This window comes from Emys orbicularis, chromosome 1 (genome assembly GCF_028017835.1).
Source record: "Emys orbicularis isolate rEmyOrb1 chromosome 1, rEmyOrb1.hap1, whole genome shotgun sequence".
In the NCBI taxonomy this organism is placed as follows: Eukaryota; Metazoa; Chordata; order Testudines; family Emydidae; genus Emys; species Emys orbicularis.
The window spans coordinates 27,112,515-27,393,975 of NC_088683.1; the positions used below are offsets into that span (position 1 = coordinate 27,112,515).

The window sequence follows — 281,461 nt, forward strand, 5'->3', positions numbered from 1 at the left end:
TTCCATTGCAATCATGGAGTATACAAGCCCTCTGCTGGCTAAATATGGTACCTGTAAATTCCCTTAGATATTAATCAAAGACTGTGTAGCCTGTGTAGCCTTGTGGATTAAGGATTCCCTTTCAGAAGTAATGATTTCAAACACAGTTGGGGTTGTATTTTTAATGTTTCTATAATTATTTTTTCCACAGCACACAGACTAATTCTTTAATCACTTTTCTAATGCAAACTTACTGGGCAAGCTAAAAAACTACATTTAAAACATAGCAGAAAAAGTGTCACATGAAGATGTTAGAAAAACGATCTACACTAGGGAAAGTAAGTATTCAGATTTTTCAGTTAAACTAGACACATTTATTGCTAGCTTGGTCCTGTCTCCCCATTCAGAGCACTCATTTGTGGGTTGATGAGGGAAACACGAGTAATTTTATATTTATAATGGTGTTAAATATATTAAAAAGTGTTTTTAATTTATAAGGGTGGGGGGTTACACTCAGAGGCTTGCTATGTGAAAGGGGTCATCAATACAAAAATTTGAGAACTACTGATGTAAACCATCAAAATCTAAAGACAATTAGTCATGTCTAAGGCTACGTTTTAGTCATGGGTATTTTTAGTAAAAGTCATGTACAGGTCACAGGTAGTAAACAAAAATTCATGGCCCATGACCTGTCCTTGACTTGTACTATATACCCCTGACTAAATCTTTGGGGGAGGAGGGGCGTGCAGCCCGGGGGTGCTGGCCCAGGGGGCACCACAGGTGCTGGGGGGCGGCTCAGGACACCAGCTGGTGCTGGGGGGCGGGGAGGTTGGTGAGGCTGGCAGGCTCCCTACCTGGCTCTGCACGTCCCCAGAAGCAGCGACATCCTCCTCCCTCTGCTCCTGGGCGGAGGCATGGCCTGCAGCTCTGCAAGCTGCCTCCGCCCAGAGTGCCAGCTTCGCAACTCCCATTGGCTCCAATGGGTGCTGTGAGGGTGGTGCCTGCAGGCGGAGATAGTGCTCAGAGCCCCTTGGATGCGCCTCTTCCCAGGAGCCAAGGGATGTCGCTGTTTCCGGGGAGCCCCACCAAGGGAAGTGCCGCCCAGAGCCCTCACGCCCTCCCACACCCCAGCCCTGAGCCCCCTCCCACACCCAAGCTCCTGCTGCTGCGGGCAGAGAGGGGCATGGTGGTCCAAAACTACCCCAGCAGCGGCCGGTGCAGCTGGCTCAGGGGCTGCCTGAACTGCTCAGGCGGCTCCTGGGCCAGCCACACCGGCTGCTGCAGAAGTCCCGGAAAGTCACGAAATGCGCAGCCTTGGTTATGGCAAGTCTTCCAAACCTATGGCATCCCTGAGACATTGAAAACATCTACAGAAAGACTACGAGTGTGGTGAGAGTGGACAAGAAACTCACAGAATGGTTCAGAACGGCTGTAGAGAGAGACGAGGATGCATGCTATTGCTAGATTTGTTCAACTTGGTATTGAAAGCACTAAGGACTGTAGTACTGAAGGATGAAACAAGAAGAGTCATATTACATGTGAAGACAGTGAATTACCTTAGATTCACAGATGATATTGACTTAATAGCATTGACCAATGAGGATTTACAGAGAAAAACAGGCTATGTACAGTACAGGTATTACACATGTAGCTACTTGCCACACTGAAAGGCTCCGGCAGTGCCTTTCACTGCAGTGAGGAAAGGCTACAGCTGGGAGAAACAAGTTAACCCCCCCACACCTCCAGGGTCTTCAAGGATTGTCATGTGGCAACTGCTCTAATTTTGTTTCTTTAGAGGCTGTGAGGTAGGGCTATTGCCTGCTCTCTGCCCATTAGTTAGTATTAACCCAGAATTAAAGACCACAATTAAGTGGGTTCCAGACAAATGCGATTACGTTAAGTAACCGTTAGATAAACTGTTTCCACAGTAACTGTAATTTTACTCCATTGGAGATATGTAGTAATTTTAGTTACTATAAAAAGCATTGACTTTTATGGGTTAATATGAAAGTGCAATGTCATGTAGTTTAATTTGCTGTGGGAATTACAATTTTGATCATACAGTTTAGTGATCAAATATAAACGTATGAGTGTTTAAATGACAGCACATTCAGTCAAAAGTTAACATGTCCTAGAGCTATATTCCCCAATGGTGACTACTCCAGCAGAACATGGAAACTTTAAAAACTAAGCACATGGAGTCTGAAATATTTAGCGAGCACTCACGAAGCATTTTGGTTGGAGATAAGGCAAAGAACTTTTATTAGCAGCATGATCACTCCCCAGACAATCTACTTTGGTTTCTAGAAACATCTAGTTTGCACTGGAAATACTCAGAGGTTTAACAGTTATTAGCCTAGTTACTCCCATATATTTGTATCCCTAAAGGGACTAGCATAAAAGCCACCAGACCTACTAGGCCCCTTTCCAATGCAGGTCTGGTGGTGGTTGCACTAGCCAAAGGCAATGCCAAAAGTTTCAGAACTTCTGCAACCTCTGTTGAATGCAGCAGTGTGCCAAAATGAACAAACTGAAAGTAATACTTGGGTCTGACTCACAGACTAAGTCCAGAAGGGACCATCATGATCATCTAGTCTGATCTCCTGCACATCCAGAGGCGGATTAAGATTTATAGGGGCCATGGGCACAAAGAACATTTTGGGCCCCCACACCTTGGAGGCCCAGGGACACCAGAACCAGAGAGGACAGGGAGGCTATGTCCCCCACTTTTGGAAGTGGGAGGGCCATGCCTGCCTACTTTTTAACATGGGCGTAATAGCCTCAGGCAGGTGCAGAGTGGTGGTGACCTGGGCATAGTTGGTGTCGCCAAGAGCACAGGGGGATGTTGCCCCCTCCAAACTGCAAGCCTCAGGCCAGAGGCGACAGGAGGAGCAGTGGTTGCTGCCTCGTGCACAAAGCCCAGGTGGGAGTGGGGGGCAGCCTGTCAGTGGGAGCTGGGCGCAGGCACTGAGTGAGCCCAGGTGGAGTGTGACGGTGACAGAGACTGGGCCAGGAGCAGCAGCAGCTGCACAGGAGGAGCCCTCCCTGCTCGGCTCCTCATTGCCTGTGACCTTCCCAGGTCTCCCCGCTGCCTCCCAGCTGGGGCAGGGCCTCCTCTCCCTGCAGAGCGTGTCTGCAGGCCCCAGGGATGGGGCAGGAGGCCAGATTGGAGCCCTCACCCCTGGGTCCCACTGGCAGTGGTGTGCCCCAGGCAGCAGGGACACAGGTTGGGGGCTGCTCTTGGGCACCTCAGCCCCCGCCCAGGGCAGGTGGAGGGTCCAGGGCTCCACACAGTGGCCCGGGCTCCCTGGGCGGTTCTTATCACTGCCTGGCTGCAGCTTCCGGCCCAGCCAGGAGGCAGGGCCCTAGGGGTAAGAGACGTAGGGGTCAGGGCCACAGTTCTGGCGACGGTGGCCCCAACACTTGTACCCAGATTCTGGCACTCCTGCACCCCATCTTCCATTATGCATTTTTCCTTGGGGATTTTAAGCATGGCAACAATGATGCCTAATAATTAATCAGTAGAAGAGGACAGAAAATTATACCCATGTATAGAACACATGTTTCAAGAATTTTCACAAATCTGTTAGTTTTACAGAAGGAGAATAAATCCAAAGCTACTTCTAATGAGGGTCATGATCCATTTCTAGGATGAACTGTAGAAACAAGAACAATGGAGATTATTTACCTAATGCAACAATAGTTCCTTTTAGTTTTGTCAAGTTATAGCCAAATTCCGCAAAAGCTTTTGATCAGAATGATACAGTAGTTTAACTGTTTTAAGAATGGAATATTTCCTGGTGAAGTGTAGTTTTTATAGCTCAAGTGACATGTTTAATGAAAAAATATTTCCAAATCTCAGCAAATATTACGACAACATTTGTATAAACAGAATAAAGAAGACAAAATATATTACAGTATCTTAAAATAACTACATTAAGTTGTTGAGGTCCATGTTTAAAAGGTATCAAAGCTTAGCAAAATTACAAGATAAACACACATAGATGTGGGAAGAGTGCAATGAAGCAGACCTAAAATCTGAATACATCTAAAATCTGAAATTTACCTATATCTGATCATATGTAAGGGACAGACAAATGTAAAATACAGAAATCTAATAGACATCTGACATGTAAGCAATTCAAGAAAAACCCTTCACACCCTCTATACAACACAGATAGGATCGTTGATTAGGAATCAGGAGACCTGTGATCTATTCTCAACTCTGCCACTGACCCACTGTGGGACCTTAGATAAGTTACTTCACTTCTATGAGTCAGCTTCCCATCTGTAAAATGGAGATAATACTCTTCCTTTCCAAAGTTCCTTGAGCTCTATGGATGAAGTGTGCTATGTAAGAGCCAAATACACCTCTACCCCGATATAACGCGACCCGATAGAACATGAATTCGGATATAACGCGGTAAAGCAATGCTCTGGGGGGGCGGGGCTGCGCACTCCGGCAGATCAAAGCAAGTTCAATATAACGCGGTTTCACCTATAACGCAGTAAGATTTTTTGGCTCCCGAGGACAGCGTTATATTGGGGTAGAGGTGTATTATAATGTCACAGTGTTTTCTAATGTAATATTCTTTGGCACTGCAAGGAATAGTTAGATAGGAGTGCAGGCCCTGAAACCTGGCAAATACAAATGGATCCAATAGAGGCTAAACAATTTTAAGTGTAATTGAGCAAAACATCAAAATAATAAAAGAATCTGTGCAGAAAAAAAACCCTGTATGATAAAATACTGTTATATAGCTGCCTGGGGAGCTATATAAGTGTGATATCTAAGAATAAAATGAGAGTATGAAAATAAAGGGGCTGCTAAAAGCAAATATGAAGATTTAACTAAATATTTTTATTTAGATTTATGAAGTGTCTAACCATTACTCTAGGTGTTAAGTTATAATTATAATACATGTAATTGGAATAACCCCCAAAATAATTGAAAACAGAAACTGTTAAGCAAATAGCCCATCCAGGAATCTCCACATTAAAATAATTACCCCAGAAATATAATAAAAATCCTAGTCAGTCATCAGATTTTTACCCATCCTTTGGCAAATACTAAGGAGGAGAAAAGATGTACCTTGCACTGTATCCTGTAGGTTAACAGGTCAAAGTTCTCAAGGGCCAAAGTGGGTGTAAATTCCAGGATGCAGGGCTCCTTCATGAAGGACACCTTGCCAGCAGCCCACTCCCATTTAATGTGAGGAAGCATCTCTGCTCAAATACTACTAATTGTAACTACTTTAGTACCATATGGCCTTATCTACACTACCAAATAAAACTTACTTACACCAATTGTCAGCAATCCGTGTAGCTAAAGTGGTACCAAACACTGTTTGGCTCTAAGTGTAAACAAGGACAAACCATATTTTGTACTGTTGCAGCTAACTGACAAACACTGGTCTGAGCAGTAGGCGGGGTAACAAAAGAAGATCCCTGTAATACCCTGCATGAAAGCAGCATCAAAGCAGAAGAGCTATTGCCCAAATCTATACTCTCAAACATAGGAGCAGAGCCACTGGAGTGGTTATATCCACTCTTACTAGGTAGCACTTCTGTACCAAAGGAACCGTATGTCAGTGGGGGGGGGGGGGGGGGAAAGAGGGGGGAAGAGGAGAAGTATGGCCGTTGACAGTCCAAAAAAAAGTCTACCTGGACATATTCTGTTCATTCATCATTAGATACAGACCAACAAAATGAGGACAGTTTCAGTCCAGTACCCAGGCCAAAATAAAAGTGGGGGGGGGGGCAGAGGGAGGAGACGAGGAAATTTGAGGACTTCAGAAATCACTAAAGCTGCCATACCAAATCCTCTTCAGTGACTTTTCTAAAAAAGGGAGGTTTGGATACAGGTTAAGATTTTGCAAAACTGCCAGCATGAATAATGGTCTCTATAGTATACCTAAAATTTAAAGTGGAAGATAATATTCCTTCATCAAACCTAAGGCCTTGTCTACACTACGAGAGTACTTCGATTTTAGTTAATTCGACTATGTGGAATCGATATTACTAAGTCGAACGTGTGTGTCCACACTAAGGACAGTAATTCGACTTTGTGAGACTTTGTGAGTCCACACTAACGGGGCAAGCGTCGACATTGGAAGCGGTGCACTGTGGGCAGCTATCCCACAGTTCCCGCAGTCCCCCCTGCCCATTGGAATTCTGGGTCAAGCCCCAAATGCCTTCTGGGAAAAAAAATGTGTCGAGGGCGCTTTTGGGCGCCTGTCGTCATCCGTCCGTCACTCACGCCCTCCCTCCCTGAAAGCGCCGGCGGGAAATCAGTTCGCGCGCTTTTCTGATTACTGACAGCGCGGACGCCACAGCAGTGCGAGCATGGATCCCGCTGCGACCATCGCTGCAGTTGTGGCAGTTCTCAACGCCTCGCAGCTTCTCCTCCACTTGTACCAGAGGCAGCTGCAGATCAATCATGAGAGGAGGCTACGGCACCACCGTGATGGCATGAAGTCGGACACTAGCTCCGACCTCTCTGATAACATGAGACCCAGCGCCCAGGACATCTCGCTGTCACTGGGTCTTGTTGATACTGTTGAACGGCGATTCTGGGCCCGTGAAACAAGCACGGAATGGTGGGACCGCATAGTGCTGCAGGTCTGGGATGAATCCCAGTGGCTGCGCAACTTTCGCATGCGGAAGGGGACTTTCCTCGAACTGTGTGGAAATCTGCTTTGGTCTTAACTATCTACTCAAGATAGTTAAGACCAAAGCAGATTGTGAAGAACTTCAAAAAGATCTCACAAAACTAAGTGATTGGGCAGCAAAATGGCAAATGAAATTTAATGTGGATAAATGTAAAGTAATGCACATTGGAAAAAATAACCCCAACTATACATACAAGATGATGGGGGCTAATTTAGCTACAACGAGTCAGGAAAAAGATCTTGGCGTCATCGTGGATAGTTCTCTAAAGATGTCCACGCAGTGTGCAGAGGCGGTCAAAAAAGCAAACAGGATGTTAGGAATCATTAAAAAGGGGATAGAGAATAAGACTGAGAATATATTATTGCCCTTATATAAATCCATGGTACGCCCACATCTCGAATACTGTGTACAGATGTGGTCTCCTCACCTCAAAAAAGATATTCTAGCACTAGAAAAGGTTCAGAAAAGAGCAATTAAAATGATTAAGGGTTTAGAGAGGGTCCCATATGAGGAAAGATTAAAGAGGCTAGGACTCTTCAGTTTGGAAAAGAGAAGACTAAGGGGGGACATGATAGAGGTATATAAAATCATGAGTGATGTTGAGAAAGTGGATAAGGAAAAGTTATTTACTTATTCCCATAATACAAGAACTAGGGGTCACCAAATGAAATTAATAGGCAGCAGGTTTAAAACAAATAAAAGGAAGTTCTTCTTCACGCAGCGCACAGTCAACTTGTGGAACTCCTTACCTGAGGAGGTTGTGAAGGCTAGGACTATAACAATGTTTAAAAGGGGACTGGATAAATTCATGGTGGCTAAGTCCATAAATGGCTATTAGCCAGGATGGGTAAGAATGGTGTCCCTAGCCTCTGTTCGTCAGAGGATGGAGATGGATGGCAGGAGAGAGATCACTTGATCATTGCCTGTTAGGTTCACTCCCTCTGGGGCACCTGGCATTGGCCACTGTCGGTAGACAGATACTGGGCTAGATGGACCTTTGGTCTGACCCAGTACGGCCTTTCTTATGTTCTTATGTTCTTATGTGTGAGTTGCTGTCCCCTGCCCTGAAGCGAAAGGACACCCGGATGCGGGCAGCCCTGACTGTCCAGAAGCGAGTGGCCATAGCCCTCTGGAAGCTCGCAAAGCCAGACAGCTACCGGTCCGTCGCTAACCAGTTTGGCGTGGGCAAGTCTACCGTGGGGGTTGCTGTTATGCAAGTAGCCAGGGCAATCGTCAAGCTACTGCTATCTAAGGTAGTGACCCTGGGAAACGTGGAGCTCATCAGAGATGGCTTTGCCGAGATGGGATTCCCAAACTGCGGTGGGGCTATAGATGGGACTCACATCCCTATCCTGACACCGGACCACCAGGCCAGCCAGTACATCAACCGGAAGGGCTACTTTTCCATGGTGTTGCAAGCACTGGTGGACCATCGGGGATGTTTTACCAATATCTACGTTGGATGGCCTGGCAAGGTTCATGACGCTAGGGTGTTCAGGAACTCTGGTCTGTGTAGACGGCTGCAGGAGGGTCTTTACTTCCCGGACCACAAAGTAACTGTTGGGGATGTGGAGATGCCTACAGTCATCCTCGGGGACCCTGCATACCCGCTAATGCCCTGGCTCATGAAGCCCTACACTGGCGCACTGGACTCAGGGAAAGAACTATTCAACTACCGGCTCAGCAAGTGCAGAATGGTGGTGGAGTGTGCTTTTGGCCGTCTCAAGGGGAGATGGAGAAGCCTACTCACTCGCTGTGATCTCAGCGAGACCAATATCCCCATTGTGATAGCTGCTTGCTGTGTGCTCCACAATTTGTGTGAGAGCAAGGGGGAGACCTATATGTCGGGGTGGGAGGTTGAGGCAAATAGCCTGGCTTCTGATTACGTCCAGCCAGACAGCAGGGTGATTAGAAGATCACAGCGGGACGCGCTGTGCATCAGGGAGGCTTTGAAAGCCAGGTTCCTGACTGAACAGGGTCTCCAGTGACTTTTTACTTTGTGGACACAGATGCTGAACCTGCCCCCGTTTCTTTACCCAGTTACTGTTGACTATCCTTCCAAGTTACATACCCCCTTCCCCACCTTCCCAGCAAATAAAATCTGTTCTGTTCTGTTAATGAACAAGGTTCTCTTTTTTACTGTTTTCGCGGGAATGTTTTAAACCGGGGATGCAGACTGTGGCGGGGGGCGGGCTTAGTGTTTTGATGCAAATGATGCTTCTAAAGTCCGGGAATGACAGGCTCCGCAGTGCTGGATTGGTTGTTTCAACGCAGCCTGCCAGCAGTCCTGGGCGGGACTGCATGTATGTGTCGGCCAAGTGACTTTCTGGCAGGGGGCGGAGGGTAACAGATCCCCTGCTGCGTGGCTCTGTGATCCAGGATAAGGACCGCGGTATAGGATCTCTAACTGCCCTCCCCCGCCACAAAGTCACAGATCAACCTCCTCGCACCCCAGAACAAGAAAACCGCCTCCCAGACTGACCAGGGTAACTGGTGACTGTGCTGTGTATGTGTCCTGATGCTGGACCTGCCCCCGCCTCTGTAGCCTGCTACAGGTGACTGTCCTGTCCAAGTAACAAACCCCTTCCCCCCCTTCAGACAGAATCCCCTCCAAAAGACACTCTCGGAAACAGTACTTAACAGAAACAGATGTTTTATTATGAACCGCACATTAAAAGGGGGGGGAGGAAACTTGGACGTGGGCTATTGTGAGATGGGTAGGAAAGGACTTTTCAAACTTTGGAACGAGAGCCTTCCATTGCTGCAGCAGTGTGCAGGGGCCGACTGACAGTTTTAACGGCCCTTGCCGCCCCTCCTTCTTTGTACTTTTGGTGAGGGGGGTGTGGGACTTGGTGGCGGGGGAGGGCGGTCAGAGATAGACAGCAGCAGGGCTCTGTCCTCCTGCCTCCGGTCTTGCAGAACATCCACTAGGCGCCGGAGCGTCTCCGTTTGCTCCCTCATTAGTCCAAGCAGGGTTTGAGTAGCCTGCTGGTCCTCCTGGCGCCACCTCTCCTCCCGTTCCATGACTGCTCTGTGCATTTGTGACAAGTTCTCCCTCCACTGTGTCGTCTGGGCTGCCTGCTCTCGTGAGCACTCCATAAGTTCATAAAACATGTCTTCCCGCGTCTTTCTCTTCCTTCTTCTAATCTGCGCTAGCCTCTGGGAGTGTGATGCCAGGCTGGGTTGGGAGACAGTCGCAGATGTGTCTGTGGGAATGGGAAAAAGGGAGTAAATTCCTGAGACAGATAAATGAAGTTGCTAACAAAGAACATGGTCTTTCTCTGTGAACAACACCATGCACTGGACCTTTCACATGCGCACTCAGGACAAGGTCGAATTTTCGGCCCTCGCCTTATGTGTCTGGGGTCCTGCAGTTGCGATCGGAGAAGCGTTGCAGGACACCTCTACTTCTGCCGCAGGAAAACATGGTAAGCCGTAGACTTGTGGCAGCTTAAAAATGTAATAGTAGCACTGGGCTCCTTTCGCACTGAATGCAAGGCCACTCTCGGCTGGCAGCAATCAGGGAAGCATGAGCTCTGCCCCTGTCCCACCACCTCGCGGCTGTCCCCGGGAAAGATCCCTGTATGCTGCCCCTCTGCCGCCTCCACCGCGTGGCTGTAAAGCAGTCCCAATACTAACATTCCCCTCCCTAATTTAAAGCAGGGCGTCATGTGTGACATTACACTCATGAGGATCTCGGAGACCGAGAGGGGAAGGATGCTGCGTGAGAGCATGCAGAGGCCTGGGCCGTATGCTGCCATGCTGTGCCGCGCACTGATCCCCGACTACCTGATGGACTCATGGCGTGGGAACGTCTGTTACCACGGGGGACCGAACAAGATCGCCCTGCCGTGGAACCTCATGCGCATGCTGGAGCGGTACCTCCAGGAGAGCTATGCCGAGCTATCCCAGGAGGACTGTCTGTCCATTCCCGGGCACATTGACCGCCTTTTCATTTAAGTTCAGCATAAGGGACTACAGACTGGAGCGTCCTGTGGTGGACTAATCATGAATATCCGGACAGTACTTGATTTTCTATACATAGTTAGGAGTAAATAGTTCACTAAGCCAACTAAATCATGAACAACAAATTACTAATATAGTTAATATTCCTGTTTTGTTATAAATAAAAGTTTCTATGTTTAAATGAGTGACTGAAAAGCCCATTCTTAACAATATAAATATTCCAGTTATGTTAAAATGAAATGTTTAGATGTTTAAAGCACTCACTGCTTGATCCTTCCCCTGATTCGGTGTCCGGGGTACCGGCTGTGGATGGTTGGTAGGGGATCTCGGTAAGGGTGATGAAGAGCTCCTGGCTGTCGGGGAAATCAGCGGTGCAAGCGCTGTCGACTGCCTCGTCCTCCTCATCTCCTTCCTCATCTTCCCCGTCACCTAACATTTCCGAGGAGGAACCGGCCGTGGACAATATCCCATCCTCGGAGTCCACGGTCAGTGGTGGGGTAGTGGTGGCGGCCGCACCTAGGATGGAATGCAGTGCCTCGTAGAAACGTGATGTGTGGGGCTGGGATCCGGAGCGTCGGTTTGCCTCTTTGGTTTTTTGGTAGCCTTGTCTCAGCTCCTTGATTTTCACGCGGCACTGCGTTGCATCCCGGCTGTATCCTCTCTCTGCCATGGCTTTAGAGATCTTCTCGTAGATCTTTGCGTTCCTTCTTTTGGAGCGCAGCTCTGAAAGCACGGACTCATCGCCCCACACAGCGATGAGATCCAAGACTTCCCGATCAGTCCATGCTGGGGCCCTCTTTCTATTAGATTGCACGGCCAACTCTGCTGGAGAGCTCTGCATCGTTGCCAGTGCTGCTGAGCTCTCCAAACAGAAAATGAGATTCAAACTGGCCAGACAGGAAAAGGAATTCAAATTTTCCCGGGGCTTTTCCTGTGTGGCTGGTCAGAGCATCCGAGCTCGAAGTGCTGTCCAGAGCGTCAACAGAGTGGTGCACTGTGGGATAGCTCCCGGAGCTATTACCGTCGATTTCCATCCACACCTAGCCTAATTCGATATTGCAATTTCGAATTTAGCGCTACTCCTCTCGTTTTCGAGGAGTACAGAAGTCGAATTTAAAAGAGCTCTATATCGAACTAAGTAGCTTCCTGGTGTGGACGGGTGCAGGGTTAATTCGATGTAACGGCGCTAAATTCGATATAAGCTCCTAGTGTAGACCAGGCCTAAGCAGTCATTGACTCAGCCACCAGAGGAGGAACTACTTATAGCACTAATGAGACAACAAAAATAAAAGAAAGAGTTTAATACACAAAAACAAAAAATCCAATTGAAATGAGCAATTTATGCAGATTGTACAGATCTATAAAAATATAGATTTAAGACTTGTTTAAATATTCATAATAGAAAGGCTGCGAGCACTCACAACAGATAGATAAGGAAAGATTAGAGAAGTATAACAAAGAATGGTATGCTGCTATATCTCTAATAAATGGAAAGTCCCGATAAGAGAGCCTGCTCAATGAATACTATTAAAGTAAATAATAATCCATTACGCCATACATGTGATTAATGTATGATTAAATTATGAATACAGTCCAGTTACAGGGAATAAGGCAATTTTTTTCCTGAGAGATTTGTTTAAGGGCATTTGAGTGTTTCGATTGAAAGAGGAATTCATTTTAACTTTACATGCATGTAGTGAGTGTTTACTTGTTTTTCGTTCAGTATCAATACACCTAGGTTATTCAAAAGGTACAATATATAATTAGAAAAATACTTAATAAAAATACAAGTCAGTGCGGTAACTCCAGTGATGGAAAGTTATCAACCAGGTTGCACAAAGTGATATGGAATTTGGTTGGAGTGATCAAGTTGGTTTTAGACCTGAAAGAACTGCTGCCAATATGAGAAGGGGCTGCTATTATTGCACATTATTTGGGAAACAGAAATTGTATCTTAACTATTAACAGCTTATTCCAGAAAGGAATTAAATAGGGTTGAACAAGTTTATTTGACCTTTTGAGGTGGCCTACATTTGGATTGGCAGAGAATTTCCTAAGTGTATTGGAAATGTAACAAACGCCTCTACTCCAATGAGTTCAAGTGGTCTAACAGAAAATAACTTTTCCCTATGAGTGAACAGGAAAGGGCATCCTACTCCTCACTCCTTCCCTTGGTATTAGAGCTATTCCTACTGCAATAAGGAAACAAATGATGGGAACAAAAGTACAGGTTCTTGGCTTTTTATATATATAATACATGCAGAAGTTGTTATATTGGCTAAGGAAGCTGCCACAACAGTTCAAGAAATATACAGGTAATATGGATCTATTTCAAAATATAAGGCCCCAATGCTGCATAGCTCTTAGCATTGCACAGGCTCAGGTACTTGCCAGTGGCAAGTTCTGCCTTACATTAACATGGTCAATTTACTCGAGTCTCCAAAACAGATTAAATATGTAAGTATAAAAGTCAGATGAATAGGATATAGCAGACAATTGTGTACAAGTAAAAAAGTGACAATAAGAACTCAAAGGTAATACAAACAAGATAGTTTTGGTTTCACAGTTCAAAACCTCAGTAATACTTCAATTTACTACTGAAGCATAGAAAATTCTCAGATTTCTTATGGCAAAACCAAATGCTGAGTAATGCTAAAGCAGTAGTTCTCAAACTATTGTATTGGTGACCACTTTCACACAGCAAGCCCTCAGATTGTGACCCCCCATAAATTAAAAACACATTTTTTATATTTAACACTATTATAAATGCTGGTGGTGAAGTGGGGTCTGGGGGTGTAGGCTGACAGTTCATGACTCCCTGAGGGGTCACAACCCCCAGTGCTAAAGAATTTATGCAATTCCAAGAAAAAGAATCTCTTGAATGTATTGCAAATTGAAACACTACCAAATGGCCTTTATAAATGTTTGTGTACTAGATAAGACAGTCAGTGCCATGAGTCAAATGCAAAGTTACGTAAAGACACTTTGTACATCTTCCAGTTTTCAGTCTGTAAATCCCAAGTACTATTTAACCTGAAAAATATGGAACTGCCTAGTTATAATACATATCCAAATCACATGGTTGGCACACTTTTCACTTAATACTGACTTCTACTGCAAAGTTGCATTTGGATTGTCCATTGGCACTGGCAAACCGGAGAGCTACTAGACCACTCTGCTGTATGCATTACTCTTTAAAGAACTTGCAAGCAGGCCTAATAAGGTGGCAGCTAAGTTAGCCATCTCTGGTGTACACATGGAGGAACAACATTCAGGTTCACTTGTTTCCTGCAGATTACAGCTATCTGAATAGTTTGCTGGCCAGGCAGCCAGATAAGGAAGCCATTGGAAAGTGTGGTAAATATAGCAACTGAGCTAGGCCTCACTGATGTTCCAAGGGAGCCAGAAAGAAGGCAGTTGCAGGACGTGGGCTCATCACATTGGTAACAGTCCATTTGCTGAGAAAAAAAGATGGTTACTTGCTGTATTCCACTCAGGTGTGCATGTGCCCAGTGCACTGAAGCCAGAACATTTTGTTTACCAGTACCCATGGGGGCAGTGCTTGTGCCCTGTGGCTCTAGCCTCTGACCTAGCTATTTAAGGGCAGTGCCACCCTGACACCCTCCCCCACACCCAATTCCTTCACAGTGAACATCAGTAGTAGAGACTCCGATACAAAGGGGATGGAGTGTGGGTCGAGGAATACACGTCTCCCCCTATGTCCCAGAGAACAATTATAATACAGCCACGTAACCGTCTTTTCCTTTTCAAGTGGTTGCAGACTTGTATTCTACCCAGGTGACTCACAAGCAGTACTCTTATGACAGTGGTCCCCAAACTTTTCATGGTTGCGCCCCCCCCTTACCCTTGTCCATGACCCCCTGCCATCCCCGGAAGCCGGGACCAGGAGCGGGGTCATGGCTCCTGGGAGCGGGGGTGGGGTGGGGCATGTGGACAGGGGTAAGGTGGCCGAGGCTGGAGCCACAACTGGGGGGCAGGGCTGGGGCTGGGAACGGAGCCGTAGCTGCGGCCGGGACAGGGGCCATGGCTGGGAACGGAAGCTGCAGCCGGGAGCTGCTGCTAGAGCAGAGCAGGGGGCGGAGCAGGGCACCTCACAGTTTGGGGATCTTTGTCTTAGGATGTGGGACTTGGAGTCTACTGAAAGAATGGCTGCAGGACTGCTTTCCTGAAGTTTGCATCTGACCTAGATGCCATGGTATATCACATAGTGCCTGATCTACCTGGTCTTTTCTACATAGTTTGCAGCTCTGCACATGTCCAGTACTGAAACATAACTGATGAATGCTATCAGTGTTGCTTGGACCCTTGTCTAATGAGCCCCCAATCTCTGAGGAGGCATGGTCTGAGCTACTTCACATGCTGATTTCCAGGAAGTTATCCACCTGCAAATACTTTGCACAGAGACTGCCTGACCCCTCATCCAATCTGCATACGAGATGAACAAATGAGGTGATGCCTGAGAAGGCTTAGTTTTGTCCAGGTAGAATGCCAAGCATTGTCTTACATCCAACATGTCAAGTCACTGTTCATCCGAATTGGAATGTGGTTTAGGAAAGAACTCCACTAAAGAAATCATTTAGTTGTTATAGCTACAAGGAAGGCTGTCTTCTGGCACAGGAGGGATAGAGAACAGGTTGCTAGAGGCTCAAACGGAGCCCCCTCAGGACAGTATTAAGGTCCCACAAGTGAACAAGCTCTTTCAGAGGTGGATGGAGATGAATGATTCCCGTTAGAAACCTCAACACAAGGGGTTCAAGAAAAACTGACTTCCCTTGGATGAGCGGATGAAATGCCAAGATTGCTCCCAAATGAATCCTAAAACAAGGTGAGAGAGAGAGACCAGAATACTGAAGGTGAAATAGGTACTCCAAAGCATCCTGAATACAGGCCAGCATCAGCTGAATTCCCCAAGCAAGTGACTAATCTGAAACACGCTTCCATTTAGCCAAGTTGCTCTAGTAGAGGGCTTCCTGCTGTTAAGCAACAACTGTCGAACAGCTTCCAAACATCGCTCCTTCTCCTCCAGCCATGTAGCACCCACTCCATGAGTTGTAAGTACTGAGCACTGGATGCAAATCATAGAGATAAATCAGCAGATTAGGATGAAGAAGAGATATGGGAGGCGGAACTGACAGATTGAGACGGTTGGAGAACAAATATTGCTTTGGCCAAGTTGGACCAACGAGAATCACTTTGGCATGATCCAACTTCAGCTTGAGAATGACCTGTGGGATTATTGGGATAAGAGGGAGGCGTACATCAAAATTGATCCCCAACTAAGGTGGAAGGCATCAGTTAAGGAGCCTGGACTGAGATCCACTTGAGAGCAAAATTGAATGGCATTTCTTGCTGTGTCTCATTGCAAAGAGATTGATAGTTGGAACACCCCATTCTGCGAAGATGGAGCTAAGCACATTGACTTCAGAGAGCATTCAAGATTCTGGAAGAAATTCCTCCCGACATGTACTGCCAAGTGATTCTGGACTGTTGGGATGATGCTCTCCTGATGCAGAACTGCCCAACTTTACAACTGGTTGGAGTGGGATCCTCCCTGCTTGTTCACATAATACACTGCGATGGTACTGTCGGTATGTATACGAACTGCCGTGCGCCTGATGTGATCCCAAAATGCACAGCAGGCACTGTAAATGGTCCAGAGCTCCAGGATGTTGACATGGAGGGAAACTTCCTATTCCAATCACAAGCCCTGAACCTTCAATGCCCTTAGATACACTCCCCAGCCTATTGAGGAGGCATCGCTGACTACAGTCCTGTTCGGTGGGAAATGCACAAAGGGAACTGTCCACCACTGAAAGGAGCACAGAATCTCCACAGGGACTTGGATAAGCCTGTCTAATGACAACATGGATGACAGACTACCTTGAAATATGCTTGAAGAGGGCGAAGGAGTAGACATGCAAGCTGGACAACAAAAACGCATGCAGCCATACGGCCTAGTAACCCTAGGCATACATAGATTGTAGTTGAAGGTTGAGATTGAATTGCCAGACACCGGTTCTGAATCGCTTGAAAACATTAATTCAGTAGAAACACTCTCGAACTTGTAGAATCTAGTAGAGCTCTAATGAGGTCAATTTTTTGAGATGATGTTAATGCCAACTTCTCTCTGTTCAGTGTGAGACCTAGAGATCCAATTCACATTACAGCTCCTTGACCATGGGGGAGGAATTGTTCTCTGGACTTGCCTCTCACTAACCAATCTCGCAGGCACAAATGAGTATCTCTTTCTGAGATAAGCTGAGATTATGGCCATGCATGCTGTAAAAAAACAAATTGCTGAGGACAGGATGAAGGGCAGCACAATGTACTGATAAGTGTTGACCTGCCATGACAAATCTCAGGAACCTCCTGTGGCTTGGGAGGATTTCCATGTGGAAATAAGCATCCTGAAGGCCAGGACAGCAAACCAGTCTTCTCAACGCAGGAGGTTAGTTGCTAGGGTGACCTCATGGAACCTCATGTATCTGATATATCTGTTGAGTTGCGGAGATCAATGATAGATCTCCTCCCTCCTTTCGATTTGCGGACCTAGAAATACTGGGAGTAGAACCCCTTCCCCTGATGCTGTAGGGAACCTCCTCTATAGCTCCCTGCACAAGCAGCCTGGACCTGCTGAAGGAGAAGTGTCTCATAAGAGGGGGTCCCTTGAAGGGGGGCAGCCAGGAGGGACATGCTGGAATTGTATCTCAGTGCTTATGCAGCCTTTGTCCATGGTAACCATATCCCAAGCCCTGTAAAAGCAAGACAGCCTGTTTCCAAACTGAGGAGACAGAAGGGCAGGTCACAACTGGAATGCTGTCCTGGACATGCAAGTTAAAATGGCTGCATGCTGGACAGCGAGCTGGCTGAATGAAATTGGACCCAGAAGACCTTCACCTCCGTGACTTATAACCCTGCCTGTAAAAACCTTGCTATCGCTTGGGAAAGGATGTCTCTCAGACACCGGTGAGGAAGAATATTGCAGAATCATCTGGAAAAGAAGGGTTAGGGAACAACGGAGGCCAGTAGGTACTAGGCCAGGGACCCCATCCTTTCTGAGGGATTTGTGTTGGTTCCGGTACTGATGGTGATCCAAGGATTGAGAACAGTGCTTCGAAGGTGAGGGGGAAGAGGAAGAAGTTCCCAAACCAGATCTTGAGAAGCCCTAGAAGTCATCTGGTGGGAACTGTGGAGCCACTCCTGAGGAAGAAATAACCGTCAGCCTCATCCAGAACCCAATACAAAGAAGTCATCAGTGCCGAGGATGAATGAGTAGTCGATGCTGTCAGTACTGGAGCAAACAACAGAGCCAAGTCCGAGTTCAGCTGAACCGGATGAAAGTGTCTGTAGTAAGGACATCATCAGTACTGAAGACAGCATCCATGCTGATGAACCTCTCAATACCACAAAGGACTTTGATTGAGACGCTGCAGTCTTAGCCTCAGGTGGCGTGGAATATGGTGCTGACAAGTGAGACAGCTCTGCAACCCAACCAGATGTTGCCAGTGGCACAGCAGAAGAGACAGAGGTAGAAGCCATGTCAGCTGACAACCCCTGGACTATAGGGGAATCATGAACATAAAGGCAAAGCAGGTCTGACACTGTTCCAATGGCATGGAGATGATTGGTGCCAATGCTGTTGTCATTGGTACTGGACTCAACGAGTGCCTAATGGCCAATACTGGAGGTGACGATACAGAGTCTAAATGTGGTACTATGGAGGGGCTAGATGGGCCAGCTCTATAATACATACCAAAAGACTCTCAGTGCTGGTCAGCACTCCTCTTAGAAGACAATGAGGAGTCCCTCCAAGTCCTGGAACAGGCCTGGTTGGTCTCATGGGAACTCTTCCTCGAAGGACCTGAGGAAGGAGAATGACCTCTCTTCCTGTTAGGGGATGTACCACAACTCAACCCAGTAACCACACAGTGTTGGCTACAAAGAAGAGCGCAGGGCTAGAGGACCTTAAGAGATCCCTGGTTCTGAAGCAGGGGTCATGGCCTGCTCTAAGAGGCACTGTTTCAGATACAAGGTCTCTTGCCACCTTTATCCTCTTCTTAAATGAATTGTATATAGAGAACCTTTCCTAAATGTGCCCCTCTTGCAGGCACAACAAAAACCACGTGAGAGGGTCACTACTGGGGATAGCTACCCCACACAACAGACAATGTTTAAACTCTGGTAGGGGCATCACCCAGGGCAACTATCCATCCTAATTACTATAACTTAACCTAAGGGTACTACTAAGCTACACTAACAATGAACTATATACAATAAATTCCCAGAGAAACAGAAACAGTGTGAGGTGAAACACCACACAGAATGCTCTGACTCTAGCCTGGGGTGGTGAGAAGGAACTAAGGGGGGTGGGTGGTGCTGCCCTTTAATAGCGAGGGGAAGGGCCAGAGCACCATCCAAACAGGTACTGCTAAGCAAAATTCCCTGGCTTCCATGTGCTGGGCGACACACACCTGACTGCAACTACGTGAAGAACCACCAATTCTATAGAAGTTCCTAGCAGTCTGCTAGATTAACTTCTCACTCTCTAAAGCTCTCTTTTGTGGATAGCAGTGAGCCTGAAATCAGAGACACGGAGGGAAAATGACTGAATTGCCCCCTATTGTGGTAGAAAAGACACTGTCAAATCCACGACTAGTGTCCAGAACAGCAGATACCCATGTACGAAGGTTTCAGTCACTACTTTCATTAATAAAAACAGGTTATAAAAAAATCTTCATATGCTTTACTACTAAACTCATTTCTACTGTTTTTTTGCATTGTAATTAAGCAGAATCTCTAAGGAAGTTGACAGAAAATATATTTTTTTAGCATCCATTAGGTTGTTTCATTTTTACAGTAATGAGCACTGAAGAACTACAAACTTAAACAGCTGAATATGACCTGGCCCACCCCAATGTACTCTAGTTCACTTTTGAATAATATACATGTTCCTTATAAGTAAAAACACTCAATGAAATTTTGAGGTACTTTCTTTAATTTAAAGAGTCTATCATTATTACAGAAACAAAGTTTATAAGTAGAGAATCCTTATAAGGATTAATCCTTGGCATGGTACGCTGCCAAGATACAGTGTAGCTGCAAGGGCTCTATGTGAATCTTCATATGATAAGTTGCTTTCACACATACATACACACACTTGCTGAATGATCAAAATACTATTTTTACCAGCACAATGGAAAATAATGGCTCTCAAATAGTCCCTTTACCAGTGTGTCCTGAAATGTTTGTACAAAAGTAGAAATACACACCATATTATACTGTAGCATTAAACCAGTTATTATGTAGGAAGTTTTTAGGAAATTCATCTCTATAAATTGAAATTTGTGAAATATTAAAATGAAAACTAACGAGTGTTGGTTACTTAGAATGAATTCTATTTTACTGGCAGGTCAGATACATTTTTTTGTTTTTATAAATTTCTAAACCCAGATGAACTCAAACACTGAAGCAACATACATAGGCTAAGAGAATTCAATATTGTTCCAAGGCACTTACTGAATCTCCATGACTAGATGAAAACCGGAACAAATTAGGTCTGACCAACAGTATATAATATAAAAATAACCTTTTGCTTACAATTTACAAAACGTATTACAATCTTTATCTCTGCAAACCTGCAATTCTGGCTGTATGTCCAGAATTTTTTTGTTTTTAAATCAGAAACTGTTTTCTAAAATTTCAGGGCAAATAATTTACAAATAAGATACACATGAATTTAGAACGTGCAGAGATTTCTTACATCTTCTGTTAATATTTTATGATTGCAACTTTATCAAATTATATTCCTACTTGCCCTGTACATATACAAAATAATGCATACATGGTAATCAAAAGTTAGCAAAAAGTAGTCCATAAACTCAATTTGTCAAAAGTATCACTATATTAACAAATGTCTACAAGCAGCGTGTAACAGGGTTAAAAGACATTAAGGCAATAATACTTGGAAGTTACAAAATAAACCATATGTAATACTTTCTCCTAGGTGTAATAAGGCAGGTAGATGGCCCCAGCAAAAAGTTAGGTTGTAATACTGGAATCCACTTTTGTGAATAATATTTAAGGTTTTATGTGGGAAGTAAAGTAAAAAGTGTACCATTCTGTAGTTATAACTACACTGTTGTGTGTTAGTCCCCAAAAAGTAAAGAGCGGAATACTATTTATTTCGTTTTCAGTGGCACTTGACTTTTCCAGAGTGACCATTTTCTTTTTCATCATGTCCATTCTGATGGTGGCTCTCTTGGTCCTCTTGGCTTTCCACAACGGTTACCAAAACCTAAAAACAGAGAACATTTAAATTCTGTCAACTTTGAAAAAAGCAAATTCAGAAATATTAGCATTGAGAAGAATTGCTATTGTTAAAGCTGTTTCAGCATCTCCCACTTAAGATATTCCTATTTTCAGGGACTTACAAAACTTCATGTAGTCTCAATGCAAGAGTTATAAACACAAGATGCTTGTAATAACTACAAACATGAACCATTCAGATACTTTTATATTTCACTATTTAAACCCAAATTTGGAAGGCACTTAATCCACAACGCCAAATTACAGTCTTTTATAATTTGCTTATTTTATTCCCCCAAATACCATGATTTTGGAAAATTGTTTATTTCCTCGGGTTTTCGTAACTATACAGTGAAAATGTGTTGTAATCATTAAAGCAGTTCCTCAGATTTGTCACCTAAAGAGAATAGCCCAGGTTTGGGAATTTCCCTTACATCTTCAGCCGTGAAGACCGATGCAAAGAATTCATTTAGTTTCTCCGCAATGGCCTTATCTTTGAGTGCTCCTTTAACATCTCAATCATCCATTGGCCCCACTGGTTATTTAGCAGGCTTCCTGCTTCTGATGTACTTAAAACACTTCTTGCAATTACTTTTTGAGTCTTTGGCTAGCTGTTCTTCAAATTCTCTTTTGGCCTTCCTAATTATATTTTTACACTTGATTTTCCAGAGTTTATGCTTCTTTCTATTTTCCTCAATAGAATTTAACTTCCATGTTTTAAAGGATGCTACTTTTTAAAAGCGCTACTAAATGGAATGTATACACTGAACGAGTAAACATTTATATATTTATGTACTAAATTTAAACAAATACATAAAAGGGTCAGTTTTGAATGAATGGCAATTACCAATATCTGTGATTTCTACTGGAATTTCTGTAGTTTGACCTCTTCTATCAGTGGAACTAGAAAGAGGAATCTGAGGTATAGTATCAGCTGGTGTTTTGTTGCCCATTTCAAGATTATCTGGAAAACAAGAGATGTTAATATAAATATGTTAGGCAAGCAATTTTTGTGGTATTCTTAATTTCAAAATGATGCTTTCAAGTCAAACTTGATTCAAATTTTACCCTCTGTAGAAAACAGCCTTTATAAAATCCATGGCTAATAAAAATGTTTTTATTCCAGTAGAAACAGTTATTTTTTCTTTTAACCCTTCCCTGAAGTGTTTGTAACCCAGGAACTGCAGCACTGAGAACTGAAAGTGCTTATAGTAAAGTTTCAGCAGTTGAACTAATTCCACTGGTCTTCACTGACCAATCTTAGAGAAATCCCCATATTAAAGTCTCACTTATATCAATATGAAGTAAAGAAGATTTAAAAATTCCTTTCCGTTTTTATTTTCTAACCAACTAGTATCAAAGGTAACTATGTAAAATACGATTTAAGTTCACAGTATCTTTAATATATTCATATAAGTAGGTGTATTCATGCTTTCCTTTCAGCTTGTATTTGGTGCTTCTGAGCAATAGAACAGAATTCATTGTAAATACTTCAGGCTTACACCAATTTAACCTCATTAATGAAGCTCCAAAATAGAGTGTTTGTGAAAATTAGCTCATACTGTAAAATAAAATGAAAATTAACTCAATATTTATATAGTACATACAGACGTATGAGTAGAAGAGTAGTTTGGAAATGAAGGTGAAAAGATAAGACTTCGTTTGTATATTAGTATAACGGCTACAATTGGGTAGGAATAATTTTTAAGTCATGTTGTTGTAAACCTAACTATTATTGTAACAAAGTGCAACAGGCTATAGGCTACAAAAACTATGGTAGATTTAAAAAAGGATAAAGAATTTAAGACGTTTGGTGACTATGCAATGCGCATCCCCTGCAGCTAGGTCAATTCAGTAGCTAGGTCAAACAGGGTAACTAACTCCTTTTGGCCTCCCATCATTACTTCAAGGTAACTCACAACGGACTGTAACAAGGCAAGTTGTTAGTTTGAAAGTTTCATTTACATTCAAGAACTAAATTAATCACTTACCAAGTTTTACACATCCAGCTGTTTTCAAGCCCTGTTAATATGAAATATTGTATTTTAAATGTCTGTAGGATACCTCAAAATAATTTGTTAAAGAATGTCTGAGATATTCAAGATAAAAGGAAACATTTTTGGAAGGAGATGCCATAAGCAGAATTGGAAGATTTTACACTTCCTACCAGTGGCGTAGACAGGATGGGACATTTGGGTGGGCGGGCAATGACAGGAGGTCGGGGGGGCCCACCTCCCCCCATCCCTTCCAGCAGGCCTTGCGTAGGGTGATGGATGCTCTGGCCAGGGTCCCCCCGGGGCCCTGGATGCGCACCCAGCTCCGGGAGGAGATGCCGCTCTCCAGCGTGCATGACTCCCAGCACCCGTTCCTGTCCCACCGCCCCACGCCAGGCCTGGCTCCCCGAGGAGGCAGGCCTACCTTTTTTGAGGAGCTCCTCTGCCACCAAGCCGCACACTCGCTTGCCCGCCCTCCTCCCAGTGGTGGATTAACCACTGGGTCATGCCTAGGGGCCCCAGCCAATTGGGGCGCTCCCATCCCCCAATCCGCTCCGCCCAGCGCTTCTACCAGAGAGCAGGGTTAGGTGTGGGGGCTTGCCCCGCTTTGCTCACCTGGTGCTTCTGCTGGGGAATGGGGCCAAGCCCCGGTGCCTTGACCCCACTCCCTGGCTGGAACACCGGGCAGGCGGGCAGAGCCAGGCAAGCACTGGGGCCGGAGCAGAGCTGGGTCTTGGGGGTGGGCCTGGATGCTAAGTGGGTGGGCTGGGGGCTACAAAAGACTCAATGTAAAAGTATGATAGTCTTGTGGTAACAAGAGCTGATAGTTAATACATGAATTACTATTAAAATTATTGTTTCCATTCTGGAATGTTGGCAAAATAATGTAAGTTATGACGCATTAAAGATGACCTGGAAAGCTTTTAAAGTTTGTTCACTTTTTCATTTTATGAGACTCATGGCTAGGGCCCTACTAACTTCACAGTCCATTTTGGTCAATTTCACGGTCACAGGATTTTAAAAATTGTAATTTCATGATTTCAGATATGTAAATCTGAAATTTCACAGTGGTAAAACTGTAGGGGTCCTTACCCAAAAGGTGATTGTGTGCATGTGTGGGTGGTGTCACAAGGTTATTGTAGGGGGCTCGCGGTATTGCCTGCCTTACTTCTGCGCTGCTGCTCATGGTGGCGCTGCCTTCAGAGTTGGGTGGCCGAGAGCGGCAGCAGCTGGCCCGGAGCCCAGCTCTGAAGGCAGCATTGCTGCCAGCAGCAGCTCAGAAGTAAGGATGACCTGGTATAGTATTGCCACCCTTACTTCTGTGCTGTTGCTTGTGGGGCAGTGCCCTTAGAGCTGGATGTCTGGCCAGCAGCCTCTGCTCTCCGGCCACCCAACTCTGAAGGCAGCGCAGAAGTAAAGGTGGCACTACTGCGATTCCCTACAATAACCTTGCGACCCCCCCCCCCCACAACCTCCTTTTGGATTGGGACCCCCAGTTTGAGAAATGGTGGTCAACCTTTCCAGACTCCTGTACCCCTATCAGGACTCTGATTTGTCTTGCGTACCCCAAGGGGGTCAGTCAGGGGACAAGGGGAGCGAGGGTGTTGGATGGGGGTGGGGTCCCGGGACGGGGCAGTCAGGGGACAAGGAGCGGGGGGTTGGATGGGTTGGGGGTTCTGAGGGGGGCAGCCAGGTGTGGATAGGGGGCGGGGGCCAGGCTGTTTGGGGAGGCACAGCCTTCCCTACCCAGCCCGCCATACAGTTTCACAACCCCGATGTGGCCCTCGGGCCAAAAAGTTTGCCAACCCCTGATCTAGCATATTAATAATGATTGCAATAATGAATAGAATTAAAATAAAAAAAAAATTGAAGTGGAATTGACTAACCAGTTAAGTAGCTGCATGATTTGGTCACCACTAGCACAAGATCATTCTAAATCTCTAGCATAGTTAGGACAGTTTATTACATAGGCCGAGAATTTAGTCTTCCATCCTGACAGGTTTGGAAGGGTTTTTTGGACATTTTAATACTCTCACAGGTTTTCAAATTTATTTAATGAACTTTCTGTCTTGTGGTTGAAGTCAAGGCCACTTCTGTTATAATGTGGTGGAGCTCTTAATGGGGACCTGCAAAGAAATATACTGGGCTGTGCGCAATGTTTCTTCCCTTCTCTTTTTTTGAGCTTCTTTATGATATGAAGAAAGCCTGAAAGGTTGAGTTTTTTGGTTTGTTTTATTTTTTTCACATTAAAAATACAAGCCTTGGGCAAAAGCTTCCAAAGTGCTTAAGTATCTTGGGAGTCCATGTCCCATTTTCAAAAGACTTCTAAGTTTATAAATTACTAAGTCACTTTTCAAAATGTGAGTTAGGTGTTCTTGGAAATTTTACCCATAGTCTACCCTGAAAGACAATGGATTTCACTTAGTGTATCTAAGGCATTAAAAAGTGATTTTTATTTTAACTGTTTTTGTTAACCCCTTTTTTAACTAAAATCACTTGGACGGCAAAAAGCTCCCAACCCACATTTCTCAATCATGTAAAACTTTCTCTAAGTAAAACCTTCATATTCTTTGTACTTTTAAGAAAAACACCTTTTGGAAAATATCTTCTCAAGCTCCTTATACATCAAAGGATAGTCATAATCCTAATTTACACAGTAATAAATTAATTTTTTTCATTGCAGGTCACCTTTAACATGTCTACAATTATGTATGGGGTAAGGATTGGTGAAATGTAGTTGGTTGCAATGGAAAGGAAAGAGGGATTGTTCCTAGCAATGTAACTTCAGAAGGCAAAGGAGAGTAGTTTGAGTGTAGGTAGCATGTAACTCATTTCATAGAACGTTCAATTTCTGACTTTAATTTTCACTTCTGTCTAAAGCTAGAAGAGCTCTGTGCTACCACTTCATCTGAAGTATCGGTGACAAAAAATGCAGAATGTTAGCACTCAAAATTCAGAACAACAGCATAGAAAAGCAGCTCAGGTTTAAATGCCAAAATTAAATTGGTATAGGTCACCAGTTAAAGCAAAGGGGAGTTAACTTGGTCAGTTGAAGTTTATCAACAATTATAACTAACATTTAAAAAAAAATTCTTTTATCATTTGGCTGTATATTCAAAAGGTTAGTTCCAGAAGCTAAAAATTAACATGGACTTGTCACTCATACTTACTGTAGATTCTGTTTGTTCAGGAAGATTCTGATCATGCAGTATACTCCTTTCAGCAGATTGTGAAAATGTAACAGGCTTGGTCAAAGGTGCATCTAATAAAAACAAAATCTTAAAATCAAAATATATTTCAGAAATGTATACACTGTGGTCTCCTGAGTTTCAATACCACACCAAGGACCTTCCTAACAAAACTTTAGAGGTAAGTTACATTAACAACCTTTTCTAAGAGATCTTTAAAACAGAGTATTCACAATATTTCTAATCAACATTTTGTTCAAGACACTTAATGAAGAACTTCCAAGATTACAAAGTGCCACCAATCAAAATGCAGAATCACAAAATTCCCTTTTTTGCTTAAAATTGGATAGAATTTCCTACAATCGGGGAATTCCAGTTGGTAGGCAACTGGGTTAGTTTTTAGGTAAAATTTAAAAAATGCAATACACCAACTGCGAAAAATGTTATACCTTGAATATATACAACGTGTAAAACTTGGATATGCATTGATATCAGAGTCCACTAAATTCTATTTTGACATCTCAGGCTAGAATACAACATCATATGCAAAAGAAATATTTTAGAGGGAGATTAAATAGATATTTATAAAGTCACAGTTACAGATGGTACAAAGCCATGGATTACAAACCCAAAAATTCAGAGCTAGGGTTAGATCTGAAAGATCAAAACATGTCAAGCTAAGGAAATGCACAAATAACCATAATTCTTCCCTGTAGTGACACCATACAAAAATATGATTCAGATTATGGCATTTTAGCATTTTTTGTCTGAATTAAATATTTAAAGACAGAATTTTCTTCTCACATCTCCAGAAGATTGTTTAGGTACTACAACTGTACATTTTCATACCTTAAAGTGCCTTGATTTCTTTCAGGTTTAACCTTCAGTCTGAATTTCCTGGGTTTGTAACACTTTCTTTTGAGATAATTACAGCATCCCTGATTTTTTTTTTAAAAAAAGCTTTAGTTCTCAACCTTAATTCCATTTTAAACAATTTTTGTCTGCAAATTTCCTTTTAAAAATGTTTCATACATGGGAACTACACAAATTCCAACAATGTTACCATGTGATAATTTTAATGATTTGAAAATATGAAGCAAAAACCTTATTTTTTATTTTAAATGTTAACTTTTATGACCAGATTCACCAATATGCTCTGGCTATTTTACCCCACTCTGTAGAAGTGCCAAGCAGTTTTTCCTGTCCTCCAAACTCTCCTGTGTACAAATATGCCATCTAGTTCTTCCAACTGCCTGGATCCTGCATATTTCCCTGTGCACCCCATTTTCTCCTCCCTTTCTGCTCTCTCTTGAATAGATCTGGTTCAACAGGTAGCTTTTGTGGAGACATATTTAGGATTAATGGTAATTTTTTGCAATTATTTTTCAAAACAAAATTTGCCAGGGTTTAGTGCATTACATCTTCAGAGAAACTGAAGAATTTGCCCTCATTCAAAATGGCCTTCATCTCCCATTGTTCTCAATGAGAGATGCCAAGTTGCACTCAAAATGGTGGCCTCCTATGCTGCCAGGAGGTAGAAGAGAACACTCACGGAGAGATGCTCCTCTCAAAAAGGTCACCAAGTGAGGGCAATTGTGGTTTCAATCTTTGTCATGTCTCATTGTTCTCCATCATTTTGAAGAGGGCTGTTCTTTGTGGATTTTCTGTAGAACATTAAAAGTTTCTCATTCAGCAAATAGTAAATAGTTACAAAAAGTAATTGGGGATTTTTTTTTTTTTAATTCTTTAAATGTAGCCTCTGGACAAGGTTTCTGTGAGTTTTAACTATGTGAAAAGTGTGAAGGGTCTGCATTATTCCATTACAGAGATCATTCAGAACAAAAAATTTGTTTGAATAGGGTGCTAACTTGCTTAAGGAGCCCATTTTAATTAATTTTGATTCAGACAAAACTAATTTATTTATGAATTCTCAGAAAATAAATACTACGCTCCAGGAGTAAGTGCTCTAAAAGATGTGTGGAAAATCCAGTTCATCCTTAACTATGGATTCACAAATGGCACTTTCACAACCCAGGTCATTTCTATACAAAATTCTCTAGAGCATTACCAATCTGCTCAGACCTGATTTACATTAATTCCTTTTATTTATTTACTAATTAAAGCCATTGCTGGTTTTATACTGATACAGACCCAGTGACTGATTTATTAGAGTTGGAAATGTTATCTGTTTCAATATGGGCTTTATGTCACAGTAGCACTGTGCTAAATAAATGTAACAATACTGGACTAGACTGCTGCTTCTGCTGGACACAATGGAGTCGGGCAACAGGAAGCTGTTTACAGCTCCCTTATTCTCTGCACAGTCCTAGACATTGCTTAGAGCAGCCTAATGCGATAGGGACTGTTGCCAGCTGATCTGAAGGACCATCAGCTAAGGAGAGGAGTACAGCATACACCAGCCACACTCCCTCCCCAACCCCTGCATTGGCGGTTACAAGTATACTGAAGAAGCAGACAAGTAAATCTTTAGTGGAGGGGGGGAAATACAGCCAGACTTCTATCCCTGCGCAGGGTGGAAAATCTGCTCCATTCTCTTCAAACTATCCTTAATATAGTGTTACAAGCTTTTAGTATACTGTATTTTAAGAACATATCCTTTTTTCAGGAAATGTTGACAGGCCATAAACTCAATTTTTATCAGCACTCCCACCAGCTGTATCCAGGTGCATGTATTAATGTATTCCTATGCTAAATGGACGTAGGTATAGAGAGCACACCGATCAAGTTTGCAGATGACACAAAGCTGGGAGAGGGGGTGCCCATACTTTGAAGGATAGAGCTAAAATTCAGAGGGATCTTGATAAATTGGAGAGCTGGGCTATAGACAACAAAATGAAATTCATCAGAAACAAATGTAAGGTGCTACACTTGGGGGGGGGGGGGGGGGATGCATGGGTGGGGAAACTGGCTTGATACCTTTTTAATTCTTTAAAACAAAAAGCAACAGCACCCAGAACTACTGTATTGGACTGATTTTATTCAGGATTATTTTATTCCCCAAACCTGTAAAACATAACAGAAGAGACTCACTCTGATCACTTGCTAATACAAATGATTCTGGTGTTCTTTCTGGTAGTGGGGGAGAGGAGTCTTCACTCACATCAGCATCTAAAATCAAATGTATTATTGTAGTTAGACAAACTAAGAATGATGTAGCTTTGTTTAAACAAACAGAATTTTTAACAACACTTAATAGGTCAATTTTTACAAGTCCACAAGGCATTGTATAAAGAAAAGTTTAAAGCCAAATACAGATGCAACAACAGGTTTATACATCAAATGAAACCATTTCCTCTATCATTCTCATATTTTAGTGTGCAAACTCTTTGGGGAAAGGGCAGGGTCTTTGTATTGTTCAGTAATTAGTTCACTGACAGTGTTCAACAAATCAAATATCAAATGAAAAACTACTTTCTGTTCAGATGCCTAATGTCCTTCAGTTTGTGCTTGGAAGAGGGGTGGGGGTGGGGGAGAGTGGTGTTTGAGAAGTTTTTAGTAATAAGCTCAAAACAGTAATACAAATAAAGAAAAAAAAAACCTTAGTGTGCCTGTTTAGAGCAATGAAGCAAAAACAATGTTTTGCGCTACCTACTCTGAATTTAAAGAGAATTAGCATTCCTCTGTACTAGAGAGCTCTGCTATTGCTTCTTGAGACTTGATGGTTGCGTCAGTGCCAACAGCAATAGTGCAGTGTATCCACAGTAGCCATTTTGTTTTACTTACAGTTCTGCCCTGTGATAAATGAAGGGGAGAGGGGTGGCTCCCTTTTATGGACACCCAGCCAGCCAGCTACAAAATCCCTGTTAATTGCTGTTCTCTACTTGCTTTACCTGTAAAGGGTTAAAAAAGCCCATAGGTAAAAGGAAGGGAGTGGGCACCTGACCAAAGAGCCAATGGGAGGGCTAGAACTTTTTAAAATTGGGAAAAAACTTTCCCTTTGTCTGTCTGTCTGTTGTTCTCTGGAGAGAGGAGACACAGAGCAGCAATGCTGTAAGAAGCTTTAAACCAGTTATGAAAAATCATCAAATCATACCTAGGAATTACTTATCTGAACCCCAGATACGCAAGTAGATCAGGGAATGTCTAGGAAGACGCGATTAGGTTTCTCTCTTATTTCTTTATGGCTTGTGGACTCCTCTGTGCTAACCCCAAAATGCTTTTGTTTTGCTTGTAACCATTAAGCTGGACCTCAAGAAAACTATTCTTGATGCTTAATTATTATATGTGCTCTTTTTAAATCTAGCAATAACCTAAGTTCCAGATGTATTTTCTTTCTTTTTGTTTTTAATAAAATTTACCTTTTTTAAGAACAGGATTGGGTTTGTGTGTCCTAAGAGGTTTGTGCATGTTGTTTAATTAGCTGGTGGCAACAGCTGATTTCCTTTGTTTTCTCTCTCAGCTCTTCCTCGGATGGGGGATGTAAGGGCTTGAGGGTACCCACAGGGAGGAATTCTCAAGTGCGCCTTCCTGGGTCCAAAGGGTTTTTTTTTTTTTGCACTTGCGTGGTGGCAGCATCTACCCATCCAAGGTCAGAGAGAAGCTGTAACCTTGAGAGTTTAATACAAGCCTGGAGTGGCCAGTATTAATTTTTAGAATCCTTGCGGGCCCCCATCTTCTGCACTCGAAGTGCCAGAGTGGGGAATCAGCCTTGACATGGCCCATGTCTATACACAGCACACTAATCAACCTTTGTAGGCACACTGCCGCTCGAGGTTTTAGCCCACAATTTCAGATTTCCTAAAACAATGGCTTGCTAGAGATTTGAAAAAGGTTTCTGCAAGCCCATGGAAATTATGAGAGAAGAGAGGTCAAAATCCCAACTCCTTTAGAAACCATTCATATCCATGGCCTGTTTGCAAAACGGAAACAAAACAAGACAATTTTCTATTGGAGGTAAGAGAAGACTACTATTTGTTATTAAATATTGTTTTCTTTGCTGGTGGTGGGTTTAACTTTATGTAATAGCTGTTGCTGATCCCCCATTTTGTAAATGTATATGGTTTTGATTAAGGATATTATAGAAAATGAAGTAGTCTGGTGTCCACTGAGATTTAATGATACTATGAAGGATAAAATTTCATTAAGCAGAATAATTTAACAGATATACTGAAAACCATCTTTATTTAACAACAAACACATACAGGCCAGCTGAAGTAATCAATGCAAAATGCATAATAAAACAGTTTGTAACTAGACACTGTAGGGACAGGAATTGCATCTTCTGTGGGTTCTCATTGTCTTTTTCTTAGTTCTGATGAGGGGCAGAGTTGCATGGGAATGCCCAGGAAGAAGCAGGTAAGAATGGACAGTCCAATATGTAGTGTTCCTAGCTAATGGCATTGTACTGAAGAGCTGGAACATAATGCACGTGCAGGGAGCCAGAGGGGAACAAACTGCAATTTGCCTCTTGCTCTGCATTTATTTCCCGTGAAGAGCTCCCTGTGGTACTCTTTTCCCAGTAGGCTCATTTCCCTATCACAATAGATGTATTCCATCATGGCTTCTCTGTCCTCTTCCCTGAATGTACACAAAAAAGGTTGACTGTCCTCAAACTTCTGTTTCTTGTCCTCCACCTCAAATTCTATTACTGTATATTTTCACATCCCTATGATGGTCACCATTTCATCTCTTGCTCTGCCTTAGCATAAAGATAGGTCAAGCATCTGCTCCTTGTGGTGCTGCCTGTTCACTATCTTGGTGTAACTAACATTTCCAAATTGTGGCCTTGATGCAGTAGTGGTTTCTAAACTGAGAAATAAGGAGAGAGTCAACAGGCATATTAATGTATTGACCATCCTTGAAGTATCAAGGAATGTCATAAAAGTAGCATTCATTTCCCTTTTAAATTCAAAGTCTAAAGATAATCTGTAAAAGAAACTGAATATGAGCCCTTTTTGCTTCATTATGATTTAGAAAACTTTCAGGTTCGTATTTTTTACTCACTCGTTGCCTTTGAAATATCAGGAATACGAATTCATGTCTTTCCCAGTTTTGATGGAAGACTTACCGGATATTTCCAGAGAACATATAGTCAGCTCTCAAACCTTAACGGAAACTTAGGGCATGTTGAATTTTTAACAAAGGTTTCCTTTTTCCAAAATGTTAGTGACAGAACAAAAAGTGGCTACAAATACCTTCCTCTTTCCATTGTTAAGCTTTTACTCTAAGCTCTTAGGACATTAATTTCAGAGGAGTAAACTAACAGCAACATATCTTGTTTAGAAGACCTTTCATCTCCCAAGTCCTCATTCAAAACTTGCTCATCGGCTTGTATCCGGAAAGAGAGACTGCAAAGAGATCTTCAGCACACAGAACAGTTTTGGATAAGCCTTTGTCCACATCAGTTCTGGATTTGGACCACATATGTCCTTTCCACCTTTCCTTGTCCCTCAACAGCACATTGCCAGCTTTTTTGATGCTGTCCAAAATGAACTCAGACTATAGATGATGATGTGCTGAGAATATTATCAATGTGTCATAAATAGGTGTCTTCCACGCTGCTGTGGAGCAACTGTCAACATTCCAGGCCTTATTGCACTGGACCTTCAGACCCCCTATCTTCTCCCAGAATTAATGATACTTTGCTTGGCAAGACATTTGGAACCCAGCTGTAAAACATAGTATTATGAATCAGTTCAGATGGGAGTAATCTGCTGGTTGCTCCAGGTTCTCATAAACCCCCGGACACTTCCAAACCAGCTGGAAGCATATTTAAATGATGGTTTCTTCTGACATACTACAAAAGTGGCCTGGTAACTCAAGAGATTGTGAAAACACATGTACTGACGTCCCAAGCATGTGCAATCCAATTTGAACGGGTGAAAGGCTTCTAGCAAATTTGACCCTTGTACAATACAGAAGCACCTAAACAACGATCGCTGTACTGTAATGCACACTAGTTGCACTGTTGCAGCTGTTATGCCAGTACTGTTCTCTACCCTGGTGATGCAATGGTGGAGATGAACAGATGTCATAATTAACTCAAACGACATCCACAAAGTCTGTGAGCACTGGTGCACTGTTGAAAGCCTGGCATGTGGACTTGCTGGCATGCCTGTAACAGTGGTTAGCATGCCAAATTTTTCTAGTATAGACAAGAAAAGTTCACACACATGTATACGGTCTCTTCTTTAAGGCTTTTAACTAATTATTAGCACTTTCATCTCAAAGTACTTTACAACCAAGTAAGCGTCACAAATAGCCTTGGTGCGGTTTGCACAGGGTGGCTGGCCTCTTAAATGAAGTGGGTCCAGCTTCTCTGGAGACTAAGAAGTGCACCCAGTTGGGAGCCTAATGAAGGGGCAGCTGGCACCTGATTGGGAGTATAATTAGAGAGAAGACAAGACAAGAGAGCTTGAAAAGGACTGGGGAAGGACTCTACAAAAGGAAAAACTGCATGATAGCTCCTTAGAATCTAGGCCCAGGGAGGGCAGGAATAAACTATCTAGCTATGAAGAACAGCAAATCCCATCAGAAAGAAGGCAGGCCCAGGGCAGAAAAACTGTACCTGGATGTGAGGAGCAGCAGAAAGACTTCAGGAAGCGGTACGTCTGGGGAGGAAATAAACTGGGACGAACTGCAAGCAGCAGCATAAAACCTTAACAGGAAGGTGCAAAGTCTGAAGAACCTGGTATAATAGGCTGAGACTGAGAAAAATAAAACCCCAATGAAAGAGCTGTTTGAAACATAAGGGTCTGCATGGTAATCTTTAAAAGACAACATGGTGCATAGTCCTAGTGGGACACTGTGGGTGATATCTCCTGATCACCTATACATGGTTGTGTTTAATGGAGAGTCCCACGAAATACAAAGAAACCCATCAGCTTAGGGATGGTGCTCCGCTGAGGCCTGCTCCATTTGAATAGTTTGTCAGAAAGGCCGAACTGCTACTGCAGCATTGAAAATCTTAGTCATACAACCAAAGCATAAAGCCTAAACAGCCATTCAAGGGCATTAAGCACAATTTATAACCCTCATTTTAAGACCAGCCCTTGAATGTTTTTGCACCAGCAAATTCTCTAATACAACACAACTGGTTACCAGGAAGAACTGCATTTGACCATTAGTTGGGGATTGGTCCTGCTTTGAGCAGAGGGTTGGACTAGATGACTTCCTGAGGTCCCTTCCAACCCTGATATTCTATGATTAAACATGGTTCAATCCGCATAATACAAGGGAGACAGGTGAACCCACAATGACCAGGCAGCACATATATAACAGAAACTAGAATCTACCACAATTTAAAACCTTAAAGGGGAGAGTCCTCTGCCTAAAATGTTTTACCAAGTCTTCTAGAAACCACAGTTCAGACTTCATTTTTAAGTTCTCGCACACACACTTCTGATGCAGCATTTCCATTGATCAAGCCTCTGGGTGGTGTGTTCTTCTCAGTCTATCATCACCTTTATACCACACTCTTGCATTCCCATCTTATTTACATCTGATTTTTATGTCCTCACAGTATCCATGCCAGGAAAACATGGCTAACATGTTCAGACAGGAGGAGATAGACTTGAACATTATCATATCTTGGGACTGACAGTAGCAAAATAGACATAGCAACAGCCCTGGGTGAGAGCACCAAAAGTCTGAGTAGAAATATATTGAAAATAAACAGTTTAATATGAATTCACCTGTTTTTTTTACTAGTCTCAAGAAAGACCATTTTGGCAGATATGCTAAATAGGGGATGGAAGCAAAGGGTATTTGCTTTTTGGTACATGTCTTATGATTTTAAAAAACCTTAAAATAGGAATTAGCTACTTTTAACCCTTAGACTATGTGCAAGCTATACTTCTGCTTGTAGAAAGAATTTAATCCTGAAGTACCTGTAAAAATAGTGGTTTTTTAGATTTGTCAAAAGGTAGTATTCTTTTGAATATGTGTCGTATTTCTGACAGAAGCATAGCCTAGGAAAAAATATGAAAACTTTCAAAACGCTTCTCTGAAGTGGCAGCAAGGCATCACCTTTGTTTAAGAAAGTTGACTTCAACATCTCATATCACTGAACATCTTCCCCTCATTTTGGACCATTCAAGATGGTGGCATGCGCACACACACACACACAAAAAATCAGTAAACTGCTTCCTTATAATTATCTTAACTTTAAAAAGGCGTCAACTATATTCAAGAACTTTGTCAAGCATTGTTTACTTGATGCCACAAATCTGAATGGTGATTTAGTCAATATGTGATGGTTCATAAAAATATAAGAATGGACACTCTGGGTCAGATCAATAGTCCATCTAACTCAGTATCCTGCATTCCAACAGTGGTTGGTGCAGATGCTTCAGAGGGAATGACCAGAACAGGGCAATTATTGAGTGAGCCATCCCTGTCGTCAATTCCCAGCTTCTGGCAGTCAGAGGTCTAGATACACCCAGAGCATGGGGCCATCTCTCTGACTATCTTGGCTAATAGCTATTCATGGACCTATCCTCCGTGAACTTTTCTAATTCTTTTTTGAACCCAGTTATGCTTTTGGTCTTCACAACACCTTCTGGCAAGAGTTCCATAGGTTGACTGTGTGTTGTGTGAGAAAGTACTTCCTTTGTTTTAAACCTGCTGTCTATTAATTTCATTGTGTTATGCGAAGGGATAAATAACCCTCCCTTTTTCACTTTCTTCACACCATTCATGATTTTATAAACTATATTACATCACCACTTAGTCGTTTCTTTTCTAAAATGAATAGTCCTGTCTTTTTAATCTCTCCTCATATGGAAGCTGTTCCATACTCATCATTTTTGTTGCCCGTCTCTGTACTTTTTTTATATAGATAGATAGATAGATAGATAGATAGATAGATAGATAGATAGATAGATATGTATTATATATATTTGAGATGGGGCAACCAGAACTGCACACAGTACTCAAGTTGTGGGTGTACCATTGATTTATATAGTGGCATGATGATTTTCTGTCTTATCTATCGCTTCCCTAATGATTCCTAACATTCTGTTAGCTTTTGGACTGTTGCTGCACATTAGTGTTTGATGTCACCTGCTCAACTGTTTAACGTCTTTCTTTTGAATGGAGCTAGGGTGTAAGCCTGTCTTCCTCACCCCGTTCTGATGCAGCGAACTGCAAAAACCATAGAGCCCAACAGTAGTATTAGAAATGCATCATCTGTTCACAGCGCAACACATTTCTCAAAGAGCGATAAAGCAAAGATGACTGTTTTACACAAATATACTTTAACCAATGGTGACAGCAGCCAGATAAATTACTCAGAAGGATGTATTGCTGCTATGTTTTCTACTGTGAATGTAGTTATCCAAACTAATTGGATATCCAACATTTAACAGGCTGTGATATTTGTTAAGTACACAAAAAATTTACACTAATTTCCAAGTAGCCAAAGTGATGGAATGAAGGGGTAACCTAACTTCAGATGAGAAGAATGAGACTGTTGAAAAGGCAGAAATAGGCTATTCATGGAGTAAATGTTTCTCGATACAGCACTCGAAGCAGTTTATCAAGGTTTGTAGTAATAATACAACAGGGTTAACTCACAGGAGAAAAGGAGATTGGGAAACTAAATTAGATTGTTGCAAAAGCAGCCATACTGTCAATTTAAAGTTTAAGATTTATAATTAAATATTTCTTTGCAATACTGTCTTAAAATTATGAAATATTTTCCCACTCTACAGATTTATTAAAAGTGACAAATACAGCTGAAATACAAAAAAACCTACCTTTTTCCTCTTCAGAATGTCTTAGGCTTGGAACATCTTGTCTAGCAATGGACATTGATAATACTTTTCTAGCAGAAATGTTTTCAGTACTAGTGGAAGCAGAAACTGTGGCACTTGCGGTTGAAATATTAGACATACTTTTGGTCATGGCTCCATCAACGTTCCTCTCATCTGTGTCAGAATCATCGGAATGAAGAGGATTAGTAAAACAGAGGGGTGCTCTAACTAAAAGCGAACTACTCTGATGATCAACTGTTTCGCTGGAAGAGCATTCCACTTGAGATGTGGGGTTTGGTACCAGAGAGGCAGTTTTAATACCATGACTTAAGACATCTGAAGACATATCCTCAGATGCAGATGTAGGCAGTGCATTTTCAGGCCCATGTAGTGACCACATGGCATGCCCCTTCTCTTTGAGAAGCAGACGGTCTGGTCTTGGTGGAGCATCAGAATCCTTCTGGCTCTGCAGCCCTTCCAGTGAAGCTACTAAGGCTTTGTTTTCCATACTACAGTTTTGAAAAGAGTCTACAAGCGAATCCCCTGAACTATGATCCAGTGGCTTAGAGTTCTTATCCATTACACAAGATGAAACAGACTTCATTTTAATTGCATGTCCTCGGTTCAAAAGAGTATTCCCATCAAAGCTTCGTGGTCCCTCCTGAAGAGGTACCTTCTTAATTTCAAAACTTAAGTTACGCTCCAGCTTTTTCTCCACATGTTCATTGGGTTCATTTTTTCCTGAATGTTCTGTTGATTTATTATAGTTTTCATTGAGGTCTGTTGAATGGTCTGATGAAACCATGTGCAAAACTGGCTTTGGATGGTATCTATCATTGTCCTGCCACACAGTAGTGACTGTCGGATAAGCTGAAGGAGGAGATGGTGTTAAGATGGGTGGTACTGGGTGAGGCTCTGGAGGCTGCAAGATTTCTTCCTTAACATCTCCTTCTACAAGACAACTGCAAAAAAATAATTATGTAAATTCTCTGTACTTCAGCAATATCACATCAGATATTATAGCTTAAATAAATTCTGAAACATCCAACATATAATAATCTTAAACTCTGGGCAACACTTCTACTGCTTGCCAAAAATGGTTGTATAATATGGCTGACAAAGTATAAATGGCAAGGGAATAGTTGATAAGTCTTCCAAAATATCACTTGGAAAAGATTCTTGATAATGCCACAAATACAACTTTTAAGGTCAGATCTTACAAACCTTAACCCATAAAAACAGCTTCAAAGCAGATTTTCCCTCACTTTCCTCCCCACAGCTGACTCTACAGAGAATTTGTAGAATGGTCAGACCTTCTTAAGAACATAAGAATGGCCATACTGGGTCAGACCAAAGGTCCATCTAGCCCAGTATCCTGTCTTCCAACAGCGGCCAATGCCAGGTGCCCCAGAGGGAATGAACAGAACAGGTAATCATCAAGTGATCCATTCCCAGCTTCTGGCAAACAGAGGCTAGGGGACACCATACCTGCCCATCCTGGCTAAAAAAACAATTGGATTCATAGGAGCATAAAGCACCCTCTAAAAACACTGCTTTTAGTGAAGCTAGGAAAAATTCCCTATATTTAAACAAAAATAGAAATATTTGGAAAGATATCTTAAGATACAGACTCTTTTTGGTACTCAATCCCTCTCAACTTCTAGCTCCTCCTCCCCAAATAAAAGTCTATTTGACATTTAGAGACATTTTAAACAAAACACATTTTCTCCATAGATTTAATGATGGTAGTATTGTGAATATAGATTCAGTTTTTGTTACTCTGAAGGTTAGTTTATACACTAACATGTTGATGGCATAGCTTCAGTGAGTTACATACAGTATATAAGAACAGATTAATCTATTGAGTATCTGATTTGTTGACAAGGAATTTCAATATTACCTTTTTTGGAAGAGAAAAGTGACAGGGGTAAGGTCAAAGACACCTCTGCAAATTTGTTTTAGTGAAATTAGTAGAGCGGATTTTGACACATGAGTTTACAATTTATACTATTTATACTAAGTGTTGGTAGAAAGTTTGTAGTTTTTGAGAAAGGGAGAAATATTTTAGGTAGGAGTGTATAAGATATACAAAATAGGTATCTAATAAAATTTACTGTAAGGTGAAACTGAAGTAACAGGTCTTCTTGATGTTAAAATAATTAAAATGGACTGAAGATTTATTTAAAAAGTCTACACACAGGAATTGCTTGTTATACAGAGGTAGTTTTTCTTCAGAGCTATTAAAATTGGGGGGTCTTTTCCACTATGAGATTAAGAATCAATTTCCCCTACAGTAAAATTAAGAAAAATGCATTAAGACACTTTCATTCAGTGGATAGTATTATTACTACAAGGGAAAAATGTGTCAAGCACAGGATTATATGCGAGAACAATTATGTGGTTTATACAATTAATTGCCCTTGTGATGTCATACCTATATGAAAGGGAGGAGAGGGGGAGAAAAAAGAAAAAAAAAAAGTGAGCAAATTTTACCCAGAAGGATGAACTCAAACCTGTGGGTAAGGATTTTAAAGAGTATGGGACATCTGTTATCCAGGCTTCATACCAAATTCCATAAGAAACATATGAGGACATTTTGATGCAAGAAAAAAATTGGAATTTTGACAGACTTTGAATACTGTTTTTCTGCATAAGTAAATCCAAATAATGCAATTTAAATTTTTTTTGGCCTAACAGCTGATTCTAACGTTTGGGTTCACTATACATGAATTTAACTCATGATATCTAGTAATATCCCTTCTAGCTTGTTAAAAATGTCTTGGCAAAAAATCTCTTGCAGCCTTATTATTGTGATTCAGAGAAGAGTGGTTAACTGGAGCCATTCTTTAGAAAAATTTTGTTCAATTCTCAGAACGTAAACCAGAGATGTGCCGAGCACCTGCAACATCCATTGATTCTGCAAAGTGGATGATCAACACCTCTCAGGAACAGGTTCCTATTGTCTTCTTAAGTAATATGCCATTGCTTTAAGATGTTATAGTTTGTCAAACAGGAGTAACATAGCTATGTGAATTCAAATATTGGGTATGTAATATATTTGAATAAATCTGTTTATTCACATCCTCAGGAAGACTTTGGTTAAAATGTCAACGTGATGTGCCTGTCACTTTTACAGGAAGGCTGCACCACTCTTGAAGATTATGTAAATGAATTTCTGAAACATTCAGCAAGCCACTAAAGAACAAGGTTTTAAAATTAGACTCTAATATGCTATTTCGTGTTCTGGAGAGTGTCTATTTGTCCCTGAATTTATAGCTAAAGTTTATCTAAAAACAATGAAATACTATTTCAGATTACAACACCTTTCAAAAACAAAACAGAGGTGAGACAGTGAACCGAAAGAGCACAAGAAAAACTCCTTATGACTTAGGTCTGCTGCTTCCAGCAGAGTAGGTGAGACATTTCCAGGATACTAAAAACTGCTTAGTTATCTTCATAACTTGTATAAAGGTTCAGCATAGTTTTTTAATGTAGCAACATAGATTTCACAGAAAAAAAAATACTTGTCACAATAAGCCCTGGGGAGAAAAGCTTTTAGATCTTAATCACCTTATTACTCCTCATAGCATTTAAATGAAATTCAATGTAAAGATGTACTACACTTTCATAATCATTACACAGCTTTCATTATATTATATTATTATTTGTTACTTTTTTAAAATAATTTTAACGCAAGCTAATTTATTTTATAGTGCCCTAAAGCATACTGGGTGTTTCAGAGAAGGAAGATAATCTACGCCCAACAAAGTTTACAATCTAAAATGTATAAACACAGTAAGTGAGATGACAAACATTAGGAAGAGGATGGGTAATGCAAATAGGGAAAAGCATTTCTATAGTACACCCATCCTCCAACCATGCTCCAAAGGATTAATAAAATAGACCATTTAAATTTTAAATCACTCTGTGCTTAGTGGAAAATTGCAACTGTATTAAAAAGGGGCAAAATGTAGTTCAGATTTAAATGAGGACTGGCTAGTGTCCAAATGAAAAATCCTTAATCCATGGTTACTCTGTTTAACATACTGTGGAGTTTTATCATCAAATAAAAGAGAGTGATGTCAAGGTCATGGAATGCAGCTGCTATGATCAACCAAAAATAGATACTGAGCTCTGCATTCTTCTGGATAATTAAAATAGGAACATTAAACCCTACGTAAGTGGGCTGAGGCTAGACACCATATTATTCTACTTTATTTAAGCATCAGATCTTATTCAGTCATAAGGGAGAAACGCTACAATTTGCTCAACTTGTCAGAAACTGAATTATAGGTTATAACATATACCCATGCATCAGGAATGATCAAAAATAGTCCATTGGTGATTTTCTAGTTAAAACAAATAGTTAAATGAAAAATGTTTTTAAAATCATCACTAACAAATTTAAACCAATGGCTGCTAACAGGGCTATTAGCAGCCAACAGATTCTTGAACTTTTTTAATTTTAGCCTAACTGAATATGTATTAAAAGGTTCTTTAGAGTTTGAAATGTGGCAGAGCAATTACTTGCCATTACAGCATGCAGCTTCATTCACAATAAGTGGCAATTTGACTTGTATCATCATCGACATTCTAATCTCTTCTCTCCCAAATAAAGAACTATTGTGTTTTCTATAGAAATAGAAACAAAATCAGGATGATGTAGAAACATTGTCTCATGTTTCCTTTACCACCACTTTCCTTCTCTCACGCCTTCTATTTTCCCATTTTCAGCATTGCCTTACCTTTGTATGTTTGTGAAGTATTTTGGAGGTAATCAGTTTCATCATTTAAATGTTGGGTCTAAAGGATACTTTCAGTTTGAAAAAAAGTTACCATTTTTCTTCCTACTGAACACCAATTCCCATTATCCTGTTCCTTTACAGGTGTCTTACTTATTCTCTAGCAAACAAAGCTATCAAGTAATTAGATAAGAGAGCTTCAAGGACTTGGCTCACTGAAAGGTACCTGTGTAATTAAAACACCCCCTCCGGATCCTAAAGAACCAGCACATCATTGCTGGAGTTGAAGTAATTGAGTTCTACTGTACCGAAATAAGTCTAAATTGCAAATTAATCAAAGCTCTGGCTTTGCATCTAACAGTAGGAATAGTCTAAAGTACTCAGATAAAAAACCCCTCAGTTTTCAGAATGGAGAGGTGTAAATAATGGTGTCCCCTAGGGGTCTGTACTGGGCCCAGTCCTATTCAACATATTCATAAATGATCTGGAAAAAGGAGTAAACAGTGAGGTGGCAAAATTTGCAGATGATACAAAACTACTCAAGATAGTTAAGTCCCAGGCAGACTGGGAAGAGCTACAAAAGGATCTCTCAAAACTAGGTGACTGGGCAACAAAATGATAGATGAAATTCTATGTTGATAAATACAAAGTAATGCACATTGGAAAACATAATCCCAACTATACACATAAAATGAGGGGGTCTAAATTGACTGTTACCACTCAAGAAAGATGTTGGAGTCATTGTGGACAGTTCTTTGAAAACATCCACTCAATGTGCAGCGGCAGTCAAAAAAGTGAACAGAATGTTGGGAATCATTAAGAAAGGGATAGATAATAAAACAGAAAATATCATATTGCCTCTATATAAATCCATGGTACGCCCACATCTTGAATACTGTGGGCTTCAAGATACATTGGACTTGAAAAAGGTTCAGAAAAGGGTAACAAAAATGATTAGGGGTATGGAATGGCTGCTGTATGAGGAGAGACAAGACTGGGACTTTTCAACTTGGAAAAGAGACGACTAAGGGGGGCTACGATAGAGGTCTATAAAATCATGACTGGTGTGGAGAAAGTAAATAAAGGAAGTATTATTTACTCCGTCTCATAACACAAGAACTAGGGGCCACCAAATGAAATTAATAGGCAGCAGGTTTAAAACAAACAAAAGGAAGTATTTTTTTCACACAATGCACAGTCAACCTGTGGAACTCCTTGCCAGAGGATGTTGTGAAGGCCAAGACTATAACAGGGTTCAAAAAAGAACTAGATAAATTCATGGAGGATAGGTCCATCAATGGCTATTAGCCAGGATGGGCAAGGATGATGTCCCTAGCCTCTATTTGCCAGAAGCTGGGAATGGATCACTTGATTACCTGTTCTGCTCATTCCCTCTGGGGCAGCTGGCATTGGCCACTGTTGGAAGATCGGATACTGGGCTAAATGGACCTTTGGTCTGACCCACTCTGGCCATTCTTATGTAAGCATTTGAAACCTGTGAAAACCTTTATTTGTAGGCAGACACACAAGCAGCAAATTAAAGTTCAGCTGGAAAGCTACACATCTGTAAGATACCTTCCTCTCTAATGGTATGTCTACACTGCAAGGTAAGCCCAGGGTTAGCAGGACTCATGTCAGGGGACCCTGGGTTTAAGAATCCAGGATTGCCAACCCTAGGTTAAAATTTTTAACCGGGACCTGAACCCGGGGCTCTGGTGTCTACACTGTAGTACGCAGACCCATGTCCAACCAACCGTATCCCAAATCTCCTAGTGCCCTCTCAAAATGTGGCCACTCTAGCTCTTCGTTCGCAGTACAGTGTAGAAAAACTTGATTGTCCAGGCTACACATTACAGGAAATTTAACGCTCCCCCCAACAAATCCTGCTGAGCAGTCATTTTGGTCTGCAGGCTTCCAGCAACTGGAGTCAGCAAAATGGAGGCGTTGCCATTTCCAGAACTTCTATTTGGGCTTTTGCTTCTGTTTCAAGATGCAGGCAGAGCTTCCACGAGATGCTGGTGGGCAGTTTGGTGGCTTTTTCTGACCCACAGAAGGCACCTGACAGAGCTAATGACCAAGAAGGACGACGACGACGACAGACATGGCAGACTCAAATCAGCTGATGCTGCTCATGACACTCTGTATAGCCACTGATACCTGCTACATACACTGGTGCTTCTGGAGCAGGGCTACAAGCACAGACTCGTGAGATCATATCACCATGCAGATGGGACGACCAGCACTGGGTCCATAACTGTTGCAGGGTACAGAACTTTTGCTATATTTCTGAAGCTTTGGGAGCAGCTTGCCCCGGACCCTCCTGTGTATGATCATATGCATGGGGGTGGGCATGCAAGTCCAGAAGCAGATTGCTATAACTGTTTAAAAGCTGGCTGTCCCAGACTGTTACAGGTCCGTTGCCATCCATTTGGTGCTAGAAAGTCGACTATGGGTAAAATGGTGACAGATTTCTGAGACAAGCAGGTGTGTGATTTAACCCAACACGACAGGCATTAAAGAATATTCCTTAAGTAATCGCTGGCTTTGAGAGAATGGCGTAATGCTAATAAACCAAGTGCCAGCTCTAGCCAAGGCCATAGGTGTTAAATGACAAACTCATAACTGGAAACCAAACCAACTCACCTGTATGTTCGGTTTGTTCAGAATAGGTATTAGTTTTATAAGAATATATTTAGTGTTTAGACTATGAAATGCTTGTAAATTGCTGCATACATTAATCTCACTTGTAATGTTTGTATTCCATGTTGCAAGGTAAGATATAAGTTTGTTTTATAAAATTGTAAAAATGCCTGCTCTGAACTTGTGAACAGAGACAGGAAGAGTGGGTCTCACCACCCATCAAGACAAACTATCAAGACTTGATGGGCCCTCTAGGACAAAGCTTTCTTGATTGCCCCATCCACCCATGAAGAATTTACATGCAGGAGCACTCATCCCATTGGTTTGTATTCTGGTGAAAGGCTATATAAAGGTGCTCACAAAAAGAAACCGTTCTCTTTGCTGTTTGAACTCTCACAGGGCCAGAGACACTAAACCAAAGCACAGATCCCCAGAGTCAACCTGGGTCCACCCTGTAAGACATTTTGAACAGCAAAATGTGACGAAGTGGGTATTCACCCACGAAAGCTTATGCTCCAATACGTCTGTTAGTCTATAAGGTGCCACAGGACTCTGTCACTTTTTACAGATCCAGACTAACACGGCTACCCCTCCGATACTTGACACCATGCAAGGCACTGCATTTAGCCGTATGGAGTGGAAATCCATCAACCTCATGAAGAAACTTGCACAAGTACAGATAGATATCATCTTCCTTTCCAAATGCAAATGGACGGACATCATACCAAATGGACTGAAGGTGAAAAATCCATTGCTATCTACATACTGCACAGACCACAGTGAAAGATTATGCCATACACTATCAAAGAAACTGAGGAACCACCTGATCAGCATCCTATACAGCAAACAGGAAAACAAGAAAAAAAAGAGCTCTCCAACCTGGAGACTTTCATAAATAACCAATCTTCCACACAAACGGACTTTACTAAAATAAGACAGGAGATCTCCATTACACACTTCACCTCTCTACAAAGGAAAAAGGACCGTAAGCTGTCTAAAATCCTACCTGCCACATGGGGCCATAACAGTGGTACCCCTAACTCAACCAGCAATATCGTCAATTTATCCAGCTACACACTCAACCCGGCAGAAGAGTCTGTCCTATCTTGGGGACTCTCTTTTTGCCCCACCACCCCCATGAACATGATACAGTTCTGTGGTAATCTGGAAGCCTACTTTCGCTGTCTCAGACTCAAAGAATATTTTTAAGATAACACTGAACAACGCACTGATACATAGATACCCTCCCATCAACAGCACAAGAAGAACTCCACATGGACTCCTCCTGAGGGTCGAAATGACAGTCTGGACCTATACATAGAATGCTTCCGCCGATGTGCACTGGCAGAAATTGTAGAAAAACAACATTGCTTGCCTCATAACCTAAGTCGTGCAGAACGCAATGCCATCCACAGCCTCAGAAACAACCCTGACATTATAATCAAAGAGGCTGATAAAGGAGGTGCTGTTGTCATCATGAACAGGTCTGACTACCAAAAGGAGGCTGCCAGACAACTCTCCAATACCAAATTCTACAGGCCACTTTCCTCAGATCCCACTGAGGAATATACTAAGAAACTGCACCATCTACTCAGGACACTCCCTACACTAACACAGGTACAAATCAACATAGAATAATCCCGGTCGGGGCTGTAAGGTATCTACTACCCAAGATCCACAAACCTGGAAATCCTTGACGCCCCATCATCTCTGGAATTGGCACTCTCACTGAAGGACTGTCCGGATATGTGGACTCTCTACTCAGACCCTACGCCACCAGCACTCCGAGCTATCTCTGACACACCACTGATTTTCTGAGAAAACTACAATGCATTGGTGATCTTCCAGAAAACACCATCCTAGCCACCATGGATATGGAGGCTCTCTACACAAACATCCCACACTAGATGGAATACAAGCTGTCAGGAACAGTATCACTGATGATGCCACAGCACAACTGGTTGCTGAGCTCTGTGACTTTATCCTCACGCACAATTATTTCAAATTTGGTGACAATATATACCTCCAGACCAGTGGCACCGCTCTGGGCACCCGCATGGCCCCACAATATGCCAACTTTTTTATGGCTGACCTGGAACAACGCTTCCTCAGCTGCAGTGGGGCCATTGATGGGACTCATGCTCATTGTGTGCTCACCTCAAGGAGCACATGAATTCATAAACCACAAAGGGTCTTACTCTTTAGTTATGAAGGACCTTGTGGACAACAGAGGCCGAATTATGAACCTCAATGTTGACTGCACTGGAAAAGTTCATGATACCAGGGTTTTCCACCAACTGGGAGTCTACATTTTTGGACAGGCTGGGACATGATTCCCACCACATGACTGTCATAAACAGAGTTACTATCTGTCGCAGCCCTATGCGTCTGTCATGGCGTCTGGATGGCCAATTGTCGGTCAGAAGGTCACATCGGTGTCGTGTGCAGCACCTTGGTGTCGTGTGACCATTCTTGAACCTTCCGCCTGGTCAATTGTGGGTCACATTGGTACTGTGTGCTACAATTCCAGCGTGCCGTGTGCATAAGCTTAGCGTGCCGGGTGCAGTGTCTGTTTACGTAGAGGGCACCAGCTCGGAGCCTGGTTGGTGTAGGAGCGGGGAACCAATCAGATGCTAGCATGAGCAAGGGTCTTCGAACAAAACTATGTCCCTCGCCTAAATCAGCAGGAGTGTCCGCGTGTTAGCTGGAAGGCCTGATCACCCTTTCAGCCAGGATCTCCTCTGGATTTAGCCGGCTCGTGTCGTGTCATCTCGGGTTACATCTCGTCATGTCCCTGGTGTCTGTACTGATGGTCAGCTGCGCCTGGAGTGTGGTATGTACATATTAATCTTTGTAAATATTCTGTTTGTTAGGCCTTTTTTCTTTATTACTTGGTACCAAGTCTCATGTATAGTGTATAGAGGGCGAATTGTTACAGTTTACTCAGTTTTGTATGTTTGTTCTGGTTTTTCAGTAAGCAGTTGGTTGTAGATTATCTGATTCCTTGTTGTTAAGTGTACACAGACTGTTTTATATTACTGCTCTGGTGATATTTTTGGTTGGTTACTTGTTCCTATTTCAGTTGAATTTGTATTGTTAGTTGGTAAAGGTGCTCCTCCCCAGCCCAAGTTGTAATCCATCCCCCATTAATAAACGGCCACCTGTTTTTGAATTACAATCTGCCTCTGTCTCAATTTTCCTCTTCCACTCGAATCCTCATTCGAACCTGTATCGGTCTCGGACACTATCCTCACGGTTATTCTCAGGGACCCAGTATATCCCTTTTTGCTTTGTGAAATCATACCCTGATCTTAGAGGCCCTGGCAAAAGAAGGTTTAATTACAGTCTCAGCAGGTGCAGAGTGGTGACGGAATGTGCGTTTGACTTATTGAAATCCTGCTGGCAATATTTACAGACCTGTTTAGATTCCAGTGTCACCAATGTTGTCCACATTATTGTGGCTTGCTGCGCTCTTCATAATCTTTGTGAAGCCAAAGGTGAGCCATTTCCCCAAATGGAAATATGACAGAGGTGCACTTTTGTGGCTAAGTGTCTAACACAGCTGCAGCTGGATATACCCGGGCAACAGAAATTAGGGATGCTTTGTGTTCCCACATTATGGACTGGCATGGGCCAGTGGCAGAGGGAGACTAGTATGTTTATGAATGTGCTTGTTGCGGGGGAGGTGGGGGGGGGTAGAGCATTGATTGCTTCTGTGGGAGGGGATTTGATCACCATGTACTGTACTTCTGAATGACATGACTGCTTATTATGAAATGCGGGGGTGGGAGGGGGGGAAAAACAGTATGGATTGATGTTTATAGCTGTATTGAGATACAGGTTTTGCATGCAACAGGAGTGGGGAACTTACCTCTTGCTCATTTTTATTTGGCCCGCAGGCCACACACATTCAACTCACCCGCTGGGGGTGGGGAGACTTGGGGCTCCCCCCCCCGAACCCACGGTGGGGTGAGCCGGCGCTCGTGGGGGGAGAGGGGGCAGGAGCCGCGAGCGCTGGCTCGCCCTGCTGTGGGTGGAAGTCCCAGACCTCCATGCCCCCCATGTAAGTGAGCTGAACTCGTGTGGCCCGCCACTGATTTTTTTGGTGGGTCAACGTCCCCAGACACAGAAAAGGTTCCCCACCTCTGGCATACAACCTCCCAGTTGTCCCTGATCATGCGTTTACTTTTAGTATATGATGTGTGGCCGTGACAATAAAATTTCTTTACAAAATGAAAACCTTTATTTTCAGACATGTATTGGAAAAGTACAATATTAAACCGTTGCCTGGCAGGCCAGCTGCCTTTAGCACACCAAATCAGCAGCAACACCAAAAGTTTTACAAATAACCAAGAGAAAAGTGCATAAACAAGTGCAAATAGTTGAACTATATACAAGACACCCTCCATGTTTGCCACACTCTTGCAGCCAGGACAGGGGTGTCCACGGGGGAGAGGTTCAGCACTGAGGACCGCATGAGACACATTTGCCCTGTCCTGTCACTCATAAGGCCCCGCTGAATGGGCCACCCAGCCATGGAGTTGTCCAAGCTGTTCCTGGAATGCAGGCCAAGGTACCATGGAGGGGACACAGGTCATGGTGCAAGTGCAGCAGGAGCCTGCACTTTTACAGCCATTAGAGGTAGCAGCCACTCAAACAATTCTCTCTGTTGTGCTCTCTCCTTCTCCCTTAGCTGCCATTCCTGTTCCAGGAACTATGAAGAGTGCCTGCTTCCATGCTGCTACACTGTCAAGCTGCAAAGCCAGCCTGAGCCTGTCCGCTTGCCTCTCAGCATGTCTTTCTTCTTGCCGCAAGTCCCTTTGCCTTTGGTACTCACGCTACTTATTGGCCCAATCCAGAACTTTAATTGAATTCATCATGCTTCCTCCTGGAACCGTCTGCGAGGGTACGACGAGTCAGGCTTCTGCAATGTGGGTAAGCTAAGGAGGTATTGCAACATGTAGAGTTCGAGGGGTCTGGAACAGGACAAGACACAGAAGGTTACTGTCTTGAATATCACTCAATGTCAATATATTGGCAGAGGGCTGCTCCAGAGCACAGAAGCTCCTTGGACACAGCCAGGTTAAATCGCAGTGAGAGAAAAAGTGTATGCCACCAAAGTATTCATACATATGGTGACTGAACAACACATCCATAAATGGAGTGGGCTGGTAAACTATTGAGGTGGCCCTGAAAAATACACCTTTCCTCAAAATGTGACTATCTGGAGTTCCTGCTATGGGTTTGGGTCAGAATTCATGGTCGAAAATCAACAGGATGCTGCATTTGGGCTTCCACATTGCTTCGGACCTCCCTTATGGCTTCTGACACAGTCTTTTAGGACTGCATGAAAAGAGACAGCTACTCCCTCCCTCCCCTGGCAAATTTATGGACTGAATTCAACCTCCCCAGTCATATTTGGAACGAGCGGTCTCATCACCCATGGAATGTATAGACTACATTTAAAAGAAATGAACTACATTTGAACCTGTACTACATTTGAACCACTTCCCCACCATACAGTTCAGTCCTTTCAGGCAGCTTGTTACCAACTCAGTGTATTGAGCGACATACATACAGGGAAAGTAATATTAGTTTATTATTTTAACAAACTGGAATTTATTAGAAAAAATGTGCACCTTCCTAGTACAAATTCTCTTTTTATATGCTTGTTTTACTGTTTGTGTTTCCTAGTCTCTACTTTGAATTCCCTGTGGTGGGGAGGGTGGCATCGTGACGCCATGGCACTGGCATGCAATCCGCCTTAATGGATACACGCTTCTATCTAGGGCTTATCATCTCTTTTGTATTGGCTCTTACAGTAGAAATTGCTCCCATTCTTATATTAACAAACACAAAAATAGACCCGGAAACTTACTCGGCTCTGGGGCAGCTTCTCCCTCTTCTGTTTCAGCAGCCAGTTCTGCAGTGGGGTTTTCCTCCAAGGGGGCATAAAAAAAGCTCTTCTAAGTACATCCTCAAGATGTGCTGCAGCTGCTCCTGCGGCAAAGCTTCCTCCTAGGACCAGTTTCACCAATAGAGTTACTTCATTTGCCTCATTCGGCACCTGCTACTGGCTCCTATTTATTTCGTTGCTGGCTTCTGGGACCAGCTGGACGCCATCCCAGCTTACCAGGTCATCGTACACAGTTGACGGCTCAAGTGCAGTCACCAGCACCCGGTCAGACTCATCATAAAATGGGCATGATGTTAGTGAGCAGCCAGAGATGCATTTGTGGTCCCTGGTTTTCTGGTACTCTTGAGCTGCTTAATCCATTTTCTGCACTGATTGCTGGTCCGATAAGTTTCCAGTGCCACCATCTTCTTTCCTAGTAGCTGGTATTCATGGTCACTCCTAGTACTCTTACTAAAATCCAGTTTTTCTGGCCTTGCACCAGAGATTAGCTAAAATCTGGCTGTGCTCCCACGACCATGAAACAGCACGCTTTGTAAAGTGACATCTGGTCAGTATCCATTGCAAACACCGAAGGTTTTCCTAGGGTGTGTTTGCAGCTTGGCAATCAGAATAAAATGGAGGGGTTAAACACAAAGCTGCTGCACTGGAACAAGGAGGGTGCTTCCATTTCCATGGAGTCGACTGCTGATTCTTGGGAGATAGAGGACAAAGGAAGTTGGCCCATAGCATTGTGGGAGATTATTGGTGGACTCCAAGGACCAGAGTCCAGGCAAGGAGAGGTGCTGCAAAACACCCCTACACTATACTACAAAACAATAGGGCTTGAACCCTGGGTTTCAATCTTGACTTGGGTTCAGACAGACCCTCCATGCTCACAGGGTCCTGGGACCCTGGGTCAGAGCACAAGTTCAAGAGATTTGCATGTAGACTGAAGGGGAAGGGTTACGGCTTTAGCCTGAGTCTGAGCCCAGGCTTACATTACAGTGTAGACATATCCCAAGATCACCCAACCCAATGAGGTATTAAAGGATTTCTTTTCATTTCCTGTATAAGCCTGTTTTCTTTTACAAAAAAAAAATCCTCTTGGCAGCATCTCACCCCTATTAATATGTACATGAAAGTTTATTATAATTTTATCAATAGATATACACCAATGGCTGCTGTGGCCAAATATGTAATGCACAATTATACTTTTATGCTTGCAGATAAAACTCAGGCTAACAGTTATATGAAGTTAAATTGACAGAGGGCACATTATTTTATCTTCTGAGAAGCCATATTCACAAATCCCTCCCAAGTGGATCAGACCTCTTCACCTTCAACAGAGGAAGCTAAAACTGTCAGTCAGGAAGAGCTAAGATAAAAAGGACCCAATCCAGGAACTTTATTCAAACTTTTCCCGTAGCTATTGTAACTGTTAACATTAATAAAAACTATGTATATGAGGGGAAATTCAAGAACTGTAACAGTTGGATACAGTGAACAGAAGAAAATATATACATAAGCCAACTGAAAATTAAAGAATAAAAAACTGTTTAAACATATTCCTGCAATAATGGAAAGAAAAAGGTTAGACTCAGAAACTGGTAAGTAGTATTACCACTGACCACACGTAAGTGGGGAGTGAAGTGCAGAGAAAAGGAATGATTAGGGGGTCATATGGGAATGTGAGCCAAGATCAAGAAAAGAGCATGTTAGTGGGATGCCATAGTAAGAAAATAACCTCTTGAAAAAATGCATCTGCAGATTTTTGGGACATGAAATCCAGGTAATTTGTGGTAGAAGGAGGAGTTCTATAGCTCTAGAGCAGAAGCAAAGACTGATAGGGATTTGATGTGCTGGCCCAGGTCCTTACTCCACTCTGACATCTCTATCTTCCTCCATCTCTACAGTGAGAAACTCTGCTAATTGTGATGGCTCAATGGTCATGCCACTACTCTTGGGGGTTGGGGGGGAGAAGCGGTTTTAGGATCAGATTTTTGAAGAGTAATTTTGTTTCTTTGCTTCAATAAAGCTAGCACAGTTTACTTTTTATCATAGTATTTAACACAGAAAGATAACTTTTTAAAAAAAAGGTAAATAGATTTATAAAAAAAAGATTCAAAAAAGATTCTCTGGAACCTGGACTGATGGACCATTCAGGAATTTTGGGGGGTTTCTGAAATCGCTCAAGCTTTGTGCTTCATAACATGTGAAATATATCCCATGGCCTATTCATTCATGCTCTAACAAATTTTGTTGCTTAATTGAGCATATCATACATGTAGACAACAGTTACTTAGGTGCATGCATACAGTTAGTGACGTTTTCCATTCAGTTTGTTTAAAATCAAAGCTATAAATAATTTCTAAAACCTATAGCTTGCTGATTAGTGTTAAAGACATGAGCAATTTTTGATTGCTCATTTTCTAAAGTCATCTCAAAGAGCATTATGTAAAGAAAATAAAAGGTCCTATTGTTTTTCCCCTTTTAAGTTACTACCTTGGGTAAGAACGATTGCTTGCTTTTAACCCCTTTAGAAACTGAACATATATATTCTCTTAAGTACCCATTTGACAGGAAGTCTTAAAAACGTTAATCTAAAGAAGATTAAACATTTCCCACCAATATTCCTGAAGGAAGCTAAATACTTTAACAAGCGATTTATTCAGAATAGACTAGGAACGTGGAACACCCTCCCTGAACTGGTCAGTAAAGCCACTGCACCCTATTTAAATCCCACCTAAAAACCATTTCTACAAGAGGATATCCAAGAAACAAGATGTCTGTAACCCACTTAGCTATTCTGTTTATATTAATATTTTTAGTCTCACCTATATGGAGGAAGGAAACAGAATATTGAAAAGGGGCATAGTGGCACTGGAATTAAAATTTGGAATTGTTGTGGGAGAAAGACAGGGAGGATAGTAGTGTGCAAGAGAACAGTGTGTTTAACAAGACAGACATGAGGCTGTCACCCTGATAGGATTGTTACAAACAAGTAAAGTTTTCTCCATTTGTGTTTTTAAATTCTAGGTTCTCCAGGACAGGGACTATATCTTCATCTGTGTTTGGGATGCATCTTGCACACCATGAGCATTATTACAATAACTGTCTCCACCATAAGAAACTACAAAGTGGCAGAAGTTAGTCTCACCTCCAAAAGTGATGCAAAGGTACAGTAGTTGGGGTCAGAAAAGACCACACAGATTATTAGCTGAATGCCACACCTTTTTCGGGACTATTTTACCCACTAAATCTCTTACATAATATTCTCCCAAACATAACCACCACTGCTGAGAACAGTTCCAATGTCCAAACTACTGAAGGGGGGAGGGAGGTAAGAGAAGGGGGACAGGAGAAGTAGGGCAGTCTTACGGGAAAAGGGCCTTAAAATTATTGCCCCTTTCCATGTCATCTTGCAATAACGTGAACATTTTTTTCCACTTCTATTTCCTTGAAGGTATTTGTTTAGACTGATCACGTTCTTGTAAGACATCCTTTCCAGACTCTAAATTTAGCCTACTCAGGATCTCATTTTATTCTCTAATCCTGATGAGATTTCCTTGCCACTCATGTGATTTCCTCTGCTTTTTTTTGGTACCCTCAAGTTGACCCCAAAACTGCATGAAAAATTCTAGTTCTGGAACAATCATTTATCAACGTAGATTCAAAGTGGATCACCACATCTCTAGTTTTAAATTAAATCACTATTTCTGAGAATAGAATTAACTTCTCTCTAACAGTACTGCAATGTGATCTCAGATGCATTTCACATGTTCTCTCCACTCATTCTGACTCACTAGTTTCTAGACAGCTTTTATCTCCAGTTTGTACACATGCTATTTTTCTCTCCAACCAAAAGGACTTCAGTCTTAAATCCCATTTTACTGTATACAACTCACAGTTCTAATCTCTCCAAGCCACTTAGTGTGGATACATCATCCTGTATGTTTAATGTTCCTCCAATTCAGAGGCTGGCAAGTATGATTAATGCTGATCTTCAGCCTTCTTCTAGATCATTAAAGTATTAAAAAGTATATGTCCTCCAATACTGACTTGACCCTGTGGTACTCCATTTGGAAGAGATTACTTTTTAATGGTAAAAACTTTAACATCTGTCATACAACTTGTAATCTGTGCTATGGTATTTAACCAACTGAAAACATTTTTATACTGTACTATATAAAATATTTTATAAAGGTCAAACGTATGCTGTATCTACCAAAACAGTAAATGTTTCAAAAAATTCTATCAATATTACTTTATAAATGAGTTGGTTGATTGAAAAGCTTCATTTCCTCATAAGTGGAGTCACTAATTCCATTATATGTCTAAATATTTTGCAAAGAAAATATTCATTGACTGGCTATCTCCTGTATCTTCCTTTATGCCCTTAAAAATAAAGGTACTAAATTTGCTGGTCATCGGGTACCTCTGTTTTTTCACATTTTTTTTAAACAAGAAACTGCATATTATGTCACCAAAATGTTTATGACCTTAAGAAAAAAAAATCTCAGAACCCTTCAATTTAAACTAGTTTAATAAGAGAAACAAGTTTGAGAAAAATAAAAAAGCAAAAGAAGGGGGTTTAAGCAATTCAACATGCAGATAATTCTGAGATGGAGATTAATTATATTGTTTACATATTGTTGAAAATAAGGAAACATTAGAGAAAGCACTAGAGAAAGTTACCTGGTATCTTACATTATATATAACAAGGGACATATCTAACATGTGCACCAAAAATTTGGCTATTCAGAAGTCTTAGCTGCTCCCACACTCCCCACATCACCAAAAAGAGGGAGGGGGGGGGGAAATGGTGCCTCTCATGTAGATCTGATTCGCCCCCCTCCCCCCCCCACAATGTATTCCTTCACCATCTTTTCTTCATGCTGTCTCCCAACTATTGTCTGCTTTAAAGTTCCAATTGCTTATGTTTATCTTTCTAGAAAGGGAGCAAAACTAACCATTCAGAGTCACTCCATGTCTCATTTTCCTTTCTCTCTCTTTTTTCTGGAGGTATCTCTAGACCCTTGTGTGCCTGACTCTGCAAGCTATTTTACATCTGTACATCCAGTCTCCCAACTTCTCAGTTTTAATTTTTTACCTCGTTGAATAAATAAAAGGTCAGTTGGTAAAACCATTTCTCTTAATTATTAAAGTGTTCTTCCTTTTTACCTTTAAAAATATAAGCTTTAAATATCAATGTATGTTTGTATAACAGATAACATTGTATGCAAGTCTGTGCATATACTGTACACATAACCAAAAATACCATTATAATAGCTTTTGTGTGCATTAAATATTACAGGATCAGGGAAATATGATAAAGTAAATGTCTTTGTTAGTTTTGTAAATAGACAATTTAGGGGAAGCTCTTAAACATCCTCCCTTCAACGGGCTTCTATTGCTACGACTATGCAGTCATAACATTAGCTGCAGCCTGAAAGTCTTCAAAATATTGCTGATTTAGGGCTTGTCTATGTTACCCGCTGGATCTACGGGCAGCGATCGATCCAGCGGGGGTCGATTTATCACGTCTACCACGAGCGCTCTCCCGTCGACTCCGGTACTCCACCAGGGCGAGAGGTGCAGGTGGAGTTGACGGGAGAGCATCAGCCGTCGACTTACTGCAGTGAAGACACCGCAATAAGTAGATCTAAGTATGTTGACTTCAGCTACGTTATTCACGTAGCTGAAGTTGCGTAACTTAGATCGATTCCCCCCACCCACCCCCAGTGTAGACCAGACCGTAGACTCCTAAGTGCCTAAATCCCAAATGATGTATAGGCTCCTAAGTCAGTTAGGTGTTGTGACACTGAGTGCAGCAACACTTAAATAGCTTTAAAAACCTGAGCCATGGTGATTCAAAAAAGTTTACTATTAGCTTTCTGAAGGCTTTCCTTATTTTTTCTGGGTCATCTTTAAAAGGTTTGGCTTCCATATTCCAAAGTTCTTTTGTTTTGCCAACAAGGCTTTGCTGAGAAATTTATTTTGGTTTGTTAGGTGGTTGGTTGTTTTTTTTGAGCGGGTGGAAAAAACAAATATATAATCTGAAGAGCTTCTGATACCCCATACTAAAGGAAGCATGGAAGAAGTTAACTATATGCTCACTATAAAAACATTATAAAAAGAAGGCACACACTCTTCACAGCCCAAAAAGGAAAGAAGCAGCACTTGATTTACAACATTCAAACCGTAAATTTCCCCCCTAAAGTTTGCAAAAATACATTCAAAGGTCAAAATAGACCACATTAAAACATACTTTCAACATTAACTTAATTATGTATGCCTCTGTGAATCTCTGAAGTATATTATCTTGAGATCATGTAACGGTTGACTAGGTTAGGATTTCTGTTAAATATCACACGTGGTGTTGCTGTGATGCAAGACTTTTATTCAGTGTCCTAAGACAAATTGCTAGAACAAGGCGGAACAATTGCTGCGTGAATTACATTTTAACTAGCCTTTGGAATTATGTAAATTAATACTTGTTACACTTTCACAAAATCCATTTGTTCGTACAAAATATGGATTATTAGCAATATCAAACAAGACAGAATTGGTCATATAAGTATAAACTTTGTAACTCTCTTTAAGCTCAAAACTGAGAAGGTGAACAGTACCTGCGGGTCCGTGGAGGCTTTGGTGGAGGAGAGTCCTGTTTCTCAAGATCTACAGAATTGACAGTTTTCTCTGTACTAGTTTCATTCTGCCAAAAAAATAAATAAATCCAACTATATTTTATTCAAAGTTGAAAGAATCATGATCACTAGAATTTAATACACTTCTACATGTTCCTGAAACAGAAGGAGGACCCAAACCAAACTTGAAGAAAGCATGGAGTGACAACAGCAAGTCACTAAGCCACCTTACACTTGCCTCGGCTTCCAATTTAAGCATAGATTACGTTCTATACATACATTTTATTTATAAAGCCCCTCTCCCAAAAAAAGCACTCTGAGGGAATTGAGACAAGGATCTTAAAAGAACATTAACTTTAGAACCCACTTCTGAACAATTTTTTTACTTACCATTATTCAATATTGTGTATAACAAATCTCAGATTCATCTGTCACTTTAGTAATGAAGTATTTTTCATGTTGTTTACTTTAAGTATTTGACAGCACTGAGTGTATAGTGAGTCTCACTGTTTCCCTTTTACAATCAGTTTCCCATCTTGGGGAAAATGTAGCTTTCAAACCACAAAAGGAAAACACAAATTGGAAAAGGGATTCAATAGGAGGGAGTAGTATACAAGATAATGCATTTTTCCTAAAATGACTAGTTTTCAAGTTGACAGTACCCCTTTGTATTTAAAAATAAAGTCGAAGAGATATTCTCCTGCCTTACACAGCAAGCCATTGCAGAAGGAAAATGTTTTTTTCCACCTTTTTTTTTTTTTTTTTTTTTTAAGAAATTTAGTATTCAGGTTAACTAACTAGAACTGCACCAGGTACAGACAAAGCCAATATTAGTTTTCATGTACACAGTTACCTTAAACATGTGTATAACAATTCTGAAGGCAAGTTCAGAAGTTGCACTATTAAAAATGGAATACACAATATTTTTGAAAGAGATACCTTCTTGAAGCTAACTTTCGCAAAGTTTCTTTTTAAAGATATTTCAAACAGGCATTGCCAGCATCTCAGAAATAAGTAATTTATTCCCAGAAACATGACATTAATTTCAACTGATATGCCTATCACTCCTAGCTCATCAGTCAGATGTGATCCAGGGCACATGTGACCTACTGTTGCCTTCTGACCGTGTTTGGCCTATTTACACTAAGTAGTTGACAGTCTTTTATAATTCTAGTTGACAGGCAACCACATACCTGGGTCCACCAGGAGTTGGTGGGAGGAAGGAGGGGGGATGGTTAATTTCTCCTTGTTTTAAGATCCAAGGGGTTGGATCTGTGTTCACCAGGGAATTGGTGAAGTCTCTCAAGGCTACCCAGGGAAGGGAATTAGTACTTGGGAGTGGTGGCAGCCAGACCAGATCTAAGCTGTTAATTGAGCTTAGAGCTTCTCATGCAGGTTCCCACATCTATACCCTAAAGTTCAGAGTGGGGAAGGAACCTCGACAGGAGGGATCCATTTTTCTGCATTCTCATCACCCGTATTCCCAATGGGTCAGACCCTCTTCCCTTTGAAATTAATGGGAATCATTCCATTGCCTCCAACCTGACTTCTAAGCAGTACCTTTGGTGTAGAGTAGGGCTACCATACGTCCGGATTTCCCCGGACATGTCCGGCTTTTTGGTCTATAAATAGCCGTCCGGGGGAGATTTCTAAAAATCTAAAAGTGTCCGGGATTTCCCCCCGGTCGGCTATTTATAGATCGAAAAGCGGCGGCCAAGCGCCTCTGGGCAGCCAAAGCCCCTTCCCGGCTCCCCCCATCCCCTGCAGCCTTACCACACCGCCCGGCCCCGCAGCTGTCTTCCCCCTCCTCCCCTCCCCTGAATGCTCCGCCCCCCTGCTCCTCCCCCTCCCCTTCTTCCTGCGAATCAGATGTTCGCGGGAAGTCTGAAAACAAGCAGGGACAGGCGGGCAGCAGCAGGTAAGCTGGCGGGGGGGGACGACGCGAGGAGGGCGGCTCCGGGGAGGCGAGGTGCGGCACAGCATGGCCCAGTCCAGCCCTGGCCGAGCGGCTCCCTCCAGCCCCGGCCGGCCCCAGCGGCGCTGGCCCAGCTCGGGCCCTGGGGCTCGGGCCTCGATTCCGGCCAAGTGGCGCCAGCCCCAGCGGCTCGGGCCCGGCTCGGCTCGGGCCCAGCTCGGGCCCCAGGGCGGCGGCCCCGGTTCTGGGCGAGTGCGCTGGCCCAGCCCCGGCCAAGCACCCCCGGCCCTGGCCCCAACAGCTCCGGCCCGGCTCGGGCCCCAGGGCGGCGGCCCCGGTTCCGGCTGAGTGCACCGGCCCGGCCCCGGCCGAGCACCTCTGGCCCGGCCCCACGACCCCGGCCGGAGCGCAGCCCGATTCCTGGGCTCTTGCTAAAGCCGGCCCTGGTCAGGGGACAGGGAGGGGAGGGTTGGATGGGTCGGGAGTTTGGGGGGGGCTGTCAGGGGGGCAGGGGTGTGGAGAGGGGTCGAGGTAGGCAGGGAGCAGAGGGGGTTGGATGGGTCGGAAGTTCTGGGGATCCTGTCAAGGGGCGGGGAGCAGTTGGATAGGGCATGGGAGTCCCGGGGGTCTGTCTGGGGGCGGGGGTGTGAATAAAGGTCAGGGCAGTCAGGGGACAAGGTAGGGTCCTAGGGGGAAGTTAGGGTGGGGGGTTCTCAGGCGGGGGCAGTCAGGGGACAAGAAGCAGGGAGGCTTAGATAGGGGGTGCGGTTCTAGGGGGCAGTTAGTGGCAGGGGTCCCAGGAGAGGGCAGTCAGGGGACAAGGAGCGGGGGGGAGTTGGGAGTTCTGAGGGGGGCAGTCAGGGGGTGGGAAGGGAGAGGGAGTGGATGGGGGCGGGGCAGGGCTGGGCTAGAGTGGGGCTCCCCCCCCCCCCCAGTGTGCTCTTTTTTGATTGTGGAAATATGGTAACCCTAGTGTAGAGGCTTCCCCGTGCCAGCGCTGTGCGGGGCTTTGGCACACGCAGGGCTTAGCTCCTCCTGGCCAGCGCCCAGGCTGGAGGGTCTTGGGCTTTCCCAGGGAACCAGCCCAGCCAGAGACAATGGGGAAGGAAGGAGCCTGCCAGCCAGGCTGTTGGTGAGCTGTGCGCTCTGACCAGGGGCTGGTTCTCCCCATAGTGCTGCGAGTGGAACACGCCCCACGGGGGGGGGAGGGTATGGAGGAGCAGTGGGGCTGGGTGGGCGAAGGGGCAAAGCAGCGAAAGGACAGTGAGGGGGGGGGGGAGCATGTAAAGGGCCGATGGGTGGGCAGCAGAGGTAACACCTAACTGGCCGCTGCCTGTTGCCTGCCCGCACTCACCAGCCACTGCAGTGTGCAGCCAGTGCCAGCTGGAAATGGGACGGGGCCCTGCTGGCCAAGAGCCGGCACACAGCAGGGGCTGCACTGATGCACCAGCAGAGAGAGCAGCCAGCCCCGCACACTGCATCTTTGCCCCGCCACCAGCCTTGCACACCCACCCCAATCGTCAGCCACTGGACGCCCCCCACTCACTGGTGGTGGGTGGGTGGCAAGCAGAGATCCAGCCAGCAGCAGGACCCGCCAGTACTGGTGGGGTGGGGGGAAGACAGAAAATACGGGACAATTTGCCCATTTTAAAGAAAAAGTCAGGACACCTGCCGGAGGGCTAAAATACGGAACTGTCCCTTTACAAAGAGGACATCTGGTCACCCTACATCAATGGTTCCCAAACTTTAACAACCTGTGAACCCCTTTCACTAAAATGTCAAGTCTCGCGAACCCCCTTCTAAAAATTAGTATTTCCAGGGATTTGCTCCTTTACCGGAGTATAAAAGCATTGATCTTGGAAATATAAAATTTGTTTTTATGATATGCTTATTACACACTAATTATTATTTATCATTACAGTATTTTTATTACATTATGAAAACAGCAACACCCTTCCAAGATCTCACTTTTGTAGCTTGTGTGACTTTGAATAAGCCGGTTATAAGACAAGACTACTATCTTTCATCAAGGAGTATCAAATGTGAAACAGCATGAAGGTATTTAAGAAGCCAACTCAAATCGTTCCTACTACACAAGCATTCAGATCTTGAGCAGTCCAGGCAAACAACACGTTACAACAATGCTTAAACTTGTTTTTCATAATAATTTTAAAAACAATACTAGCTGCCTATTTAATTTTAAAAACAGCAAAAAATATCCACCTCCCTTTCCACTTCGTATAAGGAGTCTTGAAGTTTAAATCTCCTCATTATGATAGATATGCTTGCTTTGATCTGCTTAGCTCTTGGAAGTCCAGGGGCTCCAGGCTGCTGGTCCCATGCTGCCCGGGGTCCCTAGGGACAGCTCTGTCCACCATTAGGGAATTTTTTCCCCCGAGAACCCCCTGTAACACTTCATGAATCCCAGTTTGGGAACCACTTCCCTAGGGAATAGTGCAGGATCTCAATCTGCCCCATGTTAGGGCAGAGGTTAGGGAGGAAGAGCTCCTGTTAAGGTAAAAAAAGTGACCAACTCTGGTAGAAAACCAAGACAACTACTATATCCTTGTGGAAAATGAAGAATAGGGAGTCAGATTAGAACTGCTAACGAACGTCCATGGGAAAAGAAACTTCAAAAAACAATATGTAAAGAAGAATGAATTTTAGTGACTCAAGGGAATCAGAGTTTATGGACTAGGTACAGGCTACAGGGAGAGACTGTTGATTTAATGGGATGAGGCAGAAGACTGCCTTAAAGAAACTTATCAACAGAGGCTGAGCCCATACTGGCTACCTCGTTGAGCACACTAAGAACAAATGCCTGAACCCAAAGGGCATTAAATTACACTGGTCTACAATTTTTGAGAAGTCGTCTGCTTCAGAGATAAAATGTGCTATTTATTATGTATTTTGATGTGCTGAATTCAAATATGACAATTAAAACAATTGACTGGCTACTGTTTCTAAGATATTTAAGTTTTTACATTTTATGTCTATGTATATTGTGTAGATAGTAGAGTTTTAATCATAAATTGTAAACCTAGGTCTTTTCATGTGTTTATGGTTGCTTTACATGATAATATTTCCCCTGTCCTGTTTATGTAACACTTTAAAAATCAGCAAAAGGGTTATATAAATAAAATGTATTATGAAACAAAAGGCAAAAAACTATTCTGTACATAGTTTAGTCCTATTCAGTGTCTACTCGGCGCTTCTTGGCTTGTCTCTTGTATTCATTAAATGGAGGATCTCTTGTCACTGTCCAGCAATAGTCTGCAAGCATTGATGGGCTCCATTTGCCCTGATAGCGTTTCTCCATTGTTGCAATGTCCTGGTGAAATCGCTCGCCGTGCTCGTCGCTCACTGTTCCGCAGTTGGGTGGGAAAAAAAATCTAGATGAGAGTGCAAAAAATGTATCTTTAGTGACGTGTTGCAACCAAGGCTTTTGTATGCCTTGAGTAGGTTTTCCACCAACAACCTGTAGTTGTCTGCCTTGTTGTTTCCGAGAAAATTTACTGCCACTAACTGGAAGGCTTTCCATGCCGTCTTTTCCTTGCCACGCAGTGCATGGTCAAATGCATCATCTCGAAGAAGTTCACGAATCTGAGGACCAACAAAGACACCTTCCTTTATCTTAGATTCACTTAACCTTGGAAATTTTCCACGGAGGTACTTGAAAGCTGCTTGTGTTTTGTCAATGGCCTTGACAAAGTTCTTCATCAGACCCAGCTTGATGTGTAAGGGTGGTAACAAAATCTTCCTTGATTCAACAAGTGGTGGATGCTGAACACTTTTCCTCCCAGGCTCCAATGACTGTCCGAGTGGCCAATCTTTCTTGATGTAGTGGGAATCTCTTGCACGACTATCCCATTCGCAGAGAAAACAGCAGTACTTTGTGTATCCAGTCTGCAGACCAAGCAAGAGAGCAACAACCTTCAAATCGCCACAAAGCTGCCACTGATGTTGGTCATAGTTTATGCACCTCAAAAGTTGTTTCATGTTGTCATAGGTTTCCTTCAGATGGACTGCATGACCAACTGGAATTGATGGCAAAACATTGCCATTATGCAGTAAAACAGCTTTAAGACTCGTCTTCGATGAATCAATGAACAGTCTCCACTCATCTGGATCGTGAACGATGTTGAGGGCTGCCATCACACCATCGATGTTGTTGCAGGCTACAAGATCACCTTCCATGAAGAAGAATGGGACAAGATCCTTTTGACGGTCACGGAACATGGAAACCCTAACATCACCTGCCAGGAGATTCCACTGCTGTAGTCTGGAGCCCAACAGCTCTGCCTTACTCTTGGGTAGTTCCAAATCCCTGACAAGGTCATTCAGTTCACCTTGTGTTATGAGGTGTGGTTCAGAGGAGGAGGATGGGAGAAAATGTGGGTCCTGTGACATTGATGGTTCAGGACCAGAAGTTTCATCCTCTTCCTCTTCCTCGTCTGACTCAAGTGAGAATGATTCTGGTGCATCAGGAACCGGCAGTCCTTCTCCGTGGGGTACTGGGCGTATAGCTGATGGAATGTTTGGATAATGCACAGTCCACTTTTTCTTCTTTGACACACCTTTCCCAACTGGAGGCACCATGCAGAAGTAACAATTGCTGGTATGATCTGTAGGCTCTCTCCAAATCATTGGCACTGCAAAAGGCATAGATTTCCTTTTCCTGTTCAACCACTGGCGAAGATTTGTTGCACAAGTGTTGCAGCATATGTGTGGGGCCCACCTCTTGTCCTGATCTCCAATTTTGCAGCCAAAATAAAGGTGTTCAGCAGAGTGATGTAAGCTTCGTTATGATTGCATCATCCATGGCTTCTAGGAGTAACATGATGCAATTCATATCACGTATGACGCAATACCAGCTTCAGATTGCATCATTCATTGTTTTGCCTAAAAAGCAAGTACTGTCCAAACCCAGTCATAGATTTATTCATAGATCCAGTCAAAGGTGTATTTTAGTCATTTCTGGTTTAAATTGAGATCCCTTCCCTTTATAACTCACTTATCCGCCGCCATTCCCAAGTCAAGGGTCGTGTATACTGACCCAATAGCATATCTTGAAAACTAGAGCCAATCAACAATTTTAAGCATCATTTTCGTTCTCAGTGACCCAGAATTAGTAAAGTTTGACTACATTTATTTCAGAAGCATTTTGGCTGTAGAGCAGTGTTATTAAACTAGTCAGAGGATAAATTATTGCACTTTAAGTTTTTCCTTGGACAGAGCTTTGATTTAAATTTAATTTGCTCCTTAACTGTTTTATTCACCACATCATTTTACTGTTCATTTCTAGTAGGCCAGGCCTTGTTTCCTACTGATGTTGCCACCAGTAGCAGCCAAAGAAAGAATTAGTGTAAACTGGTCGCTGGAGTTTTAACCATTTATTTAACCATGCTAAGAGCAAGTTTCTCAGACTGGCTGTTTAAAATGCCAAGAGTCCCCTGTCTACACTAGAGCGCCTACCTTTGCTAGTAGTGCTGGAGTTGCACTGGTGGTAAGCAGTAAAAAAAATTCCTTTTAAATGTCTAGCATAGATAAGTGGCTTTTTGCTTCCAAAATCAATTTGCCAGAGCAGGCAGAGCACAAGTTAACTGCTGAGACACATATACACAGTCCAACTGTTCACAAACAACTACATTTAATGTCTTCCTTATCACCACAAAAATATTAAAGACAGACAAGATCAAGGACTGAATGCACAGTAAAACTTAAAACTGCAGGTAAAAGCTATAACTTTAATTGAAAGCCCATACGTCAAAGAAAAACATACCACTCCATCAGCAATCTTCCAGTCTGTGTGACTCTCATATTTCTGTAGTTGCTTTTCAAACAGTTGTGCTATGGCTCGATGGACAAGTTCATACTGCTCCTATTGTATGCATGTTAGAGATTATTATTAATGTACAAGATCCTTTTAAAAAAGGACATACCATAAAGTCCAAGTCTACACTACAGAAGAATATACCTTGGTCTGCACTGCAGAATGCCTTTGTGTCCTCATATCTTGTATTAAATTAAACACATTGAACTCTTCTGGTATTTTCTGAAATACAGGGCAAAGTTATGTTATTTTTCTATAAAACGCAATACAGTATATTGTCAGCATAGTGATTTAAAATGTGTCAGACCAATTTTTAAAGTTATCACTATAACATGCCTTATTGCTTTTATAGAAAGCTGACCCATTCCCTCCATGTAAGTGAATCTTATGAAAGTCATTTAGAGCAACAGTTCCTTCAGAACTGGTATTTATAACAGTTTCACTGGTAGTGCAGATCACACAAATATTTTTAAGATCAATTCTGAAAGTGTGACAGACTTGGTAGAAGCAATAATGTCTGACACACTGACATTATGGCAACCCATCAGCATGTCTCTTTGCTTCATGATGAAACTAAAAACCACAAAGTGAAATATAAAAGCAGATTCTGCATTTGAAATTTCAAATGCAGAAAGTCTAAGATGCTATAAGAAATCCTTGCAGAAGAAACAATGAGTAAACATACTTTGCAGTATATTTATAGATGTTGAAAAATTGACCTTTGGACATAATTTGAAAATCAGCACTTCAGATCAGCATTCAGGTCAATATACTCAGAACTATGTACTACTTAAATTTACAGTTTGACATTTTACCTTGAGATGCTTCCATTCTGACACTGGGTAGGTTTTTGTTTTTGTTTTGTTGATATAGGAAAGTGCTTCCATAAGTAACCTAAAGCCAATTTTTAATATACAGTAACTCCTAGCTTAATGTTGTAGTTATGTTCCTGAAAAATGCTACTTTAAGCAAAACGATGCTAAGCAAATCCAATTTCCCCATAAGAATTCATGTAAATGGGGAGGTGAGGGGGGAGAGAAGAGGTTAGGTTCCAGGGACATTTTTTTCACCAGACAAAAGACATTCGATCGATCAAGTTTTAAACAAACAATTTAATACAGCAATGACGATTGTGAAGCTTGGTTGAGGTGGTGAAGCCAGAGGGTGGGATATTTCCCAGGGAATGCCTTACCGCTAAATGATGAACTAGCGCTGTCTGAGCCCTCAAGGATTAACACATTGTTGTTAACGTAGCCGCACACTCTACAAGGCAGCACGAATGGAGGGAGGGGAGACAGCATGGCAGAGACAGTGACACATACCGTGTGTGTGTGTGTGTGTGTGTGTGTGTGTGTGTGTGTGTGTGTGTGTGTGTGTGTGTGTGTGTGTGTGTGTGAGAAACACACACATTGCCTCTTTAAGTACGCTGACCCCACTCTAAGTACACTGCCTTTTTAAGTAGATCAGCAAGTTGAGACAGCAGCTGCTGCGAGCAAGCTCCCTACATCCTGAGCTCAGTCGTGTCCCCGCCCAGCTCTGTGGAGATGGGGTAAAAGAGCAGGGGGCAAGAAGGACACCCTGACATTAGCACCCTTCCCCCTCCGGCACAGCAAGCAGGAGGTTCCCGGGAGCAGCTCAGAGGCAGAGGGGAGGAGCAGCACACGGCAGTGGGGGGCGGGAACTGCCCAGCAATTGATAGCCTGCTGGGCAGCTGCCGCACAGGGAACTTAGGGGAGCTGATGGGGGGCTGCCACCGGTCCACCCTGGTTCCAAGCCCCCCACCAGCTAGCTCCAACAGGCTGCTCTTTCTGCAAGCAGAGGACAAAGCAGGCGGCTGCCAAACAACGTTATAATGGAGCATTGCGCAACTTTAAACGAGCATGTTCTCTAATCAGCAACGTAACAACGAAACAATGTTAACCGGGACAACTTTAAGTACTTTAAAAAACTGAACATTTGATATTTCTGATTTTGTTACTCTTCAGCAAGTTGGAAGCTTAATTTTAATCACTGGTATAAAATATGACCTAATTCTACAATAAGTTATATTCCTATAAATCTTCCTTACCCCAGCTTTTAGCAAATTCCATGTATAATCTATGGCACAGATGGCTCCCGTTCTTCCACACCCTGCACTAGGGACATAAGCAACAGTTACTCGATAGTTCTTTTGACAATGATTTAAGTTAACCTGTGTAAGTTCTATAGACTTAACATTTTCATATTTACAGAATCAAGGTAAAAATATCACTACCTACTTAAAAATATATCAGTCCTCAAATACCTTTTGTCAGCCAGCTCTTAATGTATTTAATGTAAAGTACATGTATTTTCATGTTTTCATAGCCAACAGGCATCAGCATTTCAGATGTGAAGAAATGCTTTAATAAAGTGTATTGAAGCATTTTTGCCTATTCTATATACTACAGAGAATAGTACGTAACTGGCCTAACAGCTCAAGCAGTATAGGATGGCTACATAGAGGAAGAGACCATAGAAAAGTGTAAAATGTTAAGTTTTCATTTTCTTGATAACCTGGTAAAACACAAAATGGGTTGCTTCCCAATTTATATAACTGACCGTCTTTAAAGTGTAGTTCTCCTTTGAAAAGTGATGAAAAATTGAATCAAATTTCCACATTTATTCTGTCTCAAATGATTTCTGTAGCAAATGTGTCTAGTTTACAAGTAAAGAGACTTATTTTACACTATCAGCTCAAAACCCAATCTTTGATTCCTTTCTTCCCATGCTTCATAACTAATAATTAAGTTTCTGCAGGATAACTTATCCCCCAATGCCTGTGCATCTCCATTATCTTCTATAAGGCTAGGTCTACACTGGGGGGGAGGGAGAAATCGATTTAAGATATGCAAATTCAGCTACGCAAATAGCGTAGCTGAATTCGACGTATCCTATTCGACTTACCCCGCTGTGAGGACGGCGGCAAATCGACTGCCGCGGCTCCCCCGTCGACAGCGCTTACTCCTCCTGATGAGGTGGGAGTACGCCCGTCGATTTGGGGATCGATTTATCCGTCTAGGTGCAACTGGTTGAAACTTAGTTTACAATTCTGTTGATGCTCAAGAAGAAAAATCCATTTAACTTTTCTTAGCACTAAATAGGACTAAAAAACAGTAAAAACTCTGTCACTAATGTCAGCTGATGCGACTGAATACACAAAGATACCCTTTTACTCAACAGATGTGCATGTTTTCCATAGTCAACTTTTCAGAGTAGAACCACACTTTAAAGCCAGAAAGCATCCCTAAAAGGTTTACAGACTTAACCTTTCCTATATAATTTTTGATGTATAATCACTCATTAACACTGAACATGCATTTGGTTGTGATCAAACAGTTACTTGCAGAAATAGTTACATTTCTAGTGAAGTCATTAGTGTTGACTAATCAAAGGTCATATCTATATTCAGGGACAATTCTCTTCCAACCTATGAAAAAGCGATTGGAATTCATATTTGAGAGCGAAAACAAAAAGCATACAAAAATTTATTATAGGGCAATGACCACTGACAGAAGTTTTAAAGTAAAAAAGTACTAGAGCTTGTTACTGTGGCTTTTAGTAGCATTTTCATTAAAATGAATAGAGTATTAAAGGGAAATCGAAATCGTATAGGTTTAATATAATCATAACTTGGTAGGTATTTAAACACGTGTCGCAAGAATAGTTTAAATTTTGTGGGTCAACAAAATAGATGCTCAAGTCCCCCTGGAGGTTCCGCAACAGCAGCTAGAGTGCTGCTCTGGTCTATGATGAAGGGTTACAGATTTTTTTTTTTTTTTTTTGGTCAGGGGAAAGGAAATTTCCACACCCTTTTGGGAAGTTCAAATGTTTGGAAAGTTGATTTTATCTCTGCTTTTTCTAGTATAGTCATTGCTACTTTGGCATTTATTCTTTTAAGGAAAAAAAGTGACAATTGCATAAGCCTCAATTTTATATTATGCTTAATCCTGCTATAAATTCAGACATCATTCGTCAGAGCAGCCTAGAAATACTAAAATTAATAGATGTTCTAGATGGAGAATACAGTAGGCTCATCAACAACGAAAGAAACCCTCTGGAATTTAAGAACAGTAAATCTTATTTAATATACAAATAGATTTGACATTTGCACTGGGTGTTTATTTTATATATCAATGCAGTGGCTAAGCAAATACATAATTTGAGAATTAATGGCATAACAGTGTTTGTTGTTTCTAATCTATCTACAGCGTGCTATGAAAATATATAGGCACATTCTAAACATGGTTTTAGTACTCAACTAATATTTTTATCATTTTCATAACTATGGGTACGTCTATACTTACCTCCGGGTTCGGCGGTAAGCAATCGATCTTCTGGGATTGATTTATCGCGTCTTGTGTAGACGCGATAAATCGATCCCGGAAGTTCTCGCCGTCGACACCGGTACTCCTGCTCGAGGAGTACGCGGAGTCGACGGGGGAGCCTGCCTGCCGTGTGTGGACCCGCGGTAAGTACCTTGTAGTTCGAACTAAGATACTTCGACTTCAGCTACGTTATTCACGTAGCTGAAGTTGCGTATCTTAGTTCGAACTGGGGGGTTAGTGTGGACCAGCCCTATACTGCTATATATTTCTCTCTTTGGCTGTATTTTTGTTTTTGCAATACTATCATGAAGCAAAATTCAGTCTAACAAGTTCTGTGGTTTAGTCTAAATTGGAAATGTAGTTTTAACCCTTATTTCATTAAAACAATTGCAAAGGTGCGTGCTTTTGTGAGACTTTTGATGTCTGTACTGGTAGCTTGCCAGAAATCCAATGACTGCTCTTGATTTGCATATGGATGTATATGTTAACAAATGCATACAGGCCTGTTATTTCTTAGCACTTTCATCTTCCTTGATATAGGAACAGAAGTTGTGTATTTGTTAAGTATACCAGTAATGAAAACCTGCAGATCAATTTCCCATATTTACAGAATTTAGTGATGAAAGACCCATTAGGCATCTTGTCTGTAAGACATATTCTAATACTTCACCCTTCTAGTTCTGAAATGTCCTTAGAAACAGCTTCCACTGCTTTGTCCTCAGTCCTTCACTTGAAGAGGAGAGGGCAGCCCTGAGCTGCATTTTAAGAGTTTACAAGTGTACAGTTAGCCTTTGGGCCACATGTTAAAGTATACATAATCCATGAAGCTGTGTAGAAAAAACGGTTACCTACCTTTCGTAACTATTGTTCTTCAAGATGCGTTGCTTGTGTTCATTCCATTCTAGGTGTGCGCGCACCCATATGCACGGCCGAAGTTTTTTGCTTTAGCGGTATCTGTAGGGTAGGCTATAGCGCCCTCTTGAGTGCCGCGCCTATGGGTTGGTATATTAGGCGCTGCCGGCCCAATGCCCTCTCAGTTCCTTCTTGCCGGCAACTCCAACAGAGAGGCAGGAGGGTGGGTAGTAGAATGGACATGAGCAACATATCTCAAAGAACAACAGTTATGAAAGGTAGGTAACCATTTTTTCTTCTTCAAGTGCTTGCTCATGTCTATTTCATTCTAGGCGACTCACAAGCAGTATCCCTGGTGGTGGGCTCAGAGTACACGATCATGCATCTTGCAACACTGCTCTGCCAAATCCAGCATTGTCTCAGGTTTGCTCAGTAAACGCATAATGAGATGTAAGTGTGTTGATAGATGACCAGGTAGCGGCTCTGCAGATATCCTGAATTGGCACCTGGGCCAGGAAGGCTGCCGATGAAGCCTGCGCCCTAGTCGAGTGGGCAGTCATGGTCGCCGGTGGAGCCACCTTTGCCAGGTCATAGCAATAATGGATGCAGGCCGTGATCTAGGACGAAATCCTCTGCGCTGACACTGGGCAACCTTTCATCCTGTCTGCCACCGCAACGAACAACTGCATTGACTTACGAAACGGCTTTAAGGCTCAAAGACTGAAGTAGAAGAATCGCTAGCCCTTGCGAGGCAAGGGAAAGGCGCTCCGACTAACCACCATGGGCGGTAAGAAGGAACCGAGAAGGCGTAGGGCCGGCGGCACCTAATATACCGAGCCATGGGCATGGCACTCAAGATGGCGCTATAGCTGACCCTACGGATAATGCCAAGGCAAAAATGTCCGACGGCCACGCACATGGGCACGCGTGCGCACTTAGAATGGAATCAACGTGAGCAAGCACTTGAAGAAGAGAGGTTCTCTCTCACAATGAGCTAGAAGAGTAACTTTTCAAAATTAAATAAATACATGTAAGTCTTGTACCGAACATACTTTAAAAAAATATTAAGAAATATATTTGGTACCTGCAGTGTATACAAATAGGCACATCTTCATGCTCCTGGTATTCTCTCATTAAGCTGATCATGTCCAGAATAGAATCAAAAGACGAAGGTACATCGTGGTCAGGCCAGTTCACGTAATGAAACTGATATACCCTACGAGTTTCCTAAGAAAAAAATTTAAATAAAACACACATTGAAGAATTTTGTATAAATGTATGATCACTGTCTGCATGATTTATTTTCCAGATCAAAGACTTTCACTGCAAAGACAACAGATGCTGCATTTAGCCGAAGTGAAGTAAGATTGAGCAAGAACAGCACAAGTGGATTAAATTCTAATTGTTTACATCTGTGTAAGCCCATTGAAGACAACATGCTTGCATATATGTCAGTAAGGACCTAATTTGGCCTGCAAAACCGTTATGAACTGTGTAGATGTGCAAAGAATGCTAGATCCAGAGTGACATTCAGATCCCAGGAGGAGTTTGCAGGACTGGCAGAAAAATAACTTGTAAACTTATGCTTTTGATAAGTACTTTTTAGAACAGAACCAAACTAGCAGACTTCAGGAAAAACTGCAAAAAAGTAGTGCATATGATGTTCCAATGAGCATTTCACAGAAGTAAATGAGAAAGAAGTTTTCATATCATTTGTTCAAGCTCATCTACAGACTGCAGATACCAATTTTCATCCTTTGCTGAACTGAATGTACCATTAGGAGATAAAAAGGAAAGTTTATATCTAATAATGAAGAGTGCTTAATTAGTGTAACTAATTGATTTTTTGAAAAAGGGGAATTAGATGCTCAAGACTAGGAAAAAAAACCCTTTATTGACAGAGCAGGTTAAGTACAGCTATCAAGCTTCCCCCAAATAACCTGTCAATGTGTCTCAATTATTTTGTTCTAGAGGGACCAACTCTATGGGTGAGGAGTCTATTCAATTTTTAAACCTATTATCTTTGGCTTTACTGCCAAGATGGTAAACAAAGTGCAAATTGTGACTGTTTTTGTTACTAGTGTTGTTTTTGTTATTGTAATATAGTGGAGAGTTGTCCTATAGGAACTTAACTGGGACTGCAGACTTCATAGGTCAAACGGTTGGATGCTAACTGGGACACAAGCTAAACATTATCAACAATAAACCTGAATTATCCAGTCCCCATAAGATTTCATTGTTAAGGATAGCCTGCTCTTCGTTTCTTTAAAAATTCCTCAAATGTAGAAATGCACTGAGTGCACCCAAAAACAATCGTAAGGAACAATTCATCACACAACACAATATATTCAAAGTCCCTCTGAACCTATTTAGTGCAGGTAGTCAAAAGATATCACTAAAGTCAGAGCATTTGGGATGTTTTATAGATTGTCATGGCTTCCTGTAGCTTGAATAACAAAATAAATTGATACAACTGTACACACTATTCTGTGTAAGCTGTTATTCAGAAAAAAAGCTATCTGAAATGGTTGAGATCTGAGTTATTTTTAGGGACAGGAAATGCCTCTTCAAGTGAGAAAATCTGACCAAGCACACGACGGTAGCTTGTAACAGTAATTTAGTAACAGTGGTGGCCACTACAAACCCCAGGCTGGATAATTACCTACCTTACCAACATTGTTTTAGGCTAGTTATCATTATGTTTATGAAATTTGTATTATTGCCAGCCGCCTGACAGTACCATAAATGGCCCTCCCCAACTCTTTATTCTGAGCTACAAATTAGCCCTCTTTTTAAGAGGTATAACTCTGCAGAAAGGATCAACTCCTGCATTTTTTTTGAACAGTTACTTTGGAAGGGAGCTTGATTTCCTTTAGCAAAAAAGACTAACAACTTCCAATACTTGTTACCATGACCAGTTCTGAATTCTGAACATTATTTAACCCTTTGTTTTTCATAGAATTACTGTGTGTGTACAAGAATTCTCAAACTATTTCTGGAAATTTAACATTTTACAATAATTAAATTCTCTTCCTGTCAGACATTTTGTTCAAGAGAAGGTTACTCGCCCTGTGCAGTAATGGAGTTTCTTTGAGATGTTTGTTCCTATGGGTGCTCCACTTGTTAGATGCGGCATTGTCTCCTGCACCTGGGATCGGATATCTTCATCAGCACTGACAGTGAGACCACACATGCGTATCTCCCCCCTCCCCGCGTCCCCAGGGCTATGCGTAGGACATGTATATAGTGCTTTGCAGTCCAACCGCCCCCAGGTTCCTTCGCTGCCACAGAGCTGGTGGGGTTTTTTTTGGGGGGGGGGAGGTTGGGGGTCCGAAGCCGAGGGGAGGAGGATGGATAGTGAAGCACCCATAGGGACGCACATCTTGAAGAGCCTCAGTTACTGCACATTGTGAGTAACCTTCTCTTCTTTGAGTGATGTCCGTACAAGTGCGCCACTTGTAGGTGACTAGAAAGCAATGCCCCTAATTGGAAGGCTGGGGCTATGGAGTGATGTTTACTCTCAATGATAGGACGGTATGTCCTAGGAGAGCATCTGCTGAGGCATCGTGAATAATAGTGTAGTGACAGACAAAAGTGTCTATTGGTGCCCATGTGATTGCTTTGCAAATTTCAGCAACAGGGAAATTATTGAGAAATGGTATTGAGGTGGATAATGAACATTTGGAACGTGCTCTGATTGTAGCAGGAGGTTGTCTATTGTGGAGTTCATATGAAAATGTATACACTTCAAAATCCACTTTGAAAGGCATTCATATATGACTGTGCCTCTAGATCTTTTGGTGGTGGAGAGGAATAATTGTGGTGATTTTCAGAAAGGTTTAGTCCTGTACAAGTAAAACACCAATGCTCATCTCATGTCCAGGGTGTGGAGAGCTGCCTCCTGTTGGTTACTGTGAGGCTTTGGAAAGAAGTAAGGAAGGTGCATTGATTGTTTGACATGGAAAGATGTTGGAACCTTAGGTAAAAATCTTGGGTGTGGGCATATAGTGTAACTTTGTTCTTGTGGAACAGAATGTATGGTAGATATGCCAAAAGGGCAGCAATTTTGCTGACTCGTCGGGTTGAAGTGATGGTGACAAGGAAGGCAGTTTTCATTCATAGATGCACGTAACAATAGGTTGCCATTGGTTCAAATGGGGGTCTAGCCAGAGAACATAGGATGAGGACTAGGTCCCAGGTCTCATGGGGATAAAGATTTTGGAGATCAGTCAGAAAACATTTTGTGAGCAGATGTGTGAAGACAGAGTGATAGTCTACGTGGCAGTGAAAAATAGTGACTGCTGCCAAGGGTACTCGGATGGAACTCGTGGATAACTCTGTTTAAGGTGTAGCATGTAATCCACGATAAGTTGTAGCGGAGCATATGCTGCATCGACTTGGTGGGAGGCACACCTTGGAAATCTTGTCCATTTGTGAATGTAAGTGCATCTAGTTGTGTCATGCCTGCTACTTAAAAACACATCAGTTTGACTGTGTCCAAACCATGGAGGAGCCAGGCTTTGAGATGGAGCATCTGTGGATTGGGATGGAGGATGTGTCCTGCAAAAGGAGCTGTGGCATTGGATGGAGAGAGAGCTCAATTGGTACACCATCATGTAGAAGAGCTAAGTATGCCAGACCTGTCGTGGCCATGTTGGAGCTATAAGTATGACATGAGCACGATCCTCCCGTATCTTGCAAAATACTCCAAATAGGAGGGGAAAGGAGGGAAAGGCATAAAAGGAGCAGTATGTCCCATATCATGAGGAATACACCTCCTATAGATCCATGTCCCAGTCCTCCTCTGGAACAGAATTGAGGGCAGCGGGCATGGTGCTGTGTGGCAAAGAGGTCTATGGTGGGGTATCCCGATTGAAGATGGGATGAAGTGCTTGCATATCCAGTTCCCACTTGTGAGCATGGGAGAACCTACTGCTCAGTGCATCCATGATGGTGTTTTGGTGTCCAGGGAAGTACGCTGCTGAAATGGTGATGTGTTGGATACACCAGTTCCACAGTTTAGTGAGTACCTCTGATCATAAAGAGTGGAACCTCACTCCACCCTGCCGGTCAATACAATATACACAGGTGAGATTGTCAGTCATCATTTATAGTATGATGTTTGAGAAGAGGTAGGAAATGTTGGCAGGCATTGCAGACTGTTCATAGTTCTAGGAGATTGATGTGTAGGGTGTATTCGGTTAGTGACCATCTGCCCTGCACTGTGTGATTAGGGAGGCATCAGTTGTTAGGATCATGGTTGGTGGAGATTGGAGGAAAGGAACTCCGACACAAACATTGTTGGGTTGTGTCCACCAAAGTAGTGAGCCCTTTACTCTCACTGGCATGGATAAGAGGTTGTGGAGGCTGTGTTTGTGGGGGAGATATACTGTACGGAGCCATGGTTGAAGGCATCGCATGTGTAGATTTGCATGCCTGACCATGAAAGTGGCCATTGCCATGTGGCCTAGAAGTTGGAGGCACATTCTGGCAGAGATCGGGGGGCAGACTCGTACGTTCGATACCAGATCTACTACACTTGAGAATCCGTGAGAAGGTAGAAAGGCTCCGGCTTGTATGGCATCCAACTGTGTGCCAATGAATCCCAGTTGTGTACCAGCATTAAAGTGGACTTTTCTAGGTTCACAAGGAGACCTAATTTCGTGAACAGGTCCATTGTTATGTGGACGGCTCAGAGAGCATCAGTCTCAGATGTGGCCTTGAAGAGACAGTCATCCAAGTATGGAAAGATGACGACACCTTGTTTCCTCAGATAGGCAGCGGTTACCGCAAGGACCTTGGAGAACACCCGAGGAGTTGAGTACAGTCTGAAAGGCAGTACACTTTGTGTTAGTAGTGGCTGTCGCCCAAGACGGATTGGAGAAATTGCCTGTGGGCAGGGTGTATTGTAATATGAAAGTATGTGTCTTTGTGGTCAAGGGCCAACAACCAATCCCCCTGTTCCAGTGCTGTGATAATATTGGAGAGAGTAACCATTTTGAAGCATTGCAGTTTGATGAACTTGTTTAGATTGCGACGGTTCACGATGGCTCGCCAGTCTCCAGATTTCTTCTGGATCAGGAAATGGTGGGAGTAGAAATCCTGTCCCATGTGCCAGGAAGGGAGGGGTTCTATGGCTCCCAGATACAGAAGATGATTTATTTCTCCCCATATAATGGAATTGTGAGAGGGGTCCCTGAAGGACAGGGAGGGAGTGGGCTGTGGTGGGACGGATAGGAAGGGGATGGAGTATCCTTCTTTGATTATCTCTAGAACCCACTTGTCCGAGGTGATGAGTCTCCAAGAGGGGAAAAATAGAGCTAGTCGTTCACCAAACTAGTGGAACATCAAAGACAGTGGGGATGACTGGAATAGTGGGAGGCTTCTTGGGGCCTAGACCACACCTTCAAAATTGTTGCTGTGGTGGGGGCACGTGAGAGGTAGCCCCTTGATGACCAGGCTGTCTACGTTTGGTAGGAGGCCTTTGTCTTTGGTGCTGGGTGTCAAAGTGCCGTTGAGGGGTGTACTCCTGTGGTCAGGATTGCAGGGGAAGATGATATTTCCCTGGCTGTCTCTTTGGTGCTGACATGTAAATGCCAAGATCAGAGTGTAGCTTGGGAGTCTATTAGGGAATGCAGAGAATTGTCCGCACGCTCCGAAAATAGTTTCTGGCCCTCAAAAGGTAAGTCTTCTACCGTGGTATGTACCTCCTTAGGAAAACCTGAGAGGTGGAGCCATGATGCATGCCTTATCCATCACGACTGCTGTGGTCATCAAGCAGCAGTGCCTGCACAGTCTAACATGGCTTCCAGGGCTGAACGAGCTAGGAGGTGTCCTTTCAACATTAAGGACTGGAACTGCTCTTTCTTGGCCTCTGACAGGTCATGGCAGAGTTCCTCCAATTTAGAGTAGTTTAGGTAATTATACTTAGCCACAAGAGCTTCGTAGCTGGAGATTCTAAATTGGAGCATGGCCGATTAATACACTTTGTGTCCAAATAAGACCGGGCATTTCCAATCTCTGTCTGGATTGGATTGGTATTGATTGCCTCTTTCATTCTACATCCTTCTCTGGAACATTTTTTTTGGCACGTTTGCAGGTCGGAGGGATGGACGCCGGGGTCTGCCAGAGCAGCTTTGCATGGTTGAGAAGAGCCTCATGGATCATAAGTGCGACCTTGGAGGAGGATGTGTGGAGGGTATCAAGCAGCTTATGCTGCTGGTACTTGACCTTCTCCAAAGGAATCTGCAAGGAGTCTGCAATCCTGCAGAATAAGTCCTGAAAATGTCTGAAGTCATCGGCAGATGTAGGAGGTGGAGGCATGATCGCCTCGTCGGGGGGGGGGGAGGAAAAATGAAGGCGCCCCCTCCTCCTGTTCCTCCTCTTCAATTGGTACTGGTGGGGGTTCAACCTCCAGAGGGCAAGAGACTGATGGAGAAGGAAGAGGTGTAGGTCTCCGGCTTTGTCCCTGGGAGGGTTCCTGACTGTTCCCTGTACATGGCCCAAGGGTCCCAATATGGCCAGTGTGGAGTGAGTGAAACATGTGGCTGTATCTACAGTGGTCCATGCTAAGACTGTTGACCAGATGTGGATTGTGGATAGTGAGGATGGAAGAGGTATGATTTGCCTGGTAAATGAGGGAGTAATGGAACACTCCTCTTCTTCCTCCTCATTGCTGGGGAAGGTAGGTGCCATCCTCAGAGGAGAAAGGGAGGAGTGACGTTGAGTCCAGAGAGGGTAGGTCACATCAAAAGAGCAGAGACCCAGGAGTGTCAGATACCAGCAGGTCTTTAGGGTATCTAAAATCTTGTGGAAGGTGGAAAAGCATCATTGGTGCCAGTGCATAACTTGATGTTGAAGGAAGGGTGTATTCCCCTGAAGTGTCCATAGATTGCTCAAGAGACTTGGCCAGTGCTGACGATTTTGATGATGCCATGGGCTTTCTCGGGGCCAACGGTTTAATCACTGTTGGAAAGAGCATTGGTGCTGGCATTTTTTTCGGTGCCAAAATTCCTGAAGTTGGTCTGTCTCGTTCCTCAGAGCTGTGAAATGGTGCCGAGGGCTGTAGGTCTGGCCTGGTTAGGATCCTAAGACCGTTTCTTCAAGTTGGTACCAGAGGTACTTGGACGGGCCCTGGAGCTGTGTCCCGTCAGATGTGCTGAGGCAACAGACCTTGCAGGCGACGGTATTCTGGTGGGCTATGCCTCAAAGTGTGAGAAGGAGCCCATTTATTTTCATCCAAGAAAGAGAAGGCTCTCTCCAAAGGACCTTGGGAACAAGGATTAGCAAACAACCTGGAAGAACGTGAGGGCCTCTCTGGGGAAGAGTCCAGGCCAGAGTCCGATGCTGGTCACAGAGAAGTTTTAATCTAATGTCCCAGTCTTTTCTGGCTCTGGGTTTCAGGCCAAGGCAGTGGGAACACTTCTGTGGGATGTCCCCCTCTCCCAGACAGCGAACACACTGCGGGTGGCTGTCTGTTACTGGGAACCTTTTAAACATGAAGTATCTGGGCATAAGGGTGAAGGAAAAAGCTTCCCAGTTGGGAAGGGTGGGAAGTGGGGAAACGGAAACCTAAGCTATGAAATAACTGTGAAGGTAATATTAAAACATAAAAAAAAAAAAATTAAGAAAGAAGAAGATAGTAACTACACTAATGGGTAAGGCACTATCTAGTAAGGGAATAGGAAAAGCGGACTCTTCTGAGGATTCCATCACAGACCAAAGGCAGTAGAGAAGGAACTATGGGCAGTAGGACCGCACAGCGCTACATATACACACCCTGTGTAGAGTGCGAGGGGGGCCAGGAACATGTGTGGTCTGAAGGGCACTGCTGATGAAGATCTCTGACCCTAGGCCCAAGGTGCGTGGCCACACCTACACGTGGAGCACCCAGAGGGACATCACTCAAAGAAGAACTTAGTTTTATTTCAGAAAAAAGTGACCGCAATTCTTAAGGATTAACATTCATAACTTCCAAATTAACTAACATGAAAAATCAGTATTAATTGGTATTATCAGAGATCATTCGTCATAAGTACTTAAATATCAGAGAATGTTACTCATAAGGTTCTTATTCTAACCAATGAACTATATCTTGAAAGTGCAATTTTAGTAACACTATCTTCGTTAGTAATTTTGATGGCAGAAAAAGTGTGCTTCAAGCACAGTTTCTGTTTTGTTTTTAACATTTATTTCCATTTTGAGCCTTGACTGCATCCTCCAAATCCCTATGGACTTCAACTGACAAAAACAAAGTGACAAGCAGAAGCAGGAAGGTCAGCACCTATTAACCTAAAGCTAAAAGCATCTATTAGATGAAGCAAAAAAACATTCAGAGGCCATGTCAGCAAGATATTGAAGCCTAGATGAAAATTGTATTTATCAAAGCTAGACTGAAAAACATCATCATTTTTACATTAAACAGAGATAATAAGGCAAGTGGGTATAACTGGGCATTAAAAGAAAATTTCAAACAAAAACCAGGAAGCACTTTCTCAGGCCAATAAATAATAATCTGTAGGATGGGCAGTCAGACACGTCTGTCAGACACAAAATTATAGTCAAGGAAACAGTCAGATCGCGTACTAAGAGGCATTAAAAAGGTTGGCTGGATCAAAAAAGCTTCTTTAGCCCTTCAGATTAAATTTGTGGATAAGCTATTCAGCTGGTGTAAACAGTATAGCTTCATGGACTTCAACAAATTATACCAGCTGAAGATCTGGCGCTGTATTGTTAATGAACACTACTGAAAAACGTCACACAGATTTGGTTAACCACAAAAGCACTACCATAAGGACAGATAGTATGTTAAAAGACATTTCATGAACCTTTTGTTTCTTGTAACTAAACTATTTAGATCCCTTACAAACTTGGTAATGTACATAAGCAGAGAACCAAGCTTTTGCTCCTTTAATATTAGCGACTTGATTTTTTCGTAAGTTTCCTTGATTATATACCATCTGAGATCTTTGAACAGATGTTAAGTCATACCAGATTAAGACTAAAAATGTAAAACACAAATAGTCTGAGCAACTGTCCTGAGTGGGGAAACCTTTCATGTTTAACTACTTACATTTTGAAATTCAAGTAATAGCGTTCTAATATAGTAGTCTGTTCTTGCTTGTTCAGCTTCCTAAATAAGAGGAAACATCTGTGAATGGATAGGAATTTAATATACAACAAATTAGATATAAACCCCAACTTTATTCTCTATAATGTCATGTGAACAAAAATAATTCACTTCTTGGCAATTTAAGACTTACCTGAAGAGTCAGTGTAAAAGCTATTTATCTGCTATGAAGCTAAACAGGTAAACATGTTTTTTCAAAAATGAAAAGATTTTGGGTTTAAAAAAATCAGTTAAGATCTTGGCCAGAGGCTACCCTATTTAGAAATGAAATTTCCCCATAAAACTAAGCTGTCACCAAATTCTGTCACGTCTTTCTCTAGTATATTTCAAAATACGTCCCTGTACCTCTAATGCAGGGGGTAGGCAACCTTTCAGAAGTGGTGTGCCGAGTCTTCATTTATTCACTTTAATTTAAGGTTTCGCGTGCCGGTAATACATGTTAACGTTTTTTAGAAAGTCTCTCTCTAAGTCTGGGGGGTGTATGGAGGTGCAGGGCAGAAGGCTGGGTGTTGGGGGGACTCGAGGTCAGGGCAGAGGGCTGGGGGGATGTGGAGGTGCAGGGCAGAAGGCTGGGGGTGTGTGTGGAGGTGCAGGGCAGAAGGCTGGGTGTTGGGAGGTCAGGGCAGAGGGCTGGGGGTGTGTGTGGAGGTGCAGGGCAGAAGGCTGGGTGTTGGGGGAGGTCAGGGCAGAGGGCTGGGGGAGGTGAGGGGGTGCAGGGCAGAAGGCTGGGTGTTGGGGGGAGGTCAGGGCAGAGGGCTGGGGGAGGTAAGGGGGTGCAGGGCAGAAGGCTGGGTGTTGGGGGGAGGTCAGGGCAGAGGGCGGGGGGAGGTGAGGGGGTGCAGGGCAGAAGGCTGGGTGTTGGGGGGAGGTCAGGGCAGAGGGCTGGGGTGTGTGTGGGGGGGTGCAGGGCAGAGGGCTGGGGTGCTCGGCTCGTGGGGCTGAGAGGGATATGCCCTGTTCCACCCCCTTCCCCAAGGCCCGTCCCTACCTCTCTCCGCCTCCTCTACAGAGCAGGGAGCACGCTCGGCTCTGCTCCGCTCCCCCTCGCAAGGGCCATCGCCGGCAGGGAGAGAGAGGGGGAGGGGGAAGAGGAGGGGCCGGAATGCACCACGCTGGGGGAAGAAGCAGGGGAGGGGGGAAGCTTGGCTGCCGCAGGACCAAGCTTCTGCCACCTGCCCCCGCAAGGGAGAGCGGTGGGTGGGGGAGCCCAATCGCTCTCCCCTGTGGGGGCAGGAGGCAGAAGCTTGGTCCTGCAGCAGCCAAGCTTCCCTCCTCCCCCGCTTCTTCCCCCAGCGTGGCGCTTTCCGGCCCCTCCGCCTCCTCCTCTCACCGGGCAGGCAGCGTGCCACTCAAAATCGGCTCGCGTGCCGTGTTTGGCACGCGTGCCGTAGGTTGCCGACCCCTGCTCTAATGCTTCTCCATGCCTTAGTTAACTTTCTCTGGCCTCCTTGTTTTCTAACTTGCTTCCTTCAATTTATCCTTCCTTGCCATGCACTCAGATCATGTTTCTCCCCCACCTGAATCCCTCCATTAATCTCCATCATTTACTGAATCAAATTTAAGGTTATTTTCCTTTCTAAGATGGGACACAATTCAGTCCCTGCTTATATTGTTGTGTCTCTCCTTACCCTTTTCACTCCCCCTGAGATGGCAGCCTCACCTCTCCTTCTATTTTCTTCCTTTTCCTGATGCCTTATACTGCAACCAACCCATACCACAAATGCCACCTTTATCCCAGTATGCACTCTCACTTCCCTATTAAAAGGTATTTCAAGTGAGTTTGCATTTGAAGGGCCCTTGAACATACTACTATACCCACACCTTTTTTAGTAAACAAAAAGTGTTACCATTTTTTGGTCTCCCAGTATACAAATATCCATTTTTGAATTTTAAATGACAAGCTCAGGCCAGGGACCATTTGTGCCTTGTGCAGTGTCAAACAATGCTGGCACTCAACCAAATATTTAATATTAATGTGGACAGCTATAAAAGTTATTCACCTCTCTGCAGTGATTTGCTAAATACGAAAGATGAATTTTCCAGGACATACAATAAATAAGTATACATTTTACTAATAGAATAGAATAGAATAAAGTGAGACACTAAAGTCCTCTGCATTGCCAGGCAAGACTGTGTCTTATGTCACTAGGGATGCCCAATAAAGAACTGAGAATTAGTAGCCACAGTGAAACCACCTAGGGCCTGTTCTGTCCACAACGAGAAAGGTGCATTTTTAAAACACGTTACATGTTTAGAATTAAAATTTACACGTGATTACAAAAAAGCATTCAGAGTCTGTGCTAATGAGTACATCTGATAATAGGAAGAGCTCTTTAAGATGTACAGCAATAAGTCAATTGAAAATATTAGTTCACAAAACTTTATACTTACACAAGAAATCTGAAATGGTCCAAAAGTTACACTTTCTCCTCCATGCAAAGGCCAGTACCGCTCACATTTTTTCTATTAAAAAAAAAAAGTGTAGTCCTAATTTAATCCATAGTTGGTACTTTAAGAAAGTCACTGACAGTAAAAGTGTTGCCAACTTTTGCAATTTTATCGCACGTCTCATATTTGGTGTTTTTCTTAAAACTCCAGCTTCTGGAGTCCTGTGATTGAGAGAGAATCTCAGTTTTCATTTAAAACAAAACAAAAAAAATAAGATTTTAGTCTTCATGGTTGCAGAGAAAACAAACCTTTGAAAACAAACCTTAAGGACTTGAAAAAACAGAAGACCAACAAATGTAAGCAAGAGATTATTTGTAAAAGTGAGATTTTTTTAAATTTTTTTTTTAAAGCCTCGTGATCTTTTGGAGCCGGATTCAAATTTTTTTTTTTAAATGCACAGGGTTAGCAATAGTGGTTGCACAGAGTTTCCCTGTGGCACTGGAAAATACTCACTAAGCTAGGAAGCATGACAGAGCAATATCAGCCCTTCCTGTCTCCTCATCTGACAAGGGATTCTTATGGACTCAAAAATCAAGATTCCTTATTTGATGAATGGGCCTTTTTATGCCTAAAACTGCACTAGGAGCATGATAATCTCCACAGTGAGAAGACCAGCAGTACAGCTACCATTAGTTTATTTTAATTCATAGGGATCCTTTTATAACTGAAAATAAATATTAGCTTGGAGTCTATTCAGGTTGTACCTGGCTAGCACCGTGGTATAGTTACCAGAAAACAGCTGCTTTCTAGAATGAAAAAGTGGCCAAATTCACTGATTTTCTATGCATATTGACACAACTTGGCTCATGGAAGTAGGTTTGTGAACTCTCTCCATAAAGAATGACAAGAATAAAGGCTCTTTTACTCAGTGCAATTGAGCTACATTTGTAGTTACTGACTTTACGTAAAAAGTCTCAATAATTAAAACATTGTCCTTGCAAGTGGGGCTGCAATATTTATTCATATGTCTGTTTTGAGCATACATACCCGTCCCATTTCAAACTCTCGACAGGCCATTACAATTATCTGAAAAAGGAAGAAATATATAACTACAGGAAGTTAACATTTTAACATCTTTCACGAAAGTTCAGAACTTTGCCATCTGAGAAAGTGCTCAGACTCTTTGACTGCCTATTACTGAAGTGTTTAAACCTCTGTTAAAATCTAAATACAAGTTATGCATATTAAGAATTGCACACATGCAGATGTACTTTTAATATTAACAATTTAAATACTAAACACTGAGTCCGAATTTTTATCACTTACAGCTAATCTACTCAAATAGCAATAGTAATTTCTTACATCCATCAGTTATTTGTATTCATTGCCATCCCAATGTTTTTAAATTAACAGTGAGAGATGTCAGTCTATAAGAGTTATATACTTAAGTTCTTACATAGATTGACAAGTTGTGATTGACCTTGCCCTTTATACACAATGTATGTGGTTATATGCTTTGCAAGCAAACACAGCCATAGTTGGCTTAATTAAATTGCCTGGAAAGAACCAGGACAGATTTTTACACGGATCATACATAATTAAAGAAATAATATTCAAAATTTTAAAATGTAACTTACTGCTATTTTTCATGAAGTTGTGTGTATTACCTTAAACCTCTAGATAGGAAATCTTTAAAATGTTAAGCTATTCATTGTACTATAGAGTAACATCAAGATTCCCCAGTCACTAAATCACTTTTAATTGGTAAATATTAAAATTGAATATTTTAAATTTTCTTGTGTTATGAAAATTTATGAATGATAAAGTTGTACCCTTATGAAAGGCTCATGAATTAGTAGGAAAGAGATGAGTTTCATAGTACTAAAGCTTCCACTTAATTCATTACAACAGTGCAAAACTATATCACTACATGAATTCTAAGAGAAAGACTACTCCTAAGCTCACTCTCTCGCTCTCTCTTTTTTTTTTATTTTTAAATGTTTGAACCATTATTTCTGAAACCGATTGTGTCAGTCCATACTAGACTAACTAGAGTGGTAAACCCTATTCCAGGAAAATGATTAATGATGCATTTGAGCTGTTTGTATACAATAAAATAATTTTATTGGCAATATTTAAATTTAATGTTTTCCCACAATTTTCATTCATACTATAAAAAACAAGTTCTGTTTCAACCCTGTAGGTCATTACGATTTTAGCCAGTCTGTAGAATTTTTGGTGGAAGTCCAAGCTGCTCAATTTTTGTAAACATTCCTTTGTGCCAACAGCTTCAATAGACTCTGAAAATGCATTCTTAGTTGTTCAATATTCATCACTATGTATGTATGTATGTAACAAGTTTAAAAAGAGAAGTAGGGAACTTACTGCAACATTGTACTCCCATATCATCCTCCAGAAATCTATTACAGTGTTTGCTAATGGTCCCTGGGTAGCAACATATGCTTGTGGCCCATGTACTCCCTAAAATTGCAAAAAAAAGAGAAACAGCCGAATGTTCACAAGAGAAGTCTGGTTGTATTGGATAAAAAAAAAAATCTCTATTTCATAATTTAAATGTAAATCTAGAATCTCTTTTCTGTGTCCTCCTTTCACAAACTCATATTTTGTTCCATATCCAAAAGATGGCAAAAATAGCCTCCACCACATTTCCAAACAGCTAACTTGATGTAAAAGAAGGGGTAAGACAATGGGAATTTTACAAGGGTATGTCTACGCTGCAGCTGGGAGCTGCCTTCCAGCCAGGGTAGATGGATATGTGCTCATGCCACACACACTAACACTCACAAACTAGCAGAGTGGATACTCCAGCACATGCTAGCCACCCAATAACAAGCCCACCTAACTTGACGCATCTGAGCTCAGGTGGCTAGCTTGTGCTGCAACATCCACCCTGCTATTTTTAATGCGCTAGCTCAAGGAGAGCTAGAACATGTCCATTTACTCAGGCTGGTTGAGATGCTCCCAGCTTCAGTGTAGACGGACCCCTATTGGCTTCAAATGGACCAGGATTTCACAGTTGTAAGTTCTTACATTATTATGCCAGCATAAAAAAAATTAAGACCGAGGAGTTTAGTAAATTTTTTTTTTTTTTTAAAGGAAAGTTTGTATAGAAATTCCAATTCTGCAATATTTCCCTTGCTTTATAAGATTTGTTAAAAATGAAAAAAAAATACTTTATATTTAAATCTGACAGTATGCTTCATATTAAATTTGCCCACCAAACAAAGTTCTAGGAAAACATGCACAATTATTTACATAAGAATGGCCATACTGAGTCAGACCAAAGGTCAATTTAGCCCAATATCCTCACTTCCAATAGCATCCAACGCCAGATACTTCAGAATCAATTAAAAGAACAGGGCAATTTTCAAGTGATCTATCATCCTCTGTGGACCAGTCCCAGCATCTGGCACTGAGTCTTAGGGACACTCAGAGAATGGGGTTGCATGCTTGACCGTCTTGGCTAGTAATCATTGATTGATCTATCTCCATGAATTTATCCAATTCATTTTGCAACCCAGTTATAATTTTTTTAATACTACTAGTGTTTAAATTTCTTCTTTTAACTAGTGTTACATTTCAAAGCTCAATTTTTCAATTTATAAGTTATTCAAGACAGTTTTAGTCAGAATATCTTTATTTTTAAGTCAAAAGCAAATATTCCCAGACAATGAACATAAAAATTTGACTGAACTTCGAAATATTTGTTAAAAATTTCTCAAATCAAATTTACGCCCAAGTAGTGAAACTTTTTTTTAAAAAAAGCAAGAATTAGAGATTAAAAGCATGCCCGCTGAAGAAAAGTGGATCAGAGTTCCAGAAAAACTTAACTATGTCACTTCAGATCATACAGACAAAAGGCAAAGCATAACAACATCCTACCATGATTCTACTACCTGAAAAGTAGGTTTTCGGAAAGAATGCTACTTTTATTGTATTAAAATAAGCCCCCCCCCCCAATAGTGATCAAATATTTGCTAAACATTGGAAGATCCGTATATAAATAATATTCTATATCTACCATCTCCATGCAGTGGTGAGCCTTTGCAAAGGCTCAAATATTCTATAATATTCTATAATAAATATGCAAATTATGTATATACATAATATTTTTTATCTTAAAATATCCTATCATTTTCCTGTGAGCAGTTTTTCTTATAAATGTTACCTGGAAGTACACCTCTACCCCGATATAATGCGACCCGATATAACACGAATTCGGATATAATGCGATAAAGCAGCGCTCTGGGGGGGCGGGGCTGCGCACTCCAATGGATCAAAGCAAGTTCGATATAATGCAGTTTCACCTATAACGTGGTAAGATTTTTTGGCTCCCGAGGACAGCGTTATATCGAGGTAGAGGTGTATATCTCAACAGAATGACAGATCTGCAGTTTTACTGCACTGAAATAGTGATAGGTTAGCCAATTCCGAACTAAATTTTTTTTTTTTAAATAAAAGTACAATGTATAGTATAAAGTAACATTAGACATTAACTCATTTAAAGTATACACCAACATGTTTGAAAATTAAATAAAATTATGCCGACTGGAAATGTTCTATAGTAAGATTTGAGTTCTTATTTCATAAGTTTGTAAAATATTAGCGATTAAAATTGCATTTCTATGAAATCAAAACTCCAAAGGTATTTTAATGTAGTCAGATGTTAATACATACCTTAATAAAATTTGCATTGATATAGTCTGAATCTTGCGGGAGTGTTTTTAAAGTCAGTTTAACTCGGCTGTGGTCAACTAAAAGAAGATAGTTTTTTAGTGAAAAATTATAGCATGTGTTAAGATATATCTATTACATAAATAAAAGTGTTGCTTGATGCAGCAAATTAATTAACAAAATGTTTCTTAAGATGCATAATAGTTTCTAGCAGATACTAGTCAGTCAATGAAATTAGCAATATCTGAATAAGCTAATTTAGGTGGGAAAGGGCAGGAAAGACCTACAACCTAATAACTCCAATTTGTCAACATTAAGCAAAAATTTAATACAATATTAAATATAACAATACTTATATCTATACAAGCTTTTATATAGAGCTTTTCCTCTGTAGATCTCAAAGTATCATTAACCCAGTTTTACAGATGGGAAACTGAGGAAGAAATAGCTAGAGTGACTTGCCCAAGGTCATCCAGTAGATCAGCGGCACAGCTGGGAATAGAACCCAGGACTCTATTCTTAAAGTCTCACATAGTCTGGGTTAGATTTAAAGGATATTTGCAGTCACAGTTAAGGGCACCTACTCTAGGTTCCCAGCTAATTAGCCATCACATTTCTTGGGAAGGTTTCAGAGTAGCAGCCGTGTTAGTCTGTATCCACACACAAAAAACAGGAGTACTTGTGGCACCTTAGAGACTAACAAATTTATTTGAGCATGTCTCCCTCCTAACTGGGGTTTTTCCCTGCCTCATACAGTGATATTCCCAGCAAGCCAGACTGCCTAAATAGGCCAGCAGTTTCACTTTGTTTTCTCTTCAAAGGCTACAAGCAACTGTAATGGCCAGCAGTTATAAGTTACCACACAGCCCTTTATAAGCAAGCACATTTATTTTTAAGGTGAAAACATTACAGAGAAAATGTATTAAAAACAATAAAAGAACCACATACATCCTAATAAGCTTACCAGAGATCACTCCCCAGCTACAGCAGGGGCTCTGGTAGGAGTCAGTCCTTCAAACCCCACAAAAAGTGTTTTTTTCCCCTGTGATTACAAGTTCATAACAGCTTTAGTTCAGAACTAGCCCACCCTCCCCCAAAATAAGTTACCGTATATACTCGTTCATAAGCCAAATATTTTTGGTAAAAACGTGACGCATCAAAGAGCGGGGGTCGGCTTATAAACAGGTCTACACCAAAATTTGATGATTTTAAACTCTATGGAATCATTGAATTGAATATTTAATACATTGTTGTTTTGTTTACCTGGAGCGTGTGCAGGCATGGAGCCCCTCAGCTCCCTGTGGCCGTGGTCCACCGTTCCCAGCTAATGGGAGCTGCGGGAAGTGGCACCACTTCCCGCAGCTCCCATTGGCTGGGAACGGCAAACAGCGGCCACTGGGAGCTGAGGGGCTCCGTGTCTGTGAACGCTCCAGGTAAACAAAACATCCCAACCCGCCAGCGGCTTACCCTGGCGGGCCGGGAGCCAAAGTTTTCCAACCCCTGAAATATAGGGTCGGCTTATGAAAGGGTCATACAGTTTTTGCTATTTTTACCTATCCATTTTGGGGGGTTGGCTTATAAATGAATGGGCTAATGAATGAGTATATATGGTCATTTTTCCTTTATACAGCTTGGGTCTTTGATTTTGAGTCTCCAGTAACAGGTAATCAGCAGACAACGGCTCACTCCTCAGGACACAGCTTCAAAAGGCTGGGTTTTTGCATTACTGGAAGTGGGGAATTTACATTCATCTTGAGATTTCTCCAGTCAAACCTCTTGACACTTGTTCCAGACAACAATGGACTTCTGGGACAAACATGGTTCACTACAGTCCTCTGAATTTCTTAACACTTCCAAGGGTTCATCTCACATTTCTCCCCGAGAGATTACATAGAATCCCGGCCCACAATAACCTTTGCATGTAATACAATGGACTCCAAAGATACTTAAACTTAATTCAACAAGGGTTTTTGAGGATATAGCAGGAAATTGCCATATCTGTCACAATTGATATTGTCTGTTAGGAAACTAGGAGTAACAAAGTTATTATTTGCCTCTTAAAAGGAAAATATGGCAACACATTCCCAACACAGAGTGCTAAACACTGACAAGGAAATGCAGCTGGTTGAGAAGACCAGATGCTGATCATGTGAACTATAGTAGGAGGTACTGAGTGTGGCCTGGGAGAACAGTATGCAACAGAAACTAGATGAGACAGCATTTAGGCAGTTTCTTAGCATATTTTGTCTTTGGAAAAAGCATATACCAAGAGGTAGGAGGAAAAAGCCTTTGAAAGCAAACTCTGGGATAAATATCCAAGGGCTCAGGTTCCCTCTCCCTACCCAGTTTTCAATAGAGCATTCCAACTGACTTCCGGATTGCTACAACCTATTTAGAAATTGCTAGCCAAGGGCATTTCAACCAGAAACACCAATAATATACTAGATGCTCGGTGAAGTACTCAAGTAGCATGCAATATATCAGAAGTAGAATTTCCACATAAGCTTTTAAAGCAAAATTCAACCAACATTGCCAATTTTTTGTTTTGGATAGAAACAAAGGGAAACAATGGAAACATTTTAATTAACACTATAAATCTCTGGTTTACACCTAAAACAGAATATTTTTTTCAGCTTGTCTTGCCTTTTATATTTAGCAGGCATCTACTCAGATGTTCATGTATTTGAACGGTTTTGTATTTGTTGTATGAACCATAAGCAACTGAGCCTTCAGCATAAAGTAAGTAATTCAGTCACAAAGCTTTGGTGACCAGAAAGTGTTGTGATTGAACAATTGTGCAAGATTAGTATAACAGCCAGATATTTTGTTTTAAGTACTCTAAGTTACTGAACTCTTTGAAGCACACATTCAGCTCTGTTTAGGGACTGAGGATATGCTGATATTGCTCCATAAGAACCATCATATTCAAGTGGTTTATTTACAAGTACACATTTTAAGCTAAGAATTTCAGCCGTGAAGCTTCTTTCTCTAGAGACAGATACACTAATGAAAATTTGCCCAGTGATGCAGCAGCTCTCTCCATCTACTGAGGAACCTTAGTAATCTTTCTAGTTTGTCGCTTGGATATTTTATGATTCAGGAAAGCTATAGGTCTTGAAGTATAGTCAAAGTTAGTGAATTCTATTGCAGTGTCATTACTGTGATTATTAAGGGGATACCAGAAAGTTAATCCTTTTTAGGTACTATGGAAAAAAAAATAAACTAATCCTGCTCAGTAACAGTCAGTATACTTAGTTGACACTTTCAGTATAACACAAGTAAAGAGACAAACATTAACATTCTTCAACTGAATATAGCAAATACGTCTGTAGGTAATCCATGTTATTTGCCAATTGTTCATTCCATTTGATTGTGATGCTTCATAATTATTATTTGACATTCCCATTAATACAATATTGAATAATAAATCCTGTTTTAGGTTGTTTCAAACTTACTCTAAATCAAAAACAGTGTTCTAGAGTGGAGTCTGTCCTTGGAGTCTAAGCTCAGGCAACATTGTTACTGACTTTCAGTTTGGCTGTGGCCTGGGATTAGCATTAGGTCATTTGCAACTGAAAAAAAATAGGCTTGTGCCCCCCCCACACCCCCCCTCAGAATATAGAAAGGAGACTTGAAACTTAAAACAAGCCTTTTTAAAAAAATACGCATTAGAAATTCATATCCTGTCTACCCTATTTTCCCCAAAGACACTATGGATGGCCGGAGATTTAGGAGGTATTTTTTGTATCTTGTAGGGTATTTTTAAATTAGAGGATTTGCATGAAAAGTGGATCTTTGTTTCTGCTCTTGTGGCTCACTCCCCAGCAAAAAAGGGGAGATCGTGCTCTCCATAGCAATTAACTGTGAGGTCAAAAGAGTATTAAGTCTTCAAGTGGAGAATAAGCATCAGTAGCAAGACAACCCATAAGGAAGGAAGACCCTGTTTTCAGCCAAGGTCAGCATAGGGATGCTGACCCATCCCCTCCACACCAGAAGACTGGAAGAGAGGGGAGACTATTTAGGTCCACAATGGTGCAAGAAAAGCCCTCTCTCACCTGGACTAGGCAGAACAGCAGGAACTAAAGCACTTTGTTCTCCCATGATGCCATGTACACATACAAAATGGGAAAGGAATGCCTAAGAAGGAGTACTGCAGAAAGGGATCTGGGGGTCATAGTGGACCACAAGCTAAATATGAGCCAACAGTGTAACACTGTTGCAAAAAAGCGAACATCATTCTGGGATGTATTAGCAGGAGTGTTGTAAGCAAGACATGAGAAGTGATTCTTCCGCTCTGCTCCGCACTGATTAGGCCTCAGTATTGTGTCCAGTTCTGGGTGCCACATTTGAGGAAAGATGTGGACAAATTGGAGAAAGTCCAGAGAAGAGCAACAAAAATGATTAACCGCCTAGAAAACATTACTAGAAAAAAAACTGGATTTGTTTAGTCTGGAAAACAGAAGACTGAGAGGGGACATGATAACAGTTTTCAAGTACATAGAAGGTTGTTACAAGGAGGAGGGAGAAGAATTGTTTTTCACCTCTGAGGATAGGACAAGAAGCAATGGGCATAAATTGCAGAAAGGGAGGTTTAGGATGGACATTAGGAAAAACTTCCTGTCAGGGTGGTTAAGCACTGGAATAAATTGCCTAGGGAGGTTGTGGAATCTCCATCATTGGAGATTTTTAAGAGCAGGTTAGACAAACACCTGTCAGGAATGGTCTAGATAATACTTAGTCCTGCTTTGAGTGCAGATGACTGGACTAGATGACCTCTCGAGGTCCGTTCCAGTCCTATGATTCTATGAAGTAGCAGATTGGTGAGAACAGCAAAAGGGGGGAAGAGACCCCCTCCCAAGCAGCAGAAGCAGAAAAGGAGAGAGTTTCAGCTCATTGGTGTGGGGCTGTAACAAACAGGAAGGGGGGTGTCCCCCCCCCACCTTCCTGCTGGTCATAGCAGGCATGTTAGAGCCGATGGAGTAGGGAGTTCCAAACCCAGCTCATGGGGGACCAAGCGGAGCTTGAGGGGCCACGGGAAACCAGGGGGTAGGATTCTTGCTGCATGGGCAAGGGGTTGGACACAGGACCACAGCTGGCAGATCCCAGGGTGGTCTGCATCTACCAAATGGATACCCCTTTACTGGGAAGTAACACAGATCTGAAGGGAAGCAAACACACCCTGTGGTGAACTAGCTGAGTATGGGGGCAGGGATGCCAACAGAGAATTGATTCAAGTTGTCTGGGCAGTTGCTTCCGAAGTTGTTTCTGCAGTACTACAAGGCTTACAAGGTGTAATGGGTTGCTCAGAGCTAGGACACTTTCACAGATTCATAGATTCTAGGACTGGAAGGGACCTCGAGAGGTCATCGAGTCCAGTCCCCTGCCCTCATGGCAGGACCAAATACTGTCTAGACCATCCCTGATAGACATTTATCTAACCTACTCTTAAATATCTCCAGAGATGGAGATTCCACAACCTCCCTAGGCAACTTGAACAAACGGACTGCAAGAGAGGAGAGCGACATGACTGGCCGTGGTGAGTTTTATCAGCACCAAATACAGGTTGCAGGGTCAGGGTGTTAAAGTGAGTCCCTTCCATCCAAAGATGCAATAGGTGTCTGTAGGGGGGACCTCAGTGAGGTTCAAGGAACTTGCTCCCACCTAGGTCCCCGGAGAGGAAAAGTGGGCGAGATGGGAAGGTGGTCTCTTACCCCCTCCCTCCAAGAGGGCAGGAGACACTGAACCTAGTGGAGTAGCAGAACAAGCAAACAGGCTATGTGGGGATCTGGTCTCCTAAGAGCTGTGTTGGAGATGTCTGGAGTACACACACCTTCTACAGAAGTTATGGCATTACACAGCCTTCAGTTGTTGCAGCAGCTGGGAGCTTCCATGGGTGAGGGAGGTCTGGAAGTGGTTTTAATGGAAACCCAAGCTCCAGCTTGGGAGACAGGTGATCATCACATGAGGCAGACTGCTCACCAGGGGGCAGAAGCCCTTAAGGGGGGGAGGGGGCGGCTGATGTATGAGAACCCTACAACTCACCCACTGATTGGGAACGTGAATTCCCAGGACAGAATTGCTTTCCCAGGGGCAACTGGTGAGGAACAGGGCACTGAGGATGCCAGTCATGAGTATGGTTATGCTGGGGTGGCTGACCCAATGGGAGTTCACTTTCTCAGCACAACTAAAGATAAAATGTTGAGAGGTGACTTTGTAGACATCTCACTGTTGCACAGGGAGGTGCTGACAGAGAGTAAGTTGGGGCAAAGCAAGTAGGGCAATGAAATGCCCAAGCAGCCACAGGTGACTAGAACATGGGAAAACTGTGAAGCTGCCTTCCTGATCTATGTGGGCTTTTTGCAGAGGCTTACCTAGATAGCACTGTTCAAATATATGGATATAATCAGGTGCACATATCGTACGTTATGGGGCATGGCTTGGTTTATCTATGAGGAACATTTTAGATTGTGGGCAGCAACACAAACCAGTGGGACATACCACATCATGAGGTTAGAGTAGATGACACCACAGGCTGGTTTCCATACTGACAGTTCATTCTGCAGTAAGCCCACCAGAAGCCTGAGGCTCATAATGACATTTGCTGGGCATTTAATGAAAGTAGTTTTCGTAGCATCTGAAAATTTAGGCATGCTTGCAAAATGTGCTTTAGAGCCACAAAGCCTGCAATTACCACAGCAACTGTGGAAGGCTGCAGTAGCGAAACAGAATGGATGGGTAAGTCAGGTGCTGCCCACAGATCCCTGGGGGCCAGAGCAAGGTATGGGGGCCAAGGCACAGGAAGGGTGGGGGTGAGCTAAAAATGGGGGGCTGGACAAAAAGTGTCATCTCCAATTAAGCTGGAGGAGTTAAGTGTCCCTTTGGGATTATGCTAACAAGATAGATGGGGCATATTTGTGGGATGGGTTTACTGAGGGATTTAGGATCCCCTTTACAGGGGAAATAAGTCATTATGTCCAAAAATTTGAAGCCCTTAGTGACAATGGGTCATATTGTAAAGAAAAAGATTACACAAGAATTAAAGAATAGGGTAACAGGGCCATGCAATCATCTACCGATACAGAACATGTGGATTTCTCCCCTGAACTTGGTCCCTAAGGAAGTTCCAAGTGAATATCATTTAATTCACCACCTGTGATACTCATGGGGTAGCTCCGTTAACAATGGAATAGACCCAGACTTGTGGTCTGTGCACATGGTTAGGTCTTATGGCCCCAGGTCACTGATGGCCAAGTGTGATATCAAGTCTGCTTGTCGACCGCTACCAGTGCATCCTTCCAACTTTGAAACAGAAACCCAAAATGTTAAAGGATAATATTATTTTGATAAAGTTATGTCCATGGGATGGGCAATATCCTGTTTGGCATTTGAGAAATTTAGTACAATGCTACACAGGGCTGTGATGCTGGCAGGTAGTGCATAACTTAGGTGTCTTTATACATGGGCAGGGTAAATTTGGATGAGTGTGTTAGCCTGATGAACAACTTTCAGGCACTAGCTAAAAAACTGGGGGTACCCCAGAAGAGGGGAAAAAAAACAGAGGGGCCTTCCACAACGCTGACCTATGTAGGTATATAAACTCCCTTAGGATAAGCTTCTGGAGCTATTGGGCTTGATCAGGAGAGGTAGGGGGCCATAAAAGTTACACTCCACGAGCTACAATCTGTTAATTGGGCATCTTAACTTTGCCTGCCAAGTGGCAGTCCTGGGTCTGGATGCTGCAAGCAAGGCACAGAATGCCTCTGCAAGCAGAGACAGACCTCACCATTTTCTAAGCGTTACTAGAGAGATAAAGGAGGATTTGGGGGGTTGGGAACAGTTTCCAAGCCATTTTAATGCAGTGTCATTGTAGAGGGAGGAATGGATACTTGCAGATGGTTTAAAGATACCCCAAAACCTGTACCTCCCAAGTCATCTGAGTGTGTTTTACCAAGACAGGTCATGCACCCCAAAATGACCCTTCATATGAATACAAATAGGGATACCACAGAATAAAACATTTTTGGAACATTTTCTCATTTGGTTGCAGTGGTCATTTGGGGAACAGAGTTTGCTAATAAAAGCGTCTATTTCTGGTCTGACAACATGGTGGTGATATATGTTGTCAGTTACTGGTCCTCCAGATCACAGAGTTATGAGGTATGTAAAGGCATTTGTACTACATTTAAGTTTTAATATCTGTTTCTCTTCCAGACACATGCCCAGGGTTGATAATATATCAGATGCATTGTCTCATTTTCAGATGGACAGATTCTGGTAGCCAGCATCAGAAGCCAGCAAGGAACCCAAATAGATGCTGCTAGCACTACGGAACCTTGGTGTATGACAACTGTCATTGTAGTGCAGAGATAGGTGGCTCTGTGAACATTGCAGAGCTACAAAAGAAGTCTTAATGATTTTGTTCAATTTCAGGAGCAAAAGGGCATGTTACCCATATAGCCCATAATGGACGAACGAGTGCTGCAGTACATGGTGTCATTAGCAACCTGGCAACTGGCATCATCAACCATCTCCACTCACCTACCGGTCCTTACGTTGGTCAATAGGCTGAATGGTTACTCAGATTCTTGTAGTGCATTTTTAGTTTTGAGACCATCCTGCTAGAAACTTCCAGGCACCAGCCCTAAGGAAGATACATGCCGTCCCATCACTGTTACTGTGCTTAAGGATCTGGTGTGGAACGTAAAGCCCACACATCATTGTGGACAAGAGGTAGGCTTATTCAGGGTGGCATTTCTGTTAGCACATTTTGGAACTTTTAGGATCAATGAACTAGTACCTGGGTTCTATAGGGACTCTTCTGGAAGGGCTATGGAATTGAGGGATATACACTGGGAGGGACGATTGGTCATATTAACTTTGAGGGAGTCAAAGATAGTTTCAGTAGGTCAAAGATAGATCAAGGAGGTGGGGTGAATCCATTATTCTACAGGAGGGGGATGAGCCTGGGATCTGCCCTGTGGAGACTGAGGGCATATCTGGCATTAAGGCCAGGGAGGGATGTGCCCCCTCATGATTCATGGTGACGGGAGTCCCCTCACAACGTACCAGTTTGTTACAGTTTTAAGGTGGGGTCTGATGAAGTTGGGACTTCCAGCACGAGTTTGGTTCACTCATTCAGGATTGGGGCAGCAACAGCAGCAGCCTAGCTGGGTCTGAGAGCTAGTGCAACTCAGGCAATTAGGTGTTGACACTCTGAAGCATACAGAATGTACGTGAGACCCCCAGGTGGGGAAATCAGTGTTAATTTTCCTTTGTGTTTGTATTCCAGATGTTGGCAAATGAGCCACACAGACATTGGTGTGGATCTGCGGGCACAATATTGTTTACTGGGCGCATAGACAGACTTTCAAGTTGCCTGGAGGTTGCAGCTAGACCTCAGTGGTGAAGCAGCCCTAAGCTGGCATGGGAGGAGGGGGCATAAGAACATAAGAATAGCCATACTGGGTCAGACCAATGGTCCATCTAGCCCAGTATCCTGTCTTCCGACAGTGGCCAACACCAGGTGCTTTAGACGGACCAGCTGTTATGGGACCATGCATGTTATGGGACCAGCTGTTGTCCCTTCTGTACACTGTGGTGGCCCGTGAGCAGGCACCAGATATGATTTTTCCCCAAAGTGAACCACAATGATTTGGGAATGTGTAAAGGGGTGGACTTAATGATCAGAGCAAAGAGGGACTTGGGGCAGATCCTGGAACTTTTCCAGGAGTAAAAATTACTTGGTCAGACATGTTGCAATACAGGGTGTGGCAGGAAACTGTTAAGCCCCCTTGGGTTGACAAGGCTAGGAGCTATGTGAATAGGGAGGGGGCCAAATTCACATATGGCATGGGGGATTGGTAATTGCTCATCCAGACACAGTATAAGAGGCACCAGAATTATTCAGGGAGACTAAGGTCCACTTGTCAGCCTTAGGGTATAAGTAATTGATTATGGAATTACCTGCACTGTACACTTTTATCTGTCAGGTACTACCTGACATTTAGGAATAAAGTCGTAGTCTAGTCAAACCCCATCCAGTTTCATTATAGCCAAACAATGGCAAAGTCTCTGGGAGAAATGTTGAAATGTAACATTTTGGGGAAAATGGCAAACATCACAGCTGCAGAATTGCTGAGTTAATGGAGCATCACTCAAATGAGTGGGGCAGTTCACACCTCTTTGAGCTACTGTTTCAGGCTGTCTGGAACTCCAGAAGGAACACACTGCACTGGTTTATCTTTTTTGTTTTCCAGATTCTCTGTAACCCTTACAATTCCAGAAGCCTTTTTTTTTTTTTTAAAAATGAGAGCTGAGATCCTGGAGTACAATTCTGTAGGAGAGGGTGAATTCTGTGGCAAATTCTATGGATTACAGAATACACCAAACCCTGGATATATTAACACACATTTATGGTTCCAGTTTAGAGTTTAAAAATTGGTCCCTCTGGATAATTCATGTTCAACATTTTAAATTAAAACAGAATTTAAGGTAGTGTATTAAAAGCTGTGTAAGCAGCCTAAAATAAAACATGCACTGATTTGTTTAGGTTGGAACTAGAATAGAATATAGTAACGAGTATGTCATACATATACTTCTCTCTGGTGGCAAAAGCAGTTTCTGCAGAATTTAAAGACTGGCAAATGCTTTACAAAAATCTATTGCCTTTTATTCTCCTTTATGACAAAAGGATCCATAAGAGTTTTTCCCAAAAAAGTTTTCTGGTTTTTACTTCAATACCAACATAAAATCTTTTCTTCCCTAGTTCACTGAAGGACCTCCTGAATATTTGAAAATATTCTCACACCTCAACTGAGCAGGAATTGTACTTCTAGACTTCTGATTTTCCTGAATGCCACCAAATTCACCTGAGGTCTGCCGCGCTTTTCATATAGCTGTTGAACACTTAATTCAGTTCCCAACTCCCCTGCATACAGCTGTGTTCTGCAGAACTAATATGGGTATTTTTTCTAGTACATTTATATTTAAATAACTAAAAAGACAAACAAAGGCTCTAAGTGCCCAAGCACACCATTACCTCCAAAATTAAATCTAAGCGACGTTAAAATGATCATTCAACAGTGCACCAATTGACCAACCAGACATCTAACAAGACTTCTTTCCACCCCTTTATTGTTATAGGAAGCATACGTTTAGCCTTCTCCATAAGTTCCTATCAAAGATGACCTTCCAGACATGCTGAAAAGACATCAAATTTGGACTATTTCAGACCAAGGTGGGGAGCTGCAGACTCTTGGAGCCCTCACTATCTGTCAGCCACTGACAGACTGGAAAGATTTCTTTCTGCCCATGACATCAAGAGGTCTAGGGACTTAGAAACCATTAACCTTCTTGTGCCTCCCTGGCAGTTAATCTATATCATCATCTATCAATCATGGCACTACTCCAACTGAAACTCTTCTAGACAACTGTCACTTGTTCTGAAAATTCAATACAAAGAACCTCACTGCATTGGTCTCTGGCCTGTTTATGAATCACTTTCATTCATTCTCTGTTCATTAGCCCTGGACTATTGCTTTCCCTAAATGAGCATCCTAACCCTGTAGGTTGGCATCTGTGTTCAACACCTTCCACTCCAGAAGTGGTCAACAGATAGTTGCTATCCACAAAGGAATGACTGTTTCAGATAATGCCACACCTTCTTAGATATCTTCAGATATAAAATCATCGGTGGTATCCCAACTTCCTTCTACTGCACCAGAAAGATTTCAAATGGACTATTGGGGAAGTAGGCTAAGGGCACTACAACTTGACTTTCCACCACTGATCCTAGTGCCTGCAGCAACTCCACACTGTTCTTCTGATGAAGAATCAAAGCTTTGTCATTTTATCTTGTAGAGGCTGCTTATTAGGGCTTTTAATCTTGCTCCATGACCTACCAGCTCCTGCTAGACACTGACAGAACTCTTCTGGTTTATTACCTACTCACTGCTTATTGGGAAACTGCAAACCTCCGACACTGCCGGCCTGGCTGTTGTTTACAAATTAGCTCCAACCAGTCATCCAGGTAAGGGTGGACACCTGCCTTTTCTTTCAGTGCTGCAGCCAACACTATCATAATCTTGGTAATTGTACTTGTGGATGTAGCCAGTCCAAAAGGTAGGGCTTGTTGCTGAAAGTGCTGCCCCAGGATGGCAAACAGTAGAGATGAAGCATGGAAGTATACAAGATTCAGAGAACATAGAATGTACTCAAGTGCACTGATTGAATAATGGACTTTAAGGATTCCATGCTGAAAGCTGAGACTGAAGATGATGACAACCTTTTTTAAATTCAGAACTGGTTGCAGACCTAGCATCATTTCTGGAACAGCAAAGTATGAAATAAATCCCTGCACTTCTCTAACCTCCTGGGACTGGATTAATGGCCACTCTGTTCTCAAGATATGGTTTTTGTATCTGAGCTCTTTGCCACTTGCTTATGTTAGACCAACAAATGAATGAATTGCTGAAAGGGTTTACACTGAACCTATGTAAAAGTATGATTTTATGATACCTTTGTCATTCCATCCCATAAGCTCTTCTGCCAGGGACCAGGTCTTCCTATGTGTTTATATAGTGTCCAATACAATGGGGCACCAATCCTAACTGGGCGCTACCAAAATATAAAAACAAAACAAAAAAGACTCACCAGGGATTGAAATTTTCCCCCAAAAGCTCTTGGTCAGGGTTTAAATTTAGCCTGTGTATAAGAAGTATCTGTCATACCACAAACAAAGCCATATCCACAGTTTACATTGGTATGCCTTCACTTCCCACCCCAAATAAGTAATTTCTGATCCCCTTAAGGGAAGGGAGGGGGCATCAATGTTAGACACCCAAACCTGAATTAAATTTCAAGACTGAATTAATTTTGAGTAACAATGAATTTGGTGCTTGTGACGTGAAACGTGCTGGTTTGACAGGCCTGGAAACCAAAGTCCACTATTCACCGCAAGTTTGTTTTGGAAAGTAAAGTAATTTTAAAATAGAAACTAGGAGGCTGAAATAACCATATATACCAGGGCAACATTTCACTTTAAAGGCCGATTAAGAGAGTCCTGACAGCGAACCTTTATGCAGAGAATAATTTCCATCTAATTTAACTGTTCAACAGAATGTGACTAGTAAAACTGGGAAGGTACATTAACAAGGATAATTAACATTTTTCTTTGTTCTGTAGTAGAATCAAAACTTACATGGCAGTATGTCCTTATATCTGTTCTTTTTAACATTTTCTTCTTTTTCTCCAGTGACTGTTGGATAGATTTTTTCAGTTCTATATTTGGTTGATAATCTTCTTAACCTCTGAAATAAAGATGTTAAAGTTTAAGCAACGTTAACGTCTCAACATAATGAAAGCTTTGAGCAAATGAAGCACATCACTATTGTACTTGCAGCACATTGTACTTCAAAAACAAATCTATTCATAATTAAGGCTGTGAGTGTGTCATGAAGGTCATGGAAGTCATGGATTCTGTAACTTTCTGGGACCTCCAGGACTTCTGCAGTGGCCGGTGAGGCTGGCCCAGGGGCCGCCTGAGGAGCTCGGGCAGCCCTGGGCCAGCCGCATCAGCTGCGGCTGGGACAGTCTCAGGCCACGACCCCTTCTCCTCCCCCTCCCCCAGCAGCAGCAGGAGTTCAAGTGTGGGAGGGGGATCAGGGCTGGGGGTTGGGGCGCAGGAGGGGGTGAGGACTCTAGGCAGCGCTTACCTTGGGAGGCTCCCTGGAAGCGGTGACATGTCCCTCCCTCTCAGCTCCTAGCTCCGTGCGCTGCCTCCGCCTGTGGAGCCGGCACTTGGGGCGGGGGTAGCGCGTGGAGCTAGGAGCTGAGAGAGGGACATGTCGCCACTTCCAGGGAGCCTGCCAGGCCCACCAACCCCTCTATCCCATCCAGCACCAGCAGGAGTCCCGGACCACACGTTGCCCGCCCCCCCGCGAGCACCCGTGGCAAGATTTAGTCAGGGTTATATAGTACAAGTCATGGACAGGTCATGGGCTGTGAATTTTTGTTTACTGCCCGTGACCTGTCCATGACTAACTAAAATTACCCGTGACTAAAACGTAGCCTTATTCATAACTCACCCTTCCTCTTTCAATCTCTCCTGAGTAACAACTGTACTCAAACAATTAAAATATCTGGAACATTAAATGCTGCAAACATAAAGTTCTACTTTACACCCCTTAAAAATGAGATGTTACGGCCAGGAAGAAAAGGCAATGGACTACAGTTTCTCTTAAGATGTAAAAACCCCACACCAATATTGCTTAATAAGGGATTGATCAGAGATCAAGGTTTAAAAAGCACTTTAAGTAGAATAGAGGAAAGCTAACAAAAATAAATCAGTTAAGATTTCCAGGTAAGAGCATGGTAGCAAATACAACTAAATCAGTGTTAACCCAGGGAAACAAAGAGGTTACATAAATATATCCAGAGGAAAATCTAGTTGAGAGAAAGTTGAACCATTAATGCAAGGAGATTAATTGGCCCGAAATCAGATATTTAACTCCCCTTCCCCCCCTCCCCCCTTAAAGGTAACCTGCAAAGGATAAGAGTTGAACATGTGCTGGGATTTTGCGCTTCTCTATGATGCATAAAGATGACCTGAAGTATTAGAGGGTTTTCTGTGGGGCTTTTTTTGTGTTTTTGTGGGGTTTTTTTTTTTTTTTAAACCTTGGAAATTCAAGTCTACAGAAGATTATCAACTGCGAAACTGGTAGAATGACTTCACAAGTACCAAGCAAGTAGAACCTGACTAAAGGGGAAGCAATTTTTATTCAGACTGCTTAAAACTCAATAGTTTTTATTAATATCAGATTAAGAAATGACTAAAACACAAAGAGTTGGTTTAGATTCAAGGCTCTGCCCCTTCAATTATAAGTCTGAGAAAGACTGCAAATAGCATTTGAGAACTACAAGTCTTCCAGCAAAACCATGGAAAACCTGACTTGATATTCCTGCTATTTCAAAGACAAAAAATGGAGAAAATGTTTTGACAAACCTTTTGTGTCTTCTTTATACATCATGAAGTGGTAAAGTGAAGCAACAATCTATTAGCTGGTTTTGATCAAACACTCTAAGGCAAGACATACTTAGACTGAGGCCCAGGAGCCGCAAGTGGCTCTTTAAATGTGTCTCCTGCGACTCTTTGCAGCATATATTAAAACACCATGTGATTTAATTATTAATCAATCTAAGTTATTAACCAATCAGGATGCTTTTACTACGTTATTAAACAACTGTAGAATACTTGGCCAGTTATTACTATGAGAAAATTACAAAGTTAATGGATGAAGAGAAAGCAAAAGATAACATAAATGGACTTTAATAGATACGTTTTGTCCTCAACTCCAAGCAGGGTGAAGGAAAGGGAGACTTAAGTTTAAGTTAACCTTGTGTCCCATCTACATACAGTTTGCACTACTGGTAAGCACAAGTTTTCCTCATGTAGATGAACGTTCAGCAGACAGCTAGGTAGACATGAGTTTGCAATCATTTCAGAGTAAGTAATAATCCCTTCAGTACGGCTATAGTGAAGTTGCAACTAGAATACTGTGTTTGGTTCTGAACACTAGAAGTAGAAGGATCAACATATAAAAGGAAAGTTTAAAAGAGCAAGGTAGATACACACACAACTTGATTACTACTAATCAACTTATAATGGCTAGGTTAAGGGTTAGCTGGAGATAGTATACAGAGACTAAGCATAAAAACCACACAAAAGCAGAGTAGTTAAACATTAATATTTTCAAATTGTGGCCAACACTTGCATCTTTGTGATTTTTGGAGGGCAGGGACCATGCCTTTTTATATTTGTGCCTAAAACATTAAAAGATCTTCCAGAAAGAATAGTTAATATTAATTAATAAAAAGTGCCAAATAAAGGACAACGTAAGTATGTAAATACACCTTTACCCCGATATAACGCTGTTCTCGGGAGCCAAAAAAATCTTACCGCGTTATAGGTGAAACCGCGTTATATCGAACTTGCTTTGATCCGCCGGAGTGCGCAGCCCCACCCCCCGGAGCACTGCTTTACCGCGTTATATCCGAATTCGTGTTATATTGGGGTAGAGGTGTATTTAAATTATTTGAACACTTAAGCAAAAACTTACTTAGCATAAGAAAGTCATATACTTTAGGAATAATGGCATTAAGAGAGATGTATTAGACTATGGAACAGTTTCCCAAATAAAGATGGGGAATCTTCTTTGTTTTGCCTATATAAAGCTAGACAAGATAAAACCACTAGTATATGTACAACATGGAATAATCTTGGATTGGCAAAGTGGACTGCATGGTCTAGTACAGTGGTTTTCAACCTTTTTTCATCTGTGGACCCCTACAAATTTTTGAATGGAGGTGCAGACCCCCCCCTTTGGAAATCTTGGACAGTCTGTGGACACACAGGGATCTGCGGAACACAGGTTGAAAACCACTATACTAAAGTTTCATTTTCCAGAAACTGATACTATGGGGGGGGGGGGGGGGAGAATCAACCCTCCCAAGGCAAAATTGTTGCATAACCAACTATAAAACTAGGGAGAAAATAAGCTCTCTATCAGTATAGCCCAATGACAGAAGCAGTAGACTGAACCCTATGAACCATTGGTCTTGCTTAACAATACCTCTGTTCCTAACAACCTCCATTCCTCAGTAAGTTTTCAATGTTTTTTTGGTGGTAAGTCAAATGTGTTATGCATCTATTCTTAATACAATCTGCAGAAAAACCACATATTTAAATTGCCAGCCAATGGAAAAGTACTAGTACTACACAGCAGGTCAGTGCACACCCCCCTAGCAACTTGGATTCCCGGATATAATTTAATTAATTCAAAAGTGGAATTAATTTGTATATTAACACAGACAATGTACTAAGCACTGTCCACATGTATGAAGACTGTCCCTGCCCCAAAGAACTCTCAGTCTAAGACACGCAAGGGTAAGGATGGTACAAATAAAGAGTCAAAAATATATACTTATTACATTTCAAAAACAGTCCCAAATGCTATCCCACTTCTGAAGTGATCAAGTTAGCTAGTGATGAAGGGAGTCTGAGGAAGTATTTGAGGGAGGAAAAGATGTTGAAAAAATGGTTACTCACCTTCTCGTAACTGTTGTTCTTCGAGATGTGTTGCTCATACCCATCCAATTAGGTGTGTGCACCCCTCGTGCACAGTCATCGGAAAGTTTTCCCCCAGTAGCACCCGTCGGGTCAGCAGTGGAGTCCCCTGAAGTGGAGCCTTCATGGCGCTCAATATATGACGCTGCCGACCCGGCACCTCCTCAGTTCCTTCTTGACAGAGGGGAAGGCGGGCGGGTTTGGAATGGATATGAACAGCACATCTCGAAGAACAACAGTTACGAGAAGGTGAGTAACTGTTTTTTCATCATCCTTTCCTCCCTCAAACTCACTTAATCACTAACTAACTTGATCACTTCAGAAGTGGGACGAGTGATTGCTCCTATTGATTCCAATTAGGTGACACCCAAGCCTTACCTAGGCGGTGGGGTTGGAGTTATGGAATTGCTGATTGAAGCACCGCTCTGCCAAAAGCTGCATCATCTCTGGCATTCCGGATGATGGCGTAATGAGAGGTGAACGTATATACAGCGAGGACCAAGTTGCTGCCCTGCAGATTTCTTGTATCAGGACCTGGGCCAGGAATGCCGCTGATGAGGCCTGAGCCCTCGTGGAGTGCATCAAAAGATCCAGGGCTGGTATTTTGGCCAGCTCGTAGCACATGTGGATGTATGACGTGATCCAGGAAGATATTCTTTGAAATGAGACCGGGAGACCTTTCATCCAGTCTGCCACCACTATGAATAACTGGTTCGACTTCCTGAATGGCTTAGTGCACTCGATGTAAAAGGCTAGTGCTTGCAAACATACAGGGAGTGCAGCCTCCCTCACGGCTACTGGCATGAGGCTTAGGATAAAAAACAGGCAGTAAAGTGTCCTTACTAGTGTGGAAGTGTGACACAACCTTAGGAAGAAAGGCCAGGCGAGGTCTGAGTTGCACTTTATCCCTGTGGAAAACCATATAAGGTGGGTCTGAGGTAAGGGCCTTTACTTCAGACACTCTCCTTGCTGATGTAATGGTGACCAGAAAGGCTACCTTCCACAACAGATAGAGAAGGGAGCAAGTTGCCAGCGGTTCAAAAGGGGGCCCCATTAGCCTGGAGAGGACCAGGTTAAGGTCCCACGTGGGGACAGGCTGTCTGATCTGGGGATGTAGACATTCCAGACCCTTGAGGAACGGACCAACCATAGGGGTGGCAAAGACAGAGCATCCAGACGCTCCTGGGTGGAAGCAGCGAGGTGTACCATTATGGAGGACACTGCCAGGCCTTGCTGTTTCAGGTGCAGAAGGTACTCTAGGATGAGAGGTACAGGTGTCTGAAGAGGGGGTGTACGACGCTGGTCACATGAACACATAAATCTTTTCCACTTTGCCAGATGTGTGGCTCTAGTGCAGGGCTTTCTGCTGCTGAGTAGGACCACCCTTATTTGTTCTGAGCACAGAAGTTCAACCATGAAGCTTCCAAGCCGTGAGGTGGAGGGACTGCAGGTCAGGGGATGAAGACGATCGTGGTCCTGAGTGATCAGGTCAGGGAGGAGAGGCAACGTGACTGAGGCGTCCACTGACAGTTCCAGGAGTGTGGTGTACCAATGTTGTCGAGGCCACGCTGGTGCTACCAGAATGATCTCTGCCCTATCCCTGCGGACCGTGAGTAGGACCTTGTGCATGAGAGGGAACAGGGGAAAGACAGAGCAGGCAGCCTCCCCAGGGTAGCAGGAATGCGTCATGATTGAGCCCAGGCTGTGTCTCTGGAAGGAGCAGAACACTGGACACTTTTTGTTGCTCTGAGTGGTGAACAGATTGACCTGGGGAAACCCCCACCTTTGGAAGATGAGGTGTATGACATCTGTCCGGATGGACCACTTGTGATTGCAGAAGGACCTGCTGAGGTGGTCCGTCAGTGCGTTCTGAACTCCTGGTAGATAGGATGCCTTCAGGTGAAGGAAGTGGGCTATGCAGAACTCCCACAGAGGGAGGGCTTCCCGACATAGGGGAGAGGACCGGGCTGCACTCTGCTTGTTGATGTAAAACATGGCAGTGGTGTTGTCAGTCAGAACTGCTACGCACTGACCTTGTAGTTGGGCCTGAAAGATCTGGCATGCTAGTCGCACTGCCCTCAGCTCCTTGATGTTGATATGGAGGGAGAGCTTATCCTGCAACCAAAGACCCTGTGTTTGGAGGTCTCCCAACTGCACACCCCCTCCCAGAGCTGATGCATCCGTTACTTGGGACAAGGAAGGCTGAGGGCTGTTGAAGGGGACTCCTTTGCACACTGTCCGAGGGTTGACCCACCACTGAAGGGACTCGAGCACCTTCCCTGGCACAGACACCACTAAATTCAGGCTGTTGCATCCTGGGAGATCGGCCAAAGTGAGCCATGCCTGTAGAGGCCGAAGCCTCAGTCTGGCATACTGGGTCACAAGTGCAGGCTGCCATGTGGCCGAGGAGACTCAGGCATTCCCTTGTTGTAGTGGTCGGGTATTGCCTGAGGCCTTGAATGATGTCCGTCATGGCTTGGAATCTGGACTCTGGCAAAAGTGCTCTTGCCTGAACCGAGTCTAACACCGCCGCGATTAATTCTATTCTTTGGGTTGGTGCCAAGGTTGACTTGTTCAAGTTGAGGAGACCCAGTCTCTTGAATGTGGATCTGACCAATCGGACTTGAGACTCTACCTGCCCTTGGTGTGGCCCCTGAGCAGCCAGTGGTCGAGGAAGGGGTATACCTGCACCTGCCTCCAACGGAGGCAAGCAGCCACGACCAACATGCACTTGGTGAACACTCGGGGGATTTTGAGAGGCCAAATGGAAGGACCATGAATTGATGATGTTTGTGGTCGACCACGAGGCGTAGGAATCGCCTGTGTGTAGGCCGAATACCTATATGGAAGTATGCGTCTTTCATGTTGAGGGCGGCGTACCAGTCTCCTGGATCTACAGAGGGAATAATGGTGCCCAGAGAGACCATGTGGAACTTCAACTTTACCATGAACTTGTTGAGTCCTTGTAGATCTAGAATGGGTCTGAGATCCCCCTTGGCTTTGGGGTTTAGGTAATATCGGGAATAGAATCCCTTTCCCCTTAGCTCCTGAGGAACCTCCTCCACCACTCCCATGGTGAGGAGTGCCCGCACCTCCTGGATAAGGAGTTGCTCATGAGAAGGGTCCCTGAAGAGGGATGGGGAAGGGGAGTTGGAGGGAGGGTAGGAGCAGAATTGGAGAGAATATCCCACTTCTACTGTACGGAGAACCCAGTGGTCTGAAGTTGTTTGGGACCAAGCACGGTAGAAGTGGGGCAGACGATTCAAGAAAGACGGGGAAGGATCCGGAATTGAGGCTGGTGCGCCGTCCTCAGGCGCACCTTCAAAAGGCCTGCTTTGAACCCAACTATGGTTTAGTCGGGCCCTGGTCCTGCCCGGGCGGAGGGTTTGAAGGCTTTCATCTGCTATTGCTGCTCCTTCTCCTATAAAAGTCCTACCTCAGTCGAGGAGGATAGGAATGCTGCTGCTGAGGCCTGAAATGTTTACGTTGGGTTGCCGGGGTGTACATACCCAAGGATTTCATGGTAGTCCTGGAGTCCTTTAGGCTATGCAGCATAGAGTCAGTCTGCTCTGCAAACAGAACTGCCCCATCAAAAGGCAGGTCCTGCATGGTCTGTTGAACCTCGGGCAGGAGTCCCGAGGCCTGCAGCCATGAACTACACCTCATGGCAATACTGGAGGATAAAGTGTGTGCTGCTGAGTCTGCAGGGTACAGTGCCTGCTGGTTGGCAATCCTGAGTTGCACTCTCCCCGTAGAATACACTTTGCGCCCAAATAAATCTAGGCGCTTGGCATCCTTGGACTTAGGCTCTGGGGCTTGTTGTCCCCACCGTTCCTTTTAGTTTTCTGCAGCCACCAATGAGCCAGGCTGCGGGTGTGTGAAGAGGTATTTGTACCCCTTAGATGGGACGAAATACTTCCTCTCCACACCCTTCGTGGTGGGAAGGATGGAGGCCGGGGTTTGCCAAATGGTCTTAGCATTGGCCTGTATAGTCTTGATGAGGGGTAGAGCTATGCTCAATGTGCCTTCTGGGGCCAAGATGTCGACCATCTGGTCCTCCGACTCCACCACCTCCTCGGCCTGCAAGCCCATATTTCGCGCCAACCTGCAAAGGAGCTCCTGGTGGGCACGGCTGTTTATGGGGGGCGGTCCAGAGACTGAGGTGCCTGAAAGCACCTCGTCCGGGGAGACTAATGGGGGAACAGGGTCCTCCTGACCCTCTTGGTCTCCAGGGGCCTCCTGTCCTGCCTCTCAGTAGGAGCCAACCTCACCTGGGTCAGGCTCAGGAACGGAGGTTGGTTCCAGGGGAGGTGGAGTGACCGGCACCTCCTCGGCACCCCTAGGGGTGGGGCGACTGGCTGATGCCTCCGGCACCCACAACTCAGAGGATGCCAAACAGGAACCCTTGGAGTGGGTGCCCTGGGCCTGGTGGTACGCCCACAGGGTCCAAAATGGCCATTGTGCTGGTCCCTGCCACTGTGCAGACCTTGGCCCTGCCCCCACCTCAGGCTTTCCACGGCCCAACCAGTGCCAGCCCTGCTCTGAGTATCTAGACCCTGTCTGCACAAGGCTGGGGAGCAGCGCCTCGATCAGGATCTGTGCAGGGACGCTGACCGGTGCCAGGATGACCGGTGCCAGGAGCGGCACTTGCTGCGCAACGGGGATCAGCGTGAGGATCGGCTGATTGCAAGTGGCATCGCTGAGGGACAGAGCATCGCCAGTTTGCCTTGAGACAGTGCCACACGTTGCGGGCCCTTTCCCAGAGTCTTGGCTCAAAGGACTGGGGACCACAGTGCCGTCCTGCCAATGGGGTCCCTTGTGGCCTCAAAGGTATCTGGTGTGGACGGCAATTCCACCTCCTCGGTGACCTGGCTCGGGGAGTCCAATGGCACCGGACTAAATGGTTCCCCTTGTGGGGCCGAAGTTGACGGTGCCGGCTCCAAAGTGTCCGGCCCTGGGTGCTCCTCTCTGGGACGTGCCCCATTGGCCGGCTCCAAAGGGGTGGGTCTCTGAGTCGGAGATCCACTCCTCCCCTGCCTCCGGTCTCTCCCAGAGTTCTTCTGCAGTGCCGCTTCTACCACTGCCACTGGGGCGCTGTGCACCAGTGAGCTCGGTGCTGGGTCCTGCAATCTACATCGGCACAGCAATTTAAGTGCTGCCTCCATAAGGAGCTGCTTGAGGCGAAAGGCTCGCTCCTTTTTTGTTCTGGGGCGAAACCCTTTACAAATCCTGCACTTGTCTGCTTGGTGTGCTTCCCCCAGACACTAAGCAACGTTGGCATGGGCTTGTTACAGGACTTGCAGGGCTTGAACCCCTGGGACTTAGGCATATAAGTCCCCCAAGGAGAATGCAGTTGGTGTGGAGGGTAAAACCCCCAACCCAACAGCTAACTAACTACTATAACTAAGAACTAACTAAAAACTAATCAACTACAAAATACAAACAGTCTGAATCAGAAGCTAGGGAAACATGGAGAGCTTGCAAAGCAAGACGCCACAGTTCCAATGACCATCACTGGTGGTAAGAAGGAACTGAAGAGGCACCGGGTCGGCAGAGTCATATATTGAGCGCCATGAAGACACCACTCCAGGGGGCTCCACAGCCGACCTGACGGGTGCTGCTAGGGGGAAAACTTTCCGACGACTGTGCACGCAGCGTGTGCACACTTAATTGAAAACTATATGAGCAATCACTCGAAGAAGAAAGGCCTTCAGTGTGTATGGGGCAGCATGGTAGAGAGTGCAAAGACATGAGAAGTGAACTAATGGACTAGTCCCAAGATGGACTTCTGTGATGTGGATGAATACACACAAGAACCAACAACAGATAAACAAGGAGGGGCAGAGTTATGAAAGCCTTTGAAGGCAAGGAAAGAAACTTGTATTTAATGCTTTGGAAAAGAAGGTGGGATTCAAATATGGGGGTAACAGTCAGAAAAGCAGGGTTAGAAGAGGATCTTAGCTGCTGAGTTTTGAATGGACTATAAAGGGGAAGATTAAGGTGTCTGAGACCAAAGAGGAGGATGTTGCAGTAGTCAAGATGGGAGATAGAACCTGCACTAAAGATTTAGCTGTAGAGCCAGAAAGAAAACGTAAGGTCTTGGAAAAGCTTTGTCAGAACATAACAAAATTAGGATATAGCCTGAACATGTGATGTAAGGGAGGTGGGAGTTGGAGGATTTCCAGATTACAGGGCAGAGGAAACAAACAGGGGAGGATGTGGGCAGTGAGAGGAAAGAGAATTCATTTTGGACCAAGTTTAAGTTGATGGCAAGACATCCAGGAAGAGCTATCAGAGGAATAGGCTTTATGCTAATTAAAACAACTGTTCACAATACACAGCAGCATGTATTTTGGGGACAAAAGTTAGTAAGACTGCCAAATTACTTCCCTGAAAATTTCAGAGATCAAACAGCAGAGATGTTAGAGCTCAAAAGTCTGTGCTTTCACAGACAGCATGCACCTTGCACAGCACTCACGTGCACTCTACTGGCAGTTCTGGTGTTTACAAGCCCTTCATTTATATGCACTATACAACTCACAATTTTTGACAAGTATATTTTTACAAGGCAATTGGAAATTCGCATGCAGTCCTTTAAAATTAAGACAAATCATTCTAAAGGGTCTGTAAAACTAAGTTCCATTCTAGTTAGAAATGCTGCATAGACTAATTTTGCTTATTCACTGTATCACAGAAGTGGTTTGCGGGATAGTGACAAACCCTTACCACATATGGCAGTGGGGGATGTTCTTTTGACTGGAACAATTGAGTGTTAGAAATACACTTCCTGCTTTCATAATGGCTGAAACTCAGCATTGTGAATTGTTGAAATTCTACTCAACTGCATCCTTCAAAGTTGCTTCAGAAAAACCTTGGGGTTTGTTTGGCCTTTTTTTTTTTTTTATTATTAAAGTCTTAGGTTAACATATGAACTGCCACTACAGTAAGTCAACAATTCAGTTAGTTTGAGAGAGCAAAATCTGTCACTTTTGCAGCCATCTTATTTTATTTATTGGTTATCCAATTCACACTAAAAACCTGCAATAGAGGCACATTGCTCAATACCACACAAGATACATATTCATATAAACTTCTCTTTCACAGTGTATGTGAAGAAATATTTTAGCTTGTTTTCCATATGCTGCCTATCTAGACTTAAAGAACACCATTTAAAAAACTGGATATTTACTTAGAATCAACTGACCCATTTTGCTCCTTCCTGACCCTCCATCATAAGGACAAGTATTCAGCAGATGCTTACATAAGAAATAGTGACATGTCACTAGGGCCTTGTCTACAATAGCAGTTTGCAGCAAGTATTCCCCTGTTGCTTAACCACCTGTGCAGTTCTAGGGGTGACCGAAATGCTGGGAGAGTTAATATAGACAGGGTTCAAGCATTTACCATTGTTTTGACTAGACTTGCTTTGAGCAGCATTTGATAACGTGGTGGTAAAATACCAGCTCTTAGTTGATGCTATGGATCCCACCATTTTGTAGTCACACACACACACACACACACAGATGCATACTGGTATAGTGCAACAAAAGGAGATTTTAAGAAGTTCAGTGTAGATACACAGTGCAAGACAATGTGACTTTTCTAACAACCATGCAGAAAAACCAATATGAAAATCAAAGTTTGCTTCCATCTATCAGGTTGTCTTCACCAAGAATCTAAAACTATGTGAGTGTCCTACCTTTGCAAAAAGTTATTTCTTTACAACCTACCCAAAGCATCAGAACAGACATACACACAGAGATACCTAAAAAAGTATCTCTCTTCCAGCATAAGCTTCACAAGACTGCTTTTCCCACCATAAGCTTTACTTTGTACTGCTATTTCAAATATGCAAAAAGGACCCAGTGTACTGTATTCAACTACCCCTTTGCCTCCAGTATTTAAAAAAAAAAAAAAAAAAAAAACTTACTCTGCCTTCAGGCAGCATGTTTACCACTTTTTCAAAGATGGAGGAAACAAACTTTAAGGCACAGTATAGGGTTACCATATGTCCGGATTTTCCCGGACATGTCCGGCTTTTTGGGCCTCAAATCCCCGTCCGGGAGGAAATCCCAAAAAGCCGGACATGTCCGGGAAAATAGGGAGGGAGGGGCCGGCGCTGCGGGGCCGGGGGCCCTCGGCCAGGGGTGCTGGGCCGGGGGCCGGGCCGGGGCTGCACGGCCAGGGCCGGGCCCGGCAGTGCTCGGCCGGGGGCCAGCGCCCCCGGGCACGAGCCGAGCCAGGCGGGAGACGCTGGGGCCAGAGCCTCTTGGCCTGGGCCGACCGGCCGCCGGAGGTAGCCGCTCGGCCGGGGGGGCCGGACTGGGCCGCGCCTCCTCGCGCCCTCCCGCCCCAGCTTACCTGCTGCCTGCCTGCTTCAGGCTTCCCGCGAATCAAATGTTCGCAGGAAGCAGGGGAGGGGGAGGAGCAGGGGGGGCAAAGCGTTCAGGGGAGGGGGCGGAGTTGGGGCGGGGCCAGGGCAGGGGGTGGGGAATGGGCGGGGCTGGGAGCAGAGTTGGGGCGGGGCCAGGGCCCGTGGAGTGTCCTCTTTTTGGAGGCTTAAAATATGGTAACCCTAGCACAGTATCAACCAAAATCTAGTCAATTGAACCTTTTTTTTTTTTTAAGGTAGTTTCAGGCATCATATTTGCACCTAGATCCCCTATCAATTTTTATGGTTTCCAGAGTCATTTTCTTAAAAAGCACTTATCTTTTGCTGTGGGAAAATACTAGAAGTCTTGTCAAAATTTGTGGCATAGGTAAAGAGATATAGACAAAACTGTAATTTTGAAATTGGCAGTGTCACATTAACACTATCTCCCGACAGTGCTTGAAAATGCCCCTACTTGGGGCAAACAGGAATCTTTCCCCAGCTAGGGCCATTAGCCTCTGAATAATTCAAGCTTTCATTTCAAAACAATGCTTCTAGCCTTCATGGCTAAAGGAAATGCAAAGCCCAATATAACCAATGCAGAGATGTCTGCCCAAATCAGCAAAAGAAACAGCTCCAATGTTACTGCTGTCCCTGGGTGGCAATGTGGTGACTTCTGTTGTTGGGAGTAGATTGGCTGGGGAAGAGTCTGTACACATGGTGACTGTCATTTCCCTACTGGAATTGAGGGGACCCCCTCCACACAAGTAGAGAGGTGTGTGTGTGTGTGTGTGTGTGTCAGGGCCTTCTGTCGCTCAGCAAAAGATTCAGGGGGGAGGGGCTGTTGCTGTCATGTCACAACTCCAGCAGTGAGTCATTGTTAGGGTGGTGGTACCCATAATCCACACACCAGGGTCCCCTGCTAGAGTGACAGATGGGTGTGAACACCACCCTTGGTCTTCAAATTAGTCAGGGCCTCCCTGCTCCTCAGCCTGTTGCTCCTTATTGTGAGGAGGCCAGAGTCCAGTCCAGGAGAGCAAAGCTTTAGCCTCCACCACCTCAGTAGACAGTATAGTGTGAGGACCAGCATAAATGATTTTAGGGGCTGTCCATCATTAATATATTGGAGGCAACGTCATTTCACTAGGGCAGCCCAATATTAGAGGATTTAATCTGTGCTATGGCTAATCAGCATAAACTGATTTGGTGTTTTGGGGGAAGCAGGATTAATCAGGGACTCAGAATTCAACCAGCAGTAGACTATGGGTCTTTGCATCCAAACAGTGGTATCACACAACCAGCAGGTGTTCAGGCAAGGGTGCAGGCAGGAAGTGGAACACCACTTTAATTCAGCTTGGCATGTAGGCCTAATTCTTGGACAAATTTTCCAAGTCCTGCCCCCAAAACAGAAAATAAATGGGGCATATCTGATTGACGAGCACATTGCCTCTATAAACAGTAAAAAGCAACAAAGAGTCCTGTGGCACCTTATAGACTAACAGACGTATTGGAGCATAAGCTTTCGTGGGTGAATACCCACTTCATCAAACAGTAAAAGTACTATGTAATCTCATTTCCAACATAGGTAGCGTAAGGCATGGCTAACTCAAAAACAAAGAAAATCCACCACATCTTGGTTATGGTCCTGAAGTTGCCTAGCACTATTCCTTTCTGAAAAGGTGTGCCACCTTTTACTATGAAGAATTACAATTACAGCACAGATTTCAGAGTAGCAGCCGTGTTAGTCTGTATCCGCAAAAATAACAGGAGTACTTGTGGCACCTTAGAGACTAACAAATTTATTAGAGCATAAGCTTTCGTGGGCTACAACCCACTTCTTCGGATGCATATATGCATATATGTGGGTTGTAGCCCACGAAAGCTTATGCTCTAATAAATTTGTTAGTCTCTAAGGTGCCACAAGTACTCCTGTTATAATTACAGCACAGGCTATTTTTTTTTTAAATAAAGTAGGAGCCTACGTTGTGGTGCTGTGGGAAAAGCATTGAGGGAAGCCAATTAAGAGGTAAACCTCTTCCTTTGTTGGGTCCCAAGTTCATTTTTCTAGGACAGTGGTTCTCAAACTTTTTTTCCCACAGACCACTTGAAAATTGCAGAGGGTCTCGGCGAACCACTTAATGTTCTTTCCAAATGATGTTTGTACCGTTAGCTAACTATTGTAAAGCACTTTGGATAAAAACACAATATAAAAAAATTGTTTTTTGTTCTACAAATAAAAGCACACAACTCATATTTTAATATCAATAGCTTTACCTTTCTAATGCGATGGATATGGCCTCTCCCCCACTGCGGCAGCCCCCGAGCTGGGACTGGGAAGGAGGGAGTCTCTCCAGGTGCCGCCCAGGCATGCACCTTAGAAGGAACTATCCGCGGACCACCTGAATGGAGCTTGCAAACCACTGGTGATCCACGGACCACAGTTTGAGAACCTCTGTTCTAGGAGGAACAGGTAAAATACAAGTGCTTGCCAGGACAGCAGAGAAAGTATTAAATGAAAAACACACACTGGAGACAATTATTTCCCACTGCTCATAGCCTGATCCTTCTCTCCAAAAGAAACACAATGCACTAAATAACAAGAGTTATAGGCCTGGTCCACACTAACCCCCCACTTCGAACTAAGGTACGCAAATTCAGCTACGTTAATAACGTAGCTGAATTCGAAGTACCTTAGTCCGAACTTACCGCGGGTCCAGACGCGGCAGGCAGGCTCCCCCGTCGATGCCGCGTACTCCTCTCGCCGAGCTGGAGTACCGGCGTTGACGGCGAGCACTTCCGGGATCGATCCCAGAAGATCGATTGCCTGCCGCCGAACCAGGAAGTAAGTGTAGACCTGCCCTAAGAGATCTGCATAGCTCTAACAGGACATGATTCAGTCATACCAAAAGGGCAGTTTTACATATGGTAGTGCTTCAAGAACTGGACTACTTAAGTCACCCTTCTTTATGTGTTCTGCAGCCCTTTTTCCTGTGACTATTTCTCTATCCTACTTGCATTTGGTCCTGTAAACAGAAGCATCATTTTTCCAACAGCAGCATCACTCAACTGACAAATGCAATGCCAGTGAAAACCTGTAAAAAAAAAAAAGGCTAATGTAGATGAACATAGTCAGGATATGGTATTTCAGTAGAATCCCACTGACCAGCATTTTTGCCAGGAAGAGACACTAGCATATCTACAGCTAGCAACATTGCCATGATTTCTGAAGCACTGCTGAACATGGTTTGACCGCACTACAACTGTAGTTAAACCAAGTTCAGCACTGCTTCAAATTTACCCTTTGTAGACACCAAATACCAACAACGGATAATTATACCAGTGTAACAAGGCCACTGTAAGTTACAGAATTCTGTGAATTAGCAGACACGTTTTAAGAATAAAGCAACATCACAAAAATCAGTTTGCTGAATTTGACAACTGTAGTTTAGTTTTAATCCTGAAAATGTGGCATTATACAAGTAATGAAGCCTCAGCTATATATAAATGTATGCATGTATAATCTGATTTCAACTTCCTGCCCACAGCTCATACTATTATTGCAACAAGGTCATTTTTATTGCATTGTAATAAATACAGACACTACGATATAAGTGGACTAGCACAGTAATTTCAGTTAAGTCATTTGAGAGTACTCTAGCACAGTTACACAGCGTACTAGGTAAGGATAACAGCATTTCCATTATATCAACTATTTTCAAATAGTTTACACTATGTTGCTCTGGGTTAAAGGATGGCAAAGGTCTCAGGGCAACAGCAAAAAAAGCATTTTAAAATTAACAGAAACCAAATTATAGGTTCCCTAACAGACTAGCTGCTTTGAAGGAATTTTGCAATAGTTTATTTAAAATTTAGTTACAGAAATAAGCCTGAAAAGGTATGCTTTGTTGCTGTGCAAATTAAAGAGAGATCACATTTTCAGATCCCTACAATACATTAGCACCGAAAGCAAGGCAAGAATGAGGCAAGCTTCAACCTGCATCCTTGCTTGGACCATAAACTTAAATTTACTAGATATGTTCTTTCCCTCCCAAGGCACGATCCATTAGCAGCACCAAAAACTGCTTTTGCACATATGTTTGAAGACAATTTGCTGTCTAATGCTTTGTAAAATACCTAATATTTAGAGACTTAAAATGTAGTTACTTTCCTCTGAAGCTTGCATGGTAAAGGCACAGGTCCTATTAGTCACACCTTTACTAAAGTAGTGTGGTTATCAAAAGAGGGTAATCCTTTAACAAAACTGAAAAAGTCTTATCAAAGCCTTTTGCAACAGCCTCTAATTCTTGACATATTATATTTACTATTCTGAAAATGAATGCTCGTTATTTTAAAAGTAGCAGTTGCCTTATGGAACAGTATTAAAGTGCACTTGTTGATTCAGGCTTTATGTATCTCCATTTTTATCAAAGAGGAATTTTGTGTAAAAACAGGACCTTTGTTTTTATATATTTGTTTCAAGTACTAACAATTTAATTTATTCTCTTCATATACAACTTTATCAATATAAAATATGTTAAATAATTACTGATACATATTACTCACCTGAATCATCCAAACAATTGGATACTTTGGAAACATAAGGTATGTTACGACTTAATTTCCCATTATGTACTCTTAAATATACTTTGCAAATTTTCCTGAGTAATAATGAAAGATACAGCTGTATTATACTTAAAACGTTTTACTAAGTTTGCTATTAACTTATTTGCTTAGGCATTTAAAAAAGTCAAGGGGCTGAAATGCTCAAACAGGGACATATGGAGTCTCACTTCTAACTGGCTTCAAATTCACTGCAAATTCAGCTCCAGTCAGTAATTTAAGTTCTTTCCATGTGATGGCAGTTGGTAGCTCGTCTAAAGGGGTTGGTGACCTAGTCCAGTTCTCAGTGGACGAGCATTAACATCAAGTGCACACAACTGCATACTTTGTTAGCAGTCTTCAGCAGGGGTACAAAGGACTGAATGGCCATGAAAACTGATCAACCTTCTCAGCCCTTTTCTGCAGGGTTGATGCATGCTAGCAAGACAGTATGGGAAAGGTGTATAGCCACTACAGAACAGGTATAGTTCAGACAGATAGATGCCCTCAGTCTCCAAGGCTATCAATCCAGCATCTTTCAATCATGTCACCTTTGGTGAGTAATTGCACATTTTATTACTGTGACCGCTGTCTTTCCCCTTCCCAATCTCCATCACTCTTTTGCTCTTCATTTCATCATGTATCAAGTTAAACTGTAAAGTTCTTTCGAAAAAAAATCTTGTGTAATTAATATGTACTCTCAGGCACCTATTACCATTTTGTTTAATGCAAGATAAATCCTTTGTCTGAAATTCTCCCTTATCAATAGAAATTTCAAATGCTCTTCCTGCTTTCTTATGCCCGGGAACAGGCTGTTTCACATGATTGTTTGCTTTTAACCCCATTTACACTGAAAAAATTTGTAACAAATGAAAAAGCTTTACAACAAATTGTTAGAATGCACTGAGCTTGCAACACACGTCCACTGCCTTGTCTCTAAACATCTTGTTAGTTTTACAAAGGTTAGGTGGTAGCAATGAACTGGTACAAGTTCTTTAGATCATATCCAGCGAAAAAGGCAGTTTCTCCCAAATGTTGATAGGAAGCTGCAAGTGTTCAACATACAGTTATACTCAAAATGTGCTGCCTCACATTTGGAAGTTACCAGAAAGCCCTTACCTCCAGCTACAGAGCCTGGCAGTAGAGGACAAGAGCTTCTGGAGTCCTCAAATACACTGTACATCTGTGGTTATGAAGCGTGCTGTTTATGGATGTTTGCCAAAAAAATACTACTGCATGAACATTTTAACTGTTGCAAGAACAAGACAACCAAGCAACTGTTTCCTTGTTTGGTGCATGACATTAGACCATCCAAAACCTTATGGTATTTAAACAGACCCAACTAGGTGTTGACACTAACACCTCTGAGGGTGTGTCTAAACCAGTGGTTTTCAACCTTTTTTCATTTGTGGACCCCTAAAAAAATTTCAAGTGGAGGTGAAGACCCCTTTGGAAATGTTAGGCCATAGACCACAGGTTGAAAACCACTGGTCTAGATTAGGCAAAGTGGTCAAGATTAAGCTTAGACATTTTACCTAACCATGACATTTTCCTAGTGCAGATTCAGGTTAACACCTTGTGGCTGGTCACCGCCGAGGGTGAACAGTGACCAGCTAAATAGCATGCATCTATGCTAAGGAAAAAGTAGAGATTATGCTGTGATTAGATAACACATTTGCAAGCCTTAAACACTGCCTTGTCTAGTCTAGGCAAATCTGGAGTTAAGTAGCGTGCTAGGTGGTGATTTCATAGAAGGGAGGCAAGTATACACATTTGATGCAGAAACATTTTTCCAGCCAAATAATAGCAAGTCTGTTAATTGGTCATCAATACATTGAGGAATGTACATTTTTAAAAGCTTAGGGGACAAAGTGCTTATACAGGAGGAGTTATATTTACTATGTACTTTTATCCCATACTTACTTTCTATGTAGCTGCTCAAAAAGTAGTTTATCTGTAGCACACGTAAGAAACGGTTACACCAATAAATAATGAGCAACAGCTACAATAAGCACTAGTTCAGTCAAAACTGTTTGATTACCATGTACAAGCAACATTCCACCTCAAATATTTTCAGAGGAAACTATCCACCTTATCCAAATGAATTTTATTCTATTCAGGATCTTATAGTACAATCATCCTACTAGCTGAACATCTAGTAAGAGCTACAGAGCGAAAATATTAGTCAGCAGAAGAGGAAAGACTAGAATTCATTTTATACTGTCTCCCGCTCTCCCTGGAGCATTTCCCCTAGGCCAAAGTGTGTGAATATCTATATCATTAGGGATTGGTAGATAATAGTGTCCAACAGTGTGAATGACATTAATACATTTCACCGTGGTCAAACAACATAGGTTCCTAAATTGTATATTATTTTTGAGCTCATCTTAAATTGCTTTGTGGACCATTCAAAAACCAAAATCAGGCAACATCATTGTGGCAATTACAGCAAGTGTTTACATGGAAAAAACTACAACAAAAAATTACTTACCATTTCAAGCTGTCTAATATAACAAATTTTCATGTTCCTGAAAGTTAATCACAAGTGTTTCCTTTTTCTCTGTATTTCATCTCCCACTATCACCTGTTCTGTTATCCACATGTACTTTTTGACATCTGCTCCCTTTCTCCTCCAACTCCCCTTCCTTGCCTGTCACAGCCCACTTATGGGCACCCAAACCTAATAGTCAGAGCCAGAGTCCGCAGTTACGAGACAGGAGTCAGCTGGGTCAGTCTACTGGGATATCAGAAGTGGGAAACAAACTGGAGATCTGAACCATGAATCAGGTGGGGTCAGGATACCAGGTCAAAGACAAGAAACAAACTGGAGCGCCAGAACCACCAATCAGATGCCAGCAGCCAAGCCAAGTCAGGATGCCAAGAAATTTCAAGCAGCAGGAAGCACAAGGTACACAGTCCGGAGCAGGGTAGAGCCAGCTGTCTGGTCACCTTCCTGTTCCTGCTGCTAGCTTCAGTAGAGTCAATCAGCTGCTCTGGGGCTCTGCCAATCTGCTCTCACGAGTAGAGCCTCATACTGAGGTTGGGCTTCACAGGTCCCAGGTAGGCCACTGTCAGCAAGCTGCCAGATGGAGGATTGGGGTGTTCCTACTCCTATGAACCCTGCGGACCTGGGTTCAAGACCCATGGGTCATGACACCCCCTACTGAAGACCTTTCCTTCACATCCTTTTGGCTCTTTCTACACAAAAGATTTTGGAAAGAAGTCTCCACGTGGCACAGTTCCATCAGTTGTAGGAATGGTGGGAGTACTCCTAAACAGCAGCACTCTTACAGCTACCTGAAAAGGTCTAACCTGGAGGATCTGCTTGGTCCTTGGGGACATTTGACCTGGCTAACAAAAAATATTGGTGCTTCCTACTTATTATGTATTGTCCATTTACCTGTCAGTGAAGGCCCAGGCCTACAAAACATCTTTCAATAAGGGTGACCTCAACTAAAAAAGCTAAAGTTTTGGAAAAACTCAAGTAGGATTTGTATAGATAGGGCTGGGAGTATATATTTTAATCAGGAAGCGTTACAACTCATCTGCTTCTGTGTCCAAGCTTTTATTTCTGATTACAGCAGCCCCTAGAACTTACTCAAAGCAGTTATTCCCTTCACCTCCCCCAATAATCTTTTGTATACAGTCCAGTTTTTGCCTCTGGATGCTCAGTAGTGACATGGTAATATGACTGACTGCATGTTAGATATAATTATGCTCATATTAGACACTAAAGGGATTTCATTAAAGAATGGCTCATTTGATTTCAAAGCGCATGTCAGAGGATACATATTTGTTATTCCAAAAGTGGGCTTGAATGCTGTATAAAATGCTTTACCAATTCTATATATTTCTATTTTAGAGCTCACAGATTTACTAACCACTCCTGAAATAGTGTAAACAACCAATACTAGCACTGCCCCATTCCCAGCTGATTTTATGAACATCCTGTGGTGTCTGAATAATGCTCAGTTACCCCTTACAAAATTCCAACAGTGTCACACTTTGACCTCTCCAGACTTCAGTGTGGCAAGAATACTTTTGATACTGTCAAATGAACTTCAGTAAAAGTACTTCTATGCAACACCACACACATGAGTTATATAGAAATCAGACTTATACAGTAGGGAATATAATCTGAAGGGGTAAGAGAAGGTCTCACATAGAAAATACAGCTTTTTATCTTAACTGGACAAAACATGCTTAAAATTATTTTTACCCCTTCCTTGAGACTCTGCCTGGAAGCCAAGGAATGTGCTTGTTATAAATGGCCCTTTATAACTGAGCTCAATAGCATTTTAGATCCAGAGAGAAGTAGCCTCATTAAAAAGAGAAACTTGTACCGAGACTTCAACTGTAATAACCCCAACTAATAATCAGCACAATATTTAGGGACTGGCAGAGGAAATTTTCATGTTGTAATTCTTCACTTTTAGAATATTTGTCAATTCTTGGCCAACAACTGTATTCTTGTCAGTCCAACTGTGCACGCATTTCAACTAGATGCCAATTCTGTTTTCAGAAGAGACAGAAAAAGAGCAGAACAGGGAACAAAGCTTTCTGAACTATTTCAGGAAGAGAGGAGTTATACAGCAGACATTCAAATATAATTAGAGCAGCTGTTGCTCACATAGAAACAGCCAACCTAGAACCATGTTTTCAGTTGGTCACCTATACAAAAGCGTGAAGGTAATTTTATACATTTGTCTATATTAAGAGTTCATTATGTTTCCATAGTTGAGCACTCAAGGTCACAAAACATCAAAGTTGAATACACAAAGCAACTTTCATTCTGCCCTTCTGTGCACACATAATACAAAATAATACAGGGCAATACACTTTTTCGAATACACAACCTTTTCCCCTACAACTTAGATACATGAAGTATCTTTTACTACTCTGTACACCCAAAAAAAGAGTCCATGAAAGATCTCTTGCCACATTCACTGTGCTCCTTTCCATGTTGCAAATTGTATACCTTTTATTTGAGAAACAGGATCTAATCACATAGTTAGTGAGGTACTGAGCAAATACTTAAAGTTGCAACTGCATCCTTAACTATGGACATTTTCATACCTGAATACTTAACTATACAACCTTAAAGGTGACTAAAAAGATTGGGCCACGTGCCCTATTTTGCTTCTTTATGATGCATAAAGAAGGGCTGAAAGATTATTTCTTTTGAATCCTCCCCTCACCCCACCTCCCACTCTCCTATTTGCATTAGGAACTCAAGTTCTGTCCAGGCTGAAATACTGATGACAGGAGGACTAGCAAAATGGTGATATTACAAGAGTTAAGTGTGAAAGTTGAGCTACTAAGGCCATGTCTACACTACAAACTTTGGTCAATGCAAGAAACATCAGCATAAAACTGCTGCAATTAGTGTATCATTCGTGTGCATGTATCACATGGCTCTTTGCATCAGCGCTGCGCATACTCACCAGGACTGTGTGTGTCGATGCCCAGTGCATCATCAGTAGGTATCCCAGTGAGCAACTCATCATCCAGCAGACTGTCTTGGGAAATTTTGGCAATGCATGGTGGGACAGAAACGAGACCCATAATTTTCTCACCTTTTTAAAAAAATCCCACAAAACCATGTGAGACTTCTTACAGTCTGCCATCTTTGACAGAAGCATGGAGTCCACACAGCTCTGCACTATGGTCATGAATGTTGCAAACACAAGACGAATGATCCACCAGCACGTGCAGAGGCACAGGACAAACTGCAACAATGGGGACGTGATGGTTTCATGGAAGATAGATTACTGGGGGACATAACGAAGAACAATTCAAGGTGTTGGTAGCATTCATGGAGCAGCTTAGTACAATGCCACTTCTGGGCCAGAGAAATGAGCATTGACTGGTGGGATTGCATCGTAACATAGATTTGGGATGATGAGTAGTGGTCGCAGAACTTTCTGATGCGAAAGGCCACATTTTTGGATGTGCGCACCGAGCTTGCCCTAGCACTCCAGTGCAGGGACACCAGAATTAGAGCTGCACTGACAGCTGAGAAGCGAGTGACAATCCCCCTGTGGAAGCTTGCAATGCCAGATCACTACCCATCAGGGGGAAATTGTTTTGTAGTTGGAAAATCCACAGTGGGGGATGCAAATGGGTAGAGCCATTGTCTCCTGCTATGCAGGACTGAGACTCTCAGTAGTGCGCAGGACATAGTGGATGGATTTGCAGCAATTGGCTTCCCAAACTGTGGTGGGACAATAGACGGCATGCAGATCCCTTTCTGGCAAAAGCCCACTTTGCCACAGAGTATATCGACTGAAAGGAATACTCGTCTATGGTTATGCAACCACTGGTGAATTACCAGGTATGCTTCATTGACAGTTTTGGCTGATCAGAGAAGTTGCATGATGCTTGCATTTTTAAGAACATAAGGTTGTTCTAAAAGCTGCAAGCAGGGACATTCTTTCTTGACCAGCAGATTAACATTGGCAATATTGAAATGCCAATAGTAATCTTGGGGAACCCAACCTACCCCTTCCTACTCTGGCTCATGAAGCCGTACACTGCTCACCTTGACATCACCAAGGAAAGATTCAACTACGTCTCAGTAGGTGCAGAATGACAGTTGAATATGCTTGTGATAGACTGATGGAACATAGGAGTTGTTTACTCACAAGACTGGATCTCAGTGAAAAAAAATCCCAATGGTTATAACTGCCTGTTGTGCCCAGCATAATATCTGAGGCAAAGAGAAAAATTGCCACCGAGGTGGAGGTGGAGTGGCTGTTGGCTGAGTTTGAACAGCCAAACAAATGCTATTTTAGAAGAGCTCAACATGGAGCTATGCGGTTGAGGGGGGCTTTGAAAGAGCACTTTAACTGTCAGCCTCCGTAATTTGGTGTGATGGACAGTGCTCCATCTGGGGGCTATTAGGAATTTTGGTGTTTGTTGCACATTTAGGAATATAATACTATCTGTTAATGCATCTATTAACTTTGCTGTGCTTGCTGTACATTTAGCACTATTACTATGTTTGTCACTGATCCTACGAGTTCTGTCACCTGTACGACAAGTAGCGGGTGCTTTCAAATAGCACTAGGCATTCTGCAGCTTACGTTGTGAAGCAATAAAGACGAATTGTTTACCAAACAGTTTTCTTGCATACCAAAACTAGTGCAAAAAACAATGTGCAGTTAAAAACAAATACAACAACTTTTGAAAGTAACAACAGAACAAGTGGGAAAATATTCACATCCATTTCAGTTTATTTTAGCTATCCATACAGCAACTGTGGTTCTCACAGGTCTGTGAATGTGAAGCTGTAGTTGTCCTTGCAGTCCCCTACAATGGAATGGTAGGAGTAGGAATGCAACCCTTGATGGAACGTTGAGGGGTGTGTGTAAATGGAATTCTCTGCTGACTGCGAAGAGAGGCAACCAAGTGATTGTTGAACCTGTAGGTCAACAATAGTGTGCAGCATTAGTGTTTGCTGCCGGGGAAGACCCATTACTTCCTGGTGCATCACTCTCTGACTCCTGGGCCTCTCTCATCACTGTCCACAGTATTCACCCTCCAGGCCATCTGCTCATGTTCCAATGCAGCACTGGCTTGCAGGATCTCACTGAACATATACTCCTGTGACCTCTTCTTTCTTATCATAGTCAGATGTTTCATGAATGTGAAGGGGGGACCCCTCAAGGCTGCAACAGTAGAAGCTACAGATGAAATACACAGAGGTATCATTGTATATATAGTCACAAGGGAAATTGAAAATTAAGATTCACAAATCCCTTCCCTTGCTCCCCTGAAGTTTTAAACAAGACATATTTATTGACAGTTCAGCCTTGGAGTGTGTGCATAGCCCTGTTCTCCAGCCCCAGCTGTGGCAAGTATGGCCTGGGGCTGGGTGGGTGGAAGAGCTGTTCAATTGCATGAAACAATAAAATTTCAACCATTATTTCCATGGGTATGAGTGCAGGGCAGATAGCATTGAGCACTGGCACTATTTTCCACAGGCAGTAGTGATTTTAGCTGGTATCTCACTCCTGAAGGTACAAAGGATCGAGCACAGCTGTTGCTGGTGTCCCAAAACTAGCCAGGCCCATATGCTGCTAGCCTGTTTACTGCAATGGTGCATGCCAAAGTAATCACAGACTGGTGTGGAAAAGTGTTACTGCAAAGGAAGAAATAAGGCTGCCATCCCTAGAAGCCTTCAGCAGAGAATTGCAGAGTACCTCCATGAAAGTTTCATCAAGATCTCTCAGGAGGATTCAAGGGACAGCCCCATGTACATTAAAGACTGCTCAGCATGCCCCAACCTCACCCCTGGATAACTCCACAAGGGAATGAAAAGCAGATAATTCTACTTCTGTTTGTTGTACTGCTACCTTCCTAGTACATGTAAATTAAGGAAAATTCAATAACTGTGTCATCGTATGTTTGAGTTGGGCACCGTCTGTACATTTAAACATTGTAATGGGAAAATGCATTCACACACTTACCCTGCAACAGGTTTGCCAGTGCTTGGCTCCTGGGACTGACTAGATTGTGGTGACATCTCAAACAGATCCTGGCTCATGGCATAGCTCTGCCCTCCCTCTTAATCACATGTTCCTCATCCTCCTCCTCTTCGCTATTCACAGCAGAGGTCTCGGTCTCAGGATCCTCTGAGGTATCCACAGTGCTCTGTGGGGTGCAGGTGGGGTCTCTGCCAAGTATGGCATGAGCAGCAGGTCTGCAGCTCAGCACCAGATATGGTTGGCCTCCCTGGCCTTCAGGTATGCCTGCCACAGTTCCTTCACTTTCACGTGGCACTGCTGCTGATCCTTATCATATCCGGTTGACTGTATTCCCTCCTGCTTGTAGATGTTCCTGGTTCTTCGACTGATCCGTAGCTGTGCCTGCTCAGCCTCTTCTCTCCACGGGCCCAAGAGAGCCAATACACCTCCTGTCTACTCCAGGCAGGAAAGCCTCTGAGGCATGTAGCCAGCATGGTCAGTTGAGCAGTTTCACACAAAGGAGAGCTGCAAAGAGTGCTCACCAAGCTGGACAAACAGGAAAAGGTATTTCAAAAATACATGGGGTTTTTAAAGGGCAGGAGCGCATGGCTCAGACTCCATGATCCCTGGGCTGTGACGTTCACATCTTTGATAAGAGCAGTGTCAGGCATTGCAGTACAGCTGCTAGAAGACTGTTAGGGTCGACAAAGGTCATGTAGCATCTATAATTGCACTGTGTTAACCACAGTAGATCAAGCACGAGATGATGCCGTTCAGGGAGGTTGTGTTACTGCATCACTGTAACAGGATGCTTACATCGGCCGGAGATAAATTTAAGTAGACACATGCACAACTAGGTCGATGCAAGGCAACTTATGTCAATCTAACTTTGTAGTGTAGACAAGGCATAGGACAGGAAAGGATTTTAGTCAGACTGCTGAAAAACTAAAATTTATCAGTGACTAACATTGTAAGAGGCGGAAACAAACACCATTACCCTTTCAATTCTGGTTTTGATAGACAAAATAACTTCCACGTCCCAGAAGTCCTCTTACAAAACCAGACCTGACATTCCTGGTATTTCCAAAGGTAAAAATCAAAGCTTTTTAAGTCTGACTTTTATACATCATAAAGCAGCAAAATGGGCTCAAGTCTAATTTTTTAATAAATCCTTTGCAGGATATCTTTAATGTAGACTTTTTAAAGTGGAGCATCTTTAAAAAAAGATAGGGCTTGGAATTTTTCTATTTGGGTAGACATCACAGGAATGCCCTGTCCCATGTAAGGAACACACTCAACCAAGTAAGGATCTTGTATTGGCCTGCCTCCATCACTGTTCGCCTAACAGAATAACAGAGTAGTTATCACACCACCCTCTCTTACAGACACTGCTTTAGAACCATTAAACATTTAATAACTATGTGAAGTGTGATTTTTATAAATCTAAACTATGGGCAGATCAAAGTCAATTTTTCACTAGAACATTCAATGCACTTATCAGAGACTAGTTCCCTGTTCAATTTAGTCTGTTCCACCTGCCACTTTGGCTTGTAAGGGCTTTTAAGATTTTGCAACAGGTTCTTCTTTTATTAAATTTAGTTAGGAGGGTAAAAAACTTTCATTTTTGTCTGAACTTTTCAAATAAGTTCATTCTTATGTATCCTTAACTATGCCAGTCATTCACGCTGCAGCTATAACAAACACACAGTTAAGCACGATCATTGCTGACACAGACGCCAACAACCCACAATACCAGGGATACAAACCAAGCACAAATCTTTTGAAGCTCTTAGTGTTCTATAAAATGAGGCATATGCAAACTATTAAGGCCATCTTGCTTCTGACCAGTCAGTGCCTATTCAATTAGAGTTCTTCAAAGTAAAAGAAAAAGGCCACTAGTCCTTATTCAGCTGTAACATATTAAAACTAAAAGCAAAGCATTTGAGTTATTGAAGAATAAAATACTTCTGAAAACAAGTAGTTTGCGCCTCTAAATTTTATATAAAACATCCACCCATTTCTGCAAACACACTTCTGAAGAAGGCCATGCATAGGAAGTTCCAGTCCCCAAAAGATAACTAAAAACTAACTTAAAAATAGGAGTAAATATAATCTCCACCTTTGTTCCAAACTAAGTGCCACAAAAGCAATGCTATTAACTTAAGTATGAACTTGTAAAGTATAATGCAGTGATTCCTAAACAAAATATATATTTGTGTTATTGCCACTTTAAGGAAATTGGACTCTGGGGTTTGTAGTATAGTGTATGCAGGTTTGTCGTCTTGAGACTACAAAGATGGGACAGACAACATTAGAGGGCTTGATTGTTCAGCAGCTGAAGAGCTGCATTAAATCACAGACCAATCAGAACACTGAGATTGTTAAATTATAAATTACTTTTTTTTTTTTTTTTTTTTGCCTGTCAGAAACACACGTAGGGGCGGTGCTGGAAGAGGCCTGTGGGGGCTATAGCCACCCCAAAATTTGCTTTAGCCCCCATGTAGCCTTCCCTCCCAGCACAAAGGTCAACATTACGCCGAAGTAAGAGTGGCATGGTATGGCATTGCCACCTTTACTTCTGCAGTTCTGAGCTGCTGCTGGTGGCAGCGCTGCCCTCAGAGCTAGGAGGCTGTGAAAAGTGGTATTAAACATACAAATATCACTTTTCACAGCAGACTTAGCACCCCATTGCCACCCTTACTTCTGTGTTGCTGCTGGCGGTGGCACTGCTTTCCAAGCCTCCCCCTCTGAAGGCAGTGTCACTGCCAGCAGCAGTGCAGAAGTAAGGGTGTCAAAGGGACAGTAAGTCTGCAGTGAAAAGTGGTATTCACAAAGTTTCTTCCTGGCCCTGCAATACTAAATAGTAACTATTTTTTAAAAAATAACTTTTCTACTTATAACTATAATTTGATAAATATGTGTTTTAGTCTTAATTTAAAAGCGGTGAGAAAAGGTAAATTCATTTTAATAGGGTTATAAATTTAGCATTTAAAATAGTGTTATAGATAAAAATGTGTTTAATTTAGATGGGGGGCAGTCATACTCAGAGGCTTGCTGTCTGAGGCGTTGCCAATACAAAAAGTTTGAGAACCACTGCTCCAGCCCTTTCTTTAGGCAGCAGAGACTCATTCCCCTGCCAAAAAAGTCTTACCAGTACTTCACTGAAGAAAGACACTGGATCATTTTACACAAATACATACAAGGCTTGTCGACTTTGGAATAGATTTTTTTTTTTTGCATTGTGTGGCTGCACCAGCGTAAGAAGAGTGACTTTGTGGTGTCTTTCCTCAGTTTCAGACTGGAATAAACTGCACCAGGGTAGCTAGTCTACTCCATGGGTAAGCACCAGTTCACATATACATCATCTTAGCTACACTGGTGCAAACAAAACAGCACAGACAAGCACCCAGCAAAGACCTTCCTCTAGTTCCTCTGAATTCAAGTGTGGGTACCAACAAGACCTCTAAAGCATGTATCAATTATCCAGACAGCATGTAAGGGACAAAGTGGTCTGAGATAGCCAGAACTTAAGTCATTTACAGCTTTGTAGATCAAAATCAGAATTCTGAATCACACTTGAAACAAGTTAGCTCGTGCAGTCTGTGGAACACACTGAATTGATCAAGCAATCCAGCAAACGCATTCTGCTTTAGCTGACAGATGAGTTTTCTACAAGAATAGTACTACATGGAGCATATTATAAGCAGAAATCTATTCTAGATGTAAAGGAACAGCAAATGCAGACAACAGTAGTTGGCTACTGCTGCTGCCTGGGAATTAAGCAACACTAAGGATCCACAATGAAACCCAGCGAGAGCCTTAACAAAACAAAAGACTCATTCCATACAGGGAGCAGCTTTGAGTCAGTTTTCATTAGAACATCCCTGCAGTGTCAAATTATTTAAATTGGTAGATGGCCTGAAAAGCCATAGCTTGAGTATATATCAATACACATCCCCCCCACCCCCCAGGCTGCAAAGCCAATTGCACCAGTGAAAATCGTAATGGTGCTGTGCATTCGTAGCAGCTACCCTGTTCCAACCACAGTGCTCTAGTCCAGTATTCCAGTCACTGTCCTCTGTGTATTTATAACAGTTCCAGGAACAGCCACCTGAACCAGTAGCTTATGGGATATTTGGAAAGTGTTTCTAGGGAAAGGAGTTATACTTCCATAACTCTCATCCTCAGTTATGCTGCTTGGAGTTCAGCTGGACTCCAAGATCTGGCCCAAGAATTCCAGGTTTCTACCTCAGTCAAATGTGTTAAGCTTGCTCATTGTGTCTGAACAGCACGAGGAAGCTGCAGCAGCAAACTTGGCTTTTTGTATGTTTTGTGCTGCTGGTGAAAAAGTTGTGACATAAAGGGGATTGCAAAAGTAGTGTCCATCTACACATCGGCCATTGTAAGATGAAGCTTTAAGATCTTCCTCATGTGATACCATGGAAGTTGAGATCATCAAATATGTTTTAGCTAGCAGTCCACCAGTATAGCAGGGATGAAGCTGCTGGCAAGGCTCTTTGAGTGAAGGGCCCAGATGCTGGAACACTTTCCCCCTGATCTGACAAAGCTAGAGCCTACTGAGTTTCTCAGCACACTGCTAAGGAAACTCTTCCAGGTTTCAATAGGGTAAAAGTAGGGAGGTGGGGAATTTTTGTTTTTGTTAACTATGATGGGTAGAAAAGGTATTAGAGTTAATTCCTTTAATCTATTTTATAGTTTACATACATGAACCTAGGGTGAAAGGACAAGTTTTCTCCTATATGATGCCAGATCTGGCACTAACTGGAACGTTGCCAATTATTTAAATGGACACAGAATCTGGACCTGGAAAAGTAATTTCCTTTAATTTCTTAATTTCCTGTTTTGAAAGGAAAATAGGCAAAAACTACTCAAAAATATCAAAGTGATGGAGCTGCATGCCTCTGATTATTGTGAAAGAAGGAGTAAGCAGTTATAGGATAAGAGGGAAGGTTCTCTCGTGAATCTGTAACTGGTTAAAAGATAGGAAGCAAAGAGTAGAAATAAATGGTAAATTTTCAGAATTGAGAGAGGTAAATAGTGGTGTCCCCCAGGGGTCTGTACTGGGACCATTACTATTCAACTTCTTCATAAATAAGGCTACGTTTTAGTCACGGGTATTTTTACTAAAAAGTCATGGGCAGTAAACAAAAATTCATGGCCCATGACCTGTCCATGACTTTTACTAAAAATTCCTGTGACTAAAACTTGGGCAGGAATCCATGGGTGCTCTGGGAGGGGAGAAGAGCACGGTCCAGGGGCCCTGCAGGTACTGGGGGAGATGGACCAGGACCCCTGCTGGTGCTGTGGGGGGGAGGGTTGGCGGGGCTGGCAGGGGCTCCCTACCCAGCTCCGCGTCCCTGCGGCTCCTAGGCAGCGGAGGGGCACAAGTGCCAGCTGCTGTAGCTCCCATGGACTGGGAACTGCAGCCAATTGAGCTGTGGGGGCGGGGCCTGCGGGCATGGATGGGGCACACCCCCCCCCCAGAGCTGCAGGGCCATGCCAGTGGGAGCCCCCCCACCTCCCAACTCCTAGCCCTGAGCCGCCTCCCACACACCCAAACTGCTGCTGGTGGTCCAGGGGCAGCCCGAGCCAGCACCAGCCGCTGCAGAAGTTACGGAAAGTCACAGAATCTGTGACAGATTCACAGCCTTATTCATAAATGATTTGCAAAAAAGGGTAAACAGTGAGGTGGAAAAATTTACAGATGATACAAGACTACTCAAGATAGTTAAGTCGCAGGCAGACTGCGAAGAGCTACAAAGGGATCTCACAAAACTGGGTGACTGGGCAACAAAATGGCAGATGAAATTCAATGTTGATAAATGCAAAGTAATGCACATTGGAAAACATAATCCCAACTATACATATTAAATGATGGGGTCTAAATTAGCTGTTACCACTCAAGAAAGATCTTGGAGTCATTGTGGATAGTTCTTTGAAATCATCCACTCAATATGCAGCGGCAGTCAAAAAAACTAACAGAATGTTGGGAATCTTTAAGAAAGGGACAGATAATAAGACAGAAAATATCATATTGCCTCTATATAAATCCATGATACACCCACATCTTGAATACTGCGTGCATATGTGGTCGCCCCATCTCAAAAAAGATATATTGGAATTGGAAAAGGTTCAGAAAAGGGCAACAAAAATTATAAGGCGTATGGAACGGCTTCTGTATGAGGAGAGATTAATAAAACTGACTATTCAGCTTGGAAAAGAGATGACTAAGGGGGGATAGGATAGAGGTCAATAAAATCATGACTGGTGTGGAGAAAGTAAATAGGAGAAGGATTAAATAACAGTTCCTTAACACAAGAACTAGGGGTCAACAAATGAAATTAATAGGCAGCAGGTTTAAAACAAACAAAAGGAAGTCTTTCTTCACGCAACGCACAATCAACCTGTGGAACTCTTTGCCAGAGGAGGTTGTGAAGGCCAAGACTAAAACAGGGTTCAAAAAGAACTAGATAAATCATGGAGGATAGGTCCATCAATGGCTATTCACCAGGATGGGCAGGGATGGTGTCCCTAGCTTCTGTTTGCCAGAAGCTGGGAATGGGTGACAGGGGATAGATCACTTGATGATTACCTGTTCTGTTCATTCCCTCTTTGGCACCTGGCATTGGCCACTGTTGGAAGAGAGGATACTGGGCTAGATGGAGCTTTGGTCTGATCCATTATGGCCATTCTTATCAAACAGATGAACTTGTGCTTGCCAAGAGTCAATTTTTTTTCCTATTGATTGCTGTCAGTCAGGTAAGTGGCAATCAGCCTAATTTATGTAAAGGCTATCAATTTGCATTAGTGGCAACAAAATCAAAGGATACATATTGGGATAATGGTGAATCTCGAGTTTTGAAACGGCAATACAAATTCTCAAGCGTCAATCAAAATTTTCACAAAATGGATTTTCATTCTTTCCTTTTAGCTAATTGGCTGGATAGTTCAACTATTCATATGATCAGTTATGAAATGAACTGATCATAAGCTTTTACTACTTATAAAAGGTGTGATTTTAAAAGTACAACCACCTCTTGAATAATTATATCTCTTTTCTTGTTCTGCGGCAGCATGCTTTCTGCTTGCAATAACGAGGAAATAGGTCCTTGTTTTGAACGTCTGCCACTAAAAGTTTAACTGCTAGAGCTGTTGCCAAGTCTAATTGTGCACACTTCCATTATCTGTCTGTCTTTGCTACCAATGCCTTAGACAAGCAATAAAAATATTGCAACTTGCCCAAAAGGCTTCTTTTGATTAGCAATCAAAAACTGTAAATATCAAGTGGAATCTTATTTTGGCCTCAGTTTATAAGTTATTGTATGATTAACAACAAACCCTTAGACAATAACTTATTGTTTAATTAAGTAATAGTGCAGAAGTAATTACTTAGAGCCTTTGCGAGATCGAACAATAATCTGCATAAGTGTTAACTGCTTACTGACACATTGATCTAGGCAGCTCACTTCATAGGTCCCTAGAGTCTAGTAAGTAATAAGGGTCTCCCTCATGCTTAACTATCAAGTTTTATGCAATGTTTTGCCAATTTTCCTGATACTTCTCCAAAATTCAGATACAGGATTTAAACGAAGATTAAAATTTCAGATTTTACATTTACAGGGACATTTGAATTTTGTATATTGATTGTTTTCAGAAAGTTTTCTGACTGAATTCCCTTTTCAATGGTATGTCCTGAGTTTAAAAAAATAACAAAAATACAGTTAGAGACAGGTGTTTCTGTTCCCATTTACAGTTTGAGGGGGGGGGAAAAGTCTTTGGACAAGATCAATAGTCATACTACCAAATGCACTCAGACCACCCGGACAGAAACCATATTAATATGCTTTGTTATTGTTTCCAGCCCACTTATTTAAGAAAAATTCACTACTCTATACAGAAGTTACATTTGAAGTAGCAATTAGCCACTGAGTAAATGGGGCCAATTGGGGGGCCCTGGAAAAATAGGCACCCCCACACCCCGACCCACTCCGCCCACCCGGCACTCCTGCCGGGGAGCAGGATGAAGGACTTGCCCCACTCCGCGCTCCTGCTGGGGAGTGACATCAGGGCGTGTCCTGTTCCGCCCACCCGGTGCTCCTGCCAAGGAAATGGGGGAAGCTCCCGTGCCCCAACCCCGATCCTGGCAGGAGGGCGTGGCAAGCCCCCCAATTGGGGGGGACCCTATCTCCCCGGCAAGAGCATGGGGTTGGGGGGAGCCCCACAAAAGCTTAATCCGCCTCTGTTCTTGTGTTAGAAAGGTGAAAGCTAAATAGATAAATAAAGCTATTTAGCTTTCACCTTTCCACCCCATAGGCTTCTCTTTATGCTGTGGATACACAGGTAGTCTCAACAACATGAGATTGAATCAATAACTGGTGACTTTCAGGAAGTGATGCTGATAATTCAGTAATAAATCAATCAGTCAATAGTGTTTAATGAATTTACCTTGTCTGGATAACTCAAATTACTTTTTAAAAACCATCTTGGCACGTGGTAGCCCTGAATGAGGATTAGTGCCTTCTTGCATAGAAAATGTATTGCTTCCATTAAATCAGAAACAAGATTTTCAAGTACAGAAGTGATCAAAACAATAAGATAGTGATATAGCAATGGCTAAAGGAGATCTTGACATCAGCGCTCTTTTTTGAGATTCTCCCTTCTAAGAAGGGGACACAGTTAAATTTAAAAAAGTAAAAGAAAAGTTCAGGTATTTGTCCTTCAACAGAACACAATTCAAAGCAACAATTTAAAGCTGAAGTTCAGCCTAAGTATTTAGTTTTCTCTTTGAAGTTTTTTATATTTTCAACTTATCTGCATCTAGGGTATCACCTCTCTCCATATTATCTTGCAAAAGCATATTCAGAATGAATACGAGGGGATCTAGCAGTTTTAGCTCTTTAATAATTGTGTAGATATGATCAGAAAGTTAAATGGCTAGACACCTTATTTCAGTAGCTTTTAGAAGCTCACCATGAGTTCTGTACTGAGCAGTGAGCCAAGAACCCTCTCCTGGTCCTGCTGTTATTGTCAGCACATCATCAGGAGTAGGATTGTGTGCCCTGCACCTATGACAAAAGTAACCAGGCCCTTGTAATTCTGTAGTACATCCAATTCTAGAACAATTTGCATATTGAGCACTACAAAAGTTCTGCAGCAAATGTAAGTGTTTTTACACACTACAAATGTGTAGTTTAAGGTTACAAATTGAACTGCAAAATTCTAGGATCCATACGTGTTCAAATTTCCACATCAATGAAATTTTTCACTGCCCATAAGACTCCTTTTAGTACAGAAGAGCTTATGCTGAGAAACAAAGCAACTAGGCTTTTAAATCTGGTATCATTAGGAAAACAAGTTGTGCATCATCAAACAATTACAACCCATACTTGATGGAGACAACATCCTGACAAATCTTTCCCAAACCCCCCTTCTGACCTTCAAAAAACCCTCAACCTCACCAAGCGCATATGTTATAGGAGTGCTTATATGTTAGCAGCCATTCTAATATTCAATAAAAGTACTGATGCTAATGAACCCAGAGGGGGCTATATGTATCTTGTCCTAAATAGATTAAAATGACATGACATGCAATAGAATAAGAGGTGCAGCCCTTCAGTTTGAAACAAAATGTGCATTTTGTACTTTGCATTCCAACATCAGTCTATAGTCAGTCAAGTAAAATGAATCTATTCATAGGAGTGATCATAGTACCATAATAGTACATCAAAATGCAATTATTCAAATACAAAGACAACCTTTCTACCTTCTATCACAGGACCTTCTAGACTAGTCAGAAGACTAGTCACTTACTAAAAGAAAGTGACAGGTACTGGGCTAGCTGCAGCTCTATCCTCTCTCTGTTCTCTGAGCACAACCTCTCTCCCCCCGAGTCCTCATGCCTTTACCTCTTCCAGGATGGAATTCTCCTACTCAGTCTGGGCCTTGAATGGCAAACTCCCTGTATATTGACTACATTTACACAGCAGATCCGAGTGGGTTCAGCACCCATGGTTCTTCCCTTTCGGAGACTGAGCAGTAGTGAATGTAGAGACCAAACAGCCTTCTTAAACAAAATTGTTTGACCTTTATTGGTGGAAGAAGGCATAACATAAGAGAAAAGGGATTTTAAAAACAGTCTCTGTGCATTGCTCTCTTGCCTAGAGGCTTATCATCCCCTGATGGAAGCCTAGGAAGGCCTAACTTCTTCAGACACATCAGTGGGCAGCTGAATATCTCCCCAACAACTGCCTCCTCCCTTACAGTCTCTCTTTATACAGGCTAAGTTCCTTCACCTTTCCTGGCATTTTTGGCCCTGTTGTCCAAAAAAAAAATCTGGTGGACTCTGTCACCACCAGCCTGGGCTCCCTTTTATACTGTACTGATGTAACAAGCTGCAAAGCCCTTTCCTGCACTTTCACCAGCATACCTACAGGTAAGGACACACCCAGCTCCAGTTACCCGCAGACAGGCTCTCTGACCAGCCTCTGCCTTGGAAGGCTTCAGCTCGGGCACCTCCCAGCACCTCAGGCACACACCCCCTCTGGAGTATAAACCCAAAATTATACACCATCTTGCGCTGCACAGGGAACTACAGCGTAAGCTCATAAAATTCACCCCCTCCCACAATGTGGAGAGGAATATACAACAGCCTTTTGCCCCAAGTTATGATTCTCACACACTGGTTTAGAATAAAGCAAAAATAAGTTTATTAACTACAAAAGATAGATTTTATATTATAAGGGATAGCAAAGCAGATTACCTAGCAAATAAACAAAAAACACAAACTAAGCTTAATATACTACTTAGATTAGATATGAATAGCAGATTCTCACCCTAAGTGATGATACAAGCAGGCTGTAGATTCTTAAGGGGAAAGCTGCACTTGCTTACAGCTTGGAATCTCCAGGTATTCCATTCACAGGCTAAAAATCCCTTTAACCCAAGGTCAGCACTTCCCCCAGTTCAGTCTTTCTTCCTCAGGTGTTTCCAGGAGTCTTCTTGGGTGGGGAGTCAGTGAAGAACCTAGATGAAGTCACTCCGCTGCCTTATATAGCTTTTGCATATGTCGGGAACCCTTTGTTTCAAAGCTTGGTTCCCACACCAGTCACTGAAAAAATACTGACATCCCAAGATGGAGTACAGTACAGCACCAGGTGACCTGGTCACATGTCCCTGTAGAGTCACTGCAGCCATCTCCCACGGGTTGTTTGTAGCTGTTTGTAGCCTTCACAGGAAGGCTCACCAGGTGGGAGATAAGCTTCTCCTAAGGCCTATTGTTAATGAGCCATTAAGAAGAAACCTGAATGGGCCCTTCCCAGCCAGCCATGTAGACCGAGAGCATTTTGCCTAGTGGGTGTTGCCCAGGAATAGCTATTTTTCATAAAATACATCATAACTATGTCATAATCATATCATAATATCACTGAAGAATATGGGGTGCAGTGTCACAGGCTCAATGGGGGAATCAAGCCTCTCCCCTCAGGGCCAAAGGCTCTCCCATTGTCCTGTAACAACCTCCAAGCATTTGCTAAAAGTGTCTTATTGAAAGTCATTGTTTCACCTTCCTATATTTCCCAACAGTCTGTTGATTTAACCATTATAGTCATACAGTAAATATCCCAATAACTACGCCAACACAGTGTATTAATAAATTACTACGTAACAGCCCCATGTCCAACACAGAAAATTTAAACTAGAATCTAGACAAAATGCATCAACTATAATAGTAAGACTGAGAATTACGTTCCAGCTTTACTACTGAGATCTACATTTCCAACATAAAAACATTTCAAGTGCTGTTTTCCAAGTGTTCTCAGTTGAAATAAGTATCACAAAAACTTTATTTTCAAGTCTTAAGTCGTATGTTTGCCATATTTACTATGAAGTATTAGCAGAGACACCAAAATTAAAACTGCATTTGGTTTCAGTTAAAGCAAAATTTAATTTTCTTAATTAGGTATGAAAGTTTATCAGACCCAAATTACACCACTTGGAGTAGATATTTACCTTTTTGTAAATAAGTAAGTAACTCCTTTCTGAAGTTTTAGAGCTGGTATCTAATATTTCCTCCAATTCCTAATCTATATGGCTTCCTTAATACTTGAAACTTTTAGATGTAGGTGTAAAAACCTCATGCACATACTTTTGGAGTTAATCCCTGCCCTGAAGGACCAAAAGTTGGGACCCACCTCTATCCATCAAGTAACAAATCTTCTGGCCAACATGAAGAGAAGACTACATTTAGTTACATTTCTATCAACAGAAATAATTGCTCAAGCCGTCAGAATTTTGTTGCCAATAATTGAGATGTTTTAAATTCCAAGTCTACATTAGCTGTAACAGACTTCATAGTCAATCATGAAGATGACATTAAGCATACAACATAGTACCGCCTCCTGTTTGCAAAATATGTTTTGATGGCCAAACCCAAAATGAAAATCCAAACTAATGGCCATCAATTAGTAATTTATTCATTAAAACTGAATCCAACTCTAAACTGTGGTGAGGACAAAGCATTACAATGACATGCAAGACCTAAGGATAATGGGATAGAAGTGCTAGAATAAAACGATCTCGCCCATTTTAATATTAATTTGATCCAGTCCCAGGTGTTTTACAAGAATCTTGCAGGATATATCTATATATCTCTATCTCTATCTATATATATCTATGCAAAACTTACCAGCCTGACTAAAATTCTGGTACGCGGATAAATGACATATCTTGCAGTTAACTGTTTGTCCATATGCAGCTCTACTTCTCCACAAATAAATCAGTTATTTATTATCTCCTTTTCACCACTAATGGCTGTACTCTCACCTGCCCTCCTGAAACTGTCCTCCAAAGACTTCGCACTGCATTGGTTTAACCTTCATTTGTGTTTGGAAAGTTATCTTCACAATCCTAAGTACTAAAAAATATTTTTTTTAAATGAAAACTTACATTCTGCAAAAGATAACTGCACTTGCCCAGGATCCTACTACTCACCTTGGGCAAGTGAATTTTTCCAGATCTGTCTATATGATCTACTGTCAGTAGTCTACTGGATGTCAAATGCTTTGCTGTGAACAGAACTGCAATTCTACTGTGCGTACTGAAAGACCATGCATACCTGAAGCCAGCAGTAAGCATATGTCTGCATTACCAGAGTGTTAGAAAAATGAATTTATCACTTGTTAAAATGCTGGGCTAGAACACATCATTACCAGAAGTCCAAGCTGTAAGGGTTTTTTGTTTGTTTGTTTTTTGAGGTGGTGAGGGAGGGGGAGGAGAGAGACGACAAAAAATGCTGCAGTGCTTAGTATCATTAATATGGAGGTGAGTAAATGTAAGTCCTCCCTGAAGAGATTGTGTTATAGAATTAGCCACCAATGAGTTTGATAAATATTAATCTACAGCATTAGTGAAATATTCAACCTGGCAACATGATTTATAGGATTCAGGATACACTAATTTTGCAGTAAGCATCACTGCCCATTTTAGTAGCCCATTTCATTTACATTTACTGAAAACATCACTTTTCAATAATTATTCAATACATCCAACTAGCCTTCCTCCCTTACGATATCCATAGAGGTTTTAGGCTTTCCAGGAGAATGAAACAGGGAACTGCAATTCCTAAACTGCTGGTTTTGATACAGAAGAATTTACAGACTATATCAATGTAATTATATAAATCTGCATGGCTGGAGAGGAGCAGAGATGAAAGCTTGAAGTACTTCGTTTCTTGGTTAACATGAATGATAACATGGAGAAGATATGAGGATTTCAGTGACTCTCTAGGGCTCCAGTCTAAAGTTAAATATTCATCTTAACTTGAATATTCTGACTGCAATAAATCACATCTAACAAATTCTTTTTGTAAAATCACTTACTTATAACTATAGGTTAAAATACATTGGATGTAACAAATGGTAACTATAACATTAAAAAAAGTTTCTCTATTTTTCAGTTTTACTTTGTGCATTTCACAGCACCTTGTATTCGGTTTTTCTAATCTGAGTGGGTCTTTCATAGAGAGGAACGTAAATAAAAAAAGTGAAAAACCATTAATATTAAAATAATGTCCATTAGACATCTACACACTGATTAAGTGTACGATGTCAATATTTTTCTCATATAGAAGTTTTTTATCCTATCATGATCATGAGGAATATGGTGTGCATACTGAGTTATTATATATGTTGGTGGTGTGTGGGACTTAGAATGGAAGAGTCTTTAGTCAACTAACATATTGAATGTGATGAGGGGGAATTAAAATGTATTAAAAAGATACTTTAACTGGGTATTTCCTTGCTTTAAATGGTTTGTGTGGAAAAGTGTTGTCCTTTAACACGTTTATAACCAACTCCCTTCTGTGGGAATTTCCTTGTTTTTCAAGTTGTGCATAGGGGTTAAGTGGAAACAATACAGTCCATTCCCCCCCGCCCATAGTAATGTTTATGCTCTTATCCATAGGGCACTAATTTCAAAGAAGGACATAGAGAGGGTCAAACTGATGTTTTTAGTTTCTATTCATTTACTAAAGAGAAGAAACTATTATTTTCCTGAGAAAATGTAAAAATATGTAGTACCACAGATCAACCTCTAAAAGACTAACTGTGGCAGGAACCTCAAAGATGGGTAGCATGGGACTAACAGTAAATTTGTTTAATCACACATGACGACTTAACTGTCCAAATGCTAAATTCTGTGTAAACTGTGATCCATTTAGTTGAAATGTTTAAAAAGCAAACCTTACTTTGCAAAACAAACGACTATAAATCAGTGGTCAAATATGAAAGGTGTGGTTTAATTACTTGCTTAACATCATATTGGATGTTTGTGGCAGAAGCAGGGAGAGAACCCATTTCTCTTGGGTACCAGCCCAACATCATAACCACACCCTCAAACAGGTTATCATGCAGTTAAAGGTACTCTGATTCATCTGCATGGTTCATTGTTGTGGAGAGTGAATTTTACAGAAGATTGCCAGGGACAGATTAGTCATAATGTATCTGAGAGGCAGTGTGGCTAAGGCTAGGTCTACAATATGGGCCTTAAAGCAGCACAGCTGTACTGCTGCAGCTGTGCTGCTGGAAGGTCTCCCGTGTAGCCACTTATGTCGGCAGGAGAAAGCTCCCATGCCGATATAATTAAACCACAACTAATGAGCAGTGGTATCTATGTCGGCAGGAGAGCGTCTCCCGCTGACATAGTGCTTTTGTCAGTGGAACTTTTGTCAGTCAGGGGTGTGAAAAAAATACTTCCCTGACCAACAAAAGTGCTAGTGCTAAGACATAGCCTTAGTAGATGACATTTGCTTTTGGCATACTAGAGACATAGGCACTTTTGAAATTTTTATCCCGACTTAAGAACCTAAGTCCCATTGACTTGCAATTAAACTTATGCTATGTGTACACTATAGACTAGCATATGCTGGCAAAACCATGCCAGCATAGCACCCTAGTGTAGAAGCAGCAAACACCAACAGAAGGAGTTATTCTGCCAGTGTCAGAACACCACCTCACTGAATGTTAGCTATGCTAAAAGAATGCTTCTGTCAGCGTAACTGCATCTACATTGCGGGGTTGTGTCAGGATAGCCCTATGTTAGTCAGGGGTTTTTCCATACCCCTGACCAACATAGCTATGCAGGTGTTAAGTTTTAAGTGTAGACCAAGCCTCCTCAATGCATAATTCACTTTTGAAATTGTGATTTGGGCTTTTACCTCAATAAGGCACTTTTGAAATTTTTACTCAAAGTTCTACTCCCAGCTCTGTCAAAACTGACCTTATTTTACCTCTGTAGCTCTCAGTTACTTTACCTGTAAACAGGGAAGAGTGAAACCCCTAGAGCAGCTGCATGAGGCCTTGCTCAATAAGGGTCGTGAAGTGCGAATAATTATTAATTCTACGTTTTAGTCACGGGTATTTTTAGTAAAAAGTCACAGACAGGAAAAAAAAAAATTCATGGCCCGTGACCTGTCCATGACTTTTACTAAAAATACCAGTGACTATAACTTGGCGGGAGGGCTGCCCAGGGGCCCCGCGGGTCCTGTGGATGGCGGGGATGGCAGGCTCCCTACCGGACTCCACACCTCCCCACCCTAGAAGCAGACTTTGGGTGTGGGAGGGAGCAGGGGATTGGGGCACAGGATGGGGTGAGATGGATTCTGGGCAGCACTTACCGTGGGGCTCCCTGGAAGCAGAGACATCCCCCTCACTCAGCTGCTAGGCGGAGGCACGGCCAGGCAGCAAGGTGGATAAAAATCAATGATTTTTTTTTTTAAATGGTTTTTAATTTAAATCAGATTTTTTTGATAAAATGCTTGTTGAGGGAAAAACCTATCTAGAGACAGTTATAATTAAGATACATTATAGATCAAAGATATCTCATCATGGAATAGGGATTATAAATTCTAATTCTATAGTATGAGACAATATATTCATGTAATGTTTAAGAAAAGGTTTTGTAAATGAGTTCCAATAGATCATGGATTAGGGACCCAATCTTATGGGGTTCCAGGGGCTTCTGTATAGATTATTTAGGTTAATCTTTCTATCTACCCAATGGGACTCGGTATCTTCTAGACCAGGGGTGGGCAAACTTTTTGGCCCGAGGGCCACATCGGGGTTGCACAACTGTATGGAGGGCCGGGTATGGAAGGCTGTGCCTCCCCAAACAGCCTGGCCCCCGCCCCCATCCACCCCCTCCCACTTCCCGCCTCCCTCAGAACCCCCAACCCATCCAAACCCCCCGGTCCCTGTCCCCTGACTGCCCTCCTGACGCCTATCCACATCCCCACTGCCTGACAGGCCTCCCGGGACTCCCACTTCCAACCCTCCCTGTTCCCCATCCCCTGACCGCCCCCCCCCCAACCTCCGCATCAACTGCCCCCTCCTCCCTGACTGCCCCCCAGGACCTCCCGCTCCCTTACCCAACCCCCACCCCCCAGCTCCCCGCCCCTTTACTAGCAGCAGGAGCTCGCAGCCATGACACCTGGCCAGAGCAAGTTGCGCTCCCCACGCTGCCCAGCGGGAGCATCAGCACAGTGGCGTGGCTGCGGGAGAGGGGGGACAATGTGGGAGGGGCCAGGGACTAGGCTCCCCGGTAGTTTGCCCACGTCTGTTCTAGACTGAGCACTATCAGAGATGCTTAGTTTTGCAGTTCTCAAACTGTGGATTTGTGTCTCGAGATAACATGCTTGTTAATAGCAAAAATGTTTTCAATATAAATAAATAAAATAAAATAAAATATAATAGAGAGAGGTGAGAAATAACAGACCTGAAAAAGCAGAAAAGCTTGTTTTTCTTTTCCAGATTATGATCAAACAGGAAAATGAAGGTGCAGATGACTGAGTTAGCTGTAGAAGCCAATATTTTAAGTTTCTCATGTTGGCCTGGCAGACCCAGTCAATTTAATTTTTTTTTTTTTTTTTTAATATTTCATTTAACTATTTTGGTTAAAAACAATTTTAACAAAAACAAACCTGATTTTAAAAAACTTGAATGTTTAACTAAATTCACAAATTCATATGCTTGTTTTGTTAAAATATTATATGTTTGCTTTTGAAGAAAAAGATCCAGAATACATAATGTCGTTGTTTTAGTTAAAAAAACAGTTTAAATGTCTGTCTGGCGATGTTCTCCTCCTAATACAGCATGGCAAGAAAATCCTCCAAATAGTAATGACTAACCTGTTGAATTGGAGATAGTTCACCTCCCAATGACTTCATAAATATCTGCTTCAATTACCTTTGGTAAATGAAATAACCAATCATTCATTTTCTGATTGAGCTGTAAAACTAATCTGAAAGTTTTCAAAATAAATCACTTTAAAAATGTATAGTGTGTATCTTCTAAAAATGAAACTTACATCTATCTCTGAGTTGTGAAGAATATGAATTAAGGTTGTAACAACCAACAAGAATGCACTTTTATGTAGAAATCCATGATTAAATCGAGTCTTCCCGAGTAGTGATTTAAATCCATTTGATTTAAATCAAATCTGCGCTGCCTCCGCCCAAGGCACCCATTGGCCAGGAGGAGTAGAATGGAAGGCTCCCAGTCCAGTGCACCTAGGCCAAATACTATTTTGAATGCAAGTATAACACTGCTGGTATGTGTTGTGTTCCCTCCCACCCCAGTGGCTGGTCCACATAGCAGGATAAGAGCCTATTTCTGCTACCAACTAGGAGTTACTCCTTTAGCTCAAGCAGTAGAGGGCTGCTCTATGGTCCAAATCCTATTCCAACAAGCACCAATTTTTGACCTAACAGCCATAGAGAGCTTATACCTGAGGTAGAACTGGCAGTTTTTCCTGGTCAGCCACTTTCCTAGCTAGGGAAACCTGTCCAGACAGCTGAAAAATTGGCATCTTGGTTTTCACTGAGCAAAAGGCGGCAAAAAGTTGAAACTACCAATTTTTGAAAAGCTAGCTAAAAAGTTTTCTGAAATCCAAAGTCCTTTTCATAGCAAGGATATACGGACATCCATGCAATTTTTGAATTTGGGGGGGGGGGGGGGGGAACGAGAGAAGAGTATTATAATTTTTGTAGCAAAGGAGTATGACATTTGGTGGCGAACACAACCGTACAAAGTTCCTAAAGTAGTATTTGGCAGCTTACTTCTTCCCACTCCCAAGAGTGCTCGCCAGTAATCAATACATCTTCAGAACTTTACATACCTCTCCAAGTGTACTTTCTATATCCCCTTTATTTAAGCAAACATACACATCAGCTCCAGAGAGGTTTTAAGCTCTTGTCAGAGGGTAAATAAATAAATAAAATAAAAAATAAAAAAACCACACCACACCTATGATACATCTTGACTATGGGTCACTATCCATGTCTCCATAACAGAGTAAAAACCAGTTTCGTCAGTTTTCTCTTCTGACTTTTGGGAAACCTACAAGCAACCGTAAAACAGGTTTACTTACCTTGCTGCAGCTTTGGGAAGCCTCTGAGCAACATCAGATGCAGGTAATGCTGGTATTCACTAGAGAGGATGGATTACCCAAAACACAGATCGAAGAAGTGCTAGGTTAGCAGGCACCCAAATACAACAACCCCCATGTAGCAGCCACGAGGGCTCTGGGTAGAAGGAAAGCAACACAGAGGAATAATACTCATTTCCTTTCTAGTAGCCAGAGAGATTAGGAAACTTCAAATTTGGCACCTATGACACCTGCCAGAGGTTGTGAAACTTATTGCTCTGAGCAGGGTTCAGGGACCGCACTCTAGTACAAATCCCAGCGGTGTCACTTTCCCAGCATTTTGGGTTTGGTTCTGCCCCCCTTTTGGGGGCGGAGGGGGAGAGAGACTCTCTCTTTGGAGCTCATTTCAGTTTAGTCTTCCAGCTATTAGTTGCCTGGTAAAATTTTCAAGCCTTATATATGAAAGGGTAATAGAGATTAAATGGGATAGTTAGAAAAGAGAAGTAGAATATTGAGGTAGGAGAGAGAACATTGAAATAATTAGGTAGAAAAAAAGAAAAAACCTTTAACACCATATGTGAGACATAAAACACACCAAACGGGCTTATATAAGCTACACATTATGAAGTTGCACACAAAAACAAATAAGTAAAATAATGTTCCAGCATTATACATGGATCACTAATGTTTTTCTGTCACCAATTTCACTCAAAACATTAAATACATCAGGTCAAGTCAATCACAATGTGTCAAAATTATTTAGTCTACTTACAGAAAGTATAATCAATATGAAGCTGACACAACAGTCAACACACACAGAAAAACGAAAACATCAAACCCTTCACAACCTGCCAATTTTTCTCCCCTTATGAGATTTCAGAACCAGTTGGACAACAAGGGAACAGGCCATGTCCAGGCATTATACCTTGTTGCCCTGTTTGGGGGTGGGGGGGGAGGGAGGAGAGAGAAGGGGAGAACCACACCCCAAAACATGGAAAAGCCGGGGGGGTGGAAAATTCAAATAAGGGCAAATTAAAAGTGAAACATATACAAAGCAGAAGACAGAAGGGGGCACTGCCCAGACACACTATGAGCAACGTGGTTCCCAAAGTGATTAGTCACTACAATGCTACACAAAAATCTACCATGGAAGTCACTTGAGTGCCTAGGGAGAAGAAGATTGTATAGTGTCCCCCAAGCCAGGAGCACACAGCCTTCAATGGATAAATGAGTCCTCCAGTAAGCATCAAGGAGATCTGTGAGGGAAGGATAATGCAGCACTTTGACACAAACACCAGGAAATGGTCTGTACTCATGATCAGAAAGGAATGTCTACTAAACACCTCCAGTACAGCCACCTGCCTGTTTGCACAGAAATCGCATCCACAGAATAAAAAAAAAAAGGGGGGGGGGGAATTCACCTCTGGGATAACAGTCCTCTTGAAAGTACTCTGCAGATACCAAGTGGCATGCTGAGAAAGTGACTGCCAGAAATACGGAGTTGGCCTATCCAACAACTGCATAGACAGGATCTCAGTTTCAGTAGCAAAAGCAGCTGCAGACTTCCAGTCCAACTGAGAAAAATCACTGAAGTGAAACAGCTTGGTCAACCTGATCTGAGTAAACAAACAACATAGAAACTCCCCAAGAAGAGGACATCAGATTGGGGGGGGGGGGGGGGAGAAGAAAGATGAAAAACAATGGCTCCTCTAGAAGTTGGGGACTGGAGAGTGCCTTCTCTGGCCAAGCACACCTCAATGGTCACCAAGCATTAAAAAGACAGTTATGAAACAAAGGCAAGCCCCATCCTCTCCAATCTACCTTTTTAGCAAAACCCAGTGAGAATCAAGCCCCATGCACTCATGACAAAGGCTCTTAAGCAAAGTAAACAGCCATGGGCTAAGAGGGGAGGTCCCAGATCAGTAACTGGTTAAAAAGACAGGAAACAAAGGGAAGGAATAAATGGTCAGTTTTCACAATGGGGAGACACTGCTGTTTACATCTTTCAAGGATCTGTACTAGGACCTGAGCTGCTCAACACATTCATAAATGATCTGGAAAAGTGGTGAATAGTGAGGTGGCAAAGTTAACAGATGATACTAAGGGCTAGTCTACACTGGCAACGCTAAAGTGCTGCTGTGGCAGCACTTTAATGTGGCTTGTGTGGTCGCGGTGCAGCGCTGGGAGAGAGCTCTTCCAGCGCTCTTAAAAAAACCCACCTTCACGAGGGGCATAGCTACCAGTGTTGGTGCACTGTCTACGCTGGCGCTTTACAGCGCTGAAACTTGCTGCGCTCAGGGGGGTGTTTTTTCACACCCCTGAGTGAGAAAGTTGCAGCACTGTAAATTGCCAGTGTAGACAAGCCCTAAGTCACTCAGGATAGTTAAATCCAAAGCTGATTGCTAAGAGTTACAGAGGGGATTTCACAAAACTGGGTGAGTGAGCAACAAAACGGGAGATGGAATTTAATGTTGATACGTACAAAGTAATGCACACTGGAAAAAAGTCCCAACTATACATACAAAATGATGGGCTCTAAATTAGCTATTATCACTCAAGAAAGATCTTGGAATCATCATGGATAGCTCTCCAAAAACATCAGCTCAACATGCAGCGACAGTCAAAAAGGCTAACAGAATGCTAGGAACCAGTAGGAAAGGGATAATAATAAGATGGAAAATATAACGCCACTATATAAATCCACGGTATACCCATACCTTGAACACTGAGTGCAATTCTGGTTGGCCCATCTCAAATAGGACATATTAGAATTGGTAGAAGTACAGAGAAGAGCAACAAAAATGATTAGGAATAGGGAACAGCTTCCACATGAGGAGAGACTAAAGACTGGGACTGTTCAGCTTAGAAAAGAAGCAAAGGAGGGATATGACAGAGGTCTATAAAATCATGAACGGTGTGGAGAAAGTGAATATGGAAGTGTTATTTACCCCTTCACAAAACACAAAAACTAGGAGTCACCCAATAATATTAATAGGCAGCAGGTTTCAAACAAACATAAGTAAATACTTCTTCACACAACACACAGTCAATCTGTGGAACTCATTGCTAGGGGATGTTCTGAAGGCCAGAAGTATAACTGGGTTCAAAAAATGAATTAGATAAATTAATGGAAGATAGGTCCATCAATGGCTATTAACCAAGATGGTCAGGGATGCAAACCAATGCTCTGCCCCTCTGACTGCCAGAAGATGAGACTGGACTACAAGGGATGGATCACTCGGTAATTGCCCTGTTCTTTTCACTTCCTCTGAAGCATCTGGCACTGGACATTGTTGGAAGACAGAATACTGGGCTAGATAGCTACTGGTCAGCAGGGCCATTCTTATGACTTCCAGGCCATAGAGAAGTCAGACTACAGCAGCCTGAACAGACAGATGGCAATACCACCCTATTAACCAAGCCAATCAGCCCCAGATCCTACTCATCTAAATGCAAATATATCAGAGTAAAGCTAGTAACTCCAGAAAAAGCAACCAACAAGCCTCAGAATCTCACTTCAACTAGTGCCACAACATCAAGGCTATTCAATTATTGGCTAACAAAGTCCATCCCCAATGGGAAAGCACATGAACAAGCCAGTGCCATTTATTCAGACAGCTCTTTGCTTTCTCCTCAGCCTATCAATTCTTCTAAATGAATTATTCAGAACAACAACAAAAATCCCTGCATCTTAATCCCAGAAGGTGCTCCATGGCAACTGGGGGGAGGGGGGAGCTGCACTGCCAAGAGGCAAGGTAAAATAACTGCTTTTGGTCCAATCATCCCAAGCAGATGTGGTTTTCATATGTCTGCGGACAGACAAGTAAAGAGCAGCTACACATCATCCTCACGTGTGACAAATAGATGTCACTGCATGAAACAAACACTGAAAGCATCAGCACACGCAAGGAAAGACCTCTCACAACTGGGTTAGGAGATGCAAAAATGGTTTGAGACTCAAAGCATACAACATACGAGATAAATGGTACCCCTGATAGATACCCTTTTTTACTTCATTCTTTTTCTGCCTTCCTTCCTGTGATAAACTATGGCCTGAGTGTGTGTGTTCCCTTTCTCTCCTTCACATTTTATTCTTCCTTTTCGGAGGTAACAGATGAAGACCTACATCAGTTTTTAAATACAATTGATTTATGTTTAATTGTAACAGTACTTATAAAAAAAACAACATGCTTCTGATACGATTATCAGAAAAGAACTTGACAAGCAGTTGGGCTGCCTAAAAATGTACCGAGCTCTTACTAGCCCTAAGACTAAAAACTTGTCTATCAGGGGAAATAACCTCTGCTTCCACACCCAGTTTGAAAAAACAAAACTGTACAGATCTTTTTTCATTTGTAAAAAAGAATCAGGGCCCCACTGTGCTAGAAACTGCACAAAAGAAAAAGAAAACAGCCCCTGCTTGAGAGGGCTTATAATTTAGGCCTTGGCTACACTGGTGCTTTACAGCACTGCAACTTTCTCGCTCAGGGGTGTGAAAAAATACCCCCCTGAGCGCAGCAAGTTACAGCGCCGTAAAACGCCAGTGTAAACAGTGCCCCAGCACTCCCAGCGCTGTAAGCTAATCCCCGCGGGGAGGTGGAGTACCTGCAGCGCTGGGAGAGCTCTCTCCCAGCGCTGGCGCCACGACCACACTCGCACTTCAAAGCGCTGCCGCGGGAGCGCTCCCGCGGCAGCGCTTTGGAGTTTTGAGTGTAGCCAAGCTCTTAGGTGGTCTAGTTCAATTTCTACCAACTGGTTTCCTCGTTCTTCGGCTCATCCAGATCAAGCACTTTTCAGGATTATCAGATCCACTGCTAATGAAGGCACTAAATTAGATTCCCTACATTGAACAAGAACATTTCAGAAGCCTGAGTTTAACAATGAGCTAGCCAGGCACGTAGCAATAGGCAGTATCTGCACTTTTTTTTTTTTTTTTTTTAAACACTATGTCCAATCTCTTCAAATTTCAAAAGATGCCAGAAAAAGCAATCAATGAACACTGATTAGGATAGTGAACAAGAGGATGCAACAAAAAAAATTTCCTGTTTGATAAGGGTAAGATCATCTAGCATCCAGATTCTGTCCCACACTAGTAAAAGCTACACATTAACAGTACATCCTTCTATCAGTTACAAGGGCCTTTCCACAAGTACCCCCAGGTTTCAGGTACAAATTTAAAAACTGAGCATTAAATTTGAATTAGATACACCAGCAAATACTGAAACAGGGTATTTTAAGTGTTCACATACAATGCCGTATCAACATCCCTTGAGACTGAGGTCCTGCTTATTCACAAAGACAGCACAGAAAGTAGCAATGCCAGCTTCCTACACTGTCTTCTTCCATGCCCCATTCCTAACATGGAAGAAACCCATCTAACTTGTTCTTCCTACTCTTGTGTTTGTTCTAGAAAAGACCAGTCTCAATGCCGTTGATCTTTACTGTCTAATCCATGCAGCCCAAACAATCAGGGGAAATACAGCAAAGAAATTTTGAAAGAACTATAATATAACCTTCCTTCCTTCCCTCCCTAGAGGCAATTCTGAATACCAGTAAAACCCCTTCAAAAACACTGACTCTTGATTTTTTGGGGGTAATCAGAAGCAGCAGAATTTGGCCCTACAACCATAGAGTTTTGCCAATCACTCTTTGAAAAAGACATATGCCTACTAGCCCAGCATACCTAAAAGTTTCCTCCTGGATGAAAGAAGCACACATATTTACGTTGTCCCTTTCTGTCCCATTTGGCACTCCTCAGGGTGGATAAAAATCAATGATTAAAAAAAATTTTTTTTGATTTTTGGATAAAATGCTTTTTAAGGAAAAAACCTATCTAAAGATATCTTAATTAAAACTAAGATATATTTGAGCTATAATGCATCATGGAATAGGGATTATAAATTCTAATTCTATAGTATGAGACAATATATTCATGTATTGTTTAAGAAAAGTTTTGTAAATGAGTTCCAATAGTTCACGGATTATGCACCCAATTTTATGGCATTCCAGGGGCTTATGTATAGATTACTTAGGTTAATCTTTCTATCTACCCAATGGGACTCAGTGCTCAGGCTAGAAGATACCATCAGAGATGCTTAGTTTTGCAGTTCTCAAACTGTGGGTTTGTGTCTCCAGAGATGACATGCTTGTTAATATCAAAAATGTTTTTAAATAAATATAGAGGTGAGAAATAACAGACCTCAACCCTATTGTCCCTCTGCAAATTTGTATACACAGAGTCAATCCCTTACCTCTCGCTAAAAGTGCACATTTTCAAAAAGTTCAATGTATAGGAGATGGTTGGGGGCGGAATAGAGCTGGACAAGGAGAAGTCTGGAGAGAAATGTGAAAAGGGAGGGACAGGCAGTAGAAACAAAAATGAAACTGTCTGAGCAGCATATTCCAGAAGTCTTGAGGTCTTTCTGAGTGTAGCCTTCATTGATTTGAGATCTACCATACCATTCTCTTACTAGAAGGGAAAACCTATAATGGCAGCAGGCCGTAAAAGAGACCAGTTTGGGAATAAGAACCATTCAAGAAATATATGTTTGACTTTCTTTAAAACATCATCAGCAAACCAGTGAACTGGTGGAAGTCACTTAGCACTTGGATTCAGAGACTGTTGAAGTGATAATCTCACTTTCAACAGCAGTAGCTTCTTCTGCCGGTGTAGAAAGAATGTTTTCTTCCTTTGGACTAATTCATTCCAAATTGAGAAATCATTTGGGACCTGAAAAAGCAGGAAAGCTTGTTTTTCTTTTCCAGATTATGAACAAACAGGAAAATGAAGGTGAAGATGACTGAGTTAGCTGTAGAAGCCAATATTTTAAGTTTCTCATGTTGGCCTGGCTGACAGTCAATTTAATTTTTTTTTTTTTAATATTTCATTTAACTATTTTAAACAATTTTAACAAACCTGATTTTAAAAAACTTGAATGTTTAACTAAATTCAAAAATTCATATGCTTGTTTTGTTAAAATATTATATGTTTGCTGCTGAAGAAAAAACTCCACAATATGCAACGTTTTAGTTAAATAAAACAATTTAAATATCTGTCTGGTGATGTTCTCCTCCTAATACAGCATGGCAAGAAAATCCTCCAAATAGTAATGATTAACCTGTTGAATTGCAGATAGTTCACCTCCCAATGACTTCATAAGTATCTACTTAATTTACCTTTGGTAAATGAAACCAATCATTCATTTTCTGATATAGCTGTAAAACTAATCTGAAAAGTTTTCAAAATAAATCACTTTAAAAATGTATAGTGTGTACCTTCTAAAAATGAAACCTACATCTATCTCTGAGTTGTGAAGAATATGTATTAAGGGTATAACAACCAACAACAATGCACTTTTATGTAGAAATCCATGATTAAATCGAGTCTTCATGACTAGTGATTTAAATCCACCCTGGCACTCCTACTCCTAGGTTACGTCATTTCATATTGTTCTCCACAGCTTTACTCTTCTTATATAGTCAGCTGTTGACCACATTGGGTCCCTTCATTTTATAACTGATGACTCAACTCATTTGGGGTTTACTTTCAGAGAGAATTTTCCATCACAATAATCTGTCCTATAAACCACGCCATACTTCCATCCACCTCATAACTTGCTTACCACAAATAAAATTATCTTTAAGGAAGTAATGAGATCAATTTATAGCACAAACAGGGTAGAGAGTCGAGGCAACAAGTCTCCCAAGCCAGATCACCATCTGTCCCTTCCCCTGCTTAACAAAGCTTGTTGCTATTGAAAAGTTTGGTGGTTTAGTTTGTCTTTTTGCTTGTTTAAACATACTTTCTCTTTCTACTAACAGTATTGGCTAACTTCCAGCTCAACAATTCCCTCAAAGACAAAAGTGGCAATTACCGCACACAAATCTCAGAGACATTCAGCATGCCGGGCTACTTCAGGAGAAGACCAAGAAGAACATGAGTTGGAAATCAAATTATAGTGGAGTTCTGCAAACATATACTCATGCTACTGCTGCCATTTTGCCTTTCCCTTACATTCACTTTTTCCTTATCTGAACAAGCTAGAACAGGGGCTCCCAAACTGGGGGTCACGAGGTTATTACATGGGGCGTCGTGAGCTGTCAGCCTCCACCCCAAACCCTGGTGTTAAATGGTGTTAAATATATAAAAAAGTGTTTATAATGTATATGGGGGGGTCACACTCAGAGGCTTGCTGTATGAAAGGGGTCACCAGTACAAAAGTCTGAGAACCCCTGACCTAGAATGACAGCACCAAGTCAGGCATTACTACTATTTTTTCTCAGTATCAAGATTCCCCATCCACATAACAGGTAAAGCACAAACTGAAGCAGTACAATCTCCACCGCTTTGCACCTCAGCGCCCATCAATCCTAGATGAAAAGAAGATACCAAGGAGCAAAAAAAATAAGTTCAACAAGGGTTCCGTTAGTGACATGTTAATGGACCTATTACATTTTTTTTTATTACTGTGTGCTTAGTTTGTCGCTTACCTTGTTAACTATGAGGTACATTTATCTATTTATTCCCCCCCCCCCCAACATTAGCACAGCTATAAGCACTACTCAAAAGTAGGTTAAACTGTACATATTTCACAAATTAATGTTCAGATTAAGCAATCCTCAATTATACAGTTTGCCAAGATTATGACTTGACATTTATTGCAAGAAAAATAAGCTCTACAACAGGGGTAGGCAGCCTATGGCACGCATGCCAAAGGCGGCACGCGAGCTGATTTTCAGTGGCACTCTCACTGCCTGGGTCCTGACCACTGGTCCAGGGGGCTCTGCATTTTAATTTTATTTTAAATGAAGCTTCTTAAACATTTTAAAAACCTTATTTACTTTACATTCAACAATAGTTTAGTTATATATTATAGACTTATAGAAAGAGACCTTCTAAAAACGTTAAAATGTATTACTGGCACGCGAAACCTTAAATTAGAGTGAATAAATGAAGACTCGGCACACCACTTCTGAAAGGTTGCCGATCCCTGCTCTACAAACTGATCCTGATAGCGTATTTCTGCGACAATGTGGTAAAGCTATATAAAAGTTGCTGAATTGTAGCCACTGACATTACCCACTATAGGCCCCAATCCAGCAAGGCACTTAGCACGTGCTTAAAATTAAGCATATGCTGAAGCACCTTGCTTGACTGGGGCCACAGGGAATATTGTATATTTCTCTTATATCTGAGATGATCTACTTAAATATGCTGGTATGTCACTTACTGCCAGATCAGTCTACAATTTGTCATTGATCCAGCAAAATTAGCAATATCACAAAACTTGTTCGCCAAGAGCAAAACCTTAGTATGTGAAAACAAAAAAAGTTAGACTTTCCCACTTTCTTTAAAGATTTAAACACAGAGAACATATTCTTGTATCACTTGTATAATAAAAACCTTTAAGTACCGTGAGATCTGCTGCTGTTTTTCTTCTTGCCTTAAATAGCTATTACACAGTTTTGATCAGCGATCACAAGATTTCACATGGTAACGTCATGTTAAGCAAGATTTAATTTAATGATTTTATGCAGTATAAAATAACACAAAAGATAAGTGGGGTCACCACAGCAGCTTTCTGGATGCTTGTCACCCAGCCCCCACATCAAAAGTCACATCTGTACACGTTTGAAACAATAGTCACAGCAATGATTTCCTTCTAATTTGACTGAAGCTGAAAGCTGTCCACTGAAAATTATATTTTTATAGCCATTTTAAAAAATACCATTCCACAAAGCTTCTGATGCCCCTAACATAAGAGTTATTGAAACTATTATTCAATCATATTGTTCCAGACAGAAGTAAAAGTTTATTAACATTTCTAGCAAAGAGACCCTTACAACTGCTCATGTTATAACTGGCCTTTCCTATTAAAATTGTTCATAATGAAACTTTAGCTGAATTACAACCAAAAGGTGCGTCAGACTGGAAAGAGTTTTGACAGAAATGTTATTTAAAAAAAAAAAAAAAAAATTAGTAACAGAAGTCATGTTTAAATACTAAAATACAATTCATAGAAGTATCCAGCCTCTCTCAACAGGACACTTCTCTCTTTTATGAGACCATACTAATCCCAGTGAGATCACATGTGATGGCGTATTTACATAGTTTTAGGAAAGGCCCAAAATAGACACTTTGCCTAACCCCCAAAACAGGAGGATGTACTACGTGAGGAAATGTTGAAGGCAAGTACTTCAATATGGGTCAAAGTAGGTCCATTTTTGGCCCTCCAAGTTTAGACACACTTGATGTACACTTACAAATAATAAAACTGCATGTGGCTTACTAGAACAACTGTAAGAGTAAAGTTTGTTAAAATTATCAGTTATGTAATATAATTATGGGTCAGTTCCTGCAAGATAATGAATGCCTTCAATTTTCATTGAACTCAGAGGGAGATGAAAGTGCTCAGCACCTTACAAATTTGAACCCTTTGTTAGTATCAAGACAGTTACAATGTTTGGTCATATCTGATTTTGACATATCACTAGATAGAGAATGTGTTAATCATTCTTAGGTAAAACACAAAGGATAAAAAAGTCATGAATCTGATTTTTAGCATCTTCTCTCTGCTAAAGCCTTCTTAATAGGTTAAAGTTAATTCTGTTGAAAATTCAACATGTAGATTATGCAAGTCCACATGAGAAAAACAGAGAAGCAGCTTTGTGCATTTATATTTAACCCTAAATGTTATTAACATGAAACCTGCTCAGAAGGAATTGAATGAATCCTTGAATTTGTCATCTCAAGGAAAGAATTTAAAAAAAAAGTCAACTACTACTTTGTCTAAACAGAACAGTTAGAAGTTTATCTTTTGGACACAAACTACTCAACTCTTTTCTGGTAAGCTTCCAACCTACATAACTGCATGCTTAATTTGAAAAACAGTTGAGAGGAACATCAGTTGTATCTGGCACCAAAAAGTTCACAATAGAAGCAAATTAATATTGAGACAGTCTTTCCAGAAAAGTGTTGCCAAACTGTTATTTATAGCAGATAAATAACATTATTTATTGCATTATTTTCTTCTGTTATGGAACTTACGCAGTACAGTAGAACCTCAATTTCACAAACACCAATCTTACAGACAAACATATGAATCATTTTTCCCTGACGGGGTGGAAGTGGGATGGAGATCACATAACTAAAGTGATGTTGATGAAGGACAAGTTAACATCCCTTCACATTCCAATGCCTTCAGTACACTGGAAATCAGTATGCAATGGTTTGAAGGCCAAAAAGAAAGTGATGCAGTGCAACATGCTGAAATTTATAAATCATACCTTCTGCAATTTTCAGTTTTATAACTTCTTTATTTTATGAACTCCTTAATCCTCAGTTTGTAAAATAAGGATTCTACTGTATTTAAACTGAATTTGTTTATCAATGCACATAATCTTTATTAAAGTATTTGAGTATTCTTTCATTGTGACTGGTTAGGACATCAAAATATTACTTCTGTCTAACAATGTTTTGTCTACTTTTCTAAAGAGTAATATCTAAAGTTAGAAGAAAGTCTTTCAATTCTAGGTGGAGATCTGTATATAGCCTATTTCACTGTTACCCCTAGATAGTCAGTAACTTTCCCCTTTTGTTTATATGGTGTTTCACAAAGCAATAGGGAAGAAAAGACATTTAAGAATAGGAACAGATGATTGTGAACACAGAAAATGGCAAGGAGACTAAGAGGCCGGTGTAGCACCAGAAGCTAAAAAAATTTTTACTGTCTTGATTTCAAATCAACAGTCCATTTAATACTTCTTTCTTAAGATAATATGCCAAATTTTTCATTAACTTGCAATCTGAGCAATCTCGTAATCAATTGGGTTGCACAAGCTGCTAGGAAGTCCTGAATCTGACCCTACATTGAAGATAAGCTATTTCTATTAGTTGTAGTATTGATCTAATTGCACAGTACAAAAATATATGAAACTGTATGGGATGTGTAATTTATCTTGTAACTATATACAGATCTCTGTATTAAAGGAAAGCTTTTTACAAGTTTGATTGTTTAGACAGTCTGTTTCACTTACGCTTATTTTCATAAATTCAGAGTATCAAAACTAGGGTGATTTTTCTACCTTGAATCTACAAACGAACGTTCACTGCAAGGAACTCTGTGCAGACAAGTGGGCCTACCTGCGCAGAACTCACTGCCGGATCAGGGCCTAAAAGTAAAACATCTGTCATGTGTAAGTGCTGTTTTACCCAGATAATCATAACTGTTATTTCTGTACATCTGACACCTTTAACAATTCTGCTAGCACTGTAACAATAGATTAGCAAAAAGAACAGGAGTATTTGTGGCACCTTAAAGACTAACAAATGTATTTGAGCATAAGCTTTCGTGGGCTACAGCCCACTTCATCAGATGCATAGAATGGAACATACAGTAAGAAGATTATATATACACACATACGCACACACACATACACATACACACAGAGAACATGAAAAGGTGGAAGTTGCCATACCAACTCTAAGAAGTATTATCAGCAGGAGAAAAAAAAAACATTTGTAGTGATAATCAAGATGGCCCATTTCAGACAGTTGACAAAAAGGTGTGAGAATACTTAACATGGGGAAATAGATTCAATTTGTATAATGACCCAGCCACTCCCAGTCTCTATTCAAGCCCAAATTAATGGTATCTAGTTTGCATATTAATTCAAGTTAAGCAGTTTCTCGTTGGAGTTTGTTTTGGAAGCTTTTCTGTTGCAAAATTGCCACCTTTAAGTCAATTCCATTCTATGCATCTGATGAAGTGGGCTACAGCCCACGAAAGCTTATGCTCAAATAAGGGGGAGAGATAGCTCAGTGGTTTGAGCATTGGCCTGCTAAATCCAGGGTTGAGAGTTCAATCCTGGAGGGGGCCATTTAGGGATCTGGGGCAAAAATCTGTCTGGGGATTGGTCCTGCTTTGAGCAGTGGGTTGGACTAGATGACCTCCTGAGGTCCCTTCCAACCCTGATATTCTATGATTCTACCAGAGATAAAAATTTATTAGTGCCACAAGTACTCCTGTTCTTTTTGCAGAAACAGACTAACACGGCTGCTACTCTGAAACCTGTCAATAGATTAGCAAGAGACTTACTCAAATGCTTGAGTGCTAACTGCCACACATCATTCATATTTCATCCGTTATTTTGAGTCAGACTGAATGATCCCACAGTTATAGTTATCTAAGTTGATGGCATGAATGATACACTAAACAAATGCACTCTTTGCCAAGTGCACTACATAAGGAATCAATAGAAAATCTGTTTAAGCTGCTGCCATAACTGGGGGGGGGGGGAAAAAAAAGGGTACAAAAACCAATCAAAATTCTTATTTCTTGAGGTCTTTCAATGATAATCCACAAAATATTGTTCACATCACTGCCACAGAAAGCTTTGACCTTCAACCTCTCATACACAGATAGATAGATAGATAGATAGATAGATAGACACTTTGTAGAAACCAAGGATGGGGCCATACTTTCTATGTTTGTACAGTAGCAAGCACACTTACTCTTTTCAATAAACAATGCTGTTCACTTACAGCTAGACTGTACATATGCAACATTTCACAAGCAATCTGCTAATAAAGTACTGGCACATTTTGTACTTGGAAGTATGATTATCAAAATCAAATTTACTTATGTCCAAGTGGATTTGGTTCTCTTTGTGAAAGACTAGCCAATGACGCCTGGATTATATCATACCTTGTAAGTATTCCTTGCATTCCTACATCTAGAAGATGATAATGTGATAAGTAACAGTCAGCATGGATTTGTCAAGAACAAATCATGTCATACCAACCTGATAGCTTTCTTTGACAGGGTAACAAGCCTTGTGGATGGGGAGGAAGTGGTAGATGCAGTATATCTTGACTTTAGTAAGGCTTTTGATACCGTCTCGCATGACCTTCTCATAAAACAAACTAGGGAAATACAACCTAGATGGAGCTACTATAAGGTGGGTGCATAACTGGTTGGAAAATTGTTCCCAGAGAGTAGTTATCAGTGGTTCAGTCATCATGGAAGGGCATAACAAGTGGGGTCCCGTAGGGATCAGTTCTGGGTCTGGTTCTGTTCAATATCTTCATCAATGATTTAGCTAATGGCATAGAGAATACACTTACAAAGTTTGCGGACAATACCAAGCTGGGAGAGGTTGCACGTGCTTTGGAGGATAGGATTAAAATTCAAAATGTTCTGGACAAACTGGAGAAATGGTCTGAAGTAAATAGGATGAAATTCAAGAAGGACAAATGCAAAGTACTCCACTTAGGAAGGAACAATCAGTTGCACGCATACAAAATGGGAAATGACTGCCTAGGAAGGAGTACTGCGGAAAGGGATCTGGGGGTCATAATGGATCACAAGCTAAATATGAGTCAACAGTGTAACACTGTTGGGAAAAAAAGCAAACATCATTCTGGGATGTATTACCAGGAGTACTGTGGAAGAGAAGTAATTCTTCTGCACTACTCCACGCTGATTAGGCCTCAACTGGAGTATTGTGTCTAGTTCTGGGCGCCACATTTCAGGAAAGATGTCGACAAATTGGAGAAAGTCCAGAGAAAAGCAACAAAAATTATTGAAGGTCTAGAAAACATGACCTATGAGGGAAGACTAAGAAAACTGGGTATTAATCTGGAGAAGAGAAGACTGAGGGGGGACATAACAATTTTCAAGTACATAAAAGGTTGTTACAAGGAAGAGGGAGAAAAATTGTTCTTCTTAACCTCCAAGGATAGGACAAGAAGTAATGGGCTTAAATTGCAGCAAGGGCAGTTTAGGTTGGACATTAGGAAAAACTTCCTGTCAGAGTGGTTAAACACTGGAATAAATTGCCTAAGGAGGTTGTGGAATCTCCATCATTGGGGATTTTTAAGAGCAGGTTGGACAAACACCTATCAGGGATGGTCTAGATAATACTTAGTCCTGCCTTGAGTGCAGGGGACTGGTCTAGATGACCTCTTGAGGTCCCTTCCAGTCCTATATTGCACCTATCTGTTCCATTAATCATACTACATTCTAGTTTCATTCTTCCAAAGTGGGATACGTTTTCAGTTATATTAGCACAGCATTATTAGGCTGTCAAATTTATTAACATTTTTGCCTTTTAACGTCTATATACATCCAGGATGATTAGTAGGTTATTAGTTAAATCTACCATATATCCACATCATCTTCCTTAACTTTTCTTCCCAACAAATCCCTGACATCTATCTATAAAGTAGCGAGTCTTTTTAATCTTGATTGAATAAACTAATATAGGCCACTTTATCATAATCTAAGGAAAGAAATAAGACATGAAAAGAAAGAACTGTTTTCAATTGCATTCATCCACCACTCCACTTCTATTTTTAGACTCCGCTTTGGCTTGGAAGAGTAGTGATGAGTAACAGCAATTCCTTTTCCATCAACTTGCCACTGCTTAGCAGAAACAGTACTTCCTGTCCATAACTGTGAAGACACTGCCGCCTCCTCCCCCCCCAAAAATCACTCCTTCAGTTTTAAAGATAAGGAGAGAAGATGCAGAGGAGAGACTATTCCTCCCGTTAGTTTCTCTTACCACCTCCTCTTCACCCGTCTCCATTCCCTCAAAATCTCAAAGACAGAAGCTTTAATGTGGCTACGTAAAATAGGTGTGGCAAAAAATGCAGTTGCCATACAATGACAAACTATTTACACAGAGAGTTTGCATTCTTGTGGTCAGACCCCTCTACATCTGCTTGTGTAAAATACAGATAAACATTAAAGAAAAGTCCTTCCGTATAGTACTATAATACTTTAACCACAATATTCTGTCTCCCCAACTCTCCTTTAACACATTATTCAAAGTTTTTTTTCTCTCAGAAATAGAAACGTGCAGTTGAATTATGAACAGAAAATGTTAAAAAGGACATCAAGAACTTTGAATCTAGTCTCTCCCACCCCCCACTCTCCTGAAGGCTTGAGAGTTCTTTCAGGTAGTACACCTGCCCTTCAGTTCTCAGCGAATTTGTGGTTTTACAATAATATTTTCCTGGGGTTTTTTTTATAAATGTTTTCCATGCTTGCTGCTATGTGTAACTGCCATAAAAACAGAGGAAGATCACCAACTACACAGCTGAAAATAGCAACATTAATTATACAGAGTGCTGTCAAATGCACAACACGAACATTTTCAAATCTTTCTTAACCTAAATGTTACTTATGTAGTAATGTTTTTTACTTACTATTACATGTATTTTAAGTTGGTATCTCTTAGTATACTGCAACTTTAATTCTGGGCTGCCAGATCAAATATAAAATACAGTAGTTCTTATATGGTCACGTATTTGCTCTGTAAAAAGGCTAAATCCAATCCTGTTTACAGCATTCAGTTTACATATTTTTTCCATTTCTGTTTTTTATATATTATACACATACACACACACATACACACTTCCTTTACTTAGAACAATGGTCAGCCTTACCAGCATAATGTAACTGGATGTCAGTCTGTGTGCTAAACAGGAGTTCCTTTAATTACTCACATTTTCAAGATTAATTTAAACAGATTAAAAAGATTGGAGTCCAATAGATTTAAGGCAACATCTTAATGTAATTTTCAAGGAAAGTAAAGCAAACTAAGAATTTACACCTCTTAAATCAATCTCGATTTTACATATGGTTTCCTCCTTCCTTCCCTATTTGTATGGCTATTTCAGTGGCCCAGGATCAGTAAAATCCTTTCCAAATGGTATTCTTGTTTCCCACCCCGGCCCTGCCCACTCTGTATGAAATAGTTACTTCCCAAAGTCCACTTCCTCTTCCATTCCTCAGACCTGAAAGTGCTCCCAACGCCCCTGAGTCTTGCACAATGTCCGCAGCCTCCTCCCCGCATTTCAGACAATCCCTGATGTGACATTTACGTCAAGATTTTTTTGTTCCCAGACCATTATCAAAACGAGATCTAAGAAGACTAAAAATACATCTTTATTCTAAATCCCACCGGGTAATACAACAGGCTACAGCGGCATATTGTACATGCAGTCTGCTAACCCACCACCCCAAAAGCAGGTTAAATTATATTTCCATATTAAATGTTTAAACAAAATTTAAAGTCACACTGACATATCCACCTAATCATGACTATTGTTCCCAGCTCACATCACCCACTCAGTCGACCAAATCATTTCAAGCATTTTAATAGTCAGAATAAAGAAAAACAGATAAAGGAAACAAACAGTGAATAACCCTGGTTCTAGATTATATCCCCTCTCCCCCTGCATGCACACACACAGAGGCTACAGGAAGGCTGTTGGTGAAGTGATCTCAAAGGAAGAGAGGATGAGGGATACAGCCTGGGGTTGCAGTGGGAGGGGGAGTTGAGGGAAAGATGCTAGCCTCCAAGAACACACCTATCATATTTTCTCAGAAAGGATCAAAAGGGAGTTACAACGACAAATACCTGAGGGCAGAAGATGCCAGACTATCCAAAGTTGTCATTATGACCCCCACTATCGCCGACAGAAGAGGCCACAAAGACATATCATGGAAAGGAACAAGACAGCACCCCCACCTAGAGTACCCAGGACCCTCCTTATCGCCTCAGGAAAGGGGCTGGGTTCGGGAGAGGAGGTCCTAGGCTGCAGTTACAATAGCAGACTGATGTGGTTAGCCAGAAGACACTCAAGGGGATCCACTCTCCTATCTCCTCCCAAGGAAGGGTTCAGGCTGGGGATCGCAAGAGCAGCCCTTACACGAGGCATGCTCCTGCAGGCCAGCGCCCGCTCCCCCAAACCGGGGCTGGGGCAACGTCCCGGCTCCGGCTTACACAACAGGAGAGCTTAGGACACGGGCAGGGGGGCTACAATGGCAGCTCACGCAGGGGGATGCTGCTACTCCTCCCCCGGCTCCGTCCTCTCCACCCGCTTCTCCTGCCCAGCCCTCACGAGACCCTCTCCCCTGCCCCCAGGCAGAGGCGGGAGCTGAGCGCTCCCACCCCCCTCACCATGAAGTCGCTGGCGAAGTTGTCGTCCCCATTGTGGTCCGTGTCCTTCATGGCCTGGACGCTCTGGATGAATTTCCTCAGGATCTCCTCTTGCTCCATCCTGCCTGCCTGCCTGCCTCCCTGCGGAGCCGGAGCCCAAGCCCCGGCCGCCCCCACACGATCCCCGCCGCCGCCTCGGCTCTCTCAGGCCGCCTGCCTCCCCCAATCCCGAAGCCTCCCCTCACACAACTTCCCTCCGGCTCAGCGCCGCCCGGCCGCCTTCTCCATCCTGCCTCCGGCCGCTCGCCCCTCCCCACAGCAGTCGCTGCAGCCGCCGCCACCGACACGCTCGGGGAAGGGACACGACGATACCCCCCCCCCCCCCGCGCGCGCGCAGGCGCAGTACCAGCCACTCAGCATTTTCTAATCCCGCACAGCTAAACGCCCAACCCCGCCTCCGCCTCCCACCATTGGCTATTTGTTCAATAGCTTCTCTGTGATTGGTTGCACAGAACATCAGTCACCGGCCTTCCTGATGTTTTATTCTCCTCCCCCAGTTTCCCGTGGATGGGACTTTCCCGAAGTGCTCTGTATGGAACTTTGGGAGGGACCACTAAAGCTAGCAGGGGGAAGAACGTTGGGGAAGTCGGTGGAGAGAGACGAGCTCAGGGTGAAGAGGGGTGCGGCTCTCTGTGGTGACTACAGCTCCCAGGGTGTAATGCCTGATGAGCGGTGCACGCTGGGAGCTGTAGTCCGCCCGGGTCTATGTCCTAGGCTGATGAGAGCCCGTGAATGAGGGAGATTCTTTAAGCGTCTCATTGAAACGCGCAAAGCAAAACACTCCTGCCCCGAGGGTGCGTGAGACTAGGCAGCTGCGACCAGTCTTCTCAGACACCACCACTGAGGCTGCTCGTCACCACTGCTGCATGATGACACTGGTCTGAAAGTCTGTGGGGATCTCTGCGGCTCTGCCGCCCACGAGTGAGGCTTGGACGAGGTCTGAGTGATGGGGTCTTTCTTTTTCGTCCAGCGAAGCGGAGTTTGCCAGCCCACGACAACACTGTATAATATTCGGAGACAGGAACTGCATTAAACTGAGAACATGTACCAGTAATTTAAGAATACAGCACTATTTAGAGCTGTTGTAATTATTCCCAAAGCAGGCGTTATAAACCCAAGAACTTCAGAGTCAAGGTTAAATGTAAAGAAATCCAGACTCGTTAAAGTATGGAAAAAACAGTTGAAGCACCAAAACATCCTTAATTCTGCTCTATATGACCTTATTTTAAATTCTTAACTCCAAATTAACATAGATTTTTGTCTGGGATTTTTTAAATTTAAAAATATCATGCATGAAGATAAAACCATAAAGCCATTAAACTGTTACCCATCGTGACTTCTCTAGTGAGTTGCAGATATGAAATATCAATCTGTTGTTGACTTTTAGGGCCACAGCCCCTGACTAGCATGCTCTGGCTACTTTGCAGAACGCTAGAGCTATGCAAAACAGCTGGAGCATACTGACCAGTTAAATAAAGCTTGCAGGTGCAGCAGCTACTTTGCATCACCAGAGGAGCACAAAGCACCCAGAGCATACTGGTGAATCTGGCCCTTAACTGATTACTATTATTTTCTGTATGAAAGGAAATGTAGATTGTAGGCAGATCTTAGTGATAATATCAGGGGTATTGTGAGGAGTCTAGGGTTGAGCTGGCTGAAAAATTCCTGACGATAGTTTTCTGTTGAAAAATGCAGTTTAAACAAAATCAAAAAATTTTATGGGAATGTGTCAATTTCAATTACATTTTTGATGGGAAAAAGTCAAAATGATTGGTTTTGACTTTCTAATTTTTTGATAATATCAAAATGTTTAATTATGATTTTATCATGTCATTTAAACTTTCATATTATATTAATTGTTGCAGAATCAATTTGATAATGCTGAATTATCAAATATAATTTTTTGACATTGTATAAATTAATTTATTCAACACTATCAAAATGAAATGTTTCAATAGTCCTGAATTGATTTTTTTTTTTAACTTTTTGTGCTGCAGGACATTTCATAAGTTTGGCTTTTTGTTCTAATTTGGAATGGGAAAAAAATCAAAATGCAAGAATTCCTTCCAACATGGAAATTCCATTTTCTGAGCAGCTCTAGTCCAGGAATTCATAGATTTTAAGATCAGAAGGGACTGTTACTGTTGTGATCATCAGATCTGACCTCCTGCATAACAGAATTTCACTCAATAATTCCTTCATCAAGTTCAATAACTTGGGGTTGAACAACAGCAAATATTTTAGAGAGACAACCAATCTTGATTTAAAATTGTCAGGTGATCGAGACTCTACCATATTTCTTGGTAAATTGTTCCAATGGTTAATTATCCATTAAAAATGTGCATTTTGTTTCCAGTTTGAATTTGTATGGCTTAAATTTCCAGCCATTAGATTTCATTATGTCTTTGCCTGCATCCACATTGCAAACTGGGTGGATTACAGCCTGAGTTGTGGAATGTGGGCTCTAGTCTAACCTATATTTCCAGCTGGGTCAACTAGCCTGGATGTAAAGCACCACCAAACCCAGGTCAGAGGCTTCTGTGTGTGGATAGTAGGAGGGTTAGGGGCAAAACCTGGGTAAAAATCCAGGTCAGCTCTGCAGTGACGACACCCCATGGGTATGTCTGTATTGCAGCTGGGAGCAAGCCTCCCAATCTGGGTAGTCAGATTTGTGCTAGCAGGGCTCAAGCTAGTGTGCTAAAAATAGCAGCATGAAAGTTGCTGCACTGGCAAAGGTGTGATCTAACCACCTGAACTCAGTTCCAGGGGGTTTGGTAGGTCCCAGTGTAACCCACACACCTCCTGGGTGTGGTGCTCTGTCCCCTCTAGTGGCACCATGACCATTTAGAGATTAATGAGTCTGCTCTATAGCCTTAGCTAAAGGCCAAGTGGCTTTTAGCTCATGCAGTAGCAGCTCCAGAGGTCCCAGGTTCAATCCCGATGATGACTGGAGTTTGTCAGTGTTACACCAGCTCAGGTGGCTAGCCATAGCCTCTGGTGCTGCAGCAGTTTCCATAGTGCTATTTTTATTTTAGCATGCTAACTCAAGCCCTGCTACGCAGTCTGTGAGGCTTGCTCACTGTTGCAGTGTAGCTATACCTGTCATCTACTAGAATGAAGAGACTTCTGTCAGATATCTTCTCGTATTGCAGGTTCTAATATACTGTGAACAAGTCACCTTTTAACCTCTCTCTCTTTCACAATCTCAATTGTTTAAGCCTATTAAGGCCTTGTCCATACTTAACAGGTTTGCTTCTTTAATTATGCCCATAGTTTATTCGGGTTCACACACCCCCTACATTTGCTATCTGGTCATCCTACCTCAGACCTTCTTTGTCCTAATCCAAGCCAGGACAGACAGATGGACCCAGATAACATTGGGATTCTGCTGGAGCTGGTAGAGGTGGCAATTACCTCCTCAGATGAAATGGGATTGGACTTCAACAGCAGGCACAACAACAACTCCAGCTCATTTCAACTAACTCTTCTTTTTCCCAAAGCGACAGTTATTACCATCTTTAATACCATCTAAAAGACTGTCAAACTAGAGGGACCTTCTAAACGGTCTCTTCAGCTAAAGGGAAAAGGAACAAGAAGTGTTGTTAAAATGAAAGCCTTACTTAATGGTTTACATTTCAAATGCTTTAACCATTTCCCCTTCTTTTTTGTATCTTTAATAAAAGGTTAAAAGGACTTTTAATCATGTTTGCCATGGTACTAAGTGACTGCATTATCTACATACCAAGCCCCAAACCTTTGTTAACAATGTTTAAGGCTGGATGGTGACTGAGTTATGTTAACACAATTTATTCCATGTAAATTAATACAACAGTGAGGAGGGCATACAGTGGTGATGAAGAAGGAGGTGGGGGGCCCTGGAAGGGCGAATGGGGATGTGGTGAGCTGGGATATGGGAGGAGCAATAGAGATAAGAGGAGATGAAGAGAGTATGGGAGGGCTGTCTGTATTCCCCATTCATGCCAGCTGCAATTGATTTCTTTCTGATCCAGAAGAGGTCTTTACTTTGGTCAGGAGGAGTCTTGTCATGGCAAACCTGATCCCAGGAGCCAGCATGCAGGCATGAGATCTTTAAAGAGCAGTGACAGTTGGGGCTAAGTAGTCTACCAATGAGAAATATTGAAACCTGTGTACAGTCCCCCTCACACACATACACACCACACTGGCTCATTTCAAACAACAGAATTATAGCGCGTGAATTAAGTGGGAAGGAAAGGTAATGCATTAATTATGATGTTACAATGACATCACTTAGGAACCTAAGCTATTGATCTGGCCTTGTTTATAGTCAAAACAATTAGATACAATTGTTAATAATTTAGCTTAATTATAATGTAATTGTGTCGAATGAAGTCTGCTCATGAGATTTTAAATGAGTTTTAAATATAACGACAATCTGAAAAGTATATGTAATTCTGTTAAGATAATTTGAGGGGGGGAAACTGGCCACACAGAGTCCCTACATTTCATAAAGGAGCCATTTTAAAAAGAGCTGATTGGGAATTTTTTGTCAAAATGTTTTCTCAATGGAAAATGTGGTTTCAGTCAAACTGAAATTCCCCATGGGAATATTCTGATTTTGCCAAAATGTTTCTTATTTTCCATCAGGAAAATCAAAACAAAATATTTCATTTGCAGTCAGGTTGACCTCAATATAAATATTGCAATTTGTCAAACTGAATCAAAACATTTGGTGTAGCGTCAGTTCAACATTAATCAGGGACTGCCACAGCGCCTCATGCCCCCTTTCTCCTCTATGGGCTGGGGTCCCTGAGTGGACTACATTTCCCGTTGTGCATCACAGTCTCTTTCCTCTGGTTGAACTACTATAGTTAGGGCTCCGTGTCTGTCACTGAGGTTGTGGAAGTCATGGATTCCGTTACTTTCCGTGACCTCCATGACTTCTGCCAGTATGCCTGACCCTAGGGCCACCCAAGCAGCTGGCTCTGGGGTGGCCAGGGAGGATGACCATGAATTTTTGTTTATTGCCCGCGACCTGTCCATGACTTTTACTAAAAATACTCATGACTAAATTGTAGCCTTTACTATAGTGCATTATAAGGTACGTAGTCAGGCCATGGAGCAGAGACCATAGCTAGAATGGGAGCATGAGGCACCCAAACTACAACCTCCTACAAGGACCACAGCAGGTCAGAGGGAGACACATTAATGTCAAACCAAGCCAAAACAAAACATTTAATTTGATCCAACAAACGGAAACATTTCAATTCAGGAATCTCAAAATGTTTCATTTTGATCAAAAATAGCTAAAGAAATGTTTTGACATTTCCACATATTTTTTGGAACTTTCTGATCCTCAATATTTTTTGGTATTTCAAAAATTATTCTCAGAATTTCCTACAGGACAGAAATTCAAGGCATTGACCAGCTATACTCTACAATAACCTAATTAACAGATGTATTTCTACATTCTCAGAGAATTCTTTCAGTACTCATAGACTAAGGCCATCTCAACATTACAAATTTATGTCAACCTAAATGATGCCAGCATACAACTGCTGCAGTTATTACATTGCTTGTGCGTGTGCGTATTTGGCTCTTTGTGTCGCTGGTGTATGTCCTCACCAAGAGCCTTTGTATCAATGCAGAGTACAGTGTACCATGGGTAGGTATCCCACTATACAGCTCACCATCATCAAGTGCAGGATCTTTTGGAAAGTTTTTGCAATGCCTGATGGGAACAAAATGAGCCACGCAGGGATGAATGTGAGCATGGGATCAGCTTCCCATAATGTAGAGTTCTCCATCCCATAATTTCATCTTCATCTCATCATTTTTGTGCCTTCTTTTCAAAATCTCACAAACCCATGCATTCCTCCTTGCTGTCCGCCATCTCTGACAGAAGCATGGCGCTTGCACAGCTCTGCAGTATTGTCATGAGCATTGAAAGCACAGGCACATGATCCTGCAGTATTTTCAGAGCTGCAAGAGGAGCCATGGGGAACATGACGATTCCTTGGAGGCTAGATTGCTGTGGGACATAAAAAGAAACAATTCAAGGTTGTTGGTGGCATTCACAGAGCAGCTGGAGATGTTAGAGCACCGTTTCTGGACCCAAGAAACAAGCACTGAGTGGTGGGATCACATTGTCATGCAGGTTTGGGATGATGAGCAATGGCTGCAGAACTTTTGGATATGCAAGGCCACATTTCTGGATCTGTGTACTGAACTTGCCACAGCCATCCAGCGTAGGGACACCAAAATGAGAGCTGCACCGACAGCTGAGGAACAAGGGGCAATTGTACTGTGGAAACTTGCAATGTCAGATTGCTACTGGTCAATCAGGAATCAATTTGGAGTCAGGAAATCCACTGGAGGGGCCATTGTTGTCATAGATGCCAACTCCGTGGGTGCTCCAGGGCTGGAGCTCCAGGGCTGGAGCACCCACGGAAAAAAAATAGTGGGTGCTCAGCACCCACTAGCAGCCCCGCATATCAGTGCCTCCCACCCACCGGCGGCCCCGCTGATCAGCTGCTCCCCTCCCTCCCAGTGCCTCCCGCCCACCGGTGATCAGCTGTTCAGCAGCATGCAGGAGGTGCTGAGGGAGAGAGGGAGGAACGGGAGCAGGAAGAGGTGGGGGAGGGGCCAGGAAGAGGCGGGGCAGGGGCAGAGCGGGGGCGGAAAGAGGAGGGAGCTTGGGGGAAGGGTTGGAGTGGGACGGAGTGGGGCAGGAAGAATTGGGGCAGGGGTGAGGACTTGGAGGAAGGGATGGAGTGAGGGCAGAGCCTCTGGCAGAACAGGGGTCAACCATCCCCCAGGATTTGAATAAGTCGGTACCTGTGGTTGTTGTATAAGTGTGCAATGCCATTAATAGCCTCCTGCTATTAAGGACTGTGACTCTTGGCAATGTGCAGAACATAGTGGATGGTTTTGCAGCAGTGGAGTTCCCCAAGTGTGGTGGAGTGATAGATGGCATGCATATCCTTTTTTGGCACCAGACCACCTTACCACAGAGTACATCAACAGAAAGGGCCACTTCTCTCTGGTAATGCAAGCACTGGTTGATCACTGGGGACGCTTCACTGACATCAGTGTGGGCTGGTCAAGGAAGGTGCAAGACACAAGCTTCTATAAGAACACAGGACTGTTCAGAATGCTGCAAGTGAGGACTTTCTTTCCTGACCAGCGGATTACCATTGGGAACATGGAAATGCCAATAGTGGTCCTGGGCAACTCAGCCTACCCCTTGCTTCCATGGCACAACATCCCCCTCAACAGCACAAAATAGTGTTTCAACTAAGCTCAGCAGGTGCAGAATGACAGTTAAATGTGCCTTTGGTCATCTGAAGGGTCACTGACATTGTTTATTTACAAGATTGGACCTCAGTGAGAAAAATATCCCAATGGACATAGCTGCCTGCTGTGTCCTGCATAATATGTGTGAAGGACTACAACAGGGACCAGCAGCAGTGCTGGGTGAAAGCCAGGGAGCTGCAGCAGGCATACCAGAAGATCAGGGAGGCCAGCAATCGATCAGGTGCTGAGCCGCAAATCTTCTGCTTTTACAAAGAGCTGCGTGCCATCTTCAGCGGAGAACCTCCTGGCCCAGCAGCACTTTGCACCATTCATAAAGTTTATCTTTTACTTGTCACTCTCAAGAACAAGGTAATTAAACTGTTCATTGTCAGTTTCATTTTGTGGTTCTTATCCATAACCACAATGCAGTTTGCTATTATGTTTAAATAACCCTCAGAGTTGCATTTTCCTCTATTTTTAAATTCATGAAATATTTCAGTTCATATCAGCTTCTGTAAAACCACTTTTTTCTAAAACTAAAAGCTAAACTTTGGGCCTAAATGATCTGACAGTGTCCCTTTAACTTGCAGACACTCTTATTTGGCACCATATAATTGAATTGCATTTTGAAGATATATGGCATATATGGGCTTTAAATTTATAATAAAATCGTGGTAAGAAGGACTAAAACTAGTAATATAATGCATAAGACATGTTGATGAGACTCAAGAAAGTTAAGCTATATCCTCTGAATTCCCCATGACTTCCTGATCTGAAAAGCCTGTTATGGCAGTTATAGTAACTCCTCGCTTAACGTAGTAGTTATGTTCCTGAAAAATGCTACTTTAAGCAAAACAATGTTAAGCGAACCCAATTTCCCCATAAGAATTAATGTAAATAGGGGGGGTTAGGTTCCAGCAAAAACATTTTCGCCAGACAAAAGACTATATATATAGTATACACATATATACACAGTATAAGTTTTAAACAAACAATTTAATTTGATACTGTACACAGCAATGATGATTGTGAAGCTTGGTTGAGGTGTTGGAGTCAGAGGGTAGAAGAGGATGGGATATTTCCCAGGGAATGCCTTACTGCTAAATGATGAACTAGCACTCGGCTGAGCCCTCAAGGGTTAACACGTTGTTGTTAATGTAGCCTCACACTCTACAAGGCAGCACGAATGGAGGGAGGGGAGACAGCATGGCAAAGAGACACAGAGACACACACCATGTGTGAGAAAGAGAGATGCGCATTGCCCCTTTAAGTATGCTGACTGCACTCTAAGTACACTGCTCTTTTAAGTAGATCAGCAAGTTGAGACAGCAGCTGCTGCCAGCAAGCTCCCTTCGTCCGGAGCCCTGTCGTGTCCCCCCTGCTCTATGGAGATGGGGTAAGCGGGGGACAGGAGCAGGGGAGAGGGGGACACCCTCACATTAGCACCCTTCTTCCCCCCGACCCCCTGCACAGCAAGCAGGAGGCTCCCGAGAGCAGCTCCAAGGCAGAGGGCAGGAGCAGCACACGGCAGTGGGAGGAGGGACAGCTGAACTGCCCAGCAATTGATAGCCTGCTGGGCAGCTGCCACACAGGGAACTTAGGGGAGTGGCAAGCTGAGAGGGGGTCTTCCGGTCCACCCTGGTTCCAAGCCCCCATCACTAGCTCCAACAGGCTGCTCTTTTTGCAAGCAGTGGACAAAGCAGGTGGCTGCCAAACAACCTTATAAGGGAGCATTGCGCAACTTTAAATGAGCATGTTCTCTAATTGATTAGCAACCTAACAACGTTAACCAGGATGACTTTAAGTGAGGAGTTACTGTACTAATGAAAGCCACTTTGTGGGTCAAATTCATTCTCTGTATCAGTGGGTGCAACTCCTTTGATTTTAATTGTTTCTTAAGGGAGGTTTGCCTCTCACTTGGCAAACAAAACTAGACACCACAAAACTCTGGAAAATGTATTACAGGGAGCAATTCTACATTAGAATAGGTCTTTTCTATCTAACTTCATACATTCCATGGGTAAAACCCTGGCTCCGTTGAAGCCAGTGGAAGTTTTGCCATTGACGTCAATGGACCAGGGTTTCACTTTATATCTGTATTAACACTCACTTCATTTAATATTACCTAACAATAAGTTCATTAATATTCCTATCTGTTTATCTGAAAATACATCAATAGTTCTGTTGTGTAATGCTGCTCATTTCAGAAGTGGAAGGAAAGCTGCACACTGGCTTCCAGAGTGGTCCAAGAATATGATGGTGACACCAGGCTCGTTCATGTAAACAGGAAATAGAACCAGGATGTAAACTGGACTGCTTCCATGTTCAGTAACATTAGCTAAAAATAAGCTTGTGAATAATGGTAGGAAGGCCAATTCTGTTTGCAAACTGTTTTTCAGATTGAAGCTTGTAGAGTCTTAATAGTAACAAAGCTGAAATAAAAAAATTCAAATAAACAGCACTGATTTGATAGTATCCCTTTAATGGCACAGTTAAGGTTGAGATTTTAAACACAAAATTCATTAAATTTAATCAAGGTGAACTACATAAATAAATAAAATTGCATGGATATCCATATAAACTTAATGTCCCCAGTACTCATGCTCAGAACTATAGTCGGTACATTAACAACTCAAAACTAGCTTCTCTTTTTAGGTCTGAAATTCCACTAGCCAGCTCTGCTCTAGAGTGATGTTACAGAATGTGTTGTGACATCAGCCTTATCAGAAAATTCCAGGGGAGCATGGAAAAGTCAACAGGGAACTCAGATAAAATCCCAAGTTTTTAAACGTATGCCCAGTTTCAATTTAAAAACTCTAGAGAAAGAGGTATGGTATAGTCATTCAAATATTTTTTCTAGAAATAAAAAATATTGCAAAAAATGAAACTGGAATCTGCTTAAACTGAAATTTTACACGAGTAAAGGCTGAGTACAGAACTGGGAGCTAGGAACTACTAGTTGACAATTCTAATCCCAGCTCTGAACCTGACACTGTCTTTGATCTTGAGAGTCACTTAAGGATATATTTTCAAAATTATCTACTAATTGTGTGTCTCAGTTTCTGGCTGCCCAACTTTAGGCATCAAGTGGCTAAAACTGCACACCCAAAATTAGTAATCAACATTTTCAAAAGTGTCCTTATCCTCCATGTGCCCCAATTCCCTCAGTTGTAAAATGGGTGTGACAGAATGCAGAAACAATACTTAATCACTGGGCCCTTCCCTCTGCATAGATGTTTTGAGGAAAATAATGGACAATTTAGCCCCTACAGTCATATGGTGTGATAATAATCTGTGTGTAGGAGGTTTGAAGTCATGAGATCAAAATACACATGCTCTAAACTATTGCTTTAAAAATGCAGCCTGTCATAGTCCCTGTAAGGGTTTATGGTCAAGTGCTGCTTGTGATGCTGCAGTTACTATTAACTAAAGGGCAAACATTTTTCAGATTCAATGAATATAAAAAAAGATGCCAAATGTGGTGATTGTGGTTTTGGGGAGGGCTTGTGGCAGTGGTCATCATAACTGATATCTTTCCCTTCTGATCTGCGCATGTGGGACCTGAATATAAACATATACTTGCTATAAATAGTGGAATCTTTCACTTGTACAGATATGATGAAACAAATTAAATGCAGATCATGCTGAAGATTGCAATGGAGCATGCCTTTGATATTTGACCAAGCTCAGCTCAAAAGATAAGTCTTTCAAAGAGAAAATTATTGGCCAATAGAATTAATTCAATGTTGTGTGCAAAATTTTAATAAAGGTTTCCTCCATCTATAGAAATCCATTTGCAATACTGTTCCAACTGCTACATTTCAATGCATATAAAAGGCAAACTGTACCCACCTGAAATATGGGAAAATCAGGTTCAAATCCCTTCTCCAATGAATATCTAAGTATTTTATGCAAAGTGGAAGAGCTTCAGCTGGCCCCAGATTCCATCTTATCAACACAACACACCATCAAACTCATTTCAGGCAAGCCATCCGACAGCCTAACACTCACTAAGAACATGAGTGTCTCCTGATCTTTCCTGATAAACTTTGCCATTCAAACTCATCTTTTATAGTATATGGAAGTCACACAATACAAACAATATTAATAACTCTGAGGTTGTCAGACAGCCTGCCAAATGCAAAGAAATTAAGTTAATGATTAAGCCTAATAAAATATTTTACATTTTAGTGGGGATGGAGTGAAGAGAGTGGAGCAGGGGAATTGGAATATGTACGTCACCCAAACTCTTGCTGCAGCGGGGCACATTTCAAAAGTGCAATATATTGTATGTACTTGCTGGAATAAACAATGTACATGATGCACTGCCAGATGCGTAGGCAATGGGAAGCTGTCTGTCTACATGTGATTTTTTAAAAAAATACATCCGTCAGCCACCTCAAGGATCAAAATGCAAAATCCAACACTTAGTGCCATCTGGATATCTAGTGCTCTCCAGGGGCCTTTGTGGCTATGAACTGATGAATAAACTACACTCATCTATAAATGTAGTTTGTCGATCTGTGACAGATAGAATATAGGATATTTCATTTAATAAGCAAGCAAAGTATAACTCAGCGTAGAAGTACAGTAATATGTTCATTTTACTAGACTCTTTCAGTACACCATGTGAGAGAAATCATACAAAAAAGGGGGAGAGAGAGTGCACTGCAGCACACTAATACTTGTCAGACCTCTCAAGGAAGTTAAAGGTACATTGCACACTGTTTTTTCAATGGAGGACAAACACCTAAGATAAGTTATGCCTTTCACTCCACTGAGAGTCATGCCACATGTCAAGACATCCTGCAGTGAGCATTGGTGAAGTGCATAGCAGTACTGGAGTATTGGTACTTTGTGACTGCAACAGTCATAAAAGGATATGAGAAATAAGAAGCAAATAGGTTTTACTTTTATTTCCTGTAGCACAGTACATATCCTATGTTAGATATGCTGTTTAGACAGTTAATTTCACACAAGCAACTATTATATTAGTGTATTGTATGGTAAATAGCCAATGAAGAAATGGTTAGGAAGCCTGCCAGAATAAGACACTTAGTAGATAAAATGTCACAAGTAGAAACTCATATTTGGCTATAGGTAAGGACAGCCCTCCTGGAAATTCCAGCAGAATCTACTAGAATCCTTCTGCTGGATTTTTGGGGGTCTTTTTACTGAGCACCAAGGCCCCAGGAACCAGTAGCTCAATAACCCTGTTACTCTTTCACCGAAACCTAGTTGACAACAGGAATCAGTAGGAGCTACTATAGTTGAACATTTTGAACTGCAATTTCTACCAGAGAACACTACATGTAATTGGTAGCAGAAATATGGAAAATGTGGCTACATCCAGATCCACACAAACAGATACTAAAACAAACAGAGCATTACTACAAAGTAATTGTCACCTCATTGTTTGATCCTGCTCCTATTGAAGTCAATGGTATTTTTGCCATTGATTCCAATGGGAGCAGGTTCAAGCCCTGAATATGTGCCACGATATACTTACAGACTGTATTAAGTGAAGTCAACAAAGTTACACTGATGAAAAACTGGCATAATAGAGTAAAGAATCAGGTCTTCTGTCTCTTTAATCTCCTGAGCCAAAATCCCAGATCCCAATTCCTTGAATGTTAAAGAGCTTAATCTAGATGGGATCTAAATTTTGCGGTTCAGGCCCATTTTAACTACAACCATATATGAAACTGAGAATTTCACATGACTGGGCTGAGTTCATGCAAACATGGGTCCAGGTATGCTTGAAAGGGTTGCACTTCTTAATGAAGGTGTTTACATGTCTTAGAATATGGTTTGAGTTTTGAGTTTATCAAAATTTTTAAATCTGGTGGTTTTCACACAGTTTGAAGTTATCCTTTGAGCATTTTGTCCAGTTCTGTTAAATTCAAAGAACTGTGCTCCAAATGTAAGATTCTAACAATTAATTTTAAAGAACATTAAAGTTTGCCTTAACCACTTCCGAGTGCCATGGGTGGTTCAAACGTAGCATAGCTATGGACAGAAGTCTTACATGCAGCAAAAATGATTACTGGTCAAGAAAATGTAAAACGTGACAAAGAGTCCTGTGGCACCTTATAGACTAACAGACGTATGGGTGCCACCCACGAAAGCTTATGCTCCAATATATCCGTTAGTCTATAAGGTGCCACAGGACTCTTTGTCACGTTTTACAGATCCAGACTAACATGGCTACCCCTCTGATATAGGTCTAGAAAATGTGACTTATGAGGGAAGACCGAAAAAAAATGGATTTGTTTAGTCTGGGGAAGAGAAGACAGAGAGGGGACATGATAACAGTTTTCAACATAAAAGGTTGTTATAAAGAGGAGGGAGAAAAATTGTTTTCCTTAACTTCTGAGGATAGGACAACAAGCAATGGGCTTAAATTGCAGCAATGGTGGTTTAAATTGGACATTAGGAAAAACTATCGAGGTAGTTAAGCACTGGAATAAATTGACTATGGAAGTTGTGGAATCTCCATCATTGGAGATTTTTAAGAGCAGGTTAGACAAACACCTGTCAAGGATGGTCTAGATCAGAGATTCTCAAACTGTGGGTCTGGACTCCAAAGTGGGTCGTGACCCTATTTTAATGGGGTCACCAGGGCTGGCTTAGACTTGCTGGGGCCCAGGGCTGAAGCCTGAGCCCCACTGCCCAAGGCCGAAACTGAAGCTCGAGGGCTTCAGCCCCGGGTGGTGGGGCTCACGTTACAGGCCCCCTACCTAGGGCTGAAGCCCTTGGGTTTCAGCTTTGGCCCCCCTGTCTGGAGTGGTACGGCTTGAGCTTTGGCCCCCACACCCAGGGCAGCAGGGCTCAGGTGTGGGTCAGGCTTCGGTCCCCTCTCCTGGGGTTATGTAGTAATTTTTGTTGTCAGAAGTGGGTCATGGTGCAATGAAGTTTGAGAAAGCCTGGTCCAGACAATACTTAGTCCTGCCATGAGTGTGGGGGATTGGACTAGATGACCTCTCAAGGTCGCTTCTAGTCCTACAATTCTATGATTCTATGATTTTGGTGTTCAATTGAAAGTAAGTGCAGGGCAACAAGGCTAATGTCCCACGAGTACAAACAACACATCAGTGTTCAGCATGTCAATACTAAACTAACAAAAGCAAAGAAACTTGAAGTCTACCACTATATATTTTTAACATTTGTAATGAGCAATTGTCATAATAATAATAATAGTAACTAACAGATGTGCCCAACCAGCAAAATCCCAATCTGGATCTAACTTTTCCAAAGTTTACGTGCACCTGCATCTTGGACTTGATTTTAGACCTATCTCCAACAATAATAAAGAAGTATAATAATTTGCATTTCTGGTTGCAGAATTTAGGTTGAGCTTGCTGTAGAAACCAGGGCCTTGCTTATATTGCACCTTCCATCTGAGAATCTCAAAACATTTTACATACATATTCCTATGGGATGGGTATTATGTCCAATTTAAAGATGGGAATACTGAACCACAAAGACATTTTTTTACTTTGGCAAGGCACAAAGAGAATTAGAAGTAGAGCCAAGAACAGAACATAAGAATCAACACACCCTTGCATACTGTTGCATGGCCTGAAGTGGCGGTTGTCTTTTTCTTTGTAAAACTCCTCTTGACTTTATTTCAGTGGGAGCTTGCCTGGGTAAAGACTGCAGGATTTGTCCCAAGGAGAATACCATACATTGAAACTATAGTTCAAAATGATTATAAGAGTATATTATCCATACCTATACAGAACTGAATGGTATATATTGTATCTTATAAAGCTGTTCCTGCATAAATATGTCAAGTCCTATTACTGTCACTTAATTCATTAATGCAAGGGCTCCAAAATACACAATAAATGCTAAAAAAAACCCATTTAAAATGCATCATTATTCATGAAAGAATATTTTACTGACCATTTTTATAGATGAATATTTCATCTGTTTAAAAACGAGAGAGAAAAAACCTAGTTTACACACCTCTATGTATCATTATCCTGCCAAATTTAATTTTGAAAGTTAGTTTAAAGGAGTGCAAATTATTTGAAGCCAGTCAAAATACTATTTTTGGCCATTGCTATCTCAAAACACAACCCAGTTGCTTCACATTGTATAATGGAAATGCTTATATAAACAGTTACTACAGTTCAGCTGAATACCAGTAACTTTAAAATTACAGCCAGGTTATTCTGCTTTTTCCAACAGGAGATGCTCACATCATTGTTTTTTAAACTCCCATAAGGCACCAAAAATTGATTCTTTATACAAAGAGGATGAATTAGAAGTGCTGCTATATAGAGGAGCTCATAGCAGTTACTGTCTAGAGATCACTTTGATTAAATTATAGTCCAATACAGATTTCCAGTACATGTTCTAGAAATGCTTGCAAGCCATTCGATGCATGATTGATAAACCCTGTGCTATAGTGAGATTCTCACAGGGCAGCAAACCTCAGCTTTGCTATAGAAGAGGCAATTAAATTAGTCTACACTAGAAGCGCTACAGCAGCACATCTGGTGAAGATGCTCTATGCCGACAGGAGAGAGCTCTCCTGTCAGCATAATAAAACCACCTCTGCGAGAGGCGGTAGTTGTGTTGGCAGGAGAAGCTCTCCCACTGACAGTGCTGTCCACACCGGCACTTAGATCGGTGTAACTTACGCCACTCAGGGGGTGGCTTATTCACACCCCTGAGCGACATAAGTTATACCTACATAAGGGGTAGTGTGTACAGGCACTTAGAGTTACTATTCATCCAGCAAGGATGGGCCGACAAAGAGGTTTACAAAAAACATTGTCCAAACCCAAGCAGTGGTCTGTGGAGGAAGAATATCTTAGAAGTGGTTGTCTAAGTTCCATTTGCACAAGCTTAGTTGCTGGTTCTAACAGATTTCTATGGAGGAGAAGAGATCCTAAAGGCAATGGGGCCTGATTTTCAGAAGTGCTGAGCAGATACAGCTTCCATTGACTTCATTAGGAGTTCTGTGAACTCAGCACTTCTGAAAATGAGGACTTTAGTAATCTAGCATAGACACACTAATTCACAACAGCGACCTGGCTCAATCTCTCTCTTTTTTTTTTTAATTGTATTTATTTTTTTCCCTGCATGCCCTGCCAAAGGATTTTAGTGGATCTTGGGGTTCTCTGCTACCTTAAAGTTGCCCATTCCTGGGTTAAACAAACACCTGTCAGGATGGTCTAGGTATATTGGGTCACGTCTCAGTGCAGGGCTAATGGACTAGATGACTTCTCAAGTTCCCTCTATGTCCAGTTATAACAATAGGTACTGAAATTATAAATAGGGCCCAGAGTTCTCTGTGGCAACTGCTAGCATATTTCTGTAAAAAATTCCTATCTAACCTACTGCCTACCATGACAATGAGGGAGCAGACATCTCTTTGTCTTGGATTTCCACTGCTGCTTTCAGAAGCAAGCAGGCCATGATCAGCCCTCTTTCTGGATCCATTACATGAGATAGCTGCTATTTGTACTCACTCAGACCCTACAAGAGAAGGGGAGTGGGACATCATTGACTGTTGCCTGGGGATTTTAGTCTGAACAAAAATTCTGCAGCTGGATCCAGATTCTGTGATTGTTTCTATAGCTACTGAATGCTGCCAGTCCCAGTAGTAGTGCAGTCATGGGAAAATAAAGACTGAATGATCCTGGGTACATCAAAACTTTGATATTCTAGATGTTGTTTTTGGCTAATTCCTGGTGGTAGGATTGTGTTCAGTTTTCTTTTATGAGGATGGTGCAAAATTCTGAAGCAATGATTTGCACAGGCAGAGACACAGAAGCAATCTTGCAAAAATCCCACGTCACCTTTTCAAATAATATGCATGGAAAATCCCAGTTTCAACATTGTGGAAACACTTGTAACTGCTGCATCCCAGGATGAGTCCTTCAGAAAGGATGAAAGTGCTGGGGAAGAGCCTATATATACAGAAAATCAAATGTGTAGCCAAAACAGATTGTAGAGGCTAACGAACTCCAGAAAACTCAGTTTCCCTTTTGAATTTGTTTTCTTTCTTTTGTTTGTTTAATCTCTGCAGGAAGAGAGTTCTAATCTGCCTACCTGCACTTTGTAGGCAGAACAGAAACTAGGGTTGCCAACTTTCTAATTGCAGAAAACTGAACACTCCTGCCCCGCCCCTTTCCCGAGGCCCTGCCCCTGCCCCGTCTCTTCTCCAAGGCCCTGGCCCCTGCTCACTCCATCCCCCCTCCCTCCATCGTTCACTCTCCCCCACCCTCGCTCATTCGCTCATTTTCACAGGTCTGGGGCAGAGGGTTGGGGTGTGGGAGAGGGTGAGGGCTCCAACTGGTGGTGCGGGCTCTGGGGTGGGACTGGGAATGAGGGGTTTGGGGTGCAGGAGGGGGCACCGGGCTGGGGCCAAGGGTTTTGGAGTGTGGGAGAGGGCTCAGAGATGGGGCAGGGCATTGGAGTGTTGGAGGGGGTTTGGGGTGTGGATTCTGGGCAGTGCTGACCTCAGGCGACCCCATCATTTCCCAGAGATGGAGGAAGTCCACTTGACTCTTAGGAAGCAGCCAGCATGTCCCTCCGGCTCCTAGGTAGGCCGGAAGCCAATCGGAGCTGCGGGGGCAGCACCTGCGGGCGGGGGAAGTGCACAGAGCTCCCTAGCCGCCCCTCCACTTAGGAGCTGGAGGGACATGCCAGCCACTTCCCAGGAGCCGTGTGGAGCCAGCACGGAGCCTGCCTGCCCTGCTGGCGCTGTGGCCAATCGGACTTTTAGCGTCCCTTTTCGACTGGGTCCCTTTTCGACTGGGCGTTCCTGTCAAAAACTGGACGACTGGCAACCCTAACAGAAACTGGAAGTCTATTTAAATAGTCTTGGTTAGCCTTACCCAGCCTTTGGTGGACTGATGTTGGTCTGTCTCTCTTTGGATGTAGATCAGCTCTCAATGGCATCTGTTCTATTCTCTTGTGTATTAAAGTTAGATATGTAAGAAGCATCATCCTAGCTCTGAAAGGTTAGTGCCTCTCTAAACCTCCTACCTGATACATTTATAAAAAAACGAATTTTTGGACAGACAGAATAGCAGGATTGCTCCCTAAGTACCATCAAAGTCAATATAAAACCGAGTCTTGCCATTGATGTCATTGTGAATAGGATCAGGCCCTAAGAAATTATTAGGAATTAAGTAAAAATTAGTTAGTTAAATTTCATAATGTGCATGACACCATATTAACATATACAAATCTCTTCACCCCATAGAACTCAATACAATGCCAGTACTATAGCTAATGGTCTCAGCATTTTCACCATAAATTATATTGTTTATGATTTTCACAGTTTTCTGCCTTTTTCAATTGTTTTGTGCTAAAACATAGCATATCTATATTTTGATCCGGGGTGACTTTTAACAACATTATATTAAACTGAATTTGAAGCAGTTAGACTGTCTTTTTAAAATGTCAATGAAGCAAAATTTTTCATTTGTTCACAAGGCTATTTTGATATGCCCACCCCTTTTTACTTTTAAAACATCAACATTTGGAAGGCTTAAGTTCCCTACCTTCTGGTAATTATAAAAGTAAACAAGGAAATTATTAACTCTTAATTATCGTCCAAACACATATAGTTACTTTAACTTATTATCTTTTCATTTTGTATTGTATGCATAGTAACACTGTAATGGTCAACAGAACCCAATAAATCAATCAATATATTTTCATAGTCCCCCCGAGAAGCACTTGTTATATGTAGAGAGAGGCCTAAAAACCATTAGGACTTAATCCAAGACTCATTGAAGTAAATGGGAGTCTTTCCTTCTATTTCTGTGGGCTTTATCAGGCACTTTCTGCATTCAGGACTCTTCAATACATACATGATTCATGCAAAGAGTGTTTACAATCTAAGGGTCTGACCCTGCAAACACTTATTACGGGGCACAGTGCTTATGATGGGTCTGCTCTTGTTCTATTAAAGTCAATAGGAGCCATGCCATTGACTTCAATGGTCATATCTCTGTCTGATTGCTGATGGGTTCATTCCATTTTCTTTTATGATTAAGTTGCATAACTCGGTGATGTGTTAGGGCATATGTTGTCTTGTGGATGGTTTCAGTTGAGATGGTTGTAACAACAACTTACTTATAACTGTATATTCATTTTGATAACTCTTTTCTAACACAATTGTAGCTAGCTTGCTCTGATGTTCCAGCCATTCACACCTTGAATGTGACTTACACTCCAAATAGAATGACCATAACCCCCCCCCCCCCACAAACTATGGAAAACTTTAAGGGTTAATGACCTCTGTGTTAGAACTAGTCCTATATAGGTCAGAAGATGAATAAAATAAAGAAGAAAACCTTTGTCATGACTAAAACCATTTTGAAACAGAGAATGTGGGGGAAAGAGAAATGGTTAGTGATGGTGAGGTCTAGAACATTAAGAAAGTTCAGCAGTCTCTTCTGTGGGCCAAATAATTAAGTTCTTACCAGGGCCGGCTCCAGGGGTTTTGCCGCCCCAAGCGGCGCAAAAAAAAAAAAAAAAAAGCCGCTATCGCGATTGCGATCTGCGGCGGCAATTCGGCGGGAGGTCCTTCGCTCCGAGCGGGAGTGAGGGACCGTCTGCCGAATTGCCGCCAAATAGCTGGACCTGCTGCCCCTCTCCGGAGTGGCCGCCCCAAGCGCCTGCTTGGCAAGCTGGTGCCTGGAGCTGGTTCTTACTCAGGCAAAACTGTCTGAAATCAGTGGGTATTTTGCCCAAGTTAGGAGTGAGACTGACCTAAATAGAAGGTTTCAGAATTTGGTTTTATGGGGAAAAAAAAGTTGGCATTTCTTTGTTAGGGAATAATTTTCTAGTTAAGCCAATTTAAACTGCTGGTTCAAAATAAGGAAATCCCAATCAATAGGCTGATCAGAAAAAAAAATTGAATTTTCAGGCATTTTACTGAAATTATATTAGACTCCACCAGAAGAAATAATTTAAAGAGATGTTGACAAAACTGATAGGATCACAATTTAATCTCCCCTTCCTCCTGATCTTACATATGTTTGCAAATGCCACATAATTCCTTATGGGTTAAATTTTTCTAAGAATTAATTTTAAATGCCTAATTTTGAGATTGCATCCAATTTTGTTCCCACAAACTTTAGTTCATGCCCTATAATTTGCATATACAAATGAAATTTTAATGCAAAATTTCATCCTACCCTTTGCATGCAATATTGGACCCACAAATTGCAAGAAAAATTGTGTGTATATTTAAAAAAAATTGAGGGCACACTTGACAATGTAACCCTAAGCATGCAAAAACTTGCTATTGCATATTCAAAAGGTATAGTGAAACAATCTCACAAGTCACAACAAAGGTCACGCCAGCATTCTAAGCAACAATTTGTTAGTATGAAAGTTAGCAGGAACAGCACTGAAAAGTTGCATGTGCAGGGAAACAAAGTAATGAAGATTTTTCTATTACAGCATTATCATAGAATCATAGAAGCAGGGCCGGCTCCAGGCACCAGCCCACCAAGTTTGTGCTTGGGGCGGTACCTGGAGGGGGGTGGCACGGCGCTCCGGCTCCCGCCGCCGGGGAGAGCGGGGCCACAGCCGGGCTCGCCGCCCTCCCCCCGGCGCTCTGGCCGCCGGGGACTCGCCGCCCTGCTCCAGGCGCTCTGGCCGCCGGGGAGAGCGGAGCCCCGGCCGGGCACTCCACCCTCCTCCAAGGGCTCCCCCCGGCCGCCCTCCCCCCCCGGCGCCCTCCCCCCGGCTGCCGGGGAGATCGGAGCCCCGGCCGGGACTCGCCACCCTCCCCCCGGCGCTCTGGCCGCTGGGGAGAGCGGAGCCCCGGCCGGGGCTCGCCGCCCTCCTCCCAGGGCTCCGGCCGCCCTCCCCCCCGGCGCCCCCCCCCCCCCGGCCGCCGGGGAGAGCGGAGCTCCGGCCGGGGCTCACTGCCCTCCCCCCGGGGCTCCGCCCCCCCCCCCCCCCGCGGTGGGGGGGGGGGGGGCGGCCGGAGGCTTTTTTTGCCTGGGGCGGCAAAAAAGCCAGAGCCGGCCGTGCATAGAAGATTAGGGTTGGAAGAGACCTCAGGAGGTCATCTAGTCCAAACCTATGCTAAAAGCAGGACCAACCCCAACTAAATCATTCTAGCCAGATCTTTGTCAAACCGGTCCTTAAAAACCTCTAAGGATGAAAATTCCACCACCTCTCTAGGTAACCCATTTCAGTGCTTCACCACCCTCCCAGTGAAATAGTTTTTCCTAATATCCAACCTAGACCTCCCCCACTGCAACTTGAGACCATTGCTTCTTGTTCTGTCATCTGTCACCACTGAGAACAGCCTAGCTCCATCCTCTTTGGAACCCCCCTTCAGGTAGTTGAATGCTGCTATCAAATTCCCCCTCACTCTCCTCTTCTGAAGACTAAATAAGTACAGTTCTCTCAGCCTCTCCTCATAAGTCATGTGCCCCAGCCCCCTAATCATTTTTGTTGCCCTCCGCTGGACTCTCTCCTATTTGTCCACATCCTTTCTTTGGTGGGGGGCCCAAAACTGGACACAATACTCCAGGTGTGGTCTCACCAGTGTTGAATAGAGGGGAATAATCACTTCCCTCGATCTGCTGGCAGTTCTTCTACTAATGCAGCCCAATATGCCATTAGCCTTCTTGGCAACAAGGGCACACTGTTGACTCATATCCAGCTTCTCATCCACTGTAATCCCCAGGTCCTTTTCTGCAGAACTGCCACTTAGCCAGTCGGTCCCCAGCCTGTAGCAGTGCATGGGATTCTTCTGTCCTAAGTGCAGGACTCTGCACTTGTCCTTGTTGAACCTGAGATTTCATTTGGTCCAAACCTCCAATTTGTCTAGGTCACTCTGGACCCTATCCCTACCCTCCAGCGTATCTACCTCTCCCCCCAGCTTAGTGTCATCCGTGAAATTGCTGAGGGTGGAATCCATCCCATCATCCAGATCATTAAAGAAGATGTTGAATAAAACCAGCCCCAGAACAGACCCCTGGGGCACTCTGCTTGATACCAGCTGCCAACTAGACATCAAGCCATTGATCACTACCTGTTGAGCCCAACAATCTAGCCAGCTCTCTATCCTCCTTATTGTCCATTCATCCAATCCATGTTTTTTTAACTTGCTGGCAAGAATACTGTGGGAGACAGTATCAAAAGCTTTGCTAAAGTTAAGGTATATCACATCCACTGCTTTCCCCATATCCACAGAGCCAGTTATCTCATCATGAAAGCAGTAAGGTTGGTCAGGCATGACTTGCCCTTGGTGAATCCATGTTGACTGTTTCTGATCTTCTTCCTTTCCTCCAAGAGCTTCAAAATGGATTCCTTGAGGACCTGCTCCATGATTTTTCCGGGGGCTGAGGTGAGGATGACTGGTTTGTAGTTCCCTGGATTCTCCTTCTTCCCTTTTTTAAAGATGGGCACTATATTTGCCTTTTCCCAATTGTCTGGGACCTCCCCAATCACCACGAGTTTTCAAAGATAATGGGCAATGGCTCTGCAATCACATCAGCCAACTCCCTCAGCACCCTTGGCTGCATTGCATCTGGCCCCATGGACTTGTGCATGTCTAACTTTTCTAAATAGTCCTTAACCTGTTACTTCACCACTGAGGGCTGGTCACCTCCTCCCCATACTATGCTGCCCGGTGCAACAGTCTGGGAGTTTACCTTGTCTGTGAAGATTGAGGCAAAAAGAGCATTGAGTACTTCAGCTTTTTCCACATCATCTGTCACTAGGTTGCCTCCCCCATTCAGGAAGGGTCCCACACTTTCCCTGACCTTCTTCTTGTTGCTAATGTAAGCGGGGGAATGGTCCCGCTATTGTGGGGAACTTTCCTGGCTTCTGCACTACCCCGGTGAAGTGGGCTAGCGAAAGGATCTGAGTCCTCGCTCCCACTTCCTTTACCCAGAGGCCTCCCTGCCCTTGAGGACTCCCCTTCCACTCTCCTGTCTGGCAGAGTCCTCGTAAACCCCGACAAGGCTGGGCCCAGGATTCCTGGGGGGCTTGACCCCCAACCCTGCTGTGGTCACCTAGGACAGGGGCTAGGGTGTCCCCACTCCGGGGTACTCTCTCTGCACTGGGCACCTCCCTGACCCACTGATCATTTCATACAATTTAAAGCAAATACAAGTTGTTTAATTAACAATTACTTTTAAAAAAGAATAAGGAAAAATGGGAAAGGTTAAAGGAAAACCCATCACCCTGCTCTGTGGCAGGGAACATCACAAGCAGTGTCTCTGGAACATCAGGGCAGGTCACAGTCTGTTCCTTGTAGGTCCCAGGCCTCCTTCTCAGGCTCTGGCTGTGCTGCAGAGACGCTGCGGGTTGGACACTTGCTCTGGCGGTGGCCACACGCTCTCAGGCTCTAGGTGGCAGGACCCTTCTTCCCAGCGTCGCCCCCGCCCTGTCGGGGTTACGATCCCCCTCCAAGTCTGGCCTGCAAGGCCTCTTGGCTGAGGCGTCTCCCTGTGCTGGGCCCACTGCCCAGGGTCCCCCTCACTCTCCCCAGCTGCTCACCACACCCAGCTCCGGACTGCTCCAGCCCCGGCTCCAGCCCCAGCTCCACTCTGCCTCAGCACGGCTGCTGCTGCTGCTCTGCCTTCAGCTCCCTGGGCTGCTTCTCTGGCCTCTCGGGCTCTGGTTGCTGCAGCTCTGCCCCCAGGGCAGGTCTGCTCTGCAGGCTGCTTCTGTGACTCTGCTCCCAGCTCTGACCTGCTTCCTGGCTGCTTGTCTGGCCCCTCTGGCTCTGGTTGCTGCAGCTCTCCTCCCAGGGCAGGTCTGCTCTCTCTGGGCTGTGCTCTGGCTTTTGGGGCTGCAGCTCTGCTCCCAGCAACTTAGCTCAGGCCCCTGCTCTCTCCTTAGCTCGGCCCCACTCTGTCTGACCCAGGCAATTCCAGCTCACACGGAGGACGGGACCCCCCCTGGCCTCCTGATTCTCTGATTAGCCTGCCCGCCCTGTCAATCAGGCTGATCTGGAGCATTGGCCTCTCCCCATTGTTCCTGGGGATTGTCAGTCTCAGGGTCCTGATTTGCCATCGATCCTTTGCCTTTTAATGCTGGGAGCTAGCCAACCAAAACACCCCCACTGAATGTTAGTAAGGGGGCAACAGTCCCCTTACACTAACATACCTGTAGAAACCCTTCTTGTTACCCTTCACATCCCTTGCTAGCTGCAACTCCAATTGTGCTTTGGCCTTCCTGATTACACCCCTGCATGCTCAAGCCATATTTTTATTAACTAAATTAACTGCAAGACATTTATTTTGTTCTTCCTGCCATTCAGAAAGATTAAATTTACTTGGGAATTACTTTGTGGAAAAATCCCATGGAATTTAAGATGGAATGATAGCACTGATATAGAATTTTAAAACCAACCTATAAAATTCTATAGTAGGAATATTATTCTCTATTAAATTCTAGAAGGTTTATAAGTAATTTCTATAGAGGAAACTAAATTTTATAAGGGTACATACATATCTTTGTATTTAAAATAATCTGACCATACTGTTGCTGAGAAAATGATCTCAAAATGAACAAAAGATCTCACAAAACTAAGTGATTGGGCAACAAAATGGCAAATGAAATTTAATGTGGATAAATGTAAAGTAATGCACATTGGAAAAAATAACCCCAACTATACATACAATATGATGGGGGCTAATTTAGCTACAACAAGTCAGGAAAAAGATCTTGGAGTCATCGTGGATAGTTCTCTGAAAATGTCCACACAGTGTGCAGAGGCGGTCAAAAAAGCAAACAGGATGTTAGGAATCATTAAAAAGGGGATAGAGAATAAGACTGAGAATATATTATTGCCCTTATATAAATCGATGGTACGCCCTCATCTCAAATACTGCGTACAGATGTGGTCTCCTCATCTCAAAAAAAAAAAGATATACTGGCACTAGAAAAGGTTCAGAAAAGGGCAACTAAAATGATTAAGGGTTTGGAATGGGTCCCATATGAGGAGAGATTAAAGAGGCTAGGACTCTTCAGCTTGGAAAAGAGGAGACTAAGGGGGGATATGATAGAGGTATATAAAATCATGAGTGATGTGGAGAAAGTGGATAAGGAAAAGTTATTTACTTATTCCCATAATACAAGAACTAGGGGTCATCAAATGAAATTAATAGGCAGCAGGTTTAAAACAAATAAAAGGAAGTTCTTCTTCACGCAGCGCACAGTCAACTTGTGGAACTCCTTACCTGAGGAGGTTGTGAAGGCTAGGACTATAACAGAGTTTAAAAGAGAACTGGATAAATTCATGGTGGTTAAGTCCATTAATGGCTATTAGCCAGGACGGGTAAGGAATGGTGTCCCTAGCCTCTGTCTGTCAGAGGGTGGAGATGGATGGCAGGAGAGAGATCATTTGATCATTGCCTGTTAGGTTCACTCCCTCTGGGGCACCTGGCATTGGCCACTGTCGGGTAGACAGGATACTGGGCTAGATGGACCTTTGGTCTGACCCGGTACGGCCTTTCTTATGTTCTTATGACTACATACTATCCTCCATCCACATCAGAACTCCTACAAATGTCAATGGGAGTGTGATGGTTGTCTCTCATTAGGAGTGTTGCCTAGTGGTCAGGGGGCTAGACCCTTCAACATGGGTGGGGTGTGAGGGCGACCAAAGGGTTTGACACCCAGAATCACCTTAAGGCTGCCCTCCCTGGACCTCTTCCTACCACCCATGTAGTGTCCAATGTTCACAGTTGTAACAGGAGCGACAAAGGGGGTCAGCTCACCATTTGGCACCTCTTTGTGGCCAGGTTGGCATGGCAGCTCTCTCTCTCTTGAGGCAACAGCTGCCTTCTGTTGTTAGCCTTCCAGCCAGGTCATTTCCAAGCCTCTCCCCTTCCAGGGTATCCATAAGTAAAACATGGGGAATTGACACAAACAAACTGGGTTAGTATGTGAGAGTGGGAAATGCCTCCCTCTAAGGGTCTATCAGAAGCAGGGCCTCTCTTCCCTCAGGGAGGGACCTTCAGGACATTGTTGATGAGAGAGAGAGAGAGAGAGAGAGAGAGAGAGAGAGAGAGAGATCCTGCCTTCCCTCAGACCTTTCCTCAGGAACTGTAAGTGAAAGGCCCTCTCCCTTCTCTGGCCTGCCTCCAAGTGAGCTGTCCTGCTTCCGTTAAACTCCTCTTCCAGTCTGTGCACCTCGTGCAGGTGGTGTAGGGTGGAGCTGGCTTAGCCCAGAGCAGCTCCTTGACCTCTTATTGCCAAGTGTGGGGTTTGTATACCACATCACAGGAAGATTGGCACAAAGATTCAGGGGAGAATCTGGCCTTTATGTAGTAACTAAACTTTTTGTTATTATTTATTATTATTGTGTATTTGTTCAGTACCTTATTGTCACAATTAATACGGTTCAGTTGTAGGCTATACCTACTTCTATCTGTTCTTCCTTTGCCATCTTCCTCTTCTTGCTTCTCTCCCTCTTTCCTCTCTTTGTAAGTCTCCTTTGTCCCTCCCACTGCATTTTCTTCCTTCAACAACTTCCAGTTCCCACTTTCTGTTGGACTTCACTGCTACCCACCTTCCCATTTCAGCCATTAAAATGTTCAGCAATAAAACAGTTAATGTTGACACTGAAGCAGATAGGTTCTGAATCCATGGGTTCTCAGCACCCACCGGTGGCCCCGCCGATCATCTCCTCCCCTTCTCTCCCTGCCCACCGGTGATCCTGCCGATCAGCTCCTCCCCCTCACTCCCTCCCAGTGCCTCCCGCCCACCGCGGATCAGCTATTCAGCAGCGTGCAGGAGGTGCTGCGGTGGAGGGGGCAGTAGCGAGGGTCAAGCACCCCGGGGAAATGAGGAAGCCAGAGCCTGTGCTGAAGCATCATCACTGGACTTCAAAGTTGACATTTCCATGAGACTGCTAAAGGACAGAACTGTTCACACATCTGAGACATTTGAAGCTTTCTGCAGATTCAGTAAGACATCAATGCTTCAGTTACTCAGTTCACATTGGAAAGCTTTTGTGTGTGTGTGCTACCATGTGACTAGGAACTCACCTATTTTTAATGAACAGTGAGATTCTCAACCACATAAACGCAGATGCATCAAGCAAGCCAAACTCATTCTGCAGCCTGAATGTTTGACATCCCATTCTAAGTTATGCAGGGACTAAGGTAAGGGAACCTGTTGAATCACAGAATCATAGAAATATAGGACTAGAAAGGGCCTAAATAGGTTATCTACTCTCGTCCCCTGCACTGAGGCAGGACTAAATATTATTTAGAACATCCTTCACAGGTGTTTGTCTAAGCTGTTCTTAAAAGCCTCTAATGATGAAAATTCCAACACCTCCCTAGGTAATTTGTTCCAGTGCTTAACTACACCTAAAGTTAGGAAATGTTTCCTAATGTCTAACCTACATCTCCCTTGCTGCAACTTAAGCCCATTACTTTTTGTCCTGTCATCAGTGGCTAAGGAGAACAATTTATCACCCTCCTCTTTATAGCAACCTTTTATGTACTTGAAGACTGTTATCATGTCCCCTCTCAGTCTCCTCTTCTCCAGACTAAACAAAACCATTTTTTGTCAATCTTTCCTCATAAGTCATGTTTTCTAGACCTTTAATCATACTGGTTGCTCTCTTCTGGACTTTCTCCAATTTGTCCACATCTTTCCCAAAGTGTGGTCCCCAGAAATGGACACACTACTCCAGTTGAGGCCTCATCTGTGCTGAGTAGTGGAAGAATTACTTCTCATGTCTTGCTTACATCACTCCTGCAACAGGATTATATTGACTCATATTTAGTTTGTGATCCACTATAATCCCTAGATCTTTTTCTGCAGTACTCCTTCCTAGGCATTCATTTCCCATTTTGTATTTGTGCAATTGATTATTCCTTCCTAAGTGTGATACTCTGCATTTGTCCTTATTGAGTTTCATCCTATTTATTTCAGAACATTTATCAAGTTTGTTAAGATCATTTTGAATTGTAATCTAGTCCTCCAAAGCGCGCGCAACCCATCTCAGCTTGGTATCATCTGCAAACTTTATAAATGTATTCTCTTTATGTCATTATAGAAATCATACATGAAGATATCGAAATGACTTTGTTACTTACTACTGTTCTTATTTCTGCTGAGTCACCACCACCAGCTAACACAGGTGTAGTACTTACTACCATGAACTGCACTGATGTAAGACTTTCCACCCAGTATTTAGTGTTGCATGGTCAGACACATAGTGACCATACTCAATTTTCTATAGTTTACTACTTATGGTAAAATAAGAATGCTAGCAAATACTGGTGACAGTGAGGTAAATTTTGCAAGATTTTGGACATACCAGGTAGACCTAGTATGTATAATTCAGTGCTCAGATTATGAGCATATGGCTCCTATTGAACAATAGTTATTACTTATATTGCATTTTATAACTCTGAGGCTAACTAGATAGATCAAAGCTAACTCAGGTATGTCTACATGTGTTACAATCACACATCCCAATTGCTGTGTATACTTACCCTGAAGCACTGTAGAAATGCTAACCAATTAATCTTCACATCGCTCCTAGGGCCAAATCATGCTCTCACTTACAGCAGCATTTATACAGACTAGCCCAGTTCCTCTGGATTTACACCAGTGTAAAAAAGGTGAGAATTTGGCCTCGAGAGTTAACATAGGTTTTAGAAGGTTTAAAACTGTTTACCAAATTCTGCCCTGAGTTACACCAGTGCAATTCTATTGAATTCATTGGGGTTGCATAGTTTTAAATGAAGGCAGAATCTGGGACTGTACTTCATCGTGATGTCAGTCCTGTAGAGTGTTTGAATATATTGGATTAAGGAATGTGTATTTAAATTTGACTCATATTCACAAAAGCAGAGACATCTTCAAACATTCAGCTCCGTAACTCACCCCACGTAAGGATTCCAGAAGTTCAGAACAGTGCATGATATTACATAGACTATGTGTTGCTATACCAACAAAATGGGATCAGCTAATTATAGTATCAGTTCTGAGTTGGGACTTTAATTTTGGATCTTTCTGTAGGTTAAACAGACAAATAGGGCCAAATTCAGAGCTGGTGAAGTAGGTGCAACATTGACTTCAAAGGAATTACACCTACTTTTATTCTTTGTTATTTAATAACATTAAATAACATTATGGTAATGCCTAAATCAAGGCCCCATTGTGCTACACGCTGTACAAACCTATAGTGAATGACAGTCCTAGCCGCAAAAAGACAAGTTATGGCAGTGGGCAGGGGTTCATGAGATAGGAAAACAAAAGTAATAGAATATGTTCAAATTTTTGTCTGCTTACACCATGTCAGAATTTAGCCTACGGTGTTCTTTAACACTGATATAAATGGTTTAGTATGCTTTGCTTTTTATGACAGTATTTACAACAGAGTCAAAAACCTCCTAATGGAAGCATGTGAGTTGACATAACAAGCTGCATGTTATACAAATACATGCTGGAGCAATTTCTAAAACTGGGGTTAATTTAGGGTCTAATCCTGCACCTTTGAAGTCAATAGGATGTATATCATTGACTTCAGTGACTGCAGGAGCAGGCACATAATGCTTTTGAAATAACTAATAATACTAACTAGATATGGACTTCAGATCACAATCTTCTTTCTGACTGAAATGCATGTGCGCACACACACACACAAATGGTGGTGTTTTGATGATTTTATTCTGAGTGGCACCAAACTCCTGTACAGCTCATTCCTGCTCATATTGGTGGCAGGAGGCTAAAACCTATAGCTAGATTGAGGGCATACATCAAAAACAGGTTGGCCATGGCCTCAGAACACCCTACTATGAGTCCTGTCATGAAGTGTCTATAGTGTCTCATCTCCATTGGTTTTGAGAGAGAGAAATCAGAGTGACTTTTTTCCTCCCAAGGTTCCCCCCTTCTGCCCATGGGATTTCAGGCATGCAACTACATGTATCAGGCATCCAGAATTTGACTCAAGCACAGACTGGTACTCTGTAAACTTTTTTCAAACAGCTCTGTTAATATATTCAGTTTTAATCTGCAGAACCTTTCCTTTCAGAGCTCTCCTGAATAAAGACGGTTCACCATGCTGAGGTTTTGTGATGTGGATACTTCCCTAAGGAAGTCTACAATCAAGCTACCAAATTCATTTCCACTTACGTCATAAGCAAGATTTAAGTTTCTCTTCTAGATTAATAGTTTGTACCACAACACCACTTAGCCCTCTTATTTAAAAACACATAGGGATGAATTCTCCACTACCTTTTAACCTGTGGATCACAGAAAGCAGAATTTGCATGTTGCAGAATTTAGCCTATACAGAATGAAATCTTGGTCCCATTGAACTCAATGAAAATTTTGCTATTGACTTTGATGGAGCCAAGATTTCACCATAGGACTCAGAGTAGTACACTAAGTGGATGCCTAGTTGTACACCTTTACCTCGATATAACGCTGTCCTCGGGAGCCAAAAAATCGTACCGTGTTATAGGTGAAACCGCGTTATATTGAACTTGCTTTGATCCACCGGAGCGCGCAGCCCCCCCCTCCCCCCGGAGCACTGCTTTACCGCGTTATAGCCAAATTTGTGTTATATCGGGTCGCATTATATTGGGGTAGAGGTGTATATTTTAACATTGTACAATGGACAGACATATACCCCACTTGTTTGTTTAACCCAGTGCGGGGGGGAGGGGGGGAGGGAATACTAAACTGTAAATTAGCATGAAGTTCCACTATGTGCTCTGGAACACTGACTGTTGGCCACTATTGGAGGCAGGATGCCAGACTTCATGGACTGTCGGTCTGGTCCAGTACAGCAAATTTTATCTGAGCAAAAGTCATTATAGTTTCTCATGCAAATATATATTTAAACAATTGTAAATATTTATCTTGTACATTTTTAGTTCCTCCAAGTTGCTAGGCTCTGTTATATTAAATACTTTGAAAATTTAAAAAGCACACTATTTTCTACTTAGACTGTAATGACTAAGACATAGATGTCTATTTCAAAAAGTCGCTGTCTGGCTTAGGTTAAATCAGCAAGGTTTAGGATTCCTGTGGTAATGAAAACAGTGGGGGTATTAATACATTTATTTTAAGTTGTTTTTTAAAAATAATTTGGAAAGAAGTAAGGAAAGTATCTAAAGGCTTAGATTTTGCTATGTTTTCACCGTCAAGGGAATATTGATCTGCAATGTGTTGATTTGATAAAGAAATTCCATACACTGCAGAATTTTTGTCCAACTGCAACTGTTGCACAAAATAAGTGTATATTTCTTTTAAAAGTCTTTCATATATAGGCTTTTATGGTGCAGTGTCTCCTTAGATGAACTGGCCACTTTAAAAAAAAAAAGATTTTTGCTGTCAGTTCAGAAATGAATGCAGGGCAAGCTTTGCTTGGCAGTCTTGTGCTGCCACAGTAAAGCATTCCTAAAAGTTAATGTCTAACTTGATACAATTGAGTTCAATAAACTTAAATGAAAGAAAATGTCTTTACTGTCTCTTCACTACTTTTTATCCAAATGTGGCATATTATATTGGATCAGTGGAAAAAGCAAATTCCATTCTAATGCAATCCAATCCTGTCTGTTACCCACATCACTGTTTTTTCTCTCCCTCCCCCTCCCCCTTGATTACAGATCGGAGAAGTACAGGCTTAAGTTTGAAATTTCAGAAAGAGATCATTTGAGTTATTATGAATATCACAAAGATTGCATGTCTTCAGATTAATTTCCAGGTACATTTGACTGTATCTTTGCCCTACCTGGCACTAAATTCAGATTAATCAAGCCTCTTGCTTCAGTTCCATGCTAATTTTATTTTACCTTATATTTGCAAGAGTTTGGAATAGTTGAGCATGTATTACAAAAGCATTTTGGGTATTTGACCTTTTTTAATGTATACATGAAGGAATTAAGATTAGTGTGGTGAAACCAGTACAGTTGTTTGCTGCCTGCTCTTCTGGGTATCTGGTTTTAGTAGCTGATATCAGGAATGTGGAGGAACAAGTTCAAATGAACTGTTAAATAAAACAAATACTCCAGATGCACTGCAATCATTTTGTCTATGTTACACTAATTTATATAGGGTCAAATCTTCAAAGCAGTCTCAATCCAGCCTCTGGGCCAGATTTTTTGCTGAGGGTAACTCCCTCTAACATTATGGGTCTAAAACTGTATATCAAGGTTTTGTGCTCTTATGATTGGATAGGCATCTAACTCCTCAGTTTGTACTCCTCAGGAGTACAAATTACATTTGCTTGTAAAAATCCAAAATCTGAACTGCATAAAATCTTGGCTACCTAAAGCTCCAAGCACAAAACTAGAAAGTGCAAATTTAGAGGCAACTTTTGTAAAATTTTATGATTCATTCAGTTTAGAAAACAATTTTTTTTTTTAGTTTGCATAGAGGGCAGAATTTGGCTACTTTTCTCCTCAGTGCCTTTGACCTTATTTGCACCAGTAAAATCAACATTCTAGCTAGTCTCTCGACCTTTAAGAGCAGAATTTCAAAAGTACATGTATACCTTTGCACAAGCCCAATTTGCAAATAGGTAAACCCCAATGAAAAATTTACAAAACATGTGGCCAGATCCTCAGCTAAACTAAATGGAACCATACCAATTTACACTAGCTGAGGATCTGGCCCATGGTCCTTAAAGTAACAGTCAAATTATGCCCTCATTTACACCAGCATATCCCCACTATAGTCCATGTGGAGAAAATTTGATCATAACAAAGGCTCTGTTACACCAGCCACAGTACAGTCCACAATAAAAATACTAGCACAGACTAATAGCAGAAGCAAGCTACACTTATTCTCTAAATAGCAGACAAAATAACTGTAGAGCAGTGGTTCTCAAACTTTTGTACTGGTGACCCCTTTCACATAGCAAGCCTCTGAGTGCGACCCCCCCTAACAAATTAAAAACACTTTTTTACATATTTAACACCATTATAAATGCTGGAGGCAAAGCAGGGTTTGGGGTGGAAGCTGACAGCTCGCGACCCCCCATGTAATAACCCTGAGGGGTCCCGACCCCCATTTTGAGAACCCCTGCTGTAGAGTATATATGGTTTTCAAATACTTCAGAAGATTGCAGAATATTTAGTGGAAAGCTTTGAAAATTACCAACAAAATTGATGGACATCTTATTTATACTTGTTATATTACTGAAATTGGATCTTACTATAGTTAAATGAGCCTTTGTTGCAGTTTTTCACAGTTTTAGTCTAAACCGAACAGACTTTATTGAAATTGTAACATTTTTCAGTCAGCCTCATCTGCAATCAAACCTTTAGTTATTATTATTCTGGAATTGTTTCAAATGAAAAACCAAGTACAAAGATGCTTCACTGATTGTGTTCATTGATTTTTATGTTGAGTGGAGTCAGTTTTAAAAAGTTTTCTCTACTAGTTTTATTTTTTTTCGAAGTCCAATACCTATCTGCCCCACACTTTTCTGTGGACTTGTTCTAGCAGGGGTAGCAAAATATAAGTCTACCCACGGATCTGATTACAGTGTTTAAAATGTGCACCACATTATTTAACTCATGGTAGTTTTGACCATGTTCTCGTGATATAGAAGTAGCTTAAATATGCATCTAGCATCTGGAACAATACAACAACTCTAAGCCAACTCTGTTACTAGGACATATGTGGTTTAATGCCAGTGCTGTCACTGGCATTGGACAAGTATAAATAGATGATATATCATCATGTGGTAAATTACAGGTCTAGCATAATTTTGTGTCTACATTTTTACTCTTCAAAGAAAACCTCTGTATTTCACTCTGTATTTACACATTTTCACTAATATGCAGCTTTATTTTCCATTCCTTGTAGCAATCCCTACACTGTTATTGCTTTATTGACCCTTTTCTCCATCAAGCCCAATCATGTCAATGGTTTCTCTTTCAAGAATAAGATGTCCATTTCCCCCTCCTTCATAATGGCACAAGACAATACCACCTTGGCAGGCTATCACAACCAATTAATTACAGATAAACATGGCCATCTGTTTGTTGCAGCCACATTGCAAATTCAGTTAATTCTTAAGATTACACACAGGTATCCTGATCCTGTTCTCAGGATATGTCTACAAGGCAAACATGTTAACACCCTAAGGGCATGTCTATATTACGCGCTGGATCAACGGGCAGCGATCGATCCAGTGGAGGTCAATTTATCGCATGTAGTCTAGATGCGATAAATTGACCGCCGAGCGCTCTCCCGTCGACTCCGGTACTCCACCGGGGCGAGAGTCGCAGGCGGAGTCAACGGGAGAGCGTCAGCCATCGACTTACCGCAGTGAAGACACCGCGGTAAGTAGATCTAAGTACGTTGATTTCAGCTACGTTATTCACGTAGCTGAAGTTGTGTAACTTAGATGGACCACATCCCCACCCCAGTGTAGACCAGGCCTCAATGTCTTATCTCCCAGAAAAAAAGAAGAAGAAAGGTGAAGGGGGACAGAGGGTGTGCACACATACCCTAGCATGGAGGAGCGCATGGGGAATCCTGATATGGGGGGAAGGGTGAATGGGGTGAGGGGGATGGGGACGCATAGAACTGTTTTGGGGGGAGGTGGAGCCTAGTATGGGCAGAGGGAGGAATGAGGGGCACACGAATCAATCCCTGGCAGGAGGGAGATTGGGGACCCTGGCATGTGGCAGAGGAGGGAATGGAGTGGCTCAGAGCCCTGGCCATAGTCCCATGCATGGGGGTGGGGGGGGTTGCAGGGAGTCCCTGAAATAGAGGAGAATTGGCGGGTGGCACCCATGGAGCTTGTGGGGTGGAATGGAGGGATGAACTGAGACCCAGGTGCATACAATAAACTTGGCCTAGCTATGAAGTATGAACCGCCCCAACCCTTGTATCAATAGATGCAGCTGTACTCCACCAGTATGTTACTGCCTAAGGTGGACACTGGTGGTGCAATCATATGTATCGGCTACAGTAGAACCTCAGAGATACGAACACGTCTGGAATAGAGGTTGTTTGTAACTCTGAACAAAACATTGTGGTTGTTTTCAAAAGTTTACAGTTGAACATTGACTTAATACAGCTTTGAAACTTTACCGTGCAGAAGAAAAACGCTGCTTTTAACCATCTTATTATAAATGAAACAAGCACAGAAACAATGTCCTTACCTTGTCAAATCTTTTTTTTTAAACTTTCCCTTTATTTTTTTAGTAGTTTACGTTTAACACAGTACTGTACTGTATTTGCTTTTTTTTTTTTTTTTTTTTTTTTTTTGGTCTCTTGCTGCCTGATTGCATACTTATGGTTTCCAGTGAGGTGTATGGTTGACCATCAGTTCATAACTCTTGTGTTCATAACTCTGAGGTTCTACTGTACAAATGAAACCTGATAAAGCACACCTAAGTGGTCTATTTGTGTATGCATCAATAATTGAGTATATAAACATTTGCACAGAAGTACAGACTTATATTTCTGTAAATCAGTCATTAAAAAAGGATCTTCACAGCTAACCACTTTGTTTTCCTCTGCAGATCCTAACCCTAGATAGAAAGATCCAGTTGACAAGGGGCAAGAATGTACTGCTCATGTTAAGAACCATAGCTGCTAAATCATCACAGTTAAAAAGGCTACAGTCTAAAATTATTTTGAGAGATGAGATGTTGCATGCTGTGCATTCCTACAGAACTCCTCAGATCATTTCTCAACAGTATGAACAATGCATGATTAGTGGGTTGGAACTGTGGCTCTGCAGGCTGCTGCTAGCCTTTCTCTGGAATATGGTGACTCTGCTGATTACATCAGCAAGTTGTTTTGTTGGAGACAAGGAACAAATTTTCTAAATTCAGCTGGATTATAAGAAATGTTGCTGCTCTGCAAAATTCCCATTGGTTGAGCTGTTCTAAAACCTTTCAAAAAATGTGCAATAGCACGTCGGTTGTGGGTTCTATAAATTTCTACCTTTTCTATTGACATAGACTTCATTTCACCACATTTCAGACAACTTGAGATATGTCTACATTTAAATGATTTAGCATGCTGACCTCCGTGCACCTTTGCATTAAGAACTAATTGTGTTATCTCAGGGTTTTAAGGAAAGGCAAATTTAAGACTATCAAACAAATTTGTACCTCAGCACTTGATTTATACTTTCCACCAAGTCTAAAATATCTAGCCCTCATGAAAGGGAAAGGAAGGCTTTTGCTTGAGCCACATCTATACTCTCAGCCAAAAACAGTAACAGTACATAGTAATTTAAGAGTAAAATATAATACAGTGATGTAATTTTTACAAAAATAAACATTATAAAATCCAGGTAATTCAGAATTCAGGTCAAACTCAACAGAAATCCAAACAAATTAAGGTATGACAATGTAAAGTTAGGGCATCCAGACAACCTTAACTCTGCCTCGTTGTGACATCATGCAATAACCATATTATTATAATTAAGACATTTTAATGCGGGGGTGGCCAACCTGAGCCTTAGAAGGAGCCAGAATTTACCAATGTACGTTGCCAAAGAGCCACAGTAATAGGTCATAAGCTCTCTTCTCCCACGCCCAGCGCCTCCCGCCCACCAGCAGCCCCTCCAATCAGCGCCTCCCCACACATCCCGATCAGCTGTTTCGTGCCATGCAGGAGGCTCGGAGGGGGAGTGGGAGGAGCAAGGGCATAGCAGGCTCAGGGGAGGGGGCGGGAAGGGGTGGAGTGGGGGCAGGGCCTGTGGCAGAGCTGGGGGTTGAGCAATGGACACCCCTGGGCACATTGGAAACTTGGCGCCTGTAGCTCCAGCCCCAGAGTTGGTGCCTATACAAGGAGCTGCATATTAACTTCTGAAGAGACGCATGTGGCTCCGGAGCCACAGGCTGGCCACCCCTGTTTTAGTGTTTTTAGTCCCAAATTAGGTGATAGTGATTTTTAAAGACACGTTAACCTTTTTTTTTTTTGGTGCTCCTCCCCACACGATATTGCTATGGGCAATTCTTCATGGAATTCTGTGAAACCGATTAAGTGGCAAACTTTGTTGAAGGATAAACTTTCACTTAAGAAATAATGGCAAAAATTATCATTCATCATTAGTCAACCAATAATCAATAAAAAAATGTAAAATATAGTGAATGCAACAAGATTTCAGTGAGTTTTAGCTATACAGAAAAGTTGAAAAGTCTGTTAGTGTTATTAAAATTCCTCAGGACAAATAAAAGAGATCTAACGCAGGGTGCTAAATTTCTTAAAGGATCCATTTTCCAATTAATTTTAACCCATAAATTATTTAATGGATTTACCCTTGGAATATCTGTAAATTTCCAAACAAATTATTCTGTAAATCCTATCAAGGGCACTGACTTTCTGAGTTCCCGGGGGGTGCTCGACCCCTGCTCTGCCACAGGCCCCACCCCCACTCTACCCTTTCCCCCAAGTCCTCGCCCCGCCTCTTCCTACCCCGTTCTGCCCCCTCCTCCACCTCTTCCTGCCCCTGATCTCCCCCCTCCAGCGCCTCCTGCATGCCATTGAACAGCTGATCTGCTGATCTATTCATGATTCTATAGACCTCTATCATATCCCTTCTTAGTCATCTCTTTTCTAAAATGAGTAGTACCAGTCTTTTTAATTTCTCCTCATATGGAAGCTGTCCCATTCCTCTAATCATTTCTGTTGCCCTTCTCTGTACCTTTACCTATTCTAATATATCTTTTTTTAGATGACGCAGTATTTGAGGTGTAGGTAGACCATGGATTTATATAGTGGCATTATGATATTTTCTGTCTTATTATCTATCTTCTTAAGTGTTCCTAACATTCTGTTAGCTTCTTTGACTGCCACTTCACATTAAGCAGATGTTTTCAGAAAATTATTCATGATGGCTCCAAGATTTTTCTTGAGTGGTAACAGATCATTTAGACCCCATAATTTTGTATGTATAGTTGGGATTATTTTTTCCAATGTGCATTACTTTGCACTTACCAACATTGAATTTCATCTGCCATTTTGTTGCTCAGTCACCCAGTTTAGTGAGATCCCTTTGTAACTCTTTGCAGTCAGGGCCGGCTCCAGGCACCAGCTAAGGAAGCAGGTGCTTGGGGCGGCCAATACAAAGGGGCAGCACTCCGTCCACTATTGGGTCGGCATGTCCGGGTCTTCGGCAGGAATTCGGCGGCGGGTCCCTCAGTCCCTCTCTTCTTCTTTGAGCTGCTGCGGAAGTGCCGCCACCGAAGAGGAAGAGAGGGAGTGAAGGACCCGCCTCCGAACTGCCGCCGAAGAATGGAGTGGCGCGATTGAGCTGCCGCCGAAGTGCCGCTGATCGGCGCTTTTTTCCCCCCCCCTGCCGCTTGGGGCAGCAGAAAACCTGGAGCTGGCCCTGTTTTCAGTCAGCTTTGGACCCAACTATCTTGAGTAATTTTGTATTGTCTGCCAATTTTGCCACCTCACTGTTCACCCCATTTTCCAATCATTTCTGAATATGTTGAACAGCACGGGCCCAGTACAGTTCCTTGTAGGACCTTGCTATTTACCTCTTTCCATTGTGAAAACTGTCCATTTATTCTTACCCTTTCTTTCCTATCTTTTAAGCAATTACTGATCCATGAGAAACCCTTCCCTCTTACCCCATGATTGCTTATTTTGCTTAGGAGGATTTGGTGAGAGACCTTGTCAAAGGCTTTCTGAACGTCCAAGTACACTATATCCACTGAATCAACCTTGTCCACATGTTTGCTGACACCTTGAAAGAACTCTAATAGATTGGTGAGCCATGATTTCCCTTTACAATAGCTGTGTTGACTCTTCCCCAACATACCGTGTTTATCTATGTGTCTGATAATTCTGTTTTTTACTATGGTTTCAACCAATTTGCCTTATACTGAAGTTAGGCTTAATTGCCTGGAATTGCCAGGATCGTTTCTGGAGCTTTTAAAACAAATTAGCATTACATTAGCTATCCTCCAGTCATCTGGCACTGGGGCTGATTTAAGTGCTAGGTTATATACCACAGTTAGTAGTTTAATATTTGAGTTCCTTCAGAACTCTTAGATGAATACCATCTGTTCTGGTGACTGATTACTCTTTAATTTATCAATTTGTTCCAAAACCTCCTCTATTGACACCTCAATCTGGGACAGTTTCTCAGATTTGTTACCTAAAAAGAATGGCTCGGGTATGGAGATCTCACAGTGAAGAGAGAAGCAAAGAATTCATTTTCTGCAATAACCATGTCTTCCTTAAGTCCTTCTTTAGCACCTCAATTGTCCAGTAGCCCCACTGCCTGTTTGCAGTCTTCTTGGTTCTGATGTTCTTTAAAAAATGTTTTGTTGTTAGCTTTTGTGTCTTTAGCTAATTATTCTTCATTTTTTTCTTGGGCTGCCTAATTATACTTTTACACTTGACTTGCTTCTTCCTATTTTCTTCAGTAGGATTTGACTTCCAATTTTTAAAGGATGCCTCTAACTGCCTCTTTTACGCTGCTGGTTAGCCCTGGTGGCATTTTTTTGGTCCTCTTACTTTTTTATTATTATTATTTGGGGTATAAATTTAGTTTGAACTTCTGTTATGTTTTTTAAATAGTCTCCATGCAGTTTGTAGGCATTTTACCCTTGTGCCTGTTCATTTTAATTTCTGTTATGGAGCTCATTGCTACAAGATACCACTGAGGAAAATAGTTTAGTAGGATTCTAAAACACATTAGACATGTATACAGATAATAAAAACATTCACAATTACAGATAGGATATAAGACATCAACACTCACTAATGGATGGAAGTTAGGAAGAAATTTCCCCTACAGGCAGGTTATTCCAGTATGGATTTCTTGTGTCTTTCTCTGTAGTATCTGTTACTGTCCACTGTCAAGCTATTAGGCTAGATGGATAATTGGTCTGCCCCAGTATGGCAATTCCTATGTTTCTACAGTAGCACTTACTTACCTAATGGGGGTGTAGTACTGGTTAATTGATTAATGATTGTACAGTGCTTTGAAGATGTTAAGTGCTAAGTGCTATTATTTCAATCTGCCCATACATAATGAAAAATTAATGTTTAACCTTTTTCAATAGGTTCTGTATAGTTAAGCTGCTAATAGGCTGAGATGATTCCACTAATTATCATATCAAATAATGTAATCATTTATTATTGCAATGGTATACTACTATTAAAAACATTAGAATAATAACTTATTAAAACACATTTTAAATTTCTTTGCTAATATTTCTGTTATGTTTTAGAAACATTTGACATTTTACACCCAATCCCTTCTATAATAAGGCCAATGCAAATGTAAAAACTTTGGTCTGAATTCTTCTCTCATTCTCAGCAATATAAACCTAATGGTGTTATTCTTGATTTACAACAGTGCAACTGAATTTTGAACAGAATTTTGCTCTGTATCTGATCTTTCTTTGTACATTCACGGCACTGTATAAATAATACATACATAACTAGAGCTTGATCCTACAGTGCATACAAGTCCCCATTGACTTGGGGACCAATCCTACAAGCAAGTAGGTTCATTGAAGGCAGGTAAGCAAGTAAAGGCTCCTCACATGAGTAAGAGTTTTCAGGATGAAGTCCCTAAAATTCAGTGTTAATAGGGAATTTTGGCTGAGTAAGGAAGGGCTGGAGGATAAGGCTTTTAGCTGAACCCTATAAATAGTTAATTGTTAAAAATAGTCAGACTGTATTCTGCAAGTATTTTGGAAAAAGAAACAGCTGTGTGGCAAATCAAGCACACCTACACACTCCTCCCTGTTTATCAATGTGTCATTTGTTTGAAGCCAATGTGTACGACAAATAAAAGGTATTTTTAGGACCTATTAGGGAAATGTTTTCAAAGATTTGGATGGAGAATTTGAATTTATTTAAAGTGCTGGGTTTTATCAAAAGGGCAAATGGTGTAACGTACAGATGAGGTATTGTTAAAAATAAAATGGTAACTAGAAATCACCTTTTTGTTGGCCAATAATAAATACAACAGGAAGCTGGAGAGGGGAAAGATCAAATAATCATCTGAAGATGTGTGTATAAAGGGCCTGATGCAAAGCCCAAGTAAGTCAATTGGAAGTTTTCTGTTGATTTCAATGAGCACAGGATCCAACCCTATAGCACAGGGGTGGGCAAACTACGGCCCGGGGGGCCCATCCAGGCCTTCAGATGTTTTAATCTGGCCCTCAAGCTCCTCTGGGGAGCGGGGTCCAGGGCTTGCCCTGCTCCGTGCTGTGGCTCCGTGCGGCTCCCGGAAGCAGCGGCGTGTCCCACCTCTGGCTCCTATGTGTAGGGGCAGCCAGGGGCTCTGCACACTGCCCCTGCCCCAAGTACCACCCCCGCAGCGCCTATTGGCCAGGAACTACAGCCAATGGGAGCTGCAGGGGCAGCGCCTGCAGACGGGGCAACGTGCAGAGCCCCCTGGCCGCCCCTACACATAGAGGCCGGAGGAGGGACATGCTGTTGCTTTGAGAAGCTGCTTGAGGTAAGTGCTGCCCGGAGCCTGCACCCTTGACCCCCTCCTGCGCCCCAACCCCCAATCCCCCTCCTGCCCTCTGAGCCCCTCGGTCCCAGCTCAGAGCACCCTCCTGCACCCCCAACCTCTTATTCCCAGCCCCATCCCAGAGCCCACACCCCCAGCTGGAGCCCTAACCCCTCCCCTCGTACCCCAACCCTCTGCCCCAGTCTGGAGCCCCTTCCCACACCCTGAACTCCTAATTTCTGGCCCCACCTCAGGGCCCGCACCCCAATCCCCAATTTCATGAGCATTCATGGCCCGCCATACAATTTCCATACCCAGATGTGGCCCTTGGGCCAAAAAATTTGTCCACCCCTGATATACCAGGAGGATGACAAAGTGTTAGTACTATGTGGTCACTGTCTATAGTTTGCTGTAGTCCATGCTGAAGTCTTAAATTCCTGGTAGCAACATTTGAGTAAAACATTTTTTTTGTGTCTTTTAAATTGTTGTATTTTATTATTTTAAAATAAAACATAAAATTATAATGAAAGCAACATTAATGTAAACAAAAATAAAAAACATGGAGCAAACTAAAATTAACGTGCTAATCAAATGCAGTGTTGTATCAATCCATGTTTCAGTATTTACTAAACCTGACACTGAGTATCAATAGCATCCTCTTGAATTAAAGTGAAAAACAAGATAAAAAATAACAGACCAGAAAGACAATAGCAAGTATCTAAGTTCTAAACTATACTGATGGTCTTAGTGAGGCTCCCCTCTCAGAGAACAAACCCAGAGCAAGTAGTTCCTTAAACAGTCAGTGTGTATTCAGAGCTTTGATCAATGCTCGCAAGGATTATTTTGTGAAAAGAACAAAGGAGCCTAAGAGATGGGGCCTCGGAGAGAGAACTGAAGGAAGAAAACAGGTCACAGATCTCTCTGGGCTCCATTCTGCCTCCCTCCCTCCCACTGTTGTACCTTACTTCATTAGCAGTCTCACTGACTTCAGTGAGCTTTGCATCAGGCCTGTGGTGTTGATATCAGTGAGCCTATTTGCAGAGTAAAGTACTACTCAACATCGGAGTAGCAAAATAGGGTCCTTCATTAGTAATTAAACTGAGAAATTAAATATTTCCTAGCATGATTTATAACAAAGCATGGGAACACATATCCACAAAGCAATGAAATCCGTATGAGAACGCTGATGTCTTGCAAGATCAGTACTCAGTTGGTTGATTTCAAGGGAACTATTCTGATTTACGCCAGGTTAGGGTCTGGCCCACTGTTTTTATAGTGTTTGAAAGTCTGTAAAAGACTGTACAGAAGTCTGTAAAAGAAAGGGAAGTTCTGTGTTTAAAGAGATTTTATTTCCATAGCTTGCAGTAAAACTATCCTGATAAACTGCCCTTGAATGTTGACCTTTATGTTTACTACTGAAATGTATATTGTAATTTGCATCCAATTTGTATTTCCTAGGGACATTGACATGAACACAATGACCAACCTTTGTGTACAGAGTAATTTATTTACATATTTTTTGTTTATTCAAGAACTTACATTGGCTGACAAAGTTCTTCAAGGAATCCCCTCTCCAGGAGAGATCACAATTAATCCTGTGTTGCTAGACCATCTGGAAAAGAGCTTCTTTCAAAAGAAGCTATGAGATGTTTGCCACGCTGCTAAGATTTTACTGAATTGCTTCAGATACCCTGTTTTTGTGGTTTCCACTATGGCAGAAGTCTTAAGTGGAGGTTCTTTATAAAGAACACATGGAAGTTTCATGGCCTAATGTTTCATACTCTTCTTTATTTATAGGTCTATTTAACTATGTAAAATTTATTTTAAACAAGTGATTCTGTAATTCCAGCTACATGAGTTATCTGTAAAGAAACAATGACGAGAATAAATAAGTGTGCAATAAGTATAAGAATTTTTAAACTGTTGTGCAGAATCCTATTTCTGGTCATCACATGATCAAAAGCACTTTTGATGATATATCCACCAACCTTGACTAGGTCAAGGTCCAATCCTGCGATATGCTAAAAACTTACTATGAGTTATTGTCCTTAATAAAGGACCTTTTTTAAAAAACAAAAGCAACAAATAACTAAATCTGCCTCTTTTTCACAACAGATTGTGATTTAGACTTCCATTCTGCAAAATTGCTCCCTGGGGACAGACTCCCATGTCTGCATGGAGCTCCACTGACTTCAAAGGGGCTCTACAGAGCAGATACAGGGGTTCACCTGCATAGAGTAATTTGCAAGATTAGGGACACAGATTGTATGTTTTATCACAGAGGATTTAACAAAAATTTATATGAGTAGAAGTATCATATTAAAACATATTGGTTTATTTTATTTTTAATTTTTACATTTAAATATTTCCTGCAGTGCTGGAAACCCAAACCAACACTAACAATGTGGTAGTGCATGAGAACCAGGAAGTGAATCTGACTAGAAACAGAAAGTGAAGCTCACAATTGGGTTTCACTGTGCAAGCTGAGAGAAATGCAAAAAGTAAACAAACAGCACAAATGATTAGCAGTAAATTGAATTTTAACTATAATTTTCCTTAACAAAAATTAGAACATGTAAATAAATATATAATTTTGTAAATTCAAAGTATTTCTTTAACCAGCTTCTTTTCCACTATAAGGCACACCTGATATATCCTTATTTATAGAGCCCTGCAAATCTGCGGATATCTGCTTTATATCTACAGATATCCGTGGACCATGTTTGTGGCTCAGATGTGGATACAACTTTTGTATCTACGCAGGGCTCTACTTATTTACCTAAAATAGCTTGGGGAGGTAGGGCTTGATTCAAAGCACACTGAAGTCAATGAAAGGTTTTCTATTGATATTACTGGATTCTGGATCAAGCCCCTAAATTTTAAATACCTGTGTGCTGAACCTGTATTATACCATACAGAGTTTCTTATTCTTACTTAGAGAATGGTTTAAAAAATGTAAGTGCAAGTCAGCTTTGTGGTTTGTGAGGAACGCATTGTGCTGCTAAGAGTTAACCTGGCTCCTTGGGCCTATAGAGATTGCCACCAGTCTCCCAAAGGAAAGAATCACTTTATGTAGTAATCGCCAATCTATACAGACATATTTGCTTCAGTCTTGGAGGAAATGGGTCTCAGCATTGAACATTAAAAGGGGAAGTGAGAAAATAAAAACAGGACAAAACAATGGCAGAGCAGGAAGGGAGGGGCAGCAACCCCACCTCAGCTAAATATTAGTCACTATTCAGGTGATAGCTGCTGTAGTAGACACCCGACCACTACTGTCTTGAGGAGACAGTAGGAATGAACTAGGTCTTCATGACACCACAAAGCAGTAATACTGGTATGAGATAGCCTTCTGATTAACAGAGCTCCAAGCAAAACCCAGTACCCTCTCTTGGGGATCCTGCTTCTAGAGGAAGATCTCAGGCAGTGATTCCCCTTTTGCTCCCACTGATTGGAAGGTGTGAAAACGACTGGGTTGGCCATAAGCTGCAAGGGTCTGCATGATAGTTCTCAAAGGATGGGGTCCCAAGCAGTTGCTGAGGTTGCCTATATCACTAAATGGGCCACTCTGAGTTTCATTTAAATTTGACAGTATATTCTGCTTTTCTCTCCTACCCTCATTCAAAAGAAGTCTGTCTCCAAATGCTAAGTTAAGAATCATTCATAAATTTCAATGGCTTTTTATATTTGTTTTCATTGACTTATTTCCTATTGGATCTAAGTTTTCCCTGTACTTTATATAGCTGTTTGCCTTCTCTCAAATGAATGTTGGGAAATAAGTGTCAGTGTGCTATAGATGCACACACAGGCGCTGGCTTCTTACTTTTCCTGGGGGTGCTCAACCCCTGTTCAGCCCTAGGTCCCGCCCCTACTCCCCACTTTCTCCCAAGGCCCCACCCCTTCCCATCCAGTTCTACCCCCTCCCCCCCAGCACCTCCTGCACACCACAGAACAGCTGATTGCGGCGGGCAGGAAGCCCTGGGAGGGAAGGGGGAGGAGTTGATCGGCAGGAGGCACTGGATGGGGGGAGCTGGCTGCCGGTGGGTGCTAAGCACCCACTAATTTTTTTTTGTGGGTGCTCCAGCCCTGGAGCACCCACAGAGTCAGCACCTATGCACACACACATATAACATGCATGCAACTATGTTAAAAGAATAGTAAGGTTGCAACGTCAAGCACTAAAATGTTAGGAAATCCTAGAATTAAGGTTGTCTGTGCAACCTTCATTCACCCCCTTTGTGCACACACTTTATGATACAGTCTTTAATGACATGTTCACATACTATTTTTTTCCAAAGAACTCCTGTTTAATTCAGTGCTCACAATGGATCATGTCCTGGATATGAAACAGGATGGATCGTGTCCAGGGCTGCCAAGAGCCGGTTCGGGCCTGTAATGGGGCTTGGCCAAGGTTCGTCCCTCAGCAGGGCTGTGGGGTATCCCACCGCCTCGCTCTAGTTCGCTGTCAGTCCTGGCCCTGCGGTAGTTGGGACAGTAAACACACTGTTAGGGGCTCAGGCCCTTTAGGCCGGGGCTGAGCCAATAGTTCTATACAGACGCCCAGGCCCTAGGTCAGGGCGGGGCAGCAACCAAACAGTCAGGGACTCAGGCCCTTAAGCAGGGGCTGAGTTAATAGTTCTGTAGCAGCCCAGGCCCTAGGTCAGGGCGGGGCAGCAACCACACAGTCACGAACTCAGGCCCTTAAGCAGGGGCTGAATCAATAAGCAAGAGATCCTAGCCTCTCCAGGACAGGGAAAGGGGGAGTCTGCCACCCAAGGGGTGGGTGGCAGGGGGGATGCAGGCCCTCCCACTCCACTGCGTCCCAGCCCAGGGCCCTAGCAGCGGCGGAAACTCGCTGCTGTCAGTGGGGATCCTGGCTGCAACACACCGACATAGGCTCTGGTAGTGCTGCAGCCAGACTGGGGTCAGCTGCCCCCAGGCTACTTCCACACTCTCCCTCGTAGGGTACCTGGGTCGTGCTAGTGTCCTCGGCGGTCTCTAACAGCATCGGTTCCTCTGGGTAGGTAGCGAAGGGCAGGTTCAGCTCCTCCTCGGGGTAGCTGGAAAGGGGCAGGCTCGGCTCCTCCTTGGGGTAGCTGGAAAGGGGCAGGCTCGGCCAGTCCTCGGGGTAACGAGCGAGGGATAGGCTCGGCTGGCCCAGTGCGACCTCAGGCCGGCCGCGGCCTGCTGCCATCTCCCAAGATTGGTCACCGACATCTGATCTCTCCGGCGGTTGGTTCTCAACTGAGCTCTGCAGGTGGGCTTTTATACTTCAGGGCCTGCGCCGTGACCTCTGAGGGGCGGGCGCAGGACCCAGTGGTCCCGCCCACATTGGTGTTAGGGGAGGTTCGTCCCTCAGCGGGGCTGTGGGGTATCCCACCGCCTCGCTACAGGGCCCCAGTAAAAAAAATTTTTCGGGCCCCCCAGCAAGGGCGGACCGGCTAAACAGGGCCGACGAGGGGGAGGGGGAAAGCCGGGCCCGGGGCCCCCTTCCGGACCGCCGGGCCCCGGTAAGGCGACGAGAGGGGGGGAAGCCGGGCCCCGGGCCCCCTTCCAGACCGCCGGGCCCCAGTAATTTGTACCGGCTTCCCCCCCACTCATCGGCCCTGATAGTGTCGTGGACATTTTACAATTTTGTGGGTAATTTCCTAGACCTTTTTGAAAAAAAACCCAGAAATTCTATCATCTGAACCCATATTGACCTCCCACAGGGGTCATCATGCGGTTGCAACCTTTAAATCCATAGCACATACCTCTACCACTTGAGCTAACAGTAGCAATAGTAGGCTGTACTATGTGAACCAGCTACTAGAAGCAGATTAGACACATTTTGTCAGCACGTTTCACAGCTGTTTGCTAGACAGCAGAGGAATAATGAGACACAGGAATCCTGGGTTCTGTTCCCTCTTCTGTAGGAGAGTGTGCTGTAGTGGTTATAAACCCTTCTTCCTTTGTCTCACCACTGGCCCATTATTCCTGCTTCCTCTTCCCACTTGCTTCTCTTCACCTTCCCCACTCGGCCCCTGCCCTTGTGCTCCTTCCTGTTCTCCCACTCCCCACAGCTCTGGCTCCTGACACTTGTCTTTCACTTCCCCCCATCCCCATTGTTGACTCACCCCTCTCTCTCCCCCTCTGCTCCTCAAATCTCTGCATTCATCAGTGCTATTCAGGGTTGGATTGGCCACCCTCGATCATGATGGAGGGGCAGCCAGGCAATATTTGAGTGAGTGGTGTTGCAACATGGCACTTGGGGTCATATGACTGCCATATGACTCCATGCACCAGGTCACAATGCCCGGAGTTGGAAGCTTGGCCCAGCCTGGCGGGACAGAAGCCGTATCTGCCGGATGAGTGCGGGGCCAGTTTAGTCTCCAGCTCCTTGTGAAAATTCTTGCACAATTTTGTCAATTGCATCATCTTCTTGAAAAGGCGCTGCCCATACACTGAAAGGCTGCCAGGGGGATAGTCACCCCTCACCCCAGCTTAGCTCTGCCACTGACACAAAGATGAATTGTACTGGCGAGCTCTACGTTAGCTCTGTATAGTTCTTACTTTGTGGAAGCTGGTTTCCTTTCTCACATTGTATAAGATATACATCTTATCAAAAGATAGTATCATATGATTCTCATACTACGCATGGTAGAGAATTGTTCATTCACCATTCATGTTTTCTCTTTTTGATGCTTTGGCATTTCTGATCCTGGCCCAGACTGTGTCCCCTGGATCCAGATGCTGGGAGTGTGCTCCTCCATGTATGGCTGTCCCGAGCCTGCACCTCTGTGGCACTGTCCCCCTACACACACACACACACTCACTCACTCTGTCTCTCTCCGCTCCCCCCCCCCCCGCTGCAATCCGTGGAGCTGAACTTGAAGCTGTGCTGTTTTTTCAGTGGAACCTCCCTACCCCCATGGCTTGTATGGGCTATGAGAGCCAGGGGAACCACTGGAGCTGCACTGCCAGCATTTACAGTCAACATGGGGGAGGGAGGCAGCAAGACACTGGGCCTCCAGACACTTGGCTCTAACCTCCCCTTGGTCCAACCACAGGGACAACCAAGCGGGGGTGGGAGGCAGCCCCTCCAAACTGATTGTAAAAGGGGCTCAATCTGCCTGATGGAACAGTTGGGGAGGGAGCTTTGGGGCAGGAAGTGTCTTTTTGTTTTTTGGACATTGCTTAGCCCTTTCTGGATAGTAAATGACTCTAATGATAAACAACAACATAAGATCTGGGCTTTCCACGCCTCAGTGACTGAGGTGTCACATCAAAAGCAGATTTGACCTTTTTTTGACCTCACAAATGACTTCCTAATGCATTCACAAGCTAAATATGAGTCAAAAGCGAAACGCTGTTGCAAAAAAAGCGAACATCATTCTGGGATGTATTAGCAGGAGTATTGTAAGGAAGACACGAGAAGTAATTCTTCCACTCTACTCCGTGCTGATTAGGCCTCAACTGGAGTATTATGTCCAGTTCTGGGCGCCACATTTCAGGAAAGATGTGGACAAATAGGAGAAAGTCCAGAGAAGAGCAACAAAAATGATTAAAGGTCTAGAAAACATGACCTATGAGGGAAGATTGAAGAAACTGGGTTTGTTTAGTCTGGAGAAGAGGAGACTGAGAGGGGCATGATAACAGTTTTCAAGTACATAAAAGGTTGTTACAAGGAGGAGGGAGAAAAATTGTTCTTCTTAACCCCTGAGGATAGGACAAGAAGCAATGGGCTTAAATTGCAGCAAGGGCAGTTTAGGTTGGACATTAGGAAAAACTTCCTGTCAGGGTGGTTAAGCACTGGAATAAATTGCTTAGGGGGTTGTGGAATCTCCATCATTGGGGATGTTTAAGAGCAGGTTGGACAAACACCTGTCAGGGATGGTCTAGATAATACTTAGTCCTGCCTTGAGTGCAGGGGACTGGACTAGATGACCTCTCAAGGTCCCTTCCAGTTCTATGATTCTATAAGCTACTACTGTACTGGGCGGCTCATCATTCATGCTGGATTTCAGCTGCGCTCACCCAGTAACAAGACTGTGGCCTGAATCTGAAATCTCTCTGGTGTTGGCATGGGGAACTCTAGTCTGTGCCTATAAACTGCCCAGCACAAAGGGGCCATGATTCTGATCAGGGCCTCTGGGTGCTATTGTAATAATATAAGAATGAATAATAATACAACCCCCCCTCCCTCCACTGCTGACACCATTAGCTGGTGGTACCCTCATTACAGGCTCCTGGAGGGCTTTAGAGCCACGAAGGGCAGCAGATCTGGCCCAGAATCCAACATTCCCCTGAGTTTGGAGGTGTTGGATCTGGGGGTTGGTTTTGTGCCAACCTCTAGGGTGTATCTTATTACCAATTACTTATCACCAGCACGCACGGACCATTTCTCAGCGCTCTGTGTAAGCACCACCAACAAAAAAAACAACACATCCCAGCCCGGTGAGGTGAAAGCCCGGGCGGACTGAAAATCATGTGCCTGCCTGCTGCAAAGCGGGCAACAACAGGCGTTTGCTCAGCGCAGCCTTCCCTCTTGCTGCGGCCTGGGGGAGCAGCGCGCCCAGCCACTCCAAGTCGCCCGGAGCTGAATGACATCCCCGGCACCCAGTAGGCTGCAGCTTGGAGCAGCTCCCGGCCGGGCTGGGCTATTCCCAGCGCTGCCGCTCTCGAGCAGAAGCGAAAGCAGCGGCCCGAATGAAGAGGGCGGCGGAAGCGCCGCGCAGCGCCCACGCCCCCAGCTGCACGGGAGCGGAGAGGCTGGTGCGCCGGCCCCTCCAGGACCCGAGCTCCTGCGAGTCTGCCCCGCTCCTCCTCCCGCAGACAGGGGCCGGGCGGGTGGCACCCGCGGGATGCTGCTCCAGCTGAGCGCCGAGTTTGATCTCCAGAGCGATGTGGTCCCGTGGCTCTTGGCGCAAGGTCCGGCAGCGGCTCCAGGTAACGCTGATGCTCGGGGAGGCGCTTTCCGAAATGTTTCTGTAGGGTCGCCCCCACCCCCGGTAGCCATATCTGTCTTGTACTCGGCTCACCTGTAAGGAAAGTGTCCTCGCCTCTGCCTGCCCCGTCCCAGATGTGGCCCTGGTTTCTTTAGTGTGTGCACATATGTATGGTTATTTGGCCCTTTAAACATCCCCACAACCCCGTCTCCCCCCTTCTTAAAATGGGACACAACACAAAGGGAGGGGGAAGAAGTTTGACATGATGTGATATTAATGTCCTCTTGCTGGGTCAAAACGAAGCTGGCTGGAATCTAATTTTTCATGAATCAGCACCTTAGTTTAGTTTATGGCAGTAAAAACAACAGCATATTATTTATGTGCTGAGTGGTTACAAGAGAGCCCAGGTGTGTTTAAACTTGGGCCTAAATGAGTGAAGTAGTGGCTTATTTGGGCATGGATTAGTCAGGTGCTGGGAGCATGATATGTGAACCATTGCCAAAACATATCTAGAAATACCTGTCTGCCTTGATGTGTGTTATGGTTTTCCCATTTGTATGCTCCTTGGCTGCCAGTTACAAAGATTGCTGGGCCTAATACTCGACTGATTTACACCATGTTCAAATACCATTAAAGTCATGTGCAGAATCCAGTCCACTCATTATTTATGTAAGTACAATGTCCAAATGTCCACTTTAAAAGTGATGCAAATTGCAAAGTTATTCTGTATGGTGTATAAATTTTAGATGGTGACATTTTATTTATTTATTTTTAAATGGAGAATCAGGGAGTTTAATCTATTATGGCAGGGAAGTGAAAATAGTTCAGTTACACATGAGATGCACACTGCACGTAAGGTGACATGCCAAGAGTAAATATCATAGAGTCTTAAAACTAATATAACATTAAACAGGTTAGTCTAAAGTATGTGTATTTAAAAGCAACTTCCTTGAAATGTGAGCCAAATTCATCCTTGGTATAGCTCTCCACTAAAGTCACCCATGCATCAGAGATGAATTTGGCAAAGAATGTTCAAAGTGAAACAATTGTATATGACAACAGGAAATAACCTATGTAGATTTAACTTCCTACTAACAGACTACTATCATATATGCTAGATGTTATCCCTTTCTTTCACAAAACTTTCCTCTCTCACTCCCCATTTCTCCAAAAATTTGGTTAGAATACTTTCCCCCAGTAACCTCCTCTTTTAAAAAAAACAAAAAACTTTTATCCATTTCGTAAGTGAATGCTAATTAAAAGTAAATTAACTGTTAGATGCCACAACAATATGAGATTGCTAAATTATTCTGTTGGGTGGTGTGGGAGCTGAGAAGCAATGAATAAACCCAGTGGACTTTTGGCACAATGGTTCCCCTCCGCCCCACCTGTGAAGTAACTGGTTCAGTTCTGTTTTTTAAAAACTACAAAAGACTCAGTTTAGAAAAGCAGAGGGAAATAGCATAAAAATCATCATCTTTAGGGTCCTACCAAATTCACTGTCCATTTTGGTCAATTTCATGGTCATAGATTTTTAAAATAGTAAATTTCATGATTTCAGATATTTAAATCTGAAAGGTCATGGTGTTATAATTGTAGGGGTCCTGACCCAAAAGAGAGTTGTGGGGGCTCACAAGGTTATTGTAGGGGGGGTTGCGGTACTGCTACCCTTACTTCTGCACTACTGCTGGTGCTTCCTTCAGAGCTGGGCAGCTGGAGAGTGGCGGCTGCTGGCTGAGAGCTGAGCTCTGAAGGCAGAGCCATCACCAGCAGCAGCACAGAAATAAGGATGGCCTGGTATGGTATTGCTCCCTTCTGCGCTGCTGCCTGCAGAGCTGGGCCCTTAGTCAACAGCCGCCACTCTCCAGCCGCCCAGCTCTGAAGGCAGCAGTGCAGAAGTAAGGATGGCAGGTATGGTATTGCCCCTCTTACTTCTGTGCTACTGCTGGCGGGGCGCCGCCTTCAGAGCTGGGTGCCCAGCCAACAGCCACCGCTCTCCAGCCGCCCAGCTCTAAAATGACCCCCCTAAAATAACCTTGCGACCATCCCCCCTCCGCCCCTGCAACTCCCTTTTGAGTCAGGACTCCCAATTTGAGAAACACAGATCTCTCATGTGAAATCTGTATAGTATAGGGTAAAAGCACACAAAAGACCAGAATTCACAGTGGGGAGACCAGATTTCACAGCATTTTTCATGGCCGGGAATTTGTTAGGGCCATAATCATGGTAGAGACAGATGCTAGTATCTGTACTAAATTCTGAATGTCTAATTGGAGACCTTGTGGCAAGATACATAATTCAAAAAAATCAACCATCTATGTATTGTTGCTCTATAAAGGGGTATGTCAGATTGATTTATCCCCAAACAAATGTATACAAAACCAAAGGTAAGTAGGAAAGTTTCCATTATTTTAAAAATAAATTCCTTACCTTTCCTTCTACCCCAAAGTCTGTAGTTGAAAAGTATTCCATGTATGTTAGGTATTATTATCATCTACCATTATATACTGGAGTGATTTACTATGATATGAATATGTCCTATAGTGTGGACATGGCACTGACCATCTTGTTTAAGACCGATACAGGCCGTGCACGGCCTTTTTAAAAAAGCAAAAGACCAGTCTTTTTTAGAATGAGCCCATCTGATGTTACTAGTGTTACTGTCTAGCATTTCAGCTTCTGTTCACATAGTGACTTTTCTACCTTTTAAAAATAAATTATTTTTGTGTCTAGGCACCCAGGGCATTGTAGCCTATTAGTTAAATTACTATTAAACTACCATGGGTTCAGCTCCCATTGCTACAGTTTCAGGCTCAACAGAATTATCTTGTAAAGTCTCACATGCATGTTTAACGTTATTCTCATTGGATAACTCATATGAACAACCTTCAGCAACCACATAAGTTTTGTCAGTATTGGGGCTCTAATCACTGGATTTTGGACAAAAATATCTTGTATGATGCTGAATTTAGCAATCACATATGTTGTACTCACAAACTGACATATCTCCAATTACACTGGTCTACAATTTTTGAGAAGTCGTCTGCTTCAGAGATAAAATGTGCTATTTATTATGTATTTTGATGTGCTGAATTCAAATATGACAATTAAAACAACTGATTGGCTACTGTTTCTAAGATATTTAAGTTTTTACATTTTATGTCTATGTATATTGTGTAGATAGTAGAATTTTAATCATAAATTGTAAACCTAGGTCTTTTCATGTGTTTATGGTTGCTTTACATGATAATATTTCACCTGTCCCGTTTATGTAACACTTTAAAAATCAGCAAAAGGGTTATATAAATAAAATTTATTATGAAACAAAAGGCAAAAAACTATTATGTACATAGTTTAGTCCTATTCAGTGTCTACTCGGCGCTTCTTGGCTTGTCTCTTGTATTCATTAAATGGAGCATCTCTTGTCACTGTCCAGCAATAGTCTGCAAGCATTGATGGGCTCCATTTGCCCTGATGGCGTTTCTCCATTGTTGCAATGTCCCGGTGAAATCGCTCGCCGTGCTCGTCGCTCAGTGCTCCGCAGTTCGGTGGGAAAAAAATCTAGATGAGAGTGCAAAAAATGTATCTTTAGTGACATGTTGCAACCAAGGCTTTTGTATGTCTTGAGGAGGGTTTCCACCAACAACCTGTAGTTGTCTGCCTTGTTGTTTCCGAGAAAATTTATTGCCACTAACTGGAAGGCTTTCCATGCCGTCTTTTCCTTGCCACGCAGTGCATGGTCAAATGCATCATCTCGAAGAAGTTCACGAATCTGAGGACCAGCAAAGACACTTTCCTTTATCTTAGCTTCACTTAACCTTGGAAATTTTCCACAGAGGTACTTGAAAGCTGCTTGTGTTTTGTCAATGGCCTTGACAAAGTTCTTCATCAGACCCAGCTTGATGTGTAAGGGTGGTAATAAAATCTATCTTGATTCAACAAGTGGTGGATGCTGAACACTTTTCCTCCCAGGCTCCAATGACTCAGAGTGGCCAATCTTTCTTGATGTAGTGGGAATCTCTTGCACGACTATCCCATTCGCAGAGAAAACAGCAGTACTTTGTGTATCCAGTCTGCAGACCAAGCAAGAGAACAACAACCTTCAAATCTCCACAAAGCTGCCACTGATGTTGGTCATAGTTTATGCACCTCAAAAGTTGTTTCATGTTGTCATAGGTTTCCTTCAGATGGACTGCATGACCAACTGGAATTGATGGCAAAACATTGCCATTATGCAGTAAAACAGCTTTAAGACTCGTCTTCGATGAATCAATGAACAGTCTCCACTCATCTGGATCGTGAACGATGTTGAGGGCTGCCATCACACCATCGATGTTGTTGCAGGCTACAAGATCACCTTCCATGAAGAAGAATGGGACAAGATCCTTTTGACGGTCACGGAACATGGAAACCCTAACATCACCTGCCAGGAGATTCCACTGCTGTAGTCTGGAGCCCAACAGCTCTGCCTTACTCTTGGGTAGTTCCAAATCCCTGACAAGGTCATTCAGTTCACCTTGTGTTATGAGGTGTGGTTCAGAGGAGGAGGATGGGAGAAAATGTGGGTCCTGTGACATTGATGGTTCAGGACCAGAAGTTTCATTCTCTTCCTCGTCTGACTCAAGTGAGAATGATTCTGGTGCATCAGGAACCGGCAGTCCTTCTCCGTGGGGTACTGGGCGTATAGCTGATGGAATGTTTGGATAATGCACAGTCCACTTTTTCTTCTTTGACACACCTTTCCCAACTGGAGGCACCATGCAGAAGTAACAATTGCTGGTATGATCTGTTGGCTCTCTCCAAACCATTGGCACTGCAAAAGACATAGATTTCCTTTTCCTGTTCAACCACTGGTGAAGATTTGTTGCACAAGTGTTGCAGCATATGTGTGGGGCCCACCTCTTGTCCTGATCTCCAGTTTTGCAGCCAAAATAAAGGTGATAGGCTTTCTTAACCATAGTGGTTATACTGCGCTTTTGTGATGCAAAAGTCACTTCACCACAAACATAGCAGAAGTTATCTGCACTGTTCACACAAGTACGAGGCATCTCTGCTCACTTTGGCTAAACAGAAATGTGTCCCTTTGCAAAATCAAACACTGACAAATAAGAGAGCACGATACTGTGTGATTTCTAGAGCTGATATAGGGCAATTTGTTCAGCAGAGTGATGTAAGCTTCGTTATGATTGCATCATCCATGACTTCTAGGAATAACATGATGCAATTCATATCATGTATGACGCAATACCAGCTTCAGATTGCATCATTCATTGTTTTGCCTAAAAAGCAAGTACTGTCCAAACCGTCATAGATTTATTCAAAAGATCCAGTCAAAGATGTATTTTAGTCATTTCTGGTTTAAATTGAGATCCCTTCCCTTTATAACTCACTTATCCTCCGCCATTCCCAAGTCAAGGGTCGTATATACTGACCCAATAGCATATCTTGAAAACTAGAGCCAATCAACAATTTTAAGCATCATTTTCGTTCTCAGTGACCCAGAATTAGTAAAGTTTGACTACATTTATTTCAGAAGCATTTTGGCTGTAGAGCAGTGTTATAGGTCCTACCTAGTAGAAGCATTATGTTTGTAAAACATTGGTCAGAACTGAAGAAATTAAACTTTTTAAAATAAACACATGAAAATATTTGTTTTCAACTGTTTTTAAAGGAAATCTGGGCTTATTTTTGTTTAGCCCAATCATGTGAGTGTTCAGAAGACAAACTTCTTGCTATGAATTAAAACTGTGCTATATTTGAACAAAATCTTCCTGGCTATTCTGAATCTGTTGGTGGTGGTAACCTGCTGGAGAATCACAAATGGGCATCAGTATACAGGAGACTTCAAGCAAGTTTCAGAATTGCTTGAAAGCTGATTTAATTATCTTAAAAAGGATTTTAATTTCTAGATGTTAAAGCATTTTTGCATCTAGCGCTAAATGTTACTAAATATAACATTAAAAATGAATGTTTTCTCCCTTGAGGATTTGAGTGTGTTATGCAGCCCCTCTTGGAATTTCCAGTGATGTACACACTGGGCATAGCTAGGATCAAGGAAGGAGCTATAAACTGAGAGAAGATGGGTCTCTCACAGGCCCCGATCTAAAGACTTCCATTGAGTTCTGTGGACTCTGGATCAGGGGGCTACTGTCTGCTTGGAGGTCAAATTCATCCTTCCTTATACACAGTAGAAAGGGGGTTGATGGGACAGTATTCACCCTTGACATGCAGGCAGGCTGTGTGGTTGCTTGCAGTCTATCCTTGCCTGCTATTTTAGTCTGTGGATTGGGATATTGGCTGTTGTTCTTTGTGCCCTTTACATTGGGTTTTTGCCCACTGGATCTTTCAAGTGCAGATTTACCGTAATTATCACTTTCCCAGTCCACTCCAAATGCTCAGTCTGCGCTGGCTTAGTAAGGGTGGCAGGAAAATCACCTTTGTGACACCAGCGTGTCCTCCCTCCTCTCCATCCTGGACTGATGAGGAGCAGGGCCGGCTTCAGGCACCAGACGAGAAAGCAGGTGCCTGGGGCGGCACATTGTAAGGGGCGGCATTCCGGCCAATCTTGGGGCGGCATATTCCGGCTGCCCTGCTGTGGTTCTTTTTTTTTTTGTGGCTTTGGTAGCCTGGTCCGCAGCTCTGGAGCCCCCGGCTGGCTCCCCGTGCTCCGCCAGTCCCAGCCTAGCCCTGCAGGGCCACGGACCCCAGCCCGGGTGGGCAGGAACTAATGATCCCCGCCGTTCACCGTGCTGCCGGGCTCCCCGGGACACGCCACTCCCTGCTGCCTGCACCGGCCTCCGCCTCCCGCCCTGCTCTGAGCCCGGCCCAGCCGAACCGCCTTTAAAGGAGGGGCTGAGCCAGCACCTCCTGCAGCCCCCGGGGGCTCCGCCTGCCCGACTGGGAGAGGTACCCCAAGGCCGGAGGGGAGAGCCCCTCTCGCCCGGCTGCAAGCGGGCTGCAGCACCTGGCTGCCCACGGGCGGAGGGAGTGGGCAGGCGCCACCCTTCACCCCCCTGGGAGCCGCCTTGACTGCCCTCCACGTGCTCCTGCGGCTGCCTTTTTTTTTTTTTTTTTTGCTTGGGGTGGCAAAAAAGCTAGAGCTGGCCCTGATGAGAAGGCCCTGTGGTACAGAGGGTATTGTGTGGGCCCTCTATATTGGAGTGAATTCTGCCTTGAGGGAGTATACTATATGGAAAAGGATTTGTTTGGAGACTGTTCCCTAAACTTTCAGGATAGTATAAGTGGCTGAATCCAATGAAATATCCATTAATATCAATGTAGGGTGTAGTGTCATTCAACGGGATAATGACAGATCTTCTGGGCTATTATTGGGTGATCATCTCTGGTGTAACGCTGTTGTAATGGACTTTGAGTGCTCTGACAGCTGTGGAAAGTGGTGAATCTAGTAGTGTAAAGAAAGCCAGGATTTCCCCCTTGTTTCCCAACAACAAAATGCCAGTGTTCTGAATTTAATTGATCCTAACAGTGATAAATAAAACAAAGGAGGTGTTCTTTTCATTACTAATTGTGTTAGCACAAGCCAGTTTATAGTATAAAAATACCTGACCATATGGAGGAGGCACACTCTCTACCAACCTTAGGTGATAACTACAAAGTTATTAGTGTCAAACCCAGCTAATAACCTAACAGGAATCTTGAAGAATTTTTCCATTCACACTTTCTGAACACTATTGCTGTTACAAACTACCATACAGTGGTTAAAATGCAGCCATCAAATGTTCTTTTTATGGACTACATTTCCTCTCCTAGTCAAGTTCCCATTTGTGAGGCAACAACCCTTTGGCAACCACAACTGCTAGAAAAGTGGCATAAGGAAAGCATGCCTTTTTATTGTCTTTAATATATGAGATTTGTCCTTTCTGACATACACTAATCACACTATTTCCTTTTGTTTTGGGCTTCCCTGCTGCCTGGTCCTTCTCTTTCCCCTTCATGTCCATCATGGCTTATCTATGCTTCCCTGACACATGGGATCCTTGCACGTGCCCCATGGCTGCTTAGTTTCCAGGTACCCCAGTGCAGCGGTTCTTAAACTGGGATGTGTGGAATGTATTCTGGGCGGGCTTGAAAAGAGTTAGGGGGGAAAAATTACTGCACAAATTCAGAGCTGGGTGGCTAGAGAGCAGCAGCTGCTGACTGAGCGCCCAGCTCTGAAGGCAGTGCCGCTGCCAGCAGCAGCACAGAAATAAGGGTGGCAGTACCATACCATGCACCCTTACTTCTTCACTGCTGCTGGCGGCAATGCTGCCTTCAGAGCTGGGTGGCTGGAGAGCAGTGGCTGCTAGCCAGGTGCCCTAGTTGGGGCGAAACTACTACAGACAGAAAGAAGGGGGTGTGATCAAATATGTTTGAGAACCACTGCCCCAGTGTATACTGCTAGGCTGTATGGCTCCCTGGTGGCTCTGGTCACTAAGGGAAAATTCTGTTTCTGCAGAATTTCTGTTTATCCTGTTCTTTATGCGGAAGTGGCCTCTGAAGGAGTCAGCTAAGCTGACATTGCCTCATTTCCAGGTACTTCTCTGAGTTGCCTGGAGAAGCAGCTGGAAACAAGGTGACAGGTGTCGTGGTGCTGGTGCCACCTCTCTGTTGACCACCAGCTGGTGGTTTGAGAACTTGCAATGCATAGCCATTACTTAACTTCTAAAGTCCTGTATGCATGTAATAGAATGGGTTGAAAATGATCTGCTGTAAGCAGCATACAATGAATCCAAACCTCTTATTTAGAATTCTAACAGAAAATAGGAGTTGATCCTGAAATTTTGCAAGGAGATGGTTGAATTCCATTACTATGGCAATTAGAACTGTTAATTCAAACATGGTTTCCATGTTATTGGATGGGTGAGTGAGGAGTGTTTAGAAGCTAAGCTCCTTTTCTATAAGTTTTAAAACTCATTACATCTCATTTGAAGTTTCATTCGGGATTAAATAGAAGCCTGTGTACTACACTATCTTTGTCAAGAAGAGAGGAATTTTTTCATGCGCACAATATGCTCTAGAAAGGCCTTCATTTAAGTGTTTTTGCAGATGTAAGACTAATGCTGATTTGTTTTAAACCTACATAAGTTCTACAGTGAATTAATCCAAATGAGTGTCTTATGCCTTTAATACTTCTCATTTCAGACACTTTTGAGAAGAGTGCAGCAACACCGTGCGTAGTAAATGTTGAAAGAAATGGAAAAATTATTTATACCTGGAAGGTAAGTCTACAGCATAGAAGTCTGTTCAGATATACCGGAAAGTAAGAATTCGTCTAATTTAATCTAATACTTGCATTTTACATTTCTTTTCATTGGGATTTAAAATCTGTGATTTGATCGATTACAAGTTTTGGATGCCTTTTAGGTTACTTACAACACTGTTTTTTCCTTGGGGCAAGGCTGGAGGGACTGAGAGAGTGAAATCCTGGCTCCATTCAAGTCCATTGGAGTTTTGCCATTGACTTCACTGTGGCCAGGATGTCATCCTGAACGAACAGCCATTACTTACACAAATTCTTCATAAACAGCACATTCTTCCTCCCTGAGAGCTGAGTTGCTTAAGAAAGGCAGAATCTACTGAATTCAAGCGGAGCTATTTCACTTAAACTTGGTTCTGTATAAGTGACATCTTTAAACTTTTTAAATGGTAAAAAATACCCTCCTGTTATGCTGTGCTTTGTGTAATTTTAAACCCTGCCTGTAGTTGTCATGAACTCTGAAGTATTTCTAACTTGTTTAGTATCCTTCAGAGCTACATAGGGTGACCAGATATCCCGATTTTATAGGGACAGTCCCGATTTTTGGGTCTTTTTCTTGTATAGGCTCATGTTACCCTCCACCCCCTGTCCCGATTTTTCACATTTGCTATCTGGTCACCCTAGAGCTACAGTCATTTTTACTGCAAAAGCCTACATTTAGGGCCCTGTTCTCCCTAGTGCATGTAAAGAAGAAGTAACACTCAGTATAAATCTTGTGGCAGTGCAAGAATTCTCCAATTGGGTTGGGGATGATTCCCACTCTTTGGAAGAAGTTGGGGTTCAGATAGCAAAATCTACTAGTACCCACCCAGATTCATGTGGATTTTAGGGGATCTGCTGGGGGCAAAGGCTGCAGGGCAATGCACTTCCAATGGAACTGTGTTGCCAGGGATGCCTCTTATTCTTTGACCTGCCCCCTCCAAACAGCAGAGCATCCAGCAGGGCTTCCACAAGGATGAGGGAAGGAAGAGGCTGCAGCAGAGCAGAATTCCCTTTTCTTGTGGATGCAGGCTTTCCTTTGCATGAGGACACCAAGGGGAGTTATGGGGCCTTTACACATCACCTGGCAGTAGTAACAAACCTCCCTTTGTTTTTGTTTTGTTTTGTTTTTAATATTTTAGTTTAATGAAATATCAGATTTTTGTATTACACAAAACTCTAGTCATATTTTACTCTGATCCATGCAAAGTTCATCCGTGCAGCTGTTGACAGCAAATATTCTGGGCACTACAGACTTGAGGAGGCCAATTTTTGTTCATAAGGGGAAAGTGCCTTCTTTCTAGCATGTATGGAATGTTGCATTAAGCATTCCAGGGCTGCAGACTGGCCAGCCCAATCACTTCATATGGCAGTCAGGCTCTTGGGAAAAACAGCAGGATTCACTGAGCTTGCTTAGTGTGTTTGCCTTCCCATCCCCAGCTAGTTACATTTCCTAGGGCTGAAGTAAACTCTGCAGGCTGTGTGGTGCCAGGTGGTGGTAGCGGGGCAGAAGGCAGATCCTGAAAACTGGGTGTAGCAGAGTGGAGAACACATTTGCATGAGGTTTCCACCTGCCAAACTGCTCTGAACTCTGTCCCGAAGAACATGTTTTTTTGTTAATTCCCCAGTCCTCCTGTCTCGCCAAAGTAGGCTGACCTTCCCCTGGGTAGGTCAGTCTACTACAGAACCAGCATCTGGAGCCTTGCTCCCTTGGGAAGACCACAGATATGTTTTGTTTGGGTTTTAAGATTTAAAACCTGTTACTGGAGTGGAGAGTACTCCTTGGAGTATTTTCACCACTGGGCAAATTTGAGGGCTGGTCATATGTTGTATGTTTAAAAAAAAAAAAAAAAAAAGCATGCATCCTTCTCCTAGAGCAGTGGTTCCCAAACTGGGGTTCGCAAAATGTTACAGGGGGTTCTCGGGAAAAAATTCCCTAATGGCGGACAGAGCTGTCCCTAGGGACCCTGGGCAGCACGGGGTCAGCAGCCCAGAACTCCTGGACTTCCAAGAGCTAAGCAGATCAAAGCAAGCATCTCTATCACATTGAGGAGATTTAAACTTCAAGACTCCTTATAAGAAGTGGAAAGGGACGTGGATATTTTTTGCTGTTTTTAAAATTAAATAGGCAGCTAGTATTGTTTTTAAAATTATTATGAAGAACAAGTTTAAGCTTTGTTGTAATGTGCATTGATTGCCTGGACTGCTCAAGACCTGAATGCTTGTGTAGGAGGAACTCTTTGAGTTGGCTTCTTAAATACCTTCCTGCTGTTTCACATCTGATACTCCTTGATGAAACCTAGGAGCCTTGTCTTATAACAGGCTTATTCAAAGTGACACAAGCTACGAAAGTGAGAGCTTGGAAGTGTGTTGCCGTTTTCATAATGTAATAAAAATACTGTCACAATAAATGATAATTAATAATAAATAGTGTGTAATAAGCATGTCATAAAAACAATGTTTATCTTTCCAAGATCACTGCTTTTATAATTTATACTCAGGTCAAGGAGACTATCCCTGGAAATATTAATTTTTAGGAGGGGGTTCGCGACACTTGACATTTTAGTGAAAGGGGTTCACAGGTTGTTAAAGTTTGGGAACCACTGTCCTAGAGAGAGGAGTGTTGTCTGTGTGAGACAGACAGATAAGGTGTCTAACCTGCTGTGGGATCCGTGCCGGCCTTAATGCCCAGATAGATTCCTATTGAAGTTAGTGAGACTCCATGCAGGATTGTGTCCATTCATGCTGGTGCAGTTGCATGATGGGGGTCTGAATTATCCCAGACCCTTGTGTATGTTAACTTTTTTCTCCAGAAGTTGGAACGATATACAAAAAGTATAAATTTCATCCTGTACATAAGATGCTTTTTGCATCAAATTGTCAAAACTTGGAAAATGGACCATTTTTAAGCCTTAAGAGTGAAATGCTGGCTCCACTGATAGGCAACTGGAGTTTTGCCATTGACTGTAATGGAGGCAGATTCCACCTAAGGTGACTTTTGTTCTGCAGTAACTTAATGGTTGACTGATAGCAAATGTACTCTTTTATCTACTTTGTTCCCTTGTGTATGGCAAAACTTTTCCATCTGCTGATCTTTTTATGACTGACTGCTTTTTGTGCAGGAAGGGACAGGGTCTTGAATTTATCTAACTACTTATCAGTTACCCACACATACAGTAAAGTTTAAAGTCCCGTTTTTGACCTACCTTAAAACTTGCAAACTGGTGAAGAATGTCTTCTGAACGATGAGTATTTTTTCATGTTGCTACTCTGTTGTTAATATACAGAAATGATATTGAAAAACGTTCTCATTTTATTCAAGATCAATAGATATGGTTACCCCAGTATCTGCAGGTTTCCTTGTTCTTCCCTATATTCACTATGGGGAAATAACTTCATTACTGCACATACTGGTGTTGGTTAACTGCAGATCTTATTGTGTTGTCCAAGGCAATTTAGCCTTTAGATTTATTTTAAATAACCACTGTAAACTATATTATTCAATGAACCACCATTTTTGTGAGAGACTCTCAAACATGTGTCCTTCCTGCTGGCTCTCTAGCAGCAGTTAACTCTAACACTTGTCAGAGCACTTCATGTTCATACTGACATCATCAGCAAGGCTGGTGCACAGACGAGGGTGTAAACTAAACTGAGCTATTTTGGTTTCTGTCCCATTAAACACAATTGGAAAACAATCTGTATCTGCCAAGTGAAAAAAGACCATATGTATTGTGTGTAGGATCAGTGGAAGGAGGAGGATGGACATTATTTTCAAGCTTTTACAAAAATTACAAAATAATGTTGAGATTAGAAAAAACGTGGCCTTTGTCTTTCATGGCATATACAGTTGTCACATACCTGTTAAAAAAAACAGCTTATTAGTCACAGGGTAAGCACTTCTCCCCTGAAAAGCAATGTAAGAATCCTGTAAGTGCACTTGGTAACAATATGCTAGCACATGCATAGACTTGATGTGGAACTTTAATTGATTGATTATTACAGCTATGATTCCAGTTTTTATGAAATACACTTTTCTTAGAAAAATACAGAAAATGCCAGATTATAGGGGCCTACTCCTGCTCCCACTGAAGTCAGTAAGTTCTCAATTTGGTCCTGTTCAGGAATGCACTTGATTAATTTTAAGTCAGTGAAACTTAAGCAGATGCTTTTTTTTTCTTTTTCTTTTTCTTTTTTTCTGAAATAGGAGCATAGAAGAGTTTTGTTGTTGAGAGCTTAGCTATTGTGGTAGCACGTATAAAAACCTAAGAGAATGCATGACCAGGCCCTTATATATACTTAAGCCCCTTCATTTTCAGTTTAGACCGATTTTTACCGAAAAATTCCCAGGATTCACAAAAAGTTTTCATTTTTATATTCACCCTACTTTTGTATCATTCAAATATATAAAAATAACTTGTTTTGTTAGGAAAATACAATACATTGCATAAGATATCTGTATTAGGATAATACGTTAGTCTGTGTGTATATGCAAAGCTGCCTGTTGAAGTAAGGCTATGTATTAGTCTAGAAGATACACACAATAAACAAACAGGCACGCACGCAAACTCTGAAGTGCATGTGAATGTGAACTTACTGATGAATCTCACACCCACCACATACACATTTCAAGCTGTTAGCAGATAACCATTTAAAGATTTTACACACTAAAATGGGAAGAAAGTGAAAATCTGTATCAGAATATGTTTCAGAACATAAGGTAGTATTTGAAAGTTTAAAAAAAAACAAAACCAGGAGAAAAGGATGAAGTTAAGTGTATGTGCGGCAAATGGTGTGGCGCAATTATTAAATGTAAATATTTATAGGCTAATAGTTCTAGGTCTACAACAGTAAACTGTTTATTCAAATGAAAAGTTTTATTTGGGGATGAGAGATATATTGTTTTCTTAAACTCAGGTGGTACTGTGTTTTGGGTTCTGTTTTCGTTCTGCAGCAAACCACACTGATGAACGGAATTCAAAGCATTAATCTACTGAATACTCCTCCCCCCCCCCCCCGGTCTTTCTGGTCACCAAAATAAACCCCAGTATTTACCCAGAAAAATTATTAACAGTTTTTTGTACTGATTTTCACCTGTTTTGGTTGTTGTGGTAATAAACACTGATAAATTTCTGGGAAAAATTAAATAAAATAAAATGAAAATGAAGGGCCCTATGTCTACTTCACAAAACAAGGTGCAGTAATTTTGCAAACCACTACAGGTCCATTTTCTCATGCTCTGTTGTTAAAAACGGTGTTTATTGTATCAAACAGACTCAATGATTGTAGTCTGATAAGTGCAAGGTTGCATAGCTGGATGTAGCCTCATTAGCCTGGTAACTTTATGCACACTTTGAGAGTGGTAGTAGCTTCCAACTGAAAATGGAAATGCAACAATTTGCTGCCAGTCAGAGGCCAAAAATGGAAATAGATCTGGAAAACCTAAAACACGGAAAACCATAAAGAGTCTTGTCCATTAAAAAGGAAACAGTTTAATCTGTTTGTGTTCAGAAGTAGTGTAAACAATAACCAGTACATCATTATATAAATCAGCTGTAGATGGTGTTTGTTTTTTACAAGGCAGTAGACTGTCAATAATTGTGTTGACAATCTGGAGCTTTTAAACAGCTTGTGAAATCTATTTAGCATTTGTCTTGATAGTTCCCAGGGTAGGGGCTACATTCTTCCTCCAACTGTAGGCCTCTGGCCTATGTGTCAGCCTCTCTGCACCCGGATGTGAAGTTTTTAGCCACTAGGTCCATATAATCGCAGATCCCCCAGATCTGGTGCATCCCACCCCAAAATATCCTACAGAGCGCCAGCACAGAATCCCCTTTCCATGGTGTACAAAGGGTGCCAAGTATCAGAGGGGTAGCCGTGTTAGTCTGGATCTGTAAAAAGCAACAAAGAGTCCTGTGGCACCTTATAGACTAACAGATGTATTGGAGCATAAGCTTTCGTGGGTGAATACCCACTTTGTCAGACGCATGTAATGGAAATTTCCAGAGGCAGGTATAAATTTGCAGGCAAGAATCAGTCTGGAGATAACAAGGTTAGTTCAATCAGGGAGGGTGAGGCCCTCTTCTAGCAGTTGAGGTGTGAACACCAAGGGAGGAGAAACTGCTTTTGTAGTTGGCTAGCCAAGATATTGCTTCATTGCCACCCTGCCCTTGTGGAGGTTGAGTGGGGAGCCTACATAGGGCTTCAGTGAGGTAGAGAAGTGAATTTCAGCTTATAAGGGGATGCAGATTCAGTTGTGGTGGTGGGTTGATCAGTTGTCACATGTAACTGTTCTAAAAACCAAACAACAACAAAAAACAACACACATCAACCCCCCATACCCTATTTTCTCACTCCCCTTTTTTGGAGTTAAAGTAATAGAGCAATACGTATGAAACCAAAGGCCAGAAAATGGACAGGAGTGAATGGGAATGGAAAGAATTGGTGATAGGAGAGAAGAGGGGAGTAACACTGGAAAGGAGAAAACAATGTTTAACAAATGTCTATGTAAATCTAGATAAATTGACAGTTATTTCATTTAATTTACAGGGAAGTGGGAGAAATACCTGCATTGGATTATATGATCCTTTTAATAAACAAAATGAGGTAAGGTTAATGCCACATGTAGATCTAGAAAGGAGAATACACCTCTACCCCAATATAACGCGACCCGATATAACATGAATTCGGATATAACGCGGTAAAGCAGCGCTCCGGGGGGGGGGGGGGGGGGGGCTGCACGCTCTGGTGGATCAAAGCAAGTTCAATATAACGCAGTAAGATTTTTTGGCTCCCGAGGACAGCGTTATATCGGGGTAGAGTTGTATCTCTGCTTTCTAGGTTTTGATGCCCTAAAAAATGACATTCTTATGTCTGTCTGAAGTGTTTGTTTTTAAATAAAAGTTGCTGTTGTGACCTTTCCACACCCCAGCATAAAGCATTCAAATAAAGTTTTGTAGCAACCTGTCTGCATAGCAATCTGACTTATTGTATACTGCACTGGGCAAATATGAATGCTAATGAGTCTAAAAAAACAGCCGAGTTGAACATGTTATATAAAAAGTAGGGCCGTCAACCGGTTAAAAAATTAATTGCAATTAAAAAAATTAATCGTGATTAATCGTGTGACTAAACAATAATAGAATACCATTTATTTAAATATTTGTGGATGTTTTCTACATTTTCAAATATATCTATTTCAATTACAGCACAGAGTGCTCACTTTATATTTATTTTTTATTACAAATATTTGCATTGTAAAAAAACAAAAGAAATAGTATATTTCAATTCACCTCATACAAGTCCTGTAGTGCAATCTCTTTATAATGAAGGTTGAACTTACAAATGTAGAATTATGTAAAAAAAAAAAAACTGCATTCAAAAATAAAACAATGTAAAACTTTAGAACCTACAAGTCCACTCAGTCCTACTTCAGCCAATCACTCAGACAAACAAGTTTGGTTACAGTTTGCAGGAGATAATGCCGCCCACGTCTTGTTTACAATGTCACCTGAACGTGAGAACAGACGTTCGCATGGCACTGTTGTAGCCGGCATCGATACACGCCAGATGCGCTAAAGATTCATATGTCCCTTCGTGCTTCAACCACCATTCCAGAATATATATGTCCATGCTGATGACAGGTTCTGTTCGATAACTATCCAAAGCAGGGCGGACTGATGCATGTTCATTTTCATCATCTGAGTCAGATGCCACCAGCAGACGGTTGATTTTCTTTTTTGGTGGTTCAGGTTCTATAGTTTCCACATCGGAGTGTTGCTCTTTAAGACATCTGAAAGCATGCTCCACACCTCGTCCCTCTCAGATTTTGGAAGGCACTTCAGATTCTTAAACCTTGGGTCGAGTGCTGTATCTATCCTTAGAAATCTCACACTGGTACCTTCTTTGCATTTTGCCAAATCTGCTGTGAAAGTGTTCTTAAAGCGAACATGTGCTGGGTCATCATCTGAGACTGCTATAACATGAAATATATGGCAGAATGCAGGTAAAACAGAACAGGAGACATACAATTCTCCGCCACGGAGTTCAGTCACAAATTTAATTAACACATTCTTTTTTTAATGAGCAGCATCAGCATGGAAGCATGTCCTCTGGAATGGTGGCCGAAGCGTGAAGGGGCATATGAATGTTTAGCATATCTGGCACATAAATACCTTGCAATGCCGGCTACAAAAGTGCCATGCAAACGCCTGTTCTCACTTTCAGGTGACATTGTAAATAAGTAGTCAGCAGTATCTCCCATAAATGTAAACAAACTTGTTTGTCTTAGCAATTGGCTGAACAAAAAGTGGGGCTGAGTAGACTTGTAGTTTCTAAAGTTTTACATTGTTTTGTTTTTGCATGTAGGTATGTAACAAACAGACAAAAATCTACATTTGTAAGTTGCACTTCCACGATAAAGAGATTGCACTACAGTACTTGTATGAGGTGAATTGAAAAATACTATTTCTTTTGTTTATCATTTTTACAGTGCAAATATTTGCAATCAAAAATAATAATAAAAAGTGAGCACTGTACACTTTGTATTCTGTGTTGTAATAGAAATCAACATGTTTGAAAATGTAGAAAAACATCCAAAATATATTTAATACATTTCAATTGGTATTCTGTTGTTTAACAGTGCGATTAATTGCGATTAATTTTTAAAATCGGAGTTAATTGCATGAGTTAACTGCAATTAATTGACAGCCCTACTAAAAAGTAATTATTTATTTTGTTACTTGTATTACATGTACACCCACAAGGTGCTGTGTGCTGCCACATGTATATGAAGACATGATCCTAGAAAAGAAGATTGTACAGTTCTGCATTTGGATCCATGTGGATGGCCTGTGCAGAGCTGTGTTGAAATCATTGGGGTTTCATGCTGACTTAAGGGTTTGCCTATGTAGATCTAGTGGCAGATTGGGGGCCTAAGGAAAAAAGCAATGCACAAAGGGTGGAGGAGAGTGCTAAAACATGGGGTCAGAATGTAGTTGTTCTGCCCTTTGGAATGTTTGTTTAAAGAAACACTTTGAAGAAATACTGATCGGTGTTGTTTTCCTAAGGAGTACAGACTTTAAAAATAGTTTGTATTAAGTGAGTGAAACAAAAAAGCCACGTTATGTATTTAACTCAAAATTTATTTCTCAATAGCATCTGTATACCTTTGAAAAAGATCTACACATAATCAGTTGTTCGATCAACAATGAAAAGACATTACTAGGTAAGTGTCATCTTTATCTCATTAAAATTATACTGTGTCACAAGGCCGCCCGGGAGGGGGGCAAGTGGGGCAATTTGCTCCAGGTCCCCACGAGAGTTTTTCGGGGGCCCTGGAGCAGGGTCCTTCACTCGCTCCGGGGGCCCCGGAAAACTCTCACGGGGCCCGGAAAACTCTCACGGGGCCCGGGCCCCTGGAGCTTCTTCCGCTCCGGGTCTTCGGCGGCAATTCAGCAGCGGGGGGTCCTTCCGCTCCGGGACCCGCCGCCGAAGTGCCCCGAAGACCCGCAGCGGGGGGTCCTTCCGCCCCGGGACCCGCCGCCGAAGTGCCGGGTCTTCGGTGGCAATTCGGCGGCGGGTGCCCCCCACCGCCGAAGACCCCAGGCCCTCTGAATCCTCTGGGCGGCCCTGCTGTGTCATGATATAGAAAAGTTTTTATTTTACTAATCTGGATAAATGTAAATCTAGAAATAATAAGAAATATTTTACCCAGAAGCAGCTCTTGACAATCTCCTTCTCTGCATTTTTAATGCATCTGTCACTAGAATATCTAGGTGACAATGTGATTACGGTGACTGCTTTTTTCTTTTTAAACAAACTGACCACTTCTTAAGTTTCTGCATGTCTAGTACATCTTTAAAATTTGGTTCAGTGACGAATTTTCTTCCATTAGATTTTATGTGATTTGATATTTGGAAATGTTCACTAAGATGAAATAGTGAATATACATATTTTGTTTTTTGTTAAGTAGCAGTCAGTTTTCTTCAGTCAACAAAGGAAGAAAGAGTAAATCAACTACTTCAGCCAGGTACCAAAAGTGGCTTATTTTTAATTGTGAAGGTAAAACTAACACTGTTATAGGGATTTTGCAACACTACTTTCGCTTGTATCCCTTATTTTATAAAACAAAACTTTATAAAACAGATTAATATAGTTTGAAACTTGTGTTCTTTTTGCAGTATCTAAGTGTTTGACCTTGCTCATTGAAATTCACCCAGTTAATAATGTAAGAGTCCTAAAGGCTGTGGATACCTGTATCAGAGTACAGGTAAATGATTCAACTAATCTGACTGTAGCTTTTCATTTATTACTTTTAAATTCCCCTGCTTTTTCACGTTAAAGTACCAATATTGCATTATGTAACTGAGAGATTATGCTTTTGTAATATTTAGTACAATATGAGTAGACTATGCTTTTGATTTGAACTGTCTATTTTATCTATCTTGAATCTTTCTAAGATTATATTCATAGCAACTAATAATGATTTTCATCTGTAGTAATGCTGCTGTTGTTTATGGAGGATTATCAATGTGTCAATCTGTATACAAAAGTTATTCTGCTGTCAAATAAATCTCTTAAAAATTATAAACAGTTTAGATTAGCTTTAGCAACAAAGTCTCTTGGCCATTATTTTTACATAATTTCCTTTTACAGTTTCTCTATCCAGTTGCAAACAGAAATCCTTTTCCAGAAAGCCATCTCTTACTAATTTCAGAAGATAAATGTAAGTATTTGAGTTAATATTTTAAATATATATTGCTTTTCTGGTTAAACATGGACATCCTATTATTTTGAAACACCGTAGACTAGAACTGTATTGCTAATTTGGCTTCAATATCCGTTTTTATTTACTTATTTCTCCCTTCCATAAAAGCCAATATAGAAAAAAGAAAAATCTCAGCCAATAATAATATTACAGATGCTATTCCAACAAAGGTATACTTTAATAAGATTTTTTCCAATATTGGAGGAATGGCCAATCTTGACTGTGTTCTTATTTTATTTTTGATTAGCTAATGCATTGCCCATAAGCAGCCTTTTATTTATTTATTTCCCCCCCCCAAGAACTGAAGGTGAAATTATGCTTTCTCATATACTGGTATAATTTCAGAGCAGTTCCATTGACTTAAGTAGAGCTACTCTTATTTTACACCAGTATAAATAGGATAAGACTTTGGATATAAATTCCAGAAATTAAAATGGGTGCTGTAAACTACAGCAATGCCCTTATAGTATCCATTGGCCATATCCTGTAGTCCTTACTCAGGGAAAATCTCAATGATTTTGTTGGGAGTTTTGCCTGAGTAAGGACTGTAATATTTGGCTTATTATTCATTTAACTCTTATGCCAGGAGTTGATCTTTCTGGATACTAATATGGCAGCTCACAACTTTCCAGTGCTAGGTGGTTAAATTGTTTTGCTAACCATATTAACATATTTTTAAAAAAATTGAATTTCAATTTTTCTAATTTTAAAGATATTGAACAATTTCACATTCATGTTGTCACAGAAGATCACCACAAAGTGGTAAGAAACCAACTTTCTTTTGATGCTTTTATTGAAAAACTAGAGGAAGACTATTTTTATAACCAGTTTTCTACTGTTGTTTTTCTGACCTTTCTAAATCGTTGTTTTGGTAATGCTTTAAACTGTGGCTACAACCATGAAAGCTATATTAATAAATGTACAGATAGTATAGTAGGTTATTCAACCAGATACTGTGTAACTTATGAGGAAAGTTAGTCATCTCATTGCCTTCTCCTTAAGTCTATGAACTTGACCTTATCAAAGGGTATGTTTAGAGGTTCACAGCTTCCCCAAAGCCTAAATATTTGGGGTGATAAGAATGGAGCTAAAGGGCTTTCACCCACCCTTGTGTTCTAGGACTCTGACATGGAGGAGAGTTTAGAAAGATGACCTGTATGGAGGATGCATGAAGTAGCAACAAAACCGAATGATGCATCTAAAATTCAGTTTGAAAGTGGTGATGTGAATGCTTGAATTATTCATTCCCCTGTATTTATAACATAAGATATGAATCCTTATTATAGTTGCTAGTAGTAACATTAATCATTGGTGCCATTATTAAAAGACTATACAAATCCACTAGTGTGTGTCCTATTTAAAATGAAATGCAATAATCAGTGTCAATCTAATGCAGTTGTCATGTATTTGCTGTATCATGAAAACCACAATTCATTTAATTGTGGCAAACATAGGCGCCAACTTTCCCCGGCACCGATGGGTGCTCGTGCCGCCCCGCCCCAACTCCGCCCTCTCCCTGCCCCATTGGACCCCTTCCCCAAATCCCCGCCCCGGCCCTGCCTCTTCCCCCGAGCGCGCCACGTTCCCCCTCCTTCCCCCTTCCTCCCACGCAAAACAGCTGTTTCGCAGCGCAAGCACTGGGAACTAGGGGGGGAAAAGCAGGCACGCAGCGCGCTCAGGGGAGGAGGCGGAGGTGAGCTGGGGTGGGGGCGGGGAGCTGCTGGTGGGTGCTGAGCACCCACCAATTTTTCCCCGTGGGTGCTCCAGCCCTGGAGCACCCACGGAGTCAGTGCCTATGGTGGCAAATAAATGTTTCCCCTCCAAACCTATAAGTCCTTATTCTCAGTTACTGTAAGGCCTTTCACACTGCTCTGGCGGTGAAAAAGTGTCTTAAGGTAGGTGCAGTTTTAAAAAAAAAAAACAAAACTGTAAGAGTAGGGAAAAGGGCTTTAGAGTAACTGAAAAGCAGGCCCTTAGTCTATGCCAGTTTCTGTCAAATAAACTGTTTAACTGTTACTTGAAATGACGTCTTTCTGCATCTGCCAAGGGTAAACTTAGATGGTCCTAATCATTTCCCACTATTTTAGCCTCTTCCCTCCTCATTCATCATGTGTTTGGAAAGAGGGGACAAGACTCCCTTTGGAACTAGCAACTTTCCTCCTTCATTGGCTAATAAAGATTGTTGCAGTCAGTTCAAAAGCATCTCACATCCCATTTCTCTCCCCTTCCCTGGGACTAAGCTTGCCATTCTATTCTTCCTCCCCACCTTCAAGGGACTTGGGAGGGTAAGTTGTTCTTTGTGATTTCCCTTCCCCTCCCAACTCTGCCAAACTATCCTTCCAATCTAGAAAATCCTAGATGCAACTTCCTTGGGAGCTAGCAAATATTTCTCCTGAACTGAACATACTGCCTCTGCAATGTGCCAGGCCCTCTGGTTTACAGAGACTCCTGTGAAATGAGCAAATCGGACATTAAGCTACTTGGAAATATTAAAACAATCAGGCTGTTCTGTGTGCTGCTGTTTATCTTTTGAAAGCCTGAGTTGTTCATCATCTTCATTACAGAAGAGTATTTGACGTATAGTGTTTAGCTCATTTTTTAAATCTTTCCCTTCAGGTGATTCAAAACTCAGGCCAGCTCCCAAGAGACAGAGTTGCAGATGATCTCATTTGGGCACAATGGGATATGACAGAACAAAGACTCTTCTACATTGTTCCAAAGGTGGGAAAAAATTGAATCGGTGTGTGTTCTCATCTCTCTTTCATTTTCTGATATGAAAGTTTGAGTTTAAAAGCCAGTAATAATGGTGTGAGTTGGATTATTTTGGGTAGTAAGAAGAGTAGTGTAATGAAAATTAGAGGCCTAAATTAGACTTTCCATGCTATTGTTTACATGTGAGTATTTGCAGTGAGATGTGGTGTCAGTGCTTCCCAGGTAACAGAGGGATTTTTTTTAAAGGTAGTGCTGATGTATGTGATTATCTAAACCTATTATAGCTAGCACATGCGCCCTAGGAATATGGACTTGCCAATTTGAGACAATATCATTTGCAGGCCAGGGCATATAGATGTAAGAAAGCATAGACCATGTGCACCAACTGAGGAAAGTTTCAAACTGCTTTTCATTCTGACTAATGGGAATAGCCAAACTTAGCCTAAGTTATGCATGAACAAAAATGGACTTTCAGATCTAGTTCGTTTGGGTTTTTTTGACGCACTGAAATTAGCTGGAGTATTTCAGAAAGGATGGGAAGTGTAATATATAATGAAGAGCTCATCTCTATTCTACTTTTTGCAAGAGGCCTTTTGGAGATGTGCAAAATAAGATACTGTTCTTAATAGCTTTAGTCTCTATGGAGCAAAAGGTTACTGAAAGCTGTTCTGTAACCTTCTAGTGGCTTTCTGTGTGTGAAAGAGGCATGTGATTGGGTATTGCACAAGACCGTAACCAATTATAGACAGAAGATAGACAACTGATCTGGGACAGGAAGGAAGCAAGTGTGCTGGGGAGTGCTATTTGAGGGTTTAGTGTGTGGTTTTGGCTTTTTTTTTCTCATCCACTTGTTGCCTTATGCATGTTAGCAAACAGGGCTGAATGATGGACTTTCCAACCATCTCTGTCTGCGTGATGTGGCTCGATTATTATAATAAAAGTCTCTCTCTTAATTTTAGGAATCAAGGAATATCTTAAAATGTGTCCAGTTTTACCCTGATGAAAACTTTAATTTAATAGTAAGTCATAGATATAAACTTGTTGTCATATAGCTAGTCTGAGGGGGGATTTAGTTATATATTTCAAGGGATGATCATTAAGTTTATTCCCAAGTATTTGTATTTGATATTTTTATTAGCATGAATTATTATATAAAACCACAAACCTTGGAAACGTTCTTCAAAATGTAATGACCAGATTCTAATCTAAATACATTAGAGTTACTCCACCGATTTTGGATTAACATATAATCGTAGGACTGGAAGGGACCTCGAGAGGTCATCTAGTCCAGTCCCCTGCACTCCTGGCAGGATTAAGTACTATTTAAACCATCTAGAACATCTGTGCAATCCCACTGAAGTTCATGGAATTACTCTAATTTTAGACCAATGGAATTAAGTAGCACTTGCAAATCAAATTAGATGGAGAAATGAAGGCCTGCTCCTGCTCCCATTGACTTAAATGGAAACAAGATTGAGTCTATATGTCATTGAGTGTTGAGGGCACTCTATAGTTATCTGGATTGGATTCTTTGTGACAAAGTCTGAAATTCATGTTTGTGCTTGGGGCCTGCATGGATGCCCCTGACACATGGAAGTGGATGCATCCCAGCTAAAGGTTTGGTTAAGTGGTCTCTAGGGGATCTTATGTGAGGCTTCTGTGTGGGAGTGAATTTTGCTCACAGTGCACTGTAAGTTAAAAGGCAGACTGAGGGCTGATGGGTCCAGACCATGACTCTCTGCTCCTCCCGCCCCCCTTTACTTGAAATCCCTGTAGTATTGCTGCCTTGGAGCTCAGCTGTTTTGATGTACTTCTCATATAAAGACAGTATGGCATTCCCAGTGACACAAATTTTAAGTTGTTTAAAATATGAAACTTGCCTTAGTTAGGCTTACAAAGACATTAAACCTTTACATTGGCTTAACACAAAAGTATCCCATTCCATAATTGTATAAAACCCCTACTAGGAGGGGAAACTATTTTCTGAGTTCTTGAATGACTTAAAAAGATCAAGTGGTGGTCGATGAATCCGTTTTCCTTTGTGAAATTGGTGAGTTGGATGAAGAGTGAATGAGCCCAGAGTATCCTTTACTGGACTGCAAGACCAACCTTAAATACTGAATAATGTAGGTGTGTTCTGATTTTTGGGTTAACAGCTTGAAGCATCCCTGGACATCTCTTTAAGAGACATAGGATTAAAGTAAGTGGGTCACAGAGTATTTTTGTCTCATTTGTCAACATGTGTGTCTAAAATTTGGTTTATTAACACATTAACTTCATTTGGCATTGCCTGCATCTTTGCACCGTATGACTTGAATCCATGTACCTGTTGTTGTGACCTGACTTATGTGGAGGTAAAGGGGAGGAAGCAGTGTCACATATGACCTTCAAACCCTCCTCATAGCTTTCCCCTCCTTCATCTCCTTCCATGGTATGGTGAAGCCAGACAAGAAGTTTGACACGGTCACAGGTCCCTTCCCGTTGGGAGCGGTTGGCTGGAGAACCAAATATAGACTAAGCCACACTTCCTGGGGGATACAGTGACCCCATCCAAATAAAACCAACTTTCCTTAATTTCCTTCTGAGGTCACAGCCTCTCTACAGCTGGCCTGTGGCAGTGTCCCCAAAACTTCCATTCCATTTCTGGGATTCCTTTTCCAGCTACCGGGCTCGGCCCCAGGCTGGTAATTGGGCAGACCAACAGCTCATCTTTTGTCTCCATCTCTTCCTGTTATGAGGGATGATAGCTATTTATATACCCTTTCTCTTTCCCAGCATGCCTTGCAGTGGTAGCTTACAGTTCCAAACTGTACCCCACACTAGCACTTCCAGCATGCTTCAGTACTAAGCAGAAAGCTGAAGGTTGGTAGTGCTGGACGTGGAGTCTACCTTAAAGGACCAGTACAGACCGTTACAGTTATGATATAGTACTGAAGAAAACCAACTTCACAATTGCTAAAACTCATCCGAATCTTTGTGGAAAGGTCGAGAAATATGTCTGGAGGAGGACCATTTTTTAAAAAATGATTTAGTGCATAATTTACTATTGATAGATTGTAGCTAATAATTAACACTTATGCCATGTTAGTTTTTTCCAAGATCTGTGAAAACTACAGACAACATTAGAATCTGAAAAAGAACCAAAATGCAGAACTGGTAATACCATAGAAATTAGCCCAATTTTGCTGCACCCTTCCCTTATTTTGTGACTATTCCCATTGAAATCAGTGTGACTACTCACAGAGTAAGGTGCTACTTGGCATGAGTAAGGGTGGTAGATTTGGGCTCCAAACCTTTTGACCTCTCAGATATGGTGAGTGAATAAATTGAGACCCTCCAGCATAATTTTCCTTCACCTTGATTCGGCTAGTGTGGAATTAAGCAATATGGTGCAGTGAAGAAATAACTTGCAGGCATATGGGATGTCTCCTTTTAAAATATGGTTATGAAGCAATTGCTTCATTTTGACTCAATCCCAACCCTAAGAGAGTAAACTAACAGAACAGACCGATCAATTGTAGTTTAATTAAACTTTCTTATGGAATGTTTAATAATAATCTAATTCTTATATTTCCCTTGTGACTTTCATGGGTTCAGCGTACTCTTTAAAAATCATTGTGGACGAAGAAATGCATTTAATGGTCTCTATTTATTTCTAGATTTGTGAATTTTGGATTTGATTACTCTCAAGACCAAGAGATGGAACCTAGATCTCTGAATCTGCAAGTTTTTACCAGTAAAACAGGTAATTGATAATGAAAAACTGTCTTGTGATGATCATATGTTACAGATTACTACACTGATGTAGTTGTGTAACTAATTACTAAGAAGTCTTAAGAGCTCATTGTTATATGTTTATGGCTAAACTTTTCCTGATGTATAGTACTCATAGCAGATCTTGGGGGAAATTGAGCTGAGGAAAGTAGTGGATCGCCTTTTTTGTGTAGCTATAGTGATTTTTAATCTAATGACCATGGAAGGTCTGGAGTAACTAAACTATCTTGAGCCAGGCACATAGTGCCTGATCCAAAGCTTATCAAAGTCAGCGGGAATCTTTCTGTTTACTTCACTGGTCTTTGGATCAGACTTCTAATGCAGACTTCTTCAGATCTGTCAGAAGTGTTATTCAGTCCTCAGAGTCTCTTGAGCCGAGCCTACCAATTATGCTGATCTGTGGAGTGCACAGCTGAGGACTAGGGTGAAGCCCTCATACTTATGTTCACTGCTGCTTTCAGTCATTATGTGAAACCTGTCTTCAAGGGTAAAAAAAAAAAAAACCAAGTGCACGAATACCTTGTGAGACACTTACATTTCTTTAGATTTATAAAATCCTCTAGATGCCCATCATATTCTCTGGGCACATCCTATACATTTAAAAGGATTGGCCATAAGTATCCTTGAAGTCCCTCAAAGTCTTAGCTTTCCCCATCAACCCCCAAAACCTAAAAAAAGTGGTGGGTTTCTCAGTGTGCCTGGCTCTATCAGACTCCAAGTCAAGCTTCTTGCTATTCATTCTGAGGTGGTGCCTGCTCAAGAATCTCTGCCGATCTCACCTCCTGCTGTAGGATGCAGAGAGAGACAAGTTCTCTCTGAAGTAACCAAGTCCCAAACCATCTAGGTTTATACAGTAGCACCAACACCTCAGACTGCCCCCAGAAACTTACTGGCAGCTAGAGCACATCCCCAGGCAGTGATGTAATGCACTTCCAAGGCGAAACTTCTCTTAATCAGCAGATGGCAGCATTCTGCACGACCTTCAGTTTCCAAGTGGTCTTAAGGTATAGCCCCATGTAAGAACATTACAGCAAGCTAATATTAAGCTGACAAAGGCCTGGATAATTGTTGCAAAATCTGCATCAGAGAGAATGGTCATACCTTCTTCACCAGATGTGGATAGAAAAATGCTCTTGGCTGTAGATACTACCTGGGCATCCCCAGGAGCAGCCCCGGATCTAACAAAACCTCTGAAGTGTACACCTGTGCTACAACAGCCTGGTCTACGCTATAGCGTTAGGTTGATGTAAGGCAGCTTACGTCGACCTAATTATGTCAGTGTGCACACTGCAGCCTTGCTCTCACCTATGTAAGTGCCCTACTACACAACATAATAACTCCACCTCCACGAGAGGCGAAGGGCTTGTGTCAGTGTAGTTCGGGCAACGCAGCGTCCCTGGAGACACTGTCTTACTTACAGCTATTGGCTGTCATTCTTGTCCAGCGGAGCTGTGAAATTGACAAGAAAGGTGGCTCCCCAGCTGGGCTGCTACCTGGTCTCCGCTCCAAGCCAGGGTGCTACCCAGGCTCCCAATTCCCTGCAGGGAGCGTGAAGGGCCATAATCCATTTAATGTGGATGTAAGATCTTAACTACAGTTTCTGTTCAGAACTTTTCATATAGGCCCAGAGTCCACAGCTTGGCCTGGGGCATGAGGGCTAACGAACTCCACACGGTGTCCATTTCTGTTCCTTCAGAGCCCTGCTCCCCACTCTGACTGATCTGGGCTGCCCCCCAGGCTCTTGGCTCCCTACTGGGAGCACTGCAGCCGACCAGACTCCAGGCGCAGATCTCCCTACCAGGAGTCGGCTGCCCCTCCCCCCAGGCTCCCCGCTCCCCACTGGGAACAGGGCAGCTGACTGGACTCCAGGTGCAGAGCTCCCCACTGGGTGCAGCTGTGCTCCCAGTGGGGAGCCCAGAGCCTGTGGAAGAGGGCAGCGGGGCTCCCGGTGGGGAGCCCAGAGCCTGTGGAAGAGGGCAGCGGGGCTCTCGGTGGGGAGCCCAGAGCCTGTGGAAGAGGGCAGCGGGGCTCTCGGTGGGGAGCCCAGAGCCTGTGGAAGAGGGCAGCGGGGCTCTCGGTGGGGAGCCCAGAGCCTGTGGAAGAGGGCAGCGGGGCTCTCGGTGGGGTGCTTCGCATCTGAGGTCCGGTTGGCTGCCATGGTTTTTTTTTTTTTTTTTTAAGAATATGAGGGTTGGAAGGGACCTCAGGAGATCATCTAGTTCAACTCCCTGCTCAAAGCAGGACCAATCCCCAGACAGATTTTCCGCCCAGATCCCTAAATGGCCCCCTCAAGGGTTGAGCTCACAACCTGGGTTTAGCAGGCCAATGCTCAAACCACTGAGCTATCCCTCCGTTCCCCGTGGAAAGCCAAGAAGCCCAATGCAGCTGCCCTGTTCCTGGCGGGGAGCGGGGAGCTGAGATGGGGGGAGGCAGCCCAGCTCCCGGAGGGGAGCCGCGCTACTGGTGGGGAGCTGCGCGCGGAGCTGGGAGTCCTGGCTCTCAGGCCCCCCCACACTCCCTTTTAAGTCGGTGGAAGCGCTCTTGGTGAGGATGCGCACCATCGACAGAAGAAAGGCTGTGCGGACGTGAACCACTGCAGTAATTACTGTGGTGGCTGTAAGCCGACCTAACATAGGTTGACTTAAGTTTATAGTGTAGACATGTCCTACATGCACGTGCATAAACTGAGTACTGCAAGATCCTATTGCTGTACCTCATATTTTTTTTTATCACCCCACCTCCTCCCTGCTGTTTTTCTCTCACTCATCTAAAATTTACTTTGTAAACTCTTTGGGGAGGGGAATGTGTCTTCTGTGAAGTGCTTAGCATACTTCAGAGTCTACAAAACATTAATACTAGGGCTCTTATTCGTTCAGTTTTAAACTGTTTCCAGTAAAGAAAAAGCACTGGAAGAGGCCCAGAAAAGCCACAACCTTCCTGCTGTGGCCTTTTGCTGCTGCTTTAAAAATTCTGCATGTTCCATAAGGCCCCAAATGATCAGGGAGACCCCATCTATTTATGTTTCAGTACCTCAAATATCCAAGCAAAACTCGATCAAACTTACCAGAACTATTCAGCACGCTGGAAACGAACATGAATTTCAGTCAGAGGAAATTCTCTCTCTTCCCCCTCCTGAAAGTTAAATGCCTCAGCCAGATATGTAGCATTACTAGCGCAATGCTATAGTGCAGCTTTGTGCTCAGACGTTCTAGGCACTTTCAATAAAGTGAAATCTCTTGAGGTTGGATACTTGTACTTTTGATCAGTATACTGCGCATCTATTTGCATTATAAAAGTGTGTGTCTATGTGTACATTTATCTGTGTCTTTTGATAGCAATATCTTTGTTAGCAATACATTTTTTTAGGCACTAAATTATTGACAAAGGTAACCGCTGTATGATCATAGTTCTCTCTTCTGCGCTCCCAGTTGAATTGGGACAGCATGGATTTGGGGCTGCTTGAGGCATAAATTCCAAAAATAACTGGCTAAAGTGATGGAGTAAGAGGACCAAGGTGTTTAATTTGTTTCCTATTTTATCAGATCTGGAGGGCAGGCTACTATTAGATGGGGTCAAAATGGTCAGTCATTCTCAATGGGGGTCGGGTGGGGGAATAAGGTTAGGACAAAGAATAATTTACCATGGCTGAAGTGTGCTTATGATAAGGACAAATTTCTCTTCTAACAAGGAAATATCACTCTACTTAAGGAAGAAAAGTCAGGATTTCTCTGAAGCATGAGAAGGTACTAGCAAATATCCTTTAGGCCCGGGTTAATTCTGCACTTGCAGCAGGATGGTGAGATAACTAGACCTTTACTTTGTGGTGTTCTGTTTCGCACATTCAATTACAGCATTGCATCTTGGCAGCTTTTAATAGATAATCTCCAGAAATCTGGGCTTCCTGTAGGTACAGTGGTCTGGTCAGTGGTTCAGATGGTGCTAGAATGTTTTCTACAGCAAAGAGCTGAAAAATGCAGTTTCTCTGAATTAGAAGGATTTGCTGAGCCTTCAGAACCCAAAATTGCATTACAGTGTATTTTCTCCTGCATTTCCCTATCTTATTATTCATACTCAACCTTTTTTGCCTTCTTCCTCTTTAGCTAAGAGGAAGCTATTCCCTTGATGTATGTATATTTCCATAGTCCTGAAAGTTGTTTAAGAATGTTTTAGATTAAAGATAACAAAGATGCTTTTTCTTAGTTTTTAGGATTGGGTTCTGCAGCCGGTATCCATCTTTTGAGAAATATAAAGTGGATCAGCGAAGGCAGACATAACTTATTCAGTGAACAAGTATGATAACAAAACCAACCTCCATTTCAATCTCTTTATTTATTTTTTTTTAAGGAAGTTTTTGTCTGTGTTGTAGTCAGGCTCCTGATATTCCGAAGGAGGTCACATACTCCGTTTCTTTTTTACATAAAGGTACAGTTAATTTGTTTTATTCTATTGTTCTTTCTTACTTTATTTTAGTGTGTCATTTTGTACCAAGTGTCACGGAATATCTTACAAAATAAACAGCTACGTAAAGCTGTAGACTGTAAAATACTCTGGCCAAAACTTCTAAGCCTGGATGCCTGAAAGTTAGGCTGCTAAGTATATATTCCTGTCATAGACTTCCTATGGGATTCTGGGCAAGACACTTAAACCACAATTTTCCATAGGTGGCCATTAGTTGCATGTTCCTCATTTCGGGGTGTCCACTTTGAAACATATGCAGCCAGACTTTCAGCAGTGCTGAGCACTTACAGCAGCAACTGAAGTTAGTGGGAGCTGCACAGAGCCCTGCACGGATGCAAAATTTATATCCGTGGATGTGGATACCCGCAGATATAAATCGGTATCTGTGGAGCTGCAGGGCTCTACTGGGAACCGCAGCAGCGAAAGCAGCAGCCTGGCGGGCCGCCGCTCCTGAAAGCCAGCACCCCACGCCAGCAGCTCCTCTGGTGCGGTTGTACCGCTCCCCGTCCCGCACCCAACCTTGCCCACCGGGGCAGGACCAGGCTCATCAGTAGCCGTCCCTGGTCCCGCGATGCACTGGGCAGAGCTGGGGGCGGTACACCCTGCTGGAGGAGCTGCATCTACATATATACATTTTGTATCTGCGCAGGGCTCTAGAGCTGCGGATGCTCTGTACCTGTGACAATAAGGCACCGTGTGTGGGAGGTGGAACTGGTAGTTCCTAGCTTGAGTGTCTAGGGGCGCAGGTCAGCCCTTATTTTCACAGGCATAGGTGCAGCTCTCACTGACTTCACTGAAAACTAGCTGTATAAGTGAAGCTAGCAAGAAGGTTAAGAGGTGACTTGATCACAGTCTGTAGGCAGCTACATGATGAACAAAAATTTGATAATGGACGTAAGTCACAGGTATAACAAAAGCCAATGGCTGGGAGTTAAAGCTACACAAATTTAGACTGGAAATAAGGTGCAAATTTTTAACAGTGAAGGTAATTAACCATTGGAACAATTTACCAAGAGTTGTGGTGGATTTTCCCTCACTGGCAATTAAATCTAGATTGGTTGTTTTGCTAAAAAGATATGCTCTAGTTCAAACAGGAATTACTTCAGGGAAGTCCTGTGGTCTGTGTTATACAGAAGGTCAGCCTAGATGATCACGGTGGCTCATTCTGGCTTTATAATCTCTGAAAAATTAACCCATTAGTTCTAAGCCCTTCTTGGTAAGAATAGAGACTAGCATTTCAGTCCAGGCAGAGGAAGATTTGTTATATCCAATGAGAAATATAACATAGTATAGACCAGGGCCGGCTCTAGGCACCAGCAAACGAAGCACGTGCTTGGGGCAGCACATTTTCAAGGGCGGCATTCTGGCCTTTTTTTTTTTTTTTGCTTCCGCTGGCAAAAGCCTAGAGCCGGCCCTGGCAGCAGCAGTGCGTCGTGGGCGGGGGGCGCCCTGGGGCCACTGCAGTTCATGCCACGGGGGAGCAGCGCCCACACCTTGTGGCTGGGCCGGGCAGGCTCCGAGCGGGGGACACTCGGGCTGGGGGCCGCCCCATGGGGCGCATGGAGCCGCCTGCAGGTGCTGCAGGGCGGTCGCCCCCCAGCGTGGCAGCCGGGGCTGGGCGAAGCGGCCCGAGCCGCCCAGGGGCTGCTGCAGGGCGGCCAGAAGCAGCAGCAGCAGCGTGGCCATAGAGGGCAGAGCGCTGCCGTGCGGGCCCACGTCCCGCTCTCCGGGGCTCCGCTTCCTCTGGGGCTACCCTGCCCCGGCTCCTCAGGCCTCTGCCAGGGCGTTCCCCCGGCTCTGCCCTCCAGGGTCCCAGCCGGTCCTGAAGGCGGGAGCCCTGGCTGGAGGGACCCTGGGCTGAGGCATGACCCAGGAGTCCCGCTGCTTACCCTGACCCTGCCAGTGCCGGACCGGCTGGAGGCAGGTGGGAAGCGGGCAGAGTCAGGACTGGTGAGGGGGAGCCCAGGGCTGGGGTGGCACGGGGTGTGGGTGGGGGGGAAGAGAGAGCCCAGCGCTGGGGCGGCAGGGGGTGCGGGTGGGGGGGGGGAAGAGAGAGCCCAGGGCAGGGGTGGCAGGGGATGGGCGGGGGTGAGAGCCCAGGGCTGGGGTTGGGGGCAGCCAAAAAATTTTTTGCTTGGGGCGGCAAAAAACCTAGAGCTGGCCCTGGTATAGACAAAGAATCTCAGAAGTTCTGTGGTTTGGATAGACTTGCACTGCTCCAAATTCTCTCTCTATAGTTATAATTTGCATATAACAGATGTTTCATGTGTGTCTTCCCAGGTTACAGCAAAACCTTTACAGTTGCTCTACAAAAAACAGATTACCCACAAGTGAAGGAAGTAGCTTTTTTGAATCTTGGTAGGTTGCTAATGTAGCTTCACTTGTTTCCTCTCCCCACTTTGAGAAGGGAGAGAAATTGTTAACCTCCAGCCTTTTGGTGGTCCCTCTCCTCTTCATAAGAGGGACATAAAGTTCCCCCCCCCCATCCCTTCATAAGTTACGTTATTTGCTACATTTTGCAACTTACTTGACTTCCATTTTTGGCACTTGATATTGCAATACCTCATATTGTCAGTGAGCAACTTCCTCTGAAGTTAACTGTACTTCTCTGGAGATCAGCTAGTATAGTGCTCTTGAGTTGCGTGAGCCTCTCGCATCCTCCCCTGGAAACCTGAATGTATAACCTATATTTCCTGTGTTAACCCTGCAACTGCTATTAACTAACCCCTGTTATAGCTCCTAGACATAACCTGTTCCAATAAAGAGAATTGGGCTGAGAATTCATAAGTCCCAGCCTCCCAAAGTAAATATTTTAACAGTTGCTCAAATTGATGGCTCTTTTTATTTTGAACAGACTATTACGTGGCTGTTTATTTGCCTGGCCACTTTCTACACCTCCTCAATACTCAACATCCTGACCTGATGTGCTATAATTTGTTTCTGACAGGTACAGTAAAACTTTAGTACTTTGAAGTCTTTAGCATCTCTTTTATTGTTGACTTTGGTGGAGACTCTTGAAAATGTTCAGCTCCCTTTGGAGGAGAATTCAGTTCATTTTATTGGCCTCACATCTGCATTACTGTACATTGTTCTCTGAAAAGCCTAGAAGATAGGGATCAGGCAGAATAAGACATGCATTTTTGGCACACTCAATTTTAAAAAGAAATGATGAACTTTCTTATTTCATCCATTACTCACTGTTAGCGTGTTATGAAATGAAAGAAGACCATTCAGTGAATTGCATTCTCTGCCACAGTTTAATAATTTCCCATCCCCCTATGCATGTTTATGGATGCTCCAGTATTCTCAAATTTCACATGGAGATGCAAATTTAATTTTACAAAACCTCAATTGGAGGAAGGAAATGTATATATGTTCGAGTGGAGTGGGGAGAGGAAATCTGCATTTCCTTCACCTGATCAGAGTAATGTAATTTGTTTTGAAGTCTCATCTGAAAGGCACATTATTTCACTTCCACAGAACCGTACTTTATAGGAAATGGGTTATTTTTGGAAACAGAAGGCCATTTTTCTGATTGGGTAAAAGAAAGGTAGGCTGCTAGGACTGGTGCAGCTCTGACATATGCAGCAATGTCAAAAAGAAACTAATAGCTGGTTGGAGGTGGGAATATAAATAAATATTTTCCTGCAGAAATACCCGAGGTAGGTAGGAAGCATTATTTTATTTTCTGCATGGTGGGTGTGATTTCTGATGCAGTGGGCCTGGAATTACACTGGCAGAAAACTGGAGTAACTCAGTAGTGAATCCGTTCCAGTATATGCAAAGTGGTTTTGGTTTTGGGTTATGTTTAAATTTAGTTCTAAAAAGCAGAATCTCCCTGTTCTTATAGTTTGGTGCATGCTGCTGTTTAGATGGCCCAATACAGTGTTAGCATGTTGTTCTGGGTGGTACAGACTTACTGCATCATAATTAGTACAGACTAACTCACTGTACTCTGTTATTAAAATGATGGCCATCTACAGTAGTGATTCAAATTCAGGCAAGAGTTAGATACTTTGTTTCTCCCTCCCCCAAACCGAAGGGATTTGGTGTGCTACTGAGGTCCTGGGCAGTAGAGGTAGTTGCTTGCACTACTGAATGGATGCTTCTAAAGGCAGTTAAGGAATGTCATTAAATGAATCCCATCCAGTCATTTTAAGCTTCAAGAACAATGGCCAGGAAGCAATGAAGACTGAGGGCAGGTCTGCACTAGAAGCGCTATATTGGCACAGATGCACCAGTGCAGCTACGCCGCTGTATTGAGTCTGGTGAAGATGCCGCATGCCGACGGGAGAGCGCTCTCCTGTCGGCTAATTACTCCACCTCCATGAGAGGCGGAAACTATGTTGATGGGAGAGCATCTCCTGCTGACGTAGTACCGGTGTGGACAGCGCTTATGTTGCAGTAACTTGCGTCACTCAGGGGGGGTGTCTTTTTCACACCTCTGAGCGACATAAATTACATTGGCTTAAGCGGTAGTGTAGACCTGCCCTGAGTGCTAAAACACAATGGTGATCTGTGCTAGGGAAAAATCTAAGACAGGTAGGGCCTGATTTTCAGAAGTTCTGAGCACTTATATCTCTCACGGTCTTCAAAGGGACCTGTGGGTGCTTAGCACTTCTGAAAACAGCTGGCCAGTAGGGTGGGATGGGAAATTAAAGCATGTGAGGGGAGAGAAAGTGAAGGAGGGGTGGATTATTTCTCACCATTGGAGACCATGAGATCGTGGGACGTGGCAGAGGGGAGAAATCTGTGGTAAATAGAGCTTATGTGCACTCAAAGACCTTTCTTCCTTTAAACCCCCTCCCTTCAGGTGAGGATGCGAGAATCAACATGCTGCACAAAAGTTCCATCCAGTCCCCGTTCAAGTCAGCCGTCTGGGATTGCTGCTCAGGAAGAATGTTTACTGTAAGAATAAATGAGTGCTCCTTGATGCAATTCCTTTGGAACAGTAAACTGGACAGTGATAGACTGGCAGCACTGCACTGTGCTCTTCTACATGTCAGAAATACAACAGATTTGGAAATGCAGGTAGGAATATAACTTACCGTATATACTTGTTCATAAGCGGAATATTTTTGTTAAAAAAGTGACGCATCAAAGAGCGGGGGTCGGCTTATAAACGGGTCTACACCAAAATTTGATGATTTTAAACTCTATGGAATCATTGAATTGAATATCTAATACATTGTCGTTTTGTTTACTTGGAGTGTCTGCAGGCATGGAGCCCCTCAGCTCCCTGTGGCCGCGGTTCGCTGTTCCTAGCCAATGGGAGCTGCGGGAAGTGACGCCACTTCCCGCAGCTCCCATTGGCTGGGAATGGCAAACCGCAGCCACTGGGAGCTAAGGGGCTCCGTGCCTGTGAATGCTCCAGGTAAACAAAATGTCCCAACCCGCCAGCGGCTTACCCTGACGGGCTGGGAGCCAAAGTTTTCCAACCCCTGAAATATAGGGTCGGCTTATGAAAGGGTCATTCATTTTTTGCTATTTTTGCCTATCCATTTTGGGGGGTTGGCTTGTAAACGAATGGGCTAATGAATGAATATAGATGGTAATTCCTTAAGTTTCTTGACATTTACTTATTCAGTGCTAAAAAGAGTGTGCTGGCTGCCTTACAGGACAAATATAAAGACATGGTCACTATTAGCATCAAACATTTGTATTGTGGTAGCACCTAGAAGCTGACCAGGTTGGCCCCAACATGCTTCCAGTCTAATGGGTATAATGGTTCTCTTTCTGAAAATATTGTTTGACTTATTTCTGTGTCACTATTTTAGGCACTGAACTGCAGGCGAAAGATGTTCATTGATATGGACTATTCCAGAGTCTTTCATTTGAACACAAGCTTTAAATACAGAACTGTAATGAACTCTCCATTTTTTGACTTTCACAGATTATTCAGTGGATTTCTGAGAACCTGTCAGCATGTTCTACATTTGACCCCTTACAGGAATTGATCATTGGTAGGTGTTTTTTTTGCATTGCATGTTAAATTACACACTGCACATTTTTGCTTAAAGGGAGACATCTGAAGATAAAGTCACACAACTGCAAACTGACTCTCCTGCTGCTGCTGCCTCATCTTTTTAATTGTACTAATGGTTGGTTGACTCAGCTGTTGTACGGCTGTACTCGGTTGCTAATTGAGAAGACAACTACATTGCAGTTCTGGTTTTATAGCAATTTGTACAGCTTTACAAATGTGATTAGCTACCTAGTTGTGCAGGAAGAGAGATCCATTACCATTTTGCCCTTTCATGAGCCAAATTCTCTGCCTAGCAGGTGGCTCAAATAGCTGGGATGTGTGCCAGATAGATGAATAGAAGGGGAAGGAATAATTCTCCTTTAGCCTCAGCCAGGTCACCGAGCCATTCCAGGAAGGTTGCTTCAGCATAATGGCTGGTGTATCCTGTGACATTTTCACATATCAGCAGATCCCCTGGCCCAGCCAATCTGAGCCCTGTCTCCTGTGTGTCTGTTCAGGGGACCCCAGCTGAGCAGAGGCTAAGCAGCTGACACACCCCTGCACTGCTATCTGGAATTCCTTTCCTCCCTTTGTGCAGTGGAGACTTATCAAGTTCCACCGCTAAGGAAGCTGCTGCAGTGGCAACATCAGGATTCGTTCCTAAACAATTAATTGACAGATTAATGAGGGAAAGGGGGAGTAAAAAGGAAGACTATAAAGCTTTTTCTTGGTGACTTATAACTTTATACAGCCTTGTCTCTGTAAATCTCTCTCTCTCTCTCTCTCTTTTTTTTTAATGCATTCAGCTTCCTTATACTGGGCAATGTGTCCAGAGACTAGCAAGCTGGATAAACTTTTGCCATATACATCACTGCTGTACTGGAATGGGGTAAGGAATCAGCGGCTACGAGCACTAATAACTTTGGGAGAGGGTTTTTATTCTTTCTAAAATTTGTCATAAGACCTGTTTGCTTTTGGAAGCAAATTTATTCTTTTTGGAAGATGATCTAGTGCAGGGGCGGGCAAACTTTTTGGCCTGAGGGCCACATCGGGGTTCCAAAACTGTATGGAGGGCCAGGTAGGGAAGGCAGTGCCTCCCCAAATTCCTGGCCCCGCCCCCTATCTGCCTCCTGACTGTCCCCCTCAGAACCTCCCACCCATCCAACCCCCCCTGCTCCTTGTCCTCTGACCACCCCCTCCCAGGACCCCCACCCCTAACCGCCCCCCTGGGACCCCACCCCCTATCCAACTCCCCCTGCTCCCTGTCCTCTGACTGCCCTGACCCCTATCCACACCCCCGCCCCTTGACAGGCCCCCTGGGACTCCCATGCCTATCCAACCCCCCCCATTCCCCATCCCCTGACTGCCCCCCCCCCCCGAACCTCCGCCCCATCCAACCGCCCCCTGCTCCCTGTCCCCTGACTGCCCCCTGGGACCCCCTGACCCTTATCCAACCCCCCCGCCCCCTTACCATGCCGCTCAGAGCAGCAGGACTGGCAGCCACGCCGCCCGGCTGGAGCCAGCCATGCCGCCGCGCAGTCTAGAGCACCGGGGTAGGCTGGCGGCTCTCCCAGCTGCGCTGCCCGAAAGGAGCTCACAGCCCCACTGCCCAGAGCGCTGGTGGCACGGCGAGCTGAGGCTGCGGGGGAGGGGCCTGGGGCTAGCTTCCCCGGCCGGGAGCTCAAGGACCGGACAGGACAGTCCCGCAGGCCGTAGTTTGCCCACCTCTGATCTAGTGGCTTGTTTGTCTATTTTATACCTGTTTTATCTTACCTAGACTTAATGTGTCATGGTTTTCAGGAATCTTTATTTTTGGTAAATGCATTTATGAAATGTCAATGACAACAGCTGTGATTGCATTTATGTAACTGTTATGAATGATTACATTGGTTATGGTTTTTATGTAATAATATACCAGTTATTGTGTGCCCATGTGGTATTTATAATGGATGCAGAGTAACTTTAGTCACCAGGATCCTGCAGTTCTTTCCAATAGGTACACAATCTGGAGAGTATTACCATTTATGAAAGTTTTATAGAGAAAACAGCATTGGGCAGGTCTACACATGGCTAACACAATCACCAGCCAATCAAAAGTTTTCCAGTATTCAGCCTTCTCCAGTAAGGCCTACTGTCTGATTTTCCTCATTAACACTAATCATTACAAAAGTTCTGGCGAGCTGGCAGCTTATTTAAATGTTAGTTACTTAAAATTTCAAACACCACACACATGTTTACTTTACACTGTGTCGGCTGGAGACTGTTTATCTTGTATACTGGATCTATCAAGCTACTTTAATCCTGACAGAGAAGACCACTTTTCATCCCAGCACAGAGAGAAAATAGTTTCCATACTACTTTTGTGCAAAGACGAATGTGCTGTCTTGGTTAGCTAGATTACTGCCCAGAGGAAAGTGATATGAAATCTTCACATTTTTGTGTTATAATCTGTTATATCTGTTTGTATCTTTTAAACTAAATTAATGTTTTAATTTCCTAATATTTGTTTATAGATTATCCCTGGAATAACATGCATAACGGACATTATTTCTTTACCTGAATTAAAGGTAAGTCCCTACATATGAAGGTGTTGCTATTGGTAGGAAGGGTGTGGGTTGTCACTTTCCTTATAAACATTACTGTAATGCACATGTTACCTGAAAATAAGGATGAAGAAAGAATTGCTCTAGTTTAAGTAGCTTTTATGGTTGCTAGAAACATGAATTTTCCAGACAGATTTTGCTGTCTCAGAAATGCACTGTAGTTTCTCAAGTCTTTGCCCTTTTCTTTCGGAAGGACATTGGCTCCCGCCCTGGATGCATTCCAGTTTGTTTGATGCCTCTTCATTCTGTGACCGAAGTTAAGATGGGGGAAGTTTCTTTGCACTGGGGACATGGGGGATTTCTAATGTACATCTCCTCTCACTGGGGCCATTGGAGGTGTCACTATATTTTCATTAAGGATGTAAATACCATTTAAACGATTACAAATATTTTGCTTAAATGGTCAACCGATTAAGTGGCTGGGTCTGCTTTGGCCAGGCAGCCGGCAAGCCGGGGGTTAATGGTTAAAGCAGGTTAAATGGTAAGACTAATGCTTACTGGTTAACATTTTACATCCCTAATGTTCATCAGCACCAGCAGTTCAGGATTTTTCCTTTCATTTTGGCCACGGTACCCTGCGCTTGCATTGTTGTGATCACTCTGGCCATGCTGTTCAGAAGAAGTGGCTGTTTCACCTAAACAAACCAATTGTATGGGTACAGGTGGGTATGGAAAAGGAGCTGAACCTGGTGAACATAAGAATGGCTATACTGGGTCAGACCAATGGTCCATCTAGGCCAGTATCCTGTCTTCTGACAGTGACCAATGCCAGGTGCCCCAGAGGGAATGAACAGAACAGGCAATCATTGAGTGATCCATCTCCTGTTGTCCAATACCAGCTTCTAGCAATCAGAGGCTAAGAACACCCAGCGATGGGGTTGCATCTCTGACCTTCTTGGTTAAGAGCCACTGATGGACCTATCCTCCATTAATTTATCTAATTCTTTTTTGAACCCCATTATAGTTTTGGCCTTCACATCACCCCCTGGCAACGAGTTCCACAGGTTGACTGTGTGTGTGAAGAAATACTTTCTTTTGTTTGTTTTTAAACCTGCTGCCTATTAATTTCATTGGGTGACCCCTGGTTCTCAAGTTATGTGAAGGGATAAATAACACTTATTCACTTTCTTCTCCCCACCATTCATGATTTTATAGACTTTTACCATATCCCATCTTAGTCATCTTTTTTCCAAGCGGAACAGTCCCAGTCTTTTTAATCTCTCCTCATACAAAAGCTGAACTCGGGGGAGGGATAGCTCAGTGGTTTGAGCATTGGCCTGCTAAATCCAGGGTTGTGAGTTCAATCCTTGAGGGGGCCATTTAGGGATTTGGGGATTTAGTTAGGGATTGGCCCTGCTTTGAGCAGGGGGTTGGACTAGATGACCTCCTGAGGTCCCTTCCCACCCTGATATTCTATGATTCTATAGTCTTTGGCAGGGGAAAAGGGGGAAATCTGTCTGTAGTTCCTTTATTTGCTATGAAAGCTGGATTGATGATTCCTTCATCTCCCCCTACCCACAACTGCCTTCAACTGAAGTCTTCACTTTGTATGAAGGTTAAGAGCACTTGGCAGTTGGGAGAACATGGCTGTAAGGACACTGGTAAATAAAATAGTAAGATCTGTGCTGAATGTTCAGAGAATCACTGACAAGTAACATAGGAGTGATGTTCAAAGTTCTGGGAACCCAGCATGTGAGCAGAGGTCTCTTGTGGGAGCTGTATCCTGGACATAGCTTGCTCTGGAACTTGAGAATATTGTCAAATGGAATAACTTAAGTCAGAAGTGCTCTTACTCCCCACGTGCTCAGAACTAGTTTAAAATTTCAGTTTTAACTGTCTCTAAGGGCCCAATTTTCCTGGCATCAGTGGGATTGCTCCTGATTTACACCAGGGTGAGTGGAGAATTGGGCCTAGCTGCTTACCACTGATTTCACTGGGAGTTGATGACACTTGGGAGATCAGGTCTTGAGATGGATCTTTGGTCACCATATGCTGCATGTGCTCACTGAGGTCAAAATTTAGCAGGCTGTTCAGTTTGTCTGAGATTTAACCTCAAGCCTCTGGGAGCAAAGGTCTTTAGCAGCTGCACTTCTTGATTGTGAAACTCCTTTCCTACTTGTGTGTAAAAACCTAAACAGACTGAGAAGGATAAAGTTAAACTGAAGACACTTATTTTCTGCTGCTTTTGACTGCAAAGTGCTCTGACTCTTATGTGACGCTAAGAGACAAATGCTCTGGGGTCAGATTCAGTGCTCTGTTCTGGCTTGTTTACTCTGCTCCAATTATACAAAACCACCATAAACCCAGTTTCACTGGCCAGTTAATGGGGTTCTAGGTGGTTCTTGTTGCCCAAGAGTGAAAAAGCAACCAGAACATAGAATTGAATCTGGCCCTTTATTTATTATTTCTGCAGTCTCTCAGGTGCGTGAGGCATTTCACGGACACGATGACATCTCCCAACCCTGATGAACTTTCTATTTAAGGGCCCCATGCCCTTTGTGAACTTCTGAGTGCTCCCAGGGAATTCCTTCCCATTTGAGGGTGCGCCACATGTAGTAGGAAAATGGATCCTAAATTCAACAGCCTACCAAGGGATAACATACACAAGGCTTGGGAAGAAGGGGTTGTGAGAGAGGCCAGGATCACCACTGTAAGCTCATGGAATATGTTTGTTTGTGTTACATAGAAATCTGATCAGTTTCTTTGAACAAGTTAATATATTTATACTCACTCATGTTTTAATCTGTCAGGAAGAGTGGGATAAAAGTCTGTATTGGAAGGCTAACTGGAAGGAAGAGTCTTGAAGAATTTGAAAGAAAAGAGTGAGGCACACAGAATCGGCAAGGGGGCAGGCATCGGAAAAGGCAGTCTCATGGCATGGGGGAGTGACCCGACCTGCTGAACAGGCAGGGAGTAAGCATTGAGCTTTGTTGCATATTTACCTAGTGCCTCTCATCACAGTTAGTTATACATCCTCCACCACCAGTTAGGTGGTAGCACACAGATCCATACGATAGGCGGTGAAGAGGACCGCTGTAGCCATTCAAAACTGCAAGAGGAGTTCAGGCAAGTAGTCCTCACTGTGTTGGGTAAATATAGTCTGACACGACTGCTCTTGTGAAAAGGGCCAGGGGGTTTTTAAGCCCTCACAAGTGGGGAGGACCTTTGGTTTGGCATCTCTGAAAAATGACGCCATCAGTAATACAGTATCCGGCTGGGCCACTAATCCTGTACTGTCCGGTGGTACAGGGCAGCCTGCAGAATGAACACCACTTCCACTTGCATTATGGAGATCTCTCCTCTAGTTCTTACCCAGCCTGACCCTGTTTCTCTCTTTGGACAGGCCACAGAAAACCAAGACTTTAGGCAACACACAATCCTTTATTTTAACCTGGTGACATTTTAAATGAGACCAAAAGATTCTGCTGGTTTTAGTTTTCAGTGGCATCAAATTTTAATCTTAAAACCTGCCACTTTGTTATGGACTCACTAGACAAAAGCAGCTTTTCATCGTGTCAAACGGGTTTGTATGGCTTGAAAACAATGCAAGGGGGGACTGGCAGGAGATCCATAGGGTTGTGCAACTGCAACTATCTAAACTGGTCACTAGATGTCATCCTTGTTGTATATTCTGGCTGTTGTTAACCTAACAGTAACACTTATGCCAAAAAATACTGTAGTAATATGTTGTAGTGTTAGTTATTTTGCCTATTCGCTACCAAAAATCTCAGTCAATTGTGTTAACCTAAAGTGTTTAACCTAATTAAACTATGTTAAAACCCAGACTGACCCTTATCAGCTAAGGCTGCACGAAAGTTGGGGAGTATAGTTAAATCATACTATACACTTTAAAAGTTAGCCTGGGTCTCCTCATAATTATGTGGGAGTGTGTCATAATTCGCTGTGATGGATTGTAGGTTGTCTTTCAAAGTCATGCCTGATCTCGAGTGCAACTGGAGAAATAGGAAATTAAGTGAATAGTCACATGTGCCTGTACTTTTTGAAATGATTTTGGGTACTCCATTTTAGATACCTTTAAAAGGGACTGTGGGGTTTTTTGGGTGGATGGTTGCTCAGCACTTTCTGAAAATTAGTCTCCTTTAAAGTATCTCAAGTTTGGCACCAAAATGACTAGTCCCTTTTTTGAAAGCTTTAAACTATTATATTTAAAGCTGTGATTGATGGAGAATAGGTTTGTGTCAGAGCCTTCTGGGGGAGAAATAGCCAGTAGCTTCTAGAAAGATAGGACTACTCAAGAGCAAGTGAGCTTCGGGTGCTATGCAAAGAAAGGGTACACGTGATGGATTTTCCAATAGCCAGCTAGTCAGGTTCAAAAGCAGATGTGAAATAATGTTAAGGGGCAAAGGACAGAAAACAGCTTGTTTGCTCAGGGCAGCAGTTCCATGCAATATTGAATGAAGATGCAACATACAAGGGGAAATGGGCTATAATGTTTGTTTAAAAATTAGAGCAATTAAGGATGGTCATGCCTGCCCTCGAAGAAACCTGGAGGAATAATGGACTGGTCTCCAGGGAGGTAGGTCCCTGACTCTGAGGGCACACTAACTCAGATGGGCCTTGTGGATGCTGCAGGGCTGAAAGGAGGAAAGCATCTGATGGTCTAACACAAACCCTGCAGTGCTAGGATATATGAATTCTTGTTTGACCCACTGAAAGTGCAGGATTTTACTTTCACTGACTATGCAGCTATCCCAACCTAGACTAGATAGGATGTTTAGAACATTTACTCTTGGTTTTTCTCTTCATCTTCTATTGAGTGCTGTTTTATTCAAAATATTTTGAGTCTTAGACCAGAGATTGGATACTGTGGGCAACGGGTGGTCTCCAGATCAGGACGGGCAAGATGCTGGTTCCTATCTTTGCTTTCCCACTGCTAAACTGCATTAAACTACAGCTAAAAATACATTATTTCCCTGAAGTTATTTTCCTGATGTTCCTTTTCTGTGTAAGCCATCGCTGTAGTTGCCACAGGATTTTTGTGTGACTGACAGTGGAAGGGAAGTGGTCCATATGAGTATGAATTAAAGTGCAGGGAAGGAGGCGAGGTTTTCATGTGTCACTTTCTCCAGTAAGATGTGCTCCATGCTATGAAACAGTGTCAGAACTGCCATTTTAGTTTTCTTGGTAACTTCATTGTGGCAATTATTAAAGGTAAGAAAACTGGCAAGGGGCAGAGGCAGCCAAAAGCCTGCTGGTGCCCCCAAAGTGTTGCTAAGATGATGGCAGTGGTTGGAAAGGTGTGCCAGGAAAGACAGACAAACTGGAGGGGTGACAGGAATATAGGAGTAAAGCTTAAAAATGGGGGGGGGGGGGGGTTTGAACTATCTTCCAAAAATTAGAGTTTAATCTTCTATGTCCTGTCCAGTACAGTGCACGCTGCTGACCCTTAATAATGGCCTCAAATTTCCATTTAAAAGAAATAAATTAAAGTCAGACCCAGTGTGGAATTCTAGGTGCAAAAACAGGCGCAGGAAACCAGAATTGTATGTGTTTGGTTTTTCCTGTTACCCTCCTAGGTTTTAAGTCAATTTCAATGTTAAAATAAAAGGTTTAAAAAATGCTGTGGAAAAGCTTTTTTTTCTGGGCTGAGTTTGTTATATCAACTTCCCAAACAGGACTCTATAACAAAAGTGCTAATGCAATTCTGTAATGGTACAAACCTTGGCGTGCCAGTATAATGCAGTGTTATGGCTGAGGACGAGAAAGCCACTGCCAAACAAAGAAAAGAAATATCAAATGGGAGAATTTTTGAAAGAACAAAGTGTCTGCATTGTTCAGCTAACATTCCCTGGGTGCAAAATGGGCAGGTTGTTCACCTGCTACGCTGAAAGAGAACCTTTGTGTAAGAGGTTTCATAGCTTTCTTATATAGTAGTAATAATTTCTCAGTACAAGAATGGCTTTAAAAACCAATAACCCAAGACTGATTTCCAACCCTGCATTTATCATAGTTCTCTCATGTCATCATTTGAGCGATAAACTCAATAGATAGTTTTACAACTGTGCAGTTTGTATTCATGCTTTTGTTTATATATTTGTAGGTTCAAAATTGTAAAGGCTTCTGGGAAAAGCTAAACTTAAACCTGGAGTGTGTGAAATACGCTGAGCCACACTTGCATTACAACAACAATGTGCTCAGGAGAGAATGGTATAAGCTACTTTCAGAAGAGGTAAATGAACAGTTTGGATAAGCATCCATCGTTATGTTTCCATGATGTGAGCATTGTTTTAAAGCTGAATACAGAAGTAAAGAATTAAGTTGTTGGAACTCATCTCATTAGACATTTGATGAGGAAATTGGGTAGCTCTTATGGGAGGGCAGTCAGTGATTGTAATTCTTACCTATAGGTTCAGATAAGATCTGAATTCCACAATCTGCCACCAGGTTGGGGGCTTGGATTTCTGCTACACTAGCTTTCTGTGGGTTTCTTGAGTTCTACCAGCTGCAGGTTGTGCTTTTCAAAGTGATTGAGAGGCACTACTGTAGCATTATCCCCATTAGAAGGGAAAGCTAGCACTGTTTCTCATCGATCTTTTATGTGGCAGAATTTTAATAGTTCTGCAACTGCTTTTTCAATGTAGAAAGCCGAGGAAAGAAGAACCACAACATATTTGAGGAATATTTTTGAGAATGCAAAAAAGTAGGTAAAATATTGGTGATTTTACCCTTCCTTATTCTGATTAAGTGAATGCTGTGTTTTAAGTGGACCATTCTGGACTTAAAAGTGCTGTGAAGCTGGGTGCATCTCACTGTTATTACATGTTATTACCTGGCCAATTCACCTCACCTAGGGGAGGTCACCCAGGTGTCAGTCAACCCAGGTCATCAGGGACTCCTGATGATGGCCACAAAACTGTCCAGGGAATCCAGCATTCTGGGCTTTAAGACTGAATGTTAGAAATGAAGATTTCTTCCTTTAAAAACATGTTTAAATTAATTTTATGCCACTATCCTTAATACACTGAGCTAGTTTAACATGGCCAATACGTGCAATTTTAAATCTGATTAGCTGCATGTAGATGCGTAACTTTTCAGTGTGTGTCTATCCTTTTGAAGCAGTATTTAAATTCAGTTTTCCCTCCCTAGGGTGCTTTCCAATCTTGCTGAATGGAACTTGGGTAAGGAAAACATGCACTGATGCAGTCTGTGGCTAGGTGGGATGCTGAAATGGTTACAGTCTACATACCATGGCCTGAAACATTCATTTTCAAATATGTTTTGAACCTGTTTGCCATTGAAGGATCTGAGGGATGAGGCAGGTAAAGTTGGATAACTAAAATGCAGGAATAGAGTCTCTCTCTGATGTATAGTTACAGCATCAGGAGACCTGGGTGAGATTGAAGAGCGCCTTTGAAAATGATCTAGACAAACACAGCCATCTAGGCTTTATCTACACAAGGAGTTTTCCTTAAAGCAGGGATAGATGACTGTCAAACATCTGAGCTTTGTCTTCTTACAGCTTTCTACAGTGCTACCACTACAGAGCTGCACCCATTGGGAGATTATGGTAGAAAAATCCTAGCGGAGACAAGGCACTAGCCTCAATCAGTAGCTGAGCAGAGCTGATCAGTAGCATCTTGGAATCATTTCAGAAATGCTAGAATGACCTTCAAGACCCCTACTTATTAGTTTAAAACTTTTAGTTAAAACTTAGTTTCCATAAAATTAATTGACAAATCATAAGTTGCTACTGTATTCTTGTTTCCGTTGCTAGGCATTTGAGTCTTTCAGGACCTCTCTTATTCTTGAAGTGTCGCTTTTGTCATGTGATTCAGGTTTCCATTCACAAGCTGATCAAGATTTCCAGACTGCAGTCCCACCTCATTTACATCACTGTGCTAGTCTAAGTATTGGTCACTCATTTAAAAGCTTTAAACAAATCCAAACATGTCTAGAATATAAAGGCAACATTAACTTCCAGTATCCAACATTATGATCACCTTCCCTATCCTTCAATCATTGCTTTGGAGTCTGACTTTTAGGACCCCAAGTAGCCTTAGCTAAACTTCTGTAGCCTTACACTGCAACCACTGCCCTGTCTTCTAAAGATGCTGGTTTAAGAACCATACACTTGTCTGAATAGTTCATTCGTGTCAGAACCTCAACGGTGCCTATAGACTTTCCAGTTAGTAATAGTAATAGTGAGCATTTACCTAGGTCATTTTATCCATAGATCTCCAGGCATTTTAAAATGGGGATAGCCAGACCCATCTTTGTACGGATAGGGAAAGTGAGGTAGAGAGGGCTAAGTGTCTTGCCCAAGGAGTAGCTAAATACATATACTACAAGGCAGGCAAAAGATAGTTAAAGGGAAATGCTTAAAAATTTAGGGGCCAGTTTCTGCAAGATGTCAAGTGAAGCCCTCTAATCCCAGTCCGTGAAAGTGGAGCTGCTCGGCATCTTGCAGAGTCAGGCTGTTAGTTTGATCTCGTAGGACAGGAAGAACGCGTAAGGAGTCAGAAGATGCCAAGCTCTGCCTGTTGTGTTCTATACCTGTTCTTTTGTTTTGTAACCTCTTTCTTCCATGCAGTTAAAGGGAGTGCTGTCGGATATTTAGATTCACCTTACTCAGCAATTTGTAACTGAAATAGCCAGGCCAAAGAGTTCTGCTGTGAGTGTAGGAGGTGCATTCTGTGAAAATCCAGTTGTATAGCAAACCCGCCCAGATGTTTGCCCTTGGTGAGAGTTGTAAATGTCAAGATCTGAACAGTGTGCATTTTGTATTCTTGTTACCACTGGGTTTTCTGGACCTGCCGGCTCTAAAGGGCTAATGGTGGTGGCAACATTTGTCTTGGAGATTGAGGGAAAGAGCTATAGAAACAAAGTGTGATGCTATTGTATAAGAGAACTGAGGGGGAGAGAATAAGCTTTTTTCACAAATGCCTCTATCTTAGAGCAGCTGGGGAAGACTGCCTTGTGACAATTTTCTGTTCCGTCACTGTTCTCTGAATCTGTCTAGGAATGGGAACGCTATGCCTCCTGTTTTTCTCCTCATTTCTAAGTGGTTTTGGAGTCCCTGAGGTCTCTCACTAATTCTGCAGAATCATGCATTTGAATGATATTAATTCTGTTTATTTCAGAGGAAAGGCTAGTTCCTCTTTTTCAAGAGGAAGACTACCAGCAGCGATTATTAATCGGACTAGTAAGTGTTTTTGTTACATTCTGTGCAGTAGAAGACATGCAACCTTAATCAATGTAAAGAATAAGTTCGATAGTATTTATTTGTAGTTTTTCTTGCCAAGTCTTTTATTCAGTGGTTCACTAGAAGATCACTTAGGCCAGTGGTGGGCAACCTGCAGCCCCTCAGGGTGATCCGCTGGCAGGCCACGAGACAGTTTGTTTACATAGACTGTCCGCAGGCACGGCCGCCCGCAGCTCCCATTGGCTGGGAACAGTGAACCACGGCCACTGGGCAGCCGTGCCTGCGGGGTCAATGTAAACAAACTGTCTCACGGCCCGCCAGTGGATTACCCTGATGGGCCGCAGGTTGCCCACCACTGATTTAGGCTAATCAATGTTGGGACTAGAAATGGGACAGAACATGCTGCCATGCAGGAATCAGTTTGGTTCTCTTCTCCCAGGTCAAGACACCAATCCCTAAAAATGAAAATTAGGAGGCAGATCATAGCTAAAAGCTAATTTGTCAAAACCTGACTTCCTCCAGTACAAGCTTGCTCTTTTTCTTATATGCTGCTGTACTCCTTGCCAGGGCCGCCCAGAGGATTCGGGGGGCCTGGGGTCCCCGCCGCCGAAGACCCGGCACTTCGGCGGCGGGTCCCAGGGCGGAAGGACCCCCCTCCGCGGGTCTTCAGGGCACTTGGGCAGCGGGTCCCGGAGCGGAAGGACCCCCCGCCACCTAATTGCAGCCAAAGACCCGGAGCGGAAAAAGCTCTGGGGCCCCGGGCCCCTGAGAGTTTTCCGGGGCCCCCGGAGCAAGTGAAGGACCTGCTCCAGGGGCCCCGAAAAACTCTCGTGGGGGCCCCTGTGGGGCCCAGAGCCTGCGGCAAATTGTCCCACTTTCCCCCCCCTCTGGGCGGCCCTGCTTCTTGCCTAACACTGACTTGCCATCCTCACTGGGCATCATCCCAAGCCCCTGTCACTTTCAGTTTTTAACTCCCTTCTAATCCCTCTCCCATGTCCTCCTCCCTCTTTGCAAGAGCTGGCCAACTTTCAAAGAGAAGATCAACAAGATCCCCCATGATCATTTTTCCTTTTCCTGCTCCCCACTTAACACCCTTTTCACTTTCTCCTTTTTCTCACCTGCCTTCCACTTCACTTGTAACCCCACTACATCTATTCGTGGGCCACCTCCTCCTTTACTCCATTTTCCCTGGGTGATCTCACATGGCTTCATCTACTGACTGCATGCTGATGACTCACAAATTTAGATCTCCACTCCTGAGCTGTCCCCCTCCATCCAGTCCCAAATCGTAGCCAATCTGTTGGAAATCTCCTGCAGATTTGGTGACCTGTTCAAACTCAGCACAGCTGGAACTGAACTCCTCATCTTGCCTCTGAAACCCTCAGCACTTCTCCTGTTCTCTGCCACTCAAAATCTAGGGCTCATTTTGGACTCCTCTCTGTCTGGCCCTCTCATCCAAATCCTACTAATTCTTTCTCCAGGACCTAAAGTTGAATGCTGAGAACTTGGAATATTTAAGAATCCTCTTTTCTTCCAGGTGAAGGACTGTGTAGAAGTTGTAGCCGTGTGTTGTGATATATGCAGCCACTGTAACATAGTAGTGTTTATAGAGATTTAGAATTGCAGGCTTTCTCCTGTTAGGCAGAGAAGCGTGATCCAGGGATAGCTGAAAGCCTTGTGTTATGTTCATTGGTCCATTGAGCTGGATCTATACTAAGTTATCATTTTGGCTGTTTAAAATCACTTTTTTCTTTGGCGAGAATGTGTGATAGCCAGTGATCTCAGTGCAAATCATGCTTGTTTGCCAGAGACCGAAGATTGTTGTGCTAGTTCATGTGAATTGGCACTTGCACCTGCTTGAACTTTGAGAAGGCAACTAAAAGGCTGTTTTCCTTTTCCAGATGGTTGCTCAGTTGAAAGATCATCTTATGAGGCATCTACAATATGTTGGAAAAATGAAGGTTGACCAGATAGTTCTGGACTATGTTTCAAAACTGGTTAGTCTGAATTTTTTCCCCTTATTTTCCAAATTTAAGTTACTGTTGGAACTAGGTTTTTTAGATCATTTTCTCTGGGCAAGGACTGTCTTTCTCTGTGTCCTGTGCATGGCTCATTGCTCAGTAACCAGTATCTATTTTCTAGTTCTGTGTGTCTATAATAAGAAGAAATATTGGAGCAGAAAACTAGTCACTGATAAAATAAGAACTATAAGATTCCTTGCAGCATGAATGCTTGATGCTTAAAGTAGAACTGGGATGCATTTTCTCTTTTGCTACGGTTTTCTGATTTTCATGTGTTCCATCTTAATGTAAACAAAGACAAGAACTTCTTGGTGTCAGAATGCTTAGTTAGCCCTGTTCTGCCAAAGTTTCTGGCAAAACAAATCAATTTAGATTGAGCCTTTAAAATAACCCCCAATATTTAATAAAATTTGTGATGAATTTTGCTCTTTAATGTCACTTAAAGCAAGAATTCTCTTAATATGCAATTTATAGGCTTCCATTCCCGTAGGCGCCTTAACAGAAAATAAACAAAGTTGTTATAAACACAGGCAAGATGCCCATAAAAATTATTCCAGCCATTTGGCTGGCACGCTTTGCAAGCTTCTTTTAGAAGTCTATCACTAGACCTGGATCTCCCCTCATCCTGATTGGGAGTTCTCACTAAATTCATAACATCTTTACATTTCCCATCAGGGCCACCCAGAGGATACAGGGGGCCTGGGGCAAAGCAATTTCGGGGGCCCCTTCCATAAAAAAAAGTTGCAATACTATAGTAACATGTATTTGGAAATGTAAAAAATAACCAGTGAAATACATTCAAAAATTAATTTTTAATAATTTGAAAATACACAAAATACATTATTTAAAAACATTAAATGCTTTAATGGTAAGTATACATTTGCAATTACATAATGGGCTGTCGCTGGGTGATGGTGATGGTTGGTGCCAATGGGCTGTCGCTGCCTGGGGGTGGCGCTACTGTTGTCCAGGGCTGGGTGGGGAGCTGGGCTCTGGGTCGGGGAGTGCCCGGCTTAGAGGGTCTGGGCTCGGAGCTGGGGATCAGGGCTGGGGGGGATGGGCTTGGGGGGTGCCCAGCTCAGAGGGGCTGGGCTCGGAGCTGGGGGTCAGGGTTGTGGGGGGGATGGTGTTGGGGGGGGTGTCCGGTTCAGAGGGGCTGGGCTCGGAGCTGGGGGTCAGGGCTGTGGGAGATGGGGTTGGGGGGGTGTCCGGTTCAGAGGGGCTGGGCTCAGAGCTGGAGGTCAGGGCTGGGGGGAATGGGGTCGGGGGGGGTGTCCGGTTCAGAGGGGCTGGGCTTGGAGCTGGGGGTCAGGGCTGGAGGGGGATGGGGTCGGGGGGTGCCCGGCTCAGAGGGGCTAGGCTCGGAGCTGGGGGTCCGGGGGTGCCCAGCTCAGAGGGTCTTACCATGCCGCTACCCCGCTCTCCCAGAGCCTCAGCGAGCCGCATCCAGGAGCTCCAGCCGCTCGGCCCGCCGGAGCTCGCAGTCCCGCCCCCTTACCTCGCAGCTCCGAGCAGGAGGACCTCAGGCCCCGCCCGAGCCATGCCGCTGCAGCGCTGTCCAGGGCCGCTCCTGGATGCGGCGCGCTGAGGCGCCGGGGGATGGGGGAAGGTGAAGGCGGAGGAGGGTGGGAGCCTCTGATATTCTCGTGGGGGCCCCTGCGGGGCCCGGGGTCTAGGGCAAATTGCCCCACTTGCCCCCCCCGTTTCCCATACCCCATTTATCGGTCAGGTGGCCTGAATGTGATTCTCTTTCCAGCATTCTTTAATGTAATCTCAGCAGTGTATGGTAGGGCAGGAACCAGCAAAGCAGGAAGTAATGAAAAATGGGTTTAGTTTTGTTCTTGGCCTTCATAGATCATCACTAAGGCTACGTTTTAGTAACGGGTATTTTCAGTAAAAGTCATGGATGGGTCATGGGCAGTAAACAAAAATTCACAGCCCATGACCTGTCCATTACTTTTACTATAGACCCCTGACTAAAACTTGGTCCGGGGGTCTGCTGTAGGGGGAGGGAAGGCCAGGGGGACTCCACACGCTGCTCCTGCCACAAGTGCCAGCTCAGCAGCTCCCATTGGCCGGGAACCACAGCCAATGGGAGCTGCGGGAGCAGCACCTGCAGGCACGGGCAGTGTGCAAAGCCCCCAGGCCCCTCTGCCTATAAGCTGCAGGGACATGCTGGTGGGAGCCGGGAAGCGCCACCCCCAGGTAAAAGTGCCCCCCTGTACCTCAACCCTCTGCCCCAGCCATAGCCCTGAGTCCCCTCCCACACACCCAAACTGCTGCTGCTGACTGCTGCAGAAGTCACGGAATCCATGACTTCCGTGATCTCCGTGACAAACATGCAGCCTTAATCATCACAGAAGTACCTTAGAAAAGCCAGAGTGGCTGAGTACCTCAGTGGAACCTCAGCATCTCGGAAAGTAAGGCACAAAAATTCAAAAGTGGCATAGGCGCTCTAGAAAATATTAACCCTGTCACTGCAGTATTGGCTGGTCTAGTCCATTTTGCTACTGATGTTTTTTTAATCTGGATTTTCTCCAGTTCAGTTTTAAGTGTACCAAGAGATAAGGCTTATACTGCTCTACCAGTTTCTACTCCAAGTTCACTCTTACTGAGATGGAGAATGTTCTGGTGGTTAATGCACTGGATTAACGTTCATGTCCTGTTCTACCGCAGACTCACTAGGTGACAGTGGGCAAGTCACTTACTGTCCCCCATCTGGAAAACAACAACAATGCTTCCTTTTCCCTGCACTTTGTCTTGTATATTTGATTGCAGGAACTGTGGGGCAGGGATTGTCTTTGTACAGCCTAGCACAGTGGGGACTCTGAAGTGCTATCAGAATAGAATCATAGAATATTAGGGTTGGAAGGGACCTCAGGAGGTCATCTAGTCCAACCCCCTGCTCAAAGCAGGGCCAATCCCCAACTCTTTTTTTTTTGCCCCAGATCCCTAAATGGCCCCCTCAAGGATTGAACTCACAAACTTGGGTTTAGTGGGCCAATGCTCAAACTATTGAGCTATCCTTCCCCACAAAATATATGGAGATATACCTATCTCATAGAACTGGAAGGGACCCTGAAAGGTCATCAAGTCCAGCCACCTGCCTTCACTAGCAGGACCAAGTACTGATTTTGCTCCAGATCCCTAAGTGGCCCCCTTAAGGATTGAACTCACAACCCTGGGTTCAGCAGGCCAATGCTCAAACCACTGAGCTATCCCTCCCCCAATACAAACAACGTAAAAAGACTTGCACACACTCAAAACTTGGTTACATCATTATAACTGAACCAAATGACACCTGTAAGCTGCAATTTTTCTGAACTGGGTAGACGTTGGATAAGTATGTGCTTACTCAAACTCTACCAAGTCCCTGCAGTCATCCAATATTGTCATGCAAGTAATAGCATAGCAAATGACTGTGGCATAACTGTTGGGAACTCCTTTAGAAACTTCTCTTCCCTACTATGTGCCGATCTTCAGATATAGCTAAAACTCCAGATGTAGCCAGAGTGTAGTTAGACTAAGGACTCTGTTGCTTGCTGGACCAGAAATGAAAGCCTTTCCAGACAGGAGGTGTGAGTTTTCTGGCTCATGCCTGAAAATTGGAAGTCATTGTCATTTCCTGGAAATGAAAGAGAAACTGCTGAACTCCAGAGTATTTCAACTGGAATTTCCCATCACGTCCAAAAAGTTTCGAACTTGGAAAATATTGGAATGTTAGTCAGAGTTATCTGGCTTGTACAAGGAGTTCATCACTGTACCGTGGGGAAGTAAACTTTAACTTCTCTGTGCCTTCGTATACCCCCAGGAATATGGGGATGATACTTGCCTTAGGAGTGTTCAGTTAATCCCTTCAAACTAGTGTTTCTAAAGAATTTTGAGCCCCCCAGATGAACGGCGTTAGAGACATGCCAGATGTTTGCGGTGGTGTTGAGCTACAAAAACACTTCTCATTTAACATGAATGGGATTATTCCAAACAGCCCTATGTGGCAGTTGAGGTTTTGGTAATGAGGCTGGACTTGCACGCTGCACTGAGCATGTTTAGGGAATCCTTTCAACATTCTCATACAAGGGCAGGTTCTGGTGAGTGGAGGTAGGAGCTGGCACTGGCCAATAGTTCTGAGCTGGAGGTCAGCCAGGGAGCACAAGAAAGACTGTGTGGGCTGAACACTTGTTTGTGGGTATTGGAAATCAGCTAAGAAGAGAGACTGAACTGGGGAGGGTCTGAGGAGAAAAGCTCACTTGTGTGCACTCGCCTCTTGCTTGGGGGGTCTGCAACTCACAGGCAGGAAGCTTGTGGTCTCCCCTCCTTCCCCTTTAGACTTGTGCAGCGAATTGAATATCCCACTGCTTTTAACATTAGTCAGTTGGATTGGGACCTTGAGTCCTTCCCCCACCAAAAGGCCCAACCAGGTAGCCATTATGTTTTCATTTGCCTCACAATCACGGAGTCTTTTCACATCTGTTTGTAGTTAAATAATGTGTGTTGGCCGGCTTGGCTGTGCACACTATAGGGATACTGGTGAATTCAGAATTTAGCTTTAGGATTTCTTGTGCATGAGAGAGACATTGATTAAAGGAGGCAGCTCCCCCATCTCAGATGTTGGGAAAGTGATGGGAACGACTGAAGTCCTGATTGGAATAATCAGAGGAGATCTAAAATCCACACATTGTTATCATGTGAACTGGTGTTGGAAATGCTAGCAGAGGCTAATGGCCTTCCACACAAGAACTCATCCACATCCCTTTTTGTTTTAGCTGGATCTGATCTGTCGGATAATGGAAGCTGTTTGGAGGAAATACAGTCTTCAGTCCTGTGTTCTCTGCTTGTAAGCAAGAGTTTTCCATTAATCTACAGCAAGTTTTATAGAATGTGGCAAAATGGTTTTGCCAAGTCCACCTTGCCATGAGTGGGTTTTGGTAGTATTTATATTGCTAACACCTGACTGAAAACCCAGCACCAGGTAGGCAACAGAGGACAGCTTCAACTAGTTGGGGGCGGGGGTACAGAAAAGCCACACTGAGCTCTATTGGTTTGAGTCTGGGTTGTGGGTGCTGAAAAATCAGGCCACTTACATCCCTATGCAGATACCTACAGACAGGAAGTGTCTAACTTTAGGTACTCTACTTAGAAAGTTGTAGTTCCTTGTTTAATGGCAGACTTGTATGTATGCTGTGAGCAGGGGGCTCCACATAGATTATGTACGGCCACGTTTCAAATTGTTAACAAGAACTAGAATCCAGTAACTTTAACTCTTAAATAAACCAAGATGGTATCTCAGGACAATGAATTCCTTCTGTTTAAAATGCGTTCATTTAACTGTGACACAAAGTGACTAAGCCATGAGGGGAGTTCGATGTCTTTGGCTGCTAACAGGCTGTTTTATTAAATGCAGGGACGAGCGAGGAAACGCGGCAGAGTTTGCAGCTTTCCACATCATGAGTCGGATTCTAGAAGCTGCCAATGGAATGTGTATACCCCTGCCCCCTGGTAAGCCCTGTGACACTGGAGCTCTACATTTCATTATTTTATTCCACCCTTGAGAATAAGAGCATTGCTTTGAATTTCTTCCAGACAAATAGCATTTGCAGTAAGTGCAAGCTGTATTAACTTTGGCAGGCCTGAAATGTACTCAGTACAGCTGTGTGGGGAAGAGCTCTCCATAAACACCTGCAGTGAAATAAAACATATGTCAATAGTTACAACAAAGATAGCAAATCATGTAGTTTTTGAAAAGTTTCACTTCTGAGCACCATTTCAATTCTGTGGGAAAGCGTCACCCAGAGTTAGGGTTTTTTTCCTTCCCCTTTTTAATGAATTTTTAGTTCAGAAAGTAGCTGGGTTGGACTTTCAGTTTTAAGGGCTACCAACGTAAATGACATCCAGTGGCAAAACTGTTTTTTTCATGCTGCCCTGCTAATGTATTTCAGCCCTGAACTTCCAGCTGTGAGGATGGAGTAGAGGCCCTGATCCTGCAGCTGCCCCCAAGGGTGAGCCCTGTGCCCATGTAGATGTCCATTGACTGCAGCTTAAGAGTCTGCTCATGTGAAGCAGCTTGCACTATCGAAGCTTTCATTTCCGTGTCTGTGCAGTCTTTGAAGACGGCAGAAATTGAAAGATTTCAGTTAGTGCCAGTTTTCAGAAGGGTCACCAACCAACTGACACAGTAACTGCTCTTGGACACTATGCCGCAAACCTGAACCAGTAATATGAAGGCTCTGTATCTCATTAACATAAACCAACCCCTGAATCTACAATTTTAGATGCTGGACTGTTCATTAGATGCTTCATGTCCCGCTTTTGGGAGTAGCAACCAATTCTTCAGTCTGAACTACTTTAACACAAATCTACTTGAGTAGAATGACTCTCTTGTTTTGCTTAGTCAGAAACTTTGGCCTGGAAATATTGTGACTTTGGCTTTTTAGGCTACTGGAGTACAAACATCATGTTAATGTGATCTTGATCTGTTGGGAAAGATGATCATAAGCAGGGGTGAAAGTAACTTAAAGGACTTACCGGTACGGAGTCCTGAGCGGGGACGTGGCCTCAACTGGAAGAGGCGGGGCATTTCAAAATTTAAAGGCCCTGGGGCTCCAGCTGTGGCTGGGAGCTCCAGGGCCTGTAAATCACCCCAGAGCTACCAGCTGCAGAGGCGGCTGGGAGCCCCGGGGCTCAGGGGCAAATTAAAGGGCCCGGGGCTCCGGCCGCTGCGGAGCTCCAGGCCCTTTAAATCCCTGCGGGAGCCCTGCCGCCGCTACCCCGGGGTGGCAGGGCTCCAGCGGGGATTTAAAGGGCCCGGGGCTTCCCGCAGTGGCTGGAGCCCCGGGCCCTTTAAAGCGCTGCCAGAGAAGCCAGTCCAGTCCCACACGGTGCACCGGACCATACCGGCTTACTTTCACCTCTGATCATAAGTGACCCTTACCTCCATCCAGATGAACTGATGTCTCAGTTGGGGACACAAGGAAGAAGGGAGAGAAAAGATGGGAAAATGTTGATTTAATTTAAAATGAAGAGTGAGAATGCTACAAGGCACTTTAAAGTTGCTATTCAATCTGTTACAGATACAGGGACTATATAAAGGGACCCACAGGGATAAATTAGAAAGGAGTTTGTCTCAAGAAATCCATGGGACAAAGGGTGTAATGAAAATGTGCCAGTTTTTCTTTTGATGGTGCTAGACTACCATTACCAAGAGCTTCTGATAATCCCCCATAGAATTTTCAAAGCACTTCCTTTTTAAATTTTAGGAAGAATTTCTTAACACTAATTTTTGTAAATCGCATGTTGTTGTTTAATTTGCCAAAGCAGTAAGGGGCTTACAGACACCTGATAGATTTTGTCTGGATTTTAATCCAGTTAAGAATGTTTCTGCAAAAGAATTTGGCTTATCATCATGCTGTTAGTTGTGAGACCAAAGTATGTGTGTAACCACATGCTGGGGGATAGATCTGAGTCTATTAGATCAGAAACATGAATCTCAAAACTCCCTCAGCATTGATGCCATTTTTGTGCTGGTTCATGCTATGCTGGAGCATGGATAGTAACCACATATAATGCATGTTGAGGTTTATTTCTTGATTGATTAAGCAGGGGGGACTAAAAGACACATGCATAAGAAATTTTAAATGCAAACAAACAATTTATAGAATATTTAGCACTCTTTTGTGAATTAAAAATATTTTAAAATAAAGTAACTACTTTATGGCATGTCTCCAGACTCCCCCGTTGCATTTCCTGTTCCTTGCAGTGTGTGTTAAGATAAGGGGAACTCAGCAGTTTCACATTATAAGTAGAAAATCCTTTGAGGAAGAAGGGTTTTTACCGTATTGTAACATAGTATCAGTTTGAACTGATTGCCCTGATTGCCCTTCAAATTGATGTATTCAACTGTAACTTAATACTGTTGCAGAGAGTGGAGGTGTTTAAATAACATGAAGACTAACATTTTTGTGTGGCAAGTGTTGATAAACTCTTCCTCTCCTCCCACAAATAGAAGTATATGTGTTCGTAAAGGAAGTATTGTTATCAACTAAGCTTTAGTGCTATGGATGGCACGGCTGTAATTAGAGGCTTTGCACAAAACTGTTTTTATTTCTGTTGCACAAACAAGTGGTGCTTTCTTTGCAGGTTTTCATACTTTGCACATGGGGCTTGGAGTTAGATGTCTGCCTTTGCATACCCTGCTGCATTACATTGATAATGGGGTGTTACAGCTGACTGAGACATGCGCTATAAAACTTTTGAAAGGTATGGTGGATTTAACAATAGACACTTAAGGGTACGTCTACACTTACCTCCGGGTCCGACAGCAGGCAATCGGTGTTCTGGGATCGATCCCGGAAGTGCTCGCCGTCGACGCCGGTACTCCAACTCAGCGAGAGGAGTACGCGGCATCGACGGGGGAGCCTGCCTGCAGCGTCTGGACCCGTGGTAAGTTCGGACTAAGGTACTTCGAATTCAGCTACGTTATTAACCTTAGTCCGAAGTGGGGGGGTAGTGTAACAAGTCTGCTTTGGAAATGGATACCCTTTATATATTTCAAAGGGACACCCATGGCTCTTTGCACAACTGGCTGCTGCTTTTTAAAAATGTTGAGGGTTTTTTTTCTTACAGTACATAGAGGAAAAATACAAGGGCCGAAGGTTCAATTCTGCACTTAGAATTGGAAGTTATTGTTGAAAGTTATTCCTGTGGAGCTGCTTTGAAGTCAGTGTGATTGCACAGCTGTTCCAGAGGACAAAATTGGGCGTGAGCCTACATAACACTATCCCTGATGTGATAGACCATGAAATATCCATTGGGAGAATTTCAGCAGATCACCACATGGATCCCAGTCTCGTTTTTAAACTAGGAAATTTATAGAAACGTTAACATTAATGATTTTCATAGGATTTATCAATAGCTTAAAAAAAGACCCCTGCCCTCAAAATAACTGGATTAGCTTGCCTCAGCAAGCTTCCTCAGATTTATACAACAGACAAAATGCTTTTAGTGCTGGCATTAGTGGAATGTCCAGAAATTCTGCACAAGGCAATAAAGTCTTTTTAAAAGAAAAAACCCAGGAGTTTAAGACAATCATGCTTTAAAGAACTTTTAAAATATGCCGTTACACCTCCAGAGTGGTTATTTTCATTAGGCTTTCTTGTAAGTAGGCGAAGAAACTCACCCCTGTTCTTTCAGCTATGTTTTGTGCACATTTAAAAAGAAGAAATAGTGTACAAAGCAGCATATGAAAATCATGTTCTGCACAATCACTTCTCATATACGCCAATCACTATCTTCTTGAATTATTGCCCAAATTTACAGCCAGATTATCCTACTTTGTGTTTCTTGGCATAGGACCAACTTTATGCAGTCATCATAAAGCCAACATCTTCATAAAACCAGCTTGTGGCTTCATAAACCATAGAATGACCACAACTATGTTCATTGCCCTTTTAGCTCAAAGGGAGCAGTTAGCATAACTCAGTTTATCTGAATCAGTTATTGGAATACAGCAATACAGTAGAACCTCAGAGTTACAAACACTTCGGGAATGGAGGCTGTTCGTAATTCTGAAATGTTTGCAACTCTGAACAAAACGCTATGGTGGGTCTTTCAAAAGTTTACAACTGAACATTGACTTAATACAGCTTTGAAACTTTACTATGCAGAAGAAAAATGCTGCATTCCCTTTATTTTTTTAATAGTTTATATTTAATGCAGTACTGTACTGTATTTGCTTTCTTTTTTCCCCTGTTGCTGCTGCCTGATTGTGTACTTCCAGTTCCAAATGAGGTGTGTTGTTGACTGGTCAGTTTGTAACTCTGCTGTTTGTAACTTTGAGGTTCTACAGTACCACACTATAACCTAACTAAAGCAGTTATGCTACTGTAATCAAACCTGTAACACAATACTTACCCAGTGGATAAAAGAAAATAGGTACAGATTTATACAGTACCCCATTTCTTGTTATTGCCAGGGTTGTGAAACAATTGTTATGCTTTTGGAAGGTGATGCTTCAAATTCTAATTGTTCCCAATAGGTTTGAATAATTACATTCAAAGCTGTTATCTCAAAGGGTGAGGGGTGTTTGTGTGTGTGTGTGTGTGTAATAGAAGTTAATGTGTATTTTGCTGTTGAGTTCATTTAAGAAGCCATAGCCCTGAAGTCATGGTCAGTTGTTTATTTCTCTCTCTAATTTGTAGATCTGGACAACACTGAGAAGAATGAAAAGCTAAAATTTAGTATCTTTACAAGGCTTCCTGAGGTAACTGCATGGGGTGCTTCTAAAGTTTTGGATCCAGTTGTTATGAAATTGATCTGAGCTCAAGACTTAAGTCCCATGTAAATCATCATAAGATGGCTTACCAGGGAATTAAATAGTGCATGCTGGTCCACTGAACAGGGATGAAATTCACCTTGTGTATGTTCAAGGCCTTAGCTACATATACATTTTCTTTAAGTTTAACAGTGATTGGGAGGGGGGTGATTATTACATTGAGGAAAGAGGGCTTTTTTAGCTCTATTTATGATCCATGTTAAAACTGGGATTAATAAGCATTTCCCTTTAATTCATGGAGTTTCCTACTCCTGTCCAACTTCACTACTTGTTAAAAATATATATGGTCTAGGACAGTACAAGCTATTCCAATGTCATTTTATAATGCATACTGTGGTTTGGTTTTGCATGTATAATTTGCATTTCAATCTAAGTCCATAGGTCTGGTTTTACCCAATTATTAATCGATGAGGTTTCTTACCACACTAGATTCTTGTTGTTACAGGAAGCAAAAAGAACTCTCATCTTTCTTAATGTGGTGCCCAAAACTGGATACAGTATTCCAGCTGAAGCCTCACCAGTATCTAGTAGAGTAGAACAGTTACCTCTAATCTCTTACCTATGACACTCCTGTTAATATGTCCCATAATGACATTTGCCTTTTTTGCCACAGCATCACACTATTGACTTGTATTCAGTTTGTGATCCAATATAACCCCCACTATTTTCAGCAGTAATGCTGCTTACCCAGTTACTCCCCATTTTGTATCTGTGCACTGATTTTTCCTTTCTAAGGGTAGTCCTTCGCACTTGTCTTAATTGATTTTCGTCTTGTTTGTTTCAGACCAATTATCCAGTTTATCAAGATCATTCTGAATTCAAATCCTGTCCTCAAAAGTGCTTGCACCTCTCCCCGCTTAGTGCTGTCCCCAAATTTATAAGCATATTCTCCACTCTATCATCCAAGTCATCAGTGAAAATACTGAATAGTACCAGACCCCAAAAGGACACTACTTGATATATCCTCCCAGTTTGACAGTGAACCATTGATAACTACTTTTTGAGTCTGATCTTTCAACCAGTTGTGCCCCCACCTTATAGTAATTTCATCTAGACCATATTTCCCTAGTTTGCTAACAAGAATGTCATGTGGGACAGTGTCAAAAGCCTTACTAGAGTCCAGATATATAATGTCTACTGCTTCCTCCCTGTCCATTAGCCTGGTTACCATGTCAAATTAGCTGGATTTGTCAAGAACAAATCATGCCAAACCAATCTTAGCTATCACCTTATTATCCTCCAGGTTTGAACAAATTGATTATTTTATAGTTTGTTCTAGTAACTTTCTGGGTTTCAAAATTAGGCTCATTGGTCTGATTCTGTGGGACTTCCTTTTCTCCCCCTTTTTGGAAATGGTACGATGCTTATCCTTCTCCAGCTTCTGGGACCTCACTTGTCCTTGAGTTCTCGAAGATAATCATTAACGATTCAGAGATTGCTTTGGCTAGTTCCTTACATCCTCTAGGGTGAACTTCATCTGTCCTGTTGACTTGAATATGTATGTTTCCAATAGAATTTTTCTGTAAAAAGAGTTTCTTTACTTGGCTGCATTTAAAAAAAAAAGTGTCAAAGCTTTCTTTGTCTTCTGTATTTTGTTCTAGGAATGGTTTAGTCAGTTGAGGTACAGCTCACAGTGTGGAATCTATAATGAGCTGTTAGCCATTGGGCACTGTTGGGAAGGAGAATGGAATGATTCTAAGTGTACTCTGACTCTGGTGTTGAGTCATTAAGTAGCGAGACCTATTGTGACAGAAACTGCCACGTAAGGGCAATAGACTCACTATTGCATTGCATCTATTTTATGTTTGTTTTTTGCTTAATAGGCAATTGGTCACAAGGTCAGTCAGCTGTGGAATCATCCTGTCAACTCTAATTTTATTGCAAGGAACTCTGTTAAACTTTTGCTTGATAAACTTAGGAAGAGACAGGTAAGAGTTTGGTGGTGGCAATTGCTTGTTTTTTAATCTTTTAGCTTTGATAGTCTTGAGCCCAATGTATACTCTACCATTTGGACTGTTAGCCACTTTTAACTCAGTATTTAAGTAGCTACTTTACCACTTTTGTGAAGTAATATAAAGTGTTTTTCCTTTACAGCATAACAGACCAGTGGTGGACAGACTGTCTGTCCATGTAGAGTTTCTGCCACTTAACTACTTAGTTGATATGCTGGCAGAGGTAGAGGATCAAGGTAACATTATTATTATTATTAATAATTATTATTATTCAGCATGTTTATAACAGTAGTGCCTAAGGACCAAAGAGAAGTGGGTTCTTTCTGTACTTCGTTCCTTTAATGAGCTGTCTGTGTGCCCTGGATGTGCACATAGGGTTTTATCCTGTCCCTATGGAAGACTGCGGCCAAATGCCATTGATTTCCATAGGTGCAGGATTGGGCCTGTAGCTCCCATTTCCACTAATGGAAGCTGTGTGCGCGCAGAGAAATGGAGTTTGGGGTTTATGTGTAGAACAGGCTTACAAAAAGCAGTAGTGTAGAGCTGTAGTTCCCACCATGGCTGTGAACATCCTCAGCCCCTCAAAGTGTTCCTGCCCGAATTTCTCTCAAAAGGGAGCCAGTGGGTATAGTGGAAAGCCAGGGTGGTGTGGCTGAAGTAAACCAAAGGAGTGAGGCTGGAATGACTTCTTCCTGTTTCAGGTATAACTGCAAGCTCAGTTATTGTTTAAAGGCTAAGAGCTTTAAATAACAATGAAGTGACAAACCCAGTTGGGGCATGTGGGTTAGCAATGCATTATTAAAAACCACACATGCAAGCTTTGGTTTTAGAAGGGATGTATACAGAATGCCTGACAGTCTCTCAGTAGTAGTTACCTACCTATGGGTATATTAACCTTTCCATAAGAATTACATGTGTGTGTAATGGGCTTCTTACCTTTCTGATATCACTACTCTGTTTTCCCTTATTCAGCCAGTGGTGGGTAGTTTCTCCCTAACAAATGGGCAATTTGGGGTTTAGCTCTCTGGCCAAACCTCAATAAGAGTTCTCTCCTTTTGGGGGCAACCAAGACATTTTAAAACAACATGGTCCTAAACGGCTGTCCATGGGCTAAATAGTTTATTCACCTCCCCAGGCTGCAGCTTTCTGTTGATCTTCTTGTCAAGCTAAAATGCAATAATTTGCCTTCTCCAGGCTCAATCAAGGGCCCTTTCTCCACAGGCATCAGCTATGGTGTTCCAGTTGATAGGGGACTTCCTCCCACTTTGTTGGAAACTCCAACTTAGTATTTTTTAAAGAGTGGTACCAACACTGAGCCTCCAGCCTATACCAATTCTGTATTGTCCTAGAGTTTTTCCTTCTTTTCACTGTCTCTTCAGGTCTTGAACCACTTACCTCTTTCCAGAGCGCCTACCTCTTCATTGGCCCCTCCTTGGCTCACTGCTTCCGTAGCTTTCTTAGTGAAAACCCGTCTCCACATCTCACCACCTACTCCCTTGTAGGTCTCTCCCTTTCTGAGCCAGCTTTTTATATAGTTCTGGCATTTCTGTCCCATGGTTCCCTTATGGTGACATAATCCTTCTGGGAATCATAACCATCCTAAATCCCTGGCCTTAAAGGGTTTAGGCCCAGATTTTTAAAGGTATTCAGGCATTGCTGCACTCAGTGTGGCAATGTCTAGCTGATTTAGGATCCTAAATAGAATTTAAAAAAAGAATTTTAGGCACTTAGGAGACTAAATCCCATTGACCGTTTTAATCTATTTTAAGGTTTATACTGGTGCCTATCTGTATTGTCAACTGAGTGCCTCTAACATAAAATTAATAGCAAAGTCTTCAGTGCATCTTGTAGAGTCTCTGGGTCTCCTCCCTGCGGGATATGTTCTGTTTATGTCCCAGTAAAAAGCAGACTGGTGCTGCCAGCTTTGAAAGGGGTCAGCACAGTCTGCTACAATCTGGAAAGCAGCCAAGGTTAAACGTTAATCAAATCCACAATTACTGAGACAGTTTCCCCCCTAAATTACATTGCTTGCGATTTCATGTAACAGTATTATGAAACTGACAATACCAGGGCCACTTTCTATAAGTCCTTATTCAATTTACACTCAAGCAAAACTTCCATTGATTTCAGAGTTTTGCCTGTGTAAAATCTTCAGGATTTGACCTGGTATCCTGAGATAAAAGTGGCTGACAGACTCAATCTTATGACCTGATATTATATTGATACAGACTTTAAAGGTTCTATGAGTCTGTTTTTTTAAAAAAACAACCATAGAAGTCAATAGTAAAGCTCCCATTAGCTTCAATGGACACTGGATCAGACCTTATGGGCTAGATTCACAAAGGTACTTAAGCATCTAGAGAGGTAGTTAGTCACTTAAGCCCAACATTTTGGCTCCATTGACATGTGCAAAATCACTTCTCAGCTGCCACATAACCCTGTAGGTGATTAAATCCCCATAGGTACCTACGGTGATTAAATCCCCATAGGTACCTACATTCTACATGTGGGCATGCTCAAAGCCACCTAAGTTCTGACACTGCCCAACAGCTAAGGAGCTGCTTGAAGCCCATGCTCAAACCGAAGCCCCAGCAAGATTCTCAAACAAGGTGTTTCCCTGCCTACCTCTCCGATGCAGCCCAATCCTGTATGTGTGCTCAGAGTGCACCTCTAGGGTCAGGCCCACACAAAAGACAGCCAGGGGCAAGGAGGTTGGGAATTTTTCAGGGGTGTGGGTGTTCCAGAATCAGATTCTTGCTCTGTTAGATTTGGAGCTGGGATTTGAACCCAGTTTTCCTACATGCCGGGTAAGTCCCAACCACCAGGTTATAAGGGATTCTGGGATGGGTCTCTCTCAATCTCTTATTTGGAGCGGTTTCATTTTTGTATAAATAAATATTATTGGAGCAGGGATTTTAACCTAACTCTTCCACATCCTAGGCAAGTGCCCTAATCACCAGGCTGTAGAGTCACTCTTTCTCTCTCTGCCCAGTGAATATTTAAAAATTTATACCAAGTGGACTACCTCTCAGAGGGAGATGGAGAGAGGTCCACCCCACAATGCCCAGTAGCCTAGTGATTGGGGCACTTACCTGGTATGTGGGGGACCCAGATTCAAATCCCTGCTCTGCCTGCTTTGGAGCAGGAAGTTGAACCCAGGTCTCCTACATCCTAGGTGAGTACCCTAAGTACTGGGTATAATGAGGTGGGTGGGTGTGTCTGTGTCTGCCTTTTTGCAAGAAAGGGCTGACCTGGCTTAGGCACCTAATTCCGAGAAAGGGTTTGCAGCTGAGATACCTAAATGGAGGGAAACCTCTCCCTCTGGCTCATCAGTCAGGTGGGTAAAGCCGAGATCAATGGGAGTCAGGTGCCAAAGTGCTTTTGTGGATCTGGGCCCTAAGCCCCCCACGTCTTTTTCTCTGCATTTCTCTCCCTGCTTCCTTAGGTGGCTCCCCACTCAGCGTGCTGGATTCTGAGAATCTCTTTCTTTGGCATTGAACTCTTTCCATGTACTGTATGAGGAGCTGGGGCACCTAACTTGGAGCTGAGAATTCCAGTAGGCGGCAGCGTGCCTAATAGTGAGGCATTATAATGCTTACGAAACTTGGTGAATCTAGCCCTGAGTCCTTACGAGAAATTTTTTTGTCTTTATGAAAAAAACTAGGGGCCAAAACTTTTAAAAACTGAGGGCTTGAATTTCAGAGATGCTGAGTATCCAAGTGAAATCAATGAAAGCTGCGGGAGGAGGGCTCCACATCTATGAAACACATTTTAATCCTAACTTTAGTTACCTCAGATTGAAAATGTTGGTCATGGTGTCCCTTGGGATTGAAAGTATTGGTGCAGAAGAACATTCATTGTGTAAATGCTGATGTTCTCAATGTACTTTTCCAGGTCTGAATCCATTTGAGGAAGAAGACAATGTGAATGCAAAATTCGTAGAGGAAACAGCACTGAAACACACCATGATGCTTTTAGGCCTGTAGTACTGCTAAAATATATTGGGTTACTTCAAAAAGCATGTCAGTCTTCCTACGTATATCACCATTTCAACAAGCATATTTGCAACTAAAATTCCAGGGTTTAATACTTCTCAAAAATTGTTAATATTTATAAAACAAATGTCATATTAAAGGCTCCCAGTTTTCGGTTGCAACCATTAACTAGTAAAAGGCTGCCCAAAATAATATATGCTCCACTCTACTCATGCATGTATTGAGGAGGGACTAGACTGAAATTGAAGACTTGCTAGTAAATACAAGGAAGATAAAGGATTGGAGCTGGGGGGAAAATATATATCTGATACAGACCCTGCTCTCCAGCTAAATATGTTTTTATTATTCAGTTTTACACTGTGGAATGGCTAAACAGGAGTAGGTGTAGAAAGTTTCAGAATATGGTGGGAAAAGTTTCTTTAGAATTTTATTTTTATTCTAATACTACTCTTACAGGCAAGACATTTCTTAAAAAAGAACAGTCCAATTACATTGCGAAATAATGAGAAATTGGCAGCTGTTATTGCACTGATGTATAAAGGATTTCTTTGAGATTGCGTAGTATAGGCTAGAGGCAACAAATGCGGAGTAACTCTTTGTATATAATGTATTAATAAAGATGTATAAATTCCTCATACAGCCAGTACATCTCTTTACAGTACTGCCCTCATGCCTTTGGAGTTGGGTTTTAAAATATTTGCTCTCGCTGTAATGTGTATAAGAATCTTTCCTGATGTTTATAATGTACTGTACAATACAGCAGGAGAAGAAAGCTTCTTTGGAAACTTATCATTACAGTGGCTTTGATGAATTGTATTTAATTCTGCCCCTATGACTTTAAATGTTTTTAGATCAAGTGTTAGATTTTTTCCCTTCAGTTCCCAGCGATATTGATACAGAACTGACCTAACCCATTTATTTTTTTAGCTGTGAGCTATAACAGCAATTTTTAAAAAAGCAGTGCTTTGGTACCAAACAGGGAAAATTTGTGAACTTCAGACATGCTGAATTAGCATGGAACAGATGTACTTCCAGTTACTGGGTAAGAAAGTGTGCCAAAGTTTCAGAAGTAGTAAACTAGAATGAATTTGATGTTACTTTTTTTCTTTTTAATTCCAGTATGTTTCTCAAGCTCTCTGTATAACTACCTCTGTTATCTTTTCTCAGCATAGTTTCAAATAGGGGAGTATGTTCCCAAACTTGTGTACCTATTTTGTGGTGCTGAATGAGAGAGATTCCGCTCCCAGAAACAGGGCCCTTCTTACACTTTACTTCTCAGTATGCAAGAGCATTCACCCTTTCTTCTCCTCTTGCTCCTTCTCAATAATGGGACTTGTTCCCTCTACTACGGTTGCCATCAGTGATAAAGGAGGATTAGCTTTCTCACTGGTCTGTAGTGAGAGAAAGGGCATTTTTTTATTTAAACAGACATGCCTGACCATTATCTTCAGTCCAAACTGCTCCCCAT

General features: G+C 42.7%; 2 protein-coding genes across 2 annotated transcripts; one reads left to right on the forward strand and one right to left on the reverse strand.

The window, feature by feature from the left end:
- Positions 1-20,837: 20,837 nt before the first annotated feature.
- PTPN12 (protein tyrosine phosphatase non-receptor type 12) lies at positions 20,838-162,488 on the reverse strand. Its single transcript, XM_065411744.1, has 18 exons — positions 162,390-162,488; positions 100,122-100,230; positions 86,927-87,003; positions 84,614-84,709; positions 83,276-83,314; positions 82,232-82,303; positions 79,784-79,843; positions 70,796-70,938; positions 66,582-66,648; positions 64,658-64,735; positions 64,463-64,561; positions 56,748-56,833; positions 36,844-37,802; positions 29,177-29,254; positions 26,108-26,199; positions 22,935-22,965; positions 21,791-21,907; positions 20,838-20,932 (listed from the first exon to the last, which is right to left on the reverse strand). The coding sequence occupies exons 1-18, from the start codon at positions 162,486-162,488 to the stop codon at positions 20,871-20,873; spliced, it is 2,364 nt and encodes a 787-aa protein (XP_065267816.1). The 3' UTR covers positions 20,838-20,870.
- Positions 162,489-212,936: 50,448 nt separating this feature from the next.
- GSAP (gamma-secretase activating protein) lies at positions 212,937-279,984 on the forward strand. Its single transcript, XM_065418854.1, has 31 exons — positions 212,937-213,021; positions 222,162-222,238; positions 228,805-228,861; positions 231,412-231,481; positions 232,226-232,285; positions 232,437-232,525; positions 232,912-232,981; positions 233,736-233,785; positions 235,640-235,744; positions 236,695-236,754; positions 237,892-237,935; positions 239,395-239,480; positions 243,854-243,931; positions 246,248-246,325; positions 246,822-246,914; positions 248,781-248,998; positions 249,861-249,930; positions 250,739-250,821; positions 252,446-252,499; positions 258,597-258,725; positions 259,138-259,196; positions 259,643-259,674; positions 261,637-261,698; positions 263,600-263,695; positions 268,483-268,553; positions 269,121-269,215; positions 271,853-271,972; positions 273,913-273,974; positions 275,870-275,974; positions 276,141-276,234; positions 279,893-279,984. Exons 1-31 carry the CDS (start codon positions 212,937-212,939, stop codon positions 279,982-279,984), a joined length of 2,544 nt encoding a protein of 847 aa, XP_065274926.1.
- The last annotated feature ends 1,477 nt before the right edge of the window (positions 279,985-281,461 follow it).

What these genes read in the sequence shown, in the direction of transcription:
- PTPN12 (XM_065411744.1), bottom strand. Translation starts at nt 162,488, where the DNA reads ATGGAGCAAGAGGAGATCCTGAGGAAATTCATCCAGAGCGTCCAGGCC. An exon ending in TGTATTAGCAAGTGATCAGA is followed by an intron (nt 26,200 to 29,176) that starts GTGAGTCTCTTC and finishes TGTTTTTATTAG; the next exon opens with ATGCACCTTTGACCAAGCCT. An exon ending in AGTAGAAATCACAGATATTG is followed by an intron (nt 20,933 to 21,790) that starts GTAATTGCCATT and finishes CTCTGTTTTTAG; the next exon opens with GTTTTGGTAACCGTTGTGGA.
- GSAP (XM_065418854.1), top strand. Translation starts at nt 212,937, where the DNA reads ATGCTGCTCCAGCTGAGCGCCGAGTTTGATCTCCAGAGCGATGTGGTC. An exon ending in CACTGCTGTACTGGAATGGG is followed by an intron (nt 250,822 to 252,445) that starts GTAAGGAATCAG and finishes ATTTGTTTATAG; the next exon opens with ATTATCCCTGGAATAACATG. An exon ending in ATTTTTGAGAATGCAAAAAA is followed by an intron (nt 259,197 to 259,642) that starts GTAGGTAAAATA and finishes TTCCCTCCCTAG; the next exon opens with GGTGCTTTCCAATCTTGCTG.